General features: G+C 48.7%; 10 protein-coding genes and 1 long non-coding RNA gene across 15 annotated transcripts; 7 read left to right on the top strand and 4 right to left on the bottom strand.

Annotated features, from left to right (window-relative positions):
• Window positions 1-38671: 38671 nt before the first annotated feature.
• Window positions 38672-66075, top strand: PBX4 (PBX homeobox 4). The gene is made up of 9 exons (XM_074935798.1): window positions 38672-38904; window positions 44704-44777; window positions 54844-55085; window positions 55464-55654; window positions 55988-56123; window positions 56427-56583; window positions 62157-62263; window positions 63909-63995; window positions 65239-66075. Exons 1-9 carry the CDS (start codon window positions 38672-38674, stop codon window positions 65329-65331), a joined length of 1320 nt encoding a protein of 439 aa, XP_074791899.1. The 3' UTR covers window positions 65332-66075.
• Window positions 66076-69659: 3584 nt separating this feature from the next.
• On the top strand, window positions 69660-80801 carry DSN1 (DSN1 component of MIS12 kinetochore complex). Its single transcript, XM_074935383.1, has 12 exons — window positions 69660-69774; window positions 70263-70293; window positions 70874-70934; window positions 71431-71793; window positions 72745-72818; window positions 73666-73738; window positions 74233-74320; window positions 76305-76364; window positions 77016-77087; window positions 78496-78643; window positions 79099-79186; window positions 80542-80801. Exons 1-12 carry the CDS (start codon window positions 69740-69742, stop codon window positions 80646-80648), a joined length of 1200 nt encoding a protein of 399 aa, XP_074791484.1. The 5' UTR covers window positions 69660-69739; the 3' UTR covers window positions 80649-80801.
• Window positions 80802-81269: 468 nt separating this feature from the next.
• On the top strand, window positions 81270-87404 carry MVB12A (multivesicular body subunit 12A). Of its 2 annotated transcripts, XM_074935384.1 has the most exons (9): window positions 81270-81427; window positions 82017-82115; window positions 82449-82545; window positions 83123-83249; window positions 83340-83471; window positions 84884-84990; window positions 85492-85556; window positions 85795-85851; window positions 86019-87398. In XM_074935384.1, exons 1-9 carry the CDS (start codon window positions 81344-81346, stop codon window positions 86079-86081), a joined length of 831 nt encoding a protein of 276 aa, XP_074791485.1. In that variant the 5' UTR covers window positions 81270-81343; the 3' UTR covers window positions 86082-87398. The 2 variants fall into 2 exon arrangements, with proteins under 2 accessions (XP_074791485.1, XP_074791486.1); XM_074935385.1 differs by lacking the exon at window positions 82017-82115 and having other exon boundaries at window positions 81279-81427; window positions 86019-87404.
• On the bottom strand, window positions 87098-115984 carry ATP13A1 (ATPase 13A1). Of its 2 annotated transcripts, none has more exons than XM_074935381.1 (26): window positions 115646-115984; window positions 110828-110917; window positions 110252-110442; window positions 109785-109857; window positions 109019-109174; window positions 106228-106297; window positions 105424-105530; window positions 104628-104757; window positions 104291-104346; window positions 100883-101009; window positions 100491-100628; window positions 99756-99876; window positions 98190-98347; window positions 97300-97475; window positions 96692-96802; window positions 95897-96022; window positions 95281-95389; window positions 94210-94406; window positions 93607-93703; window positions 92225-92418; window positions 91501-91615; window positions 90850-91046; window positions 90197-90339; window positions 89253-89364; window positions 88644-88787; window positions 87098-87573 (listed from the first exon to the last, which is right to left on the bottom strand). In XM_074935381.1, the coding sequence occupies exons 1-26, from the start codon at window positions 115952-115954 to the stop codon at window positions 87463-87465; spliced, it is 3558 nt and encodes a 1185-aa protein (XP_074791482.1). In that variant the 5' UTR covers window positions 115955-115984; the 3' UTR covers window positions 87098-87462. The 2 variants fall into 2 exon arrangements, with proteins under 2 accessions (XP_074791482.1, XP_074791483.1); XM_074935382.1 differs by having other exon boundaries at window positions 87111-87573; window positions 92237-92418.
• Window positions 96159-109352, top strand: LOC141975177 (uncharacterized). Its single transcript, XR_012635879.1, has 3 exons — window positions 96159-96186; window positions 106213-106315; window positions 109088-109352. It is a non-coding gene; the product is annotated as an uncharacterized LOC141975177 (long non-coding RNA).
• A 61-nt stretch (window positions 115985-116045) lies between the features above and the next one.
• CHCHD5 (coiled-coil-helix-coiled-coil-helix domain containing 5) lies at window positions 116046-118856 on the top strand. 2 transcript variants are annotated; one of them, XM_074934907.1, is made up of 4 exons: window positions 116046-116174; window positions 116252-116392; window positions 117598-117749; window positions 118424-118856. In XM_074934907.1, coding segments are annotated over exons 1-3 (294 nt in total). In that variant the 5' UTR covers window positions 116046-116172; the 3' UTR covers window position 117749; window positions 118424-118856. The 2 variants fall into 2 exon arrangements, with proteins under 2 accessions (XP_074791008.1, XP_074791007.1); XM_074934906.1 differs by having other exon boundaries at window positions 116059-116174; window positions 116256-116392.
• A 6323-nt stretch (window positions 118857-125179) lies between these two features.
• Window positions 125180-188027, bottom strand: LOC141974840 (LIM homeobox transcription factor 1-alpha-like). 2 transcript variants are annotated; one of them, XM_074934850.1, is made up of 9 exons: window positions 187977-188027; window positions 185825-185905; window positions 176298-176484; window positions 135541-135773; window positions 134748-134905; window positions 133649-133726; window positions 133075-133207; window positions 130303-130461; window positions 125180-127820 (listed from the first exon to the last, which is right to left on the bottom strand). In XM_074934850.1, exons 2-9 carry the CDS (start codon window positions 185880-185882, stop codon window positions 127666-127668), a joined length of 1161 nt encoding a protein of 386 aa, XP_074790951.1. In that variant the 5' UTR covers window positions 185883-185905; window positions 187977-188027; the 3' UTR covers window positions 125180-127665. The 2 variants fall into 2 exon arrangements, with proteins under 2 accessions (XP_074790951.1, XP_074790952.1); XM_074934851.1 differs by lacking the exon at window positions 187977-188027 and adding an exon at window positions 187080-187290.
• Window positions 188028-195123: 7096 nt separating this feature from the next.
• On the bottom strand, window positions 195124-201070 carry LOC141975168 (hepatic lectin-like). The gene is made up of 6 exons (XM_074935369.1): window positions 200978-201070; window positions 198513-198620; window positions 197051-197125; window positions 196331-196482; window positions 195713-195825; window positions 195124-195340 (listed from the first exon to the last, which is right to left on the bottom strand). Exons 1-6 carry the CDS (start codon window positions 201018-201020, stop codon window positions 195205-195207), a joined length of 627 nt encoding a protein of 208 aa, XP_074791470.1. The 5' UTR covers window positions 201021-201070; the 3' UTR covers window positions 195124-195204.
• Window positions 201071-206006: 4936 nt separating this feature from the next.
• FBXL12 (F-box and leucine rich repeat protein 12) lies at window positions 206007-213017 on the bottom strand. Its single transcript, XM_074935252.1, has 3 exons — window positions 212906-213017; window positions 212112-212184; window positions 206007-210478 (listed from the first exon to the last, which is right to left on the bottom strand). Exons 1-3 carry the CDS (start codon window positions 213001-213003, stop codon window positions 209705-209707), a joined length of 945 nt encoding a protein of 314 aa, XP_074791353.1. The 5' UTR covers window positions 213004-213017; the 3' UTR covers window positions 206007-209704.
• A 24-nt stretch (window positions 213018-213041) lies between these two features.
• Window positions 213042-216087, top strand: UBL5 (ubiquitin like 5). The gene is made up of 5 exons (XM_074935251.1): window positions 213042-213133; window positions 213239-213303; window positions 213812-213895; window positions 214935-214972; window positions 215572-216087. Exons 2-5 carry the CDS (start codon window positions 213248-213250, stop codon window positions 215613-215615), a joined length of 222 nt encoding a protein of 73 aa, XP_074791352.1. The 5' UTR covers window positions 213042-213133; window positions 213239-213247; the 3' UTR covers window positions 215616-216087.
• Window positions 216088-217535: 1448 nt separating this feature from the next.
• On the top strand, window positions 217536-242560 carry PIN1 (peptidylprolyl cis/trans isomerase, NIMA-interacting 1). Its single transcript, XM_074935151.1, has 4 exons — window positions 217536-217638; window positions 220295-220495; window positions 232128-232238; window positions 242249-242560. Exons 1-4 carry the CDS (start codon window positions 217581-217583, stop codon window positions 242356-242358), a joined length of 480 nt encoding a protein of 159 aa, XP_074791252.1. The 5' UTR covers window positions 217536-217580; the 3' UTR covers window positions 242359-242560.
• The last annotated feature ends 8398 nt before the right edge of the window (window positions 242561-250958 follow it).

Raw genomic sequence — 250958 nt, 5'->3', positions numbered from 1 at the left:
CATCAGATTTCTTTTGGCCCAATCCTCCAATTTGTCTAGGTCCTTCTGTATCCTATGCCTCCCCTCCAGCGTATCTACCACTCCTCCCAGTTTAGTATCATCCGCAAATTTGCTGAGAGTGTAATCCACACCATCCTCCAGATCATTTATGAAGATATTGAACAAAACCGGCCCCAGGACCGACCCCTGGGGCACTCCACTTGACACCGGCTGCCAACTAGACATGGAGCCATTGATCACTACCCGTTGAGCCCGACAATCTAGCCAGCTTTCTACCCACCTTATAGTGCATTCATCCAGCCCATACTTCCTTAACTTGCTGACAAGAATACTGTGGGAGACCGTGTCAAAAGCTTTGCTAAAGTCAAGAAACAATACATCCACTGCTTTCCCTTCATCCACAGAACCAGTAATCTCATCATAAAAGGCGATTAGATTAGTCAGGCATGACCTTCCCTTGGTGAATCCATGCTGACTGTTCCTGATCATTTTCCTCTCATGTAAGTGCTTCAGGATTGATTCTTTGAGGACCTGCTCCATGATTTTTCCAGGGACTGAGGTGAGGCTGACTGGCCTGTAGTTCCCAGGATCCTCCTTCTTCCCTTTTTTAAAGATTGGCACTACATTAGCCTTTTTCCAGTCATCCGGGACTTCCCCCGTTCGCCACGAGTTTTCAAAGATAATGGCCAAGGGCTCTGCAATCACAGCCGCCAATTCCTTCAGCACTCTCGGATGCAACTCGTCTGGCCCCATGGACTTGTGCACGTCCAGCTTTTCTAAATAGTCCCTAACCACCTCTATCTCCACAGAGGGCTGGCCATCTCTTCCCCATTCTGTGATGCCCAGCGCAGCAGTCTGGGAGCTGACCTTGTTAGTGAAAACAGAGGCAAAAAAAATCTCCTTTCATAAGACAGGTTTTCCATTCCTTCGATCATCCTAGTAGCCCTTCTCTGTACCTGTTCCAGTGTGAATTCATCCTTCTTAAACATGGGAGACCAGAACTGCACACAGTATTCCAGGTGAGGTCTCACCAGTGCCTTGTATAACAGTACTAACACCTCCTTATCTCTACTGGAAATACCTCGCCTGATGCATCCCAAGACCGCATTAGCTTTTTTCACGGCCATATCACATTGGTGGCTCATAGTCATCCTATGATCAACCAATACTCCAAGGTCCTTCTCCTCCTCAGTTACTTCTAATTGATGCGTCCCCAGTTTATAACTAAAATTCTTGTTATTAATCCCTAAATGCATGACCTTACACTTCTCACAATTAAATTTCATCCTATTACTGTTACTCCAGTTTACAAGGTCATCCTGATCCTCCTGTATGATATCCCAGTCTCTCTCTAAATTGGCAATACCTTCCAGCTTTGTATCATCCGCAAACTTTATTAGCACACTCCCACTTTTTGTGCCGAGGTCAGTAATAAGTTTTGAAAGCCTGTGATCCTCCTTTCAGGCCACAATGCAAACTTTCAAGCATCGAAGTTTTAGTTGGATGGTTTAGTTCTACATTTGCCTCTGAGTCATGGAGTTGCATCTTTCTTTTTTTTAAAATCAGATTTTTATAAAAGGTAATACCCATCCATCCTACAGCAATTAGACCAATGAGAGTGCACGTCTCCAAGTTACACTCCTCTAGAGCATTACATTATCCATCCAAATGTATCTTTTAACATAACTCTGTATATGTGACACAGAGCTTAGATTAAACACCCAGAATAATGAATATCAATGCCCAGGCATTAAGAAACTAAATAATAAAATAATTCACACCCCCATCTCCTCACTCCCCACCCTGGTGCTGTATATAATGAAACAAACCTACAAGTGCAGAAGACTTTTCCCCTCTAGTCCCCTGACACTGGACCCTCAAAAACTCTTAACTCCGAATACTGAGTTGTCTTGGCGTCCTTGTGCCATGTGAGCACTCTCCATGTCTGTTGGCGCCAGTGAGAGCTGTGAATGTTCAGCCTAACTTCGCGCATCCCGATTTTAGCCTGGCCTTACGCTTTCCAGCTTCTTACATGGTTTTATGAACAGGGAAAACTAACAGTGAAAAACTAGTTCTAAAATGTATTTCAAATGTTCCTTTGGTGGTGGAGTCGGGGGGTGGGGGGGCGGTTCACAAGCACCCACCGGTGCCAGGAGAAGTTGGGGCCTATGCTTACCAGCTCCTCCAATTCTCACACGGAGGGTCTCCATTGGATTGGCATCGCAGCATCTGCTATGGGCCGTTTACAACAGATATGGAATCAACATCATCTTAGTATTACAATCAAGTTCAGGATTTATTCGAGTTGTATCCTTCCCATATTGTTGTACGGCTGCAAAACATGGATGTAGTCTGCAAGGGGCTCTTAGACTTAGAGGGTGTCATGAGGCTGTTTGTGTCAGGTTGGCCAAAGAAATAAAATCATCTGTCTGTAAATGTGGCGTTCAAAGCCCAAAATGGGGCAGGGACCAGCCGTATTTGGAAAAGTTTATGTTGGAAACTAGTGGAAAATGTGCCTTAAAAAGAACAGGAGTCCTTGTGGCACCTTAGAGACTAACAAATTTATTAGAGCATAAGCTTTCGTGGGCTACAGCCCACTTCATTGGCTGCATAGAATGGAACATATAGTAAGAAGATATATACATACAGAGAAGTTTAGAAGTTTCCATACAAACTGTAAGGGGCTAATTAGTTAAGATGAGCTATTATCAGCAGGAGAAAAAAACTTTTGTCGTGATAATCAAGATGGCCCATTTAGACAGTTGACAAGAAGGTGTGAGGATACTTAACTTAGGGAAATAGATTCAATATGTGTAATGACCCAGCCACTCCCAGTCTCTATTCAAACCCAAGTTAATGGTATCTAGTTTGCATATTAATTCAAGCTCAGCAGTTTCTCGTTGGAGTCTGTTTTTGAAGCTTTTCTGTTGCAAAATTGCCACCCTTAAATCTTTTACTGAGTGGCCAGAGAGGTTGAAGTATTCTCCTACCGGTTTTTGAATGTTCTGATTCCTGATGTCAAATTTGTGTCCATTTATTCTTTTTCATAGAGACTGTCCGGTTTGGCCAATGTACATGCCAGAGGGGCATTGCTGGCACATGATGGCATATATTACATTGGTAGATGTGCAGGTGAACGAGCCCCTGATGGTGTGGCTAATGTGATTAGGTCCTATGATGGTGTCACTTGAATAAATATGTGGACAGAGTAGGTTTCTGGCTTTGTTGCAAGGATTGGTTCCTGGGTTAGTGTTTTTGGTGTGTGGTTGCTGGAGAGAGTATTTGCTTCAGATTGTGGGGCTGTCTGTAAGCGAGGACTGGTCTGTCTCCCAAGATCTGTGAGAGTGAAGGATCATTTTCCAGGATAGGTTGTAAATCTTTGATGCGCTGGAGAGGTTTTAGTTGCGGGCTGAAGGTGATAGCTAGTGGTGTTCTGTTATTTCTGGATCCAGCCCGTCAGGGCTTTGCTTCCAGCCTGCAGGATTGCCACCCCCGTGGCGCTGCGGAGCTAAGGCAGACTCCCTGCCTGCCCTGGCCCCGTGCCACTCCTGGAAGCGGCTGGCACCACGTCCCTGCAGTCCTGGGGGGGAAGGGAGGCAAAGGGCTCTACGTGCTGCCCTCACCTGCAGGCACCGTCCCCTGCAGCTTAAAAGTGAGTCCATATGACAGCATCTGCAATGCCACAGATGCCCACAGGGTGGCATCACAATAGTTCAGTGGATCATGCCTCAGAACTTAAGCACAGATTGTGCAGAATGAAAGGTGGAGGTACTGACTGAAAGTCCATAAGGAATGCGAAGGCCAAAGCCAGGAGGATCCCAGTGATGCTCAAAGGATGAGCAGTATGTTTTGTCATATTGTCATGTTCCAACGTGTGAATGTCTTGGGCTTCTGACATCCAGACAAAAGTTGGGTAGTGAGCAAGTTACTGTAGCACCTGGAAAGAAGTGGCAAAGCCATTCTGAAGGGAGTCAGGACATGATTCATATCTAAAAATAAAACTCAGGGATGACATGCAGCGGTGAGGCTCCCATGACAGGGAAAGCTGCTACCTAAACCCCACAAAGTGCTCTGCAGCCTGGGACTTGCCGTTTGGCACCGTGTCAAGCTGGGACTTTTTTTATGTACAACGTTGTTTTCTCTATTAAAAAGCCAGATTGAGTGTTTCTACATGGTGCAATCAGTCGCTCCTGTCTCTGGGGCATTGATTGTGCATTATGCATGTTGACAAGTCTGGAAGAATCCTGTAACAGCTATCACTGTTCATATCAGAAATGTGTAGAGCTTACAACAGGGGTGGGCAAACCTACAGCCCCCCAGGTCAGATCCGACCCGTCAGGGCTTTGGTTCCGGCCTGCAGGATTGCCACCCCTGTGGCACCGCGGAGCTAAGGCGAGGTCCCTGCCTGCCCTGGCCCCATGCTGCTCCCAGAAACGGCTGGCACCACGTCCCTGTGGCCCTGGGGGGGAAGGGGGGCAGGGCTCCACGCACTGCCCACACCTGCAGGCACTGTCCCCCGCAGCTCCCATTGGCCGGGAACAGGGAACTGCGGCCAGTGGGAGCTTCGGGGGAGGTACCTGCAGGAGAGGGCAGCCCTCAGAGCCCTCTGCCTCTCCTCCCCCAAGGGCCGTCAGGGACGTGGTGCCAGCTGCTTCTGGGAGTGGTGCGGGGCCAAGGCAGGCAGGGAACCTGCCTTAGCCCCGCTGCACGCCACTGCCACGTCGGAGCCGCTCAAGGTAAGTGGAGCCGGGCCAGAGCCTGCACCCCTCCTACACCCCAACCCCCTGCCCTAAGCCCCCTCCCACACTCTGTACCCACTCCTGCACCCCAACCCCTAGCCCTGAGCCCCTTCCTGCACATCGCACCCACACCCTGCACTCCCTCCCTTATCCCAACCCCCTGCCCCAGGCCTACATTCATGGCCCTGCATGCAATTTCCCCACCCAGATGTGGCCCTCAGGCCAAAATGTTTGCCCATCCCTGGCTTACGAGGTAAGCAGCTCTGCAGCGCAATGGAGCCGTGTGTCCACTAGGGGCATCAAAGCTTCATTCATTCATTGGTTCTCCCTGGGCCTGGCGCCTGGTTCTCTCTGGAATCATTTATGGTATGCAAAGTGGGTGCAGCATTCTCCCAGGAGGGTGGCTGAGGGAAGAAGTCTGATTTTTGCATCTAATTTGCTTTAATAGGAGTAAATTAGTCTAAAGTGTGCAGGGCAGCAAGGAATTAAAGCCTGGTTCTGCAAGGTTAAGTTAGGGCTTACACTTAAGCCTTGTTCGTTAATTTGATAATATTTTGGAATTGAATCTAGGTGACACCACCTTATGGTACGGCAGAAAACCTCAGGGGGCAGCATTGCTTATGGGTGTAGATCTGATTCTGATTTCACCAACAGCAAAGTGACGCCATTGGCTTCAGTGGACTCCTGATTTACACAGGAATAAATGAGATCAGAATGAGACTTGGTAGGCAAAGCAGCCCCCTCTCTGTTGATTTGACAGCAGCAAATTCTAATACGTCTGTTTGCCTAAATCAGACCTTTAATACACACCGATGGATTTACAGGGTCCCAGCAAGCACCCTGGTAGCTAGCAGGTGAGCAATTTCCCTCTAACAAACTAAAAGAGACTAAACAACATGGAGATAGTGGAGAAGATTTTCAAAGGTGCAAATAGGAGGCAGCTAGGACTAGATTTTTAAAATTATTTAGGCATCTAGTGGGATTTTCAGAAGTTCTTCAGTGCCTAACTCCCAGTCGATCTGCGTCTTTAGATGCTTCAATATCTTTAAAAATCTGGTGCTTGCTGCCCTTTGTGCTGTTGAAAATCTCCCCCTGTGAAACTGACTGGGCCTGATTCTCTGCTGCACTGGACTTTGTACAATTATTTATATCCATGAAAAGCGAGCACCAAAGTGGGTGTTAAAACAGTGCTAAATCAGAATGGAAGAGCTTTGTACCCACTTTGGGCGGGTGTAGATGATGGCGCAGAGTGCTGGGCAGTGGAGAATCAGTCCCTCAGTATGCTGGAGGTTTCTGCCCTACAGGTATTTGTTGCGTACAGGGACTGTAAGCCATAGGTCTCTGCTCTGCAGACTGTTCTTATCCCTTTGCAGGATGAGCTGGAATGCTGCTGCTCATGCAAAGCAGATGTCCTTGGGGCTGCTGTGTTTTTTGAGGGGTTGTCTTGCCTCCGCTTCTTGGAACTTGCATTTCCGTGCTGGTGAAGGGAGAGAAGGTCCACCTTTCGTGTGTGCCAGACCCAGTTTACCCTGAAATGCAGCTTTCTGTCTCTCTTGGGATGCCTGGATTCTGCTGGGGCTGAATTTCTCGGCACCATCACAAGAAGGACTAAGGAGGTTGCTTTCTCAGCATCTGTCAGTGAAAACAGCTAGTGGCAGGGAACTTAGGGGGTAGGTGTCAAATCCAGTTCCTCCTCTCCCTGACCACAGCTCAGCTGGTATTGACAGTTATTGTCCCTCTAGTGTGGACAGAGCCACCTAAGTTCAGCACCCTTTGGCCTTGGCTTTTTGAGAACAGAGGCTGCTAACGGAGTTTCAAGAGGCAGTTTGGGAGGGGAGTGGGAAGGAGGCGAGGTACACTTGCCATTCTTAAAACCTTTATGCTAAACTATAATAACTTCTTGATTTAAACAAAAACCCTATCATTAACCTAGGTAGCTGTAGGAGAAAATGCAGGCAGAAGCCCAGTAGCAGAGTGGGAGCTATCCTGTTTATTGCACTCAGTGTAGCATGTATGATTACCTTCCCTGTGGGTGGGTGGCATATGTGTGCATTTGGTGCAAGGAGTTCCTGGCCCTCAGAGACCGCGTACGGGCTTTGGAGGCCAGGGTGGCAGAACTGGAGGAGCGAAGGGAGGCAGAGGGGTATTTCCGGGACACTGTAGATTTGTCCCACCTCTGGTCAGACAACCCCTATGCTGTTAAGGAGGATGAAAGGCCCAGGGAAGGAGAGCAGTCAATGCGAACAGAGGGAAACCTTCCCATAGTTGGGACTCTCCTTCCAGATGATGTTGGGGTATCCTCTCGCACTGAGGTTACCTCTCCGGGGGAGGAAACTCCAGTCATTAGGAAAGGGCAGGTGTTAGTAATGGGAGGTTCGATCATTAGAAACATAGATAGCTGGGTTTGTGATGACCGGGAGAAATGTATGGTGACTTGCCTGCCTGGTGCGAAGGTTGTGGATCTCTTGAGGCATCTAGATAGACTTACGTGTAGTGCTGGGGAGGAGCCAGTGGTCGTGGTACATGTAGGTACCAAAGACATAGGGAAGGATAGTAGAGACATCCTGGAGGCCAAATTTAGGCTGCTAGGAAAGAGACCTAAAATCTAGGACCTCTAGGGTGGCATTCTCAGAAATGCTTCCAGTTCCAGGCACAGGGCCAGGTGGGCAGGCAGAGCTTCAGAATCTCAATGCGTGGATGAGACGATGGTGTAGAGAGGAGGGGTTTAGATTTATTAGGAACTAGAGAAACTTTTGGGATAGGGGAGCCTATACAGGAAGGATGGTCTCCACCTAAACCAAAGTGGATCCAGACTGCTGGCACTTCACATTAAAAAGGTTGCAGAGCAGTTTTTAAACTAAGAGATGGGGAAAGCCGACTGCTGCAGAGGCGCACGTGGATTGGACAGAGACTTCTCTTAGAGGAGAGTCCATTGATAGAGAGTCTCTAGGTTTTAGTCCGGAGGAGGGGATGAAAGAGGATAAAGTATGGGACAGATCAGATGAGAAACATTCACATAAAGAATCTGACACATCAGAAAATGGCATTTAATTTCAGAAAGGGGAACTATGCAAAAATGAGGAGGTTAGTTACACAGAAATTAACAGGTACCGTGACTAGAGTGAAATCCCTGCAAGCTGCATAGACACTTTTCAAAGACACCATCATAGAGGCTCAACTTAAATGTATACCCCAAATTAAAAAACACAGTAAAAGAAATAAAAAAGAGCCAGCGTGGCTTAACAACCATGTAAAAGAAGCAGAGAGAGAGAAAAAGGCATCTTTTAAAAAGTGGAAGTCAAATCCTAGTGAGGTAAATAGAAAGGAGCGTAAACGCTGCCAAATTAAATGTAAAAATGTAAGAAAAGCAAAAAAGGAGTTTGAAGAACAGCTAGCCAAAAACTCAAAAGGTAATAACAAAATGTTTTTTAAGTACATCAGAAGCAGGAAGCCTGCTAAACAACCAGTGGGGCCCCAAGATGATCGAGATACAAAAGGAGCACTTAAAGACGATAAAGTCATCACGGAGAAACTAAATGAATTCTTTGCTTCTATCTTCATGGCTGAGGATGTTACGGAGACTCCCAAACCTGAGCCGTCTTTTATAGGTGACAAATCTGAGGAATTGTCACAGATTAAAGTGTCACTAGAGGAGGTTTTGGAATTAATTGAGAAACTTAACAGTAACAAGTCACTGGGACCCGATGGCATTCACCCAAGAGTTCTGAAAGAACTCAAATGTGAAATTCCAGAACTATTAACTATGGTTTGTAACCTGTCCTTTAAATTAGCTACTGTACCCAATGACTGGAAAATAGCTAATGTAACGCCAATATTTAAGAAGGGCTCTAGAGGTGATTCCGGCAATTACAGACCGGTAAGTCTAACATCAGTACTGGGCAAATTAGTTGAAACAATAGTAAAGAATAAAATTATCAGACACGTAGAAGAACATAAATTGTTTTGTAAAGGGAGATCATGTCTTACTAATCTATTAGAGTTCTTTGAGGGGGTCAACAAACGTGGACAAGGGGGATTGAGTGGACATAGTTTACTTAGATTTCCAGAAAGCCTTTGACAAGGTCCCTCACCAAAGGCTCTTAGGTAAATTAAGTTGTCATGGGATAAGAAGGAAGATCCTTTCATGGATTGAGAACTGGTTAAAAGATGGGGAACAAAGGGTAGGAATAAATGGTAAATTTTCAGAATGGAGAGGGGTAACTAGTGGTGTTCCCCAAGGGTCAGTCCTAAGACCAATCCTATTCAACCCATTCATAAATGATCTGGAGAAAGGCGTAAACAGCGAGGTGGCAAAATTTGCAGATGATACTAAACTGCTCAAGATAGTTAAGACCAAAGCAGACTGTGAAGAACTTCAAAAAGATCTCACAAATCTAAGTGATTGAGCAACAAGATGGCAAATGAAATTTCATGTGGATAAATGTAAAGTAATGCACATTGGAAAAAATAACCCCAACTGTACATACAATATGATGGGGGGCTAATTTAGCTACAACTAATCAGAAGAAGGATCTTGGAGTCATCGTGGATAGTTCTCTGAAGATGTTCACGCAGTGTGCAGCAGCAGTCAAAAAAGCAAACGGGATGTTAGGAATCATTAAAAAAGGGATAGAGAATAAGATGGAGAATATCTTATTGCCCTTATATAAATCCATGGAATGCCCACATCTTGAATACTGTGTACAGATATGGTCCCCTCATCTCAAAAAAGATAGACTGGCATTAGAAAAGGGCAACTAAAATGATTCGGGGTTTGGAACGGGTCCCATATGAGGAGAGATTAAAGAGGCTAGGACTTTTCAGCTTGGAAAAGAGGAGACTAAGGGGGGGTATGATAGAGGTCTATAAAATCATGAGTGGTGTGGAGAAAGTGAATAAGGAAAAGTTATTTACTTGTTCCCATAATATAAGAACTAGGGGGCCACCAACTGAAATTAATGGGTAGCAGGTTTAAAGTTCTTCACTCAGCGCACAGTCAACCCGTGGAACTCCTTGCCTGAGGAGGTTGTGACGGCTAGGACTATAACAGGGTTTAAAAGAGAACTGGATAAATTCATGGAGGTTAAGTCCATTAATGGCTATTAGCCAGGATGGTTAAGGAATGGTGTCCCCAGCCTCTGTTTGTCAGAGGGTGGAGATGGATGGCAGGAGAGAGATCACTGATCATTACCTGTTAGGTTCACTCCCTCTGGGGCACCTGGCATTGGCCACTGTCGGTAGACAGGATACTGGGCTGGATGGACCTTTGGTCTGACCCAGTGTGGCCCCTCTTATGTTGGCTACAGTAGACTTTGCCCTAAAATTTCCCACCATTGCTAGCAGTGATATAGCTTGTCCATTAGGAATGATAGCATAGCGAGGGAGCTGGCAGTGTTTTAACCACTGTGCTGTCTGGATTTGCAGTTAGCTAGGCTATGCCACATGATGGTTAAAGCACTGACAACCTTGCTACCAATTGTGCAGCAGTAGCCTGGAGAAACGTCTGTTGCCGACACCGCTGTCGTAGCAAAGTGTAGTCAAGGCCCTAGAGTTGGCCAGGCTTTCTACCAAAGATGCAGACTTTGGGTGACTCCATCCCGCACCAGCAGGACAATGGTTTTAAACATTGGGTGAGTGAATGATGAACAGAGCTGTATTTGCCACCCTTCATCAAGCATGCAGGATTTTCATAGCTTCATAGGAATTAAGGCCAGAAGGGTCCATTATGATCATCTAGTCTGACATCCTCCATAACACAGACCCCTGAATTCCACCCAGTAATTGCTGCATAGAGCCCATAACTTCTGGCTGAGCTACAGTGTACCATTTGAAAAGAAATCCAATTGTGATTTAAAGATTTCAAGTGCTGGAGAAGCCATTTCACCCCTTGGTAAGCTGCGCCAATGGTTAATTCTCATCCCTGTAGCTTGCAATTGTTTAACTTCAACTGCCAGTCATTGGATCTTATTCTGCCTTCTTCCATCAAACCCCTCCCTGCATTGGTACTGATAGACTGTGAACAAGCCACAGGCGCTGTTGTTTTTCCTGGTCGGTGCTCTGCCTCATCTCCCGAGGGCCTGCCCTCATTCCACCTCTTCCTGTCCATGCTCTCCCACTTCCCTTCCCTGAGACCCCTGCCCACTCACTGCTCTCTGCCCTTCCCTGAGCATCTCCACCAGCGGCCAAACAACTGATCAGCGGCCAGCTCCGGGGCCTGCCAAACAGCTGATGGGGGGCCTGCCAAACAGCTGTGGCGAGTGGGTGCTGAGCACCCCCTATTTTTGTTCTATGGGTGCTTGTGCCCCGGAGCACCCCAGGAGTCGGTGCCTATGGATCAAGCCGCCACCTCTTACCTTCTCTTCAATAAGATTATTTTCTAGCCTTTGCCCCGAGGATGTGTTTTACAAACTGCTTTAGCAGCATTACACGTGTCCCTGCAGGAGTCACAGCTATGTCACCAGTTCTGTGACAGTGTTTTTTTGCTGTGTAGATGGGTCCTGACACAGCTTCTTCCTAAGCTTAGAGCAGAGGATCTGATCCATGTCTCTCTGCCATTGATCTCACTCTCAACCCTTATTATGTTAATAATACTCACATATTTCCAACATATAAAAAGGCCTAGAAAATGTTCTCTTGATGGCTTCATCTGCATCAGATGTGTATAGAATGTGTGAGTCACAATATCGGAGACATTTATTGCAATGCATCATCTGAACATAAAACATCTCTTTGGATACAGTAAGAAACTATTTTTCATTATTTTTCCATTAAATAGATTTTTTTTTTCCCCTAGAAAAGCACATTATCCACCACCCAAGCTGCCAGCTTCCACCATAAATCTTGTCATCTTTGTACTGGCCTTCTTGTAAAATTCTGCAGTCGAAGCCAAAAAGGAGACAGACAGAGATAATTAAGTTGTTGTTTTATGTTTCTGGAACTGATAGCAAGTTGAGGAATAATACAGTTGTTGAACTGCTGCTACTTTATTGGCCCTTGCTAGTGCTTTGCATTTCCGTGCCCGGGGGAGGCTGCACGCTCTGTACGCTCCCAGGCAGCAGCTGGCAGTGGAGCCCTGGAGTTGGGCAGTGTTAATCCCAGTGAGGAATACAGGGAATGAGGTCCCGTGTGAGGAAATTCTGAGCAGCAAGAGGCCAACACCTAGATCTCTCATGAAAAGTCACTGAGCTGTGAAGATGAGACTCTGGGACTGGAGCACCTCTGGATGAATGGTCGCCAGTAGGTCTCTGGCATCTGTCTAGGCCTGGCCAGATTGCTGGCCTGGTGAGTCGTTGCTCATGGTCTGGTCCTACCCCTGCAGGGTGAACCTGGGGTGGTTGATGTTGCAAATTAGCTCTGGACCATGACTGGCATGGCAAGTGGTTTTGGATAGTCCTGCATCAGCCTGTGCTGGGGAAGGAGGTGCTCAAATCCCACAGTGATAAGGATAGCTAGCGAGCTAGATTAGATTACAGGTAGTGATCAGAGATGAAAATTAAAACCTACGCAGGAGAGTAAATCCCTGGTGTGAACATGCAAGGCAGCAGCCAGGGCCCATCAGTGGAAGTATTAAAACCAGCAGAGTTACAACAGCACAAGATGAGTAAGGCAGCGGTGACTCAGGCTCACAGAATCCTGACTGCTGTGATTCTAATGTTTCTCCATGTAATTTCACTGACGGAAATATGTTCTACGCTTTTGTGGCATGTACCACCCCTCCCTCCCAGACTCAGTCATCTGCTGTCGCATGGGGATTCAGCAACACCCAGGGCGAGGCAGTTTTACCAACCTTGGATCAACAGGCTGAGAGGAGAAAATACTATAGTATTATCCATAAAAATAACAAGTATCTTCCTCCGTGGCGCTGGGAGAATGGTGGCTTTGCTCGGGGCAGCTGCTAATAATCATTCTTTGCATTTCTACATTGCATGTTAGCTAAGGAGTTTGGATCGCTTTACAGATATGTGTAAAGAACCCCCCTCACCTCTGTGTGAGAAGAATTATTACCCCTTATACTGAAACACAGAGGTGTGAAGCAAGTCAGTGGCAGAGCTAGGACTAGACCTGAGGTGGCCTGACTCCCATATTGACATGCCAGCAACTACCATGCCTCTTTCTCAATAGCATGGTGTACTTCTCTAGTCAGAAAAGCCTATCTCCAAATCAGCCCATCCCCTCATGTTAGGGAATTTCATAGCTACAGTGCCATTCAATAGTTGTTCCAGCTGGCAAGCAATTATACATGTAACGGCACCATGCATTACACTAGTGCACATTAGCTATAATTGGTACTCCTGGAGGAATTCAGTGCCACTGCAGATTTCTTTGCTTCCCCGCAGAAAAATGATTTTCTGACAGGGAAGCAAAGGGACACTGCAAGAGCAGTCACACACCATTCCCTAACTCTGCAGGTACATTGTTTCAGGCACTCGGAGCAGCTGGGGGAGAGGTAAATCACCACCGGGCTGGGGATACCCCAGCCAGTGGCTCCTAGCCTGAGCTGGAATCAGCTGCTAATCCCGGCTGGGCTGAAGGTAGGAGAGGACGGGACTTCCTCTTCCCTTGTAAGGAGTGGCTGTGTCTGTGTCAGACCCACCCCCAGAAACATCCCCCAGCTCCAGGAAGCTCAGCATCCTCCCCTGCTTCCTGCCCTCATTGCTCCTCATCTGCGGGGGGAGGGGTGACTGTATGGGGAGCTGCTCCCCCATCCACCCAAGCTCCGTGCATCTGGACCTCCCATACACAGACTCCCCTGCCAAGCCTGACCCTCACCCAGCACCGCCCTCGCCATCCCTACCTGAACCTCATCCCATTAATCCTCAACCCCTACGTCTAGAACCTCTCTGCACACAGACCCCATTTCTCCGGACTCCCACACCTGAAGCCAGACCACCCCCCACTAAGGTCCCTGCACTCAAACTCCCACCCTGATGAGCCTGAGCCCCCAGAACCCAGGCTCCCGTGTTGAGACCCCCACACCCAGACTCCTCTCTGAGCCCCAACCACTTTCACCTTGACTGGAAGACCCTGCAGAGCCCCATTGCCCCTACACCTGGACCCCCCCCCAACAAGCCTCTGTGCATCCAGATCCCCCCACACCTAGACTCCCCACTCAGCAGCCGGGTTGATCCTGCCTGCCCCCACACCTGGTGCGCCTGGGGCAGAGGGGCAGGGCCCCAGGATGTTTCTAGGGCAGGCCCAGGCCTTGTGCTGTGTTTGGGTCAGGTGCAGCCTCACTGAGTCCGTGTCCTGGAGGTGAGGAGGCTGCAGGGTGATCTCCCACCTTCATACAGCCAGTGGCCTGCACTCCCCACTGCCATGCTGGAGCCTCTGCATTTATTTATTGACAAATAAAACTTGCAGAATTTTAAAATATTGTGTGCACAATTTTTAATTTTTGGTGCACAATTTTTAATTTTTTGGTGCAGAATGCCCTCAGGAGTAAATTGGTCATTAGCAGGGCTTGACTGTGAGCTCTCCAGCACTGTAAAACAGACCTTGTCACTTGAGCTAAAGGAGTCATTTCATGAAGTAGTAGCCGTAGTAGGTTGTTATCCTCTGAATTCCCCAGCCACTGTGGGAGACACAGCACACTTAGACTGTGTGTTATTCTAATGCAGAGGTTCCCAAACATTATGCTAATATACACCTCTTACTAGAGACAATCTCATGGCTACTGCCTATTTCAATCACCCAGCAACCCTTTAGTAATTCCTAACATGCAACTGTGTGTTGAATTGTTCATACACATATATGCAATGTGCATGAGTTTGTGTGTACGTAAAGTGCTCCTTGGGGTTGCAGGGAAAAGAAAGGTAACCACCAAACATAAGAGCTCTCTCGCACACAAAATCCAGTACCCCCCTGCCAAAAAACAATTGTATTTCACCCACCAGATGATCCTAACACTCCTATCTGAGCATGTGCGTGGCATACACACAAACACACACAGTGGAAAATAGAAATTATATATTAATGAAAAATCATTTGCAGTTCATCCCAAAGATTTAGTTTTGTAATGTAACATCAGGACAGTTTTGTACACATTTTACATAAAGCTGCATTACACTGGACCTGGGTCTGTGCTCGCTGCTGCTGCTTCTGCATCAGCATCAGTAAGATCAGGCTCCTTTTAGAAAACGAGCTGCTATCCATGAAACATTCAAGCTTGTGTAGTACTAATAGGACAGCCACAAGTGCACAACAGTCACAGCAGACACTTGAACAGCTCCACGTACTCCTTGCAGCAGGGCGGTGGTCACACACCCAACACATTCACTCACAGAGAGAGAGAGAGAGAGAGTATGAAAACTCTCTGAGAAACAGCTGTGGGGAATCTACATTTCCTTCTGAGACTCTGCAGTTCTCTCTCCAGATGGAACCCCTCACTTTTGTGCAGCATATTATCTCCCTGGATCGCAAAGGCAGCAATCACTGGCTGACAGCTAATCTAATCCCATCACTGTGCAAACATTTATTGAAGCTCTAGCCCTTACCACTGCCATTCCTGGAGATAATGCATGGCTCGGAGGTGGGGAATGAATCGGTGCAGATTTATGGGCTCTGTGGCTTCTCTCAGCACAAACACTTGCCAATCAGGTTCTAAAGTTCTGTCTTGAATTTTAAAATTAACTTTCCTTTCCCTTTTTCTTTTTTGCTGACAGGAGAGAATTCACTTGCTAATTATGCCCTCATCCATTTCCTATAGAAATGTGTGGGGCGATTTGTCAGAGGGCTGCAGACAGCTTTCCCTTGGCTGCATCAGCAAGAACGTTCACAATACAATTTAATTTCTTGTCATCTTTTAATCCTGCTCCTTTCCCCCACAGGCATCTTTTGAATGAGAAAAGCTGGTTTATTAATCATTTTTACTAAAAGGTGGAAAAATATGATTCTTCCTCCATGGTGCTTGCACTATATCACATCACTCACTATTCCCAGGGCCCACTGAATAGTATTGACAGCTATGGGGTCGTAAACACTCAGCCCTTTGACATGGGAAAATTAGCTCCAGCTTGGTGAAATCCTTTCAACTGTAAACATAGAATCATAGACTTTAAGATCAGAAGGGACCATTATGATCGTCTAGTCTGACCTCCTGCACAACGCAGGCCACGGAATCTAACCCACCAACTCCTGTAACAAACCCCTAACTTATGTCTGAGGTATTGAAGTCCTCAAATCGTGGTTTAAAGACTTCAAGGTGCAGAGAATCCTCCAGCAAGTGACCCATGCCCCACGCTGATGAACCAGATTCTGCCTTCACTTACTGTACTACTCAGGATTTTAAATGGTCTAACTGAGAGCCAGGATCTGATCCACAGCTTGTAGGAAAGATGCTGTATAAAAGAAGGACCCCCCTGAAAAGAGTTACATGTGTGCTTAACTTTGAACGCTGGGGGTAGTCACCCTGTTGATTTCAGTGAGACTCCTTCCAGTGTATAGAGCTAAGCATGTGTAAGTCTTTGCAGGACCAGGGCCTAATGTTGTATTGTAATGGTGCAATAGATGGACGGTTCTAGGACTCTGCATAGGAATGCAGGATCCTCTGCTAAGTCAGGGTAAGGGCAGTTGCTAGAACCTGCCTGAAGATGCAGAGTAAATACTACTGACATGTATTTTTCTTTAAGGATGATCTAATTTAAAAATAAAACCACATTGAATACAAAAACACATCACCACGAAAATTTATGTAGTTTGAAAGGAGGCCCAAGTATCCTCGGTTCCAGAGGCAGCTGTGCACTGGAGGCGAGGTTGTTAGCAGGAGATGGACCAGGTAATGTGCTCTCTCAAAGGGCCAGAATCTGTGTCTGCCTCCAGACAGCAATTTATTTCCTTTACCACAGAAGATTCCCACCCATCTCCATCCTCCCATTAAAGAATCAGACGAGATGGCTGCAGAGAGTTTCCTATGGAGCGTCCAGTTCACCACAAAGCAGGTGAAAAGCGGGCTCATCACAAACTCAGGTGGCAGTTCACTCCGGCGTGGCGGGGTCAGGGGCGACAGGAGCAGACCCTTCCCATGCATTGATCATTTGCATTGGCTGCTGGTTACTGGGAATATTTTAAGGTGATCAAGCTGCAGAGAAGAACTCGGGTTCAGATAATTAGTCTGGCAATGTTTCGTGGCATTGTCCTCCTGGTTTTGTCCCGGTGAGGATCCGTAGTCATCAACACTAATATAATTTGAGGCTCTCAGCACCACACAACCTCAGGTATTGGCAGGTAGATCTTGCTAGCTCCATCCAGAATAGGAGTGGTTAGACTGCCCCTCTGACACATACTGGGACAGGGGAGGTCCTTCAGGGAAATCCTAGGACCAGTCCCAATAGGGAGAAAGCTTCAACTGAGATTTCTGTTCATTATTGGGATTATGACTAAAGTCAATCCCCAGGGAGTGTATAAATTTGGGCCATCTACAGCATGTGCGGTGTCCATATTCTTCGTTTGTTCCCCTTCTCACTTGCACTGGTTTTACATCAGTATATTTACATTAACTTCAATAGATTTACCCCTGATTGATGCTGGTGTAAATACACGGAGATCAGGATCTGTGTTGGAAATAGGGTTGACGCTGCACAAATGCGTACAAATGTACTGTACGTGTGCATTATCTGTATATAGCAGGGGTGGGAAAACTACAGCCCGTGGGCCACATCTGGTCCACGGGACCGTCCTGCCTGGCCCCTGAGCTCCCGGCCAGGGAGGTTAGTCCCCGGCCCCTCCCCCGCTGTCCCCCCTCTCCTGTACTAACACCACCGGACGGATAGCACAGCTTGTGCCCGCCCACCTCCCAGGCTTTCCAACAAGTCTGTCCTGATGCTCTGAGCAGCAGGGTAAGGGTAAGGGGGTTGGATAAGGGGCAGGAGGCCCTGGGGGGCAGTCAGGGGACAGGGAGCAGTTGGATGGGGCAGAGGTTCGGGGGTGGTAGTCAGGAGACAGGGAACAGGGGGGGTTGGATACGGGGTGGGGTTGGGGGGACAGGGAGCAGGGGGGGTTGGATGGGGTGGGGTCCCAGGGGGCAGTCAGGGAAGAGGGAGCAGGGGGGTTTGATAGGCATGGGAGTCCCGGGAGGCCTGTCAGGGGGTGGGGGTGTGGATAGGGGTCGGGGAAGTCAGGGGGACAGGGAGCGGGGGGGGCGTTGGATAGGGTGTGGGGTCCTGGGGGGGTCCCAGGAGGGGGTGGTCAGGGGACAAGGAGCAGGGGGGGTTGGATGGGTTGGGAGTTCTGAGGGGGGCAGTCATGGGGTGGGAAGTGGGAGGGGGTGGATAGGGGGCGGGGGCCAGGCTGTTTGGGGAGGCAGAGCCTTCCCTACCCAGCCCTCCATACCATTTCGCAACACCGATGTGGCCCTTGGGCCAAAAAGTTTGCCCACCTCTGGTATATAGTGTGCATAATACATCATACTTCTTATAGCACACCTTTTATTAGAACTACTTTGCAAACATGGATACATATGATTATCATTCCCCATTTTACAAATGGTGAACATGAGATACAAAGAGGTGAAGTGACTTGACCAAGGTTACTTAGTGACTCAGTGGTAGAGCTGGGAGTAGAACGCAGGTCTCCTAAGTCCCAGCCTGTGCTCGAGCCACACGGCCACCTGTCTGTGTGAGCGTGCAGTAGGTTGTAGGCACGGAGGGCTACATTCACAAAGATGCTTAGGCAGTGTGATAGGCAGTGTCACCACGCCTAACTTTTAGGTGCCTAGAAAGTCACTGAGACAAGGTGGGTGAGGTAATATCACGACATTGAGCCTATGTCACTACATATCAATACAGCTACACTGCAGACAGAAAATCACTGGGGTTCACAAAGCCTGATTTGGGTGCCTAGGCTCCCTACGCAACGAATGGGGAGAGATGCGTGCCAGACTGTGTGACAGGGTGTACGAGGCCCAGAGGCCCTCTGCTGGAGGCCTTGGGGTACTACCACGCTCTGTCCCAGAAAGGAGCCGTAGAGAGGTCCTTCAAGTGGCCTAGAGTAGCTGCAGGGGAAGCAGCCAATCAGGGCCCAAAAGGGCCATATAAAAGAAGCTGTGGCAGAGTCAGGCAGTTGCTGCTTGGGGTGGAGGTGTGTGGCTGATGTTCCTGGGGGAGCTGGCTGGCTGGCTGAGGACACAGCAGTTGTTATCAGGGATGGGGGCTGCAAGAAGGAGTTCTTGGCTGGCTGCTGGGACTGAGTACCAGACTTCAGGTTACAATAAGGGTGAAGAGTTGGGGAAATGGCCCATGGAATCATAGCAGCATAGTGAGCAGTTAAAGGGCACAGTAGCATGTGTCTGGGACCAGAAGGACCTGGAGAGGGTGAAATCATTGCTCCCAAGGTGGAACCCCTAGGATATGGCTTGATACTGCCAAGCCTAGAAGTGCCAGACTGTGACTGTGGAACTGCTTAAAGACTGAGAGGCCTTGTGATAGGTCTCTGTTGGACTGTCCACCCTGGAAGGTGTTTGTTTTGTTTGCATTATCCACAGAATGTGTGGCACTTGGCTGGAGGGCTGAGTCACTGAAACTGTTGATAGGGGTCACCACAGACTGAGAGAGGTGGAGACACACCTGACTGGTGGGTGCCACCCTGTTACAGACTGCGATTCACAAAAGTTAGCATGGGGGGACAGTGCCTCTGCTGAGGTAGCCAATGGGAGGTGCTAAGCTGAGGTGGGGTGCTAAGCTGTGTCCCAAAGTTCAGCAGTGGCAGGGAAGGGTGGGCTAGCACACCCACAATAGAAATTTAGTGGGGGGCTCTGTCCCATGCAAACACAGGCATGCATGTGGGGGTGGGGGTTGGAGAGATAAGAGCAGGACCAGATGGGCTGGTGGGGCCCAGGAAGCAGAGGACCAGTGCTTAATTTGTGCCAGGGCTTGCCAGGGTTGAGCCCTGGCACTTCTAGGCTTGACTGTTCATAGGCCTACCACCTCTGGGCTTGCTGCATCAATTATGAATGTAAAAAAAATTGCTTGGGCCCTGGCACCTCTTTCATTACCAACTGTGCACTGCAGAGGACCCTCCTATAACTTTTAGTCTGGTGGTTGGGGTACTCACCTGGGGTGTGGTTCATGTCCCCCTCTCCCACAGTGGGAGAAGGGATTTACACTGCCAGCTGGCACTACTTAGGTGAGTGCTCTAACTATGGGTTATGGGATATTGGAATGTGGGGTTCCCTCAGTCCCTCCTGTTGAAGCTGTTCTCTATGGATAAATAATTAAGAAAAAGTCATTGGCATGGGATACTGGATTCTGGGTCTCCTACCTCCCGTCTAAGGGCTCTCACTATCCGACTGCAGAGTCATTGTCATGTTTGTTCTCTTTCTGTCTCTGGACCAATGATTCTGCATAACCTATTCACAGTAGAACAGCTTGGACAGGAGAGACAGAGCCTATGGTTAGGCTATGAGCTAGGGGTGTTATTCCCAGCCCTTGTACGCGTACTTCACTAGCTCAGTGAGTGCTAACATGAGTATAAATAGTAGTCGGGTTTCAGAGTAGCAGCCGTGTTAGTCTGTATTTGCAAAAAGAAAAGGAGGACTTGTGGCACCTTAGAGACTAACCAATTTATTTGAGCATAAGCTTTCGTGAGCTACAGCTCACTTCAGCGGATGCATGCAGTGGAAAATACAGTGGGGAGATTTTATATACACAGAGAACACGAAACAATGGGTGTTACCATTGTCACGGAGTGCCCGGGCGATGCTCTGGAACTGCTCCCCATGAAGCCAGTCAGGACTCTGGGGCAGTCGCCTTCCGGTGAGCAGCCTGTCCGCAGGGCAAACAGCTCACACGGCTTCCACCTTCCTGGGTCTGACCTCGGAGCATTCAGCATCCTCTGCCCCTCCGTGTGCTTCCCACAGCGAGACCGCTCAGGCGGGGCTCCTGGGGAAGCCAGAGGGTCCTGCACCCCAACTTCGCAGTCAGACGGGACTCTCAGCCAGCCAGTAAAACAGAGGTTTATTAGACGACAGGAACATGGTCTAAAACAGAGCTTGCAGGTGCAGAGAACAGGACCCCTCAGCTGGGTCCATTTTGGAGGGCAGTGAGCCAGACAACCACGTCTGCCCTTCACTCCATGTCCTAGCCAGCCCCAAACTGAAACTCCCTCCAGCCCCCCCTCCTCTGGGCTTTGTTCCTTTCCCAGGCCAGGAGGTCACCTGATTCCTTTGTTCTCCAACCCTTTAGCTCTCACCTTGCAGGGGGGAAGGGTCCAGGCCATCAGTTGCCAGGAAACAGGGTGTCGGCCATTCTCTGTGTCCAGACCCCTGCACACACCTGCCCTCTAGGGCTCTGCAGTGATCATACACCCTTACCCCACCCCCTAGATACTTAAGAACTGCATAAGGGAAATTGAGGCACCCCCACAATATTCGGAGGAACCATTAAGAACAGTCCCACTTCGTCACATCTCTCCCCCCTTCGAGATCGAACTGAGCGGGGTCACTTTAGGCGGTGACCTGGGGAAGTTCGAAGCCACCAACGTTCCCATGGATGCCCCAGCATCTCTGCCATTCCTTGGTAGGAGTTACACCAGGCCCTTCCAGTTTCACGCCCTCCCTTAGGTCGGGGGTGGTCGATAGCACTCGCAGGCCGCATGTGGGAAGGTTTCTGCGGCCCGCCCTTTGGCCACCCCAAAACCCCAGGGGGTCAAACTTGGATTGGGTCTTCTCCCCAACAAGCTGGCCAAACACAGCCACTTGGTTATAGGACTGTTTAAGTTTCTTAACAGCTTTCACTCCATCTGAGACCTTCTCAAAGCTATCCACACTGGGTCTTTCAACAGGACAGTCAGTGGATCCATTCACAACAGAGAATTTCTGGCTGTTAGGAACTGAAACTTTCTTGATTAAATCACTTTCACACCCTTCAGTTGCAGTAAACTGCTTGCAAAGACTCCATGAGGATTCCTTTCCCTAGGGCTTTTCTATGCAACAATTCACCCCTCCCAGAAATTCTGCTCTTACCCTCTTTACCTAGGGCTTGCTCTAGAGGAACACATTCCTGAGCAACAACAGACTCTTTCTGGGTCTCCCTTACATCCAGAATTACCTATGGCCCATCCGGTGGATTCCTACACAATCCCCTTTCAGGCAAACTGACAGACTTCCTAGATAAATGGTCAGAAGCCTTCTCCTTCCCTTTGCCACACACAAGTTCAGGAATCTTTTCCTTCTTGCTACAGGTTTCCACACCCTCCATAGGTAACACAATCACATCACCTTCACGCTCTCCTTGTGCCCTGGCTAGGATCTCACCCTGATTAGACAGAGTTGCGACACCCTTTCCCAACCACACACGAGCAACAGGCAAAATACAAGCACCAGAATTGTCTGGTCTCTGGGATTTTACATAGACACTAACTGGATGCGACCTAGTTACAGGGCCATTCTCCTGAGCAGACACAAACTTAGGGCCATTCCCTTCCTGGGCTTTAGCTGAATCCAGAACCAGCTCTGAGACAACTGCACAACGCTCAACCATCACAGGCTGCAAGGCCCCTTCTGTCTGCTCCACAGACCAAGAAGAGCCGGACACACTTTCTCCTTTACCAGACACACAGCTTGGGATCTCATTCCCCTTGTCCCAGCACACAAGGCTGATCACAGACACCTGCTTGGAAATCAGGGTAGCTCCCTCCACAGGCAAGTCAATACCTCTGACAGGCACAGGCACGTTTCCTTCACTGTCCCAATTCTCCACCCAGCTAACAGGTAAGGTCCAGGGACACTCATCTTCCACTCTCCTCGCCTTCCCACCCTGCTGACTAGACACAGCCATCAGCTCACAAGGCTGCCTAGGCTCATCCAAACTTTCCTTACCAAGCACCTTGCCACTCCCCACAGATCCCCTCCCCTGTCTGTGTCTCCCCCCACTCAGCTGGGGTCTCAGCTCCCCCTGTGCTCAGCGCTGCCCTTGCTGGGCCAGTGGGGGTAGGCAGCGAGCTCGCTGCTTTCCTCACTGCATCAGAGCCAGCGTGAGCCCCCTCTCCGGAGTGCAAGGGCGCAGGGAGCATCTCTCTGTCCCACCCAGCCCCAGGGGTCTGCTTACAGGCAGGCAGGTAGCCTGAGCCTAGCGGCTCCTCCCTGCTGCCAGCCAGGTCATCTGCATTTTCACTGACCATTTCCCTCTCCACCGATTGGTTCCCTGGATTCAAATTCAAACCCTTGGCCGTTACAGGAGCAGGGCCTGGATCCTGTCCCAAAGAGACACAGTCACCCCACAACAGGGTCTCGCAGCCGATATCCTGGAGAACCCCAACAACCAGCCAGCCCCACCCCTCCTGGGTCTGCACAGGGATCTGGGCCATAGGCAGGGCGAGGGGCTTCGTCCCTGGGACCCTCACCCAGCTCACACAGCCCCTCAACCTCTGAGGCTGCACCACCCAGGGCCTGACAACAGTTCTCTCTGTCCCAGGATCTCGCCACCCCAGGAATGTCTCCCCATTGACCATCACCTTCCGCTCCCACTGGGGGTCCGAGGGGCCTGGCCCCAGGAAACTCCACACAGACATATAGGTTGGGGTCAGGAGTGGGAGCCTGTCCACCTCCCCACCCATCTGGCCGACAGAGTCTATGGCCTTGGGACCCAGCAAGGGAGCTAGACACCGGGGCTTTTCCGCAGGGTCCCCCTGGTTCAAATCTCCAGCCTGCTCAAAGGCAGTGAGGTGGGCATCCACATCCCCCCCCCCCCCCAACCAGGGCAGCAATTTAGTCTCGAGGTTCCCTGCGGAACTGGCCCCCCGGGGTCTATCCCCACTCACCCCGGGGAGGTTCCCTAGGCCTCTCCGCTCCCCCACCGCCAGTTCATGCTGCTGCTGCTTCTGCAGCTCTTTCTCGGGCTCTCGCTGTCTCTCACAGTCCTCTTGCTCTCTCGGACTCAGCTCCAATCCCGTCCGTCTCCGATCCCCGGATGGGGAACCCGATCGTGAAGACCCTCGTCTGGTCGGGGACAGGAGTCTTGGGGATGCCTGGCTACTACTCCAGCTGCTCCCAGATCCTGCTATAGCCCCATTTGGGGTCAGGAATCTGTCCCTTAGAGCGGTCATCCTCCTCCAGCTGCACGATTAACTGTGCTTTGGTGAACTTTCCAATGCTCAACCCTCTCTTTTTGCACAGGGTTACAATGTCCTTCTTAAGAAGACGGTGACAGACCATCACTCCACTCTTCCCAAGTTGTTGTGGACTCACGGGCCTGTGTGCTCGCAGCTCCCCACGGTTTCCAGGGAAAACCCCTAGTGTGCCAGCCCTTCTCGAGGTCACCACCTCTTTGCCAGGGTCGAGCTGCAGACTCCTCCGCCCCTGGGACCGCTCGCTGCAGTCCCCCGGGGGACCCTGTTACTGCAAAAGTCCTTTTCTCTGGTCACACAATCCTAGGGGTTAACCGCCCCCTGAAACCGTCTCTCTCTGAATCTTCAGCACGCCTAGTCCCCATCAATCCCCCTTTGTTTTACTGCTCCCCAGTCACTTACTGCAGGAAGCGCCATCCACGGGGTGCAGTAGATCCCACCGCTGCCACCAGTTGTCACGGAGTGCCCGGGCGATGCTCTGGAACTGCTCCCCATGAAGCCAGTCAGGACTCTGGGGCAGTCGCCTTCCGGTGAGCAGCCTGTCCGCAGGGCAAACAGCTCACACGGCTTCCACCTTCCTGGGTCTGACCTCGGAGCATTCAGCATCCTCTGCCCCTCCGTGTGCTTCCCACAGCGAGACCGCTCAGGCGGGGCTCCTGGGGAAGCCAGAGGGTCCTGCACCCCAACTTCGCAGTCAGACGGGACTCTCAGCCAGCCAGTAAAACAGAGGTTTATTAGACGACAGGAACATGGTCTAAAACAGAGCTTGCAGGTGCAGAGAACAGGACCCCTCAGCTGGGTCCATTTTGGAGGGCAGTGAGCCAGACAACCACGTCTGCCCTTCACTCCATGTCCTAGCCAGCCCCAAACTGAAACTCCCTCCAGCCCCCCCTCCTCTGGGCTTTGTTCCTTTCCCAGGCCAGGAGGTCACCTGATTCCTTTGTTCTCCAACCCTTTAGCTCTCACCTTGCAGGGGGGAAGGGTCCAGGCCATCAGTTGCCAGGAAACAGGGTGTCGGCCATTCTCTGTGTCCAGACCCCTGCACACACCTGCCCTCTAGGGCTCTGCAGTGATCATACACCCTTACCCCACCCCCTAGATACTTAAGAACTGCATAAGGGAAATTGAGGCACCCCCACAATATTCGGAGGAACCATTAAGAACAGTCCCACTTCGTCACAACCATACACACTGAAACTAGAGTGATCAAGTAAGGTGAGCTATTACCAGCAGGAGAGAGGGGGAAAAAACAACAAAAAATATTTTGTAGTGATAATCAAGGTGGGCCATTTCCAGCAGTTGACAAGAACCTGTGAGGAACGAGGGGCAGGGGGGAGGGGAATAAACATGGGGAAATAAGTTTTACCTTGTGTAATGACACACCCACTCCCAGTCTTTATTCAAGCCTAAATTAAGGGTGTCCAGTTCGCAAATTAATTCCAGTGCAGCAGTATCTCATGGGAGTCTGTTTCTGAAGTTTTTTTGTTGAAGAATTGCCACTTTTAGGTCTGTAATCGAGTGACCAGAGAGGTTGAAGTGTAGCTGGGGTAGCATGAGCAGCAGTGGCACTGCTTAGCTGCACCGAGCACAAACCTGCCTGAAGACTGTGGCTGTGTACTCAGCATGGCTAAGCGGGCCCGCTGACTGTGGGGGGGGAAAGGGGGCAATTGCCCGGGGGGGGGCAGGCAATTTAAAAGGAGCTGGGTGGGCCCCAGGGCCCGCTCTGCAGAAGTGGGCCCCTCCCAGCGCCAGGCAAGTAGGGCTGGGAGGGGTCCCGGGGGATGGGACCGTTCTGTGCTCCCAAGCTTCAGCTGTTCTGCTTCCTAGGACTGTACTCGGAGGGGGATCCCAGCTCTGTGCTGGCTTAGCAGGGCTGGTGAGTGCGGCAGGGGGCCAGGGCATGGGGGAGTGGGTCTCTGGGGGGGGGTGCTGGGCAGTGGGGTGGCCTGTGTGGAGTGCTGTGTGGTTGTAATGGTAAGGCTGTGGAGGAGGACACTGGGTAGTTCAGGGTGTGGGAGATCTGTGTGATGGGGTGCTGGGCAGTTGTGGGGGGTGTGTGCTCAGCATAAAGGGTCTGGGGGAGGCTGGGCATAGGGAGTTGGGGAATGTTGTTGGGGGGCGGGTGTGGCATGGCATGGGCCTGCCCCAGAGGGGAAGGGACACGCTGGCAGCAGAGGGCTGGGTGGGCTAATGTGTGTCTGGCGGCTGCTGGTTTGTAAACAGTGCCCTCACGCTGGGTTGGGCAGAGTGGGGCCACCCCCTCTGTACCATGCCCCATTGCCCCTGGCCAGTCCCTCACTCCAGGTACTGACCTCCCTGCACCATACTCCATTGCCCTCATGGGGGCCCACAAATATGTTTGGCACCAGGCTCACAAGGTTAATCCAGCCCTGACTCGAAGGTCATCGGGTGGGCAGGTTCCTTTCTAGCCATGGTGCCAGTGCTTGTGTACAGGGGCTTGGCATCACACAGACAGCTGTTTTTTGTAAGCTCACTTATAGGGGCCCAATCCAGTAGAGGAGCTCAGACCTTGCCTACCAGATCAAGTCCTGCAGGTGAGTTAGGCAGAGGAATGTCTATCTGTCCCCCAGTTCATAGATCGCTCTGGGGCATTGGCATACGGATGCCTTTTGTGCTCTGAGGCAGAACCGTAGGCATGGAGGGAGCTTTTAGTGGAAAATCTAGGTGCTGAGTGATTTTTAGGTGCCTCGGCGAGCAGCGAGGGTTTTGTGAATCCTAGTGGGGTCTGGTTCTAAAGTGGCAGTCAAGTGCCTAAGTCCTTTTGTAAATCTAGCTGTGGAGTGCTTGTTTGGAGTGTGTACAAGGGCACAGAAAGGAGGAGGTGGCTTGTCCCACTCTGCAGGAATTCTGCCATATTACACAATGGAACATCTCCCATTCTCTGGGATCATAGGGCAACATTTTAAAAATGTTGCATTAGAGGAAAATGTATGTGTGACTCCTCATGAGGAATTGCCTGTGCCCGGGAAATGACCCCCGGCCAAGGAATAAACCCTCTGTGTAGTTTGCTTCCTCTGTCAGATGGGGTCAGAGACTCACTGTTTACTTCCTCTCTCCTTTTTCTATTACTGCCCTCATCATCTTGCTTCCCCCTCCTCTTTCCTAGCGCAAAGCTTTTCCAAACAAGTAGTCCCTAGGGTCTGAATCTGGAAGTGTTTTAAGGGGTCACTTTCTGTCTCTGGAAAGATCATGTATAAAAGTAGAATGTTGTTAAAATAAGCTCATCAGAACAGATTTCCATTAAGTTTTCATGGGATGGAAGTAAGCAAGAGCTAGTTGGGGCCTTGGAAAACCATTTTAGTAACTTATTTTTAACTCCATAAGTTCTAGTTATGCTCACGTGCTAGTGACACTGGAAAAATCTAACCTACTCTATGCAAAATGGACAGAATTCATCTAGGTACCTTCTTTTGCCATTAAAAACAGCACTGGGAAAACTACACTTATTTCTGCAATTGTACAGCCCTACAAACACTTAAGGAAACACTAGGGTTTTTTCTGTTCCTTGTACTCACTACAGAATTTTATTGTGTTAGAATACAACTACAGAGAATGGAGTCAGTTTAAAATATTGACAGGTTTCAGAGTGGTAGCCGTGTTAATCTGTATCAGCAAAAACGAGGAGTCCTTGTGACACCTTAGAGACTAAAAGAAAAGGAGTACTTGTGGCACCTTAGAGACTAACCAATTTATTTGAGCATAAGCTTTCGTGAGCTACAGCTCACTTCATTGGATGAAGTGAGCTGTAGCTCACGAAAGCTTATGCTCAAATAAATTGGTTAGTCTCTAAGGTGCCACAAGTACTCCTTTTCTTTTTGCGAATACAGACTAACACGGCTGTTACTCTGAAACCTTAGAGACTAACAAATTTATTTGGGCATAAGATTTCTGGGACTTTCAAGTGGGTTTTAGCCCACAAAAGCTTATGCCCAAATAAATTTTAGTCTCTAAGATGCCACAAGGACTTCTCGTTGTTTAGTTAAAATATTGGGTCTCAGAAAGCGGCTGGCCCTTTAAAGGGAGTTGAATCTCAGACCCACCTGTGACACAGTTAACTCGCCTCCTTAGGTGGGGAAAATGAAGACTGTCATATGGCAGCGTGGTCATGTGACTCAATCAGCCCCCTGGAGTAGATAAGGGGGAGGGCTTCTGCTATCCCTGATTTCAGGAGACACTAGCTGGAAAAGGCTGCTTGTGTATCCTGGCGGCTAAGCTGTGGAGGAACCCTGGAAGAGATACCATGGAGGAAACACTCTTATGAAGGTTTTTGTTCAGGGTTCTGTTTCTTGACTTTGTTGCCAGTCTAGGTGGATGCAGTGGAAGGCAATATAAAGGGACCATGGAGAACCACAACACAAGCCCTGGAAGGAGAGCTGTGGAATTGCTTAGCTACATGAAAAGGGTTTGGGCTTAGCTGGCTAGTGGAAGCTGTGTGTAAAAACTCAGTAAATTAGACCCCAGAAGGGCACTGTTTTTAATACTTTTAGGTGGTGAAAGGCTACTGGCAGATGCAAGGAGGGACTGAGGTTGGGTTGTCTGCAGGGCTACTGCATGCCATGAGGGTGTACTTTAGAGGAGTATTTCTGTTACCTTGGGCATCACAAATTTGCAGTTAGCATACACAGTGATGGATCATGTTCAGCATTGTCAGCTAGTCATGGTTAAACTCTCTGGGACCAGGCTTCAACCATAATGCTAAACCTGGCTTCTCTCTGTCTATGCTGGCTGCAAAGCCTTGGCTAGCATTGTGTTCGCTAACTCAAACACAATTTTTAACACTTAAGTAGACCAGTATTTCTTAATGTGACAATGCCATAGAAATCCTCAAAGGTGGACTTTATGGGCCACACTTAATTATTGGCCTCTCTATTTTGGCACCCAAAACTTTACAAGTGCAATCAACTGTTAATATTTACAAAACTGGCCAAAATTAGATAACAAAATTACCTTCTTAGGATATGGCAGAAATAGAGATTGTGTCTGGGAGAGGAGAGAGAATCACAGAAGTGTAGGGCTGGAATGAATCTCAAGAGGTCATCTCTTGTACTGAGGCAGGACTGAGTGCATCTATACTATTTGACATCTCACCTACACATTACAATCTTTTAATGATACCTGGAGTACGCGACACATTAAAATCAGACATTGTCTGGGAACTGGACAGTGGAGCTATTAACAAAATCACCTTGCTTCCTGTACACGGTTCCCTTCCTCTTCCATGGATGGTGTAACCTGCTATGGGGTCAGGGAGAGGTTGTTCTATGGAAAGGAGTCCAGAATGTGTGCTACAAGGGGTAATTGAGAGGGAGGGTTTTTTTGGTAACACTTCATAAAATAGTTTTAGGGGTTTTATTGATAAAACCAATTAAATTGACAGACCAGAGACCAAAGTTTTCATACCTGGATACCTAAAAGGAGGCTTCTAAATCTATATTCAGACACCTAAATAGATCTTTGTAGTTGTTTAAAGTTAGACTCTTAAATCTGCATTTAGTTATGCTGATTTGAAAACTTTGGCCAGAGTGCTGCAGTTCTGCCTTCTAATTCCCATAAAGTACTTGGAGTGATAGACAATTGTCAGGTAAGCGAAAGTATTGTTTTGAAACACAGGCATCAACTATGCTGTGTCAGATACAGAGAGAGCATTAAGGGTAGAGACATCATCACCTACGTTTCCTATCAATCATAAATAGGACAGTGTAAAGGAGGGGAGAGAGCAACAAGCTTTTCTGTTTCTAGGCATCAGTATAGATTCTGGTCCAGCCACTGCACAGAAAATAATAATAAAAAAAAACCAGCCAGTAAATATGAGGATCAGATCAATTGAGAGTGTTACTGGGGTTATTGTGTTCCCTGCAGATTTAAAGCCTCAGTCAGTTCAATAAATGCACCAATACTAATAGAAAGGTAACGCTCTGCTTGGAAACATTTCATTGAAGCCAGCAGAGTTCTGGGAACTCTCAGCTGTATATTTGTGTTTGCTGATACTAACAAGTTCCTTGAAGTTCTCTACAGACAAAATCTCTCAGCCTAATTGCTTGACACAATAATTGTCCCCAATAACTGCAGTGTTAGTCTTATTTTGACTGTGAATGTATATTGGTTCTGGCTGTGTCGGTGTCTGTAAATGCTAGTGAGTGTAAGAAGCTCTCTGGTTAACGAAAGAGCCAGTGCTATATTTGGGATGGGATGAGAGGTTTTTCCCCAGTTTCTATAGGTGGAAGGCTTTCTTTTCTGCATCAGGTATGCAGCCTGGAGCCCTAACCACTAGGCCATCCTTCCTTTCTATAACAAAACTTGGTCAGTTGTGATTCCTTGCCTTCTTCCTTAGGTGATCATGCCTGTCATATGATAGATATATAGGTAAGATGTAAGGATGTTATTTCTTCACTAAAAACATCACTGTACAAAGGACATGTAAGGTCTGTAGGATTGGGACCAAGTAGCATCCTACATATGAGTACAGACATTAAAGAGGGAGCAACTCAGGTGGCAAAATGGAAGCCCACAATGAAAGGGGCTGTAATTCTCACAAGCCTATTAAGCTTGAGTGCCTGCCCCAGAGAAAGTGTCTTGTTTACATATGTCCTTCTTGGTCAGGGGAAATTTGCACCCAGGTGTCAGGGTTCTTCATAACAAATTAATGCACCAGATTACTCTTAATTTCATCCATCTAAATTTATAGGGAATCTCTTCCTAGGGGAAGGCAGTGCAGATTGCTTTCTTCAAAGAGAAGTATTGTGGCATCTACCATGGGGTGGGGTTCGAAGTGCACATGATTCTTAATTAAGTCAAGTTTGCAAGAATGCAACTCATGAACCCAGACCCCCAGAGAGACAAGTGCATTCATCATTTAACAGGTGATGAAATAAATACATTTTGACCATCGTTCAAAATCCACAGAAAAGCAGTTTAATGAGGGCATATTATTCATTATCTTATTTGGTTAATTCCAAAAATGCACAATATTTTGTGTATAAAATACATGGTTTCTGCCCTAATCTTGCAGCCAAGGAGAAAAAAATGTAATTGGCCAAATTTCAAAAGTGCCCTGCCAATCCTGTTGAGAAGACTGGAGAATTCCCCCTGCTTCCCACCTTCTGAACAATGGGTTCTTAGCAATTTTTAAAAAGCTGGTTGCTAGAAGGTGGCCTGAAAAAATAAGAATAGAATTTTAAGAGGGAAATGAAAAAAGGGTGGTGGTGTGGGGAACTGTGCTGGGATGGAGTTGATCATACAGCAACGATTATTGGTGGAGCAGAGAGGATCAAGGTGTACAAATGGTACATTGGAAAATAAACCCATAATATCTGGACTCATTTCCCACATGCATGTAACTGCTCGGAACAGTCCTGGAAACCTTAAGATAAGAAAGAAGCTTTTCCACATATAGAGAGTGAAATGTAAATGAATCAATAATGAATGAGAATAGATCACATTTCTGCAGGATCTTTCATTGAAAAGGGCTTTCCAAAATATGTACCAGAATCACTCTCTACTGCCACCCAGCTACCTGGTACCCAACAATAATCATATAGGAAGAGAAATTGTGAATAGGGACATCGAGAAATTAATGAAAGTGCTCAAAGATTTTTTTTAACCTCTTAATTCCAGATTCCTCTGTAACCATGTATAGAACATGCCAGTTTATGAACCCTTAGGAATGAAGGGCTCAAGCTCATAGAGAGGGGAGAGCATGTTGAAGGTCTCACTAAAAGACATTCTCACCCCCAAACATCACCATAAACTTGCATAAATCAAGTAATGTGTGCAATGTTGTTGTAGCTGTGTTGGTCCCAGGATACTAGAGTGAGAAAGTGGGTGAGGTAATATCTCACCCACCTTGTCTATAAATCAAGTAATTCACCCCCAAAGCATTGCTAAATGGAACAGGGGCTCCTGTCCTGCTTCCACTGAAATCAGTGGAAAAATTTGATGTCAATAGAACCAAAATTGCTTTTCTGATTACTAAATGGTGTCAAAGGTGGATAGAACAGGTATCCCAAATTATTTTGGCTTTCTACAGCTACACCTTGTGAGAGAGGTTGAATCTCGTGTAGTATCAATAGTTGGAGTCACTCGTAAGAATAAATGGCAACAAGGCACTCCTTGCACAAAATCCATTTTCATCCTGGCTAACAAGACTTCCCTTTGACAATAAAAAGTCCGGGACTAGGAGGCTTGTGCAAGACTAAAACAATGTCACTGTTGTTGAACTGCTAAAGCTACAAACAAGCAGGCAGGGCTGAGCTCAGGTCTTTCAGCAGGATGACAGGAAGGGCCTACAAGTTACCGGGCTTGTCATTTCTAATAAAGTTTTTGCTCATAGGCTCTTGTGAGTTTGCTACTGAAAGGGAAAATGCAATTTCATGTTGACACAGCACAATTCCATTAGCTGAACAATTGCCCATATGCAGCACTTACTCTGTACAGAAAATCCCTAGAGGGGAAGCCCCATATTATTTCTCAGCATATTCACTGTCATCTTGAATATGATAATTGTCTAGAAGTCTCGTATGATAGACCAGGACCATGACCATTAGGTCCCTGCTTTGGAACCTGAGTACATGTTTTAACATGTAAAACAGATGTTATTTTAAGATTTGGAATCACTATGAAATGACTACATTGCAGCATGAAATTATCATTCAGTGAGAAGTGAGGAGACAAATGTTGGGTTGGCTACAGGGAAGATGAATGACACTCGTGCTTGGGATTCAACTTTAACGAGTTCTAAATACATGGCATGTGCTTTAAATCTGGATTGTTCTGTTATTTTGAAAACATTTTGCATCTGTCCTTAGCTTTAGGTGTTTATAAATTGTCCATTTTAGAAATTTTAAAACATCTGCAAAGTATTTATCAAGATGCCTATGCGTTGTGGTGCATAGTCCTTGAATTGGCTTTCTGCACAGAGGTGAATTTCACCTTCCGTTTAGATTACAGAGCATGTGTGTGAGGTGCTCTCTGCAAGATGCACAACTTAAAAAGCAGCAATCTGCATTAGCTCTGGTTTCCAATATGTCTAAGGTGTAGATCATGTACTTACAACATAAGAATGGCCATACTGGGTCAGACCAAAGGTCCACCTAGCCCAGTATACTGTCTTCTGACAGTGGCCAATGCCAGGTGCCCCAGAGGGAATGAACAGAACAGGTAATCATCAAGTGATCCATCCCCTGTTGCCCATTCCCAGCTTCTGGCAAACAGAGGCTAGGGACACCATCCCTGTCCATCTTGGCTAATAGTCATTGATGGACCTATCCTCCATGAACTTTTCTAGTTCTTTTTTGAACCCTGTCTTGGCCTTCACAATATCCTCTGGCAAGGAGTTCCAAAAATTGACTGTACATTGTGTGGGAAAAAATACTTCCTTTTGTTTTAAACCCGCTGCCTAGTAATTTCATGTACTTCCATGTACAATGCATTAGATCATATTTTCAAAGCGACAAAAGCATTGGTAACTGTGGCAAGATCCGCCTTTGAGAGAAAAGTCACACTCTTCTCACCGTGTACAGATTGAATAAAGTATCCTACTGTTTTGGACAGAGCTGCCACCGGAGTAACCCAGGAACATATCTGTTTTGGTAGCCACCCGTAGCAATAACCTTAGCTTCTGTACTTTGACTTAAAGAAAGCACCTCTAATGAGCTCTATAGATAAAAAGAGCTATATCAGAGCTAAATGTTGTTAGTTATTGTTATTACCTATTACTTTATAATTAAATTGGCACATTGTTTTTTTCCCCCTTGGGTGGGACTCTACAATGGCATTTGATGATGAAGCCTCTTTCCAGCCATGCCTATGAGATGGATCAGCATTGTTAATGTTTCAGAGGACTCCCAGTTTAGCTGCTTTGATGAGCTCCAGCTGGGTAGAGTAAATCAGTTCAAGTGAAGACTGTTTCCACGAGTTGTTGGAGAGAATGAATCATTGCAGCTGGGCAGCTAGTAGTGATTTTAATTAATGAAGTAGAAATATATAGCCTGCATCTCATGTACATGGGTTTTATACTAATTAAACTCAATTTTCTTTAATGGAATTAGTCCTGTTTTACATCAGAGTAAATGAGAGGAGAGTTAGGCTTATTTGGGGGGAGGGATAGCTCAGTGGTTTGAGCATTGGCCTGCTAAACGCAGGGTTGTGAATTCAATCCTTGAGGGGGCCATTTAGGGATCTGGGTGAAAATTGGGGATTGGCCCTGCTTTGAGCAGGGGGTTGGACTAGATGGCCTCATGAGGTCCCTTCCAACCCTGATATTCTATGATTAAGCTTTCAATCAGTACAGAATTCTGCTTTACACCAATTGTCTGAGAATGATAGTGGTGCATTTAGCAGAGTAGAATTTATGCCTCTCATATTATAACTGATGATTCACATGTTTTCATTGTCTTTCTAGAGCAATTAGTCAGATCAGAACATTTTTAGCTGGAGAACCTGTTCTCTTCCTGGAAGGAGCTCACACCTGCAGGCCAGCACATATGAATTTGAATACAGATATAAGAATGGTTAACCACAGCACCAGCATTACTCTGCCTGTCACCGAGCCTGCTCTTGCAAGGTCCAGAGTGGCCTCATCTCAGAGTGAAGTTAATGAGAATCAAGGATGCTCAGCACCTTATGGATTAATCCATTGATGCTCAGGTACATTGCCAAAAGATGATGGCAATGGGAAGGGCAATTTGCACTGGAGCAGTTGAGAGTGGCGGCAGGGACTGGGATGATCCTAGGCCCCTATAGCAGGCAAATGTTGGCTTGCTGCTAGTCCAGTCTGGTTGTGCTGACATGGTTGAATTTCCACAGAGACAACCAGAGGGACATGGAGAGACACTCTCTGGGGCTATTTGGAGTGTGACCAGAGTGTGGAAGGGTGATGCCTCTTTCCCAGGAGAGGGAATGGAATGTGGTACCAAGAGGTTCTGTGGCACTTAGGGAAGTTTGAATGGTGGCAGTTGGGCATGGCAGGTGGGCAGTTTGCAGTAGAACAATTGGGCGTGGTTGGTTGGGGGCAGTTTAAAATGGAGCAGCTGGGAAGTGATCGGTGAGCCTGGCCATTGGCAGCTGGAATTGGGGCAGTTACTTGGGAGGTGACAGTTGGAGGCATTTGATTTTTTAGAAAGCGTAGGGGACAATTTCCTGGTGCAAATGCTGGAGGAACCAACTAGGGGCAGAGCTCTTCTTGACCTGCTGCTCACAAACTGGGAAGAATTAGTAGGGGAAGCTAAAGTGGATGGGAACCTGGGAGGCAGCGACCATGAGATGGTCGAGTTCAGGATCCTGACATAGGGAAGAAAGGAGAGCAGCAGAATACGGACCCTGGACTTCAGAAAAGCAGACTTTGACAACCTCAGGGAACTGATGGGCAGGATCCCCTGGGAGAATAACATGAGGGGGAAAGGAGTCCAGGAGAGCTGGCTGTATTTTAAAGAATCCTTATTGAGGTTACAGGGACAAACCATCGGGATGTGTAGAAAGGGGAGGGATAGCTCAGTGGTTTGAGCATTGGCCTGCTAAACCCAGTGTTGTGAGTTCAATCCTTGAGGGGGCCATTTAGGGATCTGGGGCAAACATTGGGGACTGGCCCTGCTTTGAGCAGGAGGTTGGACTAGATGACCTCCTGAGGTCCCTTCCAACTCTGATATTCTATGAAAGAATAGTAAATATGGCAGGCGACCAGCTTGGCTTAACAGTGAAATCCTTGCTGATCTTAAACACAAAAAAGAAGCTTACAAGAAGTGGCAGACTGGACAAATGAGCAGGGAAGAGTATAAAAATATTGCTTGGGCATGCAGGAGTGAAGTCAGGAAGGCCAAGTCACACCTGGAGTTGCAGCTAGCTAGAGATGTTAAGAGTAACAAGAAGAGTTTCTTCAAGTATGTTAACAACAAGAAGAAAGTCAAGGAAAGTGTGGGCCCCTTACTGAATGAGGGAGGCAACCTAGTGACAGAGGATGTGGAAAAAGCTAATGTACTCAATGCTTTTTTTGCCTCTGTCTTCACGAACAAGGTCAGCTCCCAGACTACTGCACTGGGCAGCACAGCCTGGGGAGGAGGTGACCAGCCCTCTGTGAAGAAAGAAGTGGTTCGGGACTATTTAGAAAAGCTGGACGAGCACAAGTCCATGGGGCCGGATGTGCTGCATCCGAGAGTGCTAAAGGAGTTGGCAGATGTGAGTGCAGAGCCATTGGCCATTATCTTTGAAAACTCATGGCGATCGGGGGAGGTCCCGGACAACTGGAAAAAGGCTAATGTAGTGCCCATCTTTAAAAAAGGGAAGCAGGAGGATCCTGGGAACTACAGGCCAGTCAGCCTCACCTCAGTCCCCGGAAAAATCATGGAGCAGGTCCTCAAGGAATCAGTTCTGAAACACTTAGAGGAGAGGAAAGTGATCAGGAACAGTCAGCATGGATTCACCAAGGGCAAGTCAGGCCTGACTAATCTAATTGCCTTCTATGATGAGATAACTAGCTCTGTGGATGAAGGGAAAGCAGTGGACGTGTTGTTCCTTGACTTTAGCAAAGCTTTTGACACGGTCTCCCACAGTATTCTTGCCAGCAAGTTAAAGAAGTATGGGCTGGACGAATGGACGATAAGGTGGATAGAAAGCTGGCTAGATTGTCGGGCTCAATGGGTAGTGATCAATGGCTCCATGTCTAGATGGCAGCCGGTATTAAGTGGAGTGCCCCAAGGATCGGTCCTCGGGCCGGTTTTGTTCAATCTCTTCATTAATGATCTGGAGGATGGTGTGGATTGCACCTTCAGCAAGTTTGCAGATGACACTAAACTGGGAGGAGAGGTAGATACGCTGGAGGGTAGGGATAGGATACAGAGGGACCTAGACAAATTAGAGGATTGGGCCAAAAGAAATCTGAGGTTCAACAAGGACAAGTGCAGAGTCCTGCACTTAGGACGGAAGAATCCCATGCACTGCTACAGACCAAAGACCAAATGGCTCGGCAACAGTTCTGCAGAAAAGGACCTAGGGGTTACAGTGGACGAGAAGCTGGATATGAGTCAACAGTGTGCCGTTGTTGCCAAGGCGGCCAATGGCATTTTGGGCTGTATAAGTAGGGGCATTGCCAGCAGATCGAGGGACGTGATTGTTCCCCTCTATTCGACATTGGTGAGGCCTCATCTGGAGTACTGTGTCCAGTTTTGGGCCCCACACTACAAGAAGGATGTGGAAAAATTGGAAAGCATCCAGCAGAGGGCAACAAAAATGATTAGGGGACTGGAACACATGACTTATGAGGAGAGGCTGAGGGAACTGGGATTGCTTAGTCTGCAGAAGAGAAGAATGAGGGGGGATTTGGTAGCCTCTTTCAACTATCTGAAAGGGGGTTCCAAAGAGGATGGATCTAGACTGTTCTCAGTGGTAGCAGATGACAGAACGAGGAGTAATGGTCTCAAGTTGCAGTGGGGGAGGTTTAGGTTGGATATTAGGAAAAACTTTTTCACTAGGAGGGTGGTGAAATACTGGAATGCGTTACCCTAGGGAGGTGGTGGAATCTCCTTCCTTAGAAGTTTTTAAGGTCAGGCTTGACAAAGCCCTGGCTGGGATGATTTAGTTGGGGATTGGTCCTGCTTTGAGCAGGGGGTTGGACTAGATGACTTCCTGAGGTCCCTTCCAACCCTGATATTCTATGATTCTCCGATTCTATGATTGGGGGCAGTTGGGGAATGGCCAGTGGGAGCAGTGGGAAGGTGACAGGTGCGGGCAGTTTGGGGGCAGTTGGGAGGTGACAGATGGAGAATGGCTGTTGTAGGCAGTGGGAAGGGGGCTGTGTGGGGCCATTGGGAGCAGTCGGGAGGTGGCAGTTGGGAGAATGGCCGTTAGGGGAGGCGGGAGGGGCTGTGAGGGGCAGTTTGGAGGTAGCAGTTGGAGAATGGCCATTGGGGGCAGTGGGAAGGGGGCGGTAGGGAGCAGTTGGAGAATGGCTGTTGGGGGCAGTCAGGAGGTGGCCGTTGGGGGCAGTGGGAAGGGGGTTGTGAGGGGCTGGTGGGGGCAGGCGGGAGGTGACAGTTGGCTGTTGGGGGCAGTGGGAAGGGGGCGGTGGGGGCAGATGGAGAATGGCCGTTGGGGGCAGTCAGGAGGTGACAGTTGGAGCATGGCCGTTGGGGGCAGTGGGAAGGGGGCTGTGAGGGGGCCGGTGGGAGGTGACAGTTGGAGAATTGCCATTGGGGGCAGTTTGAAGGGGGCAGTTGGAGAATGGCTGTTGGGGGCAGTGGGAAGGGGGCGGTAGGGAGCAGTTGGAGAATGGCCGTTGGGGGCAGTGGGAAGGGGGCTGTGAGGGGCCGCTGGGGGCAGGCGGGAGGTGGCAGTTGGCCGTTGGGGGCAGTGGAAAGGGGGCGGTAAGGGGCAGTTGGAGAATGGCCGTTGGGGGCAGTTTGAAGGGGGCGGTAGGGAGCAGTTGGAGAATGGCCGTTGGGGGCAGTGGGGGAGGGGCCGGTGGGGGCAGGCGGTAGGGGACAGCTGGCCGTTGGGGGCAGTTGGAGAACGGCCCTTGGGGGCAGCCCGCTGGCTCGCTTTGCCCTGGGGCGGTCCGCAGGGGCAGCCTGCTCACGGGCAGGAGCTCGGCGCCCCGCCTCTCCCCGCGCCGGGGGCAGAGTCAAGAGGAAGGGGACGGGCAGGGCTCGCCCGGAGGCCGGGGCGGGGTCTCGCGGCGCCGACACGCCAGGAAGGGGCGGTGTCCCGTCACGCCGGGGCGGGGTCACGCAGGAGGGGGCGGGGTCGGCACGGCGCTGGGCTGGGGCCTGTTGTGTGTGAGGAGCTTGGGCCGTACCGAGAGCCCGTTAGTGGCTGCTCCGGCTCCCCCCCACCCCCGACCCAGCCCCTCCGCCTCCCCCCCCCCCACCATGGAGGACCCGTCCCGGCTGCTGGCGGCGGCGCACGGTGCGGGGGTCTCCCTGCCCGGGGGGATCCCGCCGCCCCCCTCCGCTGGAGACCCGGCCGCCGCCGCCGCCCCCCCGCCGCCGCCCCCGCATCGGCTCCAGCCGGGGCCGCCGCCCCCCGGGCACCAGGATACTGGGGACATCCTGCAGCAGATCATGGCCATCACCGACCAGAGCCTGGACGAGGCGCAAGCCAGGTACCGCAGGGGACGGGGGTGTGCGGCCCTTCGGGTCCGAGCCGCGCCTGCGGGGAGGCTCCCTAGGCGGGCGGCGGGGCGGGGGGTGCCTGGGCGCGGGGCTCTGAGCACCGAGGGTGTGACTAGGGGACCTGGAGGCTGGCCGCCGTCTCTGAGCTTGAGGCTCTGGGGACTGAAGGGTCTCGAGTCCAGGGGTTTGTCGGCATCAGGGCCTGGGCTGCGTAGGGCAGAGTCTCTGGGGGCTGGGTACCAGGATATGGCTAGAGAGGCTCCAAATGCTGGAATCTTGGGGAGCCAGAGTCTGGTTCCAGGGGTGGCAGTGTGTGGCACTGAAGTGTGGGGTGGGGTAGTGCCTGGCATCTGCTGCTGGCGTGCTGAGAGCGCCAGGTGCTCAGGCTCCTGGGTACTAACTTCCCTGCCTGTTTCCATCGCCCGTGTTGCTTGTGAACCTGTGTGCTGGGCAAGGCGTGAGGCAGCCTGATTTAGTTTCACAGAGGAACTTTGCTTAAAACGGTAGAGTGAGTTATAGTGTTGAGACCCTGGTAATGTCTTAGGAGCAAATCCTCAGTATGGGGTTACAGTTTGTTTAAGGGACTTTAGTGCTGACAGTCCTGGAGACTGAAGTTCCCTATATATCTGCAGGGCAGGTACAGTTCAGGCAGCAATAAAGCAAACTTTTCTCAGGCACTGTTTATCTAGCAAAAAGAAAAGGAGGACTTGTGGCACCTTAGAGACTAACAAATTTATTTGAGCATAAGCTTTCACTGAATGCATCCGATGAAGTGAGCTGTAGCTCACGAAAGCTTATGCTCAAATAAATTGGTTAGTCTCTAAGGTGCCACAAGTCCTCCTTTTCTTTTTGCGGATACAGACTCACAGGGCTGCTACTCTGAAACCTGTTTATCTAGTGTGTCTCAGCCCTGTCCTGGAGAGACCCCCACCTCATGGATGATGCAGGCCATTTTTTATTGGCCCCTCATTCTTTGGCTGCTGCTGAGACTGCTTTTGGGGCAGGGGAAGTTCAATGGTGGAGATTTTTATGATATAGACACTTATCTGCTAGGAATAGAGCTGAGACCCATGAGTTTTTCACACAGGTTACTTAATGAAGTCACCTAATGGGAGTGTCTTTGACTCACTAGCTGTAGTGGCACTAGTGACCTAGAGATGGAAAGTTCTACATTCTTTTACTGATTTCCTGAGCCACCACATTTTCTTTTTTCAGTTCTCCTTAGAGCCCTGACCATGGAGGATTTGAGGCTGTGGATCTAATTTTTGAATTTATCACTTGCTAGTTCTGCTCAGGGGAAGTTTTTAACTAGACTTTTTTGTTCCCATGCCAGTAAGAATAAGAGTGTGGAGACTTTCAGTTTGCAAGATGAACAGTTAATTTGTATATTGACTGAGAGGTTCTTGTACCTTTGTCCTGTTGATAAGACTGTGTAGCACTTGCATATAGTGCTGTAGAGGTGAGTTGAATTCTTAGAATTATTTTTTACAAGCTAGCCTGTCTTAATTAATGAATTGTCCTTTCTCTGCTGCAGATAGGGGTTCAAATCATAGCTCCAGTCACAAGTGAAAATTATTTTTTCTGTCAGTTGCACAACTACTGCTTAATTTGGCCTAGGAGTAGAATAAATGCAAAGTTGTGATTGCAGCTCAGGATTTAAGTGCCCTGGCAGAGAGTTGTGTGTGTGGTAGGGAGAGAGGCATGTGCACACAGGAACTGAATGGCAGGTGTATTACATTTCAGGTCTAAGGTGTTTTGACAGAGCTATGTGTGAGCAGTTTTCACAGCACCTGCCTGCGCTATGTCTCACTTGGGTGAGAACTAACTGTACTTGTGTTTTAAAGAGAGAAGCCTACCTGAGGAGTACATTGTATTCTGTGCATATTGTGAATAACATAACCTGATGTAAAAAATCAGCATATTTCAATATCTTCTAGTTTATTTTCTCTGCCTTAGAGGTGTCTGTACCCCTGATTGGCTCTCTGTAATTATATGTTTTGCTTACTTGGCATGTACCAGTTGTAAAAAGTACGTAGACTAGAGGAAGCAGTTTGGAAAGGAAAGGATTGTAAAACAGATCTGGCTTATAAAACTAGCAAATGAATACTCATGCATCAGATTCCAGACATTGATTTGTGACTTTGGTTAGGAGTCTGGCTGACTTTCCATTATAAATTACCTAAACCAAGGTTTATTTACTCTGAGAAGTTTCTTTGGCCTGACATTTAAGCCTTGTCTGTGCTGGTGTCAGCTGCTGAACTGGAGCTGAAAATGGTTTAACTTGCAAATGTAGACAATGGCAAGTCATGGTCTGCACTGTTTCAGAAACTGTAGAGCAAGGTTTTAACTACAATTTTGGAAACCATGCTGCAAATGGTTTATCCAAGTACACAGAACTACTGAAAATAAACCCCAGGCCCATAAACATGTTTGGTATGATCTGAAGATAAGTACTAACCATATAGTTATTGATTTTAAAAAGAACGATGATGGTGGGGCTTCCTAGGAGAGAGTTTGTAGTAAAATTAGAATTTTCTAGGCTGTATTTACTGAGGAAAGAGATTCTACATTATAGTTTTTCAAACAATATTCTGGACTAGTTTGAGTCAGAGGGACTCTTCAGAGGTGCTCTTCTGTGTTCCCCTTATGCCTGTTGAAATGAAGAGGGGAAAAAAAAATACTGAAGGGGATGCTGCTACTATTTCAAGCTCCTTACATATATTCCATTACTGGTGGTGGTATGAGGCTTCCCCTAATATGCTCTCTTCTTACCAGTCACTGCAACACAAAGTTAAAGCTGTCTATAGTTGCTTCATAGTAAGTGCATGCACAGATTAATGTGTATGTCACACACGACACTGCAGTTCTGTTTGATTTTCAAAACTCCCTCTACAAGAGAGCTGATAAAGTTGAGTGCTTAGGAAGTTTCCTTGTTTTTTCCTGTAAACAATAATTTAATTATGGGATCCTAGTGCTTTTTGTGTAGGCTAAATTGCTTTAGCTATTTTCAGTGTTTTTAGAAAACTGAAACCTTTAGAAAAAATTTTAGGCACAAAGTTTTTTGAAGGCTCAAACTTTATAAAAAGTGCCCTTGCATATTAGATGATTGTGCATGCACAATACAGGTTCTTGCATTATAGACAATAATGGGTCCATCTGTTTAGTCTACTTGCAAATGGAGAATCTTGGTAAGAAGGCCTATATGTCATTGTAAAGAAAGCAAAGCAGCCCTCCTCAAATCCAGTGTAACTAGTCTCACAGATGCTTCAGGGATGTTAGGCAGAGTGTCCTGGAATACCTACCTATCTGCAAGATGTCTTGGCCATGATTTAGCACCAGATGTTTCATTTGCTAGACTTTTAATTTTATTCCGTATTAAAAAATCTGCATATTGAACTGTACTGGGTTTCAAATCCTCATAGCTTCACTGGGGCCTCTTGAGTTTCAGAACTTTCATTGTTTATATTCTAAATTTTAGACTGCAAGCTAAAAACTGAAGAGATGAAGTTTTATTTAAAATTCATCTGCCAAAAATTACATTATGTAACCTGCTTAATATCAATGTTAATCAACTTTATCATTCTACAAAAGAATAAATATTGGCCATATTAGCTATGTAATGACTTCTGGACAGCCTGTTTCTGAGAACTTATAACACATCTAGCTTATGTAGTTTGTAAATCAGCTTTTTTAGCCCTATTTTTATGGGAGCAGAGTTTTAAGGCCTGGAATTGGTGGTATGTCATCAAGCAAGGACAATAGAATCCACTTGGCTTTCTTTTCAGCTGCCTTTGTTCTCAGGCTGCTTGTCTGTGGGTAGATATTGATCTGCTTAGATATCTTATAATGTGCATTATGCTTTTCTTGGTTCCGTGTATTGAAGTAACCTGGTCAGTGGACTTCAACTTGTGATATTTTGCTTAATTCTTGTATTGTATTTGAATATTTATTGGAGGCTTGCAGCTACCTGTTGTAAATGTTATTGGTGAGGGATTGTAAGGAAATTGAGTAAACTTTTAAGACCTTACCCATAGCTGGAGTACTGCTATGTAAGGAATATCAGGATGAGCTGTATTTAATAAAGAAAACTTCTGAAAAAGGGGTTACTCCCAGCTCTGAATGTACTTTAATTAAATAATTTAAAAATTACAAAAGGGGTCATCACAGAAGGTGGTGGTGGAGGGAATTTTTAAAGGCACAAATGGCAGGTACCTAACTCCCAACTTCCAGTGGAAGACAGATGCCTTATTGACATTTGTGCCTTTAAAAATCTCCCCCAGAGAAATATAAATTTATTTTTTTTTAGTATCCTGTTCCCCAGTAGTTCCAGAGAGATGTTCTAACAAACTTTGTGAGGATGGTTCACAGTGTGTCTGGAAGCTAAGATGTAATTGCAGCTGCATGTCTGGCTATAACTGAGAATATGGCATGACATTTCAGGTGAGAGATACACCAGAACTGATGCCATTGCTATCGCTTCAGTGAAGTACTGTGGTACATGACAGGTTTCAGAGTAGCAGCCGTGTTAGTCTGTATCCGCAAAAAGAAAAGGAGTACTTGTGGCACCTTAGAGACTAACAAATTTATTTGAGCATATGCATCCGATGAAGTGAGCTGTAGCTCACAAAAGCTTATGCTCAAATAAATTTGTTAGTCTCTAAGGTGGCACAAGTACTCCTTTTCTTTTTGCGAATACAGACTAACACGGCTGCTACTCTGAAACCTATACTTTCCCCCCTTCCCATACTTTCTGTTTGGATAAACAAGGACAGAAAATGAGGTGGTATCAGTCTCAAACACTAGAAGCATAATGTGGCTTCTATCAAAGTAGAATGTATTTTAGGTTGTTTGGAAAAGTAGATGAACATTCTAGTGGGGCTTGAGTGCCCCTCCAGCTACAGCTGTGTCAGAATGTCTATTGTAAACCCCTTTCTTTGATAGAATTACATGGGAGCATCAAGGTCAGGTATAGCTCATAATATGCAAATGCTGCTTTTAATATATTCACCACAAACATAACCGCTCCAAAGAAGCAGTTAATGTCTGCTATGATTTCATACTAAGGATGCAGTCAGACACATTCTGCATGATATTCCACATTGTGAATTTATAAGTAGTTACATATGATGTGGCTTCTGGCACTAGGTCCTCCTGCTTGCACAGAGGTGTCCCCTTAACAGACAACCAGCCTGCTCTTGGTCCCATTAAGGCCTACTCCTTCTTAAAAAGTATCTCTGCCTTTCATCCCTCTTGCACAGAGATCCCAACAATCCTCAGGGTGCAATTTCTTCCATTTCTGTTCTAGGGGAAGGACAGTCTCCTTTTGTTTGTAGACTGATACTTGTGTTGAGTTTGATTAAACTGAAAGAAACAATATTTGATTTGATCAATGGTAATTGAGTTCTGTTTTGTTTTTTAATGTTCAGAATCTGTATAATGTAAAAATGCGGATCTCTCTCATTTTGGATGGACTGCTTTGTTAGAGCAATTGGAAGAATATTAATTCAGAAGGCAGCCATTTGTTGACTACATCATATAAAATATACTTTCGGTAGAGTTTAACTTCTATTTTGCTTCTGCCAACTACAAGCAATTGAGTATTTCAGTTATTCTGGTAGAGAGTTTCTCTTGATGACCTTGAGAGAACTGTGTGACTAGAACTTCTAAGTGTACATTAATCTTATTTGCTCATTTTTACAAATACATGGAATCATTTTTTTATAAACCTTGGCAGTCCTGCCTCTTTCCCCTTCCACTTGGCATTCATCCTTGCTTTCTCTCCTTTTCAGAAAACATGCCTTGAATTGCCACAGAATGAAACCAGCTCTCTTCAGTGTGCTGTGTGAGATCAAGGAAAAAACAGGTGTGTTGTTGGAATTTTTGAATGATTTTTAGAAAGTTGGGTATCAGACATGAACATCTCCTGGGTCAAGTGCAATTGAGATATGTCTTTACCGAGTGATTTTTACAGCTTAAGGCTTTAATGGTGATTTCCTGGCCTAATGTACTTCTCTGTTGGTTGGAGATTATTTGTAGCTTGCTTCCTACACTGTAGGCCGTGCCCTGATTTGAAGGAAATATTACTGCTCACTGCTTTTGATTTGAAAAACAAAATAAAATGTAAGCATTACAATTATAATCTCTGAGGAGACGTGTGTAGGCATTCTGTTAAAGACATTCTCTGTATCTGGTTGTCACCCCTTTGTGTCTGTGTCATGCCATTTCTTGAAAGAAAATGGTCCCAAAACTGTGGAGGGACTAGGAGATTAACACTGGAAAATGAACTAGACCTCAGAAAAGAGAGGCTGTGAGGAGAAGCAGAAGATAGATGGGGAAAGAAGACAAAAGCTGCAGGAAACTGAGTTGACAGGTGGATTATGTGACTTATTTTCTTTGTGAGGAGGAATGGGGTTGTTAGGAGCGAGTGGATTTTGATTTTGGCCACCCAGTGTATCAATTGTTCATCTATAAACTCCTGGGCAATGATGTAGGGATGCTTTGTTGTGTAAACTTTTGAGTTTACTTAATTTGGATGCTATATTAAAGGACAGTTGCTTGTAGAACCTGTTTAATTGTAGAAAATGTGTTCTTTATTATAGGTTGCTTAACATTAATATCCTAATACTGCCCTTGGTACTGAACCTGTACTAAAAAAATAACTTGTAATTTTCTTGTATGTCACTTTTGTACCATATTTCCAAACTAAAGGCCATCTAGTTATATCTTCAATGATGATCTTGGCATCAAAGGCAGTACGTGATACTAAATAAAATGCAACACACTCACACTTTTGTGTGAAGAGAATGTTATAATTGACGTATTTTGAGTTCTCATAGCAGCAGTTTTCTTTTGTTGTAGGAAAATTTTAAAGGAATAGAAATTTGTGAACAGTTATGCTATAGTCTCTTATGTCTGTTTATCCTATGTGGTTTTTTCCTTTGAGCAGGAGCTAATCTTAGAACAGCTAAAAGGAAACTAATCCAAGCACTGCAGCACCCTTTTTATTTGTTTTTCCATGTTGGGATTTGCTTGTTCTGTGTTATAACCTGGAAGTTTAACTTCTATTTGACTTAAACATATTTGTAACAGACTCCAATACCTTGGCTACACTGGATTTGTTTTGGTCTCATAGGTTTTTGAATGTCTGATGGTCTGTCTGTTCCTTATTTAAATTATGGAGAGCAGATGTTATGGCTTCAAGCAAATAAAAGCCTGGACATACTGTAGCATAAGGTTTAGGCTTTCTTTGTGACCCAGGCGCACAAGCTTCCTTTCTAGTTCAGAATCAGTTTAAAACATGTTTGGCCCCCCAAACCTCTCTCCCACATTCCCTTTGTTACTGTGCCAGTGTCACTCACAATAGCTCAGGATAAGCCATGTGCCCCTCCATTGAGCAGCCAGCTGGAAAGTGCAGAGAAATTCTGCCCAGAAAGTGCTTTTTAAAAAATACTTGTAAAAGTGACTATTCTTCTTTGCCAGTTAAATTGATTTATGCAAATCTAGCCTTCTCTCAAACTGTTTGAATTCTGAATTGTATGATTTATTTTTATATTTTTCTTTTTGGATTAAATAATTCAGTCACTGTAGTTTGTAGAGTGACATTTTTATTTATATACTTCACCAGGAAAAATATACTGAAATAGATTTCACTTTCAAGTATGTCGTAGATACACACAGTCCACATGCATTTATTGAAGGTACATCTAACCCAAGCAACGTTTTGGGGGGCAGACAGTGCTCCCTCAAGGAGCACAACAGCACATTGCTCCACTGAAGTCCATACTAACCTCATTCACAATAACATCCACTTAATTCTTTTGAGAACTGGCAAAAGTACTGTTCTGTCTTAGAATATTTTAAAAACCTGTTGTTAATAAATCTGTCTAGCAGACTCTTTTCTTGGTGTTCAGCTGCCATGGACATCGGATGCTTGACTCCAGAAAGCTATGCTTATCCAAATATAAAAGCTGTTTATAGCTTTAATGTCCAGGTGTGTACATCGATGGAAATAAAAGCAAATATTATCCTTGAGGATTTTCTTTTCCTGACTGATTGCAGCAAACACCTGAGTTATGATGGATTTCGAGCTCTTTAGGGCAGGGGCACGGGCACTGTCTCCTTATGTGTTTGTACAGTGCCTAGCAAAATGGGGCTCTGGGCATGACTGCAGTACAAAGAATCAATAAGTATTTTTGTTTAGCAATTTATAACACATACCATTTTTTCCCCCTCCCACTGACTGCAATATATCCTTCCTCTAACATCCCAGCTGTTCAAATAGGTTAATTCAATTTGTACTTTTTCATTCCATTACAGAACTTGGCAAGTGGTGTGGGGCTAAATGGGTGTTTTCCCTTTGTCCCTGGGTTTGTTGACATTCCTACATTGTTGTCTTGTTCCTTAGCACTCAGAACCATGCTGGCCTTTTTCTTCCTTCTGAATTAGTTTTCTTCTCCTCTGTGGTGGAGAATCTACAAGACCTTCAGATATTGACTTTTAAGAAAGCTTTGTCCTGTCACAACACTTGAGACCAGGAGAGGCAACTTTGTTGTCATTCCCCAGAACTGGGCTCCCCAGGGTGGAGGTGGGGGTTGAGGGCTGTTCTTCGCAGAGGGTCATTGGCTGTGGAATTTGCTCCCTCTTGTGGCTAATGGTAGCTTGGATTTGATAGCCTTCAGGGTGCAATGGGAGGCCCATTTGTTAAATGATGCGATTATGAGGGTTTCTCTCTTGGTAGCAGTAAGGGATGGCTTGAAGTGATGTGTGTGGAGATTATTTTTTTTAAAAACAAAGTTGTTTGGCTACCGAATGCCATTGCGATAGGCACCAAGTCTTCAAATAGATAAAATGTGTGCACTTTCTACATGCAGTTAGTGCTGATTAGTTAGTCCCAGTTCCTGCTGAGAGCCAATTAATTACTCTGCAGTTCTATTTTTAAAAATGACTGTGAAAAAGGAATCTTCTTACTCCATAGATTCCCTCATGTCTCATCAGAATTGTTTATTAAATTCCAGTCAGTCAGCACCTGTACAACCCTCTGACTCCCAGTGCCTTGCGCTGTGTGTAGTCATTTTATACCTGTACAAAGTGGGCCATTAAGACCTGCATTTTCAAATCCACCCTATCCCTCTTCTTCTAATGCTTTAAAATTCAAAGAGGTTAACGTTCAAGGTTCTGTTCTTGTGTGCTGTACAGCCAATAGATGTATTTACCTCTAGCTTTTCTGCTCTGTTGCCACGTGGAAGAAAATCTGGAGAGGAAAACAAGCCTAAACAAATTGCATATCATTTTTATTTTGGCATCAGTGATCTCATACAGTTCATTACAGAACTGCAGATCTTTAATTAATGATATGTAAATATATTGTAATGATTGCATTTGCATATTGAGTGAGGTTTCAGTACCTTAGGTTGTGATGTATTTTAATTAAGGATTAATTAGAAGTGATGGGAATTTCATTGGGCTTAGTATAATTATTTTACATTTTGATGAATATCTAGTGGGTGTTGTGCTGGGGAATGTATAATACCATGTTAGTGTATATGACAGCACCAGTTTAAAAGGCTTTATGATCCTGAAGGGTGTTTGTTAAAAGCATTCATAAAAATGATGGATGGATAGTGAAAGATTTGGGCATACTACTAAGCCCGGACAAGTCTGAGTCATGCTTAAAACATTGAATATGTGGTGCTTAACTACATAAGCAGAATGACAGAACATTTACTTAGAATAGTCTAGTTATCTGCTGGACAGATAGACAAAATGAATAAATTAGTCTTCATTTATATTTTGTATCAAAAACTAAAGTAGGAACCCATGAATTATATTTTTCTTTTAGTCACTCATCCTCTGGTACTGTACATGGTAATTACCTTTAAGAGTACCGTACAACTTCTAGAAAAAATCCAACTACTCCCACTTCAGTTCAATAAAGTCTTGAGACACAACCCCATAATAATGTTGTTTGTTGTACATCTTAGGGTTTTAAAATGCAGTACACACTAGAGTAGCTGCAACTTAAAAAATGTGTTGATCTTTTTGTCCAGTTTGATATGTTGATCACTTATTAAGGTATTGATACAGTGATGAACAAATTGATCTAATTAGTATAGTGGTCCAGTGGGCTACCAAAAGGCAAAACATTGCTAACCCACCTCTAAACTGAAGTGACCGAACCAATCCACACAATACCATATGGGGAAAATGATGTGGGATACCCATGTTAATTTAGAAATTTGTGATCGTATTAGTGACTTTTTTTTTCTTTCTAATATTTGTGTGAGACTAGCCAATTATGTCTTTACTAGCTTTGGGAGATTGATCAGATTGGGCAAACTCAAGCTAAACTTTTTGGTTTTCGATTTGTCTCCATCAGAGAAAATAGTGCATCATCAATTGTCATTGCTTTTAATTAATCATTGTTTAATGCCAATGAAAAAAGGCTTTTTTTAGGGGGCTTTAAAGGTTCATTTGTGCTACAAATGTCCCTGATTGTGCAGGGGGAGGAGCATATTGACTAGTGGTTTTTAATGCTTCCACTTCACTTCTGCCAAGTCCTGAAGGCTAGTGTTGTCTTGAGGAGACCAAGATTGCTATTGGGGCAGGGATGAGATTGGCCTGAATTTTAAAAAAATCAAAAGTAAGAGGAGATTCACCTGTTTCTTAACAGACTCTAAAATCCTAATATTGTTCTTGTGTCTCTGTCATAGGCTTGAATTTGTTTAAAGAATCCTTAGCTTCTTGTTTTTCTACTGCTCCAAACACTTTCTTTTTTTGATAGAAGACAAACCAGTACTAAATCCAGATGGTGTCAACTGAAATGACTTACAGGCAGCTTGTGTTATCTAAATACCCTTCCACACGCTGGATTTAATACCACCCTATAAAGTGGCTGTGCTGGTTATGGTTTTGTTCATCCAATCATCCTCTTCCATGATTACTGGCTCTAGAGGGTTGTTACATAAATGAATGCAGCTTTTGTTCTCACTGATTTGAACAGGCTGCTACGTGCAGCAAATTCTTGGTTATGAATTCTTCAGATAGTTTTGAATGAATCGGACATTTTTTATTAATACCAAAAATAACTCAAATGTTAAACTAGTTGAAGAGGGATGTTGAAAGTATTAGGCCTAAAAATTGACCACCTATGACAGCTGCCCAGTGAAAGTCTGACTTTGAGGAGTTTAGTTTAATGGCTTTATTTAACCATTTAAAATATCTGATCTTTGGGGCAATTATATGTATAATTTAAGTGAATTTCAGTTAAACCAGGAGTTGTTTAAAATATAGTTTGCGTAGTAGGCTTTAAAAAAAAAAAAAAAAACTCAGTCGTAATGCTTAGGTGTAATCATCTTGACAGAGTTCCATTAAATAAACATTTGACTTACCAGAGTAGAAGTGCAGCCTACAAAATGTTAATGATATTTAACTCCTGTCTACTTACTTGTGACTTACTCGAGTCAGCCAACTAAATTCTTCCCTTGAGACTCTACAAGCATTTCATACATGCATGTCAACAGTTGACTTGAGATGAGCCTATGTGTAATTGATAACTAATGTCTAATTACTATAATTAGACAAGTGACAGAAAATTAAGCTGCAGCTGGGAACTTGACTCTAGCACTGAGGCAGATTCTGATATGCAATATATACATATGGAAAAGGGATTGGCAGAATTGCTTTCAAATGGCAAGTGAGACCCAAATATATCTGCTCCTCTTAATTGCATTCGTACCTACCAATCAAAATACTTTAATGTGAAATTTAGCCAAGATTAGTTAGCAAATGAACTCTGGCTCACTTGCCCACGTGGTTGCAGTCCCAGTGGCCAACCCGTAGTTCAGAACTATTTGGAAATAGAGAACTGGCATTTAAAAAAAAAAACCAACAAACTACAGTTTTTTCCCTCTTGTTTCCACATTACAAAAGTATCTATTCAGTAATGGTGCTGTTAGAGGAACACTTTTGTGTATGATCTGCAATAAAAATATGCTTTCCTTTGTTTTAATTTCTGGTTAAAAAATATGCAACAGTTTCCCTTCCTTACACTCCTTTAGCAGAATTCCCCACTCATGTTTTAACGGAGAGCATCTTTTCAGTTTGCTTTTCATTTTCTTCTTTCTGTGGAACTGGTTTTGTTCCATTTTCTATGACTGAGTCTTGGAACGAGAGGCCAAGGAGGGTGAATTATAGAAGTCAGAAGAACAGACTTACTAGGTTGAAAACCTAGTGAGAGAGTAAAACAAAGTTGAGGACCATGAAACTGCCAGCTATGGGTTGCAAGGCAGTGTATGCTACATAAATGGTGTTTCACTATGCATATACGTACTTTAAAACCATTTAAAAGTGGAAAAAACTTTGCCCATTCTCTGGAGTTAATGCCAGTCTGTTTTGCCCAAGATTTTGTGTCTGAAACTCTTCAGTAAATACACTGTTTTAAGACTGAATATGTAGTAGGGGAAGTACTGTATCTAGAGGAAATGGTGTATCCATATCAGTCTGTTACACACACTTTCTTGCAAAAAATATGCAAAAATATAAGATGCAAAAATTAAGAACTGTTTTCTCTAGGTGATCTGAAAGGAATTCAGGACTATTTTCTGTTGTTGGAAGATGGATTTTTTTTCTTTTCATAGAATCCTAGAAGATTAGGGTTGGAAGAGACCTCAGGAGGTCATCTAGTCCACCCCCCTGCTCAAAGCAGGACCAACCCCAACTAAATCATCCCAGCCAGGGCTTTGTCAAGCCAGGCCTTAAAAACCTCTAAGGATGGAGATTCCACCACCTCCCTAGGTAACCCATTCCAGCACTTCACCACTCTTCTAGTGAAATTGTTTTCCCTAATATCCAACCTAAACCTCCCGCACTGCAACTTGAGACCATTACTCCTTGTTCTGTCTTCTGCCACCACTGAGAACAGCCTAGCTCCAACCTCTTTGGAACCGCCCTTCAGGTAGTTGAAGGCTGCTATCAAATCCCCCCTCACTTTTCTGCAGACTAAATAAGCTCCGTTCCCTCAGCCGCTCCTTATAAGTCATGTGCCCCTGGCCCCTAATCATTGCCCCTAATCATTTCATTGCCCTCTGCTGGAGTCTCTCCAATTTGTCCAAATCCTTTCTGTAAGTGGGGGCCCAAAACTGGATGCAGTACTCTAGATGTGGCCTCACCAGTGCTGAATAGAGGGGAATAATCACTTCCCTCGATCTGCTGGCAGTGTTCTTACTAATGTAGCCCAATATGCCATTAGTCTTCTTGGCAGCAAGGGCACACTGTTGATTCATATCCAGCTTCTCATCCACTGTAATCCCCAGGTCCCTTTCTGCAGAACTGCTGCTTAGCTGGCCGGTCCCCAGCCTGTAGCAGGACTCTGCACTTGTCCTTGTTGAACCTCATCAGATTTCTTTTGGCCCAATCTTCCAATTTGTCTAGGTCACTCTGGACCCTATCCCTACCCTCCAGCTTATCAACCTCTCCCCACATCTTAGTGTCATCCACGAACTTGCTGAGGGTGCAATCCATCCCATCATCAAGATCATTAATGAAGATGTTGAACAAAACCGACCCCAGGACCGACCCCTGGGGTACTCCGCTTGATAGCGGCTGCCAACTAGACATTGAGCTGTTGATCACTTCCTGTTGAGCCTGACGATCTAGCCAACTTTCTATCCACCATATAGTCCATTCATCCAATTCATACTACTTTAACTTGCTGGCAAGAATACTGTGGGAGATCGTATCAAAAGCTTTCCTAAAGTCAAGGTATATCACGACCACTGCTTTTCCCCATATCCACAGAGCCAGTTATTTCATCATAGAAGGCAATCAGCTTGGTCAGGCATGACTTGCCCTTGGTGAATCCATGTTGACTTTTTCTGATCCTCTTCCTCAACCCAAGTGCTTCAAAATGGATTCCTTGAAGACCTGCTCCATGATTTTTCCAGGGACTGAGGTGAGGCTGACCGGTCTGTAGTTCTCCAGATTCTCCTTCTTCCCTTTTTTAAAGGTGGGCACTATATTTGCCTTTTTCCAATCGTCCGGGACCTCTCGCAATTGCCTCAAGTTTTCTAAGATAATTGCCAGTGGCTCTGCAATCACATCAGCCAACTCCCTCAGCACCCTCAGATGCATTGCATCGGGCCCCATGGTCTTGTGCATGTTCAGCTTTTCTGAATAGTCCTTAACCTGTTCTTTCACCAGTGAGGGCTGCTCACCTCCTCCCCATACTGTGCTGCCAAGTGCAGCAGTCTGGGAGCTGACCTTGTCTGAAGACCAAGGCAAAAAAAGCATTGAGTACTTCAGTTTTTTTCCAACTTTTGCTGGAGTTGTGTAACTTTAAAAAAGTTAAGCAACTGAGGTTCAGTTGACATAATAGAACTATTTTTTATTAAAGCCAACACTGTTATGTGGAGCAAGATTTATGGTTTATGGAGCAAGGTCTTAAGGTTTTTATGTTGACACCCTGGTCCTGTGTGCGTGCCCTTGCTCTACTTTTTTGCTGGCAAAGGCAGAAAGAATAGGTTCGGGGGGCACACTTAAGAGAACAGTTTGACTACACTGGCAGTTTAAAATGGTATGTTGTCTTTTCGCTGTCTGCATGGTTTATAGTTTCTGTATGGTTTGTAAAATATTGTGACTCAGCAAAAGTTAAAAGTTAGTTTTTATTGTAGTATGCGTGTTTTCAGAATTGTGAATGTTGGCTTATGAATTTCTAATTGTAAACTAATCTGGATTTTTATTTATATTGTTTCAGTATTTTGTAATCTGTGTATATTAAGTGTCAGTATACTTGTTAATCAGGATCCTGGCCTTGCCTATAGTGAAAGATGGTCCCTTTGCCCAACTGCTTCATAATTATGGTATCTTCTTCATCTTGAATCTATGTATTTAAAAAAAAATTGTCCTTGGTGTGTGAACATTATAGGATATCAAATCTCTGAAGCTTTGCAACCTTCAGTCATTTAAAAAAATTGTCTAGCACCTACTGTTCTCTTGAGACTAAAAATTGTGGTTAACAAGCAAAGAATTTGAATTAGAAAGAATTGAAAAATGTTTGCATACATATATTGCTCAATTGGCTCAACTGCCCTGCAAGCTCTTATTTACAGTGGAGATTGGCCCCAATCAGCTGTTGAGACAAAACACTGTTGGGAGAAGGAAATGATTATATATTTTTAAATAAACATGTTTAAACAAACTACGTATGTAGAAGCATGTAAGTTCATAAACAGCTCTAAAGCTTGGCTCTCTTGCAATTAGTAGAGACTTATGTACAATTCAGACATAAGTATAGGACTGTTTTGGTGGTTTTAGACTATTCACAAAGTAATACCTCTAGGTCTGATTCTAATGGAAATTCAGAGGTGTCAGACTTGGTGACATAAAATAGACTAGGCAAAATTCATCCCTGTTGTACTGACTTCCATAGAGGTTTGTATTTTTGTGTCATTCTTTTCAGTTACATGTCTAGGAATAAAGCAATTGCCATGGTGTATCAGACCCAGTCCAGTATTTTGTCTCCAACAGTAGCCAGCACCAGATGCTTCTGAGGGGGCCAATGGGGGCGTTATCTGTTCCATGAAGTTCTCAACCTAACCTCTAATAGTTAGAGATTAGTCTAAGATCTAAAGCATGAGGTTTTAAGTCCCTTCCAACATTTTTTTTTAATGTTAATTACTATAACTCAGTATATCCTTGTTATATATATAAATGTACAATCTCTTTGAATTTTGGTAAATTCTTGGTCTTAGCAGCATCTTGTGAATTTTGAATTTGTCATCTTTCAGCTTCGTTAACTGTCCGATTTTTTTCCTTGTACATGAAGACATTACTCTGTTAAAATCTGAAGAGAATATAAATAAATCACTAGAGTTAAAGCTGACTTTTTCCCTACTTTGGAAATAACCTGTTGATCCCTGTTTATATTTATCTAGTGTTAAGTATTCGCGGTATTCAGGAGGAAGATCCCCCCGATGCTCAACTTATGAGACTAGATAACATGTTGCTGGCAGAGGGTGTCTCCGGGCCGGAGAAAAGAGGAAGAGGAGGACCTACGACTGTAGCAGCAACATCAGGTGGCTGTCCAAATGACAATAGCATTGAACACTCTGACTACAGGGCCAAGCTGTCACAGATCCGACAGATATACCACTCTGAGCTAGAGAAATATGAACAGGTGATCTTTCTGCATGGAAGAGTTTTTATCATCTCAATTAAAACAAATAACCGTTTTTCCTTTGCTGTTGGTTGTAAGCACAGAACAGGGAGTATAATCTATTCATATAAATGCAAGGATGGCAAATTCAATTAAAAATCTTTCAGCTCACTATGTTAGAATAAGACTAAAATGAAAGGACTTTTGACATTCATTAAACTTGCCTGGTCTGATGTCTGAGCTAACTGAAAGATTATATTTGTTGCAATACTTTTAAGAGGAAATAGAGGAGTAAAGCTAAATGTGAATTAAAATATTCTGGATTTATTCACTTACTGGGGAAATTAAACCGAACTTTAGGGGTACTTTATTGTGTGTGTTGATTTAATTTATTTTCAGGCGTGCAGTGAGTTCACCACCCACGTTATGAACCTTCTCAGAGAACAGAGTAGAACAAGGCCAATTTCACCAAAAGAAATTGAGCGCATGGTGAACATAATCCATGGCAAATTCAGCACTATCCAGATGCAGCTGAAACAGAGCACATGTGAGGCAGTGATGATCTTGCGCTCACGATTTCTTGATGCAAGGTAATAAACAAGCACAACCCAATGGCAACAGCTATTGGCTCTGACCACATTTTCTGATGTGTTTGCTTGATGCCAGTAATTATAAAACAGTTATAATGCGTGTATTTACAACCTTGAACTAGTGTAAATATCTTTAAATACACATCACTGGTCATGTTATGAAGTATGCTTAGTTATCATTAATATTACAATCTTTAATAGCTATTAAAGTCTGTCTTGTGTATTTGCTGAAACAATATAGAGTAGATTTCAGAGGAGATGAGATGAGACAAATCCCTGTGGTATGTTCTTTAACTCTTTTTAGCAGGAAGAATAACTATTGTGTATTTACAGGCGTAAACGGCGTAACTTCAGCAAACAGGCAACAGAAGTACTGAATGAATATTTTTATTCCCACCTGAGTAATCCTTACCCCAGTGAAGAAGCCAAAGAAGAGCTAGCGAAGAAGGGTGGCATCACAGTCTCGCAGGTATACAGTGCTTTATTTGAAATTGCTCTCATTGTAAAGATGCTTTTTTATTTTAATAATGTGTGGTTTTTGTAAAATATCAGTAGTCCTCTGTCATTAGGAGACTTGTAGTTAAACTCTCATGGTTCATTATTACCACCTATTATGGTGAAAGATGCTTTTATGCATCCTAGATTTTGTTAGAGGCTGTATGGCAAATTTTTCCCTCTAACCTTAGTTTAAGAGTTACCTCTGGTGGTAACCTCAATAACTACTAGGAGATCATGATAGTTTGGTCAAGTATTGACAGGGATGTTTTTCTAGGTCTCCAACTGGTTTGGTAACAAGAGAATCCGGTACAAAAAAAATATGGGGAAGTTCCAGGAAGAGGCTAACATTTATGCAGCAAAAACAGCCGTGGATGCAACAAATGTGGTGGCCCAGGGTAACCAGGCAAACTCCCCATCAACACCAAATTCTGGTAAGTAAGGAAAAGCTGCCTCTAAAATATGACAGGTTTCAGAGTAACAGCCGTGTTAGTCTGTATTCGCAAAAAGAAAAGGAGTACTTGTGGCACCTTAGAGACTAACCAATTTATTTGAGCATAAGCTTTCGTGAGCTACAGCTCACTTCATTGGATGCATACTGTAGAAAGTGTAGAAGATCTTTTTATACACACAAAGCATGAAAAAATACCCCCCCCCTCTCCTGCTGGTAATAGCTTATCTAAAGTGATCACTCTCCTTACAAAAAGAAAAGGAGTACTTGTGGCACCTTAGAGACTAACGAATTTATTTGAGCATAAGCTTTCGTGAGCTACAGCTCACTTCATCGGATGAAGTGAGCTGTAGCTCACGAAAGCTTATGCTCAAATAAATTCGTTAGTCTCTAAGGTGCCACAAGTACTCCTTTTCTTTTTTCTCTAAAATATGGTATTTCTCATGTTCCTACTTTGAGAAGCCTCTATAGTCCAGAGCCAGAGGCTTCTCATTCTCGTTGCAAATGGCCCTCCTAGTCTTTATACCACCGTGTCAGAGCACCACAAAGGATAAGAGCCTGTGTGTGTGTAGTGACACTTCCGACTAATCATATGGACATGTTAAAGATACAATTGAAACTCATTAATTCTCTCCTTCCTAATCTGTCCCACATAATTTGTGCATTCCTGACCATATCTGTCTCCTCAGGAAAAAAATTAGTAGCAAATACTATAGGGAAGCCTCATATTATACTTCTGAGGGCATTATGCATCAAAAAATTAAATTCTGCACACAATATTTTAAAATTCTGCAAATTTTATTGCAAATAAATGGGGAGCACAGACCACTGGCTGCACAGAGGTGGGAGAGCACTGCACCACACCCCACTCCAGGGACACAGACTCAGTGGTGAGGTTGCACCCAACCCTGACACAGCGCAAGGACTGAGCCTGCCCCAGAAACACCCCAGGGCACTGCCCCTCCATGCCAGGTGCACCAGGTGTGGGCAGGCAAGCTCAGCAAGGCAGGATACAAGTGTGGAGGGGCTTAGTGTGGGGAATCCAGGTGTGGGTTGAGAGGGTTCTGGGTGGGGCACTCTGGGTGCGAGCAGCTCAATGGGGGATCTGGGTGTGGGGGGATCTGGATGCACAGGGGCTTGTTGGGGGGGAGTTCTGGGTGACATGATGATGGGACTCTGCAGGGGGGTTCAGGTGAAGGTGGTTGGGGCTCAGCCGGGGGGGGTCTGGGTGTGTGTGGGGGGGATAGAGCTCAGCAGGGGGGTCTGAGTGTGGAGAGTCAGTGGGGGTGGGGCCCATATGCTGGGGGAATGGGGCGCAGTGGGGTGGGGATCCAAGTGCAGCTGGTTGGGGCTTGGTAGTGTGAGGATCTGGGTGCTGGTGGCTCATTGGGGTGGTCCAGGGGCAGGGGGAATGGGGCTCGTCAAGGGGGGTTCTGGGTGTGTGGGGGTGAGGCTCGGTGGGAGGGTTTGTGTATGAGGGGGTCTGGATGCACAGGGGCTGGGCGGATGTGGGAGCAGCTCCCTTTACAGTGATCCTTCCCCCTGCAGCTGAGGAGTGATGAGTGCAGGAAGCATGGGGGCGGGGGAGAAATCTGGGGGTGGGTCTGACATGGCCCTGAATGCTGTGCAGGGGGAGGATGGGACTTCCTCTTTTCAGCCCAGCCAGAACTAGCAGCTGAGCCCGGCACAGAGTAGGAGCCACCAGCCGAATCTTTCTCAATCCCACCCCCTGCCCCACAGTGATTTACCTCTCTGCCGGCTGTCTGGGCACCTGAAACACACTGCTGGGGAGGGTTGCATGACCACTTTTGTGGCTTCATAAGAGTGGCCATACTGGGTCAGACCAAAGGTCCATCCAGCCCAGTATCCTGTCTACCGACAGTGGCCAATGACAGGTGCCCCAGGGGGAGTGAACCTAATAGGTAATGATCGAGTGATCTCTCTCCTGCCATCCGTCTCCACCGTCTGACAAACAGAGGCTAGGGACACCATTCCTTACCCGTCCTGGCTAATAGCCATTAATGGACTTAACCTCCATGAATTTATCCAGTTCTCTTTTAAACCCTGTTATAGTCCTAGCCTTCACAACCTCCTCAGGCAAGGAGTTCCGCAGGTTGACTTTGTGCCAAGTGAAGAACGTCCTTTTATTTGTTTTAAACCTGCTATCCATTAATTTCATTTGGTGGCCCCTAGTTCTTATATTATGGGAACAAGTAAATAACTTTTCCTTATTCACTTTCTCCACACCACTCATGATTTTATAGACCTCTATCATATCCCCCCTTAGTCTCCTCTTTTCCAAGTTGAAAAGTCCTAGCCTCTTTAATCTCTCCTCATATGGGACCCGTTCCAACCCCCTAACCATTTTAGTTGCCTTTTTCTGAACCTTTTCTAATGCCAGTCTATCTTTTTTGAGATGAGGGGACCACATCTGTATACAGTATTCAAGATGTGGGTGTACCATGGATTTATACAAAGGCAATAAGATATTCTCCGTCTTATTCTCTATCCCTTTTAAAATTATTCCTAACATCCCGTTTGCTTTTTTGACTGCTGCTGCACACTGTGTGAACATCTTCAGAGAACTATCCACGATGACTCCAAGATCCTTCTCCTGATTAGTTGTAGCTAAATTAGCCCCCATCAATATTGTATGTATAATTGGGGTTATTTTTTCCAGTGTGCATTACTTTACATTTATCCACATTAAATTTCATTTGCCATTTTTGTTGCCCAATCACTTAGTTTTGTGAGATCTTTTTGAAGTTCTTCAGTCTGCTTTTGTCTTTTAACTATCTTGAGCAGTTTAGTATCTGCAAACTTTGCCACCTTGCTGTTTATGCCTTTCTCCAGATCATTTATGAATTGGTTGAATAGGATTGGTCCTAGGGCTGATGCTTGGGGGAACACCACTAGTTACCCCTCTCCATTCTGAAAATTTACCATTTATTCCTACCCTTTGTTCCCTGTCTTTTAACCAGTTCTCAATCCATGAAAGGATCTTCCTTCTTATCCCATGACAACTTAATTTACCTAAGAGCCTTTGGTGAGGGACCTTGTCAAAGGCTTTCTGGAAATCTAAGTACACTATGTCCACTGGATCCCCCTTGTCCACATGTTTGTTGACCCCCTCAAAGAACTCTAATAGATTAGTAAGACATGATCTTCCTTTACAGCAGGGGTGGGCAAACTTTTGGCCCGAGGGCCACATCTTGCTGTGAAACTGTATGGAGGGCCGGGTAGGGAAGGATGTGCCCCCCAAACAGCCTGGTCCCCACCCACTTCCCACCCCCTGACTATCCCCCTCAGAACCCCCAACCCATTCAACCCCCTACTCCCCCCCGCTCCTTGTCCCCTGACTGCCCCCTCCTGGGACCCTGTCCCCTGACTGCCCCCCTCAGAACCCCCAACCCATTGAAGCCCCTCTTCTCCCCCCCCCCCCCGGCTCCCTGTCCCCTGACTGCCCCCCGACCACTATCCACACCCCTGCCCCTGACAAGCCCTCCGGGTCTCCCACACTTATCCCACACCCCCGCTCCCTGATAGGCCCCCCAGACTCCCACGCCTATCCTGTCCCCTGACTGCCCCCTGGGACCCCCTACTCGCAGCTGCGCACATGCCGCCACCTCCTTACCATGCTGCTCAGAGTGGCAGGAGCTTGCAGCCGCGCTGCCCGTGCGGTGGTGTGACTGCAGGGGAGGGGCTGGGGACTAGCCTCACCGGCCAGGAGCTCAGGGGCCTGGCAGGACGGTCCTGCGGGCTGTAGTTTGCCCACCTCTGCTTTACAGAAACCATGTTGATTTTTGCACAACAATTTATGTTTGCAATTTAAGGCTTCCCTTTGCTTCCCCATCAGAAAGCATTTTTCTATGGGGGACATTAATTCTGGGCATGTGCAGTGGTGCAGAATTCCCCCCAGGAGTAATATTACCAACAGATATTAACCAAGAACTAAATATTTATTACTTTAAAAGTTATACTACAGAAGGCTTACTAAGATGTTACAGTACAAAATATTTCATACATCAAATCTAAGTTAAATGTGTCAAATGGTGATCCATTATCCTTAGATATTTTGTTTGCTTACTTGGGTAGTTTCAGTAGACCAGTGAGACTTTCCATCAGCAATGCACGTTAGTGTGGCTTTACTGAAGATTGTCAAAGGAAAAACCTGAAGAAGTGTTTTTGCATCAGGGAGTTACCATCACCTCCTTTTAGACGTGACTAGAGGAGTGGAAAAACTAGATCCATTTTGTAATGTTAGAGGTTTAATTTGGTGGTTTAAAAATAAAAAGACTTTACCGCTTTCCTCTTTACAAATGTGCCCTTTGCAGGGTTGTCACACTATCATGTGACATGAGAGGTGTGTTTTATGGAGGATTATATCCAGAGCCTAATTTGTAATGAAAGAGGAGCCAGGGCTTGAGCATGCGTGTGCTCTCTCTCTCTCTCCTAATCTAATCTAATCTAAAACATTCATAACTGATACAGCAAGCCCATATGTGCCAGGGCTATGAACTGCCAAGCCCAGAGATGCTGGGGCTCAGCCCTGGCACAAATTAAACACTGGTTATATCTCATAGACCCAGGTGTGTGTATCATTCCTCCCATCAATGTGTTATACCTTTGGGACCAGATCCTTGGTGCCCCCCCCTTCTAATTTTTTCTATTGGAAGCTGCTCACAGGGCAACCACAGGGAATTCCCAGGGGGCATGAAGCCATGGGGGAGGGGACATGGTGGCTTGCATGCCAGCAATCCCTAGCTAGCAGAATGGTCCTTAGGGGAATACTGCTTTTGGCATGGCTGCTCTGCACTGGGGACGAGTGCAGAATGCATTTGAGGCTTAGTCTCAGAAATATGCATTTCTACCTCTTACCACCACACTTGGGTCTTGCACTGTGTGCTGCTTAGCCAGACCCAAGGATTGGCCTTTTTATCTCTGTTCATGTTAATTGGAGTTTTGTTTTGAGCACCTATTAACTTAATTACTTAATTTGAATTCTAGGTTGTAGACGAGGGGCCAGATTGTGAAAGGTATTTAGGTAACTAAAGATGCAGATACGTGGCCTATTGGGATTTTCAGAGGCATCCTGATGCTGAATGCCCATTGATTTCAATGGCAAATTTGGCACCTGGATGCTTCTGAAAATCCCACCAGGCACCTGTCTACATCTTTAGATGCCTAAATACCTCTGAAAAGCTCAAGTGCAGCCCATGTTCTAGTAATCTCTGTATCATGCCGCCTTTATAATGGTGTATCCTTAATACTTACCAAACAGGGGACCGTGTATCATGGACCAGATGGCTTGTCTTTTGCCAATAAAGAGAGTACTTGTATCAGTTTGTTTCTCTTATATAACCTTTATTCACTTTCTGAAGGCATATACTTGCCCTGGGTATCTTTTGGTGGTGGTTGAAAGTTGCCTTTTTTGTATGTATAATTTTTTTTTTAGTTTTCCTTCAAACTTAAGATAATGTAATATTTCTGCTTTAGAAGAAAGAGCCAAACAGTTTCTCTGCATTTGGCTAAATTTTTATTCTTGCTTTATTTCAGGTTCCTCTGGCTCTTTTAAGATGACAAATTCTGGAGATTCATTTATAAACTTGCAGTCACTGACTTCCTATCAGAGCTCCCCAGTGGGAGCCAATGTGCAGTCACAGGTAGGCGTGTGGGAGAACTGGCACGTAGCTTCGTCAACAAGGCAAATGTCTCATTTGGTACATCTCATTTGTATATGGATGCAAATAGATTCAAATTTGTAAAATAACTGGTTTTGCACATTCAGTATTCACGTACTTTAATGAGGATAGAGTAGTGATTTCCCTCCCCCCCCCCCCCCCCAAATCTCGCCTGTATTAGAACAGTACTCTATTGGTTAGATTTCAAGGAATGATTAAAGCTGAACAAAGTTGGGTTTTTTAATGTGGAATTTGGAGGTGGGCGGGGAACCTTTTAAGGACTCTCTTGAACTTTGGATTTATAAACTCTAAACTTGGGGACTAAATTGATCTAAAAGTGATCCCATGTATCATAGAAGATTAGAGTTGGAAGAGACCTCGGGAGGTCATCTAGTCCACCCCCCTGCTCAAAGCAGGACCAGCCCCAACTAAATCATCCCAGCCAGGGCTTTATCAAGCAGGGCCTTAAAAACCTCTAAGGATGGAGATTCCACCACCTCCCTAGGGAACCCATTCCAGTGCTTCACCACTCTTCCAGTGAAATGGTTTTTCCTAATATCCAATCTAGACCTCCCACGCTGCAACTTGAGACCGTTACTCCTTGTTCTGTCATCTGCCACAACTGAGAACAGCCTAGCTCCATCCTCTTTGGAACCCCCCCTTCAGGTAGTTGAAGGCTGCTATCAAATCCCCCCTCACTTTTCTCTCCTTTGTAGAGAAAACAGAACCATGAAGGCAATTCCCTTCATACAAGAAAACCACTTGAGAGGTGCAAGTTAAAAGTATTTGGCCCTCTACATCTTTCCTTGCCACATGCTTTAGGCATTAGAATGCTGTGTTATCACACTGCTTCATTTCTTATCAGACCATTTCCCTTGTTGTCACGGAGTCCCTGGGCGATGCTCTGGAAGTGCTCCCCACGAAGCCAGTCAGGATTCTGGTGAAGTCTCCTCTCTGTGAGGAGACTGTCTTCAGGGCAAGAAGCTCACGTGGCTTCCACCTTCCTGGGTCTGACCTTGGAGCATTCAGTATCCTCTGCCCCTCCGTGCGCTTCCCGCACTGAGTTTACCCAGGCGGGGTCCTGAGGAAGCCAGAGGGTCCTGCACCCCAACTTCTCAGTCAGATGTGACTCTTAGCCAGCGAGTAAATCAGTGGTTTATTAGATGACAGGAACATGGTCTAAAACAAAGCTCGTAGGTACAGAGAACAGGACCCCTCAGCCGGGTCCATTTTGGGGCGGTGGGGGGGGGGGGGAGTGAGCCAGATAACCCTGTCTGCACTTCACTCCATATCCCCAGCCAGCCCCCAACTGACTCCTCCTCCAGCCCCTCCTCCTCTGGGCTTTGTCCCTTTCCCAGGCCAGGAGGTCACTTCATTCCTTTGTTCTCCAACTCTTTAGCTCTCACCTTGCAGGGGGGAAGGGCCCAGGTCATCAGTTGCCAGGAGACAGCGTGTCGGCCATTTATGTTCACTGGCCCTTTGCTCTGCAAGAATTACATCCCCTTGTCCCACCACCTAGAGACTTAAGAAATGCCTAGGGGAAACTGAGGCACCCCTACAGTATACAGAGGAAACATTAAGAACAGTCACACTTGTTAATCCCATCCCATATGTGGTCTTGTTACAGATGGATTCCTTACATCATGTCATACACCAGACAGGAAGATATGACACCATTGTGGGGAATCCTTTGTATACGACGCAGCGCATTGATGTAAGGAGCTTGATTTCACTTTCAGTAGATAAGTGAATTTTTTAGCAGGAATTAGAGAATGCATTTCTTATTACACACTACCCCTTTGTTTCTTAACATAGTTATAAATTGCTGTTTGTTTATAAAAAAGTGATTTCCAGAACCTAGTGGTCTTCTGCTATTCCTGCTCTACCCCCCAGCCACTAAATGATTGCCTGGGTAGCTAAAGGGACTGGCTAGCCTCTTTGAGCTACTCCAATGGAAAGGCTATTGTCTAAGACGGAGGTCTGCAAAGTGTGGGGCGTGCCCCCTACGGCAGTGTGGAGGGATGCCTGGGTGGGGTATGGTAGGGTCTGGGCCAGTCTCACCCAGCTCCTCCCTTACCCAGCTGCATCCATGGCCCCCAGTGCTGCGCCTGGCCCCGTCCCCAACCTCACTGTGGCTCCAATCCTGGGCCTGCACCAGCTCCCAGCCTTGGCCATGGTTCTGTTCCTGGCCTGGGGATGAGGCTGGGGGCAAAGCTGGGGATGGACCCGTACCTGGTCGCAGGCCCAGATGCTGGCCCCAGCCCTACTCCCAACCCTGGATCTGGAGGGAGGTGGGGGCATGACACTTAAAAGTTTGGGGACCGCTGGTCTTAGCTGTATTGCTTTAAAAAAATCCAGTGGGCTATAAAGGAAATGGCATGCTGAGACCCCCATGCTGAGCCTGGCACTAGCATTTTCCTTGGCTTATGAGAAATTCCTATCTGGAACACACTGCTTTACAAGCACAACAAACTTCATATCAGTCTCAGGCTAGCTAATGACCTGTAAATGTTAGATTCTCCTGTGGGTTTTTTTTTTTAATTTTGCTTGGAATGTTCTTTACTGTGGGTGGGAGAAGGGGCCTGATGTGGCAAAGAAGTTAATGCACCCATCTTTCACTTCTGGAGATACAGTTAAAATGCAGGCATAGGTCACCAGTGAGATTTTGGTGCATCATGTCCTAGTCTCAGATTGATGCATATTACAATTTCTATCTGGAATAGAAGCAGCTGGTATGGTGCAGGTGATGGTACACTTGCACAGAAGAGGGGTGTGTAGGAGGAGCTTTTGCATCACATGTCTGCACTGAGCCCTGTTCTAATTGTTTAATTCCTCACTTTCACAAGCACAAAACTGTTCTATTGAAATGTGGAAATATGCTAACTAAAATAATTTATCTTTTGGATGCAAGTAACATCTTCAGGGTTTAATGACAATAGTTTTATCCCCCGTTTCAGGCTAATGGCAGCTGGCAGGACGCTACCACCCCTTCATCAATCACTTCACCTGCTGGAGACCCTGGAAGTGTTAATTCGGATGCGTCTAATTAAGTTTTTAGGACCTATTGATGAGAGGAAAGAGGTCATTAGTGTAATTTGTCAATGTTGCTCTCTTGCCAATACTATTGTTTATACAACTTGACACACAGCTAATTACCTCAGAAAAACCCTGGAACCAATAGAAGATTGTGATCACAGTGATACCTCTCTACCTCTCAGCATGACACAGTTGAGTTCTTTTTACTTCTGCCCACTGGGATGTGAAATTGTTTTAAAAGAACTTGCTTCATTTTCCTAACCAAATTCATTTTTTAAATATCAATTTTATGGTAAGAATCTGAAAGTATCTCTTCTAAGACTTGGCATTTGTCTCAGATTTTCCAGTTAAAGTTGACTTATTTTAATTTCCATAAGATTTTTTTTTACTATGAAATTTCTGTTCTAGTTGATAGTTACTAACAATTAAACCCCCTGTATTGTAATTGTACGCGTTCTCTGTATTGTAATTTTGTATAGGAAAACAAGCTTTTCTTTTCTTAACTCAAATTCATTCTGAACTAATTAACCAGAACAGAACATTGCTTTACCAAAACTTTCATTGGACTTTGCTATTGAATAGGAACTTCCATCTTTTGTGTCATTTCATGTAGTTCTAATTTAATGTCTAGTGTAAACTCAGACTTCCCTGTGAATAGATTTTGTGCATTTATGAAAATGTTAATACAAAGTCCTCATTTTCAGTTGAAATTTTATCAAAGATAATAAACTTCCAAAGCCTTTTTCCTTCCTGCCTTTTCATGAGCCTCCCCTCATCCTTATGGGCTTGCTGGTTAGTAGCAGCTTAGTGCAGCCATTTTGACAGTGCAGAAACCTCACTATATATGAATGCAAAAACAACCCATGCACCATTACTCAAAACAGCGTTTGCTAAAACTACCTGTGACATCTGCCAGGGTACAGTCCAGATCGTAGGACAGCTGTGCCCCCTTAATTCTCCATTCTGGTGTACTTTGTATAAGTAGGGGCATAGCGAGCAGATCGAGGGACGTGATCGTTCCCCTCTATTCGACATTGGTGAGGCCTCATCTGGAGTACTGTGTCCAGTTTTGGGCCCCACACTACAAGAAGGATGTGGATAAATTGGAGAGTCCAGCGAAGGGCAACAAAAATGATTAGGGGTCTGGAACACGTGACTTATGAGGAGAGGCTGAGGGAACTGGGATTGTTTAGTCTGCAGAAGAGAAGAATGAGGGGGGATTTGATAGCTGCTTTCAACTACCTGAGAGGTGGTTCCAAAGAGGATGGATCTAGACTATTCTCAGTGGTAGAAGAGGACAGGACAAGGAGTAATGGTCTCAAGTTGCAGTGGGGGAGGTTTAGGTTGGATATTAGGAAAAACTTTTTCACTAGGAGGGTGGTGAAACACTGGAATGCGTTACCTAGGGAGGTGGTAGAATCTCCTTCCTTAGAAGTTTTTAAGGTCAGGCTTGACAAAGCCCTGGCTGGGATGATTTAATTGGGGATTGGTCCTGCTTTGAGCAGGGGGTTGGACTAGATGACCACCTGAGGTCCATTCCAACCCTGATATTCTATGATTCTATACACTATGCCCTGCTTTGCTGTGTGAGCTGCCACTCTGCCCACTCACCCCAGCCTTTACCAGAGTGCTATGCCCAGCCACTCTTGAATTATATATGGGCAACACCTGCATATCCCTAGTCCCAGCCTTGCACCCCAGAAATGTACCATCTTGTACAGTTTGGTTACTGAGCAATACAAGCTCATAAAGTTTGTCATTTTAACCTGGTAGAGATTTCCCAATCACTTCAATCAACCACACTGTTTTAGGTAAAATTACAACAAATGTATTAACTATAAAAAGATTTCAGTGATTATAGGTGATAGAAGCATAGAAAATCGGAATTGATTACAAAGGAAATAAAAGACAAAAATTGCAAGCTAATTCCTACACTTTCATGCTAAATACGTTTTGAAAGCAAAAGGATTTCTCTTATCCAAATCTTTCAGCTGTTCATGCTAACTGGACAGTCTTCCAGTCAGGACCATGCCCCTCCCTCACAGTTCACTGATCAGCCTTTTTGTCTTCCAGACAATCTTGCTTCCTTGTGTACAGATGGGGAAGGAGAGGCCCTGTGGTGATGTCACTGTCCCTTACTTATACATTCTGTTGGGGTGCAGACAATGAATTCATAGTGTCTCTCAGGTGGATTGCAAATATATTACTCACGCCTCTTGTGCCCCTGAGGCTTCACATGTATGGGTTTTGTTTACTGTTTTTATTACTTCTGAGGGGCTGGTCTGTGGGTGTTTCCCAGACCCACAGGTTTCAGTAGCAAGCATATGGCAAAATAAGAACTCCGTAAAGAACGAGGAGTACTTGTGGCACCTTAGAGACTAACGCATTTATTTGGGCATAAGCTTTCGTGGGCTAAAACTGATGAAGTGGGTTTTAGCCCACGAAAGCTTATGCCCAAATAAGTGTTAGTCTCTAAGATGCCACAAGTATTCCTCGTTCTTTTTGCTGATAGACTAACACGGCTACCACTCTGAAACCATATACAATGATGATACGCACATTTTAACAGGACAATGTTTAACAGGTTATGACTTTTCAAATACCACCTCACAAGGCATACTTTGTACAAAACATATCCTATAACAGTGGTGAATATAGGGGTTAGTGTGTGACACTAACAACATGCTGAGAGGAAGAGTCATGGTACTGTCTAGCTTTTCTTAGTACAGAAACAATTGGTCCAGTTCTGCCATTACATACACTTGAATAAATGGAAGCCCTGTTTGGCTCACTGTGTTCTTTTGAATTATATAGAATCCAATTGATCGTACAACAGATGCTTTAGAGAGGAGTCTTGCCTCTCTTACTGACTTTTAAAAGCCAAACAGGTTTAGACCAGTTATGAATTGGATAGTAGGGTGATTGCATGATGTCTCAGTTACTTCTGCTAACAAGGGCTGGTTTCTAATTAATATATATCATATAGTACAAATACTTAATTTTTTGAGCAAGAGTGCCCCACAACTGTGGGCTTAAAAAGTCTGTATAAGAAGGATCTAAATAAGGCTGCCTATTTACAGAATGTAATATGAAAGATAGCAAATAAGATATAGGGGACTAATGAAGGCTTCTAAAAATCAGTTGGGAAAATCAAATTAATTTATCAGTGTTTTTTAGGAGATATGTACATCTTTACAACGAGTGTGGTATCTTATTATAGTACCTAGTTTTTAAATTTGGAAACTTAAACATGGACAAATTAGATACATCATGTGACATGGATCCTGTCCTGTTAAGGAAAAAGCTAATATATTTCTCACTGCCATTCTGCGCCCTATTCCAGTTGTATTGGAGCTCTTTGCTATTTTAGGGTTATATAGTTTAAAGGGTTGCCAACCCTACAGGATTGTCCTAGAATCTGCAGGAATTAAAGATTGGTATGTGATGAAACCTCCAGGAATATGTCTAACCAAAATTGACAACCGTGTGTGTATACACACTTAAATGCCATTTAAAACATTTGACTTAACCCTCCAAAAATGACTCTATTAGTGGCTTATATTGTGCTTACGCTTTACAAAATTTAAATTGCCTTTTTAAAGAGAAAGTATCATTATCTTCCCTATAGAGAAACTGAGGACAAAACATAAAGTGACTTATCAAACTAACACAGTAGGGACTTTTAGGATAGGATAATCAGTATGACTTCCCTCTAAATAAGATATTAAAAAGTTACCAAATCCTGCATGCCTGTCTTTAGACATAATGCTTATGAACATGTAGGCCCCGTCAGTCCATTTTTAGCTATTTTGTTACACATAGCATGCTGAGAGATCTGTGGGGCCTCTGCCCACGTGTAGGCAGGTTTAGAGGACTCCCTTTGCCTGTTAGAACAGATGGAGGCTTGTATCCTGCAAAGCAAGAATCCCTTTATCTTTAGGAGGGGTGAGGGAACTGCTGATGTGTGGAGCTGGCAGATGAATCGTATGCCTGCAGCCTGCTGAAGGGAGCTCTGTCCTGGCTAGTTCAGGTTCTGACCGACCTCCTCTCACAAGGATTTCTATGTAAATAATCATTACAGATTCGCCTTCACAACCTCTCCTCTGTTCCTCTCACTGGTGGCCCTACAACCCTGGCTGCTCTTCCACGATGCTGCCCCCAAAACTACACTTCCCAAAACCCACCGCGTGACTAGCTCTAGGCCCTGCCTAGGATCTCTCCCAGAAGCCCTTGCACCGGGAGAATGTTGGCGGCGTCCTAGCCGCGCGCATGAAGTACTCCCAGGAGTCCCGCGCGGCGGGCCTTGGCCCGCCTGTCGCCTAGAACTACAGGTCCCGGCAGGCGCTGCGGTTGGCCGGGCGGCCTCAGTGCGCCTGCGTGGCGGCGGCCGGGCGGTTTGAGTGAGGGCAGAAGGCGGCAGGGATGGAGGCGAAGCCGGAGGAAGTTGGGCGGGGCCGGTGAGCGGGGGCTGTGGGGTGCGGCGGCCTCCCCCGCTGCAGTGTAGCCCCCTCACCTCGCTGGGCCCCCCGGGGGGCGGTTGCGGTGTCCCCCGTCTCCCCTTCCGCAGGCTCCGGGGGGGTCGCTGCGGTGCCCCCCCCCCGCCCGTGGCCCCTGCGGGGAGGGTCTCCTCGCCCATTCCCACGGAGAGCGACCCTCCTGTCCCTGCCCGGTCACCCCTCCCCCCCCGGGCCCCACAGGGCCCCCCCGGCCTGGGGTGCGGCCCCCCCCCCCGGGGCCCGGCTCTAGCGCGCTCCCTCTAGGCGCCTCGTGTCCCCGCGCTGCCCGCGGGAGGGGGCTGTCCCAGGCCGCTGGCGCCGCGTGGTGCCTGGGGTAGCGAGGAGGAGCAGAGGGGTCAGCGCCCGGTGGGCTTCGAGGAGCCTCGCGTGGCTGCAAGAAGTCAGTAGCTTTGGCCAGGTTCTTACCCCGTGTGTGCTTGGTGTTGCAGGACTAAAGAGGCCTGGCTACAGGAAACGCAGGTGAGCGCAGTGCCCCTGCCCCACCTTTAAAATGGGGTTTTGTTATATATTTGTATTGCAGCAGTGCCTAGAAGCCCCTGTCTGGGATTAGTGCTCCTGCGGTCTAGGTTCTGCACAGAAACATGTAGCAAAAGACAGTCCCTGTCCCAAAGAGCTTGCAGTTTAAGCCATGGGCTCTTGGTCTGGAAGTCATGACCCATAAAGAGGTTACAAACAGGGTATCAAGGAGTCACAGTCATCCTGTGCTTCATATATTGCTTGGTGGGAAAGGTGGAGCATCACTGGTCTAAATGAGAAGAGATGTCAAAAGTTGGGGGATGTGTAGAAAGACAAGTTGGCACTGAGCTGATCATGTTGATCATAATAAGCAGAAGTTGCAGCATACCAGTTGCCTAGCTGTTGTCAATGGGCACTGAGATTGATTGTTGGGAAAGGAAAGAATTTGACTATGCATCTTTTTAAGCTTTAGACGAGCAGCCACGCAGGCATCCTGCCTATTTATCTCTTCCCATCCCTTGTGTCCACATGGATTTCTGTTTTGTGGAACTAAAATATATCATGGAAAATATTTATTTCTCAGAATCCCCCCCAACAGAACGTCCCTGGTGTTGAAGATGGGAAGAACAGTGGTGGGACACAAGGTAAGGTATTATTTCAAAGAACTAATTATTAGTTCCCTGGGTAAGTGATAGTGATGTGACACAGTCGAGTTAGTTTGGTTTCTAGAGCTGTTTCAAACACAGGGATAATCATAGCATTCACATTAGCTATGACCAGAATTGCAGTATTAGATTGCATACTGGGCCAGATTGGGAAAGCACAATCTTCCTTCATCTCTACAGCCCTGTCCTTCCTCCCTTCCTGGACTCTGCAGAGGATGGGTCTAAAGATTAATTGAAGGAGTGGGTGGGAACAGGGGGCTCAAACGGTCCACACCCTGACTCTGTGGCGGTCGCCTGAAAAAGGTGTAACAGCCATCAGATCAGAATATCTTTCAGTCACTGCCACCTTGGGCTGGGTTTGAAACAGTGATGCATAGGTGACAGGCCCTATATTCCCATTCAAAATCCCATGAGAGGTAATTTCCTCTGCTTTAGCGTTTCAGTGGATTTTATCTGTTATGTGCATTTCTTCTAGAACATGACCCCAGTGAGGAGAAAGTGGAGCCTGAACACTTTTCAGAGCCGAACAAAGTTATTAGTCCTGGGCCTGGTAACAAGGCTAATGTGAGAGCAAGTCCCAGTGACAGAGTCAGAGGGGCTACTAGGAAAAGGTCATGTCCTCGTCCTAGCCCCAAGAAAATTGACCGGAGTCCCAGTCCCAAGAGGATATCTCCATGGAGAGAGAGTCCCAGGAAAGGCCTCACTTCAAGTTCATTTAACTTGTCCCCAAGGGCACTTGCCATTAGCCCACAAATCACACGTCGCTCATGGTGCCGCTCCAGTCTGAAAGGAACCAACCGCCGGAAGTCACTGCCTCCTTTCCACCAGGATGTCACAGGTAGGTGCCATGTACCGCCTTGTGATTAAACTATGCTGAAATCCTTGTGTGAGAATTCTGGACAAATGGAACTCTGACTTCATGGGTGCAATGTGTAAGGCACCAATGCAGTGATTGGGCCCAGACTTTGCTCCAGTTAGGGCTATGTTTGGCAACTTTCTCTGAGTACAGCACAAAATGAGACTTGGCAATTTTGACTTTAAAATGGATGTTTAGATCATGAGTGCTGCAATGATCCAGTTTAAGCTAATGGGCTATTTATAGCTCTGTCAGATGTCCTTGCCCAAAAGAAGATGGTGACATGAACACCAGCTAGCATGAACAGCTCAAAAATGTGTGCGTGTGTACCGTACAAAGGTTCTAAGGGTGTGGAGCAGCATCTGGCTGCACGCAAAGCACTGTTTCTGTTTAGTAAAAATCTGGAACACCAAATCAGACCTTTCACTGTAGAAGTTGGAAGCTCCTATCTGGGAGCATGTTCCATGCAGGCAGCCCAGAGACTGAGTTATATGTTTGATTCTCCATAACGCCGTTCTTTTTCTTTTCTTTTACAAAGCAGTTCCTTAGTTCCGAAGTGTGTGAGATTCATACACTAGAGCATGCATAGAAAGGAATCTCCCAGCCCCAGATTGATGGACCATCCTCCAGTGCAGAAGTAAATGCAGGACTCAGCATTAGGGAGTTAACAGCTCTCTTAATGGCTGCTTGAGTTAAAAAGGAACTTCTATGTTAAAATTTTTCATTACGCTTCTAACATGCAACATCTGCTTTGTTACCTCCCCATTTAGCACTTGAGATTGGCTCTTCTGGCAGTGAAGTTGCTGGATAGACTGTCCACGCTCTTGTGTCTATATGCATCAGTATTTACAGTGTCTAGCTCAGGGACATTTCAGCTGCTCACAGTTTGAGGTAAACTTGTCTTTTTTAAATGTGTGTGTGTTTAACTTTTAGAGCTGAGCAAATCAATCAGCCTTGATTTTCCTGAGACTGACAGGCTTTCCATGCTCCTGCTGTCTAGTTTCCAGGTGAGGTCTCTGAAGGAACTTTTTTGCTAAAAACGAATTATTTGTGTATTATTCTGCTTCTAATACTTCATTTTTCTTGATGGGTTTTAATCTATAAATAAGTAATGAAGTGTTGTGAGGTGTGGTCTAGCAAGAGGCAGGACTCCTGAGTTCTAGTCCCATCTGAATCCCTCCATGAGCAAGGAGAGGTCACTTCACTTCCCTGTCCCTTGGTTTCCCTTTCTGTAATATGGGGGAATAAACTCCATAAAAGTGTTGTGAAGGTTAACTGATTGCAAACACTTTGAAAATGATACAAAAGCTAAACTTTACAGTTTATAAACTGATGTAGCTGTGAAACAGGTGAGAGAGATTAAATAGTTTGTAGAATTTAGGCTGTGGCACATTTTACTTTGTCATACCAACTAAGAGGTATTAACTTTGGATTGATTTTATACATATTGGAGCTCTATGGAAAATAATTTTTGGTTTGTAGGATTTTATAATTTCACTCCTAGCAAGGTACTGCTTCCTGCTGCGTAATACCACAGGCATTTGACTGAAGCAATGCTGAAAGCTTTTCTCTAGTTTTGGCTGCACACTGACATCAATGTTTGGTATTCAGTCTTTAAAACAGAGTGCAAAAAAGACACTTTTGTCGTGCTTTCCATTGTTTGTAATAATCTTGAAAGAGAAAACCTGCTGAGATTCTATAATCATCCTCCTGTTGCACTTGGCAAAACTTTGATAACTGCTTCTCCCACTGGATGGTCAAATGAAAAGCAGCCCAGTGTCAGATGGGACATTCTGAATAGTCTAAAAAAAGAAAAACAAAACAAATACCTCACTTTCTTCTCTGTTCTCCCAGTTCTCTACCCAGAAGCTTCAGCACTTCTTGAAGCAGACTGATGGCTTCAGCCCTGAGGCTTTTAAAGCAAATGGTGGGTCTCCATGTGATATATTTAATGAAAGGGTAATGCTATACATTGAGGAGAGTAATAATCTATCTCTAGCTCTCAACTCGCACAGGGGGAGGGTCACTCAATTTCCACTCCAGAGGGAACCAAATGTCTTAGGAAAGAAGGAGCTTGAGCAGCCAAAAAAAATCCCTTGAAATTGGTGCTTCTAATAATAGCCCATGCATTATCAGTGGTGCCAAGAGAATGCCCAAAGTAAGCTTTGATCACATATATCCTCTCTCCGCCAAAGCTAGCGTGACTCGTATCTGGAATGTCCTCTGTTAGGGAACTGAACTGGTTATGCTGTAAAAACAGGGTTCATGGGTTACGCAACATCGTGGCATGTGAGCCCTGAGTACTAGTGTTCCATGTATTTTACTTCAGGCTTCTGTGTGAGTTAGTTCCGCAGAGAGCAGGTACTGTCTGCTGCTTAACTACTGCACTTTGTTTTCTTGTTGTCTTGTCCCCACTTCCAGTGAATTCAGTTTCAGAAGAGCTGATGCGTTGTACAGAGAGACTGAAACTAGATGGAACACTAAAGAAATGTACAGAAGAGCTGAAAGGGTAATGACTCCCTGTGGTCGCAGAATGTTGATGCAACATGTCATGGAGCTGGAGTTTGCTATTCCTGTCCCAGTGCCTGACCGATTATCTTATATTGCAATTCATGAAACTTGTCAAGATTCATATTGCAGACACTGGAGACAGTAATGACCTATTGCAGGCTCTTAGTGTCTGATATTGGGTACAACTTATAATGAGCGTCGGCAGGCTAAAATGCCACAATTTTTGCTTGCAAAACTTACATTGGAACTTGGTATTTGTGAGTGCTAAGAGCCCACATGTTAGACAAATGGGCTATGCAGGGCTGTGTTAGCTATCCATGTGAAAAATTTGGAAAGTGTATTTAATGTCTTTAATGCTAATGACTCTAAAAGAGAATGTTCATCTTAATAATCATGGCACCAAAGTGTCTACTGTAGTGCTTGGCACATCAGCAGGAGTTTTCTTGTTTACATTTATATCCTAGAACAGGGGTCGGCAACCTATGGCATGCGTGCCAAAGACGGCACGCGAGCCAATTTTTAATGGCACGCTGCTGTCTGCCTAACCCGGCAGACAGCAGTGTGCCATTAAAAATCCTGCCCTGCCCGGCCCGCTCTTCTCTGCCCACTGCTCTCTCCTTCCAGGGCAGGCAAGCGTCCCCCTCCCCACACCTCTTCCCCCAGGGTGCTGTGTTCCTGCCCCATCTCCTCTCCCTCCCTGCGGCCGATCAGCTGACGGCCCTTGCTACAGAGGGGAGAGGGAAAAGGGGAGCCGCAGTGCACTCTCTGCTCCAGGGACCTTGGGGAAGGGGGTGGAATTGGCATATCCTCTCCAGCCCCCTGCCATGACCCGTTCAGGGCAGGGGGCTGGGAGCACCCCCAACACCCCAGCCCACCGCCCTGACCCCTGAACCCCCCCCCAACACCCCAGCCCTCTGCCCTGACCCCTGAACCCCCCCCCAACACCCCAGCCCTCTGCCCTGACCCCTGAACCCCCCACACATACCCAGCCCTGTGCCCTGACTCTTACACCTCCCACATCCCCACCCCGAGCACCAAACGGGAGCTCCTGCCCCCCCCCCCCACACACATTCCCACCTGCACCCCTCGCACCAAATGGGAGCTGCCCAGGTAAGCGCTCCTCACCCAAACCTCCTGCCCCAACCCTAAGCCCCCTCCCTCATTCTAGCTCCTGGCCAGATGCTGCACCCCAACCCCCAGCCTGCTCCTTTAACCCCCAAAGCCCTGTCCTCAGCGCACTCCCACCCTCATCTCAGTGCAGAGGGAGGAATAGAATGGCTAGAACCAGGGAGAAGGTAGGTACCTACTCTATGTGGACAGGGCCGGGACCCAAGACCGGCAGCGGGCTGAGTGGGGCCGGCAGCCAGGACCCTGGCTGGCAGGAGCCCGCAGACGGAACCCCAGACTGGCATCGGGCTGAGCGGCAGCAGGCTGAGCCGCTCAGCCCACTGCTGGTCTGGGGTCCTGGCTGCCGGCCCCACTCAGCACACTGCTGGTCTGAGGTTCTGACTGCCAGCCCCTTGCCAGCCAGGGTCCCGGCCACAGGCCCTGCTCAGCCCACTGCCAGACTAGGTGAATGGAACCCCAAGCTGGCAGTGGGCTGAGCGGGCCAGAGGTGTAAGATCAGCATTTTAATTTAATTTTAAATGAAGCTTCTTAAACATTTTGAAAACCTTGTTTACATACGACAACAGTTTAGTTAAATAATATATAGACTTATAGAGAGAGACCTTCTAAAAAACGTTAAAATGTATTATTGGCACGCAAAACCTTAAATTAAAGTGAATACATGAAGACTCGGCACACCACTTCTGAAAGGTTGCCGACCCCTGTCCTAGAATAACCAAAAATTTGAATGAAGTATAATATACTGTGTTTACACAGAGGCACTGCACAAACACTCAACAATCATCACAGTCTTGCGTGATACAGATATTGCCAACACCTTAAAATCTCTCTGATATTGTACTTCTCTGTTTTAGTATTTTATCAGACCCTGCACTAAATGTGTCATTGGCCCAGATGAAGGAATATATAAACAGGTAAGAAAAACAGCCAAGGCCTGGTTTCGTATGGCTGAATGGACACAGTTGGGCCTTTTCTCATTAATTCTTGGTGTTATCAGCAATGATTCAAGCATCTGAAATGAGGACAGGACACTATGTGAAGAGAAGCCTAACACAGAAGCAACTCAGTTAGGTTCTATTAAACAGAGAAACTCACTCTGAGATTCTTTCTGGACACCAGCTCCCACCCTCAATCTTGCTGGTGCTCTAGGTCACTGAGTTTATTTTTAAATTTTTAGAGAAAGCTTGCCCAGTGTAAGCCTGCCTTTGTAAGTCCTAGAATTGGACCATGAGCAGGGCATGAATTGCAAGCAGCTTCTGGTCTGGAGGTAATTCACATAACACAGCATTCATGTAACACAGAAATCTGTGAGTCTGGCTCTGCTGTGATGTAAGCAGCCCTAATTCCACTTAAGTTAGCACTTGTTTATTTCGTGGCTGAATCTGTCCCCATGTGCATCTGTATATCTGTCTCTTGTAAATCAGAAGGCAAAATTCTGGCCCAGAGTAAAAGCTAGGGATCTGGTGTAATTTCTATAGGCCCTTTACATTAGTGAAGCCCAAGGGAGGTAATTCCTCTCCCACAGTATGTAGTAACTACCTTTCATCTGTTCATTCATTCTAAAGGTTTACTACAGAGTCTCAAACTTGGGATCAGCTTTTACTGAGTTTCCAGAAAAGTGCAGAAGAAATGTCCAGGTTAGATGATTACCCTTTTTCTGTCTGTCCTTTTCAGCCAAAAATTAGATTTAAAATTGAGAATCTAATAGTGCTAGTCACTAGTTAATGTGATCCTCTATTGTATTTAATTCCAGTCTTCTAGAACCCAAATTGTTTATGTTAAAAGACTTCAGCACTTTGTGATCATTTGTCAATCAGGTGTTCTTTCCATACATAGTTTAATTTAAATATCAGCCCACAGTTGCATAATGAAGCAGCAGCAAAGGTCAGACAAGAAAGTCCTGTTAATCATGCTGTCAGCCCTGAAGAACACATGGAAGAGAATATGTTAAAGGAATTAAGTCTTATTTAAAAATACTTGGCAAAGGACTCTGAAATGAAAACAGGTTTCAGAGGAGCAGCCGTGTTAGTCTGTATCCGCAAAAACAACGAGGGGTCCTTGTGGCACCTTAGAGATTAACGCATTTATTTGGGCATAAGCTTTCATGGGCTAGAACCCACTTCATCAGATGCATGGAGTGGAAAATACAGGAACAGGTATAAATACATGAAAAGATGGGAGTTGCATTACCAAGTGTGAGGTCAGTCTAACGAGACAATTCAATTAACAGTAGGATACCCAGGGAGGAAAAATAACTTTTGTAGTGGTAATGAGAGTGTGAGTTTGACACACACTGACAAGAAGGTGTGAGTAACAGTAGGGGGAAATTAGTATGGGGGAAATTAGGTTTAGGTTTTGTAATGACCCAACAACTCCCAGTCTTTATTCAGGCCTAATGTGATGGTGTCCAGTTTGCAAATTAATTCCAGTTCTGCAGTTTCACATTGGAGTCTGTTTTTGAAGTTTTTGGTTGAAGAATTGCCAATTTTAGGTCTGTTATTGAGTGACCAGGGAGATTGAAGTGTTCTCCTATTGGTTTTTGAATGTTATAGTTCCTGATGTCAGATTTGTGTCCATTTATTCTTTTGTGTAGAGACTGTCCGGTTTGGCCAATGTACATGGCAGAGGGTAAGGCAACTCCCATCTTTTCATGTATTTATACCTGCTCCTGTATTTTCCACTCCATGCATCTGATGAAGTGGGTTCTAGCCCATGAAAGCTTATGCCCAAATAAATTTGTTAGTCTCTAAGGTGCCACAAAGACTCCTTGAAATGAAAAGTACACTCAGGTCCTGTCACTGGAGTTGTGGTAAATTATGGAAACTTAAAGTTTAATTGGGATGTGTAGTTAGGAACTGATTTTCTGCCAGCCTTTGTGATAAGTTTTAACATTTGTTTTATTGGGACACTTTGGAGATCTTGTGACAGATGACAGAAATACAAATAATTTGCTGCTATCTAGCCACACCTATGCTGGGCACCATTGGAAAGTGGGTACTCCCCATGTGCAGTGGTTATATGTGTACCATGCTTTTTGTTTTCAAGACAACTGGAGCAGTGCAAGACGAATGAAGTGCAAGTGGAACCTGCTAGTTATCTCGGAACCTCACAGGCCAAAGTTCTCAGTAGCAAGCCTAACTATCAGAAAATACTAGCTAGCCAGGGTGAGGTGTTTGACTGCATGGAGCTTGTGGTGAGTTATCGGGCCTGAAATGTACTAAAGGGTTTAAAAATCATTAATGGTGCAAACACAGAAGTGTCAGCTGACCTGTTGTCTGAATCATTTGTCTTGAGAAGATGTCAGGCTATGCAAGACCCAGTAATTAGCTGATTTGCCTTAGAGAAGTGGTTCTCTTCTCTATGCCAGTGAGGAATTGACATAGTGAGGTCACTGAACATAGTACATTGTTTAATAAATGTTTTCCAGCAATGAACACAAGGAATCTGCTGTCGTATTTCAATATCATTCTGTGGTCCAAACCTGCATTACAGGTTATGAAAGGGAAATAAGTGGAAATTTCTAATGAAATCATCACCAAATGCTTTGGGTTTGGCATTTGCTTTATTCACCCAGTTCACTAAATTCTCAAAAAGTTTTCTCTTTTGTCTTCTGAGTTTCCCTGAAACCTTTTTTTGTGTGTTTTGCAGCTGGATGAACTACAGCAGGCAGTGAAGTTGTTGCAGACTTTCATAGAAGACAGTACACAGTACCTCCGGAATCTGTCAGAGCAACTTGGTAAGCAGACGTTCCAGCCATCGGCAGTAAATACTTCCTATCCATTAAATACAGAACCTTTGTTAAGCAATAAAACCCAGAAGGCTATAGAGGGAGGTGGATTAATTTTTGTTCTCTTCCTCTCATCCCTAAATCGCTTTGGCAGTACCTTGACAAGCTGTCATTAGAAGAGGTGGTTCGTTTTTTTTTTTTTAAGTGATGACACTTGCTGCACACGGTACTTGTTAGACCACTGTAGGAAGCATTAAAAACCTGTTGAGGGAAAAATGACATTGAGTGCATGTTACCTTAGAAAGAGTTTATTGTTTATTTTATATTTAAGCTCTTACTCCACCCTCTTCATTGCTGAGGTTCTGCCTGTGTATGCAGTTCATTCTAGTATATTACACAAGGAAATCTTGGATACCTATAGCTGTTGGGGACATTTTACTGAATATTGTATTGTGAGACACAGTATAGCCATGTTAATGAAAATAACAAATGACACCTCTCACAATTGCCTATTTAAGGCTGTTCCCATATCAGGTCTCTTATGTACACATCCAAGGTACACCCACATCTTGAATACTGCGTGCAGATGTGGTTGCCCCATCTCCAAAAAGAGAGAGTGGAATCAGAAAAGGGCAACAAAAATGATGAGGGGGATGGAACAACTTCTGTATGAGGAGAGATTAAAAGGAAGTATTTCTTCACACAATGCACAGTCAGCTTGTGGAACTCTTTGCCAGGATGTTGTGAAGGCCAAGACTATAACAGGGTTTTTTTTTTTTTTTAAAAAAAAAGTTTAAATTCATAGAGGATAGGTCCATGAATGGCTATTGGCAAGGATGGTGTCCCTAGCCTTTTTGCCAGAAGCTGGGAATTGGGCAACAAGGGATGGATCACTTGATTACCACCTGTTCTGTTCATTTCCTCCGGGGCACCTGGCATTGGCCATTGTTCAAAGACAGGCTAGTGGGCTAGATGGAACTTTGGCCTAACCCAGTATGGCTGTTTTTATGTTCTTCACCAGTCTGAGGATTTATAAAGTGAGCCCTAAATCTGTGGATGCTGAACTCTGCCTTTAGGAACAGGAGGAAATGTAAATGGCTAAAATCCCTTTCCCTGCCGTCTGACTCATAGTGTTGGGTTTGTGGATACATATTTAGGTCACATCCTAAAAGCAGAGTATACAGTCCAGCTGTGGGGAATCTGATGCACAGAAAAGCAAGGGAACCTGTTCAAGACCTCAGGCAAACTGGGCCAAAACCAAAATTAGATCCAGGTCTGTGCTCCATTGTAACTGCTTCAGATTAGCCAAAGCCTTTCCCTAGACCGGGTGGAGATAACTGAGGATTTTGTTGCTTCCCTTCCAGCATCAAGGACCTTTCAGCAACTGGAAAACTCACCGATTCGGAAACTACTCAAAGTTCCCCCAAAGAAGCCACCAGTCACCCAGTGCCAGCAGCCTCCTGAGGGTTAAACACAGACTTGCAGCAGATGGCTGTCCTTGCCTCCTTTTGCCTTTGCCTTTATTACCTTTCCCTGCAGGCTCTTTCCCCACTTCTCTAAGAGGTTGTGGTTCTAGAGGTCCAGGAGGCCTGGGGTGGCTTAGCACCCACTTGCCTTTGTAAATGCACTGTGGGGTGCCCGGGGGGTGGGCGGGTGCGGTGGCTGGTTGGGGGGTGTCAGAGGGCTTGTTCTGTCGGATGCAGCTGTATCGCCGGACCCTGCCTTGCTCTCAGGGTTACCTGTGCTGTGAATAAAAGTGCGGGGCATCGCCCCCCTGTGCTGCCACGTGTGGGCTCTGCTCCTGGGGCGGGGCTCAGCGCCGAGAGGGAAGAGGGAGGGGACGAACCAACAGACGGGGGGGGAAGGGAGGGAGGAAAGACTGAACACCACTAGCGCCTGCGCACTGCGCAAGTGGGTGGCGCATGCGTAGCAGGCCCCCGCCAGTGATTTCCCGCTTCCGCGTTCAAAGGGCGCGTGCGCGCTGGTCAGAAGGGCGGCTCCTTCTCGGTCTCGGATTTGTCACTCTCCGCGAAGAGCCCAATCAGAGAAGCGTGTTCGCCGAGACGACCAATAGGCGGAGAAAGAGGCCGGGTGAGTTCCCCAGCCCCGCCTCCCGCCGGGAGGGGAGGCCCGGACGCGGGGAGCGAAGCCGCCGGGCGAGGAGAGATGGCGGCGCTGCCGGAGCAGTCCCCGCTGACCGGGGTGGCCTGGGCCTCCAGTGCCAGCGCGGCGCCCGCCGGCTGGACACCGGTGAGAGCGGGGCCGCCGGGACGGACATCCCCGCGCGGGAACAGGCCCCGCCCCTTGCCCTTTGAACCGCCCCCCCCGCGCCGGGAACAGGCCCCGCCCCTTGCCCTTTGAACCGCCCCCCCGCGCCGGGAACAGGCCCCGCCCCCTGCCCTTTGAACCGTCCCCCCGCGCCGGGAACAGGCCCCGCCCCCTGCCCCCGGACATGCCTAGCCCCGCCCCCTGCCTTTGGAACCCCCCACAGAACAGCCCCCCTTTCCCTCTGCCCCACTTCCCGCCGGCTGCGCAGTTGTCCCAAGTGGCGGAGGCCCTGGCCTGCCCCCCACGAGGGGTGAGAACCGACTCCCGCCTGGCCCTGCGCCCCTTGGCCAGGCTCAAGGTCACTGGCTGCATCCCCCCCCCCCAGCACAGGAGGACTTGTGGCACCTTAGAGACTAACAACATCAGCAACGAAGGAGGCCTCCCTGCAGTGAGCCGCAGCCCTCGAAAGCTCATGCCCAAATGACTCCGTTAGTCTGTAAGCTGCCACAAGTCCTCCTGTTCTTTTTGCGGCTACAGACTCACGGGGCTGCGCCTCTCATTCCCCCCACAGATCACCTCGACCCTGGAGGGAGCCACAGCCAGCTTCGGGAAAGGATTTGGGCAGAAATCCGGCTACGTCTTGTGCATCACCTCCACTGTGGCCAGTGAAGTAGGAGGCGCCCAACGCTGCTGCATCAGCACCTATCCCGCCCGCAACCTGACCCTACCCCTACCCTGTGATTACCCAGTGGGGGTCACATGCAGGCGTGGCCCTAACGCAGAGGGCCTTCACCCAATGCTACTTGCCAGTGTGTGAGCTAGAGCTCGACCCCTTAGTTTAGTGCATGGCATTAACTTTAACCTAGCCACACACACGCGCGCTCTTCCCCTGAGGCTGTGGACCTAACGGTAACCTGCACCCGCACATGATGAGGGCATCTGCTGCCCTCTAAGCCCCGTGGTCACCCAGTGCTACAGACTGACCTGAGTGTCTTTCTTTCAGACCTCCCCAGGCAATGTGGTCGCCGACGTACTGATCCTGAGTGAGAAAACGCTTCTGCCTACAGGATACCTTTACATTCGGGAGTTCTTAGAGCCAAGTGAGTCTTGTTGCCCCATGCCTGTGGTGCGCTCCCTCCCCCTACGCCCCCCTCCCCCCCCCTCAGCCCAGCTATAGCATCTTTCTACTGTATTAAACACGAAGCAACAGTGCACGGTGTGCTGTAGGTGTGCCATTGATTTGCTGGAACTAGAACGCAGGCGTTCCTGGCCTTGGTGAACGTTCTGCTAGGCTTAATCCACGTACTATGTTTGGGAGTTGTATTCCTGTGTGCTAGGGAGATCAGGGCGTAGACATGTCACAGCACCTGTCTTTGTACAGTCAGAGTTGAAAATGCATAGGCCGCATTTATGGGACAGTGTTGTGCAAGGTTTTCTGTTTCGGCGACGCTGGGCCTTTGTTATCTAAAGCTGGGTGATTAGGATTTCAGCTCTTCAAAACGTCTTACCAGCTGTAATGTTTTTACAGCACTAGCATTAACCCTGGCTTTTTCTTGAGCCAGCATTCACACTGTTCAGGTAAGGCCAGCAGCAGAGACTGAGGTTACATACCATGAGCCTTATTGCAAACAAACGCAGGAATTTCTTGTGATGTCATGATCTCTGCTTCCCTGTTAGAAACGTCCATTTCCAAGAAGAAACGAATATGTGTGAAGCTTGTCCCATTAGGTGCGGCAGACCTAGTTGTTTTTGACATTATGCTGAGTGGCAAGAATAAAGTGGTCCCATGTTATGTGAAGATAGGGTAAGATGCTGCCATCCTTTCACCCTGGCTGCAGGTCCCACTTTCTGTGGCTTTAGTTCTCAGTATAATCTGTTTTTCTCCTCCCCCCAGGGAAATTAGCAGCTTTGCTGTTTGGTGTAAAAAGGGGCAACTTCTCAAACCTAAACCCCTTCCAAAACCAAGGAACATCAGTCCAGCAATGAAGGGGCTTTCACTGGAGACCAGAGACCTGGATAACAAAAAGTAAGTAATCAGTCGTCACCTTTGATTTTATTGGTGCCTGTCTTGAATTAGGAGTAAGTCCCAGTTTGTTATGGTGCGACCATGTGGCTTCTGATGTTTTGTCATATGGCTCTCTTCTGGTGCTACTACCAAGGGTTCTGGAAAATACCTTAGCCCAGTGTTCTTCACTGCATGAGCCAGTGCTGACTCCCATGGAGCCTAAGTGCGGATCCTTGTAGATCACACTCTCCAGTGGCAGTGGGGCTGCAGCTAAGGCAGACTCCCTGCCTTCCCCGAGATAAGGCGGGGAGCAGAGGTCTCTGCGCTGCAAGCACCACCCCCACAGCTCCCATTGGCCAGGAATGGGGAACTGTGGCCAGTGGGAGTTGCAGGCGTGATGCCTGCAGAGAGGGGCAGCATGCAGAGCACATGCCCCCACAGGGGCTGCAGGGGCACATGGGCCCCTTCCAGGAGTGGCGTGGGTTCAGGACCACCCGAAGTAAATGCCATCCCCTTCAATGGGCAGGTTCTGAATAACCTTCTCCCACCCAACCTGCGGCCTTCTGGAGCGAGCCCCCTGTACCCCCCTCCTGCACCCCAAGCCCCTGCCCCAGCCCCGAGCCAGCCTCCAACACCCCTCCTGCACCCCAGCCCTGAGCCCCCTCCCAGAGCCAGCACTCCAAACCCCTTCCTGAACCCCAAACAATATTACCAACAACAGTACTATTATGATATCAACTAACAAAGAGCTCAGAGCGTTCAACCGTCTGTGTCGGGTTGCTGTGGCTCTCACGTTGAAGGTTTTTTGCCAAAGTGGCCCCCCTTTCAAAAATAGTGACGGGCACTGGCCTTTGCCCCTTTTCACACACAGGAAATGCACCATTCATGGTGGGACTGGGACTGGATGGAAGGAGGATACTGTGTGCTCAGGTTTGCTTAGCTTTAAGGGCACAGCTCTGGTGTAAGACACTAATGAATCTGAGTATTTTGCAGTATTGTTGCAGCTGTGTTGCTCCCAGAATATTGGGGGCCGGGGGTAAGGAAATATTTTTTTATTGGACATTTTTGATGAGTGGGGCAAGTTTTGAAGCTGCACAGAGCTCTTCCTGGTTGGACTCAGATGTCTGGCTCCTAGTGTTGGGACCTGGCCCCTGGAGCACAGGGATCACAGTGGGACTCAGTGTTGGCCCGTCTGCTCCTCTGTCATGATGGTGAGGGGTAGGCCAGTTCTGAGCTTGCTGCCACCCTGCATGCCAGTGTCCCTGCTGGCAATGGCTGGAGCGGGAAGCTCAGCCCAACAAGCCCCATGGGGCAGGAGCTGCTGCTGCAGGAGGAGGTTTTTCATTTAAAATTTTTTTTTTTTTTTTTTGGGTGCTGTTTTGCAAATGTAAAACACCGAGGCCTCCATTTGTAAATTGTCTAATCCCCTGCAGGACAGAATTTTCATCAGAAAAGTCTTTGACTAGAGTTGGCTCAAAACATGTATCCATGAAGCGAGATGATTCCATTTATGATACATCTAACCTCTATGGCATCTCAGGTAAGTGAAGTCCTCCTTCCAAGTACAAAGTCTGACAATTAGCTTAGGACAAACACTCTGCATTATATTAGTTGCTTAATGTCGTATTGGTCTTTTTCCTCCACCTAGTTTAAAAAAAATCCAGTCAGTGTTACTATGGTATCGGAAAGGCAGTGGGCTGGAATTTCTAACCTCTTCCACTTGGACAGGGTTATGCAGACAGAACACCCAAACTATCACATGGTGCTTCCCAGAGAGCAGTTTGGGTATTCTATCGCCTGTTCCTTCTCATAAGTGGAGTGGCATAATGCGATGTTAGAAGAATAGGCTAAGGTAGTCCAGCTGGGCGTTCCTCTCACTCACTCTTCAAGCCCTCTGGCAATTCACAAGTTAGCACTCACCAGTCGAGGGACTGTCCCAGGCACCAGGTTTTCCTTACAGGCCTGCCAGTGCACTGCAATGCAGTGCTTTCATAGGGCTGCTGTTCATCTGCAGCTCTGATGATCATTTCTCTTTTCTCAGCCATGGATGGGGTTCCTTTCGCACTACACCCCAAATTTGAAAGCAGCATCACTACTGGGACTAATGTGAGTATCACTATAATTTACAAGGACATTTTACCAATTCCTTTTAATTAAATTGCTATTTAAGGGGTGAGTAAGAGGGTCATGTAGTCCCACGGGTTGATGATTCTGTTTATGTTCATATGGCAAAAGTCTGGTTTCCTGGGCGTTGCAAACAGTTCTACAGGATAAAGAACCAGTGGGAGGAGGCTGCTAGGACAACAGGAATATATTACCTATTGTAGTTACCTCTGTTTTGTAGGCCTTTTCCATCTTCACGAACTTGAACATTAAGTCTCTTGCTGACATTGAGAAGGAGGTAAGTAATTCACTGCAGCCTGCCCTCTGTTCTCACCGGTAATACCAAGTTGGAGTACAAAAGGATGGAGGCTTTAGAGTGGCTGAATAAGAGTTCTGTATGTACTAACAGCTATGAGCATGAGGTAGCATTTTCTATCTATAAACCTTTTTTTTGGTTTGTTTCAGTATGACTATGCCTTTGTAGTTGAAAGGACTGCAGCTGCCAGACTCCCACCCAGCATCTGTTAGCAGCGAGCAGCACAGAGTGCTACCAAAGCATGGGGTACGTGTCCCTTCTAGCAGATAAAGTTATATTCTTCCTACTAAATCATTCCATTGAGGCTGTCTGTTGCCACAGGTGCATAAACTGCACAACCAGCTGTGATGGACTCAATTCTCCAAAGGACACTCTTGTAAAGAACTGAATGAACTCTGTTTCTGCCTTCTAATTTTGTAATATTTAAATTTGTAATCCACTTGAGAACTAGAGAGCACCATCAACTTTTGAAAGATTACTAGCAAAGTCAAATAAGTGCATTTATACTTGCAGCCTAGTAGGGCTATGTCTACACTGCAATAAAAGACACAGGCATGGCCATAGCTGGCATGGGTTGGTGGGCTAAAAATGGCAGTGGAGAGGTTTGGGCTGGACCCTGGGCTCTGAGACCCCCCAAGTCATGAGGTTGCAGAGCCAGGGCTCCAGTCCAAACCCAAATATCTACACTGCAGTTTTTAAACCTGCAGCCAGTCAGCTGACCCCAGGACTAAAACTCGCTGCTGTTTGTATTTTACTGTGGTGTCCACTATGCCACTGTCACCTGCATTTAGCTCTCCATGGAAGCTAAGTTTTCGAGGGTTTACCATAGGGTTTACTTTTGTGTAGCAGACAGCAAGACACTAATATTTTGTTCAGTCTGTGTTTAAAGATTAATGAACATTGGGTATTGAATATTTTTTCTTAGCTCTCTTACTAAAACTTTTTTATTCTGGACGTTGTCCCTGGGAAGGTAACTTTGTTTTTATTTTTGAGGACAACTTTTTATACAGCAGAAATACTAAGCAAACTAAGGGCTAAAGAGGCTGCTGCTGCTATTGTCATACTAATTAAAACAAGTCTTTGTTCAAGCCCTCCTTGCATATTTATGACTAAGTGAATCTAGCTACTCTTCCTGCCTTGTTTCTTTCATAATTGAGGGACTCTAATTTTGTGTCTGAACCTCAGAACTCACGTAGAGGGAATAGCTGTTAGTGTAAGAGCTCGACTTTTGAGTAACTAACTACTAGCCCCCAAAAAGAAATTCCAAATGTGTTTTAAAATACATTGATTCCAATTTAATTACCAAATTCTGTAAACGCTTCCTCAAGCATAGGGCAGTACAAAATTCCCAATATGTCACGTCCTGGAAATGTTATTTAAAGGTGTATTGCCCCATGCAGCCTTGATTGTTACACCAAGTGGTCTCCAAACGAGCACGGCAGAAAGCTTTCCCAGGCCTGCTCCAGAGCAGGGCTAAGTCACTGTCAAAAGAATAAAAGATCCTCCTTGCAATCTGGAAGTGTGTCCCCACGGTGTTGTCCTTCACACTTGTATACTCAGCACTGCTGGGATGTTGGAGGCTTGGAATCTGTTTCAGGAAGGCACTTTAAGTTTTGCACTCCCCAGCAGAAACTGAAGAATTCGGTCCACCACCAAGGCGAGGAAGAAGTCAGCCAGCAAGACCTGAGCAATCACAATCTTAAACTGAAAGGGAAGCAGCTTAGATAAGTTATTTTTGCCTAAACAACATATTGAAACTTCCAGCAGTTAAAGCCTGTTTTAATAACTAACTTATTTTTAGTGGGAGATTATGAAGGGGCAAGCGGGGCGTCAGCAAAGTAAATGAACAAATGTCTCGCATCAGTGAATGGTGGCAAGCAAGCACTTAGTACAGAACTGGACAGTCTCATCCCTCTCAGTCTGCACTGCCACAAAGGAAGCAGGGATGCAAAGTGAACTCTTGCCTCATGTGACCAAACCCAGAAGTCTAGTCTCCCTCGAGGTGGGAAAGGACAGCTCAGTGCAAGGTTGCTGTCAGGGACTAGGAGAGAAGAGCAGGGGTCACATGAAAAGCTCAGTGAGCCAGTAACACGCTAGTCAGGAATTTAAACATGTCTAAAGCTAAGTAAAATATGTAAAGACAGTTCTGAGAGGCTGCTACTGTGCCTCAGACAGGATGCAGCTCTTCAGAACCTCACCGGGAGACCCAGCCACAGAGGCAAGTTGGGGAGAGTAACCCGGGTGTTCTTAGTTTCAGAGTATTTAGAACAAGTAATTGTTTTCAGTCTCAAACACTGAACACAAACCACATTATGGAAGAGTTTCTGGAAGTCCATATATAAGGAGTCTATTTTAAATCAAGTTTTATCTTTAAAAAGGAACACCCCTTAGAATCATAAAACCATACAGTTAGAAGGAACCGCAAGGGTCATCCAGTCTAACCCCTTAGATGCGAGCAGAGTTTGGTTTGTACACAGGGGAATTCAGAACCCAAACGGATTCCTGTCCAAGAGAATCCTTGCACGTCTAGTCTTCAGTACAAGGGGCTACTTTCCAGTGAGCGTTTAGGTAGTTGTAAGTGAACCATGAAGTTGGGAATTTCACAGGTGCCTAAGCTGAGTTAAGGGTCTGACTCCCATTGAAATCAGTGGGCACCTAACTTCTTCAGGCCCCTTTGAAAGTCCTTGCTGTAGCAGTTCCAGAGTATTGGTTTCTATAGCAGTTACTCCAGAAGAGTCTGCCAGTGTGGAACACTCCATCCTGTCCCTGCTCACCTCCATGGGGATTTCCACCAGCCCAAACTTTTCACTGAACTCTGGTGAGGAGCCTGTCAAAAGGCCCACAATGGCCAGTCCTGAAAGGATAATGCTCCACAGTAGAGGTTTGTTCTCCCGCAGACTCTCCATAAAAGGGTGGCCCTGAAATGGCAAATGCACATTGAGACACCATCAGAGCAGAAGAGCCGCTGCAGCTCATCTTCACTAGGTTCAGTGGGAGGCAGTTTTCAATGCCAAATTCACAAGCTTGTTTAAAAACAGGACAGGAATTCTGGTCTCCCAGACAGAGAACTGATACTTCGATGTACAATTTGGGTCTCGCCTTGATGCATTCAGAACAGCTATCTTTGTACATAAGCAAACTTTTTCCAAACTCTCAGTGGATGTCTCTACTGAAGGATTTACATCGGTGACACTGCCGTTAATAATGTAGAACAAATCTTTGTATCTCACACCCACATCCATACTGCTAAGCCCACATGGGCTACCTTTCAGATTTGCAAACACCTCAGTTCCTACAAGCGCATTGGCTTTGATGTAACATAACTTAAATATAATTTTGTTCCTTCCCTGGTTTCCCAGAGATGCGAGCTGAGCAAGTCTTACCTTGTAATTAATGGTGAAAGTGGCCATCTGCATTGCCATTGACATGATGTAAACCGTGCTATTCACGAGGCTGGGCTCAAACTCCTTGTACAAATCCACAAACTCTTCTTTCCTTAAAGAAACCAGACAAAGCCCTTTCCGATCAATGGAGCCCAGTTCTGGGATTTCAGAATAAATGGGACTAGGGGCCAATTCATCAGATGAGATTTTAAAGCCTTGAAGGGAACCATTGTGATAATCTAGTCCAGTGGTCCCCAAATGTTTTCTGTCGCCTCCCCTCTTACCTGGCTGCAGCCGGGGGTCAGGTGCTGAAGCCGCAACTGGGAGCAGAGCCGTGGGCCGGAAGCCAAGGGCCAAGGCTAGGGCTGCAGCTGGGAGCCAACGTGGGGGGCCACGGCCACCGCCAGAGCCCAGGCAGGGCTGGAACAGAGCTGGGGGCAGAGCGGGGCTGGGTGGTGGTCCTTTCCCGCTCCCACGGGGGCTGGCCCAGGCTCCGCTGCGCCCCCCAGACGTTCCTCCGTGCCCAACAGTTTGGAGACTACTGATCTAGTCCGGCCTGCATAACATAAGGCCCTAGACTCACACTTACTAATTTCTGCACCAAGCCCATAACTTCTGTTTGAGTGCAGCATCTCTCAGGCTGATCCCCAGACTTACTATAAAAAGTTCTGAACTCAACTTAGCTAAGTTGTCTGGTGACCTTCATTTGATTTGCAACTCAAATCCACCTTTTCGGATACTTCCCTCCTGCCTACCAAATTTAAGATTAAGCAGGCAGGGATTTCTAAGGGAAAATAAGAAGGAAAAGCACCATGAAGGCAGCAGGTTTCCCTACACCTTCCTTCCCAGATGGGATTTGCCCATCCAGTTTAATAACTTGGTGCTCAGTCGCAGCCTGAAGATAGGTGCTAACATTTTGTACTTCAGAAACAAGCAGCACTCACGTGGAAGAGCTGCGAGCCTGTGCACCATGGTACAGATACACCAGGCTAAGGAAATGGACGAGGAACTGCAGCAGCACTGTCAGAACAGTGTAGAGATTAAAGATATTGGGTAACGGACGCTCCCTGGAAAGGGTCTTCAGAGGCTGGAAACCAAAGGAAAGAGACACCAGGATTTAACAGATGGAAAAATTGTACAAAGACAATGAAGTTGGCGCCACTGGCCAAGCTGCCAGCAAGATCCCACCTGTGTCAACTGTGCCCGTGAAATGCCCAGCTCTTATAAATTCCACTTCACACAGTGAGACCTTCAGCTGCATGCTGCAGGCAACAGCGTATCCCAGGTGATTAATGCCTGCGTCTGACCATGTGCCCTGGCACACTGAACAGAAATGCACTGTCTGTCTGATCTCATTCTTAGACATTCCCTAAAGCACAAAGTGTTGGCCTCAGAAAGGCCTCCCCTCGCCAGGATCTAGGGAAGAACGAAGTGATTCTCTGCACGTTCTGGGCAGGCAGTGAGCTGGCTAGACAGCACTCACTGTAAGAATAGAAGAGCTGCTTTCCCTGCCGCATTCCTCACAAGACAAACACAACCCTTCCTATTTCCTCCTTTGGAAGCACTCCCAGGTACAGCAGGCCACCATGCAACATACCTTTGACCTGGAGATGAAGAGGAAGCAGCCGGCCAATAACAAACCCTGAAGCGTTGCCTGGAAGTCACTGAATTTCACTCCTTCCAGGTAAAGGACGCTTTGGCTGTATGCGAGGATCAGGGCGTTCAAGGCCAGGATCTTAAACATCTGGAGCGTGGTCACTAATGTGCAGCGACCTTGCTTGATCACGTGGCAGACTGAAGAGCAAGAAGAAACAGCAGTTTGTCCTCAGGATGCAAGTTCTGTGGCTCCATCTGCACAGCCCCCTCCACTCCCTGGGACCCAGCATGGGGAGCTGCTATGAGCCTAGAGTTCTTGGACAAGCAGCTCACCTTTCCCTTGATCCAGTGCACCATGGTCACTCAGCACAGTCAGTTTCCATCTCCAAGCTGGGAAATCCATATGGGGAAATGAAAACTGGGAGTATGGGAAGCACCCCCTTGGCCTCGTGTTTTAGGCATTTCCTCCCAGTAAGAGTCAGTGTTTGCATCATCCTTTTCCCCACCCCACCCAACGCCCCCCTGCCTTTGCCAAGAGCCTGTTCGGATTCACACAGGAAATGCGCCCATGCTACTCTCCTCATCGGAGTAGGATGGGTCACCAGACTAGGGGCAATCAACAGCACAGACCTGCTCCCCCGTTGCTACTTACTACACTGAATGGAGGAGAGCTTGGATGTAAAGGGAGCAGCGATGCTGGCATCACCCAGTTTCACAACAGGCACATGGTCCTCTTCCAAATCCTTCAGGACCTGGCTGATCCGCTCCTGGTTTCCAGTGAGAGAGAAGGAGACATTTCATTATCACAGACTGGAATAATACGGAGACTTGCATCATCCCTACCCAGCCCTGATCCTTGCTAGGAGGGGCTCTCCACACTGCCAGGACCTTAGACAGCCCCTCAGCATACACCCTGTGAGCCGGCTGCAGAGCTCACCCACCTCCAGGAGGTCTGTCAGCTGACACCCACCAGTGTCATTTCTGGGGCAGGAAGGAGAAAGGCTGGGCTTGTGGACTCCCCTGGGCAGAACTGGAAGTGTGACGGCTGGTTTATGGATCCATGAAAGGACAATACTGTCATGAGTAGCTGCTGCAATTCTTACTAGAATAAGCCTGCAGCGGTGGGGGCTTCGGAACAGGACAACCCCCTCTGGCTTTGACTTCCTTTCTGGCCAGAAACACCTTACCCAGGAGCACGGGCAGGGCCTTGCTGCAATCAGAAGTACATTTCTGGGGTGTCCTGCCATTTCCAATTCAAGAATTAAAAATAAAAGCCCCAGTGAGCCCGGAGGATGGGAGGGGTGGAGGGCACCAGGGATGTGGACAGTGTCAGCCACTGAACCTGGAAGGGAGGAGGGGCTGGGCTCCAGGCAGACCTGGTTACCAACCCGCTGGATGGCCAGTTGCTCTTCTCTGTGGGACATGACCCTGTGCTTGGCAGCACGGGAGGTGGGCTTCATGGCACTGCTCCCTATGGCAGGCAAGGCGGGTCTCCCATCATTGGGTCCATCGCGAGGCCTCTTTTTCCGTTCGGGGAGTCTCTCGGGAGCATTTGCCAGCAGCGCCACCCCTGTAAGACCAAAACATCAGCTGCAGGAAAAGAAAAAACCCGAACTGGCAAAATGACTTCAAGTGGGAACCCTTAGTTCCCAGCAGCCGTGAGCCGCCCTTCACAGCCCACCTTAGAGTGGTGCCAAGCAAATGTACGAAGGGGAAGGAAGCACTTGTTAGAGCAGGGAACTGGGACTTCTGGGTTCCAGTCCTAACTCTGTGTGACCTTAGACAAGGTGTGAGGTGACCTGAAGAACTCTGTGCCAGCGCGAAAGCTCATCTCTCTCTCTCTCTCTCTCTCTCTCTCTCACCAATAGCAGTTGGTCCAATACAAGACACCTTTCTCATCTCTTGCTCGCCTTGTCTCTCTAGTATCCTGGGCCCGACACAGTGACAGTGACACTGCAGACATGCCCTTCGGTAAGTCATGTCCAGATCTGTAAATGGGAATGCAGTAATGCCCCCTGGCCCCAGTAAAGCTCTGGTCTCTTCTGAAGGACGGTTTTAAGTATTACCAAGGAGTCAATACTGAAGGCACTGAAGCTAAAGCCTTTATCTGAGAGACCGCAGCTGGCCGAACAGCAAGGCCCACTATCCTAGGTAGAAATACACCACATTACTCAGCTCAACCTTACTTTGCTAAGGGAGACAGAACAGAATAAAATGGGGAGGGGGCAGCAATTGGAGCACTCTCACCAAATGATTTCACAGAAGGAATTTTCTGGACCAACTGAAACAAGAATCTGGAAAGTTTAGATTAATCCGGATTTAGGGACGTCTCCGATTCAGAAGGCACACAATCTGGTGACCCAGGGATGTCCCAGACCGGGGTCCCCGTGAGGCACGTTACACTCAGGGGCTGAAGCAGCAGCAGGGAAGAAGTCGCTCTATAAAGCACTCCCAGGGTAACTGCTCTGTAGCCAGTTTTCTCCCTCTAGGCTCATGCCATGTAGAAGCACAAGCTGTGTGAGTGTGCATTTCGCCAGCCTACTGCTCATTTCACCCCCTGGGGAGAGACGATGCAGCTCCAAATGGAGTCTGCCAGATTAATTACTGACCAATCCCAGCTGGGAAAATCCCCAGTAAATGAGTAAGTCCCTAGAGATGCCTGCAGAAGGCTCCAAATGCTGAATTCTGCGCCCAGGGATACAAGCCAAACCCAGGAAGCCACACACTACCTTCCTCCTCATTGCATGTTCAGACTCACCCACATCTGCATGCTTCAGGGCTCCAACATCGTTGGTTCCATCCCCACACATCAGCGTGACAAAGCCGAGCCCCTTTAACGTTGTGATGACAAACTCCTACAGTGAGAAGTGCCAGTCAGGAATGAACGCCTGCCCAAGCTACTGGGACTGTGTGTGCCAGGTACCAAAATGGGCTGGGGCACATGCTGAAAAGCACGGTGTTAAATACCCTTTTTGAGCATCACCAGTCTTATGCCTCACTCAGTTTTTAATATTGGCGGTAAGGACACGGATCAGAGGGCTCCTTTACGGTGAACAAGACGGGAAATCATGCAGCTGACTTGCCACCTAGAGCTCTCAATATTCACTCCTCTGCATCTTCTGAAATAAGTAATTCATCAGAGGACCAAGGGGCTGAGCACGCCAAGAGGCTGAGCTCCAGTTAACATGAATGTGAGTGGCAGGTGCTGAGCCCCAGAGACTCTTGGACTCCCCGTGGTGTGCTGGAGTCACTCTGGATTTGGGAAGGGTCCGCAGGTAAGGTTTGTGCTGTTACTGTTAGTAGGTAGGACACACCGAGACAGGCAGAAGCTGAGATTGTACAAAGGACTGGAGCATCTCACCTTTTGTTTCGGTGCCACCCTGGCAAACACCTGAACATGGGGTATGAGCTTCAATAATTGCTGTCTGCTTGCAGTCTGCAGGTAAGAGAGCCCTTCCCCCGTAATACACAGGTTGTAACGAATCAGCTGTTGCCGGGAGTGTGGAAAGATGGGGAGCGTGGTGGTGCCGTCAATGGACTGCCACTGCCAGCAGGAGTCTGGAACAGAACGCAGGCGGGGTTGGGAGTCAGCACAGACACTGCCATGTGGGACTCGGGGGGGGGGGGGGGGAGAAAATGCACAGAGCCAGGTGTCTGCAGCACCTTTTCACTATGGACTGGCTACCATGGTGAAAGCTGGCAGATTGCCAGACATCAGAGTCAGTCTGCACTGTGGGGCCACCTGCTTGCCCCCTATGCTATCAATGGGACTTCTATGGCCCCTCTGCCACACCGAACCTGAGCGCCTCAGTGTCCTCAATGACTTTATCTTCACAGTCCCCAGGGAGGCAGGGCAGCACTACTGCCCATGTTTCACAGACCGGGGGGGGGGGGGGGGGGAGGGGGGAGGAGCACAAGAGACTGACTTGTCCAAGGTCATGCAGGGAGTCTGCAGCAGAGCTAGAAACCAAACCCAAGTCCCTTACCACCACTGCCTCCCCCAAACCTTCCACACAAAGGGGAGGCCTTCCAGCTGCTGTTACTTAGGTGCTCAGACCCCCCGGTGATGGACTGGGTAGCCCATACGCACGCTGCTCCTGCCAGCTGCTGTTTGTGACCTGCTCGGAGATGTGTGGGGGAAGGCCCTGCGGAGGGGCACTGGATTATCTGGGACTCTCAGCAGCAAAATCATTACACTTTCTGCCACCAGAGGTCAGTGTTACACATCCAATGAAGTGAGCTGTAGCTCACGAAAGCTTATGCTCAAATAAATTGGTTAGTCTCTAAGGTGCCACAAGTCCTCCTTTTCTTTTTGCAAATACAGACTAACACGGCTGCTACTCTGAAACCTGTTACACCCCAGTGACCTGTGCAGGCACCCAGGCTGGATACTACATCAGAACAGCCTGTTGGCTGGGCTGGGATCCATCACCTTTGCTGTGGGGAGGCTGCAGGATGAGGGTGTGATCTTTCTGGATGAAGTGGAGTTCCTGGGCCACATGGCAGGCAGTGAGCGGATTGTCCCCTGTGATCATCACTACCTGAGAGAGGGAAACAGGTAGAATCACACGAGGTTACCGAGGTGGTCACGCTACATGCACATGGCCTTAGTTACACAGAACAGAGAGAAGTTCCTGGACGCTGACCAGGTTCCACCTGAGACACTAATGATCATAGGTGCTTTGTACAGCACCTTGTCCGGAAATTCAACCACTGGGGCAAGGCAGAGTTATTAGCCAGTGCCCCCACCCATCATAGTACTTAAATCAAGACTGGATGTTTTCCTGAGACAGCTGCTCTGGGAATTACATTGGGTCAGGTCTCTGGCCTGTGCTCTGCAGCGGGTCAGACCAGATGATCACAGTGGTCCCTTCTGGCTTTGGACTCTACGAATGACGCTCAGCTAAGGGCAGCGGCTGCCCCCCCACGCCCTGCAATCCTGGAAGAGGCTTGTGCCGGCCGAGTCGCTCAGGCGTCTGCACGGTCCCAGGAGTTCAGTCACAAGCAAAGCGGCTTGCAGGAGCTCGTTTCCTCCTGCAGACACTCACATGGTGCGATGCATTCTGGATCTCCCGGATGACGGGCTTGGAATCAGCTTTGAGAGGACAGGAGACCACAATGAAGCCGACAAATCTCAGGTCACATTCCAGAGCCTCGCGCTTGAACTCTCGCACCTTCCATGGAAAAGAACCACACCGGAGTGTTACGTGCTGTCTCACGAGCAATGAGACCCCCATCCACTGCAGACCGTCCTGACTGGGAACGCCAGGGGCAGCCTGAGGTGCATGGAATGATTCTGGATTCTCCCTCCGCTGCCCTAGAGACAGCATCCCTTTTGGTAATATAGTCACCGCCCCCCTTTCTGAGCCTCCCCAGCTTTCCTCCCACAGGCACATCATCCCTGTTTTACAAGTGGGGAAACCGAGGCAAGGCAAGGCAGAGGAAGGTGCCCACGGTTACACAAGTAGTCAGTGCCAGAACTGAAAATAGAAACCAGGAGACCTGAGCCACAGTCCCTTGGAGCTAATAAGCAAATAAATAAATAAAATAAAATCAACAGGATTCAGGTATAAAAAAAACCAAAGCAGTTACAGATTCATCTGTGGCTTATGACAATTGTCTCCCTATGAGGTGTCTGTGCCACCCCCTCTCATGTGGGCACCTTCCTTTGGGTGGGTGCTCTGACTTTAGGGGCCCAGGCACAGAGCCAGGGGTGCTGGAACAATTTTTATAGTAGGGGTGATGATGACGGAAACCACATATTTGGGTTATTACTAATACTTCAAGCCAGCGGGTGTGGCAGCGCCCTTCGTTCCAGCAGCACTGCCTGGAGCCAAGCGTACCTGCTGATGAGTGAGGTGCCCCAGCTCTTTGCAGCCAAGCGCGAGCACCCTCGCCCCCTCACGTGCGATTTCTGTGTGCATGGTGCGGTAGCTGCTCGGGCACTGAGAGAACTGCAGAAAAAGGGGGGGCGGGGCGGAAACAGCTTGTTAAACACTATATGCAGGTTACAGTGCTTCATATCAAATACACAGTGAAGCAGAGGAGCCTCCCTGCCTGAGTAGGGGTGAGGCAAGCGGGGAGCTCAAAGAAGCAACAAATATCCCCACCGAGGGCAGGAGAGTGACTTTATCTGATATTCACCCTTCTGCTGCCATTTGTATTTGCAGGTCTGAGAACAAGCACAGAGTGGCCAGGAACATCACACACTGAGCCACCCTTGATTTAACTAGGATTAATGTTGAGCCTCTGCAGTGGAGACTGTTTTTACATGGTGGGGGGGGGGGGGCAGGGCACGTCTGGGCCCATTTTCAGGACATAATTCATGTTCTGGATTTGAGGATGGAGTCACACAAACCCAGGCAAGCTTGTGGAGGCCCCATGAACTGATTCCCATTTTAGGACACATCTTGCTGTCGTAAAGCCCATTCCGTGCGTGTGCTGCGCTCACCATTGCATGCAGGGTCTCTGGGGCCCCTTTCACAGCTGCAATGTAACAGAGATCAGTCGAGCCAATCTTCTCATATGAAGCCAAGACAGACATTCTTTTCAGGGCACTGGCAAAATGAAAGCGCTGGTGAATTTTCAGTCCCTGAGTTTTAATACTTCTGGGGAAAACTTTCTCATCTGGAAACAAACAGATTGGGAAATCCAGAAAGGTTTCTCAGCATTGCAAGCAGCATCACTTCCCTCAGCTCCCAGGAACGAATCATTCACTACAAACAAACAAGTCTCCCCACCCAAGCCTTGCAGCATGGTGATGACGGAAGTTCTGGCCCCAGTGACTGAGGGATGGAATTGCCTGGACCACCTCTGTGGATCTGAGCAAAGAGCTGCTTCTGAGCATGCCACATCTGCAGCACAAGGTGGATTTCTAAATTTAGGCTACATCTGCAGGAGGAGCTGGGGTGTGATGCCCAGCTTGCATACGTAGCATAGCTGCTATCGCACGGGCAGCAGCCGCGCATCTTAGCCATGCCAAGTACAACCCACCTGATCCCCACTGGCACACACTCGCTTACTGCCTGTGCGTCTAGCGCACGTGTACCTCAGCAGCTTGCGTATACAGGCCGTCCCTGCAGAAATCCTGCGCAACGTCTCCCGCAGCCCTTCCACAGCAGTGCCAGAGCACTCACCAGGGTTTACGTAGGGCACAGCTCACCCCAGGCAGAAGACTACTACAAAGCCCACGTAAGTCTACAAAGGGGGGGGTGAATTTCACCCACAAGAATGGAATTGGGAGGAGCAGCTTTATCATCACTAATATCTACACACACACACACGGGTTCTGGTATCAGTTTGTGCAACTGGACACACGTAGGAATTGGCCATTGTCTCTACCTTTGGTCAGAGTCCAATCCACAGCCATCAGCATTGCTTTCTCTAACGGATCTCCCACCAACGTCCCGTCATCCAACTGGACCAAGGAATGGCAAGTGGCAATCACTCGGTGGGTTTCTACAGGAATGTCAGACACTGGCGTCACTTCCTTCCCATCCCTACAGTGGGGAGAGACTACGTTAATAGGCTTGGACAGGCCATCAAAGCCATACGTCTTCTACAATTTCTCCAAGCAAATAATTACCGTCCCAGTGCCCTAAACAGTTAGTGCTTCTCATGCCAACAGCAAAGCTGTGGGAAAGCTGGCTCAATGACTCAGCTTCTCGATGCTGCAGCTACAGCCACTGCCCCTGAGCCATCCTAATTGAGCAGATTCCTCAAAGAAGAGGCCTTAACTGGCGCACCAAAGAAGTGCTGCTCAAGGCAACTGAATGCACATGCAACACACCACCCTGTCTAGCTGGGTCTGCTCAGACAGATGTGTATTGTACTGCGATTACATCGCGTGCGGCCTCCAAAGGGTTTTTTCTAGTGCAAGAAGTCACTCTAAACTGCTCTCCCCACACAGTCACCTGCGTGCTAGACAACAGGTGGAACACATACCACTCAGTGGCCAGGCTACATTATGAGATGGGGAGAGTGAGGGGTACATGCATGCAGGGGTGGTTATGTCACCTGGGCAACGTCCCATGCTCACTGTAGCCAATTAACAAACTCCCAGGACACAAGAGGTTTTAAACCATTTCTCATAAGCCTGAGAACAAGTGGACACGAAATCACAAGTGTTTGTTGTTTACAACAGCTGCACCTGCTCGTCATTCACTGTAACCCCTTTGACTAGGGCGTGTGGATATCACTCAGCCTCGCTCACCAGGCTGTCGTTCATTCTGTAAGTAACTACTCCGACCCCTGAAATATTTTGGTTACAGTGATTTTATATATTTATTTTCCACATGTTCCATAGTGTGAGGACTTCTGACTCCGCAGTGTACAAGTCACAACATTCCCATAATCCTGAGGGGTAAGATTTAAAATGAAATAAACCAGAGGGGTTTTTCTATGAGGGACTCTGGCATTGGGGTGCAGCTCACCAGGGTGGGGGCTGCATGCTGGTGCAGAGAGGCACAGAGGGTTTTAGCAATTAAGAACATACTTATGAAATCCCAAATGAAGAACCAAATTCAAGGGCTCTGATGCTGCAAATTGCTGCACAAGTGCCATAGCCAGAGAACTTGCAGGATCCCTCTTCCCCTAGCTTAGAACCTGCTTTTGGCTCATCTCTTTCACCCCCCTAATTCATCCTCTCTGCCCCACTGGACTGGCCCTTCGCCTGCAGTTGAGGGAAGCTCTCGCTGGGGCTGGAGCCTAGGCCTCCATTGTTCAACTGTCACCCACATCTGATTACGCAGGATTTGATATGTTGGATCACTGGCCCACTCAGTCATGCATCCTGGCTCTGACAGGGCCCACTACCAGACGCTAAAAAGGCAGTGAACCCCCATCGCACACTGAGCCAACTGTACAATATGGTTAACATTACCTATGGGAACCCATCCCATGGCTTACCTGAGCCCAGCCACACCTCTTACCACCAGGTGGTCACTGGTAAGGGTGCCAGTTTTGTCAAAGCAGCAAACCTGAACTTTCCCAGCAAAGGGAATTCGGAACGGTTCTGTGCAGTACACATCTGAAAGAGAGGAGATGGGGCCCTGTAATGTATCAGAGACACAGCAAGGGCATGTAGGGGTCCTCAGCTACCTAGGATCTTTTCCACAACATACAAGCCAAAAACCACTGTGCTCAGCCACACTTTACTTAACAACCTCAAACCTTCTGCTCTGTAGCTTGTGACGTTAAGGTCAGATTTAGCCCCAAAGGAAGAGTGGTGATCGGTTTGGAGGCCGTTTACCCAGCTAGTGAGGCACCCATTGCTACGGGTCAGAACATTTGTTGAAAAAGCAACCGAACCTGGACTTTTGAGTGGGAGCTTGTTTCCCCCATGCACTCTACTTAGGAGCTATTTCCACGTTTCAAAACAGTGTGAACCACCTCCACCCCACCCTGAGAGACACCTCCCTGCTTTGAATGACACAGGAATCCTGCAGACACACAGCACATACGGCGAACCAGGCGGGCACGAAGCCCAACCCAGTTATTGCTATTTGGAGAGAGGAGGTTGCCATGGTTTATAAAAGCCAGCAATTTCACACACTTTATGTGGCCAAGTGCTGCAGTCCTGGGGGTACTGGACACCAGAGTGCACAGTCTGTTTCTATTCCTGCTTCTGGGCTTAGTACTTACAGAGCTTGGCCAGGGCAATAAGGGAGGTGTTGACAGCCAGAGAAAGTTCAATGGGAAGTTCGGGTGGAACTACTGAAGTCAGTATTAAAGTGCATTCCAGAAAGAGTTTGTATCGATTCCTGCTTGGATCCTTGGTGCCTACAAAATAAAACCAGAGACATGCTGCCTCTCCGCTCCAGACAAGGTGCCACACAACAACAAGATGGACGCATCGGGGGCACACACTACTGAGGAATTTGGGAGAAAAATGGAATGAGTCACGGCTCATGCCCACACACAGAAACAGCCCAGCTTCTTCAGCTCCCATTCCCCTTCCCAGCCAATACACCAGTAGCTATTCCTACACTCCTGGCAAAAGCTAGCTCCCAGGGCGAGCTCCAAAGAGTGCTCACCTTCAATCCACACATACGCAGCAGCAGCAATGGCAAAGACCAGAAGGAACAGGATGAAAATAAAGGTCTCCAAGTTGTTGGCTGTCACTCTTTTCACCCCAAAGAGGATTGTTCGCAGCAGCTTCCCCTGAAAGGAGAACTGCCTTCAATGCAAGAAGCAAGTTCTGCAGCATGCAGTACAGTTTCTTGTAAAATACATGACAAATGTATAAAATTAAAAGGAGGACTTGTGGCACCTTAGAGACTAACCAATTTGAGCATAAGCTTTCGTGAGCTACGGATCACTTCATCAGATGCATGCAGTGGAAGCTTACGCTCAAATAAATTGGTTAGTCTCTAAGGTGCCACAAGTACTCCTTTTCTTTTTGCGAATACAGACTAACACGGCTGTTACTCTGAAACCTGTATAAAATTAACACAGCCTGCATTCTGACTCTCTGCTGTTGCTGCATGTGATACATTCCATTCACTGGCCCACCACAATGATTGCCAGTGCAATGCCACCCACAGGCAGGATTTTAGCATGCCAATCAGTTGGTCAGTTAAGTGTGTTTCTCACTGCTCTTTATTTAAGCGGTCTTGACTTTCCATCCATCAGATTTAAAAAAGCTTATTACCTTGCACTTGTCTGGTGTTTACAAACACACCTCAACACCCATGGACAGTAACTGTTATTATACAATAATCTGTTCAAAGTCCTAGTGGCACTCAGGATTAGAACTCTGGAATCCTGGCTCGGAGTCCAGGTTCTATCCTCTAGACCAGAGGCCAACCTGCACCTGAGAAGTAGCCAGAATTTACCAATGCGCATTGCCAAAGAGACACAGTGACACATCAGCAGCCTCCCGTCAGCCCCCCCCGGCACATAACCCTCCATCTCTGTGCCTCTGGCTGGCCACAATCAGCTGTTTTGTGGTGTGCAGGAGGCGGGGGGGAGGAGCAAGGGCGCAGGAGACGAAGGGGAAGGAGCGGGGGCCTTGGGGGAAGGAGTGGGGGTGGGGGGGGAGAGGGCCTGGGGCAGAGCCAGGGGTTGAGCAGTGAGCACCCTGTAGCACATTGGAAAGTTGGCACCTGTAGCTCCAGCCCCGCAGTTGGCGCCTCATATTAACCTCCGAAGAGCCGCATGTGGCTCGAGCCACAGGCTGGCCATTCCTGCTCTAGACCAGGGGCCAGCAACCTATGGCATGTGTGCCAAAGGTAGCATGCAAGCTGATTTTCAGTGGCACTCACACTGCCCGGGTCCTGGCCTCGGGGCTCCACTGCTGGCCTGCGGTCCCAGCCACTGGCCCCGCTCAGCCTGCTACTGGCCTGGGGTCCCGGGCGCCAGCCCCCTGCTCCCTGGGGTCCCGGGCGCCGGCCCGGGGCTCTGCTCATGGCCTCGGCGCAGCACTCTGCAGCCGCCCCCAGCTGTGGCCCACTGGCCCCAGCCTGGTGCAGTAAGGGGTGCAGACAAGGGCAAGAGGGGGCAGAGCTCAGCATCTCCACCTTAAAAATATCCCACTGGCACTGGAAAAATTTTTAAGTCCCGATTTGCTGCTTATATCACACCACATGGAACAGCGCACTGCATTTGACATTGTGCATGCCGTCTGTCTTGATTCCCCCCCCCCACACTGTGAGTTGAGGGGTACATTTGACGAAATGTCAGCTCCTAAGAAAGCAAAGTTAGATGTCCGTTCATTTCAGCCTTCTTGGACAGACATTTGGATTTATTCAAAAGAAGGACCATACTGTTTGTGCTTTCTTTTGTGAAAGTGTTGTCTGTCACACATCAAGTGTTTGACGACATTTTGAAATGAAGCACAAGAAAACCTTTCTTGATGAAGCAGACGATTGAATCGATCAAAAAGGCAGTAGCAGGATATGAGAACCAAAGCAGTGTTTTTAAATGCTTACTTGTAAGTAAAAATCAAGCTACAGAAGGAAGTTACAAGATTGCACAGTGCACTACAAAAAACAGAAAGCCGTTTACAGATGGGGAATATATAAAAAGTTTTTCTCAGCAGTTTGGAGGTTTTGTTCAATGATTTGCCAAATAAAGATACGATCGTATCTAGAATAAAAGAACTGCCTATCTCTGCCAGAACAGCTGAGAGATGCGTAAGCAAATGGCAGAAAACATTAACAAAAAGCAGACGACTGCATTAAAAGACACAGCAGTTGCAGTTGATGAGAGCATGGATACAAACGACGTTCCGCGTTTGGCAGTTGTTGCAAGATATTTGTGCTTCTGATGAAATCCAAGAGGAACTTTGTTGCCTAAAACGCCTGCATGACACAACAAAGGGGCTTCCCCCTTTGTTGTATATAGTGGAAAGTTTTGAAAACCATTTTGAAGAAAGAGTTGACATCAGAAAAATATTTTGTGTGACAACAGATGGTGCTCCTGCCATGGTCGGAAAACAGAAGGGATTTGTAAAGTTACTTGAAGATCAGATTGGCCACCCGATAATCAAATTTCACTGTACCATCCATCAAGAAAACCTGTGTGCTAAAATTTCTAATTCAGAGCTTAATAATGTGATGAATACAGTGGTGCAAATTGCGGATTTCCTTGTTGCTCGATCTGCTTTGACTCACAGACAGTTTCAAGCACTGCTAGACGAGATGGACAGTGCTTATAACGCCATTCCACTTCACAGTAACATTCGGTGGCTGAGTCGTGGCCAGGTTTTGGTGCGCTTTGTAAACTGTTTTGATGCAATCAAGGCCTTTTTGTCGGAAAAAGCACAAAACTACCCTGAACTGGATGATGACAAATGGCTGTGTAAGCTCATGTTTCTAACGGACATCACCGCTCACCTAAACTCAACCTCTGTCTCCAGAGTGCAGGGCAAATGGTTCTGGATCTTTATGAAGCCTGGAAGGCATTTGTTGTAAAACTAGCAGTTTTTTCTTGGGATATTCGAACTTTGACTTTCCACTACTTCCAACACATAAAAGAGCTATCGACACGTTGCACCGTCAGTGTCAATGAGATTGGAATGTACATGCAAGAACTGGAATCAGAATTTTCTGACAGATTTCAAGATTTCCAGCGATTTGGTCCAATGCTTTCTTTTTTAATTAAACCTCAAAAGTTCAACGAAAGCTACTTGGATTTGTCTGTATTTCAGTGGATGGGTGTTGAAGATTTCGAAATGCAGCTCATTCAGTTAAAAAGCTCAGAATTGTGGGCATTAAAGTTTAGAGATCTGCGGAGTGCACTTAAAGCTACCGAGAGAGATCATGGGGCCTCTATTCTGACCTGCTGGACGTCCCTGCCAGTGAAATTTAACTGTTTGAAGCAAATTACGTTTGCTGATACAGACTAACACACCTACCACTCTGAAACCTGATTTGGATTTCTCTCCAGCAATTGATCAGAACTACCTCCCTTAAACGGGCGTTCTCTCATGCACTTCTTACCTGAGATGTGTTGAATCCAGTCCTCAGAACGTATGCCACGCACCCGTTATCAACAGCTGGAACAGGAGCAGTAACAACAGCATTAAGCTCTGTAGAGATCTTTTTTATACACACATTATAGCTAGAACAAAACTGGGGCTGCATGATCCTCTCACCCTCCAGGAGAACACGGTGGCCTTCAGCAAAAGATTATTTCATTTTAACACTGAATTTCAGCTGCCATCTAAAAGGGCAGGGTGACAAACTCAGCACCATCACTAGAAGGTATTGTTTAAAAGGAGTGGGCCAGGCCATGGCATTCCATCTGACCAAAGCCTTCTGCTTGGCAAGTACATACGTTTCAGTCCCGTGCTGGCTTTCTGGGGTGGAATGTGCTGCACGACCTTTGTTCCCCCAAATATGATGTGCAGTCTGGCGTCTGTCTGCATGTCCAAGACATGCTCTGGACTGAGATCCTCAATGGGCTCCTGAATGAGAGAATTCGGGACTCAGAGAAGCAGGACTTGTTTCCAGTTAGTTGCCAACAATTGGACTCATAACGCTCCTCTATGGTCCCATCTCCGTGAGGCACTCTCAGCTCCCCTGCGGGCGGTCTGCAGGAACTGACTCTGGACTTGAACAGGATACTTAGCTTCTGCCTTTGTCCTAGCTCAGATGCCTGGTACCCATGAGAATCCTGGGGTCAGAGGATTTGCTCACACTTGGATCACCAGCTTCAACAGGGAGGCTATTCTAAATGTTATTTTATCATGATTAAATCACGCACTGGCATAAAAATAAGGGAGATTCACTGGGTTTGAAGCTCTCTGTGCTCGTCCCTCCCCTGTCTGCCCAGTCAAAGCAGCCCAGACTGGGGAATGTGGGGGAGTGCTGGGCTGTGCCCACACCCTGCAATCCGGCCGCAGCCACAGCCAGACAAAACAGACATTCTGTTTCTCATTTACTAGATCATCAATCATGGATATGAGGGTGGATAACACTCAGACAGACCCGGATTTTCTGGGCCAGAGTTTACACAAAGATTGATCTGCACCTATAAACCCTGCACTGTTTAGATGCTGCGGTGGCTGGAATGAAACTTGGTACATAAACAATGAAGATGTATCAAGCATTACTGGGGACCTGTCTCTCACCTTCATCTGAGGCACAGACTCTCCAGTCAGCATGGCTTCATCCACAATGCACTTTCCACGGAGCAAGAGCACGTCACATGGCACTAGGTTCTCATGAGGAGATCGGCCTGAAATCAAGAGAGCAAAGCTTAGAAGTAGCTCACTGTGAGAACTAGCCATTGTTAGCCCGTTTGTCTGGCAGGATGCAATTCCCCTTTGCTTTGGCTGAGATGCAGAGGATTTCTAAGGGCAAGTCGCACTTGCAAGTTCCCAAATCTGTCCCATGGCCTTCACCAAAACACAAGCTTCGACGTGAACCAGAAGTGTCATAAAAGCCCGAGATAGCATTGAAACTAGAGGGATTTAAAAGTAAAGGAGCACAATTCTTACTGCCATTCAAGCTTTAGACTGGGACAATACTCCTGGGGCAATGCAATCTAAAAAAGAGTCACAGTACAGGGGTGGGGACAGCATCCTGTTCCCCCTCGTCCTTCATCCCCATCCTCAGCTTTTGGATGGAACTTTTCACTCTTAGAACCTCTGATATGAAGCATGACAGCTATGGCTGATTTTAGTCCTAATATTTAGACTCCAATCTTGGAGAATAAAGTTAGAGATCTGTGGGATTGGAACTTGAGGGACTCTCTCTCTCAGGCCTGTGAATTTTCAGCCATTCATGGTCATTTAAAGATTCTTTGTTGGAATTTTTATGGACATTTTGATAGGGTTGAGTTGTAAATTTAATTAATTTCAGTCAATACATGCATGTAGAAGTGATTTGATTTCATAAGGGCTTTTGATTGTGTCAAGCATGCAGGCAGTTACCAATGGAAACAATATCCCCTGGGATGATCTCATCACTGGAAATGGGACGCCACTTCCGGTTTCTGTAAACCTGCAGAACAAAAGCAAGGTGAGAAAGAGCACTTAGATATTACAGGGAAGGGTGCTAGAGAAACGTACGACAGGAGAGAGAGCGATAGATCACAAGACAACTACAACAAAAGCCCCGCTCCTCACAAAAATGGTGAATCTGCATAAACGGTCTCCTCAACCCAGCTATCCACAAACCATCCCTGAGTTTACAGTTTGGAAAAAACTGTTATTTCCCATTACTACCCCGTGGAAACGCAGAGTTGAAGTCTCTTTCCCTTCCTTGGGCACAGAGTGTTTTGTTGCTGTAGGTGCTCATTCTGTGTGTGTCTCTGTCTGTATATTTACACATGAAATTATATTTTTTATATAACACACAAGAATCACATGCACTTTCCAAACAGATACAAGAAAAAGAAAGAAAAGGAGGACTTGTGGCACCTTAGAGACTAACCAATTTATTTGAGCATAAGCTTACGTGAGCTACAGCTCACTTCATCGGATGCATTCAGTGGAAAATACAGTGGGGAGATTTATATACATAGAGAACATGAAACAATGGGTGTTACCATACACACTGTAACAAGAGTGATCACTTAAGATGAGCTATTACCAGCAGGAGAGTGGGGGGGGTGAGGGGGGGAGAAAACCGTTTGTAGTGATAATCCAGGTGGGCCATTTCCAGCAGTTAACAAGAACGTCGGGGGGGGGGGGGGGAGGAATAAACAAGGGGAAATAGTTTTACTTTGTGTAATGACTCAACCACTCCCAGTCTCTATTCAAGCCTAAGTTAATTGTATCCAGTTTGCAAATTAATTCCAATTCAGCAGTCTCTCGTTGGAGACTGTTTTTGAAGTCTTTTTGTTGAAGAATTGCCACTTTTAGCTCAGCAATCGAGTGACCAGAGAGACTGAATTGTTCTCCGACTGGTTTATGAATGGTTTGTCTCTGTCTGAAGGGTTGGAGAAAATGCAGTTGTATCGTAGAGTTTGGCTGTAGACAATGGATCGTGTGGTGTGGTCTGGGTGAAAGCTGGAGGCATGTAGGTAGGAATAGCTCCAGCTTTCACCCAGACCACACCACACGATCCATCGTCTACAGCCAAGCTCTGCGATACAACCGCATTTGCTCCAACCCCTCAGACAGAGACAAACACCTACAAGATCTCTATCAAGCGTTCTTACAACTACAATACCCACCTGCTGAAGTGAAGAAACAGATTGAGAGAGCCAGAAGAGTACCCAGAAGTCACCCACTACAGGACAGGCCCAACAAAGAAAATAACTGAACGCCACCAGTTATCACCTTCAGCCCCCAACTAAAACCTCTCCAACGCATTATCAAGGATCTATAACCTATCCTGAAGGACGACCCATCGCTCTCACAAATCTTGGGAGACAGGCCAGTCCTTGCCTACAGACAGCCCCCCAACCTGAAGCAAATACTCACCAGCAACCACACACCACACAACAGAACCACTAACCCAGGAACCTATCCTTGCAACAAAGCCCGTTGCCAACTGTGTCCGCATATCTATTCAGGGGACACCATCTTAGGGCCTAATCACATCAGCCACACCATCAGGGGCTCTTTCACCTGCACATCTACCAACGTGATCTATGCCATCATGTGCCAGCAATGCCCCTCTGCCATGTACATTGGTCAAACTGGACAGTCTCTACGTAAAAGAATAAATGGAAACAAATCAGACGTCAAGAATTAGAACATTCAGAAACCAGCCGGAGAACGCTTCAATCTCTCTGGTCACTCGATTTCTGACCTAAAAGTGGCATTCTTCAACAAAAAGACTTCAAAAACAGACTCCAACGAGAGACTGCTGAACTGGAATTAATTTGCAAACTGGATACAATTAACTTAGGCTTGAATAGAGACTGGGAGTGGTTGAGTCATTACACAAAGTAAAACTATTTCCCCTTGTTTATTCCTCCCCCCCCCCCCCCCCCGACGTTCTTGTTAACTGCTGGAAATGGCCCACCTGGATTATCACTACAAACGGTTTTCTCCCCCCCTCACCCCCCCCACTCTCCTGCTGGTAATAGCTCATCTTAAGTGATCACTCTCCTTACAGTGTACATGATAAACACCCATTTTTTCATGTTCTGGGGTGTATATAAATCTCCCCACTGTATTTTCCACTGAATGCATCTGATGAAGTGAGCTGTAGCTCACGAAAGCTTATGCTCAAATAAATGTGTTAGTCTCTAAGGTGCCACAAGTCCTCCTTTTCTTTTTGTGAATACAGACTAACACGGCTGTTACTCTGAAAAAAGAAAAAGAAAGCACCAGAGGAGAAGGGGATCAAATTTTGGGGCCCCAAGCTGAGCTGGGATCTTTTGGAATTGTTCCCAATCAATCGTCTTTCCCCCCGCTGAGCACACACAGGCGCAGTACATAATCTTGGTGTTTTATAATAAATCTGAACTTTAAAAAAAAAGATTAAAACTATTCAAAGGAAAAGGCCAAAGACTCCAAATAATTAGGCAAGAGTTAAACAAGTACATGCAAAGGCAAAAGACATCAAAAGGCAAATTGGACATAAGAAAACAGGAAACACAGGAAAATCTTGTTGTTCCCTCAGCAAGGTGTGCCTAATTTAGAGTGTAAACTCTGCTCTTTCTTACAGGCCATGTCTAAAGGGCCTTGCATGCTCTTGGGCTCTATATTAAACTCCCCAGTTTCTCAGTGCCGAGTTTCTGATCATCATCCCTCTGCGCTCACTTACCTGAATCATGTATGGTTTGTTGCCCATTTTTCGAATCTCTGACATATTTCTCATTTGCTGTTGGACCAGAGAAGCTTCAAATGCCACCAACATGGAGAGAGTGAAGACACTGTAGTACCAGTATTCATCCAGGCACCAGAGACCCACACAGAACACCTGGAGGAAACAGATGTGGAAGCCATTCCAGCACTCATCCCATAGAGAAGCTAACATGTCCCTGAGAACTCAAGCCCATCAGTAGATCAGCACATCCTGTACCGTACACATGCTTGGACAGTGGAATGTCACTGTAACAGCCCAGCAGCAGGAAACAGACAATATTAAATCGTTTTTTAGCACCAGCGAAGAGTGTTGGCTTGCTGGGGATTGAACGCCTTTGTTCTCGACAGAATAGATACAGTCTGTGCAGTGACAAGGCAAACACCTCCTCGACGTGCTGCTCTGCTAATGCACTTCTACCTTGACTCAGAGGGCCAGAAGGGCATTCTCTAGCCTCGGTCTTTGGCCTCTCTGCTGAGGCTACCAAAGGTGACGGTTCATGCCAGCTATGATGGGAACTGGACTAGAATCCACCACACACTGTCCAGTAACAACTTTCACTTATGACTGACCAAAGATATGTCAGCCCCTAGCCCCCACAGCTGACACTGCAGTGTATGAATGGTGCACTTTTGGAAACAGCCAGCTGATTTCAGATTCCCAAACTAAGATTGGAGGGAATTCCCTTCTTTGCACCCTAGGGACAACAGTTACAGCTTTTGTTTACCTGAAAGACGAAGAAAGGGGCCGTGGCTCTCTCTTTAAAGAGTTCCAAAAACTCTGGCACCACCATTTCTGCCCTGGGAAAGAATAAAATCCTTTTTAATCTTGGTGTTCTGGCCTCATGGCACCATCCCAACCCGAAAGCTACCTGCAGTCTCTGGAGTGTGAACGGGAGGTTTTGTTCCCCTTTGTTCCCTTCTCTTCATTTACTCTTAGATGTAAGGGATTTGAATCTGTAACCAGGGCCCTTTCTGTGGTAAAGCCCAGATTTGATGCTGTTGTAGGAATTAGCTATCTCCTTCCTCCGGGGGATTTAGCGCCCAAAAACTTGATAATCTAGAGCAAGGACATTCAAATCCCACTGCCTGGAACCCCCCAGTCCCTGAAATCCTTGTTAGTGAATATTACCCATGGACAGTTTGATGCCTACCACTTCTGGTAAGCCCAGCTCCACCCCCGCCCAACACTCACTTGTTTGTGCCGTATTTCTTCTCAGCCATTCGGATCTCTCTGTCCTCCTGGTAGCCTCGGGCATTCTGGTAATAGGAGAGGGGGTGCTCCACAGGGAAAGCCACAGGGAGAAACTGTTTCCTGTCATCGACCTCATAAGAGTACTTAATTTTCTGAAACTCAAAGGAAAGGGCTTCCTGCCCATCTTCCCCCTGCAAGGATTATGCAGAAGGGAAGAGCATTTAGACTTTCACATCCAAGAGCCCTTACAGTAGGGCCACATCACTTCACATATACTACAGTGAACTGCAATTGCTGGGAAAGCTGGATTAGATGGGACCAACTGGACATTTACATCTTTTGTTCCTAAACAACACTGTCTGTGAGACTACAGGCGTTAGTTACAAATGTTGCACTTTCTAAAACCTCTTAGTCCCTGCGTGTGACAGATATCAGCTGGCTTTCAGCCAAGCTCTAAAGTTTTAATTTAAATTAGCGGCTTTGGAAAGGCAGTTTGGAGATGAGTATGTTTGCTAAGAAACAGCAGTTCCCAGGCAGCTGTCAGCTATTATAAAGAGCTGGAGTCTAAGTCTGTACCTGGTCTCGATGGAGTGGCACAAGCTCTGCAGATCCATTATTTGGGGTTGGCACAACTTTAGCTAATGTGGCTTTCCTAGGACTGGGTTCCTGAAAAACACAAAGCAAACATGCACTCTGTAAAGCAGGTCGCAGACCCTAAAGGTCAGTGGAAGCCAGGAGGGGTCCATGTACAGTCATTATGAGACACTGAGCACCACTTAAACACAGAGAACATTCCTCTATTTCTACTGGCTTATCTGGACTTTTCATTGATATTTTAAAACCACGCAGGAAAGACCAACACTTGCAATGAAAATTATCCTCATTCCTGACTCCCAAGGAAAGACTGAGTTCCTAGAATTCTTTGGAGGGGGTGGAGCTGGGGAGGAGGATGGGGAGAGCGAGACAGAGGAATCAGTTGAACTTAGTCCAGCCAACATGCTGCAGAGGACAGAAAAGTGAATGGGAATAACTGCACGGCTTGAGATTCTGAATACAAAAGCCATTAGCCACAAACTCTTCCCAGCCTAGCAATTGTTGACGGTCAGGTCACATCTCACTGGAAAGAAAGTTTCCCATAAATTTGATAAAGTCTCAGATTTGATCGACAAACTCAATGTCCCATTAACTTTGACATGATCAACACAGCTGCTCCTCAAACCGGGACCTCCACTTCTGAGTGCTCTAACGATGCCCAGTAAAAACCACAAGTATCGTCAGTGCAATCTCAACCCTTCCCTACATGCCTAGTTGCTGTCATCTGCACCTGGACCACTCTGTTGATGTACGCACACGCGCATCCTTAGGCGGCTAGGGAGCTGGGCACCTCACAGGACAGAGAAGACTTGGCTTTGCAGAGAGATGTTATTACAGGAGTTCTCTGTGACTGGGATGGATACATCTACGTCCTTGCAATATCAGAAAACCTTTGGTGCTGCTTTAAAACAAAGGACATGTGGGAAGTCCCCCAACAAAAATGAAGAGCCTGTTCCCAGAGACCTACCATTGCCATTCTAACAAAAATCACAAGCCATGTTCAAACAATGTCAAATGATTTCCCTTCTACTCAAGGCTAGTGAGCTAGATTAGTGCAAACATCATAGAATTCACTCAACTTCTTGGGGACTCTGGCATGGAGGAACAATAGGGAGCTGAGGATCGTTATGATGAGCTCTGAAGATTCTTGGTGATGGACAGAGGGGGGAGACTGTTAAATTTAGACCCTTCATCATACAAGACTATTTGAAAGGATTCCCTTGTTAACTGTTTCCCAGTTTTGTCACCAATTTTTGAGTTTTGTGTTCAGACATAATGGAGAGAAAAGGCTGACTACAGATTGTGGTGGTTGGGAAGATGTAATCCGATTGTATCTTCAGTTCCTTGTGGGCATCGGACAGCTAAGTATTAGGAGAGAGACCTTTCTGACAGTGAGATGTATTAGGCTGCAGAATCTCCTAAAGGGAGTGATGGAAGCCCCCCTGTTGGGCAAACTAAGCAAAGGACTGGAGAACAACCCTGTCCTGGCCCCGAGGATCAGGAAAGTGGAATAGATGGAAACCAACAGGGCTTTTCCATCTGCCATTATAATGAAGTCTCAACTGACATTTAGCAATATTGGGAGATTCTGTGAATAGACAACATATACTCATGGAAAAAGGAAAATTCATTACTTAGAAGAAAGGCTGACAAGTGCAACAAAAGCATCTAATAATAAAAGGTAACTAACAAAAAAAGCTCTGAGATGCTACTTTCCACATTACAGCACGTTTCTGATTTTAATTATGAACACATCAGAAATAAGAACACTGTCCCCTGACATAAGGAAAATCTTATCAAACTTTGCCATGTCACAACTCAAACTCATGCTGACCAAAGGTTACCAGATTAATACCATGAATGGATGACTGACAGCCCACTCACATTACAATGAAACCACCAGAGCACACTCTACTTTTAGTTTCATTCTTGCAGCTCAATTCGCACTAGCAGGTTCTATGGATAAAGGGGATTTTCTTAATAAAAGGAATCAAAAGAAGCAACATTTTAACCCTTTTTTTCTTCACATTGTCCTCTGGATCCAGCTGCAGTTTAACCCAGACTTTAGTCTATTTAATCTGACGTTATCCCAGCATCTAAAAATAACATCCAAAACAACACAAAAGGGAAAGCACAAAGGGCAGAGAAATTTCATTGAGGAGTACTGCTGCAGCATGGCTGGGTGGGGGACTTTAGTGACTAGTCAAAGGTGTATGCACCTTTGTTGGTCAAATCTTGCCCCTACCCTGGTGGTCACAGCAGGAATGTTCCCGACACCCTGTTCTCCAAGGCTTTGTCGGTTTAAGTTTTCCACATGATGTAGCTTCCACCCCAGCCCTGAAGAAACTAATCCACAGTCTAACAGATGTCAGAGCATTTTGCCAAATAATCTGCCTAGTTTTTCCTTTGCTCATTTTCATGCAATTACATGCATGTAGGACCCCTTCAGCCACCCTGAAGAATTCCTGTTTCCTTGCTGTTTACATCATTAATTCCTGTAGCTCAAGGTTTGGATTTTTAACATTTATGATAAAGATAACTATATTTGCAACATATACAGCTAACAAGGCCGTTGAATAACCATTGGGGATGCCAACTTTGGTTAGATGAATTCCTGGAGATTTCATCACCTGGCATAATCTTTAATTCCTGGAGACTCCAGGACAATCCTGAGGGTTGGCAACTCTAGTAACCACTGCCTGCAATCCAAAGCAGTAAGAAGTTGTCTAGTCAGTAACACTACCAGAACACCGGGAAAACACTAGGATATACATAGCCCACAGTGTTGGCAGCCAGCTCCAAGGGCTCATTTGCTTTGAGAACTCCTTGATTGTCTTAATAAATGCCCAGGATACAGCTGCAGACCTATGCCAACTACTCTGGAGACTAGTTAATGAAGCTGTACCAGATGTTTTTTGCCAAGACTATTTGCAGTTAGACATGCAACTACTCCTAAGAGGAAGCTATACAGACAGTTACAGGAATTGCCATGAAGTGAGGCAAACCAGCCAGCCCAGTTACTACAGTGCCTCTTGCTTCTCAGCAGCAGCTGGAACAATAAATATTGGCAAAGAAAGCTAAGCTGCACCCAGAGCAGTTCAGTTGTTATAAAGCAACTTTTTTTGGCGCTAAAATAGTTATCACGCCTGCAAGCAGGGCCAGCTCAGCCACACACACTTCTCCCCTACATGCCCCAAGTAAAAGCAGACCAGTTTGTCTAGCCCAGGTTCAATGGAGAAATATTTCTGTACCAGAAAATGTTTCATAACCCCCACCCATAATCACCCTCCCATTCTGTTTCACTTTCTGTCTAAAAGTGCACAGTGTTGCTATATGGCTATTAAACCACTGCCATGTCACAGCAAATGAGTTATCCCTGTACACTCAGCTGCCACCTCACAAGTAGCTGCATTTCCACAGTATGGGAAGCAATCCTGCTGGATAGTTACTGATATCCATGGTGGCCTTTCAGAAATGATATCACTCATGATTGTTACTTTACACCTCTACAGCCTCTTCCATCCAGAAATTCTTCACACACAGCACCAGAATATTACAGCGCCCTCGGGGTTGGAAGTGGCAGACAGCTTATGGCCGGCAGGGGAAGAATCCAAGCTCAAGACACTTGAGGAGCCTCCTACTGTTACGTAGAGGGGCCAATGGACATTCCAATGTCCACACGGGACAGACGAGACCAAGAGGGGCAGGATATCCCTCAGAGCCCCCCAGACAGTGGGCAGATCCATTCCAGAGTAAGAAAACTAAAGGCAAGCGAGGAGGGAGGTAACCCTATGTAAGAACATAAGAACAGTCATTCTGGGTCAGACCAATGATCCATCTAGCTCAGTATCCTGTTTTCCAGCAAAGGCCTATACCAGATACTTCAGAGGAAACAAACAGAACAGGGCAGTTATCAAATGATCCATGCCCTCCCATCTAATCCCATCTTCTGGCTGTCAGAGGTTTAGGGACACAAAGAGCATGGGGGTGATCATCTTGGCTAACAGTGATTGAGGGACCGACCCTTTCATGAACTTACCTAAGTCTTTTTGGAACTCAGTTATACTTTTGAGCTTCATAGCATCCCCTGGGTTACAGGTTCTCAACCTTTTCCTTTCTGACACTCCCCCCGCAACCTGCTATAAAAATTCCACAGCCCACCAGTGCCCCAACAACTGTTTCTCTCTTTTAAAACAGGGAATGGATCACTCTGGGGCACCTGGCATTGGCCACTGTCGGACGACAGGACACTGGGCTAGATGGACCTTTGGTCTGACCCAGTAGGGCCGTTCTTATGTTCTTAAAAGCCAGGACCTGCATTAGAGCAGTGGTCTCCAAAGTGGGGTACGCAAGAACATCCATGGGGGTGTGCGGCAGGAGGAGCGGCGGCAGCACGGCAGCGGCAGCCAGGCGCTCCCCCGCTCGGTCTTCGGCGGCAGCTCTTTATTCTTTTGCTTCCCTAGAGGTGACCCACAGCCCGGGGCCCCCCACCGCAGCCGCCCCACAAAGCGACGACGTTCGGCCCCCGGCCGCAGCCCGGCACAGCGGAGCTCGGGCTTTCTGCCCTGGGCCCCAGCGGGTCTAGGCCTGGCCCGGCCGGCGGAACCCCTGAAACCTGCTCGCGGCCCCCCCAGCCCTCGGTCGAGAGGCGCAGCGGCCCTGGGTCCGGCCTTGGTAGCGCCCCGCCGGGGCGGGGGGTTCCGCCCGCACTGGGCCCCGGGGCGGACGCACCGACGGAGCCTCACACGCGGCGACCTCTGACCCCAGCGAGCGCCCACTCGCGCCGACCCCGTGACTCACTCTGACGCAGGTGAGCGCGCAGTGCGCGTGGACAGACCACAGCCCCGAGAGCGCGGTGAGCAGCTGCGCGACCCCGATAGCGGCGAGCGCCAGCAGCGCGGCCTCGGGGGGGCCGCGGCCCGAGCCGGCCTCCTCCACCTCCCCCCAGGCGGCCCAGACGCGGGGCCCCCACAGCCACAGCCAGGCCGGGTACAGCCCGGCCACGAAAGGCAGGACGGTGCCGTGGAGGAGCCGGGGCCGCCGCCGGTACAGGGTGACCGCAGAGACCAGCTCGTCCGCGGGGCCTGGAGCCGGAGCGGCCACCGCCATCTTCCGGGAGCCCTCCTAGCAACGCGCCGCTTCCGCTTCCGGGGCACGGCGCCCAGACGTCCAAACCGCGCGTGCGCAGCAACCTCGCCGGCGGGGGCGCGCATGCGCGGCGACCGGCCCGAGCCCGACGGCCTCTCGTGTCATGGCCACCGCTGGGTTTTGGCGCATGCGGACTGGGACTGCCCGCGGCCCGTTCCGGGTGTGCTCTGCGCGGCAGCATGTGAGTGCGGGGCCGGGGCGGGATGGGAGCCGGGGGGGTCCGGTCCGGTCCGGTCTGACTGTCCGGTCTCTCCCCAGGCAGGCCGCCCTGGAGGTGGCGGCGCGGCACTGCCGCGGCGAGATGGAGCAGTACGGGCGCTGCGTGGCCGCCAGCCCCGCCACCTGGCAGCAGGACTGTCACCAGCTCAAGCTCCGCATGGCCCGCTGCGCCTCCTCCCAGTGAGTGCGGCCCCCCCGCCCGGCCCGGCTCCGGCCCCGGCCCCGGCTCCCCCTCCCGCCCCGCCCCGCGGGTCCCCCGCCCGGCCCCGGCTCCCCCCCCCCCGCCCCGCGGGTCCCCCGCCCGGCCCCGGCTCCCCCCCCCCCGCCCCGCGGGTCCCCCGCCCGGCCCCGGCTCCCCCCCCCCCGCCCCGCGGGTCCCCCGCCCGGCCCCGGCTCCCCCCCCCCCGCCCCGCGGGTCCCCCGCCCGGCCCCGGCTCCCCCCCCCCCGCCCCGCGGGTCCCCCGCCCGGCCCCGGCTCCCCCCCCCCCGCCCCGCGGGTCCCCCGCCCGGCCCCGGCTCCCCCCCCCCCGCCCCGCGGGTCCCCCGCCCGGCCCCGGCTCCCCCCCCCCCGCCCCGCGGGTCCCCCGCCCGGCCCCGGCTCCCCCCCCCCCGCGCCCCGCCCCGCCCCGCGGGTCCCCCGCCCGGCCCCGGCTCCCCCCCCCCCGCGGGTCCCCCGCCCCGCGCGTCCCCCGCCCGGCCCCGGCTCCTCCCCCCCCCGCGCCCCGCCCCGCCGGTCCCCCGCCCGGCCCCGGCTCCCCCCCCCCCCCGCGGGTCCCCCGCCCCGCGCGTCCCCCGCCCGGCTCCGGCTCCGGCTCCCCCCCGCGCCCCGCCCCGCGGGTCCCCCGCCCGGCTCCGGCTCCGGCTCCCCCCCGCGCCCCGCCCCGCGGGTCCCCCGCCCGGCTCCGGCTCCGGCTCCCCCCCGCGCCCCGCCCCGCGGGTCCCCCGCCCGGCTCCGGCTCCGGCTCCCCCCCGCGCCCCGCCCCGCGGGTCCCCCGCCCGGCTCCGGCTCCCCCCCCCCCTCCCCGCGGGGTCTGGGCAGCGCGCACAGGTGCCCCAAGGGCCTGCTCACCCCATGGCGCAGCTGGGGAGCAGAGGGGCAGGGGAGGACGTGACCTGCCCAGGCAGGGACTCTGGGGCACAGCAGGGTGTTGAACCCGGTTCTCCTTAGAGTGATGCCAGTGCTGTAACCGCCAGGCCAGCCTGCTCCACCTGCTGTGCAGCTAATCACCTGGGGGGGCACGTTCCTGACTTCGCTACAGCTGCTTTGAATAGAGATTTAAACACGTTCTTTCTAGGTTTATTCCAGGGAGTATTTAGTCCCCTGTGACAGTCAGCAAAGCTCCCCGTGAGGAGCTCAGTGTCTGCGTGTGCTTGCTTTGTTGCAGCCCGATTGTGCAGAAGATCCGCCATGACTGCGCTGAGCCCTTCACTGCATTTGAACAGTGCTTGAAACAGAACCAGGCCTCCGTGATGAACTGCACGGAGCACGTCAACCAGTTCCTGATGTGCGCCGAGCAGGTGAAGCTGATGACTTAAGGTGAATGAAGGCTCAGCTGGAAACTTGAAATCCCGTATTCATCTCCAGCACAGGCAGTCTCCCTGCTGGCTTTCCCCATCTACTCCCCTGCCAAAAGTGCCTCCCCTGCCCTAGAGATTCCTTCCAGGAGTGAGATTGGAGATCAGTGCTCATTCTTTACTTGACCTCTCTGCTGAGACTGACAATAAGTGCCAATCGTAACAGTGGTTCTTGTGATAGTGACACTAGACCACTAGAAGCCAGACTAACCAGCTAGCTTGTTTCACCTAGGTCTCCAAATGGGTATCAGAAGGTAATGACTTTGTCACTATGAGTTTGCGCTGACAGCCATGTGATGGAAAATCCCTGACGCTGTTGCCAATCCCTTGAGCCATCTCGATTGTCGCCATGAGTTCATGACTTCACTCTGACTTTATGAACCAATCTGGAGCAGTGGGTTTGTGCAGTAATGTACATCAAGCTTTCAGCTTACATTGCTACACTGAGCACTTCTTTCAAAGGGTTTGTGCTTTGATGGAGCAGTATTAAAATAAATCATCTTATTAAGTTTGTGGAAGCCCCTAGAAAGCTGCAGAATTACTTCTCATCAGCTGTCTGTAAACGCTGTATCCTCAGCACTAGAGTTTCACGTATATGCACAACCACTGACTTTCATTCCTGCTGTCCTTCCACAGGGGACGCTGAGAACCTTCACCTTCAGGAATGAGACAAACTTTCCCAGCTGTGGAGCCTCATTCTAATGGTTCCTGGCACAAAACACAGCATGGCACAAGTCCCCACACTCTGACTTCCCTCAGTTTCTGGTCACATGCACCTGAACAGTTGGATTCACAGCAGAACATCAGAATGTTTCCAATCTCTTGGCATTTGTCAGTATGCTGTTAGTGCTGCCTCTTGTCTCTGCTGGTCGCACAGCCCTGAACAGCACCATTAACTCATAAGCTACAGAAACTGTATTAAAGTGACCATAAAGACTCGACTCTGCACTGAGATTGAAGGCGGAAATTGGTCCTTAACTTGTCCTGTTTACTGTAACATGTATTCTTTCCTACTCCCTGCAATATTTAGGCACAGTATTTCTGTGCCCCAATAAAATAATCCTTAAAGACTAAAGAGCTGGCTCTGGCTTCCTCCAGTTGATATGGGGAGCTGTTGTGAGGGTCTGGCTGACAGCATTGAAATCCAGGTGATAACTGAAGAGAGAACATCAATCTGTTTAGGTCCCAAATTTGAACAGCCTCAAAACTATTCCTCACTCCCATTGCTGGCAAATGTTCCTGAAGGGCTATAGACTAGCATGTCCTATGCTCTGCTTTGGAGCCAGCAGAGGGAGCCTTGTCAACAGCAGAGCTGCAGCGTTCTCTAATAGCTAGCACTACATGTGTTCGAAATGCTTTACAAAACCTGACCATTGTAGAAACGAGACAACAAACAAATTCCTAAATGCTGGGGGAACATTGATGTTCACCATATGGGGGAGGGGAAACAGGTGACAGGGAAAGAGGGGTTATTTCAAGGTTGCAAACAATGTAGGGGAATTAAAATGACACAAAACACAGTAGATTGTTCTTGTGAGAGGAATGAATAACAGGAGGTTTGGCCTTGTGAATCCTTTGAGTTCCTCACTCTGTAAAGAGAGCCATCCTGAGCATGCCTAAAGCAAGAAACACCATGTCTGCTGGCTAGGGCAAGTGTATGGGGAGTTAGGACTCCTGGGTTCAATTCCCAGCGCTTCTGCTGTTTTGATTTCTGTCCTTGGATGAGTCTCTGTGGTGTTGTGTAATGTGCTGTGTGTGAAACAGGTTTAAGTCCTGCCTCCCACCGGAAGTGTAAGGCTTAATTTGGGCTCTAAAGTTCTTTGAGATACTCAGAGGCCCTAGAGAAAGATAGCTCTGTTCCCTCTGATATGCTTATACAGATTTTGCACTGCATCCGTTTGGCTTCCTAACAACAGCTTCATGGCTGTGAGCACTAGAAACGTGAGAACTTAGCTTTGCCAGGCTGCTGGGGCCGCCCAACAAGTGAGACTGGTAAGGGGCCAGGAACCCAGGCATTACGACCCTGCTCAGGGAAGTGAGCTCTATGCCTTGTACAGAAACGAGGATGTCAGATCACATATTACTTGAGCCCAATATTCTAAATCCCACTGTAATTCTGTAGCATGCTTAAATTTGAGGCAACCACCTTTCACATGGGCTCAGCAAGGACCAAGAGGTTTATCTGTGACCTGGTTCCCAACTATTTCATTCTCCCTGGCCAGGACACATTATTCCTTGTCCGCCTTTCAGCCGAGGCAGGTGGCCAGGTTCCTGCCTTTGAGCATGTGGTGTTCGGTGAACGTAATTCGCCATCTTCCAATAGCCCAGCTTGGCAGAGATTCCCCTCTCCAGGGAGGTGGTGGCAGATTGAAGGTTGTCTGTTCCAGCTGGCTGATAATGCTGTTGTGCTGCTTGCTGTAACCCCGTTAGCTGCTGTCCTCTACCCCAGAGGTGGCTGCATTTCCATCGTGATGTGATTTGTGCGTGTGGGATCACTTATAACTAAGGGTATTTTAGAAATAAACTAGTCAGGGAGCATTTTTCTGCTTTCATCCCTTTAAAGCATTGTGAGCTGCTCAAAGGGGATCCAATTTGCTTAGTAACAAAGTGGTAGGAAAGTTGGGAGGGGAAGTGATGGCCACTCAGCTTCGGAGTGAATTTAGAGAGAGACTGCAACTGCCTGTAGAGATGGAAAAATCTATTTTTAGCTGATCCCTTGGGATTATTTATAGCAGCTAGGGTCCCTTTAGTCAAAAAATCTGTAGTGGGAAGAGCTTTATTAAGGCCACTATTATGCAGGAACGAAGGTGCTTTACATGTTGTTGAAATTGTATTGAAATGTCAGGCTGTCAGCAGAAAAGCCATTTTTCATTATGCTTAGGGTGCACTGGGCCCCCTTTTAAGCCCAGCTACGTCTCCTGCTGCTCAGCAGCCTGAGCCACTCCATTATTACTTATTCAGAGTCTATTGCTTTAACCACCACGCTGCCAGGCATCTGTCCATGTCAGCTTGCAGCTGATCAGCTGAACCCTGACAGCTGGTCACAAAGTCAACCAGTGACTGAGGAACAGGGAGGATAAAATGCAGGGGTTGCTGCCCCTTGCGCCCTGTGTGTTCAGGCTCTGACAATCAAGGTGAACCATGTCTTCTGAGGACATCGTTACAAGGCGCTGGTAGGTTTTGTTCTGAATGCAGAATATACGTCATGCACCGTTGGGTAGACTAGGATCATAAAGCCCTGTGTTGCAGGACTGAGGAAAGAACCTGCCCTCATGGGGCAGAATTGCGTAAGTGGCCAGCTTTTAAAAGCATTGCTTTCCCCCAAGTTATCAAGAACTACTGGAGGCAGATACCTGAACTAAATGAACCAGTGGCCTCCCCACATTTGGCAAATCCTCTGTGGAAAAGCAGGGGCAAATGGTCGTATAAATGAAGATCATCACCCGCAGTCGGTCTCCTTTCAAGTTGCACATGCACAGGGACCAGCTGGAGGGAGCGTGTGGCATTTTCTCACTCCTTTGCCCTGAAGGATTTTTTAGCTCTGTATAGGATTGCACAGCTGATCGGTTGTAGTTTTCGTCATCTGGCTCTGCAGCTGTGGGGTCTCAAATCTTTTCATGGGGTGAAGTATAGTTTTATAGAGGGTTTTTTTTTTTTTCATGGCCGCCACCTCTTCCCTTTGCAAACATGTGGGCCATCTCCTCTGGCCTGTGATGGAATAAGATCATGGTGCCAGCTACAGCAGTTGCTGGGATGGGGATGTAACATTAGGGAAGTACCAGTGGGCATCTGGTTTGGTTTAACGCAGTGTAGCCGTTGGAAATAAAAAGGAGCCAGCACCATGGGACCAGCAAGTGCTCTGAAACATAAGATATTGGCTCCTGCAAGAGTCAGGGTTCTGGGTTACACAGGCGAGTGGTCTGATCTGGCAATGCAAATTCTATACCCTTACATCCAACTGCTGTTTTGGGGCAGTTCAGGTTGTTTAGCAATGCTTGGTACCTTTCCACAATGGTGAAAACTGAAACTACAGAGAACCCGAAAAGACATGTAACGAAACACAAACGTTAGAAATCCAGGAAATGCCCATCCTCATTTCCTGTGTCTTAGGACATGGAGAATCTATTGCATCAGGATGCTTAGAACCAAAGACTGGCTGGACTCTGGTACAAACTGCATCCCAAGTCAAGAGAGAATAGACCCATACAAACAACTGCAGGAAGCTGTTAGAAGTTAGAGATGCACCAGCATTGGGCTGAGCCATAGAAAAGTCCGCAGGCCGTCAATCAAACCCATACATTCTGCACCACTGCCATAGGCTGCAGAGAGGTTCAGCGAAATTAATCCCAAAGAGCCCAAATCAATAAGTGAGTAAGTCTGTGTTTTCCATGGTGGGAGCCTCACAAAAATGGATTTAGAGCCATCTTTTAGTGGATTGGCAATCTTCTTGTTCTCATAAACTTAAAACAGACCAGAAATAAATACTCAAACCCTGCAGAATCCACAGATTGGAGCCTAAAAAACTCCAAGTTCTAAGTTACTTCAGAACCTCTAGAACATTTCTGGCTGTCACAGACATTTGACACATTCTCACTCTGGGGGTTAATTCTATTGGGGTGTTCTCCCTTTAATTCACACACGACCCCTGTCTCCCACTGCGATAACAGGCTTTTTTGGAGGCCGCACCACTGAGGGCAGGAATGGAAGCTTTATTTCAAATAATTTCATCTTCCAGCATGGACATTCCGTTCCTCTGCCCAATAACAATCTCTCAGCTACCTTTCTGCATTTTGGTTTTCTCCCCTTTCACTTGTTCCGGATTCTTGTTTCTAGCCAAGAGGCCGTGTTGGCTGATAAGTGTAACAGGGGCCTGGGCGTCAGGACTCCTGGGTTCTCTTTCCAGCTCAACCAATGATTTGCTGTGTGACCTTGGGACTAGTCACTTCACCTTTCTTTGCCTCTTTTTCCTCATCTCTGAAACACATAACACCTGTTTTGCCAGGGAGTAATGAGGGTTAGCTAATTAATGCACATAAAGGTCTTTGAGGTCCACAAAAGAGAGAAAGCCAAAGATCATTTAGTTCAATTAATTCTTTGCTGTTTTTTCTCTGTTTCCTTTTGATTTAGAACCCTCTGAATATGAAATTAAGTGTGCTGGGAGTCTTGCAGCCTGGTACTTTAACTTCTGTTGAAGTCAAGTTTCCTTTCAAGTGGAACTTTAAAACCAACAAGGTGAATTACACATGAGCCTAGAATGAGGAACTAACAAAAACATCCCTTTAATTTTTCATCCAGAAAATGCTCTAATTTTACACTCTGTTTCTCTTATTTAAAAGAGCCATAAATCAGCATGTTCCTTTGGTGTTGGCAGTCATGGTGGGAGATTTAGTACTGCTGGCAGGTCCAGGGCTGACCTGGGCAGTGGCAGAGGGTAGAGAGCTGTGCAGAACCACATTCCATTCACACACATGGTTGCTTTACTTGGCTCTCATCCAGCTGACATCAAGTCGCTGCTAAGCATGAAAGAGGCTGCATGGATAGAGGGGAGCACCCTTGTCTTCTGGTCAACCATCCTCTTTAAAGTGTTTAGCTAGACATACAGAAAAGAAACACATCTGAGCACAAGACTGGGAGTTGGGAACTCCTAGGTCTTAATCCCAGCAAAGACATTGGTATGCTGGAGCCCTGGGAAAGGCTAATAGCCTCCTTCCCTGAAAAAAAAACAACACATATTTGTCTTCTGACATCTAGAAGTGAAGGGCCATCAGACTGAATGCTGGTTTCCAGCCTGCATCCCTTACAGAAAAGGGAGGCAGTGAAGGGTAATGGCTACTGCACATGGTGTTAGTATTCTCTGGGTTCTAGTCCTAGCTCTGCAGTGGACTGTGCTGGGGCCTGAGGAATGTCTCTTAACCTCTCCGTGGCCCTGTCTCCCCACATGTACAATGCGGTAGCACTTCCCTACTTCCCATGATTGTCCTGAGCCTTAATTCTTTAACGTCTGTCAAAGGCTTTGAGAAGCAAAGTGTTACTGCTTCATAGAGAAACAGCATGGCATCAGGCACCTATCAGTGACAGTCCATGCCACAAAACGAACCAACGTCAACTTACTGGTACTCAGCAATGCCACACATGTGGAGCCATGCTAGCCCCCCAGTGTCACAAATACCAGAGCAGGAAGGAACAGCCTAGGAAGATGACAGCAAACAAACCAAGAAAGCAGAGGCCTGGGGCATATCAATAAGAGAACCCAGCAGTTCTGATCCAGTCAGAAGCTTTTGGACAACCCAGAGCCACGCAGTCCGGCGACACAGCACTGAAACTCAGCTAGCACCTGATTGTCCATTAGGTGGGAGTCACGCACCAGGAAAAGCCACCGTTTACCAATCCGGGTGATTCAGGGCCAGCTTGGAGGGCACAAAGTGATCAATGACATTGGTCAGCAGAGGGGGCGAGAGTTCACACTCAGGATATCCTGGGATCTTCTCACACGCACAGTTACTTCTCCTGCCCCTTCACATTTACAACAGCTGCTGCCCACTGGCACTGATGTCAGCTGGCCCTTTATCTCAGCTCCAAGCCCCTTGTCATTCCTTGGTGGCAAGAGCTGAGGGTTGCTGCTGCAAAACGCATTGGGACGAACTGCAGCCCTTGGGAGCCGCAGAAACTACCTGGCAATGCTGATGATACTAAGAGCATCTCTGTCCTTCAGAATGATGCTGAGATCAGAGAAGCAACAGGACTTAGTTTGGCAAATATGCCAGTTTTTCAGACTATAAGGACTTCAGCTGTTGGTTTGGTGCCTACGGGCTGACTAGCCACCTCTTGATTCAACACAAGTTCAGACTATGCCAGAGTGAAGTTCTGCTAGTTCTCCTAATTGGGGTCAGTCTAACTGGCTGTGTGATCTCCTCCTTCAGTTCTTGCAAGTGAATCTCAACATTGGTTCTGAAGCTCAAGTCACTGTCATCTTAGACTCCCCAGCACTAGTGGTCCAGCACCTAGGATAGTTCTTCACATCATTTACCAGTGTCGTATTTGTTCATATGGGGAATTCAGTTTCTCTTGCAGCTAACTGTAACTGACTCTTGGTGTTGTACTTGCTGGTTCTTTATCAAAGTAAGAACAGCTGTTAGCACTAGTTCCTCACTTCTTGCTCCAGGATGTCTGACCCCAGGGAAAGATGAGGTTCTGATTAAATGTCCCTCTGAAGAACTCAGGCCAAATCCCCATGGGATTGCACAGCAAGTAGTTAGATGGACAGGCCTACTTAGATCTAATCTAAGCAGAGTGAAGGTACAGACAGTTTGTCTGTCTTTGCTTAGGCAAACTTTAGACTTCAGCTTTAAGTTTGTTTTTATTTCCAAATGTACATGCAAAAACACTGGCACATTACAGCACTGGATCACAATGGGAGCAAAGGTAGGATTTCAGGGGTGAAGCTGCCTCCAGCGCTTGGAGGAAACATATCAATTTGCACATGGTTCACTGAAACATTCTCTTCAAACTTAATCTAAACTGAGACTATTTCTAGTGCAAAAGCCACTGAAAGAAAGAAAGAAACAGCGCTGGGAGTTTTCAGTCTCATTTCTTATGGGCGGAGAGACACACAACAGAGGTGGGAATGGACCGAGTGCAGCAACTCAGGCTGGAAGGAGCAGGGAAAAACTGCTTCCACAGAACTTGCCTGTGGGGATGGAGGTAACTCACAAATTGCCAGTTCCCCCAGGAGAGGACACTCCCCTTAAATGAAACATCAAAATGTCTGTAAACTATTTACACAACTGCCTGAAAGGCAAAAATCATCCAATACTGATGACCGTGGGAGGATCCAGATAAAAAGTATCATTTTGTAAACAAAGAGGCAAGGGGACTGCCCGTGGATGAATGGCACATTTACACAACTGTATTAATGGGGGAAGCAATGATGGTATGAGCTTTATGAAGGTTCTGGTTCAGTTGTGCACCAGTTTTTTGTGCCTGGTCTCCATGAGCTCCCTTGACTAGATGGGGAATTCCTGATAGACGGCAACACATATTGGGAACGGGTCTCTTGTGCTCCCAAAGCTCATGATTATTAATGTTCACAAATTGCTCCCACAGAAATACAGCAATGATAACTATTAGCCTTTTCTTCCTCTCCATTTGAGAAGGGTTTGCATAACTTGGAAACCAGATTGATAAAGCGGGGAGGCTTAGAACCAAATCAACACTATGTACAGAAACATCAGTGAGCCAGGTTCCCTGATAGCTGCAACACAAACCTAACTGCTGGATTTACAACTCTAGGGATCAGGGTTTAAACATCCTGCTCATGCCAAGTTATTATTTTTCATTGGAGATGTCCTCTCCTCAGTGAGTGTTTGAATAACTGAGTGAAGGCAAATTCTGGAGGCTCTTACTCTTTCCACCAGCCTGCGCAAAACGGGGCTCACAGGGAACCATTTGCCATTTATGGGGGTGCCAGCTGTCCATACAGTATTCGAAACATAAAATACTGGGTGAGTGAGTAAAGAATTTTCTTCTTAAATATCTGATTTAAACTTCCACTCACTCTCTCCTGCTGTCTGTTGCATCTTTTATAAACCTTCCGTGCCAAAACCCCAACCCTGCCTGCTAATCTCTAACCCTAAACTGCCCCACACTGAGAGCTTGTAAGAGCTTCATGCTTGGAGAAGTGTTGGTCCTCCCCATCCAAAGAAACAGTGCTGTCTCTCAGCGGAATCTGGGCGTCCTACCTGCTGCTTTCAAAGCCACGGACAAACTCAGTCTGCTGGAGGGGAAGTGACTTGGCACAGAGCACATTCCAAGATAACGCAATTGAACCCTTTCCTCGCCTCATGTATTTGAGGGAAGCAAAACACTGGGAAGATCCCAGTGAACTGGGTAAACAGTTAGGGGGAGAAATCCCACTCAAGATGGAAACATGTAGGGAGGGGTTTCTGGTAAGAACATTTTTAAATAATATCTGTTCACACCACTAGTTTTAAAAGAAACAAACAGCAGCCAGTGAAGACAGCATCTGCAGTGTTACAGCTGTGAGACAGCTGTGAGAATGAGATCTTCACTCTACTTTAAATGGATGGAGTGAGCCTCCTTTTAAAGGGAGGGGTGCAGAGGCAGTCGGGAGAGGCTGATACGCCATTCTAGATGTGTTACTCTCTTCAGGGACATGTCCCTTGGCTTCCTCGCATCATAACAGAGACCAAATAATCTTTTGTTCCTGGAGGTGAATACTGTCCCCAAGCAAAGCTGTTTCCCTCAGGGACCAACCTGTCTTGCATTTCTCCATGGTGTCAGCCATTAAAAAGCCTAAATCACCCCCCTTGCACGCAGCCTCCAAAATGGCAGTGGTATCAAGTAGAGGCATCCTCAGTCACTGGCCTTCCCCAAGGAAAATGAATGTTTTCCCATGACGCAGGCCCAGGAGGGGGCAGGCTGGTGAAATCCCTCGCAGCGGGGCACAATGGCACCACAAATGGATCAGCTGCACCAAGGTTTAAATAAATGCAGCCAACAGAGGAGATGTCGCTTCCAAGCCTGACTCTGGGCAACTTGGCCAGTCTCGTTTGAAGAACGTAATGCTCTAAAGCATAAACACTGGACAAACTGCTACAGTTACAGCTAAACAACATCATGTCACCCATCTACTTGTGGCTAGAGAAAAGGAGGGGAGAGGCAACGCAGTTGAGTCCTCTGGGCTGTGGAAGTTCCTCATGAATTAGTGCTTATGTGCTTGGCAAACCCAGCCACCTCTTCCATTGTGCGGGGTTCAAAGAGTTTCTCTGAAGGGTTGTTTCTCCTCCCCACTCCTCCTCCTGAATTCAGAACAATGTCTGTCCAAGACACTCACAAACGGACCAGGACTTTTTCCATGGTCAGGAGGTGAAGTAGGAGTTCTGCATAGAGTAGAGTCGGTCAATGGGGTTACCCACTCGGGCTTGGAGGAGGTTGGCTTCGGCTGTTGACAGCAGGCAGTCTCCCAAGTGACTGATGCTGTCGCTGTCCATGTCATGGAAAACACCTTCCGAGTCTAGGGGAGGAAGCAAAGGAAAGTGAGAGAAAGACAATGGTGAAGTAAGCCGGTATGGTCAGGTACGCCGTACCTTTAAGACATTTATTGCTGGTACACCCTACCAGAAAGGCACATTTTCAAGAATTAATTGTAGAGCCCTGCGCAGATACAAGTATCTATCTGTGGATGCGGATATCCACGAATAGAAATCGGTATCTGCTGAACTGCAGGGCTCTCCCAGGAACTGCAGCGGCGAAAGGAGCAGAACGTGGGGCCGCTGCTCTCAGGAGCCAGCGCCCCGCACCGGCAGCTCCGCCAGTGCGGCTGTACTGCCCCCAGCCCTGTCCTCCGGCAGGGCTGTACAGACCACAGACAGGAGACACAGTTGTGTGGAAGGGCAGGGGGTGGGGCTGGGAGCGGTACGGCTGGGCCGGAGGAGCTGCCGGTGCAGGGCGCTGGCTCCTGGGAGCGGCAGCCCCATGTTCTGCTCCTTTCGCCACTGCAGTTCCCGGGAGCACAAGGCCCAGCCTCCCCCCAGCCCCTCACCCCTGGGCAGGGCCTTAGGCACTCTTAAATCCTGCTTAAATCTTCAAATTAGGACATAAGTGGCACTTGAATGGTGTCTAAGTCTTGTGATGTGCCCTGCCCAGCGGGGAGGGGTTGGTGGGCAGCGAGCTAGGACTTGTGCTGGCCCTGAATTTCACCCTATGTCCGAGGGGTGGCCAAAATTACTGACCCTTCGAGCCACATATGACAGTTTTCAGAAGTTCAAGAGCCAGGGCACTGGGGTGGCCAACTTTCTAATCGCACAAAACCGAACATCCTTGGCCCACTCCTGCCCCGCCCCTTCCCTGAGGCCACACCCCTGCCCTAACCTGCCCCTTCTGAGGCCCCGCCCCTGCCCACCCCTTCTCCGAAGCCCTGCCCCTGCCCTGACCTGCCCCTTCACTGAGGCCTCGCCCCCTGCTCACTCCATCCCCTCCTCCCTCTGTCGCTCGCTCTCCCCCACCCTTACTCACTTGCTCATTTTTACTGGGCTGGGGCAGGGGTTGGGCTGCAGGAGGGGATGAGGGCCCCGGCTGGGGTTGCGGGCTCCAGGGTGGGGCCAGAAATGAGGGGTTCAGGGTGCAGGAGGGGGCTCTGGGCTGCGGGGGGTGTGGGCTCTGGGAGGGAGTTTGGGTGTGGGACCGGGCTCAGGGCTGGGGGTTGGGGGCCGAGAGAGGGTGCGAGGTGCAGGTGACTCCCAGAAAGAAGCCAGCGTGTCCCTCGGCTCCTAGGCATAGGGGCGGCCAGGCAGCTCTGAGCTGCCTCCGTGTGCAGGTGCCGCCCCCTGCAGCTCCTATTGGAGGCAGTTCCCGGCCAATTGGAGCTGTGGAACACGGTGCAGCGGGGGACACGCTGTCTGCTTCCGGGAGCTGCACGGAGACAGGAGGGAGCCTGCCAGCCCCACCAACCGGACGTTTAACGGCCCAGTCAGTGGTGCTGCCCAGAGCCACCAGGGTCCCTTTTCAACCGGATGTTCTGGTCAAAAATCCGACACCTGGCAATCCTACGGGGCACATCTGCCGGGGCTCAGGGCTTCAACCCTGACTGGGCTTGAGGCTTCAGCTCTGCGGGGATGGAGGGGTCTTGGGGTTTTAGCCCTGCAGGGAAGGGGGTCTTGGAACTTCAGCCCCATGGGAGACACCTGACTGGGCTTGGGGTTTCAAGCCCCACTCCTGCTGAAGCCCCGAGCCCTGGCACGTGCACCCGCAGGGCTGAAGCCGCAGCAGATGCCTCCTGTGCGGCTGAAGCCCTGAAACGCCCGCTCCCCGCTGAGCAGAAGCCAGAGGTGATGCATGAGCGGGATACATGGGATCACTTGCCCCCCACCCCGATTTTTTCCAGGGTTTGTGAACCTTTAAATTATGCCCCCCACCACTCTCAGCAGGCACCAGTCGTCTCTGGCAGAAGGCCCTAACCCCACCACCCCGCCGCAGGACAGAAGCCCTGAGCTCCCCGCGTCTGGTAGGTGAAGAATGTGGGGGGGGTGTCCTCCAGGAGCTACACTTTAACTGTAAAAGAGCCGCATGTGGCTCACGAGCCACAATCTGGCCACCCCTGCTATATCCTCTACCTGGCCTTCCCATCCCCCTCCCTTCTCCACCCAGAAAATGAATCCAGTCTGTAAGCCCTAGACCTGAAAGCTGGGGCTTTGTGAGGCGCTGCAGGGTGACCTGTCTTGCTGGGCTATTTCTCCTTATCCTGGGAGACCCCCCCACCCTTCATGGGCACCTTCTCAGGGTAGCTTTGAACCAAAGAGGCATGAGACACAAATTACCCCTTAAATACTCTGCCATCTGTACAGCTGCCACGTCCTGCCTGGCGTCTCTTTCTGCGCTGGTTGTGGTGGGCATGGGTCAGACAGTAATAACAGTGGGACTGGGTCCTACCACTCCACACTGCGGTTTGAGCTCAGCTCTGGCCTTGAGTCACATCAGCCTCCTCGCCACCCGCTTACCATAGGGATGCAGATGGTCTCCTGGCAGCTGGGGCGGCGTGAGCCCTTGTCTGTACAAGTCTGTGCTGTAGCTGTTCTGATCCAGCGACAGCAGCTGCTGCTGGGGAATCCTGGGATAGGGGACCATGAGCCCATCTAGTCCATGAACACTTGCTCCATCTAATGTGGAATCAATGGAACAGGTGGAAGCAGTGGGTACAGAATGTGATAATATTTTCTGATGTATATTAATCATAGAATCATAGAATATCAGGGTGGGAAGGGACCTCAGGAGGTCATCTAGTCTAACCCCTTGCTCAAAGCAGGACCAATCCCAACTAAATCATCCCAGCCAGGGCTTTGTCAAGCCTGACCTTAAAAACTTCTAAGGAAGGAGATTCCACCACCTCCCTAGGTAACGCATTCCAGTGTTTCACCACCCTCCTAGTGAAAAAGTTTTTTCTAATATCCAACCTAAACCTCCCCCACTGCAACTTGAGACCATTACTCCTCGTTCTGTCATCCGCTACCACTGAGAACAGTCTAGATCCATCCTCTTTGGAACCCCCTTTCAGATAGTTGAAAGCAGCTACCAAATCCCCCCTCATTCTTCTCTTCCGCAGACTAAACAATCCCAGTTTCCTCAGCCTCTCCTCATAAGTCATGTGTTCCAGTCCCCTAATCATTTTTGTTGCCCTCCGCTGGACGTTTTCCAATTTTTCCACATCCTTCTTGTCGTGTGGGGCCCAAAACCGGACACAGTACTCCAGATGAGGCTTCACCAATGTCGAATAGAGGGGAACAATCACGTCCCTCGATCTGCTGGCAATGCCCCTACTTATACAGCCCAAAATGCCATTGGCCGCCTTGGCAACAAGGGCACACTGTTGACTCATATCCAGCTTCTCATCCACTGTAACCCCTAGGTCCTTTTCTGCAGAACTGCTGCCGAGCCATTCGGTCCCTAGTCTGTAGCTGTGCATGGGATTCTTCTGTCCTAAGTGCAGGACTCTGCACTTGTCCTTGTTGAACCTCATCAGATTTCTTTTGGCCCAATCCTCTAATTTGTCTAGGTCCCTCTGTATCCTATCCCTCCCCTCCAGCGTATCTACCTCTCCTCCCAGTTTAGTGTCATCTGCAAACTTTCTGAGGGTGCAATCCACACCATCCTCCAGATCTTTAATGAAGATATTGAACAAAACCAGCCCCAGGACCGACCCTTGGGGCACTCCACTTGATACCGGCTGCCAACTAGACGTGGAGCCATTGATCACTACCCATTGAGCCCGACAATCTAGCCAGCTTTCTATCCACCTTATTGTTCATTCATCCAGCCCATACTTCTTTAACTTACTGGCAAGAATACTGTGGGAGACCGTGTCAAAAGCTTTGCTAAAGTCAAGGAACAACACGTCCACTGCTTTCCCCTCATCCACAGAGCCAGTTATCTCATCATAGAAGGCAATTAGATTAGTCAGGCATGACTTGCCCTTGGTGAATCCATGCTGGCTGTTCCTGATCACTTTCCTCTCCTCTAAGTGCTTCAGAATTGATTCCTTGAGGACCTGCTCCATGATTTTTCCAGGGACTGAGGTGAGTAATACAGTAGTGCCCACTGACCTCCACCAGGATCAGGCTCCATTGTAATGGGCCCTGCAAATTACATGGGGCTCTGCACAAATATGCAGTAAAAGACTGTTACTTTGGGCCAGATTCTGTGTTTGGTTACTTTGGCGTAAGTTGGGAGTGACTCCACTGAAATCCATGGATTTATTCTGGATTTACACCTGTGGAACTGAAGCCAAAGATTTTCAGAAGTGACTAATGATTTCTGGGTGTCCAACTTGAGACACGTGAAAGAGACCCAGAAAGTGCTGAGTACCTGCCCTCTGGAAATTGGGCCCTTTTCATCCAAAATCACAGGCCATTGCTGGAAATCTTGTCCTGCCATTAGAGTATGGCTCTAAACTGCTTGTGACAAGATTTTTATGACAGGTCCATATTGTCAAGTGATTGAGTGTACCTCTGTTGGATTCTTTTCACCATCATTAGGGTGCTGTGCAGAGAAGGGGCTGTTAGTATGGGAGCATGGGACCCTTAATCCCGGAGTAAAAGGTAAAATGGCCATAAATTAAAAATGGGTTTTGTTATGTAAAAGCTAAAGTGAAGAGACTCCCAATTCACCCGTTGGTAAAATAACTGAGCCCCTGTTGCGTAGTCAGACACAACGGACATCAGATGTACTGAAGCATGCAAAGATCACAGTTAATTTTCACTCTCCTACAGCCCCTTCCTTACATCTGAGGACTAAAAGAGATTTACAAAACATTGTGACACCCTATGAACCAGCTTCAGAGTGGTAGCTGTGTTAGTCTGTATCAGCAAAAAGAACGAGGAGTCCTTGTGGTATCTAAGGTGCCACAAGTATGCCTCGTTCTTTTTCCTAGGAAGTAGGTTTATCATAATTGTACAGATTATGAGGCAGAGAGGGGAAGTGACTTGCCCCAGGTCTCAAAGGGATTTTAGTAGAGCAGGGACTGAAACTCTGGAATTCCAAGTCCCAGACCTGTGGTTTACGCATTATACCGTTTTTTCCTCCGACAGTCTGCCAGGAGGAGCTAATCTAGACTTTCCCCTTTACTTCCTTTCCCCTCAGCTGTGCCAGCGAACCTCAGTCCTGCCTTGCAGCACCCCAGCTCCACACCCGCACAGCTCTGCCGACCCCACTCAGTCCCAGATTGCTTCCCCCCTGCTGTTGCAGGGAGCTGATCCCAAGGCTCTGCCAAGCCTCACCTTCACTGTCATCATTGCTCTGTCTGCTGCTGCGGCCGGTCCCACGGCCGGTCCCTAAACGCGGGTTGCCCAGCTGCTCCTGCTCCTGCTGTTGCTGCTGCTGCTGCTGCTGCCTGCGAGCGATCTTCTTCATCTGCCAGCAGAAGCAAGCAAGGCCCTAAGTTTGTATTACGGGTCTGGCTGGGGAAATGCACTGCAGTTAACTCCCTGCTGGGCAGCTGCCTTCTCCCTCTCCAGTGAAGGAGCAGTGCAGATATTACACAGACACTCGTCCTGAAGCAGAGAGAGCCTCATTAGGGTTTCATGTTGCCCCAACAGGCCCCGGGAAGCATAGAATATCAGAGCAAATATCATGGCACACCAGCCATGGCCTCAGTCCACCCCTATGTGCCACTGTCTGGGAGCAGGGTCTTTTCACCAGCTCCGCACAGTTTGGGGAGGCCCCCTGTGTAGGGGGAGATTCTCAGAGAGCTGTTTCTGCCTTGTTACACTGCCAGAATGGTGCAAAGGGCCTCAGTGCAATTGAGAATCAGGGCCACAGAGCTTGGTTCCGACGAGAAAAGCAGTCACTCACCTTGGCTCTTTGATTCTGGAACCAGACCTGCACCACCCGGACCGTCAGGCCTGTCTCAGCTGCGAGGGTCTCTCTCACCTACCGGCAGAGGGGAGAGGAGTCGGAAAAGGTGGGTTAGAGCTTTGTTATATTGGGAAATGATCAACTCAGCTGACGTTTAGAACAGTGTCCCTAACCTTGTGCACCTGATGGTCCCCTGCCCTTTCCAGATCTTTCCTAGAAACTCACACCTGCTGCAAATCTACTCTGCTGCTAACAATGAGTCATGTTGACTTGTACATGAAGTGCCTACTCCTAACTTCTGAGTTTTTGTCTGTCCTAGGATTGTAAGTTCCACAGAGAAGCTGTCCGTTCTCAAGAGTTTAGAAAATGACGGGCACAGAAAAGTATCTAAAAGGAGGAATCTCTCACTCCCTGCAGGGAACTGTGCCCCCAAAGGGCAGGGTCCCCTAACTCCTGTTTACCACTTCACTCCTGTCATTACTCTGAATTTACACTGTGAACCCGCCAAGGTAGGCAACTTGTCTTTCTATTCATCGGCAGAGTACTATAAACACCTGACACTACCTAGAGGAGAAAGAGAACAACAGAAGTTGCTGTCTATGAAACGGCTCAGAGTGGTCCTAATTCCCCTCAGGCCATCATTCACACCAGTGGACAGTGGGTGTGAAACACTCTCAGACCAGAAGGCACCTACTCTGCACTGGCGTAAATGACAGCACAAGATGCAGGGGAGTGGAACTTCTGGCCCAGTGTGTGCATCTCCTCTCTAACCATCTGCACTGAAATGAAAACAAGCTGGCTGCCAAGCTGCGCTGAGGCTTAAAGCTGCCGTGCACAGAAAGAGAGTCAGCATATAGCCACGGTATATGCGCCACACTGCTGCTGGGCCAGACGCATGTCAGAAGGGAACCTGGTCTCTCTCTTCCGGAGTCCCCTGTGATGTGTTCTGGAAGTACTTGCTTTGCAGCCCAGCTGGGAGTGTAGAGGCAGGACTCTGGGCTCTGAGGTCATAGGACTACAGCGGGGGGTTGCGAGCATAAAAGCCGGGCTGGGGACTCTGGCCCAGGCAGTGAGGAAGCTCCCTCCTGCACTCTACCTTTCTGCAGGGTTTGGAGGAAACCTCAAAGGAGGCCTTGAAAGCCCGTCGCTGCTGAGTGGTGAGAATGGTGCGTGGGCGCTTGGAGCGCTTGTGGTCCTTGCCTTCCTCGCCTCCTCTGCCGTGGGAGTGGCTGCCATCCTCATCCTCGCTTTTCACTGGAAGGGGAACCGTTAGCTCTTACTGCCACAGGCAGGCCTGGCCCTCTCTGGCTCAACTGCTGTAGCAGCGAAGCCAGGAAATTTCCTCCCCTTTCAGGGTTTTGGTCCCTTACGTCCTCAGCAAGGGCCATGACCTTAAGGGCTCCTGTCCTGAGATACAGTGCATAGGACCAGAAATGCCCATCTAGCCCAATATTATTCCCTATTGGCTAGCCCAGATCAGACCAATGGATCTTTCTATCCCAGTATCCACCCACCCCTGACGCTTCAGATCAGACCACTAGTGTCCCCGGCATTCACTCCCTCCCTGCCGCTCTGGATCAGACCAAGGGGCCATCAGTCTAGCCCAAGGTCCCGGCTCGTGGCTCAGACAGTGGTCAGTGGACAGATGCTTCAGAGGACACAGACTGGACCCCTCCATGGGCATCCCACATCTCCCAATCTTTCAGCCCTGTCCCCTGGGGACCAGGCAGTATCCCTGCAACACCCTACATTAGCAGTGCCATGAACCCCAGTGCTGAGGGGATTGGTCCCCTGACCCCCACAGTCCCAGCCCTGTGTGGGGGGTCCACTCGCTCCATCCCCTCCTTCTCCGTTGGCCCCGAGGAGGTAGGTCCCCTGTGGCCCCTCACCAGACTCCGTGGGTGCAGGGCTGATGGCACTCAGCATCTCCTTCTCCTTCTCATAGTCGCTGCGGCACAGCAGCTGCCCCTCCTTGAGCACAAACTCGTCCCCACGCTGCAGGCGCCGCTCGCACTCGCAACAGAAGAAGCAGTGGACGTGGTAGACGTTCTCCAGCACCCGCATGATGAATTCAGATGGGGCAATCGCCTTCAGGCAGCTGCTGCACTTGGTCTGGAAGAGCCTGTGTGGCCAGGGAGGGAACAAAGCAGTCAGCCAGGGCCTAGGGGTTAGGGCTAAGGGGGCAGCGGCGCTAGGAAGGACTCAGGGGGTATTGGAGCTATGGGAAGTATTGGGTTGATAGGGCTAACACCTAGATTCTGGAGTGGTTTAAGGGGGTTCTGGTTATGATTGGGGCTTCAGTGGTCAGAGCAGTGGCTCAGGGTGAGGGTTGTTCTCTGCTAGACACTATACATACGGACGGGCACTGTGATGCCATGGTATAAATGCCTACATTGATAACTGGAGCAGGTAGAGCAGATGTATGAGGGGTCAGGAGTCCCACCAGTCAGGGGGCTCCGCAGCAGCTGGGAAAGGCTCCAGTTCTCCCTTGCGACGGGGAGGACAGAAAACAGCAGCATCGGGTGCTCTGGGGGCTGACACAGGCCCCAGGCCACTGAGGCAGGGTCGGGCTGGGCCTGCCAGGCGCTCCCAAGCAAGTCCGGTGGTTCTGAACAGGATGACAGAGAGCAAGTGAGTTTGGGTTACCAGCTCAGTGACCTGGTGAGGGGGAGGAGAGAGGGTGTGGGAAAGGGCCCAAGGAAGCACCACAAAGTGGAATATGGAAACCAGGGGCCAGGTCATTAGCCGGTATAAAAGGCCATTGGTGGAGTCAAAGGAGCTGTGCTAGCTGACCTTCGCTAAGGATTCAGCCCTACAGGTATCAAAAATAACCCCTAGATGGGTAGTGGTTTCACTGGGCTAGGTCCACTGCTCCTGGCTCATGCTGCCCCTGACTTCCCCAGCTAGCTCTGCAAGGAACACGCCTGCCCAGCCTTTCAACTCCCTGTGGAGTCAGCGCCCACGCTGCCCTCCTGGGTGTGGCTGAGCTGTCCCAAGTGCCTCTTCTGCTCTTGAATGAACTTTGCTGGAGGCTCATTCAGGGCCGATACCTCTCACTCTATTCAGGCCAGTGGAGTCAGTGAATGCAGCCTGAGGACAGAGAAGCCCCCAGGGACCATGGTACCCGGCTCAGTCTGTTAGTGTGGTCTCAGCAGGTAAGGCTTCCTTCGAGACCCCTAAACTCATTTTAATAACGTAGTCCCTGGGGACTGTACGGATCCGGCACGGGAAACCCCGGAGGAGACTGTTTGTGGCCCTTGTGGCGTCCTGAGAGAGAAATAAACAATCGCTGAGTGCCCGGTGTTCAGAGCAGATGGTTCTGATGAAGTAATTTGGGATCTAAACAAATGTGAGCATGGTGGCTGCCGGCTGACAGCTTCCATTTAGCCACTTGACAAGAGAAAGTAATAAAATGGGGATTAATTAGGCTGTTGTTTAAACACACAGGATCTTCCCCACCAGCAGGGAACTCATAAACTGGGATTGAGAACAAGACTGGGTTAATCCTCCTGGCAAACTCTGCGGAGTGGGATGGAGAGGATTACAGGGGAGAGCTCATCCCTTCCAAATACCACCATGGAGCTGTGCTGCGCAATGGCCTTCGCCTGCAGCGGCTGGGACATTCCAACTGGAGCCGCGCGGGATTTCTTGCTGTCTCTCTTTCTCTGTCTGTCTGTCTGTCTGTGTTCCTCTCCATCTCTCTCCGCATCCCCAACCCCACCCGCGTCTTTTTGTGAGTCACGTTTTACTTTAAAAATTGAGTTTGAAATGGAAGTTCAGTATAAAGAAAAACACTGAGTGACGGGTTTAAAAACCAAACCCACACCGACACACTGCCCCAGAGGAGCAGGTGGGATGCATGCTCCAGGCACAGTCCCAGAGGTGGGCTGCATACAAATCTGTTCCTCTCTGACACCAGCATCCGGTGTGGCAAGCAGAGGTGAAAAGACAAAGTAAACACTTCCGTGTTAACTGTGATCTGTGATCAGTTACAAGCATGTGGCTTATTACCGAGTAACAAGTTATTTATGTTCCTAGACTTTAAGCCTAGAAGGTCCTTACTGTTCATGTAGTCCGACGTCCTGCATAGCTCGGGCCGGACAATTTCACCCAGGGCTTCCTGCAATAGTCTGTGGTTAGGCTAGAGCATCTCTCTTAGAAAGAGACCCAAACTCCATTTATAGACTCCAAGTGATAGAGAATCCACCACATCCCTTTGGACACTGTTCCAATGGCTAATTACCAGCTAATTACTTATGCCCAGCCACTGGATCTAGGTATGCCTTTGTTTGCTGAAGAGTGCTCTAATACTGGTTGTGGTAACTGTAAAAATGCAAAGCATGAGTCACTGAACGTGCCCAGCCTCTCTTCTGGAATTAGATCTCAACCCAAACCACCCTAACTATTAAATGCAGTGGCTCTCCACTGTCTCCTTGGTTTGCAGAATTTCCCTCCTAGGGATGGGAGTAATTTTTGTATGTGCCACACTTGAGACTAAATCTCCATGACATGAAGATTCTTGGGTCTTTAGAGAGACTGGTCCCATGGATCATATTTAGTCTCAGCTAGTTCTTCCCAGGAGCAGCAGGTCCAGTCACACTCCTGTAACATACCCCAACCCTACCATTCTTGTGCATCCAGACATGCAGGCTTTTAGAAGGTGAGGGATAGGTCCAGCATGTGGCTAGCACTACAGCCATAACAGTTGAAATACCAGGAATTCAGGAATTATTAGGAATACAAGCCACTCTGCAGGATAGCTCTCCATCCTGACTCCCATTAGTCCGAAGTGGGGATCATGCCCTGAAAGAGGGTTTAGTTCTTGTACAAAATCCTTAAATCCTTACCATGACAGCTATGGACATTTCCATTATGCAGATAAATATCTAAGCTATTTTTAGTCCTTTTTCCTTCCATGCCTTTGACCTCAACTGTATGCCGTGGCAATGAGTTTTGCAGGCTAATTGTTCAGTATTGCTTGGGAGGGGGCAGGGAAAGGGAAACTTCCTGACATAAAACTTGCTTTGGCCTTGATCCTGCACAGGACAGGGTATGGTAGAGATAAGGACAAGGTCAGGTGAATGTCTTGAGTGTGCAAATGCACATGTGTTTGTGTGCATGCACTGGTTTTAAATGTGAAAGCTGTGAGAGGTACTAGGTGGAGCAAAGCTACCTGGAAACAGATGTCAGAGCTGGGAGAAGAGGCCTGCCCATTCCCAGCTTCCCAATAGGTGCAAGCTGACTTGCCCCTTTATCCTACTGCTATTAGAACGAGGCAGTTAGTGAGTCTTGTCTAAAGACCCCTTCAGGTGCTGGCCATCTCACCTGGATTTCATAGGATGGGCTTTCCAGCTGTGATCAATTGAGGGATGCACAGCTGCAGTAACATAACTCAATCTCACATAGGAACTATGTGCCCCACACCCTCCCTCTCCCAAGCTAAGCCCTGAAAACAAATCTGCTCTGCTTTGTACTAATTGAAGAAAACATTCAGCAAGCAGCTCATAAACACGGTGTCAGCTCGCATTACACAAAATTAAAATTCTCAGCCCCTCCAACACTAGGAATTCCTAAAGAGGCCGGTTTTAATATCGCCTGAATCCATTTAAGTCAAGGTAATATTGTTTTGGTTGTCATAGGAACAGAATACATCTCCGTTGCAGCCAGTATTCTGAGAGGAGGGAAGGGCGGCTGCGGTGAGAACATGGTTGCATGGTGTCTGAATGCAGCTGCCCCGGGAAGCCACATGGGAGGATGTTGTAGATACTAACTGGGCTTCCAGGTTCATTACTTGAAGTGAATTTAGCATCAGCAAAGGTGCTGGATTGACAGCCCTGGGTGTGTCCACAGAGAGGGGACAGCCCAGGCAGCTGCAGGGAGAGCTTCCCTTCCTCTATGAACATCTCTCACCTTCTTTGGAAGAACGCACCCAGTGCGAGGAGCGAGTTTAGACCCTGTGGTCCAGTCAGCCAATGAGGACGCACTGTGATGCTAACTGTGGTAGTGCCCACTTGTTCAACAGCCAAATTGTTTCACATGCCCCAGGCACAAACCGGCATTCAGATCATATCAGCTTTCACCCACTGCTGATCTGGGACCACATTTGGATTAGTTACCTACAGGCAAAAGGCTCAATGTCCCATTTCCAGCCCTCTAAGCCATCCTGTCCCCCACGTTTTCTGGCACTCACAAACTACAGGGACAGGTGCGTTACCCATTGAGGCCATGCTACAAGCAAACTTCCAGAAAGAAGGCGATGTGTTAGATAGGTCCTACCCACCCTTGACAGATACCTGAAAGGTCGGTCTTTTTCTCACACTTTGGCAATGCTCATGCAGCTAGTCATGCCAAAAAGTCTCACTGAAGAAGTATAGCTGTGACACCGGATAGGAAGCTGGTGTGCAGAGACCACTGCCCACCATGCCAACCAATATTGTCTCATTGTTTCTTTGTGCTCCCTGCCTGTATCCACCTGTTGTTTCTTATCTTATATTGTAAGTTCCTTGGGGCAGGAAGTGTCTTTTTGTTCTCTGTTTGTACAGCACCTAGGCACAATGGGGTCCTGGTCTGTGACTTGGGTTCCCAAGTGCTACAACAATACAAATAATAAATAACAATAATGAATTGAACTGACAATTGGCATGAGGTTGTGTGTTTGTGTGAAACCCCCATGACAGGATCAAGTAGTTACATAAGCCTCACACTTCGCTGCACTTGTTGAAACGCATAAAGGAATTCAATGCTGGATTGCGTTTGCACGTTGCTGAGCAGACAAAAGCGTTGCTCCTCCTGCATTTGGTCAAAAGCAGGGAACAGAAGGTTTTCAAGTCAAACGTTTCCACTGCAGCTTAGGTCTCAGCTGGAATCAGAGGCCAACAGTTTGAGAAGAAACATGTGGTGTCTTCAAATTTGGACCCAAACCTCAACTTTCCTCTCTAAACTCCATAATGACTCCTCTCCATTGAGTGATGGGCCTGTGTAGGGAGAGCAAGGGACAGGGACAGAGGCAGTCACTGCTCACTGTATTCATTCACCAGCTGCCACAGTTCAGAGTGAGCTGTACCTCAGTCAGAGGATGTCTACACAGCAATTGTAGGTGCGACTGCAGCATGTTTAGATGTACTTGGCCTAGCTTTGATCTAGCTAGTTCAGCTACGTCTATACATGCTACAATCACATCTCCTGATTGCAGTGTAGACATACCCTTCAGTTTCTTCATAGGCACCCTTTCCAGTGACAGGTCTGGTGCCTGCATGTCTCTCAGTGATTCACCCCACTTTTACACTGGGTCTCCAGGGCACAGCACCCTTGCTTACCAACCATGTTTCCTTGGCAGGTCCAACTGAGTTTGGCCCCTTCTATAGACTCCCCTTTGGGAGCTGTGACCAGGAGGTAAATGCAATGACACCCACAACAAAGCATTATTTATTTTATCCATGGGAATATAGCAACCAGAGAGAAAAGGATTAGAACTATAAAAGGGCTACAGACTGAGGTGGGCTCGATTTAGCTCTGGTACCCTATCTCTTCTGGGGACCGTGTTACCATCTGCATCACTGCAGACCCTGCCTCTGTGCATCAGGGTTGCTGTCTTAACAGTTTCCAAGTTCTTTATTTAAGGTTTCCTGCTTGAAGAGCCCTGTCCCTTTCCCACTTAGAGACAAAACAAAAGACCTTGACACTTGTCTTGTGCATTAAGCACCAGCAACTAGGCTATCTACAGCCATTGATCTCAGTTCCTACAGTGTGCAAAAGCCACCTGGGACTGAACGAACTCTGCAACCATGTAGTAGACAGCATGGTAGTAATCAAGTAGACAGAGGCACATAACATTTGTAAAGTTAATACAGATATCTATCACCTTCTTCATACCTGCTCAGCCTGCAGCAAATTAATTAATTCTACAAATGGTGGAATTTGTGTTTCCTGCTGGAAAAGGAACCATGTTAAAAGGGCATGGAGGAGAGATTGCTTTGTGGAACAAGTGTCTGTGGATGGTGGGCAGGGAAGCTGGCTCATACTTGGGAAAATCTGCTCTGAAGAGCTACATGGAAAAGCCTCTGGGGCAGCCAGGGACAGGACCCAGTGCTGCTGACAGAAAAGGCGGTTGGTAAATTGCCTCTTAGAAGGTACACCTGTACCAGGCATTTTCTCATAGGCAGCAGCTGTACCATCCAGATAAGGACAAAGACACATCAGGCCCACGCTGGAATGCTGCTGTCCGACAGCTCAACCCTCCACTTTGCGGGCTGGACAGACATCAGCGGCTGAGTGGGCTGTCACTGTACAGTTAAGAGCTATCACAGAGAGAGCAGCCCCCTATCACAGAGACAATGCAGCACTGGGTCCCGCTGCAGGACCATAGGAATTGCCAGATGGGATCAGACCCATGGCCCATCTAGCCCAGAGTCCTGTCTCCGGTAACGCCCAGCACCAGTTGCTTCAGAGGAAGGTGCAGGAAACCCTTCAGGAGCTATGATGTGGGTAATCTGCTCCCCATTAAGGTCTCATCCTGACCACTAATCTTTAGAGATTGGCCTAAGCTTTCATGCCTGAGGTTTTGTGTACAAAAATACCTGTTAGCATTAATTATTGTAACTCTGGATATTCTTGTTATCTTTAGAAATGCCCACTGCTCAGTTCTTGGCCTCAACTACATCTTGTGGCAATGAGTTCCGCAGCCTAATCACATACTGTACGACAAATGATTTCCTTTCATCAGTTGTGGATTGACCATCCATGGCTCATGCTTCAGTTACCAAAGTGTGCAGTGAATATGATCACTGGGTGGAACTTTAGAGACCCCTTCAGAGGGGCATCATCTTCCCCACATGCAGTTATCTTTCTGCCTTTGTTCCCAAAGTAAAATCCTCCATGGAGCTACACTGTGTGTCATTTACAAGATTTTAGAACCCTGAGACCTGGCATCCCCTGCCTGCTGCTGTCACTCACCCTCACACTAGGTGTAATACACTCTTTTCAGAGGGCCTGTGCACTGGATTTAAGTGGCACTTAACTGGTGCACCAAAATGAATTTCGCTCACCAGAAGGTATAGATCTGGTTGCATTCCGTGTTCCCATCTTCCTTCAAACAATCAACATCTGCTTCTGCAGCGCAGAGTTGCCCCATCCCCAGCCTTTAGAATTTGCTTTTGAATGAAAGGCAAACTGTTCAGTCACTGAAACAGCTGTGAAAGACTTGGAGTTTAACTAATTTTCCCTAGGAAGTTTAGCAAAAATTTCTAACCATGCCATGGTAGGGGAGAGAGGTGACTGTTGCAAAAAAGCATGGAAGTTGGATGCTAGAGAGAGGCACCCCCCCTCCCAGCTGCAAAATTCAGAGACAGATTTCACACACCCTAGAGTTCAGGGGTGCTTTTGTTTGGGTATTTGGTCCAAGTTCCCTCTATTCATCTCTTTTGAACTGCACAAGCCCCAGAAAAGTCTGATATCTTGTTTCTATTTCTTTCTACAGCAGCTCATTGATACGGTTTGCCTCTTCAACAGAATATTTGGGAAGGGTTTACAGAGACCAACTGTTTTCAGCTATTTAATAGACTCCATCATCTATCGGATTCAAGTGCTAGTAAAATACCGCAACTCCCTAAACAGCCCATTAATCCCTACAGAGCCAGACCTGTCGCTCTTGGGGGTACCATTCTCCTTACAGACTGCTTTGGAGAAGGAATCACAGTTAGAGCGAGGGCTCTGCCCCTCCAAGGGACTCCAGATGGGGCTGAGCTGAGCAGCAAGTTATTGAGCAGTTCTCTGACCTGTTGTGTGGCAGCACGGAGGGCCCTGACCCAGGCCTGGGAAGGGTAATTTGGAGCGTATAAGATTGTACCAGTGGGATTAAAAGGTGTTAATGAAGCAAGGGCTAAGGCGGCCTTGAAAGCCATGAGGCCTGTGCTTCATGAAACCGGCTTATTTAGATAGGGTTTAGTCAAAATGAAGCAGTCCTGGCTTAAGCAAGGTCTGTTTACTTAACACTGAGCTGCAAAATCCATCGTAGCTGTCTGAAATATTGAAGTGGAACTTGTAAAGCCCCTTTCCAGATTTCATGCCGGGCTAGGAGCGGGGGGGGGGGGGGGGGGGTGAGACACATAGGGTGGAATGAGGAGGCGCTGGAAATACAATACGCTCTTTCATTTCAAGGAGTTTATTTCACTCCACAATAGCAGAGACTTCCTTCAATAATATGGGGCGGGTGGGGAGGGGTTAAGGGGCAAAATTCCCCTCTGCTTCATTTCCATGTCATGTTAGCAACGCCGAGGCCAGAGTGAAGGAGCAGTTTTGGGGAGACTCTCACTTCCTCACCGATCTTCCCCCCAGGGCATTTGTCAGCCTCTCTGGAAGGGACACGCAGGGGTTCTCCTCTAGAAAGGGGCCCTTGGGTCCTGTTCACACCCAAGCCACAGTTAATTAAGCCAGTTCTCTCGCTGGTGAGAATTTAAGCACAGCAGGCCCCATACAGCCCCTCCTCCTGCCAGGATCTGTGCAGCAAACACTCCCTGCTTCAGGGGAAACCCCTAGCAGCACAATCTCAGGAGCAGAGCATGCTCCCAAAGGTGCAAATGCTCTGTCCTCTGTGCACAGTCACCAGAAGGATGGGAGATCTCTACTCTTTCGTGATGGGAAACTTTCTGCTTAAACAGCCAGTCCCTGGAGGCCCAAACCATCTGTCCTTCCCTCTGAAATGGATCGTTCCTTGGGGGGCAAGTGAAGCCCAAAGCAGTGGACATCAACGAGTTCCCAGAACTGAGTTTGGCCTACTTCAGGGAGGGACCTGTGGGGAAACCACATGGGCTGGATGGGGAGGGAACGGGCTCTCCTGAAGGAGCTGCTCAGGGGCTAGATTGCAGCAACGGCTGGACATGCTGCAGACGCTCACATTCCAGTCGGGATCCTGCATGGGGGCTGGGGCAAGGGTGGGTAAGTGTGATGGGCAGGATGGGGCAGCGCTGAGGCTGATGAATGCCTGCCAGGTTAGCCCTATCCCTGAGCATCATGAGGGTGCAAGAACTGGTGGGACTGAGGCCTGTGTGAGCAAGAGAATGCAGAGGTATCGCCCAGAGTACTAAGTGGTGACTGTACGTGATACGGATCACATACGGGACTGATGTAGCACCATAAACCCACACCGCACTTGGTGACCATTGCCCTGTGCCCCATCTCTAGCACCTCCCATCCAGGGCTCTCCAAGCACTTCGTGAGCAGCTGCGTTATTACAGAGAATCCTTTACAGCTTCACTCAGAAAAGAACATCACACAATATGCTTCCTGGACAGGTGCCCCCGCCTGGGCTCCTGCCAGCATGTCATGCTTGTCCTCTGCTCTCTGTATTGGCTTCCCACAGAAAATCGAATCAAGTTCAAAGGCCTGGGCACTTATCTTCCTGGTACCCAATGGCCTGGGCCCAGGGTAACTAAAAGGCCCTAAAGCTCTGGGATGAAGACTATGGCTACAACTCTTCTCCTCAGGAGCCATGGAACTTTCCACCAAAGCTCGTCTATGCAGGAGACAGAGCCTCGGTCAGAGAACAAACTAGCCCAGGCACTAAGGACTGTCACAAACCTCCCCACCTTCAGCTCCCAGGGCCAGGCACACTTCTTCAGTCTTGCTTTCTCTAACAGAAACACGGAGCACCATGTACACTAAAAAACAAACAACAAAATCCTCAAAAACAAATCCCTACCAAAACAACACAGACAATTCTCCGCTTGGGGAGAGGACGACAGAAAGAACGAACCTCACATGACAGGTGTTAGTTACGTTGCTTAATGCACAATTAAAAGGTGCCCAAGTTATTAAGATGATGAGGGTGGTAAAAGAACCTGTATAGACTAGAATAGAGTAGGAGCCCCTTAAAACTATTCCCACAGGGAACTTACAGTGACACAGAACTCATTCCGTCCGTGGGAAAAACTAACTGCTGGCTGACGATTCTTTTTACCCAATGTAAAAAATGTTCATCATTGAAATGAAGGAGACACCAAATATGTGGGAACTTTGGGCCTGGAACAGGGAATACTGGAAAGGTTTGTGAAGATCTCTAAATTGATCGCTAGCAACATTTACTTTGATTGCCATTTGGTTATTAAAGCACCAAATTCTGAACCTCGCAAGAGCAGGTCTGACTGGCTGGGCCCTGCACTACCCTTGATATCAGTTCTGAAGAGAATAGTTGTTATAACCCCGATAGTTAGTGTCTGGGCTTGAGTCTGTTAATGCTAGGGATGAAAATTGGTCCTTAAATAAAAAAACGAACAACAAACAAAACACCCGACTAGTTCCCAAAGCCGTGGAGATTCATAAATATTAAAGTGACAAGAGTGAAGCGCGACTGAAAGATTTAATACAGTGCTTCTGCTCTGTGCCTCAAGGGGTTAAGCCCCCTACTGCGAGGATATTACTGCCAGTTCTGTGGCACTGAGCCATCACCATATAATCTGATGAACTCTTTTATTAAATTTCACAGTCCTGTCTTCTTTATTAAAATCTCCCAGAATTCATAGGGCGCCTGTCATATTGCTGCAGAATGCTAACAAAAAAATTTGTTTTTCTCTGGGTCCTGCCAGTGAGAGGCTGCATTTCAGTGAGCGTCTCTGTCAGGTGCAGGGGAGGGAGGGACGCTGCCAGCCAAGGAGCAGCGGGCAAAATGGGAAAGATGCCCTTCCCTGTGGAAAAGCATCAACACCTCCGCTTCTCTCCCCACCCCAGAGCCAGTCATTCTGGACACAGACCGGGGGTGGAGAAAGGGGGCTCAAGGAGATGAACCTTTCCAATCCCACTGGTGGCCCTGAGAGGTTTCACTGGAATTGTATAAGTGGAAAGAGGCCCACAATGGTCACATGAGGGCTGAACCAAGTGGCTGCAGGGGATGTGCAGATATCATTGTGATGCAGATGGTAACAATGCCCTCACAGCATGCTCACGGCCTCTTGTCTTCACTGTCATCTTTGGCTCTTCAGCCACAGGCACAGAAGCATTGCCAGGCGGGATCAGACAAGGGTCCCATCTAGCCCAGCCTCCCATCTCCAAGAGTGGCCAGCACCTGTTGCTCCAAAGAACACCCCACAGAAGGCAGCAGTGGGATAACCAGGCCTCAGGGGAAGTTCCCTCCTGACCCTCATTAATTTGGGGTTGGGGTTCTTGCTCTGAAGCAGGTGGGTTTATAGCCCTTCCCAAACTTTCATCTTGGTTGGAGAAGAGCAGTCCATTGCCTCTTGCAAAGCAGCATCTCAGACAGCAAGGCTCTGCCAAAGGGAACTACTGGAATTTCTTACGTATTTATTTTTAACTAGAACGAATTACCAGTGGCTACAATACAGCCCCTTTCATACAAAGTCTCCACACAGGCAGGACAGAGGCCAACTATCTGTCCACTCCTGCCAGTCTTCCTGGTCTCCCCTGTGCTGCTGGATGCAACACCACCTGATATAAGGAGACATATTTGTAGGCGCAGAGTTTAAACCATCAATATATTGTAGGAAAAGCTATTCTGGAAAACCAACGTATCCCCCTTCACCCTCCCTGGTGGTCAGGAGACAGTGTTCTTGCTGCAGCTGGGTGGGTTCCATTCCCAGTCAGGGAGAAATCATTCTGATCTATACCGCAAGCTCCTCAGGGCAGGCACTCTCGCCCCAGTCAACACGGAGCTAGCCTCACTGTTGGCGCAGAAGAAAGAGAGAGGCCCGGGACCCTGCATCGCACGCAGTTATCTGCACCGTGGCCAAGCGGGTACCAAACACTGCCACCAGCAGCACTTTGCTGCGGGGTGCATGACGACATGGCAACAGAAGGTCAGGTCCCCATCGAGTGCTCTGAGCACAGGTGTAGGAACAAAGCAGGAACTCTTATGTTCTGACACCAAGCCCCTCTAGGGCTCTGGGCAAGTCACGGTCCTGCCCTTTGCTTCAATCTCCTCCTCAGTGAATGGGCGATGCTGATAATAACCATTTGCCTATTTCACCTGAAGGTGATGAGAAGATTCTATTAAAACTGCTCTGCAATGCTACAGCCAGAGCGCTGCAGAAATACCTAACGTCAGCAGAATGGACAGCTTACGTTCCAAGATGGTAAGTGCTCAGTATGGTCATTTTACTACCCAAAATCAGTGTTTTTGATGGAGGAGTGAAAACTACCCAGGAATCTCCCACTGACGTGTTTTCTTCCATGCCTGGGCTATGACTTTTGCCAAGTATTGTAAAGGCAGAAAATGGAGCTGAAAGAGGACCCAGCGAAAGACACCAGGAGGGTTTTATTCCATGCTCTGGAGGAGAACTGTCAAGGTGAGTGTTTGCTCTGATACCCGTGAGGGCCTTGTAGCCCAAATGGGCATTTCATTCTTTGTCACTAAGCGAGTGTGGGGCTGGTGAAATGCGCTTCCCTTCCTTCAGAGCAGCACAGCATGGGCAGGTGTCCCATGCAACACGCCCTGCACCGCCTAAGAGAGACCCTCTCTGAGGCACAGAGAGGAAGCGAGTCTCCAAAGCTCATTCATCTCTTGGCCTCTTTGCTGAGGCTGCCCATAAGGAGGCCAGATTTTCAGACATGCCCAGCACTGAGAATCCAGCCAATGGCATTGATGGTTTCACCTGTCCACTGAAACCGACCATCATTCACGCCAGTGCAGAGAGGGTGCAAAATGCCACAGCTCTGATTCAATACCGCTTCATGTCCGCTTTGCATGGGGGCACATGACTGCCTAGGGAGAATGGCAATGGGAGATTCAGGCCCGGCATCTCTGCCAGCCTGGCCTGGAGTCCCACCAGCATGCAGCTCAGTGTAAATTCTTCAAGGTTTTTTAAAAACAGGGGAAATTTTGAGAGAAGCAGAGCTCTGAAGTGCCCTGAGACAAACAACCACAGGGCACTTGGGCCCGCGGAAGCAGCGTCATGGTTGGGAGGCTTTGTTTTCTCCACTCACAGATCTAGCTGTAGCTTCGGTGCACTTTGTTGGCCCTGCATTTGGTTCTCAAACAGGCCGCAGGTGAGTGAGCGCAGCCGATAGAGCTGTGGGATTGAGGAGCAAGAAAGAGCAGAGCTCGCATCGGTCACCAGAGATGTGTGGAGGGGCAGAGATGAGACCGGCCTGTCCACACGAATCGTAGAAGAGCTCTTTGAAAAATGGATTTGTCCTTTTACAGGAAATCTCACCCACTTTGAAGTTACTTTTCATTCTGAATCAGAACAAAAATTTTAAATACCAGAAATTTTCAGGAAGCAAAGAAATCCCAAAAAGTTTCTCATTGTAAATGTCAAAATGGAAAATTTCAGTATGTTCAATCTGAACAAAACAATTTAATATGTCAAAATGATATGATTTACAAAGGAAATAAATGTGATTTCATTTCAAAATTTGGATTTGACATTACATTTCCGCTGATTGGAAAATTTAAACTGTTGTCAAAATAGACATTTTCCACCATGGAAAATGTCTATTTTGAAGAAACCACAATTTATGTCAGGAAATTTCTGTAAACATCTCTAGATCTCAGTTTGTGGGGAAGTTCCCAAGGAGACGGCATTATCTGTAGAAACAACAGATTCGTGCACCCTGTCACCGCCAGTAGAGATCTGGACACCTTAGCTAGAGATTTTCAGTGACTAGTAATTTAGGGCGCCCAATGGGAGGCATGTTAAAGGGGACTAGTTTCCAGGGGTTGGGTGCTCAGGACTCTCTGAAAATCAAGCCACTCTATGGTGTCAAGTTGGACATCCAAAATCACCAGGTACTTTTGATAATCTTGACTTTTGGGCTTTTTCTTGTTATGGCTCCCATTTACCCTGTCCCAGTTCACCTAGAAAACTCCAGATTCTGATTAAACTCTGAGACAAGCACTTCTGATACAAGGAAGCCAATTCTCTCTGGAAAGGGCCTTTGGAGACTTGGTCCCAATCTTACATCTAGGATAGAATGCTCCTGCTGGCGTTTCCCCTCTCTCATCCCTTGAGATGAATCCCCTCCACCCGCCTGCTCACTTTTCAGTCTGCAAAGCACAAGCCAACCAAGCCGCTTGCTCCAGGTTTGAGAATTTCAAGCTGGAGTTATCAATTCATATTGATTTTGTGTTGCCTTGTTGACCGCCTCTGTAAAGCCTTGGTGGGTTAGATTAGTATTCTCTGTGTAGGGAAGCGTTCCTCTCCTCCCACAGTAGCTAGGGGTGATATTACTGATCCAGATAGTATCCAAACTCAATATCCTGTCTCTCCCTTTCTCATTTCCTGTTTGCAGGTCTGAACGCCAGCCCTGTCGGTGCGGGGGGGGGGGGGGGGGGCAGGCGCGTGAGCAGGGCCGCGTATGTCAGAGCGAAGGGGAGACAGAAAGGGGGGACGCGAAGGGGGATGGTTACGGAGGGGAAAGAGGCAGGGGGGCTGCAGACTCTTTTTTATGACAGATTTAATAATGACAAAAGAACATCATTAAACATTCATTAGAATTATTTAATTAAATTTTACTTTGGAGAAAAAAGAGATTAGATATGATGCAAAAAGCAATATTGATTGAGAAAAGAACAAGCTTGTGAGACGTGATTTAAATTAAACTCTGGGCTCTCTCTCTCTTCCTTTTAACGCGGTGTGGCGCTGGGAAGTGGGTAGAGCAGCAGCAAAGGAAGAGTCAATAGTGACCAGTGATAACAGGCACCGTCCCGCCCCACCTCTGACCGTCAGCTTGCCGGGGCTGGAGCCTTTCCCTGCCACCTGTGAAACCATTGGGCTACATTTCACCCTAACATGACAACTGTAATCAATGAACCATCTTTCCTGGGGCAATGCCACAACCAGTTCTTGATGGTTTAAGGGCCCTTTACCTGGTGCCCAGGATAAGCTAAGGGGATAAACTAGAGAGGAAGGAAGGTGCAGTGGTTAGGCCTGCTAGCCTGGGACTTGGGAGACCTGATTCAATTCCCAGATCTACCACAGACTCCCTGTGTGGCCTTAGCCCGGTCACTTAGGTCTAGATCCTCAAAGGGGTATCCAGATTCCTAACCCCCAGTGACTTCAGCCTAAATACCTTTGAGGATCTGGCCTTAGCCTCTCTGTGCCTCAGTTTCCATTGGCATAAGAGGAGTCATGGCACTGCCCTGCCTCACAGGTAGGCTGCCACCTGTCCAAGTTTTCCCAAGATTGTCTCTTTTTTCAAGGTAGCTGCCCCAGGAAATCAGTACGGGTGCTTGGCACACACTGCCAGCTGTCCCGATTTATGGGCTCGGGACCACCCTGGATGTCTCCCCCTTTTTTGTTTTTACCTCAGAGGTGGCAATCCTACTTATGGGAGCGTGCGAGGCCGAATACATTACAGCGTGTGAGGTGCGCCGGCACTATTGTAACTAGAGGTGGCCATATTAACCAGATGAGGTTTTTAACTTAAAGCTGCTGTAAGGATGGGTCTACGCCAGAACTCATCTTGATTTAAACTCAAACAGTTTCTAAATCCCAGGTTTAAACTGAATTAAGAGCGTCTACACAGGAGTTTTCTGTTACTGGTTACATGAAATTAATTTTAAATCACACCAAACAGGTGCAGCTTTGTGTGTGGACCAAGCCCCTGTTTATTTGCACCTCCCTTCTCATGAGGCCAGAAGACACCATTAATATACCTAGTCTGACCTCCTGTGTAATGTAGGCCATATAATTCCAGAGCAGATCTTTGAGCAAAACACCCCCTCTTGATTTACACATTTCCAGTGACGAAGAATCTATCACAACCATTAGTCAATTGTTCCCATGGTTAAATGCCCTCACTGCTCAAAATCTGTGCCTTATTTCCAGGCTGAATTTCTCTTATTTCAAATTCTCTCTATTATCAAATTCACTCTATTGTCAAAATTCTGTTTCCTATGTAGGTAATTCTACAGTGTGACCAAGTCACCCCTTAACCTTCTCTTTGATAAGCTAAACAGATTGAGCTCCTTAAGTCTTTCACTATAAGGCATGTTTTCCTATCCTTTAATCATTCTTGTGGCTCTTCTCTGAACCTTCTCCAATTATCAACATTCTTCTTGAATTGTGGACAACAGAACTGCACACAGTATTCCAGTAGTGGTTGTGCCTGTACCAAATACAGAGGTAATACAACCTCTCACTCCTACTCAATATTCCCCGGTTTGTACATCCAAGGATCACATTAGCCCTTTGGCCACAGTGTTGCAGTGGGAGCTCATTTAACCAAATTTTAATCTATTTCATGTGTGTCATGTTGATTCTGTATCATTCTAGTTTATTAACCAAGTTGCCATGCAATACCAAATAAAATGCCTTACAGAAGTTTAAGTGTATCAACACTGTTTCCTTTATAAACCAAACTTGTAACTGCGTCAAAAGTGATATCAAGTTAGTTTGACAAGACCCTGTTTTCCATAAACCCATGATGATTGTCATTGTTACCCTCCTTTATTAAACGTTTCCTGTATCAGCTGTTCCATTATTTTGCCCACGCATGATCCTTACATTTTGTAAAGGTCCCAATGAAAACACCTGCCTGAAGTGGCTTTCCAGACATTAACTCTACTCATTACACATAGGCATGGAAGGAAATTCACAGTAAGGCCAGAAGGGACCGTTATGCTCATCTAGTCTGATCTCCTGCATCGCACAGGCCAAAGAACATCACCCAGTAATTTCTGCATCAAGCCCATCACTCTTGTATGAGCTAGAGCAGTGGCTCTCAACCTTTCCAGACTACTGTGCCCCTTTCAGGAGCCTGATTTGTCTTGTCTTCCCCCGAGTTTCACCTCACTTAAAAACTACTTGCTCACAAAATCAGATATAAAAATCCAAAAGTGTCACAGCCCACTATTACTGAAAAATTGCCGCCTTTCTCATTTTTACCATATAATTATAAAATAACTCAACTGGAATATAAATATTGTACTTACATTTCAGTGTATAGTACATAAAGCAGTATAAACAAGTCATTGTCTGTATGAAATTCTAGTTTGTTAGTGCTTTTATGTAGCCTGTTGTAAAACTAGCCAAATATCTAGATGAGTTGATGTACCCCTGGAAGACCTCTGAATACCCCAAGGGATACATGTACCCCTGGTTGAGAACCCCTGAGCGAGAGCATCTATTTTAAAAAGATAGTCCAGTCTTGAATTAAAGACTGCATGTGAGGGAGAGTCCACCCTCTCCCTAGGTGAGTGCTTCCTTGCTCTGGCTAGGGACTCGATGTGACCTAATGAGACTTTTATTTAACTTTTCGGATTCTTTAAAGCATGCATTATTGGTGGGGAAACAATTCCCAGACATAGAACCTGGATTTATTGATGGGCTTATGAGCTAAGGGAATGCTTTATGGCACAAAGCTTAAGTCTCCCTCTAGCACAGAAATCGTGGGAGAGGAAGAACTGTGCACTTTGGAGCAACAAAATATTGAGTGTAGCATGTACATCCCGGAGTGTGACATGGGATTCTGGAGAAAGGGAGATACTCCCTAGAAGCAACAGGTTGGTGCACACAGAAGCAGGAGTGCGCTCTGTACAGGCTAGGGAAGAAAGCGGTCATGCTAAAAGTGTGCGTGGAGGGGACATTATGGAGGAAATTGGGGAAAGAATTTTAGATGGAGCCATTGGGATTGGCCCTGGGTGACTGGGATGTTCTCCCAGCTGTATCTGAAACACCCTGATAAAGGGAAAGTTGTATAATAGCCAAAGATACACGACGCTGCCACCGAGCTAGGCAGGGGAAACTTTCATTAACCACACTTAGGGTTAATTACATTACAAGGGGGGAATGAAAGCTGGAAGCGCTTTATGGATCTGGTTTATAATGCAATTTGTGCATCAGCTAGAAGGAAGGGGCCCTGTTCTGCCACCACCAAAGCATGTTAACAATCCAGAGGTTGTGGAGGCCCAAACATTCAGGAAGCCCAGCAAAGAGAGAGACCGGGATAAAAGCCAGAGAGGAGAAAGAAGTGCACAGGAGAACTGACATCAGGTGGGTGCTATATGGAGCCAGTAGAGCCAAGTGTAACCCCTGATGCGTGTGTACTACAGGTCCCCCTTTGTGCACCGTCTACACAGGACAAGAGTCTGTTACAGCCCTAGCTAGGGAGCTGTGGCTGACTCTGTCACCGCTGGGGCTTTGAGCTCTGGAGGTCCAGTCTCTGATGCAGTGCCACAGTTGAGGGGCTGGACAGCAAGAAGAAAGGTGACTGTGAACCTTGGGGAGAAGTAGGGTGACCAGATGTCCTGATTTTATAGGGACAGTCCCAATTTTTGGGTCTTTTTCTTTTTAGGCTCCTATTACCCCCCACCCGCTGTCCTGGTTTTTCACATTTGCTGTCTGGTCACCCTAGGGAGAAGGGATTGGGGGTCTGATTTCCCAAGATGTTTAGGATCCAGTGGGAACTGCTGCCATGCTCAGCTACTCAGCAGCCACCCAGGAAAGTGGGCTGTGGTTTTGCAGCTGGTGAGTAACAGGAAAACTTGTTCAGTGCTGCCAACTGTCTCACAATGGTTTTCTTAAAGTCCCAGCTCCTGGACTCAGGTGATTAGGCGACAATCTCAGCTTCCATTTTTTTAAAAAGCAATCAGTTTCTGGCCCCCTCCATTATGGAGAAAAGCTGGAGAATGAGCTGCCTCATGACTGAGAAACCACACTGCAAATCCAAAGAACCCCTAACTTATCGTTTTTTTAATCGCAATGTGGGGGGCTGACTCATCCTTTTCAAAGGGCTAGGGTTGGCAACAGTGGCTCCTCCAGACTGATGCTTCGCCGTGCAGGACTCAGATCTGACAGGCCGCAGGGGAGAGGCCAGGCTGAGAGAGGAGGAGCCCCAGTGACCAGCGGAAACAGGCATGTTGAGGCTGGATGTCTGCAGCTAGGAATCTGTGCTTGAGAAAACGCCCCCTGCAACTCTGAGCAGAGACCGCTCAGGCAGGAGGGATGCAGCCTCCTGCTTCCGCCTCAGCCAAACCTGAACTGGCTGTTCTCAAAACATGTGCGAGAGGAGCGAGTCCGGGAGGCCACAGAGAGGCAGGCTGAAGGGTTGAGGAACAGGGCTGTGACTCAGGAGACCTGCTTTCAGTTTCTGGCTCTTTTAGAGGTTCCCTGTGCGACCTCGGGCAAGTTACTTAAGCCATGACCCTGCAGGTTATTCTGTGGGGGTCCAGGGGTCCAATTTGTAGGATGAGGCCCTTAATCTCTCTGGTCCTCAGATAATAATTTTGTCTTTGTCTGTTTAGATTGTAACCTCTGCAGGGCAGAGACTGCCTCTCACTGCTACCTGGGAGACTTAACTGCTCTGGCTGATCCTCACCATGCTGGCATGGGACCATTATTTCAGGCCTTATGGCATAATTCTCAGTGATCTGGCTGCACTCACACCTTTAGGGATTACTGGAGCCATGAACTGCTATCAGCTGTTTGGCTTCTGATTATATGAATAAGCATTAAGCCCCATAGGAAAAATTAAATCCAGGAAATGAAGATGAAACAGAGAAACCAAGCTGGGAGCTCTCATCTTCGAAGGGTAATAAACACAGGGAATAAGGTACCAGGGAAGGAGAATGGAGCAAAAGATAAAAATAGGCAAGGGAGTGTAATGCATTTCTGAAGCAACCCGGCCGAGCAAGCTCCAGTGATCCAGCAGGGAGGCTGGCATTAGACCCAGCAGACTTTCCTTATGTGTTACATTCCCCGTTTTCATTTTCTTCCTCTTCTAATTTAACCGTAATGCATGTTCCCAAAAGGGAGCCACGGATTCTACTCCTGGAGCAAAACCCACGTGGGAAACAAGGGACAGGCTGTTTCCTAGACAGCAAGGAGCATTGAGAAGGCAAAGAGACCCATGTCCCAGGGCACTTCAGCACGGGGAATATTGATTATTATCCACCTCCCCTCTCACAAATACACAGGGAAGCCGGTTTTGTTTTAAAATACTGAATTAATTGCTCGTATTTCTTAACAGTGTTGGAGACTTGAGACCGGTTTCTAAATGAGGAAAATACTTGATGAAGAAGGCCCCGTGTGTTTCAAGCTTTACACTTCCACGTCTTTTTGTTTTGTTTCATTTTTTGTAATTTTGTTTGTTTTTTGTAATTACAACCAAGTTTATGAACAGAAAGATTTCCAGAGAGCTATTATGCAACGATTGTAGCATCTCAACCTTTATAAACCTGCTTCCCTCGAGCTCTGCCACGCAGTCCCAACCTCCAGCCCTCCTGCTATCCCAGCCCTGGGCTCCCCACCGCTGCCAGTATCCCCCAGTCCTGACCTACAGTCCTGCTGCTACGCCAGCCCTGGGCTCCCCCTCCAGCTGTGCTGATGCCCCTGAATCCTCACCTCCAGCCTCCTGTTCTCCCAGCCATGGGCTTTGCACACACACTGATCTGCTGATGTCACTCAGTCCTGACTTGCAGCCCCCTGCTATCCCAGCCCTGGGCTCCCCCCCAACTGCTCTGCCAGTGCCCCTGAATCCCAATCCACGTGCAGAACTGTGATTCTGAGACAGGCACAAAAGGACACTGGTCCAAGACTCACCAAAGTCACTTATAAACTAAGACAGGATTTGCTTTTCTGAGGTGAAAGGTTAATGCAAACCTGCCACAGTACCTCTGCTAACTATCTTCTAATGAAAAAAGAACAGGAGGACTTGTGGCACCTTAGAGACTAACACATTTATTTGAGCGTAAGCTTTCGTGAGCTACAGCTCACTTCATCGGATGCATTCAGTGGAAAATACAGTGGGGAGATTTATATACATAGAGAACATGAAACAATGGGTGTTACCATATACACTGTAACGAGAGTGATCACTTAAGATGAGCTAATACCAGCAGGAGAGTGGGGTGTGGGGGGAGAAAACCTTTTGTAGTGATAATCAAGGTGGGCCATTTCCAGCAGTTGACAAGAACCTCTGAGGAACAGTGGGGGGTGGGGAGGGGAAATAAACATGAGGAAATAGTTTTACTTTGTGTAATGACCCATCCACTCCCACTCTCTATTCAAGCCTAAGTTAATTGTATCCAGTTTGCAAATTAATTCCAATTCAGCAGTCTCTCGTTGGAGTCTGTTTCTGAAGTTTTTTTGTTGAAGAATTGCAACTTTTAGGTCTGTAATCGAGTGACCAGAGAGATTGAAGTGTTCTCCAGCTGGTTTCTGAATGTTCTAATTCTTGACGTCTGATTTGTTTCCATTTATTCTTTTACGTAGAGACTGTCCAGTTTGACCAATGTACATGGCAGAGGGGCATTGCTGGCACATGATGGCATAGATCACATTGGTAGATGTGCAGGTGAACGAGCCTCTGATGGTGTGGCTGATGTGATTAGGCCCTATGATGGTTTCCCCTGAATAGATATGTGGACCCAGTTGGCAACGGGCTTTGTTGCAATTCCACCATGATTTCAACAATTTCCATCCAGCTTTCACTCAGACCACACCACACGATCCATTGTCTACAGCCAAGCTCTGCGATACAACCGCATTTGCTCCAACCCCTCAGACAGAGACAAACACCTACAAGATCTCTATCAAGCATTCTTACAACTACAATACCCACCTGCTGAAGTGAAGAAACAGATTGACAGAGCCAGAAGAGTACCCAGAAGTCACCTACTACAGGACAGGCCCAACAAAGAAAATAACAGAACGCCACTAGCCGTCACCTTCAGCCCCCAACTAAAACCTCTCCAACGCATTATCAAGGATCTACAACCTATCCTGAAGGACGACCCATCGCTCTCACAAATCTTGGGAGACAGGCCAGTCCTCGCTTACAGACAGCCCCCCAACCTGAAGCAAATACTCACCAGCAACCACACACCATACAGCAGAACCGCTAACCCAGGAACCTATCCTTGCAACAAAGCCCGTTGCCAACTGTGTCCACATATCTATTCAGGGGACACCATCATAGGGCCTAATCACATCAGCCACACCATCAGAGGCTCGTTCACCTGCACATCTACCAATGTGATCTATGCCATCATGTGCCAGCAATGCCCCTCTGCCATGTACATTGGTCAAACTGGACAGTCTCTACGTAAAAGAATAAATGGAAACAAATCAGATGTCAAGAATTAGAACATTCAGAAACCAGCTGGAGAACACTTCAGTCTCTCTGGTCACTCGATTACAGACTTAAAAGTTGCAATTCTTCAACAAAAAAACTTCAGAAACAGACTCCAACGAGAGACTGCTGAACTGGAATTAATTTGCAAACTGGATACAATTAACTTAGGCTTGAATAGAGAGTGGGAGTGGATGGGTCATTACACAAAGTAAAACTATTTCCCCATGTTTATTTCCCCCCCCAACTGTTCCTCAGAGGTTCTTGTCAACTGCTGGAAATGGCCCACCTTGATTATCACTACAAAAGGTTCCCCCCCCCCCCCCCGCACTCCACTCTCCTGCTGGTAATAGCTCATCTTAAGTGATCACTCTCGTTACAGTGTGTATGGTAACACCCATTGTTTCATGTTCTCTATGTATATAAATCTCCCCACTGTATTTTCCACAGTATGCATCCGATGCAGCGAGCTGTAGCTCACGAAAGCTTATGCTCAAATAAATTGGTTAGTCTCTAAGGTGCCACAAGTCCTCCTTTTCTTTTTGCGAATACAGACTAACACTTTGTACTGCTCTGAAACCTATCTTCTAATGGGTCCTCTTCTATTCACCGAGGCTAATAGAGCAGGACATGGTGCAACAGAGAACAGCAGGGACTGCCGTAGCCTCCCCTTGGTGAATTCAGCTGCAGCCATGGGTTTTTCATGTCACAGAGGAATCTGGTTTCTCAAAAGGAGGAAGCCGGTGCTTAATTTGTGCCAGGGCTTGCCAGGGCTGAACCCCAGCACCACTGGGCTTGGCAGTTCATAGCCCCGGCATTGCTGGGCTTCCCGCATCAGTTATGAAAGTAAAAAAACCTACTTGAGCCCCTGCACCTCTTTCATTACAAACAAAGCACTGGCGGATGCACGGTTAGCCAGAATAACTCTTTGTAAGTCGGGATGCGTGTGCGGATTTCACCCCGTTTGAAGCAGCTCCTGGCTGCCTGCACCATGGAATTTCTATAGCGCCCTTCGGCTGCATCATTCTCCAAGCACCTGGGCACTTACACTCTGCCAGGCACATTTCAGGCACCTCGGACCTTTGTTTCTCCAGCACCTTTGCCCTCACTGGTGCCCTCTGGTGGTTGCTGATACGTGTCTGATTGAGAGAGTCAGCCTCTGGCAAGGGGACGACACTGATGCCCCGCGACAGACTCCCATTGCCCTCCATTCGGCCTGGCCAGCAGCCTCGCGCGACAGAGCTGGCAAGCAGCTTGTGGTTCTTGGGGAAGGGTTGAGATAGCACTATGACACCTAGCAGCCCTCCCCGAGCTCCTGACCCCCTGGTGCTGTTCACACACACCCTATCCACAGCCCCAGTGAGCTCACAGTCCGGACCGGCGATGCAGGGAAGCGGAGTCAGATTTCTTTTACAAATATATGATTTAAACCAGCTTCTGGAGAAATTCTGTGGCCTGTGTGTGCTGGGGTGGGGTGGAGGTGGGGAAGAGCTCTCGCTCTTGATGCTCATAGTGGCCTCTTCTGGCCTTGGAATCGATGAATCCCCCTGTTCATCCCCTTCCCTTATGGGCCGTGAAGAGAACAGGAAGCTTTGCATTGCCCTCAGCAGACAGTAACTAACTATGATCAGCTCCCATGCTTCAGGGCTTCAGCTGGTCTTCTGCAGGGGCCAGGACCCACAGCGTGACTGTCTGTGCACAGATTCTGTCTCGGGCTCCTGTTTGGATTGATTATGCTGCACTAGAAGCATCCAGTCCCGAGAGCGTGCCCTTCCATGGCACAGGGGCTCATGCCTCTGGCAAGTCTGAAGCCCCCACTATTGCTAAGCAGCCTCCACTTTAGCCTTCACACCAAATAGCAAAAACGCAGCCTGAAAAGCAGAGCCCTGCAAGGAAAGAACTGCCCGAGAGGGTGGAGCCCGTGAGAGATTCTGCTTCAGAGCAGCACTGGGGTTTGAACTACGTTCCTCATCTGATTATCTACGACGCAGGAGGGGCCCCTGCAGTCTCTGCAAAGGGAGGTGACTCAGCACCCGGCATTGCTGCTCTCATTGAACATTATTATTATTTCACAGCATCTCTGAGTGCACGGGGCTGTGCTCAGAAAAGGCCCAAGAGACAGGCCCCTGCGCCAAAGAGCTCAGACTCCCTGCGATGGACTCAGCTGACGAGCAAGGAAAGGATGGGCCAGGGAGGGCATGGGCTATAACGGAGACTGTGTGTGTGTGTGTGTGTGTGTGTGTGTGTGTGTGTGTGTGTGTGTGTGTGTGTGTGTGTGTGTGTGTGTGTGTGTGTGTGTGTGTGTGTGTGTGTGTGACAGACAGAGAGAGAGCTAGGCCTCAGCGTGGTGCCCAGGACGGGCTGTGCCCCGATCCTGCTGAGCCCTCACCGCAAGCCAGGTTGGCAGGATGAGGCTAGTATAAAACCTGAAACCCAGCTATTGTAAGGAAATGCTGTCAGTGGGGCTTTTCAAACACAGCTGGGCAAACCTGTGTATAAAGGGAAATTCTTCCCCCTGCAGCTCACGCCAAAAAGGGCATGAAACGCTGTCCTGGGGACACTGACATAAAGCCCCATGGAGCTGGGTGAAACACCCCCGGTGGTGGAACATCTCCCTGGCCACTCCTCCTGCACCAGCCCTGGAACTGGCTGTTTGGAGCTCGCAGTCAGAATCCGAGCCCTGCGGGAGTGGGACACAGAGAGTCCATCAGCAGGATGCAGTCTCAGTAGCCCCAAGAGCCACTAGGCTACTTCCCTGCTGGACCGGGGCGGCTCCCAAACACACAGCTGCCAGGTCCACCCGGAGCCTCTCTCCACAGGGAATGGAGGCCTCGTCCATCCGGGCGGAGCATTTCTTACTCCTTTTGAACTGCAGGGGAGAGTCCCTGAAGGGACTATGCCATCTGTGCTGAGCGTGTGGAAGTAGAGAGTCCTACGGGTCTGGACAACCCCTCCCGTCCATCTGCAGAAAAGCTCTCAAACCAACCTGCTCACAGGACTGTGGGGCCTGATCCGAAGCCCACTGCAGTCACTGGGCTTTGGATCAGGCCCTAAATAACTAGATCCCTCTTGCAGCTGTAAAGGGGTCTCCACCGATTTGGAACACAGGATTTATCGTCTGGGTCAAACAAGGGGCCTGTCCGGCCTGGTATCCCATCTCTAACAGGGGCAGCCCCAGCTGCGCCAGAGGAGGGAGCAAGAAATCCTGCAGGAGGCAGCAATGGGATAACCTGCACTCGGGCAAGTCCCCTCCCAACCCCTGGTAGTCAGAGGTTGGGGCTTGTGTGCTGAGGCAGGCAGGGATCTAGCCATTCCAGAATGCCTGGTTGTTTTTTAATCCTCACTATTTTAACTGTGGATATTCTTGTTATCCAAATTAGGGCTTGTCTACATGGGGGAAAGTTAATCTGAAATAAGGCAGGATGTGAATGTAAAGCAATATAACTATTCTAGAATAGCTCCCTGTGTGGACATTCTTATTCTAGAAGAGCTATGCCCATTAATCTCTCTGTGTAGACAAGCCCTTGGAGCCTTCTAGGGACCCTGCAGAGCACTTAGCCACACTGACATCTTGTGGTAGCGAGTTCCCCTGGCTAATCATGGATTATTTGGAAAAGCATTTCCTTTTACCAGTTTGAACTCTGACGCCTTTCTGTTTCATTGATTGTCCCTTTCTTCATGTTCTCAGAGGCAAGGTGAATAGAAGTTCCTGAGCTACTGCCTTGCTCCTCTTCGTTAATCTGGATGCCTTTTTCACATCCCTCTTATTTTTCTCCTCTCTGAGGCCTGCTCTGCATACAGTGCTTGTACCCATGAAATTATGTCAAAGGCGCGCTTTTTTTTGTAATCAAAAGATTTATTCCAATACAACCCTTTGTGTGGATGAAGTTAAACTGGTACAAAGGTGCCTTGCACTGCTATAGCCTATTCCCCTTCCAAATGGCATTAGCTACACAGGTATAACCGCATCCACACTGTGAGGGGACAGGGACCTTTGGAATTACCAGCCACACCCAAAGTCAATCTTTAGCCCTTGTCTCCAGGCTCCATTTATGGTCCGAACAACCAACAAACTTGCAAAAGGAAAACAAAACTTCCAGCTGGGTGTTTCTCCCACCGGGAATCCCTCTCCTCCAGGGACTCCTGCAGGAACCTGTCCCTTCTGGAAGCTCTTCTCTACAACCCCCGCATGCACCAGTATCCTGCCGTTCTTTTATAAGGAACACTTGTCCCCTTCTCACCTGCATCTGATCAGAGAACAGGGCTGGCTGGCTCTGGGCCTTTGAAGGGGCCGGCCACCCTATTACAGGGGGGCTGTGTCATTTTAACTATGCCATTCTGGTTAAAGGGGTATCACTTGTATGGGTCAAGAAGGCCAAAGGTTATAGTCATCCCAGTCTTTCTCACTCCCTCTTTATAAGCTAGTTAAATCACCTCACAATGAAGAGCTCCTTACCAAGGTGTGGATTCTCCACCAGTGGAAGTCTCTAAGTCAGGCATGGATGTCTTTCTAACCGATCTGCTGTAGCTGAAACAGGAGTTACAGGCTCACTGCAGAAATTATTGGGTGAGGTTCTGTGCAATGCAGGAGGTCAGAGAACAACCAGCCTGGTCCCTTTCTGGCCTTAACGTCTATCTGCCTACAAAGATGCTGACTGGTGACTGAACTGAAAGCATTCACCCGTTTGCGTTTTCTAAGGGAAGTACAGAATGTGTGGGCGGGTGGAGATAGCTGAACTGAACTGAGCCAGCCAGGGTGTAGATTCATAGATTCAAAGGCCAGAAGGCACCATTGTGAGGATCTCATCTGATCTCCTGGATAACACAGGCCAGAGACATTCCCCCATTTATTCCTAGACAGGATATTTTAGAAAAACATCCAAGCTTGATTTAAAAATTGCCACGGATGGAGAATCCACCATGACCCTTGGTACATTGTTCCAATAAATTGCCCTGGGAGTAGATGAGAGTTTACAGGCACTCAGACAAGCAGAGCTACTCCAGTCATCAGGGACCCAGTACTGTCTGAGAGACACAGAGAGAGGACACAGCGAGATCTTCAAGCAGGGCGAAAGTCACCCCCATTGGAGCCTCCGCACGAGGCCTAGGCGCTGCTTCAGCCCTGAGACCTAGGCCTCAGGGAGGCCTAAGGTGGGTAGGGAGGAGTCAAAGCAGGGCCTAGGTCTTGTCCTGGTCCCTCTGCACAGGGTTGAATTTCACCCACAGAGAATGCCAGCTGGCTATGGAAAATGCCCCTACCTGAGTGGGACAACAGCTTGTGTCTGGCATGTACGGTGGTAGAACCCCTCCTCTGCTGGGACTGACTTCAACTGTAGCATCTCATTATAATTACCCACCCCGGCTCCACTCCTCAGGACTTGCCAGAGGCCAGCATTGCTGAAGCACATAGGAAATCCAAAGGATTGGGTCCTGGTTTCCCGGGGATTCTCCCTTCATCACAGGACTCCACGGGGTTGGAGCTTTAAGGAGGATGCCAAATAATATTGTGAGAGTTGGCAACACCGGTTTCTCTTGGATTCCTCTTTGTCCATCTGGCCCCAGTCCCCACAGCGCAATCCCAACAAAGTAACTGGAAGGCTGGGGCCATTTGCAGAGACTTTTCTGTGATCTGACACAGGAGACAAGCACATGGACAGACAGAAAAGGCCATCAGCCCTGAATGGACGACAACGTTATCCAGAAAATCTCAGACCAAGAGGACACAAAGTGGGGTAGGAAAAAACAGCCCAAAAGAGGGAGACAGCTATCAATTACATTTAATTAAACTAGAAAGATAATTTGCCATGACAAGAATGCTCCCTCCTATCCCTCTGTTAGAAGAAAACAATCCAACAGCAATTGGGAATGGACAGCGTATGGTGGCGTGTTTCTTAATCACGTTCAAGGCACATCTGCATATTTCTTTCATTTTGCAGCGATTATGAAGTTACTGTTTAATTTCCTGGGCTCTGTGAATCCACCAGTGCAGGGAACAGTGTGAATGGGGCGAGGAATAGCTTTGTGTAATTAACATCATTAATCATAGTGCATACTTCACTCTCAGCAGGAGATAGGGCCCGTCTTCCTCACCCTCACATCTCTGGGGAAAGCAAAATGCTTGGGACGAGGGGACAATCCAGTCAGAGTTTGGGTCTCTACTATGGACAGAAACCTGAATGGGGGAATGCTCACTTGCCAAGAGGAACTCAGTTCTTATTAACAGCAAAGGCAAAGATGGATGTAAAATATGAACACAGGATCATAAGCACATAGTGCCATCCTGTGTTTTCACATTGGGCCTGGGAGCCAGGACTCTGGAGATCTAGTCCTGGTTCTGGAAGGGAAGTGGGGTCTAGTGGGTTAGAGGAGGGGGAGCCAGGACTCCTGGGTTCTCTTCTGGCCACTGCCACTGACTTGCTGCATGATCAAAGTCACTTCTCTTGGTGGTGCAGTTTCCCTACCTGTTAAATGGAGACAGCAACCCTGGCATGTGGGGGGAAAGGGGGATAAGACTTAGAGTTTGGCAACTTCTTTTCAAGCCTCAGGTGCCAGGTGCTCAGTAGATATAAATTATTACTATCATGGCAGATAGAGATCGCTCCCACACCTTCTCCCAAACCAGCTGCCACTCAGATTTAACTGGCAGGGGTCGGGAGGTGCAGGGCACTTCCTTATCTTCTCCCTGCTTCCCCAGCCACCTGGCTCTCCCTTTGTGTTTGGTGCAGCACCCGCAGGGGCTTCGAGAGGCAGGGGATGGGGCTCCATTCATCACTGCCTCATCCAGGCTGCTCATTATGTCATTTGTCTGCTTGCTCCTCAGCACACAGTCACTTCTTATTCCCTCCTTCCAGCCCCAAAGGGGTGGGGAGAAGAGACCCTCCTGTGCTGCAGAACAAGAACCAACTCTTGGCCACAAAGGCTGCCAGGGTGGGGACCCAGCTCCACAGGGCAGGGACCAGGCCTCCTGCTGTGTCTGTGCTGGGAGTAATAAATCATCAATAACCATACGAGCAGCCACAGCATGGGACAGGCGTGTGAGCATCAGTGACCCTATTCACGAAGCAAGGCTGGGTAAGCAACAGGAAGCACGTCGTGGGTGAACCAACTCAATCCTGGCCTGCAGCTACCCCCTTCTGACACCCCCCCGCCCCGACACACAGCTCTGCTGATGCTCCTCAGTCCTGATCCACAGCCCTCAGCTCCCAGCCCCACCTCCGGGTCTGCTGATGCCCCACAGTCCCAACCTGCAGACCTCTTGCTATCCCCTGTCCCCTGACAGTCCCCTTCAGTCCAAAGAAGACCCGAGCCAAAGCTCTGTCTAAACTTGAATGCCTGTGTCTCTCACCAACAGACACTGGTCCAGTGAAAGATATTACTTCCCCCACCATGTCCCCCCTCAATCCTGACCTGCAGCCCCCTCCGCTCTCCCAGCTCTCGGCTCCACCCTCCGCCAGTTCTCAGAGCCCCGCAGGCTGCAGCCTCCCCGGCTCTCCCAGCCCTGCTCTTCTTGAGGCAGAGGATGCTTATTGTATCAAACGAGGATTGTTTTTAATGCTTATGTCACAAACTTATCTTGACGTGTCGGTCTTGGAGCTGTGCCCGTCTCCTCGCTGCATGCGAATAAAGAGCCTCTCATCTCTCTTCGCTGGCTTTTATGCCACTCAATGCTTTACATGCCAGGCCACGCTCCACCGTGCTACCTGTCTGCCCGCTTCACCATTGCGCGGCCCTTTGTGCCGTCATTTCCCAACAGGGCACACTGGGTCCGAACCTGGTGGCATTTTACATCCCTGTGCACTGGCCTAAACAACGACACAGGCTGCAATAGAGACTCTGACCCTAAGCCTACAGCCCCCTGGGTAGGGCACAGGGGTAGGAATCAGGAGACCTGGGTTCTATTCCTGACTCTGCCACAGACTCCCTGTGCTGACCTTGGGCAAGTTACTTTCTTTTGCTGTGCCTTTGTTCTTTAGAGGGACTGTCTCTCACTGTGTGTGTCTGCAGTGCCTGGCGTGACAGGGCCCGAACCTTGGTCATGGGATATTGTGACAAATAATAATAATCTGTTATTAAAACAATCTTTGGTTTCCTTTAGCAGGTTAATTGCCGAATCCTCATCCTCCCAACCCCAGAGCCAGTGGCTTCTCCTACCCTGGCGATCTTCTCTTTTCTGCTCCAAGGGGAGCACATGGTCTTTAAACCTTCAAACCAAGACTTCCCACTGGTCTTTAAACATTAACTTGCCCTCATGGAGTGGCTGCCAAGGCGTGTGAACCCGGATCAGTCACCTAGAGCCGAGTGGAGAGGGTCATTGTGTTGCTCAGAGCCTGTTCTGCAGGGAGGAGTGGTTGGAAGGGCGTGTGCTGCTGGCTCACCCCTTGCCTACGCGGCCCTGGACGCACAATGGCTCCCAGGCCCCTGCCTGCCAACACCCTCCCAAGTGCAGGAGACTGAAGATGCCAGTGACCCGATTAGCCTGCCTGACGAATGAGGATCGGCTCACCTGCACTTTCATTCCCTGTTCACACACATCACAGCCTCCAGTTCCCTTTTCCCCAGCTGGCATCTGGGCCTCCTGGTTCCCCTGGATTAAAAATATTGCACAATTGTACAGCCCGGACCCAAATGGCTGCAGCACAAATGCAATGTGGGTCATTACCACAGAGTCCCGGAGTGTTTTATATCAAGGGTCCCTCCTCCCCCTGCCTAGTCTCTCCACCTCATGGCACCGTCCTGGAGTATGAGAAGTTCCCGTCCAGGGGTGCTGAAAGCCACGGAACCAAGCCGCACACACTGCAGATGATGAACACCAGGCATTTGGGTGCGATTATTGCTGCATCTCCAGCGCCCCAGGCCCACCTCTCCCCAAGGCTCATGGGGATTCTCCGTATTTTTCAGCCAGGCTTCAACAAGAAGAATACGTGTTTGCTGCTCCCTTTCATCCCGAGCTTAGAAAGATCCCTGCTTGTGTCGGGTTGCTCCCACCCGCCCCCTTTACAGATGCTGGGCCAGCCCAGCACAAAGTGTCCCTGTGCAGGACCGAACAAAGGCCTGGTATCTCCCCAGGGAGGGGAGGTGCAGGCCCAAAGAATGCATAATGAGGAAAGGCAAAGGAAGCTGAGCTCCCCACCCCAGCTCTGCCAATGCCCCCCAATTCCAACCCGCAGTCCCCCTGCAATCCCAGCCCCAGCTCTGCCTACACAGCCCCCTAGGAAATGAGGGGAACTCTATGGTGATCTTCAGGAGGTTTGTAAAGTGACAACATGAAGGATTCACTGCCCTCCTTGAAGAGCCCACTGGCCCATCAAGCCCAGTGTCCTGCCTCTGGCTGGGGCTCGGCCCTGGATGCCACAGAGGCAGGTGTCCCCAGCCCCAAGAACTGCACCAGGCCAGTCATGTGATACTCTGCAACTCTGAGAAAATGCAAAGGGCGGAATCTAGGCACCAAGAGGGGACTTGGGCCAAGGCACCCTCTGGGACGTGCTGGCTGGTCAGCTGTCCCTGGCTCTCTGCCTTCAGAGTCGACATCAGAGAAACTCCAAATAGACTTCTCTGGGCCCAGAGGCCAGAGCCAAGACCAGGGGCTGAGGTGGCATTTCAGGGGTTCTGTCTCTGTGCTCAGCTGCACCGGTCACGTGAGAGCAGCCTGGCGATGGAGTGCCTGGCAAGGCAGGTTCGAGCCGAGTTCAGCCGGTATCTCTGAAGAGGACAAGCAAATCATCTCCACATGGGCAGCGGGAGAGCGCGGAGGAGAGAAGGATGCCTGCCAGAGCGAGGCTGCGGTTCAGATCCCTCCTGACAGCTCCCCAGCAGCCCCCGCATCGCCTGTCATCCCACAAAACAAACTTCAAAGTAAACAAGGCGCCCGGGACCGAGCCGTTGCAGCCACTTTATCATCAGTGGAGAGTATTTTCCTCCCCCCGAACTGTTGCTGTTTGATACCATTTACACGAGCTGCACAGAGTGGGATTTACAGGGCAGGTGCCCAAACGAAGCGCTGGGATAGTTGGCGGGGCCCCAAGCAAAAGGGGAAGAGAGAGTTTTACAAAAGCCTTCAGATTGTGGTTTTATATGATAGGGACCGGAGAGCAACATCCATCTTCGGGCTTAACATTTCATCTCTAGATCAACAGCCCGTTCCTTCCCCCACGTTCAGCTGCAGCTGTTGGCTTATCTTTCCATTAAAGCATTTTCCTCTTATTGCGCAGTTCACATAAGGAGGGATATGTGCCAGACGGGTCTCCCCTTTGGGTCAACACGCTACAGCCATGGTCTAAACTGCTGCCCATGGTGACGTTGGATTCTGCAAACCAGATCAGTCCCTGGCCAAAACACTGGGGTTGGGTTTGTGCGTGTGCGTACATGTAAGAAGGCTAAGAATACAAACACAGGAGGACAAGATTTTAAAAAATGAGGGTTGGAAGTTAGACTCCTTTGAAAATAGCAGCCTGTGAGCCTAAGGGTGTTAGGGTAAAATCTTCAAGAGTGCCGAAGGATTTCAAAACCACTTAGTGACTAAAAGAACAGGAGGACTTGTGGCCTTAGAGACTAACAAATTTATTTATTCGGATGAAGTGAGCTGTAGCTCACGAAAGCTTATGCTCAAATAAATTGGTTAGTCTCTAAGGTGCCACAAGTCCTCCTGTTCTGTTTGCGGATACAGACTCACACGGCTGCTCGTCTGAAACTTAGTGACTAAGGAGCCTAAGTCTCATTTTCAGAAGTGACTTGGGGCACCAACTCCCATAGACTCCTTTGAAAATCCCATGCATGAACCATTACTTAGGCACCAAAATAAGCCTCTAAGGGTGAATTTTTCAAAAGCACCCAAGTCCCGTTGTCAAAAAAGTCTGTTTCCTTGAAAGCCAGTGCTCCGAAGTGCCCAAATCTCTTGAAAAGGAACTTGGGCGTTTTTGAAAATTTTACCCTTAGAGGCTTATTTCAGTTCCTAAATAATGATTTACAGATGGGATTTTCAAAGGCATCTATGACTTTGTTGCCCAAACATGCATTTGAAAACACCCCGTATTTAGGCACCTAACTCAGGCTCTGTCTAGAGGATGAAAAAAGTGTCTTAACACCTTTAAAGTGCTGGTCCTGGTGTAGCCTAGGTCCAGATCCACACACAGTGTCTGTACTGGTGTAATTATGTCAGCTAGGGGTGTGATTTTGACCTAGAGAGTTAGACCGGTACTACCCCAAGTGTGAATGCAGTGATAAAGGTACCTCACACCTGTATCAGTTACTTCCTTTCTGGTATAAGAATAACCTACACCAGTATAAACAACTTTACCAGTATCACTGCATCCACACTGGGTGAGCGGGTTGTTCCAGTGTAACAGTACCACTACAGTTAAAAATGCATAACATGCGTGTGCCGGTAAGCCCTGAGCTAACATGGTTTAAGCAAACATCGTTTTTCTTCACTTACACAGGGCCCCTGTAACCTGGTTTCAAAAGCATGAAACACAACAACCGAGCTCAGCAACTTCCAAGGAGCTCAGCCCTTTGGAAAGTCACCCTCCGTGTCCAGGCGATGGCTCTATGAGCCTATCTTGGCCTCCGGATGAATATCACCCCAGTGCATAAGGGCAACATGAGGCCTAAACATCCCTGAAGTCCCTCCCTGGCTTCCAGTGCAAGTTCAGGGCCACAGACTGCAAGTGTTTTTGAGCAGGGACCAGCCTGTGATGTATCCGGCAGAGCTGTGGGCGCTGTGAAATAAAGCAACAGCAGCCAGCCAGAGGAGGTGATGGAGAATGGGTGGCACAAACTGTGAGAAGCTGATGTTAACAGTGTCCCCTTACATTGAGGAATGGCCAGCTGCAGCAGTTTCTGGCTCGTGTCTGATGACTAACCAACCCTGGGAAGTGGGCAAGCCCTGGTATTTTTATTACTGTCCCTGCTTGCTGCCAAGCGTCTGCGTCACCGGCAGGGAGGCGGCTGTGTTCTCTCTTCTGAAGCGCGGAGGAGATAAGATTGGACCGTTAAGAAAAATCTTTAAAGGTGGCTGCCAAACTCCAGGAAACTTTACAAAGCACCATGTCTCCTTCCCAGCAGCCTCCCCAAACCCTCATGTGCCGTCTCTGTATTTCTTTTCCCAGCAATGCCAGCTGCCAGAGACCTATCTGTGCAGAGATAGACGCTCTCATCTTTCACAACAGCACATGCTCCCCCCAGCTGTGGATCGCAAATGCCGCAAGACTAAGCACACCCTGCCCTTTTGCAGGAGGTGACCGTTCTTATCCCCAGAGCACAGCCAGGAAACCAGTCACAGAGACGAGACGTGATTTGCACAAAGCCACACAGGAGGCCTATTTTTGGAAAGAGAAACCCAGGAGTCCTGACTCCCAGCCCACCCTCTAACCTAACCACTAGCACCCACTCCACTCCCAGAGCCAGGAAGAGAACCCAGGAGTCCTGACTCCCAACCCTGTCCCTGCTCTAGCCACCAGACCCCACTGCTTCTCCACCTTGCATTTGCCCTGTTTCTCCTGCTGATTCATTCAGTGGTGTTGTAGCCCGGTCTTTGTGACATCAGGAGCTGCCATGGTGACACTACCTGATGTCACAAATTCCAGGCTGAGCTGCAAGGTTCATGACATCCCCAGTTGACGTCACAGATGCCCTATTCAGCTGGTATGTCCAGGCCAATTCCAAAGGAGAAGCTGTGGTTCACACAGATACCCCAAGTCTTGACAATGTGGCCGAGGAACGGGGCAGAGGGAGAGTTCAAAGTCATTTTGGTAACTGATTGGGTTCTTAAAGTTTGGCCGAATGTCACCATGGTTATTTCAACTCTGGCCTCAGGAAATAAGGAACCTATGTAAGCTCTGAATCATCCCCCACGCTGCAAGGGAGGGGAGAGCCAAGTGTCCGCCCAAAGCAGCTGCAATGCTTATAGCCGTGATCAAAGTGCTCCTCACAGGGAGATAACCTCCTGCAGGATCTCCCCTGACCCGCTCCATGGAGCTTTGCCACTTGGCCAGCGTGAGGAGTCATAAGGCTGCAGCTTTGGTTAATCATTCAAAGCCCCGTTAGGGATGAGCAGCCCCTCTCCTCCCATCAGGTTCTTCCAGCTTATCGCTGTTCCAGACGTGTTGAAGGAAAGGGAGGTAGGGGCAGCAGGACTGGGAACATCCTATGCACCAGCTCCCCAAAGTACCCTCCTTCAAGAGCCAGAGCCAAGACCTAACAGAGCCAATGGCCTTTCACCCCGCCCCACCCCCACTTCCCCAAAAGAATAATACATTTTGCAAGTTGCATGCATGGTGGCTGCCAGGTCACGGTGGGTAATGGACTGGCCTTGACTAGCAGCATCAGGGTTAGAACTACCTGTGCCTCGTCTCCTCTAGGATTTAACATGGAGATTGCTAAAGTAATGCAACAGCACCCCTCTTTGTAGGCCCAGATTAACCCATGTGCCCTTAGTGCACTTTCACAGGGACCCCGTCTCAGGGGGGCCCCCGACCACTAGGGGAAAGAGCCAACTGAGCAGCACTGCAACCCTATGCAACAGGTTGCAACAGCCACTCACTCAGATTCGGGCCGGCTGCCTCCCCTGCCCCCATCAGGATAGACGGCAGTCTGGCCAAACCTGAGGGGTGTGGAGCCATGCAACTGCAGGGGCAGCCAGGGTCTGGGGGAGCTGCCCTAGGCTGGGACAGGAGAGGTGCGCTGAGCCGGGAAGCGGGACGGGTGTGCTGGAGAGTGGCCAGGAATGTCCCAGAACTAAGTGATGGGCGGGGGTGAGTTGTAGGGGGGTTATGGGATGAGTGGGGAGTGTTGGAGGGCTGCGGGGTGAGGGATTGGGAGCAAGTGGGGGATGTTGGGATCGGGGGATGAGACGTTGGGGGCTGCGGTGATTGGGATGTATGTCAGGGCCGCTGGGATGTGTGTGTGTGTGTGGGGAGGTCATCAGGATAGGTGGGGGCTGGTGGAGGGTTGTTGGGGTATATGTGGGGTTGAAGAGCCATTTGGGGGCCCATGTGGGGATGGGGAGAGAGGGGAATTATGGGATGGGGTTGGTATGTATGGGGGGGCACTCCCTGTGCAGGAGCTCAGTGCACTGTTCGTGCCATGCAGGGCTGGCAGCCCCTGGAGCAGCCCTAGTTTGAGGAAGGTAAGGGTCCCACCCATGTCCACAGGGCCCAAAAACTCAGGGCTTTTCTTTTTGCAGTGCGGACGTGGCTACAGATGGCTGTGTCCCAGCTGGACCAGTGTGTTTAAGGGAAAGGAGCAGAGTCCCCTGCATCCCCTTCATACCTCTGTGCTGCTCTTGGTTGGCAATTCAGGAATAACCCCACCCTGTGCCCCCACAGCTCACCCCCTAACTCCTTTCCAGCCAGCTCCCGACACCTCAGCCTGGCCAGCCCCAAGTTCTTCCAGACTGCAAGAAATTTAAATGCACAAATTGCTAATAATCTGGAGCTCAGCCTGAAACCATCACAACAGAGACCGCCAGGGATCCAGGGGTCTCCCTGGGGGAAGAGATAGCAGGTGCCACCTTGCTTTCCAACCTCCCCTGCTACAGAGGAATTCGGTCCATCTGAATGAAGCCAGGCAAGACATCAGGATCCTCCTTTCCATTTTACAAATGGGCAAACTGAGGCACCAGGTGGGGGTCACACAGTAAGTCAGTGGCAGAGCTGAGAATAGGACCCAGAGTCCTGACTCCCAGTCCTGTGCTTACACCACAACACTATCTTTCTTCTCGGTTAGGAAAGTCATCAGAAGCCTCTGGATGGCGTCAATGAATTATTGAAAGAAAAGGAGTACTTGTGGCACCTTAGAGACTAACCAATTTATTTGAGCAGAAGCTTTCGTGAGCTACAGCTCACTTCATCGGATGCATACTGTGGAAACTGCAGAAGAAACTGCATCCGATGAAGTGAGCTGTAGCTCACGAAAGCTTATGCTCAAATAAATTGGTTAGTCTCTAAGGTGCCACAAGTCCTCCTTTTCTTTTTGCGAATACAGACTAACACGGCTGCTACTCTGAAACCAAGGAATTATTGAGTTACTATTTTTAAAAGACAAGGAAGAAGAGCTTTGCCATTCAGGTATTGGTAGTGTTCATTTATACAGCGGTAGCTTCTAGTAGCCCCAGCCACGGACCACGACCCCACTGTGCTAGGTGCTGTACATTGTTTAGTAGGTGTATTACGGTACTGCCTAGGTCAGGGGTGGGCAAACTTTTTGGCCTGAGGGCCGCATTGGGTTTCTGAAATTGTATGGGGGGCTGGTTAGGGGAGGCTGTGCCTCCCCAAACAGCCAGGCATGGCCCACCCCCCCCATCCGGCCCCCCTGCTTCTCGCCCCCTGATGGCCCCCCCGGGACTCCTGCCCCATCCACCTCCCCTGCTCTCGGTCCCCTGACTGGCCCTGGACCCCCCACCCCTAACTGCCCCCCACTGCCCCATCCAACCACCCCCTCTCCCTGACCGCCCCCAGACCCCTCACCCCTAACTGCCCCCTGCCCCTAACTGCCCCCCACCACCTCATTCAACCCCCCCTCCTTCCTGACTGCCCCCCTGGGACCCCTGCCCCCCCCACCCCACCCCCCGCTCCCTGTCCCCTGACCACCCACCGCCACCCCATCCAACCCCTCCTCTCCTTCTTGACTGCCCCCCTGGGACCTCTGCCCCCATTCAACCCCCCTGTTCCCCGCCCTCTGACCGCCCTGACCCCTATCCATGCCCCTGACCACCCCCCGAACTCCCCTGCCCTCTATCCAACCCCCCCGCCCTGCTCCCTGCCCCCTTACCGCGCTGCCAGGAGCACCTGTGACTGGCAGCGCAGCCGTGCCACGCAGCACAGAGCACTGGGTCAGGCCGGGCTCTGCAGCGCCCCCGCCCAGGGCATTGCACCATGCAGCAGTGTGGCTGCTGGGGAGCGGGGACAGTGGGGAAGGGGCCGGGGGCTAGCCTCCCGGGCCAGGAGCTCAGGGGCCAGGCAAGATGGTCCCATGGGCCAGGTGTAGCCCACAGGTTGTAGTTTGCCCACCTGTGGCCTAGGTGCTCCAGCCATGGATCATGCGCTAGGTGCTGTGCATTGTTTATTAGGTGTATTATGGTAGTGCCTAGGTGCTCCAGCCACAGACCATGACCCCACTGTGCTAGGGGCTGTACATTATTTATTAGGTGTATTAAGGTAGTGCCTGGGCGCTCTAGCCACACATCACAACCCCACTGCGCTAGGCGCTGTACAAATACAGGAAAAACGTATCTCTAGAGGCTGTCAAGAACCCTAGAGCTTGGGTCTTGCTGACAAAGGTGGATCAGCGGTAAATACTCGCCTATAGACATTTCTGAGGCAACTAATAGCTGGATTCCTCTTGGTGCCAATTGCCAAATTTATTCCCTTTTTGTGTCTCCATTTTCCTCTTTTCGGATTCCAGGTTTATTTAATATTAGGAGAGAAAAATCTTTCAACGGCTCTATTAAATGGAGCTCAGGTTCTACCCCTAGTGTCTCTGGGCTGGATGGTGGGAGCAGGAGCTCTGGGGGAAGGAGGCTGTGGAAGGAGCTGCAAAAATACGGGTGTTCACAGGTGGGCCAAAGTGCAAATCCCTTATTGTCATGGTTTGGGCTTCTGCCTCCATTACAAATGTACAAATACAATTTCAAAAACAGGCTCTCTCATCCCAGATTTGTTTGGGGATGTAACATGCAGAAGTGGCTATTTGGGACTGCAACACACAGCATGCGAAGTAACCCGCAGACAGACGGGAAGGCTGCTTCACCAGCTACCTGTGTTTCCTTGAGGGAACTGGTAACATTTTAACTACACATTTGTGACAACAACAAACACGCTTTCGTTTGGCAGAAACGCCATCTCTGCTTCCAGATACACACAATACAGCTCCTGCCCGAACTGGTTCCTACTCTGGCACCTACTTTAATCTACAAAATGTAAAAATAACCCATAACCAGCCTAGCAGAGCAGCCCCATTCTGTGCTCCTGGAGCCCTTGCCAGCCACTCAAAACAGAGTCTATAAGTAACAGTCCAGGTGGCTCTACCCCCTCTCCATAGGGGGGAGACAAACCAACTACCATCCGGCAAGCAAAGCAGAAACACAGCTCAGTGCCCTCTCCAAGCTCCATTGTGCTCACCAGGAGCCGGTGCAAACAAACAGATCTAGCAGCCTGCCTGGAATGTCAATAGAACGGTGCCATTTTGCACCACAAAGTTGGGGATCAAATTCCAAACCAGAACCTGGTCTCCTCACTGGCAGCTCCCTCCCTTTTAAACTAAGGGAACTCCATGCACTTCAGCTCCCGCAGGATGGCACAGCTGCATGCATCCCTGTCCCTCCCGGCTCTTTGGAAGATCTAACTTTCCCCTTAGGGGCAGAAGGTTCCAGGTCTTTGTTAGTAGCTGTCTCTGCTCAGATAGGCAGGGCCTGGGTCTCTGTTGCTCTGGAATCTCATGCTATCACGCCTATGCAAAATGCTTCTGTTCCGATCTGGAACCAGGCATAGAGCCACAGAGAGCCAGCTGCTTACTGTGCATGGTATTCTCTAGTATCCCGTCGCATCTCTCTCTCTCTGCATTTGCAACTCAGCAACGGGCCTACAGCAGAGTTGCACTGGTGCATGCCCACTGATTTGAAGGGCGCTGAACCAGTGTGAGTCAGGGACTCCTGGGTTCTAGTCCCAGCTCCATGATCCTGGGCAAATCACGAGCAGCCTCTATTCCCCTACTATCTTGTCTATCTTAGAGCTGGTCGAAACTCAGAAGTTCCATTCCTCAGGAAATTCTGACATTTTAAAATTTCCTTTAATCCTAATTGGAACAAAACATCAAGATTTCAAAATTCACTGTGAAAAATTTCCATTTTGGAAACGTTTTGGAAAGATCAAAATGACCTTATCAAAGTGCTTCATTTCAGCCGTTCTATTTTAGAAACAATAAAATCAAAATGAAGTGCTCTGATAGTTTTTCTATAAACATTTTGACAAAGTTGATACTGTATGTTGCCGTGGATGTTTCGACTGTGTTGAATTTGCATTTTCCAATGGAAAACTGTCCCACTGGAAAAATTTTGACAAGCTCTATTCTATTTAGGGCAGGGATGGTCTCTCACTACAACAGAACCCCGATTTTATGCACACCAATCTTACGAACAATAAGTTACACCAACCATTCTTCCTTCTCTTGTGGAAAAAAAATACATGACACAGTGAAAGTCATAGTGAAGAAGTCGACATCCCTTCACAGTCCAATACCTTCAGTGCATTGGAAAGTGCTTTGCAGTGGTTTGAAGGGCAAGCAGAAAGTGATGCAGTGCTCCATACTGCAGCTTATGCACTGAACCTGCTGTAATGTTGATATGTTCGATTTTATTATCTCCAATTACTTGGTAAAATAGGGGTTCTGCTGTTTGGGTCTGTGCAGCACCCAGTACAATGGGCCTCTAGATACTACTGCAATATACATAACCTGATCCTACGTGTCCTATCCCCTGCTGCATATCATTACAGTCATCTCTTCTTCACAGCCCATCTCCAGGAATCCATCTCACACCTGTTCTCTCTGCTTGGCTTCCCCCTTAATGGCAGCCTCAAACACAATAGCCAGAGCTTGTCACGTGGGGGGAACCAAACTCAAAGCCAGAGGCACTTACTTCTCATAGTCATGCTTGCAGTACAGCTGCCGGTTGCGACAGTAACAGGTGCCCGACAGCGGCTGCAGGCAGGCGGCACACTTCACACAGCCTTCGTGCCAGGAGCGCTCGTTGACTCGCAGGAGGAACCGGTCGGAGATGGGCATGTCACAGCCGGCACAAACCTCCCGCATTTTGGAGTCTGACCCTGGCAACAGAGAAAAAGGCGAATGAGCCACATGAAGGAGGACTGGTTTCCAAATGGGGATGTGTGCTGCTCAGGTGGAATTCACCCCTGGGGAGGAGACCCAGCACAAGGCCTAGGTGCTGCTTAAATCCGGCTTCAAGGGCCAAAGCTGGATTTAAGCATGGCCTAGGCCTCATGTTTGCGCTAAATTTGTTTTTAGAGCCATGTGTTACTCGTGTCAATTGCTGTACGTGCACCCAGAGAGAGAGAGAGAGAGAGAGAGAGAGAGAGAACATTGTATTGGGCACATATTTTTACAATCTTGTAAAAAAGTTTGTCCCACAAAAATATATGGCATCTACAGGATTGGTTTCTAATTTCCAGGTAGTACATTTTTAAAAATCCTCTCCCCTGTCCCCCAAATCCACCACTAAAGAGAAATATAGAATGCAGAAGACCATCCCCTCTGGACTGTAATAGCTAGATCTTCAAGAGTACCCAGCACTTACACTCAGGACTTGGTAGTCACATAATACCAGCACATTGGGGCTGAAAATGCCCCGAGTGTCACTTGCACCATTGGCAAGATTTTCCCAAGTGATCTGCTCCCAGCAGCTCCCACCGTTTTCAGTGGTGATGGGTGTGTGTGTGTGTGTGTGTGTGTGTCTGTTTGCCACAGTTCTCAATGGCGTAATATATGCACGCTCTGTTGTTCTCAGGGATGCACGTGTGGTTGCTCTCTGCTGTTCTCAAGAGGAGCTGTTGGATGCTGAGTACTTTTGACAATCTACAATAAGAGTTTGGAAGGAGGTCAGATTTGGGTCTGAACAGCCAGCCTGTGCCTCCCAGGTGTATGCCAGATTAATCCCAGACAGGGGGATGCGGTGCTAAACCAGTTAAAATAGCGAGAGCTCCAGAGACTTGAGATTTTTTCCCCTGGGTGTTATCATCACATAAATCTATGGCTACCCTTCAAAGGCTTCCCTGCGATAACTCCAAGGTAGAGGCGTGCGCGTGGGTAATAAATACGCTATCTGGCGCATTGAATCTGGGCTGTAGGCTGAGCCAGGCAGGTACGAAGTACCTTAGCCGAGTGCACTGTTTCCCCACCCATCATGCTGAGCTGCTCAGGTTTTTAAACCCTTGATTTGTCCTGTCCCTTCACCAGCCTCTTGTTCTTTTATCTTCCTTTGGGCAGGCTCGTGGGGCAGAGCTCACCCAGAGCCTGCTGCGGGCGTGGGAGAGGTGCCAGCTAGTCACATAGGTGACATTTACCCCTTTTGTAAGGGCTTAAGTGGGGCCTAGGCCTCATGCTGGGCCTTGCCCAGGGGCAGGGGTGGGGCTAGGGCCTTTTGCTGGGACCTGCCGGGGTCAGACAGGCCTGATGGTGGGCCCTGCCCAAGAGCAAGGGTTGGGAGCTAGGCCTTGTGTTGGGGCCTGCATGGGGGACACGCAGGTGTCTAGGCCTCCCGCTGGGCCCTGGTCAGGGTGAGTTTTACCCCATGTGAGCACTAGGGATGTCGCAGTCATGAGAGAACTGGCGTGTCCAACAAAGAAAGGCCACAGAATTCCCTCCTCAGAGATGCTCTTTGCCCCTCTTATCTGGGGACGCGAAGCAGCCCTGCTTTGGAAAGGGGCGCCATGCGCACAGCGTTGGGGGAAGTGGGCTGTGGGATTTCTAGGCAGTCTGCAAAGACAGAAGGGAAGAGTTGATTTTCCAGCCTTGCAAAACTCACTACCTAGGGGATCTGCGAGGCAAGCAGGGACACTAGGCAGCCCTGGTCACGCACCCTCCAATAATAAAGGTTCTGTGGGTCAAATCAGCCCCTCAGCAACACCTGTGCAGGACCCTTGCACTCAGCAGTGTCACAATTCACTTTTCTGCAACGGGTGTGACAGAAGACAGAGCCTGCCCAAGCAACTGGCTCTCTAACTAACAATTCTGATGATGTATGAGCCAGGCTCGAATCCAGGAGCCTGATTCCTTGGCCCCTCGCACCTCCTACATTCACTTTCTGCAGTGTAAAGTGAGTGTAAAAAGTTACTCTCCCAGTATGGTAGCGTTCTACCCTCACGTCCTTGCACTGGGGTAAATCACAGTACCTGGTGCAGGGTAATGGAGAATCAGGCTCTGTGCTTTACAGATTTTGCATCATATCTTAGACTGGGAAGTCTCTGGGGCCCAGCCTGGTCTCTGTTATTTGTTTGTACAATGGGGCCTTTAGGTGTTACTGCAATAGAAACAAACCGTAGCTGTGATTCAAAGGCAGGTGCTGGGAGAGCCCTAACCCTGCTTGGCCTGACACTGCCCTTGCTCTGTCCCAGCCTCTGTTGTTAGACAATCATTTCCTGCTGCATCTCGCTGCTTAAGCAGGATTCTTTACTACGGCAGCAACAACCTCTGCTGCCTCCCCACCAGGAGCTGCCTCCCCACCAGGCTCTCACCAAGCCACTTGCTTGCCAGTATGGAAGAAGATGGGCAGATATTCTTGTAGCCTGGGAGAGGGAAGTGAGAGCAGGGGAAGCAGCTCAATTTGATGGAGGAATATCAGTGCTGGGATGGTTTGGGAAAGTGGCAGCTAACAGAAACGCAGCCCTGTTCCTCTCCATGGCTTCCTGAGCTCTTTTACTGCCTGTATGTTGGAGTCCAGCAGTTCAGGATCTCCCCAGATCAGTGCCTAAAGTAGTCTGAAAAAAGGGTGTGTGGGAAGTCTAACCACAATCTGGGAGCAGTAGTTTTGATGAGGGCTTGTCTACACAGACATCCAGGAAAATTAATCCAAATTAACAAAAGATGTGAATCTGAAGTGGCTTAGTTAAACCACATTGAATCCCTGCGTGGATGCTGTTATTCAGAATGGAACTGGCCTTAATTTGGTTTAGTGAAGTGAATTGAGTTAAGATCACTTTAACTTTGAATACCAGCATCCACACAAGGATTTAATTAAGTTTAATGAATCCACTTCAGTTTAACCCTTTTAGTTAATTTGCAACAATTTCCCACTAAGTGACCTGGCTTGATTTATTTGTATGTATTTATTTTTGCCAGGTCTGCTCCTCCCGGAGAATTCCTCCCACATACACTGTAAACACTGCTCCAATGCTTCTGCCACTGTTGGGGGCATGAATCAGGGTTCTAGGAAGGAATGCCTCCTGCCTCTGGTTTCTCCTGGAGCATTACTCACTCAGGCTTGCTCTGCTTGTGTTTTGTTTCTGTTCTCTCCCCTGCTTTAATCTTTATGTTTTCTCTTACGTCTCTCTCTCTTCTGCCTCCAGCTCCTCTTACCCCAATTTCTTGCCCCTCCCACTGCCTCTTCCTTCATCCTTCCCCCCCTTTCCTTTCACCAAACTCCACATGAGAGGAGCCTAGAAGTGAGTACAGTTAAGCATTCATTGCATTTCAGCAGCACAACCCTACAGAGCTCTGTGCACCCTGTGGAGAGTCCAGGGCTGGAATAGCAGGAGAGCTGGGGGTCAGGATTGAGGGGCATCTGAAGAGTTAGGGGGAGGAGTCCAAGGCTGGAATAACAGGGGACTGTGGGTCAGGATTCAGGGGCAGCGGAACAGCTGTGTGTGGGAAGCGCACGACTGGAAGAGTGGAGCAAAGTGTAGCCATTTGGAACCTGTGGAGGGGCAATTTGTAAAGTGTCTGCCTTCTTTATGTCTAGTTGTAGCAAGAGCTAGAGTCTTTCACGAGTACCAGACCCACATACAACTGCAAAATGGTCCAAGACACTTGCTTGAGCTCAGCCCAGCCCAGTTCTGAGCAGGCTCAGACAAGGCAGCTGCTAGGATCCTCTTTAGCGCTAAGCTACTGGCCCATCACTAGCCTTTAATGGTACCCTTATCATTGTTACATAAAACCAGGAGAAATCATTCACAGTAAGTAACATTAATTGGGTTCATCAGGGCTTATTACCGTAGTTGGCACCTTGGGAGACTGAGGATCCTGAGTGAAGGCGGCTACTCACCCCACTTGCTAGCCCCTGTTAGATTTTGCGTTCAGACTCACTAGGACCTGAGCCAGCCCCCTCCGCTGAACTGCTGCCTGCCACTGCAAACAAGCTGCCCGTACGATCCATTCCTGAGCAGGGCTGCCCGAGCGCGGCTCTGCCAGCATCAACTGACATTCAGAACTACGCCAAGCCCTCGACAGCTTTCAGATTCAAACACATTCTGAACTAAACCCTGGGGCTTGCAAATCAGAGGACGGGGCCAGCTGGAGGGAATAAAACCTATAAACCCTCCCCCATCCCCTCAGCATCCAAAGGGAAACATCTTGCCCACGGAGTAATGGAGGTAGCATGACCTAGTGGGGTGAGCACTAGACTGGACTGGGACCCACAAGATCGAGGTTCTATTCCCTGCGATGAATGGTGGCAAGGCATTTCCCTTCCCACCCTGTGCTGGTCTTGTCTATTTAGCCCATAGGCTCTTTGGGGATGGGACTCTTTCTTACCAAGGTCTGCTCCACACTCGCTATTTGTAGCGGCTAGGGGTGTGACTTCTTCCTGATAGCGTTATACCAATGCAACTCCTTGGCTGAACACAGTTATACCAGGATAGCTTACTTCCCTTCCCTTAGGGGAACAGTGCAAGGTGTATGTCTCTAACAAACACATAGCAATACAGGTGCGTGTGGGGTGTAAACACACCCTCCCGAACAGGGGGGCTGGAACAGTTTTTATAGTGGGGGGTGCTGAGAGCCATTGAACCAAACTGTAAACCTTGTATATAATGGAAACCACTTCAAGTCATGGGGTGCTGCAGCACCCCTCGTTCCAGCACCTGTGCTCCCGAAATAATATATGTCATGAGCTCATTTTGCCAGGGAAGAGGATAAAAAACCAAACAAGTGACAGATGCTAGCCGCATCGCCTAACACACTATGGGAAGGCGATCAGATAGCACAGGGATGAGGCAGGTGTAAGAACCTACACCCAGCTACACCTGCGTACGCACATGTATGTTGTCAGAACTGCATCCAGAAGGGGGGCCGCGCTGCTTCAGCTCACCCAGGATACAGTAGTTAGTCCAGGGTAGTTAAAGCCACACGTCTGTGTATAGGCGGGTTTCCCTGTCTCTGCTGCTGGGACCGTTCAGCGCTACCGTAATACCTATCATGAAAAGGATTCTCTGTAAAGGTCACCCAGTTCTACCATAAAGCCTGTAAGAACGTAGCCACTTAATAATGGCTCTAGAGCATGGCAGTGGGAGATTGGATGGGGTTTTTTTACTAGATGAAGTATGATTGCGTGGTTTGTCCCGTGAGCTTTGTTGCCTGAACTCACTGTCTCTGATCCTGCAATAGGCACCGTGCAAGCAGACCCCTGCAGGGCTTAATTTGTAAGGAAAGAGGTGCTGGGGCTCAAACAATTTTTTTACATTCATAACTGACACAGTAAGTCCAGAGATGCCGGGACTATGAACTGCCAAGCCCAGAGGTGCCGGAGCTCAGCCCTGGCACAGATTAAGCACTGATACCCTCACATGGCATGACTGGGACTTGAGAGTATAAACTCTTAGAGCCAGGGCCCGTGCTGTATGGAAGGGGTCTAGAACACAGTGGGGGCTGGTGCTGTAATCCAATGAATTAATAATGGTCCCTCCTCCTCCAACTCATTATTGCTAGCACTCCCCTTAGCTGCACTGGGCCTGTCAGCCTTGTCATCACAAGCAAGTAAATTCAGTCAGGACAAATTCACTCCAGGTTGCAATGAGGGAGTCCTAGCAGCCCAAAAGAATGTGGGAGGGAGGGGCTATGATTTGTGGGGAGGGGCTCTTTTTGAATGATCAAATAAGTTTAAAAAAGAAATCTTTAAAATTGTTTGCTTTGTGCTTGTCTAACTTGAAGACACCTTTTTCTTATTCAAAACACTCGGCCAGCTCAGAAGAGAGGACCTGATGCACCTTTAGAAGAAAAACAAATGAAATGCAGCCACAACGCTCTGAGCCGCTGGACCTGCTACTGCCAGTCATGTAGGACAGAGCTGCAGCACTTCAGTACCAGACCAGCTGCAAGAGCGCAGTGAAACTGCACAATGCACACCGAGAAGCATTAAGGCCTCAATTCAGCCGACCTCTAAAGCGCCTGCTTACTGTAGGCATATGCTTAAGTTCCATTTGACTTCCATGAGACCTAAGCATGTGCCAAAAAGTTAAGCATGTGCATAACTACATTGCTGAATGGGGATGGATTTAAGCAGCTGCCTAAAATGAGGTACATGTTTACATGCTTTGTTGAATCAGGGCCCAAGGCTGCTTATCCCTAAATATTCAAAGAGACACCTAAGGGATTGGGGGTAGTGTAGACAACACTTTGCAGGAGCGGGGTCAGGCTCAGGTCTAAACCCTCACAAACAAGGAAGGTCCCATTTAAAGCAGAAAGGGCAAGGCGGTGGTGTTAGTTTTAGTGCTTGCCCAGCAGGGGTCAGGATGGGGTGTCAGGGGAGGTTCCCTGTGGTTTTGTGGGGAAACGTGCCAGCCTGTTCGCGATACTCACCGGTCACTAAGGCTGAGGGATCTCGTTTCGCCTACTTTGGAACTGACAGACACTGTGGATTTGAAAGCTTGGCTCAAACGCAGAGGACAGTAGGGGCTTGTCTTCACTGCAGAATTAGCTCAAGAGTTGCCCCTAGCTTGAGTCCTGTCCATTCACAAAACCCCCTTAACTCAAGTGTGGCAGGACTTGTAACTCAAATTGGCTGGCCTGTCAGCTCCTCACCTGCTAACAATCACACAGTTCCAGTGCCAGATTTGTGTATGGCTGCTCTCACTCATGCTAGGCTAGGAGCAGAATTAACTCAGGTTTCGATAAATCTGAAGTGGAGACATACCCAAGGGTTCATGTCCCACTCAGGGGGGAGAAAGAAAAATTTTCATGAAAAAATAGCTGCCAGGGTTGGATTCCCAAGGGCTCAGCACCCACAACTGGGGACAGATTTTCAAGAGCTCATTTCCCATCCAGGCACCTAAATAGAGACCAGATTTTCTGCTCAGCTCCAAAAGTGCCCAGGCTGGGTTCCTCAGAAAATATGGCCCGTGGTCTTTGTCTGGAACTGGTTGGAAAAATGGATTTTTGTGTTCCCATGGAAATATTTGACTTTTCATCAAAACTCCAGAACCTGTTGGTGGTGGTTGGTGTTTTTGTTTGTCTGACAAAAAGCAAAAGTTTTCTGTGGAAAGGAGATGCTGTCCACATACATTTTCATTTGGTCAAAACCCCAGTTTTCTGTCCAATAACGGTTTCAATGCAAGATTTCAAACCAGCTCTGTTTTCGTCCCATTAGCTGTATAGTGTGTAACTTTCTGTGGTTGGGTTTTGTGGTGACTGCAACCCCTTACAAAAACCATAAGCTTCCCCGTTAGGGGATTTGGGGGGATTCTTTAATACTTAAATAGCTTTTGGGGGGAGGGAGTAGGAACAGATATTTAAATGAAGAACAAAGGTATGTGAACTTGAGCTAGCTCTAAGAACTAAAGAGAGCCACAAAACTTCAGATGCTGCGAGGTTCCCCCTCCTTGTTCAAAACACACTTTACATTAGATTATTAAATGACCAAGTGAGCCTGTTGCCAAGGATTACGCTATGTGGAATGCCACAGAGCCCTGCCCATGGCCAGCCTGTATTGTGATTCACTGACACTGGCCATGCGAGCAGGAGAGCTCAGGGCACGGTCAATAATTCACACCTGGAGTTTTGTTAGGCACAAGGCCAAGCACCCAGCAATAACTTAAGAAAACGTAAAGAGAACAATCCAGTCGCGGGATGGAGGATAAAAGATGTGAAGGGTATAAGTGGGAATGCTGCTTGTCTGTATAACATCTAATCCCTGGTAGTCACAACCTCCTCAGAAGGGGCTGGACTTGAAACTGGAAGTAAACAAGCCTCTGACATTTTGGATCCTACCGACTGCAAGGCTTTAAAATTAAAGGGTAGAAAAATGCAGCCATTTGAGTTAAAAACATGAGATTTTAAAATTCTTGTTCCTGTTCTGAGCTGGGAACTGACAAGATGGCAAATGAGTTCCAATCAGCAAAATGACAGGTTTCAGAGTAACAGCCGTGTTAGTCTGTATTCGCAAAAAGAAAAGGAGTACTTGTGGCACCTTAGAGACTAACCAATTTATTTGATTAAATAAATTGCTCAAATAAATTGATTAGTCTCTAAGGTGCCACAAGTACTCCTTTTCAACCAGCAAAATGTGCAGCATTAATTTAAAGGGCAAACTGCTTTCAAGAGTCCCATTGCAATGTAAGTTTGTCGATTCCTTACCAAATTAATTCATAGATTCTAAGGCCAGAATGGACGGGGTCATCTGGTCTCACCTTCTGTGAAACACAGGCCACAGGAGTTCCCTGTGTCATTTCTTGCTTTAGGGTCCAATAACTGGGCTGGATGTAGAGTAGATCTTTTAGAAAAATCCCATCTCGATTTAAAGATGGCCAGTGATGGAAAGTCCCCCACAACCCTTGGCAAGTTGCTCCAATGGTTAATCACCGTCCCTGTTAAAAATGTGCACCTGGTTTCCGGTCTGAATTTGTCTAGCCTCAACTTCCAGCCGTTGGATCTGCTACAGCCAGAGTGAAGAGCCTTCTATTATCAAATTTCCGCCCTCCAGCAGACACTTGTGGACTCGCATCAAGTCGCCCCTTAACCTTCTCTTTGATAAGCTACCGAGAGGAGTCTGTCCGGAGGCAGAATTAGCTCCTTTGGGGCGCACAGCTGGAATATTTTGGGGCTCCCCCTTACCTCTCCCCCACACCCTAACAAAGATGAACTGCATTATTTTCACAAACCACAAAATCCACCAACAGAAGACATGGACATTTGTTAAACACTCCACATTAAATAACGAACAGTGTTTGCGGGTAACACTAAATCAGGGCCCGCAGGCATCGCTTAGTCAGTCTGCCTTACCCCCCTGCCGTCACAGATCTGTCACGGGCAGGTTTCTAGCCCTGTAATCACCCTCCTATCCCTTCTCTGAGCCCTCTCCCCTTGATCCGCATCGCTCAATTCGTGTGGAAAACACTCAGGCCCCACTCCCAGACTTCCACCAAACTAACCGGCTGTGTGAACTCAAAGCCACGTAGTTCTTTCAGCGCCAGTCTGTGTGTAGACAAGCAGCGGTGCTGGAACTAAGGGGGGCTGCCGCACCCCGCGGCTGGAGCAGTAACAGCAAACACCGAATCCATCAGCAGCACCCGTGTAGACAAGCCCCGGCTCTATTCTACAGCTCTGGGTTGAGACGGGGGACGCCGGGCAGTCAGCAGCGATGGGGGGCGACCCAGCCAGCCCACTCCCTGCCCGGGGAGGAGGGTCTGTCTCTCGGCTGCCCCAGGCCATACAGACACTCACCGAAGCCCAGCACCGGGGTGGCCTGCTGCAAGCAGGATGGTGCCTCCTCGGTCTTCATGCTCCAGCCGCGCTGGGGAGAACCTGGTGGGGGAGAGACTGGCTTAGTTCTGGCACGGGACTGGGACCCGGAGGGGTTGCCCTGGGCCTGGGGAGGGGTCAGGTGCCCCGGGGGAGGGGGGCATGGGAACCTGGGGCAGGGAAGGAGGATCCCCTGATCTGGAGGGGAGGGGGTTTCTCAGCCGAACCTCCCGGGGTGGGAGCGAAGCTGCAGGGGGAGACCCGCAGGAAAGGAGGCGGCGGAACCTAACCCCGAAGTCCAACCTCCCCAGCCTGTGCGGGTCTGTCCCCCCGTGGCTCCCATCTGTCCATCCCCACCGCCCCTCCTGTCCCCCATCTGCCTGGCCACGAATCTTCTTTTCTGTCCCCCACAGCTCACCATGTCCCCCGGTCTGTCCCCCACCGCCCTGTATCCCCCCGTCCGTCCGCCCCTTCTCCCACCGCACACGTTAGTCCCCTAATCTCTTTACATTATTCTGGGCAATAAAGAACCTCCCCCGCCACCATTATCGACCTCCAGGCTCCCCGAGCCCTGTGGGGGGAAGAGCCCCCAGAGGTTACCCCGGTTCAGCCCCCCCCCCGCCCCGAGTGAGCCATGGATCGGCCCCGGAGATAGAGGAGTATCGGGGCCGGGATGGGGTTGATTGGCGGGCGGGGGGAAAGATGGGGTGGCTGGTGGGGTAGGTTACAGGGGCAAGTTATGGGGCAGGATGGGTTCGTTATGGGGCGGATAATGAGGGTTAAGATGGGCTAAATGTGGGGCGGATAACTGGGTCTGACGTCGGGCGGGTTACCGGGGTAGGATATGGGGCGGGCAACGGGCTCGGACGTGGGGTTCTCTGCCCCCAGCCCTGGGGCGGGGAGAATCCCACCCCCCGTTTCCGCCTGTTGCTTTAATCCCCGGAGCCGAGCTGGGTTTTTACCCACCCCGATCCCTGGCGGGCAGCGCCCCGCGGGCGGCTCCTTCCTCCGCCAGGGCTCGCTGGGTCCGGCTCGATGCCCGCGGTTCTGGTTCGCGACCCGCCCGGCGCCGCTGGGTCAAGCGAGCCCCGCGGTGCCGCTTTAATGGAACCACAACGAATTCTCCGCCCCTGCGCCCCGGAGCCCGCTAGCCCCGGCCGGCCCCGGCCGGGTCAATTCCCCGCAGCCCCCCGGCCGCCCCCCGGCCCCCAGCCCCGCTCCCGCGAGCCGCATTCACCTGCAGGCGCGTCCTTCCCCTCGGTCCCGCAGCCGCCGCTCTCCGGAAAACGGGGCCGGGCCGGGGCCGCGGAATCGGAACCAACGAAATTTCGTTCGTTTCTCGGGTTAGTTACCCCAATACCCGGCGCTTTGGTGTCCTTCGTGCGGAGCTTTCCCGGGCCCGCGGGCTTCGCTTGTCGCCGCAGTAATTTCGGGGCGAGCCCCGGGCCCCCAGCGCTCACGAGCCTGCCGGGTTTCAGTGGCCGAAGCCCCCGGTTCGGTCCCGGCTCGGCTTGGTTCGTTCCGTTGGGACTTGCCCGCAGACCGGGGCGGGTCGCTGCCTGCTGCCTGGGGCTCTGGCTGCGCTGCGGGCCCCGGTTCCGCATGCGAGCCTGGCTTTGTCCCTGCTCTCCGGGCGCAGGTGGGACCCCGGAGCTCTAATAGCGGGAGGTGAGATCCTGGCTCCCTCCAAGTCCAGGGGAGTTTCTGCTCTTGGTTTCCCTGGAGCCGGGAGTTCGGGGCTGCTCCGCCCGCGTGTGCAGATTTACACCCTGTTCTCCTGCAGGGCAGCCCCCCCAGCAGGGATTTCTCCCCCCGGCACCGCAGAGAGACCAGAACCTGCCTGGGACAGACGGGCGGAGCACGGAGATGGCTCGCGCCCCTCACCGCTGAGCTAGGGCGGCGGCTGCAGCCTTGGAGAATTTTCAACCCCAATTAAGTGCCAGGGATACCCACGCACCGCAGGAAAATTGGGGGACGGGAAGGGATGCGCCCAGCCAGGAGGGGAGCTGTGTCCCAGGGTCTCCATAAACCATGGATAAGTACCTCCGAGCTGAGACCTCCGCCCCATGGGTATCCCTCCCCCCGGCCTCGCAGCGACGCGGGGAGGAGAACAGACAAAAATCTCGACACCTACCAGGCTTGGAGGCTTGCCCAGCGCGGGCTGCAATGCCAGAACCAGAGACTTCCCCGGCCGCTCCAGCTGCGAACGGGGGGCTCCTATTGTCTGAGGCCAGGATCCAGGGGGAGAAAGTCGCGCTGTTGCTCCCAGACACAACAAGTCCATGCCCAGCGCCCGGCTCAGACTGCCAGGGCTTCCCCAGGCCCCGTCCGCCTCCGCCTCCTCGCCCCCACCCCCAGAGCGAGCGAGCTTCAGAGGCCCGCGCGTCCCGGGGTCCCCAGCGATCCTCGCCCACCCGACTCTGCAGCCCCCGGGGCCCGGGCTCCGCAGGGGGCAACAGGGAGACCAGAATTCAAGGAGTTTTTAAAGGCTGTTCCTGGGCGGGGCGTTTCCTATCAGTCCGAGGGGATCGATCACACGCATTAATTCGAAGTGAAGCCGGTGTCTCACACAGAGCCGGAGCGATAGGGGTTAATCGCTGGAGACCCGAGCGCAGATCTGCTCCGGGGCGGGCAGGAGGGTGAAGGGCCCGCGGTGGAAGTGGGCCTCTGGCCAGGCCCCGCGGGAGAAGCCGGGGTCGGGTTATACAGACCGGCAGCCAGTCTATAGAGACCGGGGCAGGCCCAGACCGAGCATTTGGTTGTGGGTTCCAGGGGCAAGGAGCAGCGAGTCCCGGGCTAGGGGCCGCGCTGCGGTACCCGTCGGATTCCCGTGGGGTCACCGCGGGGGTCACCGCACCAGCTCCTGCCGGGCGTTATAGTGCGACTGGGCCATATCCCGGCCTGGGGAGTCACCCGCAGCGAGCAGCCAGCGGGGCGGGCCGGAGCCTGGGGCTAAGAGCTGGCACCTGTGGCGAGACGGGCCAGCCGGGGTGAGGGGTCTGCCTGTCTGTGACAGACCCCACGTGTGACCGCGACCCGGGGGCTGCTCGGAGCGGGGGAGTGACCGGTCAGCTCAGGGCCCAGACGGCGCGGCCCTGCTCCGTGGCTGCCTCTCGCCGCAGCTGCTGGAGGGGCAAAGGGCAGGATCCCCCATAGGCATGGGTAGGGCCCGAGCCCAGCGGCCGGGCGCTTTGCGACGGTCGTTACGGGCCGGATCCGATGGGCTCGGGTTAATCCGGTTTGTGTAACAAACCGAAGCTGGGTAACGCATTAAAGTGCCCGAAACCGGATCTACACTCACCCCCCCCCCGCATTAACTGCCCCAAACCGGGTCTACACTCGCCCCTCCCCAGGCATTAAGTGCCCCAAACCGGGTCTATTCTTCACAGGGCAGAGACAAGAACCGACCGGGAACCGGCCCCGCAGCGGATCCCGGGACCTCCCTCCTGTGGGGGGGGGGGTCGGAGCGGGGGGACAGGGGCAGCTCGGCGAGGGGTGTCGGGGGCGCCCAGGGACGCGTCCCCGCGTCTTGCCTCTGGGGTGTTTAGGGCGCAGCCACATGAATTCCCATGGTCCATTCATCGCAATTAGCAGCCGCAGGCCCGGCTGGGCTCAGACCCGAACTGGGGGAGGGCGGAGGGCTGTGGACCCTTTAGGGCTGCAGGGGGCACCGCCCCTCCCTGGTGCCTGGGCTGGGGGGCTGAGCAGTGAAGGCGGGGGGCAATGGGGTGCAGGGGATGAAGGGGTGTGGGGGCTGCGAATTGGGGGTGCAGGGGATGGAGGGGTAAGGGGGATGGTGTGGGAGGAGTACGGGGGGATAAAGGGGTTTGGGGATTGCGGGAGTGTGAAAGGGGGTGCGGGGATGAAGGGATGTGGCGGTTGAGCAGTGAAGGTGGGGGGCGATGGGGTGCAGGGGATGAAGGAGGCTGGGGGGCTGGGCATGGGGGTGCAGAGGGATGAAGGGGTGTGGGGTGGTGGAGGGGATAAAAGCGGGTGGGGGGATGAAGAGGGTGGGGGCTGAGTATAGGTGGTACAGTGGGTGTGGAGGGTGTGGGGGATAAAAGCGGGTGGGGGGATGAAGGGGTTGGGGGCTGGGCATAGGAGGTACAGGGGATGAAGGGGTGTGGAGGGTGTGAGGGGATAAAAGCAGGTGGGGGTGGGGGTGGGGGTGATGAAGGGGTGTGGAGGGTGTGAGGGCATGAAGGGGTAGGGGGGCTGGGCATAGGAGATACAGGGGATGAAGGGGTGTGGAGGGTGTGAGGGGATAAAAGTCAGTGGGGGTGGGGGGATGAAGGGGATAAAAGCGGGTGGGGGGGATGAAGTGGGGTGTGCCAGGAAGTGGCTGGGAGGCTCCAGGGTTTTTCTTGCCAAAATTTTCTCACACACAAAAAAACCTGAAGAAAATTCTCAACAGCGAGAAAGCCCAGAACCGCTCCCACCCTGCTCCCTGCGACCCCCGTTTATGCCCCCTGGACCTTGCCCCATCGTGCCCCCTCAGATTCCCCCCCCCACTGGGGGCGGGGTGATAGCTCAGTGGTTTGCGCATTGGCCTGTTAAACCCAGGGTTGTGAGTTCAATCCTTGAGGGGGCCATTTAGGGATCTGGTCCTGCTTTAAGCAGGGGGTTGGACTAGATGATCTCCTGAGGTCCCTTCCAACCCTGATATTCTATGATTCCCCAGAGACCCTTCTCTCTGTTTCATGGATTGGGGTTTTACCTGGGATATAATCGGGGGCCCTGGGACCCTCTCAGGGGAGGGGGTGGAGGGTGGAGCTATAACTGGCCTGTGGGGATGTCAGATGCCCCAGGGTGCACAAGGCCACCTTACTGGAGCCCTTATTTCTGGTAGAGAAGTAACCGCGCAGCCCTGGGTCTCTGCCCCAGCCTGCTGCCCAGGCCGGGCTGGGAGGGGGCCCCTGCACCTGGCCAGCTGGGGGACCTGACCTGCCTGAGGCTGCCCAAGTGCAACAGGTGTGTGACTCTTCTTAGGGGCTCTCCACCCCGGGACCAAGGCCCTGAAATGTCTCTTGGGCTGCGCACCCCCGCAGCCTGGGCAGCCTGGTCCAGGGTGCAGCAGTGACCCCAGCCCACCATTTCCTGCCCCCCGCAACCTGTGCCTAGCCAAGGCTGGCGTTGGGAGACCTCTGCTGCCCTCCTCAGACATTTTCACCCCATTGTTTAATTAAATCTAAAAACAAATATGGTATGTTTGGTTTAAGTAAAAGTTTTAGATGTTTTGGCAGCAAACGTGTGTGTGTGTGTGTGTGTGTGTTTTCATTCTCTCCCTCCTGTTTTGAGTGAGGAAGAAGGGAGGCAGGGTGGAGGAGGACCAAAAAACCCAAACCTGAATTGTTTTGAGTTTTGTTTTGTTGAAAATTTTCCCAAAAAGTTTGGGTGAAATTTGCCTGTTTCTTTTTTAACTTGTCACAGACGATCCTGCCCGTTCTCTGACTCACTGTAGCCCCCAGGTACTTTCCTAGTCCCCCGGCTAGAGTTCCAGCCATGGCCTTTTCAAGTATGCTTCCCCTGGCAGTTGCAATGCATGCGGTTGCCAGGCCTTGGAGTGCAGCAGCTTCTTGGCAAAATCTCTCCCCAGGCAGCCGCTACAGATGAAGGCGCTGAGGTTTCTAACATGTGATCAATCTCGTGTAATGGCGGCACCGCGGAAGGCCCTGCTGCCGGAGGAGGTTCTGGCGAAGCGCAGCCCGCTTCCCCTCGCTGAGCAGAACCCTCTCCGCCCCGTGAGTGATGAAGTGTGTGGGGAAACCTCAGCACTCCCCATCCAGTCCCACCTACTCGTGCTAGGCCCTGCCAGAGTAACAGCCGGCCCCAGCTCCCCAGACAGCCTCTCTCCACCTTGAAGAGACAGAGGCAGATTGACCCTCTGAAGGTCTCACCTGTGTACAGGAAGCACAATGCACTGTGCTTCTTGGAGACTCTGACAATGGCGCCTGCCAACCACTCCCAATCCCCAGCCTTCTGGGGACTCACCCGTATAAACTCGCTGGCGAACGCTGTCCACCAATGAAGCGCAGAGGAAGAGCATATCGGCTCCCTGGGCTAGAGCAGCTGCCTGGGTATTTAACATGTGCACCAAGCCCCCTAAGTGTGGATCGTCCCCAACCCTAACCAAGCTAAGGGGTGTAGAAAGTGGCTGTCACCTTTGTATCCATCCCAGCTACCCATCCCTAAATGGCCCCCTCAGGGATTGAACTCACAACCCTGGGTTTAACAGGGTGGTTCTCCATGTGCTCAGGGTCGGTGCATGGCAAGGCGCAGCCCACTGTTCACTTTTACTCTCAAACTCCAACTGGAACAAAGGCGACAGACTTGTCTGCAAGATATTCTTGCTCCAGGAGAAGGATCCGACGCAAATCCTTCATCCTGGCACTTGAGCCTTGACAACAGCTGCCTGTGCCCCAGCCAGGATTAGAACCTAGCTGCTCTCCAGAGGCCTCTCAGAGGGAGGCCTTGTTTAATGGCTGGGGCACTGGGCAGAGCCAGGAGACCTGAGTTCAATTCCCAGCTCTGCCTCTGACTTCCTGCGTGACGCTGGCATCCTCTCTCTGGGCCTTGAGTTTCTGTCTTGCCCCTTTAGACTTCCAGCTCTGCAGAGCAGGGACTGTGTCAGGTGCAGCACAAGGGGGCCCTGCTACCATGGTACACAGAAGAGCAGGACACCCCCCCCAGCCTGGCTCTGGGGCTCTCTCTCACTCTGTGCTTGTACAGCGCCTAGCACAGTGGGTCTCTAGGTGCTGCTGCAAGGGGCAGGCCCAGCCAGAGCAGCTTAGATTTATGCCAGGGTACATGACTGCCGCCCCAGACCTTCACCAGGAATACAGGCTTGGGCCCTCGGTGTCTTTGTACATCAGAAATTATTAATTTGTTTTGTACACAAGAATCTTTTGTACAGCGTCCAGCACACAGGAGTCCTGGGTCCTGTGTGGGGCTCCGAGGCGCTCCCGTAACACACCTAATAAACAGTGTTAGCGCCACTCTTACCTCATGTGCGTCCTCCTAATCGAGATGGGGATGTCTGATTTGCAAGGTCAATGGGACGGGTGCTCAGCCCCTTTGCAAATCAGAGCACCAGGGGCTCCGAATTCACCATCACCCATTTCACTTCCAACTCGAGAGCAACGGCTTGTCCTATGGCTGTTTTTATTAGCAACGTAATAACCCCGTGTAAGCTGCTGTAAGTGCTGAGAACTCAGGGGATGTACAATGCAGGTCTGTAAAATGGGAGTAATGAGTCGCCTCCTTTGTAGACTGATTGATGAGAAGACTTAATTATTTATTATCGTGACAGTGCTCAGGGTGCCAGGGCAGCAGCAGCCCCCCAGCGAAATAGTTTTACCGTTAGGCCTGCAATCTGCAGCCTATTCAATTTCTTTTTTTTACTGAACAATGAGGAAAGGACAGAAAGCGCAGGAGACAGCAAAGGAAGCTGGCTTTATGCTGAGTGCAACTTTCCACTTCCAGCGCTCTGCGGTGGGCGGAAGGGCACCATCTGGTGCCTACAGCTTTCAACTACAGCTGGTTGTAAATTTTCCATCAAGAGTTTTATTTTGGCCAGGAAAATTTTGTTGTTTTTTTGACAAAATGGACATTATCTTCCAAGATCTATTTTCCAATATTTGGGGGGGGAGGGGTGTGCAGGTGAAATCATTTGGTTATCCATGGAAAGTGTCGGTTTTTTGTTGACTGATTTTTGGAGGAGTTTTCAATAACACCGCCAACATTTTTCGAAGATGGCTGTTGACAGAAATGAAGTTGTTCACAGGGAAATAATTTCCAGACCCGCCGCAGCTGAACCAAACCATGTCTGATGGAGAGATATGTATCTGTCACCATCCCTCGGCTGGAGACTTTCCCGGCCGCCAGAATGATCTGACCCAGAGCTTTCCCCGTGCAGGGAGTAGGAGAGTCACATGCCACAGAGAGAGAATTCCTGGGGAAACAGCACCAGGGTTTGGAGGGTGGGGGAAGAGACCTCAGAGTTGTGCAGGGAGGCTGGAACAATGTGTATAGTGGGGTGCTTAGAGCCATTGAGCCAAACTCCAAACCCTGCATATAATGGAAACCGCGGCAAGCCAGGGGGTGTGGGAGCACCCCTAGTTCCAGCACCTATGGAGTTAACAAATCCACAGAAGCTAACAGAGCTGCAGATGTGGCCATTAACTCTGAATTTATAGAGGAGTATTAGAGGATTCATATCGGAGAGGGCCACTGCCCCAGCTAGTCTGGGATCATCCCTTCTCATACCAGGGGTCCATCTATTCTGGTAGTGGCCATTGCTCATTGCGTCAAAGGAAAAGCCAACCCTCCCCTCTGCCAGTATAACTAGCTCTACAGTGGGAAAGAATTTCTCCCTAATCCCCACTATGATTCCTCTAACCCTATGATCAGAGCTTGCAGAGATGGCTATAAATGCTATTAACTGGCACACCCCATACCTAGTGACTGTGTCTGACTCCCTGAGGGCGGGGACTCACACACTGGATAAATCTGTGTCTGCTCTTATTGATCCTAAACTGGCTACTTCCCCCGTGATTGCATCAAACTTTGCCCTGTGCTCTCACTATTCCACCTGCTGAAAACAGGGACGACTCAGCTGCCACTGCGGCCTCTTGTGGTTCTCAGCAGACACTGCACATTGGTTCCCTGTAACCTTCCAAGTGCACCCACGCGTGACCCACAAGTCTCCGGATGTTACTGAGGTGCCCAACCCACGGAGGACGTGAGTCTGTTACAGCCAATTGATTGAAAACTGAAAACAGATGCAATTTGGGGGTGGGATGGATTTTGAAATTTTGGTTAGTTTTGAAAACTTCATAACCTCCTTTCATTTTTTTCCCCCCAAAATAATTTTTGACCCAAAATATTTGGTTTTGAATTTTTCCCATTTTCACCCATTTCCCCTCTTTTTTTCGTTTATTGGCATGGAGAGGGGGAGTAAAAACCCCAGAACATTTTGAAAACTCATTTTTAAAATTTGGTTTCAAGAAGGCAACTTTTCAACATCTTCGTTTGAAAACATTTTTGATCAGCCCTAGGCTCAAGCTGGAAAGGTGCAGACTTTTAGCATCAGAAGTGCCTTCTGGGTCCTCCCAAGGATACTGACCCAACGGCTGAGAGAGACCCATGGAGGAGCTGACAGGAAGTGGACACAAAGATAAAAGGAATATAAATTAAGAACAGAAGAGCGGGGGAAAGTAAAAAGATTAGTATGATGTTTACAGTGTCAAAGTGCTGGACCTTGGCTTGCATCTCTGTCACCACCAGGAGGCAGCACTGGCTCTCTGCACTGACCTGCAGGTTCAGGCAGTGTGGCTGGGAGGTGGCTTTGGTCCGGTCTCTGCTCACGGAGGTGCAGGCTTTTCACAGATGTAGTAGCACTCGTATGTGCAATGCACGTCGTTCCACTCCCCATAGGTCCAGACGTGTGCACAGTCCTCGTTCTGGTCACTGTTGTTGGGCTCCCCCTCCTTCCAGTACCTAAACACAGCAGGGCTACAGTTGGAGTGGCAGGAACGGGGTGCAGGGGACAGAGCGGGGTCAAAGCAGGAGGTGGGCCTGAGCCACACACCATTGGGATTTGAAGCCGGTGTTTCCTGGAGTTAGGGGGACGGTTGGCTCAGAGATTGAAGCGTAGGCCCATTGCTGATGAAAACCATCAGCCTTATACACCGCGGAAAGTTGGACGTCAACACCCCATGTGGCTTCCCATGACCTGATTTTACCCTGATGTGGCCCAGCCCCACGCCTTCGGGCTCTCTCAACAGACACAGAGGCTGTTCTGCAGAGGGAGGCCTGCAGCATTAAGGAAGAAGGAGAGCGGTAGCCAGCAGGGGTCAGCCCCACACTCACGTGAAACCGGTTGTGGAGTCGCTCCCGTCGATCCATTTCCACTCCCCTTCTGCATTCCGGTCTGAGAGGCCGATCCAGAAGCGCTGGTTGCGTGTCCTGTACATGATAAAATTCTGCAGCCGGAAGGGGAGGGGGGGAGGAAGCATAGAGTCATCTCCTTTACCAGGATCAGTGCAATTTTACTCTTCATTTGCATCACAGCAGAAGTGGGGCTGGTGAAGCCATGTCTATTCAATGTGTCACACACCCCACAGGGCTCTGCCACTACAGGGACCCATAACAGCATGTACCACACAGGGCCAGGGTCTCAGTGACGTCCCCTTTGTGTGGCTGGCACAAAGAGCACAGAAGCCTTGGACTGCTAATGGAGTTGCTCCTTCAGCTGAAGTGGTCGAAGCCTGTGCTTTCAGCCACGTTCAATTCCCACTGGCCACCCACAGCAAAGAGTTGTTATATGTGTAGCAATGGGGACCCACAGGAGGGTGCTGCAGAGTTAGGTGGGGGAAGCGGCTAGTTCCCTGTGGGTGCTAAGAATGCGGGAATGACAGAGAGGCCCTGAGAGATGGCAAGCCATGAGAAAGGAGCTCAGGGGCTTTCCACCCAGACTCTCGTCTTTACCTGCTTGGCATGACTGTTAATGATGGCCAGGAACGAATGCTCCTCCTCGCACAGCTCCTTCGCCCTCTGCCAAGATGTGGCATGCAAGGAGAAGTAGTAACATTTCCCGCTGAAGTATTCCCATTCCCGGGCCTCAGCTCCGCACGGGAACACTGGAAAGGGGAGGGACCAGCTGAGTCAGAGACACGTGTGGAAATGACAACACGACCCCAGCTCTGCAAGGACCTGACTTCCAAGACAGTGGTTATCGCTGGAGGTGTCCAGTCGCAATTCTACAGGGGTTTGCTTCTGTCTAACAAACAGGAGAAAGCTGGGGCCTAGGCTCCGAAGCAAGGAAATGGCTCAGAAGCTAGGACGACCCCACCCCACCCAGTGTGCAGGGTGACGTGAGCCAAAGAAAATCAGAAGAGGTAAAGCCCCAGAATTTCTGCTTGGGGACGGACCTTACAGCAGGGTCCCTGGTGTTAGAGTCTGAACAGACACTCTGCAACGAATGATCACAGCAGGGAGTGGCAGCTGTGGCCAGAAGGAGCGAGGTGTCCGCAGGAGGGCAACCCAGCGAGGTGGGCAGAGCCGAGGGCAGGGGCGGGAAGAGGAAATGGGATGGAAGAGGCTCCTGCAGGGGCAGTGGACCTTGGGGCGGACACAGCAGAGGCAGCAGGAGTCGGGAGCTGGGGAGGAGCAGGGGGGAGGGGGCACAGGGCAGTGCCCTGCACTTACGTTTGAAATCGTTGCTGGAATTATTCCTTTTCAGCTCCTTGCGCATTTCATTAAGTTGGGAAGAGAGCATTGAAACTAAAATCAGGGCGGGGGGGGGGGGGGAGAGAGAGAGAGAGAGAGAACGCCAGGTTATCTGACCCTGATGCCACCCTGTTATGTCTGAGTGACATTGAGTCATCTTTGGGTTTCAACACCCTTTACCCAGTGAGCTCACCAGCACTTGCGTGTGCTAGAAACGCCTTCCAAAGAGGCTTATTTACTCCATGGGGAAAGCCAAAACCATGCCCTTACAGCCAATCACAGGGCAAGGTGATCTGGGCACCTTAATGCACTAATTCTCCCAGGTTTACAACCTGGATCAGCCTGGAATAAGAAGCAGGATTTAACAGGTTTGGTGGGAAACAAACACACCTTGGGATACACAAAGAAAAAAAATGCCATTAGACAATCCCCAGTGGGCACCAGAAATTCCAGGCAGATTTGCAAAGGCTGCGGTGGGTGTTTCCAAGGGTTTGTCCCCCAGAGTAAGCATTGGTGCACTAGGGTAGCTATGCTGTCGTAGCAGTGCTGGCGTGAAAGGTGACTAGAGACTTGCACAACCTCAGTGCAAAAATCCACGCCCAGAAAAGTCCCAACATGAAGCTCTGGGGATCTGCCTGGCCCTGGGGTTATGGCCACGTTCCGTGTGACCAAGGCTGCTCGGACGTGTCTCCTTTTGGGGCTGGTGAGTGCTGACGGAGTAACCCTCTTGCTAGTACTCAGCGTGCCAGCTATGTCTGGCAGAGCACCCCCAGCGCCAGCAACAAGACCTCAGTGTGAGGCAGTGGAAGGGTTAAACAAGTTTGACCTAATTTATCTCCCACCCCTCCGCCCCCTGCGCCCACCAGCCTCCCTTTGAGCAAGGCTTTAATTTACCTTATTGATGAAGATAATCAATAGAGCCCATTCTATAACAATGCTAGAGCGCCACACCTTCAAAGTCACTTCACCTGCCTCCCCTCGCCAGGTAGAGAACAACGTACAATACCACCCCCACTTTGCAGCTGGAGAGAAATGGAGACACAGAGACGGCGAGGGCCCTGCTGCTGAGGTGGACAGGCAGGGGACAGGGTGGCACTCAGGAGATGGGATTCTATTCCCAGCTCAACCCCTGGCCTGCTGGGAGAGCCTGGGCAGTTACTTCCCTTCTCTGTACCTGTTTCCCTTCCCACCCTGTGTCAGTTTAGCCTGAGAGCTCTGCAAGACAGGGGCTGGCTCCCTGTGTCCATGCAGCACCCAGCACGGGGGGAATCTTGGGTGAGCTCTTTGCTGCTGGTAAGACAAAGAAGAACAAGGACACAGAAGGACTCAGTATCAGGGTTTGACCCCAGGGCTTCTGAGCACGTCTCTCTGAGTCCCCTCAACTTCCTTCCTCATCAATGACGTGAAACGTTTCAACTCCCGAAGGCCCCACGCAAGGTACCTCTGGAGAGCGACACCACAAACAGGATGACAATCAGCAGGTAAGAAAGCGCCAGCAGCACGTAGACTGTGAGGGAGGATCTCAGCTTCTGCCGGAGGAAGATCCTGTCTTTAGAACAGAAGAAAGATTGCGAAGGGTCGCAGACTGACAGGTTTGGCAGCGGCTCTGGTGCTGCTTTGCAGGAAGGTCCCATTCATTGTTTAAAAAGGGTTAATTGATTAACCCTAAATTAGATGGTTAATTGCTTGGTATAGAGGTCGATAGGGCATTTATAACTACAACTTACAGCTATCTATCAGCTTTTTCTTCTTAGCCACACTACAGTAGTGTCTGGGAGCCCCGATCCTGGATCAGGACCCCAGTGTGCTGGGCACTGTATGTTATTTATTAGGTGTGTTATGGCGTCGCCTAGGAGCCCCAGTCATGTATCAAGGCCCCATTGCGCTAGGCGCTGTACAAACACAGAACAGAGAGACGTGCCCTGCCCCAAAGAGCTTATAAGCTTCTAACCATTCATGGGACACACCTCTCATGACCGTAACTTGCTTATAAGGGCTGGTAATAATCACGAACAATGGAAGGGTTTAAGCTTCCATTCAGACTGTGACCAAGTATCCAGTGTTACAGTTTTGTTTAGCATGTGCCCTCTAGAGGATTATTTTTTCCCCATCGTTAACTGATGTTTAACAAACATTCCAAATTCATCCCAGGGCGATTAGGCCTGTGACTCAGCCTTTGGAGAGGGGCTGCACATTCTGGACGTCGTGACCGGTTTAAGACAACTTAAGGGGGGCTCCGGTTTCCAGACAATGCTGAGTGCCGAAACAACCCAGCCCCTCTGAGGCGCCTTGAGTCGGACCCTCGCAGTCCTTTCAGAAGATCAGGGCCCATGAGTCTTATTCAAAGCAGTAACATCTCTATAGAAAGGCCACTTCCTTCTCTCACCGGCCAACAAACTATTTCCCTTTCATTGAAAAGCATAAAATACAGCTCCCAGCAGGGCTCGTCTCAAACAGCCCAGCACAATTAGCACTAATTAGCCCGCCTGTCAGAACAGAGAGGCCAAAGACTGAATTGGCCAGAGACGCTCGTCTCCCTTCTCGCAGGTCAGGGTGAGGAAAGATTTTTCTGCTGCATCTGTTCAGCAGCAGCAGAGAGCACACTCCTAGAATGGCCACACTGAGTCAGACCAATGGTCCACCCAGCCCAGTGTCCTGTCTTCCGATGGCGGTCAGTGCCAGGTGCTTCAGAAGGAGTGAACAGAACAGGGCAATTATCAAGTGATCCATCCCATCGTCCAGTCCCAGCTCCTGGCAGTCAGAGGTTTAGGGACACCCAGAAAACTGGGGTTGTCCCCGGCCATCTTACTAATAGCCACTGATGGACCTATCCTCCATGAACTTATCTAGTTCTTTATTGAACCTCGTTATACATTTGGCCTTCACAGCACCCCCTGACAATGAACTCCACAACTGACTGTGTTCTATGAAGAAGTACTCCCTTATGTTTGTTTTAAACCTGCTGCTTATTCATTGCATTGGGTGAGGCCGGGTTCTTGTGTTACATGACTGGGTAAATGACACTTTCTCATTTTCTCCACACCCATTGCGGCTGGCTAGAGCGCAATCGTATCCCCCCCCAGGTTAGTCGTCTCTTGTCTAAGACGGACAGTCCCGGTCTTTTTAATCTCTCCTCAGATGGAAGCTGTTCCAGCCTCCTCGTCATTTTTGTTGCTCTTCTCTGTACTTTTTACAATTCTGATATATCCTCTTTGGGATGGGGTGACCAGCCTGCAGGCAGTATCCAAGGTCTGGACGTACCATGGATTTATACGGAGGCATGATGCTATTTTCTGCCTTATTCTCTCTCCCTTTGCTGATGGTTCCTAACGTCCCGTTGCCTTTTCTGACGGCTGCTGCACATGGAGGGGATGATTTCAGAGAACTCCCCACAGTGGCTCCAAGATCTCTCCCCTGAATAGTAAGAGCTAATTTAGACCTCACCATTTTGTATGGAGAGTTGGGATTCTGTTCTGCAATGGGCATTACTTGGCACTTGTCAACACTGAATGTCATCGGTCATTTTCCTGTCCAGTCAGCCATTTTTGTGAGATCCCTTTGTCTCTCTTCCCAGTCAGTTTTTGACCTATCTATCTCAAGTAATTTTGTATCCTCTGCAAACTTTGCCACCTCACTGTTTACCTCCTTTTCCAGAGCATTTATGAATATGTTGCACAGCCCCAGCCCCAGTACAGATCCCTGGGGGACCCCGTTATTTACTGCTCTCCACTTTGAAAACTGACCATTTATTCCTACCTTTTGTTTCCTATCTTTTAACCAGCTACCGATCCATGAGAGGACCTTCCCTCTTACCCCATGACTGCCCACTCATCTGGTCCAGAGACTCATTTCTCTCTTTCCTCCCATTCCTGAGCTATTGGATGGAAGGGAAGGAAGAGGGCTTACCTCTAAAAATGCGCAGCTCATCTTGAAGCCTTTCTTTGTCCATGCTGTAAATGATGACTGGGAGGCAGAGGTGGCTTTAAAAGGCCTTAGAATATGGCCAAGTGGAACCCTGCTCCCAGAAATATCTAGAATAGAGAATTCACAATTCCACTAGGAATGTTAAATCCAGAGATTAATGTATAACCTGCAGTGCTCACACCATGTTCCAGGCAACTTGTCCTCTAGCCCTGGCTGTTTGGATTGCTTCCATTTCAAATGTGGTCCTGATAACTCCTCTGCTCAAACAGACTAAAAGGTCTTGGTTGGCCAACCAGCTCATTCTTTCTATTCAAAACTCTCTTAGTCAATTTTAAGTTGTGCAAGAGCAAAAATACAAGAAGCCTGGTTCCTGAAGCTGCTCCCCTCATGCACGTAAGGAAAAAACCAGCTTGATCACAAAAGCAACAACTCAGCACCTTCTTTCTGGAAGAAAATCACAGCACTCTTGTCTTTAGAAAGCAGTTACTAAGCACTCGCAGAGTTGTTCCACACAGAACCGGCGGTGTCCCAGTGGACATGTTTACACAAGAAGATAAAAATGCATCCCAGGCTGATCATTGTCCTACAGATATATGTATTATGGAGCTATCGTCCTTACTTTGTAATTAAAGCATTTTCAGTTCTAGGTACCCAATTCCCCTGCCCTTTGTGCAGTCATTTAATTTGGTGCAACATGCAATCAGATCAGAACGGTAGTGTCTTGCACTCCCTTTGCACGGTATAAATGCCTGCACAAAGGGGCAGGATAAAGGAGGATCAAGTCCTAAGTGCTCTTTCAACCCCTTTTCCAACTCTCAAAAAAGCTTCGTTTGAGCCCCAAATCTCACGTGCTTAGTAAGCGTCTCATGATAATTTGTAACGTTTGAGGTCACTCAACATTTTTGAATGATGGAACTTGGAAAAACAAGTCGCTTTTCACTGTGAGATCTCAATTGTCACTTGTCTCTGGACTCCAAGACATCTTGTTGCAAAGACATTGGGTTTATTTTACACCTCGGTGTCCAGTACAAACACACATGGGCCATAGCTCATCTTTCAGGAGTAATTTTTAAAAAAATATTTACTGATATAACTAAGCACAAAAGGCAGTTAGGTGCCTAAATGCCTTTCACAGGCAATAGGAGTTATTTGTCTACCCACCACTTGTGCCTTTAATAATCTTGCCCCTTGAGAAATCTTGGGAAGTTTGTTTGAATTCTTCCATTTTTTTCTGTGCTGTATTTCACTGTAAAATTTAACTGCTTCCAGCTAAGTCACAATTCATCTAGTGAATGTTTTATATTCATTTAAAGTCGCTGTCCAAATGCAATTCTTGATATAATGCTCATTAACATATGGCTATATTTGTGCTGTTTATTATTAGCCATTATTCGTACTGTGGTAGCACCCAAAGATCCTGTCTCAAATAGGAACCTTTTTATGCCAGGTGACATACAGACACACACAGTAACAGACAGTCCTTGCCCTCATAGCTTACGTTCTAAACAGGCAAGGCACACAACGGGTGGGAGGGGAAACAGAGGCACAGAGAAGGAGAACTGCCTTTCCCAAAGTCATATGATGCTCACATAGACTAAACAGTGGTATCTCCAGTCTCGGCAAGTTGCCAGCACAGCTCTAGGACTCCTGTGATACCCAGACTCCATACATTATTGCAGCTGAACGGTCTGGTAGTTAGTACATGAAACGTAGAATTGCTGTTCCCTTGCCATTCCATGCTTTGTACGTGCACGTCCCGCAGGTGCCCTGGGATAGAAAACAATCTCCGTTCAGAAACTGGCAAGTTGGGACTTACAAATATTAAATTACACTGTTTAGCACACGGTGCTGGCAGACTGCAAATATCCCAGTGCTAGTAACTGTAGCGAACACTTCAGGGGGCTGGAACAATGTTTTATAGTGAGGGTGCTGAGAGACACTGAACCAAACTGTAAACCCTGTATGTAATGGAAACCACTTCAAGCCGGGGGGACCCCTATTTCCAGCACTTACAGATTCCAGAGTCCCAGCCTGGCCCCATCGAACTGTGGTACGAGCTGGACTGACTGATTTTGCTGTGTTCTTGATTTTCATTTTTGCCAATTTGTTTTCATGTCTGTAGTTAAAAAAGGACCAGATGCCCCAGTGGCAGACGCTACGGAAGGTAACATAGTTCCTTGCAGCCTTTACTCTAGCTTAAACCTTTGTGTTTGCGATAAACATGTAACAATAGGTGTGACGCTTCCCAGGGTGCCCGGGTTGTGAGGCCCCTTGCTACCACCTCTGCTTAGCATGAGGAAGCCTTGTCTGTGCCAGCTCGGAGTAAGCTCCACACACCCCTCCAGCCATGGGCAATGGAGACACTCCCCTCTAGGCCTACGCAGGCCCTGCTCTCTCTCCAGTTTAGCGATAGAGACACTCTAATCCCTGTGTGTCACTCTGGAGCGACCAGCCCCTGGTCCACTGGACACCTGCAGAATTCACAGATTCCATGCTACCAAAGACATGGTACACACCAGCTTACCCATTTCCCTTCAGATCACACTCTGCTTAACATTCAGCACAGAGATATGTTAATAGGGACAGCAGGTGAAAGTTTATTAAATAAAGAGCAGAGATTTCAATGATCGCAAGCAGAGGTATTAGAAACAAATGGTGACAAGTAACATAAAATGATAACACACATTCTAGAACCTAGAAGACTTCACTAGTTACTATCCTGTCTTCTAGGATTGCGCACCGGCATTTTTCAGCCAGTAGGCTGTAATCCCTTTTCACTTAACAAGCCACACACTCAGCTTGGCTACTCAGTGAAGAATACCTTGTATCTCCTTGCGGTCTCCGGATATACCAGACTAACTCTTCACTGTGTTCCTTCTTGTAGATTTTGTGATTTCCTGTAGACTTTGAAATCTTGATTAGCTGGTAGCTCCATATGCAAATAGACTTATATTGTAAGATATGCAATATACTATGACCACTTAGGGAGATAAATGTCTACTATCCCCTGCCTGACCAGAACTTACCGCCTTCTAGTAACCTGTCTTAACTTACACACCCGAAGAACCCACATTTCAGTATGAATACATAACTTTGTATATAATATGCTTACATACATTTCACTGTGATTATGACCAGTGAGCTTTCAGGAGAGACCTCACATGCCACCCTTTGGTGAATTACTATGCATATGCCTGACCCAGAGAATCCTTGAAACCCTATGCACCCCCTCTGTGCCCTCTGCCAGCTGGCACCAAGGGGACAGTGAGTCTCAGCAGGTATTAAACAAACAGGCTTGGAACCATTCCCAGTGCAGGGCTGGGGCTCTCACCACTATTTCCCTGAATTGTGCACTGGTCATATTTGTGTATGAGCACAAAGACACAATGTCAGCCCAGGGCCCGCAGGGCAGTTGTTGCCAAGATGCACAGTGGATTTCATCACATGGGTTCAGTGCCTTCCCGGTTTGTTGTTTGACCTAAAAGCTTCTTGCACAACCTTTACCTTGAAAGGAGGAAAACAGCCGATTAGACAAATTTGTTGTTTATATAAAAACACAGGCCCGCGATGGGAGGCTTAACTGAGAAGTTAGCCCGTCTGATATATTTTCCAGACCACAAGTTGATGAATACACTAGGGAATTCACCAATTTAGCAGCTGTGTCTCACTCTCTTCTCATGCACCTGCCGGACAAGCAGACAATCTTGCCAGGAAAGAAATGGCAATTTGAATCAAAATCACAGGCCAGTGGGTTGGAGGGGCATTCAGAGAGAGAGTTGGATCCGGTGATACTGCGAATGCCAGACCTTTCACTGGGCCTACATCATGGCATCTATTCACTGTGATTAACGTTAGTTATAAACTCATCACATGCACTTCTGTATTCTAAGCAGGGCCAGCTGGCTCTTCTGTCCCATGGCAGAAGGCTGCCCAGCTGTTAAAGATTAATTGACTTGTATAGGTATGGACAGCACCTATCTGTAAACCCAAAGGTTTAACCAGAGAAGACAAGTTGTTGTTAAGAGACGTCTCACTACGGAGCTCACATTTGTCACAATCCTTTCCTCTGGAGCCAATTTTTAAAAGATATTTATGATGCTTCCTGGGTGTGGCACTGAACCCCATATTCTTCACAGTGATATTATGATATGATTATGACATAATTATGATGTATATTGTGCAAGTCATGTGATGTGTCATTGGAAAAGTTATGATTTGTGTGCATGTTATCATTTTTGTATCAAACTATGAATATTGACTATGTATCTGTATTTCAAATGTAGTTACACCTTGATAGCGCCCATTAGACAAGGTGCTTTCAGTCTAGAAAGGGGGCAGTGGCGGATTAGCCATTGGGCCTATGGGGCCCATGTCCAGGGGCCCTGGCCAACTTGGGGGCCCCAGAGACCCTGCGCCCTGACCCCACTCCCTGGAAGCAGCACCGGGCGGGCATGATGGGGGAAGCTGGGTGGGTGGGTGCGGGGGAAGCCCTCAGCACCCCAACCCCACTCTCTGGCAGAAGCGCCAGGTGGGACAGGAGAAGCCCCAGAGCCCCGACCCTGGTCCCTCACAGAAGCGCAGGGAGTGGTGGGGGAAGCCCTTGCATTGGGACCCTGCTGTGGCCCCAGGCCTGCAGGAGCTCTTGCTACCTGCCGCAGCCTCAGGGCTGGGGGAGCTCTCACTCCTTGCTGTGGCCTGGGGCCCTGGTGGGGGGGAGGGACAGACAGAGCCCTTCTCTAGTTTTAGGGCAGTGGGAAGCGGGGGTGCAGAAAGTACCAAATGGGTTGCGAGGCTGCACTGGGGGTGTGTGGAATGGGGGGACACTAGATAGAACAGGAATGGGGCCCCAGGGAAGGGACAGAAAAGGGTGGGGCTGCAGGTGAAGGGGGAAGAAATGGGTCTCTCCATACAACACAAGCAGTATCACTGATATGTTAAAAACCACACGTCGACTGTTGCCACTTTTCAGTCAAAATCTGACAGCATGAGACGACTTTACAGATCTAAAAGCATTTTTATTTTATAAATACATTTTACATTTAATTACAGATAACAACTCAGCAGATTCAAAACCTCAGTGTGTCCCAGAATGGAAACTTCAAACAGCTACTGTTTTAACATCAGCCCAAACTTGCTAACATGAACTCAGGGCTTTGTAACAGCAGGTAAAGAGGAGGGAGTATTTAAACAATAGAAGGCACAAGCAGCCATGCACAGCAATGTAACCCAACAAACCAGGTGCAGGATCTGGCTGCTGGCAGCCTGCTAATATTATTCAAATATAATACCTGAGATCTATGCTTTAGTTATTCACATACATTTGGGTTCGGTCTATGCTACAGGTCAACGCAAGGTGGCTTACGTTGCTCTTATTCGGTCAGCATCTACCCTATAATGATGCTCCTGACGAAGTAAATCACCCGCTACGTCAGCTTAATAATTCCACCGCCACAAGAGGCGTAGCACTTAAGTCAACATCGTTACAACGATACAGTGTCAGTGTAGACACTGTGTTAATTACGTCAACTTTAATGGCCTCCAGGAGGTGTCCCACAATGCCACACCACTACCGCCCTGGTCACTGTTTTGAACTCCACTGTCTGGTGGCCAGGTACTCGCCACATACCTTTTAAAGCCCTGCGAATTTTGGAAATCCCATTTCCTGTTTGCTCAGCATGGAGAGCTCACCTAGCATCTGCCCAATTGACCTCGCTGGTTCCACGCAGCAAACACACTCCTGCCTGGAACGCACAGGATGTGCTGGATCCCCTGGGTCTCCGCGGAGAAGAAACCGTGCAGGCACAGCTCCGATCCAGCCTCAGACATGTAGGTATCTATGGCCAGATGGCTTGGGACAAGGTGGAGAAGGGCTACAACAGGGAAACGCAGCAGTGCCACATGAAAATCAAGGAGCTGCGGCAGGCACACCAGAAGGCAAGGGAGGCGAACAGCTACTCAGGTGCAGAGCCAGATACGCTGCTTCTACAATGAGCTGCATGGCATCACTGGCGGCAAGCCCAGCACCCCCCAAGGGCCCTGTGGAATACTTTGGAGTAGTGAGAGTCATGCACCAAGAAGGCCAATGGCATTTTGGGGTATATAAGTAGGGGCATTGCCAGCAGATCAAGGGATGTGATCGTTCCCCTCTATTGAACATTGCTGATTGTGAGGCCTCATCTGGAGTACTGTGTCCAGTTTTGGGCCCCACATTACAAGAAGGATGTGGAGAAATTGGAGAGAGCCCAGAGAAGGGCAACAAAAATGATTAGGGGTCTGGAACACATGACTTATGAGGAGAGGCTGAGGGAACTGGGATTGTTTAGTCTACGGAAGAGAAGAATGAGGGGGGATTTGATAGCTGCTTTTAACTACCTGAAGGGGGGTTCCAAAGAGGATGGCTCTAGACTGTTCTCAGTAGTAGCAGATGACAGGACAAGGAGTAATGGTCTCAAGTTGCAGTGGGGGAGATTTAGGTTGGATATTAGGAAAAACTTTTTCACTAGGAGGGTGGTGAAACACTGCAATGCGTTACCTAGGGAGGTGGTGGAATCCCCTTCCTTAGAAGTTTTTAAGGTCAGGCTTGACAAAGCCCTGGCTGGGATGATTTAGCTGGGGATTGATCCTGCTCTGGGCAGGGGGTTGGACTAGATGACCTCCTGAGGTCCCTTCCAACTCTGATATTCTATGATTCTATGACCAATGGAGTGAACCCTGAGTACAAGGTGTTGGATGAGGAACAGCAGTAGGAGGAGAGTGGGGGACAGGCAACCGAGGGATCAAGTGGTGTGGCAAGCCAGGACCTCTTCCTGACACCAGAGCAGTTGAGCTGGTCCCTATCATCCAGCACCAGCAAGCCTGATTCAGGGAAAGGAACCTCTGGTAAGTATGACGTTTGCTTCAGTATTGCAGGCACACATCTGTTCATGTTTTTAATCAGGTTAGAAGAGATAGTGAAATAACCATAGAGGTAGAGTTGCTATCTGCTTCTCATTCTCCTGTACAGTTAGACAGAGGGGGGCCCCGTGGAAGTTTGTTTACGTGCACCGGGATGTCCCATGTGTCCTCTACAGAGACCTCAAGGAAACTCTCCTGGAAGTAGGTTGCAATCCTCTGCCGAAGGTTTCTGGGGAGGGCTGCCTTACTTCTTCTGCCGTGGCAGGACACTTTCCCACGCCACTCAGCAATTAATTCGGCAGGCATCATTGCAGCACACAGACTAACAGCAGCCGGACGCGTGCAGGAGCCGTTTCCTTTCTGCCTCTGTTACCTTCAGGAGCAAGATACACGATAAAGTCTCCACTGCCTGTGGGAAACAGTGACAGTATTCAGCTCAACTGCCCCATCTGCTTATACTGATGCCCGTGAGCTACCCCAACTTATAGTCCCAACTCGCCCTGCCCCCCAGTATGTACTCATCATGCCTGGGACTGCTTCCCAGCTCTATGGATCCTAAGGAGAAGTGAGAATGTTGTGCTTGTAACTTGTGGGGATCCAGGGCCGTGAATGCATTCACAATAGTACCTCTGCAGATGTGTGCCTGCAATACTGAAGCAAACACTCTGTCCACTGTTTCTTTTGCAGCTGCAAACGTGGCCTTGAAGGTCTCTCCATCCACACTGGCAGACCGGCTGGGCCAGACAGCAGGAGAAAGACAAGGACAAGGGAAGACATGTTGCAGGAGGTCCCATAAGGTTCTGCTGTGTTAGATTCCAGGCTTGGAGGGTGACGCTCAGGGACAGAATGCAGAGTGATAGCGAGGACAGAAGAAGCAGAGAGGTAGCAATGATGGTGCTCCTCAAGGAGCACACAGATATGCTGTGGTCTCTGACTGAACTTGAGGCTGAACAAGTGTGTGCTTGCCTCCCCCTGCAGCACACAGACAAATGCATTCCGGGACCTCCTTATACTCCCCTCCCCCATTCCACGTACCCTTGGGGTCACAGCAGAATGCCCACCACTCCACCCCGCGGGACAGGACACAAGCACAGCCGCACATGCACCGACCTGCGTGGCACATGGTTGGTGTCTGTGAAATAGACGTGATGGCTTCTTTCCCCTCAGAGGTTCTGTTCCCTGCATTTAAAATGTGTGTTTGCACAATCCTTTGTCCACTTCCTACTAGGCATGTTTTGGAGTATGCTCACAGCACACCAATGTGGCTAATGCCTTTTGACCTGAGTTAAATTTGGTCTAGAGTCCAAGGTTTGGGTAGACAAACCCTTTTGTGCATCAGGATGACAGCTGACTTACTCCCTTGTGCTTGGGGATAGTTTACCTGTTGCCTGATGTTTAATGTGAGACAGGGTTAAACTTAAAAGAGAAACCCCCTGCGGCCAAACTGCCTCTAATCTAAATAAGCTCATAGGGCCACCGTTCCTCATATGCCACCCATTCACCGGGCCTTGCTATTTTCTTAGTAGGAGAAGGTGAGGGGTCACTTCAGGAGCCCAGCCAATCAGACGGCAGAACTGAATTTCTGCTGGCCTGTTTTCAGGTGACACAAGCTGTCTGGATGGTTCTCATCCTACACTGCTCACCTAATTGTTTTAGTCAGATAAATGCAACGGCCACTGGGAGTACAACCCTGACCAGAAGCAGCAATTCTGGGAGTTATTTCAGGGGGGTGAACACCCCACAGCTCACCCTCGTGCGTTCCATACAACTCCCCATTGTTAACGTTTCGCCTCAGAGCGCGGGTCAGGGAACACATCAGAAATGGCAGTTTGGCAAACTTGCCTGAATTTTACGTATTTCCTGGTCTTCCAAGTCACTCCCATCTAAATTGAGATTCCTTAACTGGGGGAGTGCCTGGCACACAGCAACAATGGCATCAGGGGAAAGCTTAAATCTGGACTCGAGGCGGAGGGTTTCCAAACACTTCAAGGCTGCTAAACAAGCCAGGCCTGCATCTGTTATAGAACAAGTGTTGCTGAATTCCAAAGAGCGGAGCTGTTTCATGTGACGCCCGATGACGTGAACAGCAGCATCTGCAATGACACATTTGCGCAGAACCAGGCATTCCAGGTCCTCCAGATATGGAGCTGCCCTCTGAATCCCAGCGTCTGTCAGCCGGTAGGTTTCAGAGAGCTTCAGTGTCCTTAGGCTGGTCTGAGATGAGACGTTAAGCAGATGCTGATCAGAAAAGGCAGAGACGTTATGGATCATGAGATGCTGCAGTTGTGGCAGGACTCTGGGAGTCTCTGGAGATGCAGATCTTTGGAACCACACAGTAGGAATCTCACACCAGCTCAGCTTCATGCTCTTTAGAGAAGATGGTATACAGTCATATGGGAGCCGACGGAGGTCAGCCTGGGTCAGGCACAGGTGATGGAGGCTGGGACACTGCTTCCCGAGTGCCTGGAAAAGCGCTGGGGAAAGGAACTCATGCTTTCTCATTGAGTAGAGAGCTCCTCTCACTTTCAGTATCCTCAGGCTATTGCACAGGTACTGCTTTAGCAGGTGCCACAGGATCTTGGAGCTGATCTGAGCACAAGAGAGCAAGCAACAAAGCACTTAGCACCTTGACAAGACAGGGAACAAACTCAACAGAAGCAGTAAATGAGCAAGGAAAGGCCCATCCCTGCTCTTCTTCATATATATCTTTCCCATTCATCTAAAAGGAAGATACAGTAACTCCACACTTAATGTTGTAGTTATGTTCCTGAAAAATGTGACTTTAAGTGAAACGATGTTAAGCGAATTCAATTTCCCCATAAGAATGAATGTAAATATGGGGGGTTAGGTTCCAGGGAAATTTTTTTGCCATACAGTACAGTACTATAGTTGGGAGGTGCCCCCCCTTACCCCACACAGGCACAGCCCCTGGCACTGGGGACAATGAGTCAGGCAAGGAGGCTAGGAGAAGCACGTTGCGCAGCAGCAGCTTCCCCTACTCTGCAAGTACCAGGGGCGGGGGACTCAACCCTCGGCCCACCCACTCCACCCCTTCCCCCAAGCCCCCACCCTTAACTCACCTCTTCTTCCCTCCTCCTCCTCCTCCTTTACTCTGCACACTGCATCCTAGCTCCTCCTCCCTCCCTCGCCTCCTGCCCACGGCAATCAGCTGGCTTGCGGTGTTCAGGAGGCAGGAGAGAAGAGTGAGGAGCAGTCCACGGCCTCCCCCCTCCCTCCCCTGCCTCCTGCCCGCGGCAATCAGCTGGCTTGCGGCATTCAGGGGGCAGGAGAGAAGAGCGAGGACACGGTGCATGGCCTCCCCCCTCCCTCCCCTGTCTCCTGTCTGCGGCAATCAGCTGGCTGGCGGCATTCAGGAGGCAGGGGAGGGAGCGGGAGCCTGCACGCAGAGTCCTCGCTCCTCCCCTCTCCCTCTTGAATGCCGCCAGCCAGCTGATTGCCACGGGCAGCAGGTGGGGGAAGGCGCTGATCCGCGGGCTCTGACAGCAGGTGGGCAGCGCTTTGGGGGGGGCATAGGGGAGCTGATAGGGGGGCTGCCAGCTGTGGACAAAGCAGGCAGTCCAACGACGTTGTAGCGAAGCATTGCACAACTTTAAACGGAGCATGTTCTGTAACTGAGCAGCATCGTAAGGTCGAAACAATGTTAAGCGAGAGGACGGTAAGTGGGGAGTTACTGTACTCCACACCTGTAGGGTAAGCCACAGGCACGACCCTGCAGTATATCTCCTCTTACCCTGACTGCTACAGCTCCTTTCCCTGTGAGCAACCTCAGCCTCTGCTCTCCACGCTCCAGCACATGTCAGATGCTGTGGCTGCCTTCTCCTCCACATACACAGTCTCTGTCCTCAGACACCACCCCTGACTCTAGAGACCTGCTTAAAACAACCCTCCTGGTTTTAAATGCTTTTCAGAAACTGGCCCAGCTGATCTCATGGCCTCTCTGCCCATCTAACGCTAACCTCCGCTACGCAGCTCCCTCTCCCCTGCCCCCACCGCCCTTGCCCCATATGTACAAGATCTGCCCCTGGGATATCTTCCTAGCTTCTCCTCTTCCTTCTCTCATTCACCATCTCATGTTGATTCCCCGATGCAAGTGTCTGGTCCCCACAGGCCCCTCTGCCCCTTCTCCTGGGACAGCCTTTATCAGCCCCCTGGAGTGGTCTCCAGTGGGAGACACGCTGCAGGGACACAGCTGGGCTGGTACCTTGTAGGGCATTAAATCCACATGTCTCCAGAGCATCTTGTCCTGTACCAGCCTACGCCAGCGTCTGCAGACCCTGTGGGGACAGCAGCAGGCCAAGTTACGATCCCAGCAGCAGCATCCATGCTCAGTTTTGTGGGGGGCACAGGGAAGGAGCTCACCCACCTGGGGGGGGCATGGAGGCGCCCCCTGGACCAAACTACCTGTGTGGGGGAATCCCCATCATGGGGGCAGGCAAGGATTGGACCCAACCGCCCTGGGAGGGGGCTCCCCATCGTGGGGGGGGAAGGGTGCGGGCTGGGCCGAGGCGCCCCTGTGTGTGGGGGGGTCCCCATCACGGGGGGGAGAAGAGAGCGGGCTTGGCCGGGGGAGCCGAGCCACTCGGGGGGGAAAGCGGGGCCGGGCTGGGGAGAAGGGGTTGGGGGGGCCGAGCCGCCCCCGGGGGGGGGAAGGGGGCGGGCCGGACCGGGGTTGGAGAAGGGGGGTTAAGGAGGGGGAAAGGGGGCGGGCTGAGAGAGAAGGGGGGGCCGGGCTGGGGGGGGAAAGGGGGCGGGCCGGGCCGGGGTTGGAGAAGGGGGGTTAAGGAGGGGGGAAGGGGGCGGGCCGGGCCGGGGTTGGAGAAGGGGGGTTAAGGAGGGGGAAAGGGGGCGGGCTGAGAGAGAAGGGGGGGCCGGGCTGGGGGGGGAAAGGGGGCGGGCCGGGCCGGGCCGGGGTTGGAGAAGGGGGGTTAAGGAGGGGGTAAGGGGGCGGGCTGAGCGAGAAGGGGGGGCCGGGCCAAGGGGGGGCTGCGCCCTCACCGGGCCCCGCGCAGCCGCTCGTGCAGGGGCAGCAGCCGCAGGATCTCCAGCAGCAGGGAGTCGGGCAGCGCCCCCAGGCCCCCAGCCACCGCCGCCATCGCCAGAGACTTCCGCTTCCGGGTCATCCCGGCCCCAGGCCCCTGACTTCCGGCCGTTGACAGAGCACTTCCGCTTCCGGGTCAGCCTCGGCAGCGCTCTCCACGGGACTGACAGGCAGCGAGCGCGGCGGTAGGTGCCGGGGGCGGGGGGGTCGGGGTCGGGGTCTCCCCCCCGGCCCGGGCTGGCTCCGCCCCGGGAAGGGACCCCCCCCTCACGCCTCTCGCCTCCCCCCAGGCCGGCGGCATGATCGAAGTTGTCTGCAACGACCGGCTGGGCAAGAAAGTCCGCGTGAAATGCAAGTATCCGGCGGGCGCTGCCCGCAGCGCCTCGGCTCGGCCCGGCCCGGCGGCTCCGGGGGGTCAATGTCTCACCCGGGGGGGCCCTGGCCCGGTCCAGGCGCTCGCTCCGTGCGGGGGCGGGGCGGGCGGTCTTTGTCTCGCCCCGGCGGGGCGGGGGGGTCCTGGCTCGGTCCAGGCGCTCGCTCCGTGGGGGGGGCTATGTCTCGGCGGGGCGGGGCGGGGCGGGGGGGTCCTGGCTCGGTCCAGGCGCTCGCTCCGTGGGGGGGCGGGGGGGCTATGTCTCGGCGGGGCGGGGCGGGGGGGTCCTGGCTCGGTCCAGGCGCTCGCTCCGTGGGGGGGGCGGGGGGGGCTATGTCTCGGCGGGGCGGGGGGGTCCTGGCTCGGTCCAGGCGCTCGCTCCGTGGGGGGGGCGGGGGGGGCTATGTCTCGGCGGGGCGGGGGGGTCCTGGCTCGGTCCAGGCGCTCGCTCCGTGGGCGGGAATGTAGTTTCCTTAACCGCGGGGCTCAGCACGGAGGACACGATCGGCGACCTGAAGAAACTCATCGCGGCTCAGACTGGGACCCGATGGGACAAAATTGTGCTGAAGAAATGGTAAGTGGGTGTACGAAAGGCAGGGGCGAGGGAAGGAAACACCTTCGCTGGCTTGATGCACTTGGACCCCCGGGAGTTACAAATTTCAGGGTCATTTTAGCTCTTCATCGGCCCAAGGCAGGTAAACTGAGCTCTGTGCACTTCCCTGCATGTGGGTGCCTGTCTGATGCGGTCTTTTGCTACAGTCCACCCCCACACATATCCAGAGATGGCTGCATGCGAGATCATGTGTCTCAATAGTTTGTGATGCACTCTGGGATGGAAAGCTGCATATGAATGCAAAATCTTAATGCAGCAGAAAGGGCGATCCTAGGGAGAGGAGGCCTGTGGCGCCGACTTCCAGTGAGCGTTCGTTTAAGATTTCTTTTTAGGTTCTGAATTTGTTAATTCTCAGATGTTTCACGTTCTGTACCTTCCCCCTTGTCCAATGTTCCTGGAGGCTCCACTAAAACCTCTCACTCCACAAAGTCTCAGGGGCAGGCCAGCAGTCTAAACTTTGTAAATAATGACAAATTATGGATGAATGCTACTGAGTGAATTCTCCTTCATATTCTCACCTGCGGTGACATTCGACTCAAAATTTTTACTTGGTTCTCTCTTTATTTCAGAATTTCCTGCTGTTCCCCTAACTGGGGATGGATCACTTGATGATTACATGTTCTGTTCAGTCCCTCTGAAGCACTTGGCATTTGTCACTGTCAGAAGACAGGATACTGGGCTAGATGGACCTTTGGTCTGACCCAGTATGGCCATTCTAACTTCTGTATGGGAAGTTATTATATATTTAACACTGTAACTGCGCACAGGCAGTCTCTTCTCTTTCCCCATGGAATTCATGATTGGCACTTGTTAAAAAACATGGTTTCAGAAACCTGTTGTGTAACATTTCAGTGACTGATTTTCTAATGTAGTAACTGATACAAGCAAACCTTTGAGTACTATCACAATTGTTCTATTCTTATTGACTACACTTCCTTTTGTTAATTCTTGTATTGCACTTCTGTTCTTGACTAACTTCCTTTTTAAAATGTTTGTGCAGGTACACAATCTTCAAGGACCATGTATCACTGGGAGACTGTATCCTTGAACATTAGAATAGCCCAAGTAAACTGCAGCTTCTGGGGAAACCGTTTGTCTAGTTAAAATAAAGACTGGGACAGTTATCACTTACAAGATCCACAACCTAAGTAGTGGAGTGACAGGCACATCATAAATACATAGCTAGACAGAGACCTTTTCTAATCTGACATAGTTGCTTGTCACAAACCAGAGGTCTTGCTTATCAACTTGGGTACTGGTGACTGATGGTATTGGTAGGCCATCATAAGATAACTGGTGAATCTATAGGGAAAACTCCCTTACTAAATTGAGTGGGGTAGCATATGATGGGGACTAATTTGCTGAGTTAAGATACTGCTGTTTCCAGCATTGATGCTTACAATGTCTCATATGACCCATGTTCCCTTCCATAACACTAGTAGTTTAGCTTGTCCATTTGGGACTAGTAGTAAAGTGGGAAGGAGAATTCTGTTGTTGAGAATTTCTACAATGTATCATAATGAATAAATTTGCTGCTGTAGTTTATTTTGAATTAGTGAGCTGGTAGAAACTTAATGCCTGCTTCCATTTGAGTTTGAGCATTTCCTGTGAAATTTCCTTTAACTCATTCCTTCCAGATGAAATCCATGATGGCATGAACCTGGAGTTATATTATCAGTAGCCTTGACTCTAGCTGCCGTTGCATGTGGCAGGCATCACTTTTCTAATTCAAAACTTGTCTCTAAACTTTATGTCACGTAAGGTAAACATTAACACTCAAGTCGTGCATGTAGTTTTATCAGATGTCTTTAGCTTTGATGACAAAACTATCCGCAAACTTGTAAGAAGGTTGATTTTGTTTTAAAAAATTGTTTGTAATAAATGTCTCCTGACAACTTCAATGTCCTGCTCCTGGCTTTTTAAGTCAGAAGAAATCTCTCTTCCTCAGTAATTACCACAGCAGCCCTAATTAATGCACAACTCCCATCACGTGTGTTTTTATAACAGCTTCTGCCCAAGCTGTGGGCATCCTGTGTTGGTAGGTACTATAACCTTATATATGCTCTACCTTATCATTCTCACTGAACCTTCAAGCACAACCCCTTCCCCCCACCACCCAAAAAACCTCTCGGAACTGTTCATTCAGTCCTAAATGTAAATGATTGGCTAGGATCCTGAAAATTTACATCAATGAGACATGATTGACAGCAAGAGTGAGAGGAGAGCAATTGATTAAGAAACACTTTAACAAAGAACAACAATAGTAATAATAGACTTCATTCTTAATTCAGACAGTCTCCTGGTTTCCATGGTAAAATCTGTCTGGTAAGACTTCTCACAGCTGTTATATTTATCCCCTTGTCACCCTTTTCCTGGCTCCTTTAGCATAATTTTAGCTAGACCCACCCTGTACGTCCTTTTCAGAGTAACAGCCATGTTAGTCTGTATTCGCAAAAAGAAAAGGAGTACTTGTGGCAACCAATTTATTTGAGCATAAGCGTTCGTGAGCTACAGCTCACTTCATCAGATGCATACCGTGGAAAGTGTAGAAGATCTTTTTATACACACAAAGCATGAAAAAATACCTCCCCCCACCCCACTCTCCTGCTGGTAATAGCTTATCTAAAGTGACCACTCTCCTTACAATGTGTATGATAATCAAGCTGGGCCACTTCCAGCACAAATCCAGGGTTTAACAGGAACGTGGGGGGGGGGGGGGGGTAGGAAAAAACAAGGGGAAATAGGTAACCTTGCATAATGACTTAGCCACTCCCAGTCTCTATTCAAGCCTTGTACCTCTACTGGGATAACGAACCAATTGCATCCTCAGTTGCACAACCTGAAATATCTTCTTGAATTCCTATCTCATTGCCTGGAGCTGCTCCATCGCCTGGACCTTTGGTGCTTCACTTCCCTCTGTTTTACCTGTACTGACTTCTCCCCCTGTCTTCTAAATTTTGGTTATTCATCCCTTTGAGCTCTTTTTAATTATGCATCAATGGAGTTCCTTCCTGCTGCTCTGTGTAGAAAACATGAAACGAGAATCAAAGATCACCTAGCAGTTCACAAAACAAAAATGGAAACCAATTTAACGGCCAAACAAACATATAGCACTTCTCCCATGATGCTTTTCATCCTGAATCCAAGATGTTTTCTAAGGCTAGAAATTTGTTTAAAATTTTAGAAAGATAATGCTTCCGGGTGTATTTTGGGGAAAACACGTGCTTGCTAATAGTCATGTGATGCCCCTTCTAACACCAAACAGCCACTTTTCATCTTTAGTTCGTACTGCAAGCTACTACCACCTCCCCACGTGCCTCGGTACAGGAACCCCCCAGAGCAGCTGGCTGTGGCGTTCTCGCCTTGTCCCTCCCCGGGTTCCGTCCCCGTCACGTGGTCCTGAGACTCCGAAATCGCTTCCGGGATCATTGCGGCCTGTCGCCTGTAGCCAATCACTGATCTTCTCCGCCAATGAGACAGGGGCTGGCTCGGGGGCGGGACCTCAGCTGTCTCTGAACCAATGGGAGCCAGCGGGGGTGGGGCCTCGGTCTCCCTTCCGCCAACGGGAGGCCGAGGCGCCAGGCGGCGGGGGCGTGGCCGGGCGGGGTTGGGCGCGGGAAGGCGGAGCGGGCGCGGCGGAGGGAAGATGGCGGAGGAGGAGAAGCTGCCCTCGGGCTGGGAGAAGCGCATGAGCCGCAGCTCAGGTACCGCGGGCCGAGCGGGGGCCCAGGCGCTGGGGGCTGGTCTGGGGGGAGGAGGCGGGCGCCTGGGCCGGGGGGGCGAGGAATGGGGGGGCGGCGGGCGCCTGGGCCGGGGGGGCGAGGAATGGGGGGGTGGGCGGGCGCCTGGGCCGGGGGCGGGCGGGGGCCTGGGCCTGGGCAGGGGGGGCGGGGGCGAGGAATGGCGGGGGCCTGGGCCGGGGGGGGGCTGGGCTGAGGGGGGCGCGGAATGGGGGGGGCGGGCCCCGCTAGGGTTGGGGTGCAGACGGTTTGGGCTTGCGGCGGTTGTGGCCTGGAGGGGAGAGCCGTGGAAGGCTGGTCCCACAGGTGTATGTCTTGGGGGGATGCGGTTGCTTGGTCCCCATGGGCTGGTCTGGGGTGGGGGTGGGGTTGTTCCCGTGCATGGAGATGCCCTCGGGGTGTTGGTTGGTCCTTATTTGGGGTCTTTGAGCAGGTAATTGGTTCCTGTGGGGGAGGGCCTTGCTGGGGAGGGGTGGGGGTGGGTTTTAGTTAGTAGGTGCCCTGCTGCGTGCACTGAGCAGAGCCAGGGTTGAAGTGGCTTTATCAGTGATTCTCTGTGGTCGGGGAGGCTCTAGTGAGGCAGGCTGGGGATCTTGCCATGTCTTTGCTTGGGGATAAGCTTTCCCCATTGTATGGGACCACCTGGCCAGAGAGCAAGCTCTGGACGTCCCATGTTTGTTCACCTTATGGAGGATGGGCAAGTCTGGAATGAAGCTCTGGGGTGTCCCTATGTGGGCAAGGGAAGTGGAAGCTGGAAAGGTGCCTTTCTTGGATGCTGGTCCCAGTGTGGATGGGGTGGATACTGGGGTGTGTTCTGCTGTGGGGTAGGGTCAAGTTTGGAGCAATGCCTTGACACCCTCAATGTGCAGGTTAGAGGCAAAGCACTTGCACGGGGTCCTGACTTGAATCGTGTTCAGGATAGGTTTGCCAGGATGCTGACAATCCCATGGTAGTTGTTTTATAATGGGAGGTTTGGTCCCTGTATGTTTGGGCTGGAATTTCCCTTTCCCTCTTCCCCCTTGTTGCCTTTCCCGCATTGCTCTGTGCCTGACATTGTGTGCTTGGTTTGCTGGTTCAAAATCCTTTGGGCTGAAAGGGGTTAGAGAGAGGGAGGTTAATGATGGAGAAAATCAGACTGGCCCATGTGAATTCCTGGCCCATGCAGGAATGAGCTGCTGCTGCCAGCTTGGAGGGCAGGAGCTTGCAGCATCTCCAGATTACAGTATTCGTTGCCTTGGCTTCACAACTGGGTGTTCCCTGTCCTCTTGATTGCTTGCTTCAGGAGAATTTTGCTGCTTATTCTAAAGAGCAGTTGATTGTGATTGGGGTGTTTTTCTTGTTAATGGTAGCACCCAAAGACACATCCAGGATCCAGGGCCCCATTGTTTGTGCAGTGCCCAGCACACACAGAAAGACATGATTTCTTACTTAGTTTTCCAGCTGCAAGATCATAGACTTGTGGGACTGAAAGGGACCCTGCAAGGTCCTCTATTTCAGTCCTCTGCACTCCTAGCAGGACTAAGTATTATCTAGACCATCCCTGACAGGTGTTTGTCTCACCTGCTCTTAAAAATCCAGTGATGGAGATTCCACAGCCTCTCTAGGCAATTTATTCCAGTGCTTAACCACCCTGACAGTTCGGAAGTTTTTCCTAATATCCAACCTAAACCATCCATTGCTTCTTGTCTTATCCTCAGAGGTTAAGGAGAACAGTTTTTCTCCCTACATCTTGTAACAACCTTTTATTTACTTGAAAACTGTTATGTCCCCAGACAAACCCAGTTTTTTCCAGTCTTCCCTCATAGGTCACGGTTTTTAGACCTTTAATCATTTTTGTTGTGCTTTTCTAGACTTTTTCCAGTTTGTCCACATCTTTCCTGAAATGTGTAAATTATGATGCGTTTGTAAGGTATGAGTTGCTGATATCTAGGTCTTTCATCCGTCTTGTGTAGGGATTTCACATATATGCTGAGGTAAAGCAAAACATAATCTCCTTGTTCTTTGCCAGCAACCCAGCACCTTTCAGCTCCTCGGCAGGGATAATACAGGCAGAGTTCTTCCGTCTGAGTTCACTTCTTCAGCAGGTGTGTTGCTGTTATGTGATGCCGGAAAGCTGCAGGCATGTTTTCTGCTTTCATAAGAATAATTAGTACTTTACAAATATGAACTATCCAGTTCACCTGTGGTAAAGGTTATCCTGGGAAGGTTTAAGGACCTGCTTCTGTAGAAATCAGTGGGAGTTTTGACATGAGACGACGAGAACTGGATCAGGACTGAAGTGACTTGCCAAAGCTGGAAAGGTAGTTAATGTCAAGAGGCTGGATTAGAGTATATGAGCTGTTGTGCTCACACCACCCCTTCCTTTATTATCCTTTATTTCTTCTTAGGACTATTTGTTAGAGACGAGAATCTTAACAGACAGGATTGACGTCTGCAGTGCTGCAGCATCCCCTTATTATGGGATATTGAGTGTTTCCCGTTTCTGATTTGAGCTGACATCCACACATTCTCACCCATTTGCAGAAATTCAGAGTCTTGTATTTCTGATAAGCAAGAAGTTAATGCCATGAGTCTGAAAGGAACGTCTAAAATCTAACCCTCTCCGCCCTTTTATTTGTAGGCCGTGTGTACTACTTCAACCACATTACAAATGCCAGCCAGTGGGAGCGCCCCAGCGGTGGCGGGAAGAACGGCCAAGGGGAGCCCGCCAAAGTGCGCTGTTCACACCTCTTGGTGAAGCACAACCAATCCAGAAGGCCCTCATCATGGAGGCAGGAAAAGATCACACGGAGCAAAGATGAGGCACTGGAGCTTATAAATGGCAAGTAAAAGCAGGAGAGGTTGATGGTAGAAAAGGGGAAAGTCGTGTTAGGGCCTAAAACACACGCAGAGAGAAATGGCTTATTAGTGGCATGAACCCTCTAAGGCAAAGTTTTTGAGCCAAGTGGCTTGAACATGGACTTTCGTGTAGCACAGCCACTTGGGGAATCAATTTTGCTGTATGATTCACTGACCCTGATTAAATGACCTAAGAGTAGGAGCCATCCCTTTCCCACCCCCTCTTTGTGTTTTTGTAATGTCATGTCAGACAGGTGTGTTTGTATTTTCTTTGTAAATGTGTATTTTTATATTAAAAATAAAATAATTATTTGAAGCTAAAACAAACGTTCCTTTAACATCTTCCTTTTTCTATATTTAAGATTTCATTTGCCCTAATGCAGTTTCTATAAATTCTGATGAATCTGCCTGAGATATGCATAAACATTTGCACAGGGGTAGTCAAATATCCTGCTCAGATGATCCACAAAAAGTACATTTCCCAACACAGTAGGTTTCCCAGTGTGTGGTGGCCTTAAACTGGTCCAGGAGGGATGGAATCCTGTGTCTTTCCTAATGTCTGTTGTGACAAGTCACCATACGTATTGTCTCTTGCAATGCTGGCAGTAGCTTTTAACTGGGATGCTGCTTAGTCAGTGAGGTTTGGTCTTGTGAACTGAGCATGGGATTGGCATTTAGAGACTGGGTTCTCATCCCAGCTTCTCCATTGACTCTCCTATTGCTTTGGGGCCAAGTTAGTCAGGGTCTGGGGTGAAGTCAGTGGGAGTCTTCCTCCTGACTGTTGATCAGTACCTTAACCTGTTTCCCATTTGCGAAATAGTCTGACCTACCTCACAGGGGTGTTGTGAGGACTAACATTTTGTAAAGTGCTTTGAAGCTGTAAAGCACGGTTACTGCTGCATGCTGTTATGTTATTGTAAAGTTTCTTGTTGCTTTTGGAGGGCTCAGAAATGAGGTTTTACTCGCAACAGCCTTGACCCTGCTTCCATTAAAAAAAAAAAAAACAATTGGACAGTGTCTGGGGGAGAAGAAAATCACCCCAGCAAACACTGTGTAACCCTGAAGCCTAACCAGCAGGTGGTGCCCAGTGTGTTTTGAAAGAGATGCGGAATTAACTGCCAAGAATGCTAGTACCTTTTCAGGAAAATCTCCTTTGTGAGTTAGGTTAATTAATTAGTTATAACTGGCATAGTAAAAAGAAAAGGAGTACTTGTGGCACCTTGGAGACTAACAAATTTTAGTTAGTCTCTAAGGTGCCACAAGTACTCCTTTTTGTGTATACAAACACAGCTGCTACTCTGAAACCTGGCATAGTAAAGCAGCTGTTGTGTACTGCAGAGTATGAGGAGTGTTACAGCAAAGTTTATTAGAACTGTGCACATGGAGTTGAGAATTTTATAAATAAAAATAATTTGAAATGTTTGACAGCCAGGCTGCAAATATTAACTAATTCTAGTAGATTCACTTATCTTAGGGTGAAACTCTTCTCTGTGCAAAGAGCAAGACTGCAGTAGTATGTAGGCCTTGTGCTGCCCCCCTGTATAGAGGTTTCAGAGTAACAGCCGTGTTAGTCTGTATTCGTAAAAAGAAAAAAGAAAAGGAGTACTTGTGGCACCTTAGAGACTAACCAGTTTATTTGAGCATGAGCTTTCGTGAGCTACAGCTCACTTCATCGGATGCATAGCATATCGTGGAAACTGCAGAAGACATTATATACACACAGAGACCATGAAACAAAACTTCCTCCCACCCCACTGTCCTGCTGCTAACAGCTTATCTAAAGTGATCATCAAGGAAGGCCATTTCCAGCACAAATCCAGGTATTCTCACCCTTCCCCCCCCCCCCCCCCACACACACACAGACACACATACAAACTCACCCTCCTGCTGGTGAGTTTGTATGTGCGTCTGTGTGTGTGTGGGGGGGGGGGGGGGAAGGGTGAGAATACCTGGATTTGTGCTGGAAATGGCCTTCCTTGATGATCACTTTAGATAAGCTGTTAGCAGCAGGACAGTGGGGTGGGAGGAAGTTTTTTGTTTCATGGTCTCTGTGTGTATATAATGTCTTCTGCAGTTTCCACGATATGCTATGCATCCGATGAAGTGAGCTGTAGCTCACGAAAGCTCATGCTCAAATAAACTGTATAGAGGTGAGGATTTAGGTGGGGCCTAGGTCTTGTTTGCTCTTTGCATTGGGGGAATTTCACACCACACCAAATAACTGACAATTGACACTTTGTAGGACAGCAAACTTTTGTTCAATATCTTCATAAATGATCTGGAGGATGGTGTGGATTGCACTCTCAGCAAATTTGCAGATGATACTAAACTGGGAGGAGTGGTAGATACGCTGGAGGGGAGGGATAGGATACAGAAGGACCTAGACAAATTGGAGGATTGGGCCAAAAGAAATCTGATGAGGTTCAATAAGGATAAGTGCAGGGTCCTGCACTTAGGATGGAAGAATCCAATGCACCGCTACAGACTAGGGACCGAATGGCTAGGCAGCAGTTCTGCGGAAAAGGACCTAGGGGTGACAGTGGACGAGAAGCTGGATATGAGTCAACAGTGTGCCCTTGTTGCCAAGAAGGCCAATGGCATTTTGGGATGTATAAGTAGGGGCATAGCCAGCAGATCGAGGGATGTGATCGTTCCCCTCTATTCGACACTGGTGAGGCCTCATCTGGAGTACTGTGTCCAGTTTTGGGCCCCACACTACAAGAAGGATGTGGATAAATTGGAGAGAGTCCAGCGAAGGGCAACAAAAATGATTAGGGGTCTAGAGCACATGACTTATGAAGAGAGGCTGAGGGAGCTGGGATTGTTTAGTCTGCGGAAGAGAAGAATGAGGGGGGATTTGATAGCTGCTTTCAACTACCTGAAAGGGGGTTCCAAAGAGGATGGCTCTAGACTGTTCTCAATGGTAGCAGATGACAGAACGAGGAGTAATGGTCTCAAGTTGCAATGGGGGAGGTTTAGATTGGATATTAGGAAAAACTTTTTCACTAAGAGGGTGGTGAAACACTGGAATGCGTTACCTAGGGAGGTGGTAGAATCTCCTTCCTTAGAGGTTTTTAAGGTCAGGCTTGACAAAGCCCTGGCTGGGATGATTTAACTGGGAATTGGTCCTGCTTCAAGCAGGGGGTTGGACTAGATGACCTTCTGGGGTCCCTTCCAACCCTGATATTCTATGATTCTATGATACAGCAGAACCCCATGTATCTGATCTAATTGGCATCGGGGCTTGATTGGATAATCAAAAATTGGGATAATCCAGAGAATGGGAAAATGTGGGGCTGCAGCGCCATCTAGTAGCCACAGGAGAGATTGTCCATTTCTGGACCTGTGTGTGCTGGTTGTTTGGCTCATATGGAGAGCTGGATAATGGAGGGTTGAATACATGGGATTTTACTATACTAGAAGCAAGAGTGCTGTTGTCATGGTACAGAGCAAGTGTTCATAAACTTAGGTCCAAGTGAGAGAGAGTGAATTTAAGAGGGAAAAGTTCTCCTGAGCGTTGTTAACTAAGTGGTATTTCAGATCCTTATAACCAGTTAGACTTTTTGCTGTTAGAAGACCTGCACATAAGTTATCTCCCCCTTAAAAGCCCAAATAACATTATTCTGAATAAATGAATGAGTCGTCTTTATAACTTTGTTTGGGTGCCCTCCTTTATCTCAGACACAGCAAGTCTTCAATATCTGATTAAGGTTATGGAGAGAGACTTTTTAATCTTCTGTATGAGAGCCGGATGTAATTTTTATTTTAAAGTGATTTTTTTTTAAGAGTTAGACTAAAGTGCAGGATTGACAGCCCTGGAGACTGAAGTCCCCTCACTATCAGATAATTTTTATGTTTAGCAATCTTTTTCCCTGTGTGGCGCCTGAGGACGAGAGAGATGTGATTAAAACTTATTTGATGTAAATGTCCTGCTGTGTTCTTGATAAAGGCCATTCTTTGAAGGGATTCTTTCATTCATCACGTTTATTATCATTGTATTTTTGTCTCCTGAGAATGAAATGGCATGATCAAAAAATCTATTTGTCGACACTCCCATCTGTGCTTGATAAATGCTATTCCCTGCAAACGTCATAAGGAACATCCACTCGTAATTATTTTATGTCAGTTGTTTCTGCATTTTCCTTGCTCCAGGAAGGTGAGATAGCACATGGATATGGTTGACCTGGAAAGATCCAATCCAGTATTATCCTCCTGAAAATGACAGAAAATTATAAAGTTTTTTTAAAAAGCAAACCAGAAAAACCCACTAGAGAATGTATTGCATGAATGCATAGCTTAACTCCACTACAATTTCTGACAAATAGTCAGGCGTCACTGAATTTCCTTGAGCAGATGTACTGTACCTGATGAACATAATTATAGCACAGAATTGTTTAAGGAGATCTCTTGGGAGGCGTTTGTTCGACAGACATTGCTCTCTAAACAAAACGCAAGACTGTGGTGCGCTGTTATGTCTCTGATATTTCCTTCAGAATCTTTAACTCTGGAATCAATGTTTTATGCAATATAAACCGGTGATTGGAATTTGTTTAAAGAAAATGCTTTGTTATATTCTACTGTCCTGAGGGAACCTGCTAAAGGTTAGTGTTTTAGATCGATGAACTTTGGTTAGTTTTGGACATTTTACTTGCTTGTGATTCTCTTTCGAGTAATAAGGAAAATAGATTGAAGACAGCTAGAGGTGATGCATTATTTGTGAATAAACCAGCATTACAAAATCTTATACCATTAGGGAAGTTACAATGTGTGAATAAAATTTGTAGGTTAAATTAGTTTTCGTTATAATCCCGATATTTTGATTTGTATTATAGCAGTGCTTAGAGGGCCCATTGTGCCAGGCTCAGCACAAATACATCGTGAGAGACAGTACCTGCCTTGAAGAGTTTGACTGAAATAGACAAGACAGAGTTGGTAAAAGGAAGGATTATTAATCCCATTGGAGACAGGGGAGCTGAGGCACAGAGAGGAAGGATCTTGGCCAGAGTTGCACAGGGAGTCCATGGCAGAACAAGGAGTTGATCCCCAGTTTAGTGCTTTAACCACAAGATCATCTAACCACTTGGCAGCCAGTTGGCAGAGCTGTGATAACCAAATTATTTAGTTTCACTTTGCAGGCTTGTAAAATTCACTCTGACAACTTCATTCTCCAGAAGCTGCTAACAGCATGAAGGTCATGGTAGAAACTGACTACTCAGGGACTTCAACGTTAAAGCTTATGATTCTTTCTTAACTCAGGTGCCTTTACTTTTTTAAACATGGGTGTGCACATTAAGGCTGAACCTTCTTGTGTGTGTTGGTGCAATGGGAGGTAATAGGGTACGTTTACCGGCAGGGTTAGTATGATGCTTGGAAGTAAACATGCACTCTAGGGTGATGCAAATATGTATTTTGGAAGAATGCTGTATTTTGATAGCAAATGTACTGTGCAAATATACTGTTGACACTAGGCTGGAGCAGCTTATTTTAATTAGATAAACAATATTCATTTTCATCCACTGAAATGTGCATACATAAATGCTGTGAAAACAAACCCTCTTCTGCCCAGAGGCACAAGAGACGCAACAAGCCTCTTTGGGGTAAATGGCTTACTCATAATCTTGCATTAATCTTCCTTAAATAAAATACAGAACTGATACACAGTTCCCTTTGTGTGCCCTCTTGCCGCCGCCCCCACTCCCCCCCCCCCCCCCAAGGAATACATACCTAAACAAAGTAGAAGGTGGGATAAATATGCATACCCCTTTAATTTAGCAATACCACTCCCATTGCTGCTGGCCTCTTTGTGTTAAAGCACATCATCACATTCATTCCTTAGAAGGAATATAAACTACCTTGGCTCTCAAAATATAGTCACAGGGCTGTAGTCAGAAGTCAGTCCCCCATTCTTCCTCTCTGCAACTCTCTGGCAGCTTTCCCACAGGCCTGGTTCTGATGTTAGTACTTGTCCAGCTAAAGATACAGAAACAATTCTCTACTCAATTAAATTCCTTGCATAATTACACAGATGTAGGGTACTGGCAATTACTTCAGTTGAAGGGATCCAATTGACTGAACTTTGGGGTTGAGGGGCGGGAAAATGCACCATTGGTGGGGAAATCCTAAGGACTTGAAGAAATAAAGAATAGTGTTTTATGCTCGGTTTCAGTCAGTGGAAGACTGTTGTACTGGGAACTGCTTGAATGAAATCTGATTTAATTTGACAGATTTCTTTTATTTAAAAACCAAGCTATCCTCTTTCAGTCCCTAAAAATAGACAAAACTTAGCCAAGCAGAAGACTGAGTCATACTGGCTTAAGACAAAAATCAACCATATATTTTTGTCACTGGTTGGGTCGCCAAAACCAGACAGTCTTTTGGAAAATCGAGGTGTAGCTGTTTGGCAGTGACTGGTTAGCTTGTTGTCCATGATGTTTTTTTTCTCTCTAGTTTCTTCATGACATGGCAGCTTACTGCAATGTCTCATCCAAGGCAAAGGCTGCCACAGGCTTTTGTGGGTAGTTCTGGGGTCTGGAGGAGGAAGCTCGTCTTCCCCTCTCTGAATATGGGCAGGCCTCTATCTCCTTGCTACGAGAGGTGGATGTCACATGTAATGGCTAACACTTAAAATTCCAACAAAAGTGCCAAGACATCTCTGAACTCCACTGGACCATCCGTGCAAGGCAGAAATCACTCCAACTCCAATAAGAATGTGACAGGTTTCAGAGTAACAGCCGGAGAGTGAGTTTGTGGGGGGTGGGGTGGGGGGTGTGTGTGAGAGAACCTGGATTTGTGCTGGAAATGGCCCACCTTGATTATCATACACATTGTAAGGAGAGTGATCACTTTAGATAAGCTATTACCAGCAGGAGAGTGGGGTGGGAGGAGGTATTTTTTCATGCTTTGTGTGTATATAATAAGATCCTCTACACTTTCCACAGTATGCATCCGATGAAGTGAGCTGTAGCTCACGCTCAAATAAATTGGTTAGTCTCTAAGGTGCCACAAGTACTCCTTTTCTTTTTGCGAATAAGAATGTGGTATCTTTCCATAAGCTCATTCCTTCTAGTAACACTTGGATTTTTGCATTTTGCTTCATGGTCTCTCTTCATGCGTGGTGCTGTCAACATGACTCTTTGCATTCATCGAGGCTCTACAGGTCTCCCATTGCTGCTTACATCTTCGCTCTTGTTGCTGCATGAGCTGCTGCTGTTCTTAAGCACCTCTATTTCCCCTCTAATTGCTTTGCCCTCTCCCACTCTTGCTAGTTTTCTTGCCACCCACAGCTTCTGATTCCCTCTGTGCTAAGTGGCCCTACTTTCCTAATTTCAGAGCCCACTTCTTCCATGAGCTACCTGTGCTGACCTTGCTGAGAGTCTCCGTGGCTTCTTGCACCTGAATTGCTCTACAAGCCCTTTTTCTCTCTGTGTGCACTATAAAGCACCATTTGCACCTGTATAAGGCTATAAATCAAAGATGTCAGAGTGGCATTTGCTTCCTGTGCAGATGCAGTTCATCTGTAAAATATTTGCTAATGAGGGAGCATTTCTGGAGCCATATTTGGAGTATGTGGTAGCAAAACTTTTTATCTCCTCAAACTTTGTTGCGTCTGATATTGCCCTTTTCTGTCCCTGAGCATTTCCCCAAAGTATTAAATGAATTTAGGGGTGTCTCTGTGTGTCTCCCAAATAAGGCTCTTCCACTGGCCCAACTACAGCTTGAACTCTAGTGTCCAGGTGCCCATCTTTCAGAGCGTGAGTGCTCTCACCTGGTTTACAGTGCCCAAATGGTAAATTACCTCAATTAGTCTCTTCAGCTTCTGAAACCAGGAGATTTATTGACTTCTTCCTTTTCCTGTGTGCTTCTCCCAGAATGCTTCAGAAGAACCAGCAGCAATTGCTGTATGTATTGAAAATCCAGCTGCCACACCTACCCTGCCTTATGGTCCCAAGATCTTGCAGGGTTTCACTGGTAGGATGCTCATGCTGATAATGGCTGGACCAAGCACAGTCTTCCCCCTTTCATAGCAATTGCTGTGTCCAGCATTTCTCTTTGGAGGTGGAAGACTGGATGTCCAGAAGGCAGCAAAGCTTGACTGACTTTGAAAGAAGTAAGAAGCTCTCCCTCACCTTTGTTTGGGGTGCTGAAGTTCTTCCTAGACGTGAACCCTTGAAGTTAAGTAGGTAGCAACACCAACTTTGAGGCATGTGCACCTACAGGGTGCCTCAGGAGAGGCAAGTGGAGAAACGCGCACACGAGATCTGAATCTCTCCCTCTAACATCTGTGTTCTCCTGTATCATCTGAAAGAGCATTAGGACTTTGCCTTCCCTAATTATAGATAATCTGAAGACTGACTTGTTCCAGTCCCCTGCTGATGTCCTTCACGACTAAAGGAGAGAACCACCTCCTGAGTTTTGAAATGCTACAAGCTGGTAGTGCTCATCTTCCTGCCATGATCACTTCACAGGTCTCCCGGGAGGAGGGCACACTTCTGTTGATTAATCCTCCTTCAGCTTCCCCCTCTTTAGGGGTGTGTCACGGTTTTTCTCTCTCTCTCTTTAAAGCGCACACAGATATGATGCTGTTAACTTGACTTAACATCCTGTGGTCCAGACGGCAAAGCACTGGACTGGGACTTGGGAGATCGGTGTTCTACTCCTACCTCTTCTGCTGACCTGTGTGACCTTCGGGAAGTCACTTACCCTCTGACTTCCCCTCATGCTCTTTTGTCTATTTAGGCTGTAAGCTCTTTGGAGCAGGGCCCCTCTCGCTACATGGCACAGTACTTAGCTCAAGGGGGCCCTGATTTGGGGTTCTAGATGCTGTTGTAACATTAATACCCCAGTACTCCTTGAGTATTAATAGCCCTGCTATTAAACTTAGGCTATTATTGTCAAAAAATAAACGCATGCTTATTTTATCATCAGTCACCAAATCACAACTGGGGTGGCTGCAACATTTATGTGAAGGGTGTAAATGCAAAGGGGAGACAGAAACTGACATGGGAGGTGCAGGAGTGTGAAACAGCTAGGGTATAAAAGATAACTAGGCGACAAAGGAAGGAGAGGAGGCATTTTGTGGTGGCTGAGATGTACGTATTTGCAAGCTTTACAGTACTTATTCTTGCAAGCCTCCTGAGAGGCTGGGCAGTGCTGTTGTCCCCATTTCACAGGTGGAAACTGAGGCACAGATACAAGTATTTAGGCACTTAACACCCATTGACTTCAGTGGGAGTTGCATATATAAATACCTTTGAAGATTGGACCTGAGTGACTTACTCAGGGTCATGCAAGGAGCCTGGGGCGGAGAAGACAGTTGAACACAAGTCTTCTGGGCTAGCACCCTAACCACTGGACCATCCTTCTGTCAGCTTGTGCAGTAGTCTTCTCAGTGGAAATGGTGGCAGCCTGTTTCCTTGAGTCACTGGAACCTATGCAGAGCCTGGAAGAATGCAGTGCAGGGCACGGTCTCTGCTCTGGCTGGAGGGAAACGCTAGAGTGGGCCCAGGAGGGAATTTCTCCTTCATTCCAGTGAAACTAAATAAACACTGAAACAAATCATAGCAGTTTAACTTCAGAGAGTCTTAGGTACCAGAGATGAAACCTGTTGGGTCCTCCATAATCCAGCCCCCTGTGATGGCCAGTACAGGGTTATTTCTGTACCATTCATGGTTTTTGTGCCCTTTCCTGCCACTGAAAAGTCAGCATTCAACTAAATTTGGCTCGTACAGTACGTGCCTCTCCTAAAAATAACTGGTGGGCGTTGGGTGCCTTTGTTAATCTTAATGCTAATGGCTTCTAATTTAAAAAGTAAAGCAAGGCTGGTGCTGGTTGATTTAGCAGTGATGTAGTACCCTGTATGCCAGCGGTGCTCTTCAAAATGTCCCGTTCGGTTGCGTTAAGATATAAGAATGGCCATGCTGGGTCAGACCAATGGTCCATCTAGCCCAGGAATCTGTCTTCTGACCCTGGCCAATGGTAGGTGCTTCAGAGGGAATGAACAGAACGGGCAATTATCGAGTGGTCCGTCCAGTGTTGTCCACTCCCAGCTTTTGGCTGTCACAGGCTAAGGACACCCAGAACATGAGGGTTGCATCCCCAACCATCTTGGCTAGTAGTCGTTGATGGACGTATCCTCCATGAACTTCTTTTTTGAATCTAAAATCCTGCATAGCCTGTTACTCAAGACTGATTTCAACGTACCACCAAGAACTGTATGTCCTGGCATAATTCAGGTACCTGTGTGTGACCCTGTTTTGCTTGTCTCTGATTAAATGTTTTCAATGCCTGAGTAGTTAGTTATACCCTTCCATTCTCCCAAATACAAGTCAAATGTTATTGAGTGGCTGATGTGAAGGAACAATCTAAAAGGTGAGTTACATTCTGTTATTTCTTGTTACACAGATATGAGGGCAGGGTAATACATAGCTTCCAGTTAAGGCTGTGAGTATTTCCATTATAACCCCATTTTTGGACACCCTTAACTTTCCAAATCTTCCACCTATTTGGCTGAAGTTTTCCATGTTTGGCCTTTTACCAAGGGTAAACTTTTTTGTAGATTTAAGTACAAAGTTCTTCTCTTTTCGTTGGTGGTGAATTTCTGCATTTCAACCCCACTCTTCCCACCACCCTTTTTAGCCACTAGAGATGAAACGGCTTAGGATACACAAGGAAGATCGAAAGGTGCTTGGAAATAGCCTTCGGTAAGAAGGGCTTCTCAGTGTCGTGGGGAAAGTTTATAGTTTTGACTTGATTTACATTGAAGAGGGTTTGCAAACCTCACTTCTTACGTGCAGAGCACTTCAGAAAATGCACGACTGTCTTAGCTGGGTGGTGAAAAGGCGTCTGAGATGTGAATTGCTGAGACAGGTTCTGTGGGAACCCAGCATTTGTAGTTTAGACTGACCGGTGCATAGTGAGTGAGGTTAGGGCTTCACAGGAGCTGCTTCGCCATTTGTTGCACATCTTGTGTAAGTCACTGTCATGGATTCTTGTCTAGGATACACAGAACAGCACACAGTAGTAAAAGATACTATGAGAGCATCCGAGGTTGTAGAAAAGCATGAAACATTAATTACATGATCCACTACATTGTAATACAAACACATGAAGGTGAATGGAAGAGTGCCACTGTTGCTCAGGAAAGTGGAGTTTCTACAGTGATGGGAAAACTCCTCTTGTCATTGTAGGAAACTTCGACCCTATGGTGCTATCGTGACCTAGCAGTGCCTCAGTAAATGCCAGTCGTGTAGACATGGCTAAAGTGGCAGTCATGCTTGCAAGTGCAACCTGAACTTCCGGGATTAAGTGCAGCAAAAGGCCACTGATGGTGGGCACAAAGAACACAAAGCGAAGTCCTGAAGTGCTGCGCTAGTTTCTTGGGAGTTATGGACCTTCTGTCATGGTTCAGACTTACCATTAGGGGATGCTAAGACTGAAGTACCTCTTTGAAATGGCACCGGGGCAAAGCAGATCCCTTGAAATGCGTCTCAGTAACTTACAAAAGCTAGATTTATCTACCCATTTTCATAATGAATATTTCCCTCCTGCCCTGCTCCCCAGCATGCTCTCTGACTTGGCTCTTGGCTCTGACTATGAATTATCACATGTGTCAACAGGATACATCCAGAAGATTAAATCTGGAGAGGAGGATTTTGAATCCCTCGCTTCCCAGTTTAGTGACTGCAGCTCGGCAAAGGCGGGAGGAGACCTGGGTGCTTTTGGGAGAGGTAGGTGACATGAATTGAATACTGAGATTACACGAATGACATTGAAATTCCTCCGTAGGGGGTGAGGATTAATAATGCCCTCTGTTCCCCCACAATGGATCGGTGTGCGAGGAGAGCTTGCTGCACATGAAATGTAGTTTGCTGCTTAGACATTAAACCAATTAGGAATCCAGCTATGATGATGATATTCTAGGAGGAGAGGATGTTACACAAATGCTCCTTATGAAATTGGCTTTCACTTTGGGGGAGATTTTTTTTTTTTTCAACCATGCTGAATGGGAATCCAGTTGTTTAGCGTAACAAACTGTGAACAAGGAGGAAATGAGTAAATGGAACTAATGACAAAACAGGCAGATAATTAAGCACTGATCTCAAAGTGTGTGTGAGGGGGTGGTTAATGGCAAATTGGGGAAATGGGTGCAATTTTCAGCCAAGCAAAAATAATGCTGCTGGTGAGGAAATTCATTTCAGAAATGTTGATCTGTGTGGTGGGGGAGTAAATACAAGAAGCTGCTCTCGGATCACTTATTAACAGGGGATTTATTAGGACACTTGAAATAAGGAAGATCCTTTGAAATTTACAAGTGAAACTGAATCATCTGAGATTCATTTTCCTATGATCACTTAATTTTTAATTTTGTTTGGAGTTGCTCATGTATTCAGTTTCCACTGAGTAGAACAAAGTACAAAACAATGAGATCCTGTAAATGATGGTGTTTGGTTTGTTTTTTTTAAAACGCCACCTAAATGCCAGGAGATGTGCCCGTGTTGCATATTGTAGCTGAAGTAAATCAGGAAATTGGTGCTGGCAAATACAGCATTTTCTGTCTTTGGCTTTAAAACGTGTTCTCCAAAGTCACAGAAACTTGAACAAACCCAAAGGGAAGAAGTCTAGCGAGAACTGTCTGCAGCTGAAACAGTGCGGTGGACTCCTGTGTCACCGTCAATGGAAATCCCACATTTTTCCTAAGCTCACTGTTGAGGACAGCAGGATGAGGAGTGAGTGTTCTTAAGGCAAGTTCCTGAACATTTCGCATTTTTTTTCCCTGCTGCAAATGTACAAATTTTGTAGCAGAAATCTATTCTGATGTACAATGCTGCAAGGGTATGTTAGAGCAGATAGTGCTCAGGAAGTCTGCATAGTTCTATCAGAATAAAAAAAGTATTGTTTTATATCCACATACGGATCTAATTTATATTGCAGTTAAATGAGAGATTCTTCAAGTACTGTCCTTGTGAGTGCTCCACTTTAGGCACGCATGCGCCCCTGCACCTTTGATCGGAGATTTTTGGTAGCAGTGCCCATTCGGTCTGTGCATGTGCCCTACGCATCCTTGTACCAAGGCTATAAAGGGCTGTGCAGGTGAAGCGCCCTCAGTTTCTTCTCAGCTGCCTGCGGCCAGAGATGGAGTCTAGCATGTGCCTGTTTGCTGTCTATTTACACCCCCCCGCCCCCATCAATCTTTTAGCTACATAGTTAGTGCTTTGTAGTAGTAGGTTTAGCACTTTATAGTTGGAACTTCTGTTCCCCTTTTTTCTTTTAAAAACAAAAACCTTTTTCCCCCAGTAAGGGGTTTGAACAACTTTTTTTCTTTTGTCGAGGATGCCAGTCTCCCTAAGATTTAAAAGGTGATTGTCTTGTTGGTTATGGGCACTCCCACTGCATTCGTTGCCTCAGACTCTCCTGTTCCCAGCACCTGTAAAATATTCTCTTCTTTTAAGGGAAAATCCTGTAAGAACAGGGAAGTTAAGCATAGACAATTAATGATGGAGAAAGCCTTATGACTGGCTTCAGAGAACTGGGTACAGAGAACTCCGCTGTACAGGTACCCTCCACATCTGTCAGTGCCTCATCATCATCAAGAGCTCTGTCACCAAGAGCTTCCAAAAGGAAGATGACACCAAAACCCCAGTCTCTGGCATTCTTGTTGCCTGAGGTACCTATAACTGCACCACTGGTACCAAGAGCTTTCCCGTTCCAAGTGTAAGGGAGGAGATCAGAGGAGCAAAACAGCAGAGTACCTCATCAAAGAAGACCCAGTCACCGGAAACCTCAGGCCCCAAAAAGAGAGCTAGTGAGGCTCCAAGTACTTCAGATACCATGAAGCACGTTAAGACTTTAACTAAGTCCAATACCTCAGTGATACAGGGCTTGGTAACAGACTACTACTACCAAGAGACCAGCTTCAGTGGAATCCTTGACCCCACTCAGTATCAACCTCAGTGTCTCGCACAAGAGCTTCTTCAACATCATTGGCGATGGTACTGAATTCTGTTGGGCTTCCCGTACTGCAGGACTTCTGGTACTGAATGAGCCACGGTCTCTGCTCCGTGCAACCTCTGGATGCCACTTGGTACTGAGGTCGGGTGGGTCGCTGACTGCTCATGTTTCTGGAAGGCCTACCTCTTCATCTTTGGATATCCATGAGGAGGGACTGTCCCCTCTGATTCAATATGTGGAGGAGCATTCTGACTTGGACTCCAAGCTTTCTGTTCAGGGAGCTCCAATTTATTTCAGGAGATGTTATTCCCTCTTGCAGATGCTACAAAGGCAGGACACCAGACCCCTGCCTTCCAGTGCTTGGGATGACCAGCATTGGATTCCTCCCCCCATACCGTATGGTCTCTCATTTGCCTATGGATCCCAGTAAGGCCATGTACCACCAACAATCCCTCAATGCATAGGGAACACAGAATATCCCATTCCCTGGTACCATCCAACTGGCCTCCCCATTGTGAGCCTGAGGAGACCTTTCAGGAGCAAAAGGCAAGGGCAGACAAGGAGGTTACCCCCACCCCCAAACATCTCATTGTCCTCACCAGCTGAGGTACTCATGCTACCATTGCCATCATTAGCTGATGACTTTAGACAATTCCAGGACCTAATGAAGCGAATTGCTGACACCCTGCAAATTCCCCTGGAAGAAATCCAGGATTCCCATCATAGGCTCCTGGACATATTGCACACCTCTACCTCAGCACAGGTAGTACTGCCAATTAATAAAGCCCTCCTGGAGCCAGCCAAGTGCATCTGGCAAACTCCAGCAAAGCCTGCCCTCCCCATGCACCCCCATTCAGGAGGGCTGATTCTGAGTTTTTGCTTTCTTATCCAGCACCAAACTCTCTGATTGTGGACTCGGTCAATGACGGGGGCTGGCAGCATACCCAGAAAGCCGCCCCTTCGGTCAGAGGACCTCTTCATCCGCAGCACTGCGGTGCAGGAGAGCTGACCGCCAGGCACTGAGGTCAGAGTGCTACTACCTGAACTATGAGGTGTGTGACGGTTTTATTGACCGTTTACCGCAGGGACTTTGAGCACAGCTCAGCGCCGTAATAAAGGAGGGTCACCTTTTGGCAAAAACGTCACTGCAGGCTTCACTAGATGCGGCGGAAACTGCAGCCCTGTCTGTTTTCACCACAGCATTGATGAGGCAGGCTTCCCAGCTTCAGTTGTCCAGGTTTCCATGGAAGGTACAATCCACTGTGGAGAATTTTACCTTTCAATGGACAGAAGCTTTTTGCAGATGACTTGCTTCATACCCGAAGGGACTCTAGGGCAGCACTTAGGTCTTTAGGGATATACACGCCTGCAAATAAAAGGAAGCTTAGCAAGTCTCATATGGCACAGATATCCCACCTGATCAGTTTTCTGCCTTTCTTAGGCCACCAGAACCATGGGCGAAGAGGTTGAGGTTTTCAAAGAGAGTTAGCAACTACTGTGACTGCTTTTATCCCAGCTTTCAACATCATCCAAACACCAGTTTTGATGGTTTGGTCAAGAGTCCAGACCACCCAATGACCAGGTTTAATCAACTGCACGACACAACCCTCTTTTCTCAGTTTTGGACACAGCCTCTCTCTCTTTCATCAAGCACGGGTGGCTATAATATCAGACAAATGGGTATTGGAGGCCATTACTTTGGATTATACTGTCTAATTTACTTCCACCCTGCCCTTCCAACCCCCCTCCCCACTCCTGTTCAGGGATCCCTCTCTCACAAGCAGTTGTTGACTCAGGAGGTCTCATCACTGAGTCTAGGAGCCATAGATCCAATTCTACTTCAACATGGGGGAAAGGGTTCTATTCAAGATTCATAGAAATTAAGGTCAGAAGGGACCATTATGATCATCTAGTCTGACCTCCTGCACAATGCAGGCCACAGAATCTCACCCACCCACTCCTGCAATAAACCTCTCACCTATGTCTGAGCTATTGAAGTTCTCAAATCATGGTTTAAAGATTTCAAGGTGCAGAGAATCCTCCAGCAAGTGATCAAGAGATTTTCTGATATCCAAGAAAAACAGGGGTTGGAGGCCAATACTAGATCTCAGACATTTGAACAGTGTCAGGCATCTGAAATTCAGGCTGGAGTCCCTAGCAGCTATAATTCCCTCCCTGGAACTAGGGGACTGGTTTGCGAAACTTGACCTCAAAGATTGCTACTTCCACATAGCGATTCATCCTTCTCAAAAGATTTTTGTTTCACTTTCAATCAGTCATTACCAGTACCAGGTCTTATCCTTGAGCCTGTCATCTGCCCTGTTGGCGTTCTCAAAAATCACGATGGTCATAGCTGCCTACTTCCATTGTTTAGGAATAACTTTTTTCCTTAACTTGATGACTGGTTGCTCAAAGTTTGGTCCTTTCAGGAGGTATGGTCGTCAGGTCAAGCAACTTCATTATTCCAAAGTTTAGGCCTGCAGACAAATCTCAGTAAATTGATTTTTTTTTTTTAATAGGAGCGTTTCTGGATTTGATAATAGGCAGAGGTTCTCTCTCTCTCAACAGGTTCCTTGCTGTAAAAAAAAACAAAACAAAAAAACACCTTTATACAAAGAGTGCACCTCAGTCCTCAGGCTGTAGCACGAATGTGTCTACAACTGCTAGAGCACATGGCAGCTTGTGTTTTTGTGATGCGCAATGCCAGCTTGAAGCTTCAGTGTCTCCAGGGATGGCTCAGGACTGTATAGGTATCCAATAAATGCAGTCTCAATAAGCAGGTATCTGTATCCAGTCAGGTACTACAGTCACTCACCTGGTAGATGGAGCCACCCAAAGTTTGTGCACGAATCCTGTTCAGCCAGAATCCCCCTACAGTCATGTTAACATTGGACACTTCCTTCTTGGGATGGCAAGCATATTTGGGTCCTCACACAGTCCAAGGAGCAGCAGGAACAGCGCTTACACATCAATCTGTTGGCATTAAAAGGGTCAGAAAGGCTTGCTTTCACTTTCTTCCCCTACTCAAAAACATGTCCATCATGAACTTGATGGACTACATAGCATGTATGTATTCTATCAGTTGGCAGGGTGGAATGCTTTCCACCTCAGTCTGATAACGCTTTGGAACTGGTCAGGAACCAGGAACGCTTTAGAACCCAATCAGATAGTCATCTCAGTGGCTTACCTCCCATGTATACAAAACACAGTGGTGGATGACCTGAGCAGACGTTTCTCCCTAAATTACGAATGGGAGCTGGACTCTCTCAAGTCCTCAACAGAATATTCCTAGCTTGGGGGGTCTTTTTTATGAATATCCTTCAACATCATTGCTGTTAAAGGTCCTTATCAAGATCAGAGAGGACCAAGGCAAAGTTGTTTTGCACCAACTTGGCCAAGACAAGTTTGGTTTCTTTACCTCATCAAACTCATTTCTCATCCTCCATGGTGGCTCCCTATCAAACCTTGACTGTTGTCTCAGGATGCGGGTCAGACGCTTCACCCCAATCTGAAGATTCTGTAACTATAAGTTTGGTTCCTCAGTGGTTCTTTGGACTAGAGACCACATGTTCATTGGAAGTACAAAAGATACTATTAAATAGCCAAAAGAAATCTATTGAATATACTTCCCTTCAGAAATGGAGAAGTACATAACTGCCATACCAGGTCAGACCAAAGGTCCATCAAGCCCAGTATCCTGTCTTCAGACAGTGAGTGGCCAATGCCAGGTGCCCCAGAGGGAATGAACAGAGCAGATAATAGTCAAGTGATGATTGTCCATTCCCAGAAGATTACAACCTTTGGTGTAACCAGCGCCATCTTTCTCCATCCAGTCTCCTCTTTCCTCAACCTTTGATTACTTGTTGGAATTGAAAAATTCTGGCCTTACTGTGAGTTCTGTCAAGGTTCATTTAGTGGCAATTACAGCTTTCTGTGTGCAAATAGATGGTTTCTTGGTATTTGCACATCTGAGTGCAGCAAGATTCCGGAAAGGACTTACCAATCTTTTTCTGCAGATTAGAGCCCCTACAATGCTTTGGGATCTCAGCCTGGTTCTTAACTGTCTCATGAAACAATCCTTTGTGCCATTAGCTATATGTTTGTTGCTACATCTGTCTGAAGATGGCCACCTTGGTGGCCAACACTTCTGCTTGAAGGGTTGGGGAGACGGGCTTTACCTTCTCCTTAAAAAACAATGTATCTTTAGGACCTCATCCAAAGTTCTTAAGGTGTCCTGAATTTTATATCAACCAAACTACTCACCTTTTGGGTTTTTTCTAAGCTGCATCAGTCTACAGAGGAGTCAGCTCTTCATACATTAGATGTTAAGAGGAAACTATTCAGGGAGACTTTCTAGACTCTGTTTCTATTGCAGCCAGGTCTAAGGGAGTATCCGACTTTCTAAATGGCTCTCTGGATGTATTATTGCCTATTATGGCTTCACTGAGGTTATACCGCTCCTAAGAGTGACTACATGCTCTACTACATTCTACATCTGTAGCTCTACTCAAAAACATTCCGGCTGCTGAAATCTGCTGGGCTGCGATATGGTCCTCACCGCACGCGTTTTCCAACCACTGTTCCCTAATTCATGCCACAAGATCAATTGCGGCAGTAGGCAGTGCAGTTCTTTTTTTAGTGATGGACTCTCTTCCAAAGCTCCCATCTCCCGGAAGTGATACTGCTAGGGGGTCACCTGAAGTGGAGCACCCACAGGGACGCTACTCAAAGGAGGAGAAGTTACTCACCTTGTGCTGTAACTGGAGTTCTTTGAGATGTGTTCCCCCTGGGTGCTTCGCTACCCTCCCCCCTCCCCTCTGCGTCGGAGCTGCCTCTGTGGGCTTTCCAGTAGAGAAGGACCTGAGGATGGTTCACCCACACAGCCTTATGTATAGGGCCCTACCAAATTCATGGTCCATGTGGGTCAATTTTACGGTCATAGGATTTTAAAAATCATAAATTTCATGATTTCAGTTATTTAGATCTGAAACTTCATGGTGTTGTAATTGTAGGGGTCATGACCCTAAAAGGAGTTGTGTGGGGATTGCAAGGTTATTGTAGGGGGGCTTGTGGTTCTGCTACCCTTACTTCTGCGCTGCTGCTGGCGGGGGCGCTGGGCAGCTGGAGAGGGGCGGCTGCTGGCCGGGAGCCCAGCTCTGAAGGCAGAGCCGCTGCCAGCAGCAGTGCAGAAAGGAGGATGGTCTGGTATTGCCACCCTTACTTCTGCGCTACTGCTTGCAGAGCTGGGCCCTCAGTCAGCAGCCGCCCCTCTCCAGCCACCCAGCTCAGAAATCAGCAGTACAGAAATAAGGGTGGCATCGTATGGTATTGCTGCCCTTACTTCTGCACTGCTGCTGGCGAGGCACCGCCTTCAGAGCTGGGTGCCAGGTCAACAGCCGCTGCTCTCCAGCCACCCAGCTCTGAAGGCAGCGCAGAAGTAAGGGTGGCAATACTGCAAACCCCACCCCACCACCTTGTGACCCCCTGCAATTCCCTTTTGGATCAAGACCACCAATTTGAGAAACACTCGTCTCCCCCATGAAATCTCTATAGTATAGAGTAAAAGCGCACGAGAGACCAGATTTTATGGTCTGTGACATGTTTTTCATGGCTGTGAATTTGGTAGGGGCCTACTCATGTAGCCGTGGTACAGGGCATGGGGATGTGTAGTGCGCATGCACCCGCAGAACAGGAACAGTTACCAAAAATCTCTGCTCAAAGGTGCCGGGCTCATGCACAGCTAATGTAGGGCACCCACAAGGCCACGCAGCTCAAAGAATTCCAGTTACTGCACAAGGTGAGAAACTTTTCCTCCTCCCTCAAACAAATGTTTCCTTTTTGACAGTGCAGAACACTGTCATTTTATGGATTCTGATATAATGAAATACCCATGAATCTTAGGATGCAGTGACTGATAGTTTTGGCTCATTTGGAGACTGTCAGTTCATTGTAGTTCTTGGTGACTTACAGAAAAGGATTTCTCCTGGTTTAAGCAGAAAGTAAAGATATGTTGCAAGACTCTGTCTCCACTAGATGACACTAGAACTGCAAGTGGCTGCTGCACTCCCGGGATGTCACACTTAGTCTCCATCTTTGCCTCTTGCTGTCATTGGGCTGCAAACATAATTTATTAGAACTGTGAATACTGGTTACTTCAGAGGTGAAACTGCTAAAACATTCCAATTTATCTTCTTGAAAAACTGCAAGTAATTGACGCTTTTTGCTTTAGGAAAATTATTCTGGTGTGGCACACAAGGGCTCGTCTGAAGTAAAGATCTTGTGCTAGTAGCAGAATTAACTAAAAACTAAGATGAAGGGTTTTCAGTACCCAGTTCTAGGGGAAATAATGCTGTTTTAATTATCTGTGAATGTGTCATTAGAATAAGAATTAGTGAGACAGGCAAACTGTTTGCCTCTCCTACCAATTAATATAAATTCTAGATACTAAATTGAGGAGAGATGCAGAATTCTGAGAAGTCCTATGTATCAAGTTACTTCAGTAATAAAACCAGTGCTTTTTTGAAGGGTAAGACATCAGGATGAAGTTATGACTAATCCTGAAGGGAGGAATCTAGCCTCCATGGCATCTTGCTGCCTTGCTAGAGCAATGACTATGGATGGATTTCGACCCGAAAGTAAAATATATGAATTCTGTAGCAGCTCCTCAGCTGCATGTGATGCATCCAGGATGTATGGCCTGTGCGGGGCTGCAAAGCTGTAGTTCCCAAAGAGATTAGTATATCACTGAAATGGCTCCTTTTCCCCCTAAAGAGACTGCTGCTGATCCATCTGTCATGCTGTCTCTAGGCTTTCTGCAGCCATCTCCTAATGTGCTGCAGAGTCCAAAGCTACAGCACTGTCTTGAAACCCTGAGACAAGGGTCATAAACTTACAGGAGATTTATGTTGTGTTCCTGGCGAGCAGATGATCTATCCCTCTTCAGGCATCTCAAGGCAAACACTGCAAAGGCAGTCAGTGCTAAGTGCAGGGAGTGAAGTTTCCTTACATGCCAGGAGGCTCTCTGCCCTTTTGCAGGCATCTGGTATGCAAGTCCCAACAGTGAGACTGTGATCTGCTGGCAGAGTGGAGCCTCGTTATTTCAGCTGGGATATGCAGTTTCTCTGCTATAACTTCCAAAGTGTCCCAGGAAATTGAGCAAAAATCCTGTTCCCTCTTGAACCCATAACTCCCCTCGTGGCTGAAATCCTTCTGACTGAACCTTTGTAGCCCACTGCAGAACTGCTGTAGGCCACCCGCTTATTATCCCTCATACAGGGGCCATCCCAGCATCACCTGTGGCTTTCCTAGGTCTCCATTGATAAACCGTCAGGAGCCTGGTGACATGGAGACCAGAGCATTCAGCATGCTGTCTGTCTAGGTCATGACATTACCCAGATGCATCCTGTAAATTATTTAGTGCAGCTTGTAATGCACACCGCATCTCTCCTCTCTCTGTGCCTTAAGGGCATCTGAGACTGAAAGACTAACACCCACTTGTGCCAGTGAATCTGCAGAGATTTCCTCTGCCCTTTGAATCCCCAGCTCGCTGAAACACTTTTCCTGGCAGCAGTGATGTTTATGGAGTGTGAGTGAAAGCTCTGAATCTGAGTCATGTGCATTGGTGGAGTGTCTGCTGGGAACAGATGGAAACAAACACCCCCTGCAAGCTATTAATTGGTGACTTTGTTGCTTGCCTGGAGGCTGCCTTCGTTTGAGGCTGGTGTGCTCAGAAAGGTCTTCCACTCTTTGCTGACTTAATTGAACTCTTTCTCATTGCTGCTTTCTGCAGGTCAGATGCAGAAACCTTTTGAAGATGCCTCATTTGCGCTGCGGGCTGGTGAGATGAGCGGACCGGTTTTCACAGATTCAGGGATCCACATCATTCTACGTACGGAGTGAAGTGCCTGGTGACCTGTAGAAAGGAAAGGGCAAGGGGAAGAAAGGGGGGGAAACCCTACTCCAGCCCTGCACTCTCCCGAATGAACTTCATAGATCTAGTTAAAAAACCTCATTTCATATCTCAATACCTTCCGTGGCACCTGACACAACGGTTTCCACCTGTAGAGATGCATGGTTAGCCAAGGATGAGAATGTAATCAAACTAACAGACGGTAGCATCTTTCATAAGCAGAGAGAATGTTAAAATTCTCAGGCATGCCACAGCCACTTGAGTTTTATATTGACAATTCCTCCGTTTAGGAGACATGTCGATGCTAAAGGTCACACTTCAATGCTTCCCACATCCACCTTATTAAAGATAGAGTATTTATTACAGAACTGCATTGATGGTGGCAAAATTGACTTGTGAGCTCTGGTGTTTAAGATGGAATGAATCTCTGTCCCACCCCCGCATCCCTGCACTGCTTTAAAAAAAAAAAACGTTTTATCTAGAATAAACAGCATTCGGTCTGCACCCCAGTTTTTGTTTGTAGAACCAATCTGTCAAAGCCATTTATAAATTGATGTTAAGATACCACACAAAGAGCCGTGCTGGTAAGGCCTGTCACTGGTGCCTCTGTGTAACTTCCCTTCATGTAGCTGGCTCAGTGCAGATCGTTGTGTTGGTCCTGCCAGACAATGGTAACTGGAGCTTCCACCTTTGCCGTTGCATGGGCTTAAAACTTGAAGATGCCTTTTGGTTTGTGATGAGTATAAACAAAGTGGGGGTTAATGGCCAGTAGTTCCCAGTACAGAAAGATCAGTAGCCAATTAAGCTGTGTAGAGGTATGTAGAATACTGTGTTAACCATTCCAGCATGAGGTCACTCCATTAAGACATCACAGTGCCATTTGGAAGGAGGGACTGCAGTGTGGATTTTCAGTGTGGAGAGAGTACTGTTTTCTCAGAGCTTCTCTTTATCCACTTGTGGTTTAATCTCTGTAAGTCACTGTTTCCAGTTACATTGCATTGCTTATGTTTAGTCAAAACAAAAACAAACCAGATAAAGTTTCCCAGCTTCGGTCCAGTGCAAAGATGCTGTATAGTTCCAGTTCTCTTAAGCAGAAAATAAAGCCCTCTCCGGTTGAACATTTCCAAAGCTCTGGCATTCATTATTTCTCCCCTTCCTCCTTAGATTGTACAGATCTCTTTGGTCTTTTTTAAATCCCTGTGCAGCATGTGTAAAGGCAGCTTTGGCCAGTTTGATCTTAAAATGGAAATATAACTCCAGTGATATTAAACAAAGCTGTTCTTACTTGTTTTTTCCGGGTCTTGAAAGAAAATCAAACAGCCACCAAATAACGGGGGGCCTGATTCTGCCACTTGTGGCTGTGTTGAGTAGGGCCTTGCCCAGGGCATAGTTCTGTTGGAATCATGGAGTCAGGTGCAACTCCGTGTGAGTAAGAATGCTACATCAGGCTCTTTAGTGTCTAATTCAGTAACTGTTTCCCAACTTCTCTCAGTTCTGTAAATCTGCAGTTTTTTTCTTTATATCAAACCAGCCATTACAGACAGACTCCTTGGTGTGATTTAAAAATTCCTATCTTGTTTAAAAATGAGGAAAGGCGACATCTCCCAAAAGCTCCAGCCAATTAAGATGATCACCTAAACTAAGAGGCGTCTGAAAATGAATATTTCTTGAATTTCTGTCTCTGCTCTTTCCCTTGCTAGCCATTCTGGGGAAATGGAAGGCTCTTGTGTATCAGATGAGTTAGTCTCCATAGCAACATATTTTAAAAAATACCCTCTCCGTTGGGGGTGACAGTCAGGTGAGAACTTATAAAAGGAAAATTACCCCCAAACCACTGTGCAATATCATGAAAACAGGGTCAAAGGTGAACTAGCTGAAGCATTGGCAGCTGAATGCTTTCTGAAGCTGGACTTGGTCATGATTTTTGTTTCTGAATTGTAATAGGTTTAAGCGTGAATTACATGGTCTCAACTCTGTCGTCTCCTTTTCAAAAGGTAGAGCAGCAAGAGAAGCAGTCTGGAGATGGGAGAGGCTGAAAAGATCAGGGCAGTTTTAGTAAGTATACCCAAAAGAAAGGGCAGGCCAAATTGGGTGCTTTTCTTTTTTAAAAAAACAAAAAAACAAAAAAAAAAAACCCCTTTTTGGTAATACTGGAGTGAGGGGATAATTAATGAAACACAGGCGCTGGATTGCAAGCTGGTAAGGAATTTGAAACATAATATTGACCTGAAGAACTCTGCCACAAGATATTGAGTTTAGTGGGATTCCGAAAAGCATTTGATGTTTTATATGGATAATGAGAACACTCACAGGTAAAGTTGGTAGGATGTTGTTTATTATGATTGGGTATCTGCCCCCCTAGTGCTAGGAGTACTGTATGCCTAGGGCCTGCCATAAAGAGCTTCCCATCCATACAGGGCAGGGATAAGGAACCTGGGTGCTTCAGGGCAGCTATCCAAGCCAGCTACTAACTGAGTGGGTGTTAGGGGGGAGAAAAGCCTTCCCTGGGTGCATTATTCCCTAATTGTCCATTACAGAGTTTCTTGCAGTTGGTAATGGCCATGTTGGAGACTGGGCTAAATGATCTGCTGGTCTGAACTGCTCTGACCGTTCCTTTGCGTTCATCCAGCTGGGCCCTCGTGTTTTGCTGATCTGGATCTCAGCTGTATATGGAGAAGGGTATTCTGAGACACGGCCTCCAAAGCAGAACCATTGAATGGCCTGGTGCTATAGCGGGAAATACCATCTGACCCAGCCCTTCCCCTTTCCTGCCACTAAGACCCTGCTGTGGCATTAGCAGCAAAAACAAATGCTCTGAAGTGTCTGAGAACAGAAATTTCTTCCCTGGCAGTGGTGGTGGGGTTCTGCCTGGGGGCCTGTTCTGTCTGTCATCTTGGAGTTTGAGTCTGACTGTCCTTAGAAACCTTGCTGTAGCATGTGGCGGTAGCGAATGTGAAAGTCTCCTTGCCCAGTTTGTTTTTGTGGACAGAGCTGAGGTGACTCAAGCCTGTGTTGAACTGCAGGGAGCCATATTAGCTTGCACACGGACCTTACCCTACCTGCAGCAATGACTCAAGCCCTGGGACTCCTGCTGGCTCTGGCATGCAGGACTCTGCCATTAACATGCGGTGGGGCTCCGCTGAAAGGATTTTATTTTTGGGTAAATATGCCCTGCATTGCAGTTACACTCTGAAGCTGTTTTCAGTACAGGTGAGGTGGGAAAGCCATGGTTAACATCCCTTCCCTGCTCACTCTCATGGCAGTGTGCTCTAAGGATCTTCGCTCTGAAAACACAAAGTACAACCTCCATCTCAAATAGCCAGTGCTTGCCTAATTGCTGCTCTGGTTCTGGGCTGCAATCTGGAATCCTTTGCACACAGACACAGCATTTCAGCTCACAGGTCCTTCAGCTGTGGTTAATTTTCATGTCTCCTCGGTTCCTGCAGGCACTGTCGCTTGCCTGTGGAGAGGGGATGCACAGCTGGCTTGGAGATCCTATGCCCTTGCTCAATTAGCGAGTGACTGGGAGTTTGTACCCCTTCTCAAGTGCCCCTCTGCTGCAGGATCCGCCAGCTTTGTTGGCAGGGAAAGATTTGATGTTGCTTCTGTCCTTTGCCATAGCCTAGCATCCTCAGCCCTTTGTATCTGCCTCTCACAGGGCAGCCTGGTGCTAGGCTCCCTGGGACTGGAAACCATACCCTAGGGTGCCCTGGCTATCTATGGGGTAGGGGCTGTCTGAGGAATATGGGCCTAAACTTGCAGAGTGTCTAGTCCCTGTGGAAGCCTAGTGTAAGACACCTGGAAGAGACCAGGTTTTTAGAACATGCAGGTGCTCACTTAAGCGGTGTTTACACTATGAAGTAGGGGTATGATTCCCCTATTTGTATATGCTCATGGTAGCTCAATAGGCCGAGTAGAAACATGCCTGAAAACTGGGTATGCCTGCAGCATAGCTCACCGGTCCTCCTCAGCCATGCCGCTACACTCCTGTTCCCAAGTGGAGCGTTGGGCCCCTGAGGGTGAAATCTAGAGCCAAAGCAGATGGCTTTTGGTACTCTTGTGATCTCTCCTCTCCTGTGGAAAGAGCTGAGCACAAAGAGGGAGGCCAGAGAGCCCTTTGGGTAGGAGTTGGATTAGGGTAGTTGCATCTATCTGAGTTCAGGGCACTGCACTGAGTGAGACAGTCCTCTGAGAGCGGCATAGACCAGCCTGACCAAAGGGTTCTATCATACAGGGAAGTGAGGCCTAGTGAGGGCTAATGACTTGTCCAATGTCACACAGACACAGCCTGACATGGAATCCAGATCTTCTGAGGCCTAACCTAGGGCCATTGCCGCACCAGGCCACCTTCCTCTCCAGGGATGATCTCTCTTCTGTGATGCACCTGGCACCATGTGCCATGCGGTGCTTCTGAATGGGTATGGATCCCAGGCCCCATGTCTTAGTCCCCCTTGCTCAGAACTGGGTTAAGTATCCTGTCCTAGCACCTGGTAAAATGTGCTCACTGTGGCAAAACGCCCTCTGAGCAGGGAGCATCTGAGGCATGGTACCATGATTTGGTAAGTCCTGCTAGCCTACAGCTTGGCCTCTTGCCCTTCCACCTGCGATTCCCTAGGTGAGTTGTGGGTTAGTAGCACAGAGATCCTAGGCCAGCGCTGGACCTGCAGGGGACCTTGGGTTTTTATTCAGAGGCTGTATAAGGTCCTGGATTCTGTCTGGGTGCGGCACTGACGGTGACAGTAACTGCTTCTGACCGTATCATGTCTGCAGCCTTCACTTCTACAGACCGATCATTTAAGGGATTTCTTCTAGTTTCTCTCCAGGCCGGAGGAGGCGGCTGTCACATTCGGAAAGCTCAGGCGTTTGGTCAGAGGCCAGGTCAGGGCTGATCCCAGGCTATTAGGAAGGCAAACTCTGCCTCCTTGGGAGTAAGGATGGGCCTGGCCCTCACAACTGCAGGGGGTGCTTGGGCGCACATGCCCAGCCATAGAGCTATGAAACGGGCACTCTCCAGGGAGAGGGGTAATAGGGCTCAGGGCAGGGAACACACAGGCCTCTAAGGGAGACCCTTGTTTAGTGGGGAGAAACACACACGAATAACATAGACTTTGGAATCCTGAAGCTCACGGGGGGCCGCTTGCCTACCAAGAGCAGAAAAGCTCCATGTTAGCAGCAGTGAGCTGAGAGGTGGTAGAGGCCCGAGGATGGATCACTGGACTGCACATGAGCACCCCTGTGCTCCGGTCTCAGGCTGTCCTAGTGTTTTACCTTTTCTCCGTCTGTTTCCTCTCCTAGAGGTAGGACTAGAATCTAGGTGTTTCCTGCAGTCTGGTTCCTTAACCACAAGACCATCCTCCCTTGGGCTGGTGCTGCCTGTGAGCTGCTTATTGTGTGGCAGATCTTAGCTTTATAACGAGTGCTGCTTTGCATATGTAAACCGTGAATGAAGATGCATGACAGGTTCCCCTCTGTGCCAATCGGTTGTTATAGTCCCCACAAATGACGTTCAGGCCCTTTAGCTCAAGCTATAGCTGCTTGTGGTTTTTTTGCTCTGGAGGTTCCCGGTCCCATGAATCTCTCTTTGCTTCCTCCCCTTGGGGTTTCCTGGCAATAATTCTGTTCTCTTCTTTATCACCTGCAGCAATGAAGTATCCCTGGTCACCAGGGATGGGTGCTTCTGATTAAATGGGAAGCTTTGGCCACACCTGGACAAATCTCAGCCCCCATGGTCTGAGGAGTGAAGCTGCTTAGTACCCTTGTTACTTATCCCCAGAATCCTGCTGCATTCCCTGCTTGCTATAGACAAAGGTGCATGCATGTTACAGATGTACAAACACACACATGTCCCAGCATACACCACTCATGCTCGCTGGGCCAAACCCTTCCTAGGATGTGGAGCTATCCCATGGCTGGGTTTAGCCCTTTCCATTTTATATGCCTAGTGAATCTGGTCTGCATTATGCAAACCCACTCAGGGTGCAGCACGCTCTGACTGGATGCTGGTGTGCTACATGAGATCACATCCATCTCTGTCAGCACTGTTATTAAGCTGGGGCTGTGAGCCTCAGGACTCCTGCACTCGGAGCTGCACCCCTGCAGCTCCACAGCCCTCACAGGGAGGTGGGGAAATCAGTTCTTGCCAGAGTCCCATTAAAATCCAGTTCTATCATGATCACACAGAGATAAACACAGGGAGATAGAGCCAGCTCTGCGAGGGAAGTGGGGCTGAGTGGATTAGAACTGCGGGGGGGGAGGGGGGGAGTCAGGACTCCTGGGATTTGTTTCCCTCTCTGCCATGGCCTTGTGAAGTATCCCTTCCTCTCCCTTCTCTGTACAAATGGGAATATTGATACTTCCCTCCCCGAGGGGGTGTTGTAAATTCACCTGTGCTGCTGTAACCCCAGAGTACAGGTGGTTTCCTTTCTCTTGGATAAGCTGTGTGGTGAACACAAATAAGCCATTCGGTTGCAAATGCAGCCCCGCTACCTTTGCCGGCTCCATTGGCCGTACCCAGCAAGCAGGGAACGGAGCAATGCAGCAAGTCTGTTTCGTGGCCCTGCCAGCCCCTGAGCTTCTGGCTTGTGCCTCAGTTGCCAGGCTGGGGACGCTCTTGCCCTACGCATCTCCACCCAAGAAAGCATTTTGGGGTTTCAGAGCTGTCTGCAGGGAGGGGGCGGAGTATGCAGTGAGGTGTTTTCAAGTAACGCACTGCTATTTGCAGAGACATTGGATGATGGGCACAGAGGCTTCTGGGTCCTATTTGTGAGGCACAATCCAGCCCCTGGATGTGAAACATAACAGGCCTAGCTGGCTGTCCTTCAGTCAAGATGCTGGGCAGAGCTGAGCTGTCCCTCTGGCAAAGCAAGGTGGTTTTGGCTTCTAAACCATGAAGGACAATATCCATTTAATCTCTCTCTGGGCCAGGGTCCATGTCTCAGCCCAGCCCTGATCCTGCATTGCAATAATTATAACAACTAATACTTCACCCAGCAATGCTGCTGTGTCTGAGGTGAAGGTGGCAGGTCTTTAACAGGGTGCAGCAAAGCTATAAAACAGTCCAAGGCAGGAAGTGAAGGTATTGATAGTGTGGGGGATTCTAGGGGGGGCAACTGAAATTACCTGAATTGGAATTCGGGGGGATTAATGCTGCTGTCCTTACCAGAAACTGTCAGGGTGCAGAATATGGACTCAGAGATTTTGTTATGGGAGGGTGAATATGGTTTTCTCTCATTCTTGTTGCACTCGTGTTTCAGAGCATGTGGCCTCTAACCTCTTGTACATTTAGATCACGTTTAAACTCTTTCAGGATGTGTCATAAAATAACATGGTCGCAGCAAGTCCATTCACAGTGGCACTCACTCCACATGTGCAGAAGCCCAGCTCCAGTCACTTTATCTCACTGCCTAATAGCTCTTTGAATTCAAATAGCACTTACGCTAAGTTGACTTGGTTGGACTAGTCTCTTGTATATAATAGTTGATGCTTGTTCTCGCTTTGCACCGACTAGATGTCTCTAATACTCTGTCACTACATGGGAGATTTATTGTGGAGGAAGAGGGGACATTCTAGAGCAGGGGTGGGCAAACTTTTTGACCCGAGGGCCACATCTGGTTATGGAAATTGTATGGCGGGCCGCGAATACTCACAAAATTTGGGGTTGGTGTGCAGGAGGGAGTGATAGCTCCGGCTGAGGGTGCGGGCTCTGGGGTGGGGCCAGAAATGAGGAGTTCACGGTGTGGGAGGGGGCTCTGGACTGGGGCAGGGGGTGGGGGAGTGAGGGCTCCAGCTGGGGGTGCAGGCTCTGGGGTGCAGGAGGGTGGGACCGAGAGATTTGGAGGGCAGGAGGTGGAGCAGGGCCAGGGCAGGGGGTTGGGGTGCAGGAGGGGGTCAGGGATGCAGGCTCTGGGCAGCACTTACCTCAAGCAGCTCTCAGAAGCAGCAGCATGTCCCACTTCAGCTCCTTCGCGGAGGCGTGGCCAGGCAGCTCTGTGCACCGCCCCGTACGCTGGCACCGCCCCTGCAGCTCCCAATGGCTGCGGTTGCCGGCCAATGGGAGCTGTGGGGGCGGCACTTGGGGCAGCTTGCGGAGCCCGCTGGCTGCCCCTACGCGTAGGAGCCAGAGGAGAGACATGCTGCTGCTTCTGGGAGCCGCGCAGAGCCACAGCACATGTGGAGCGGGGCAAGCCCCAGACCTTGCTCCCCGGCAGGAGCTCGAGGACTGGATTAAAATGTCTGGAGGGCTGGATGGGGCCCCCGGTCTGTAGTTTTCCCACCCCTGTTCTAGAGACATGGTACAAAAAGCCCTTTCTTTGGGGGTCTCACATGCCCACCTATGTACCCAGCAAACCCCTTCCCAGAGTCAGTTATTATTCTTACTTGTGTTATGGCAGCACCTCAGAGGTTCCCCACGAGATGGGAGCCCAGCGGTGCTAGGTGCCGCACTGACGCACAGCGGCAAGGGTCGGAGCCCCATTGTGCTATGTGCATGTGGGAGGCAGAGCTGTGTGGGATGGCTGAGCATGGCTCTTAGTTTGTAAAACCTCCTGGAAAAGGGACGGTCTCTGTGACACACGTTTGCACAGAGCTTAGC

The sequence above is a fragment of the Natator depressus genome, chromosome 20 (genome assembly GCF_965152275.1).
Source record: "Natator depressus isolate rNatDep1 chromosome 20, rNatDep2.hap1, whole genome shotgun sequence".
Taxonomy (NCBI): Eukaryota; Metazoa; Chordata; order Testudines; family Cheloniidae; genus Natator; species Natator depressus.
Note: the sequence above shows the minus strand (reverse complement) of the source record. Positions and strands in the feature narration are given on the sequence as shown.

Excerpts from the sequence above, each read along its gene's own strand:
- PBX4 (XM_074935798.1), top strand. The coding sequence starts at position 38,672 with ATGGAGGACCCGTCCCGGCTGCTGGCGGCGGCGCACGGTGCGGGGGTC. Across the intron at positions 56,124-56,426 it reads GTGGCATCACAGTCTCGCAG|GTCTCCAACTGGTTTGGTAA; the intron begins GTATACAGTGCT and ends ATGTTTTTCTAG. Across the intron at positions 62,264-63,908 it reads GAGCCAATGTGCAGTCACAG|ATGGATTCCTTACATCATGT; the intron begins GTAGGCGTGTGG and ends GTCTTGTTACAG.
- DSN1 (XM_074935383.1), top strand. The coding sequence starts at position 69,740 with ATGGAGGCGAAGCCGGAGGAAGTTGGGCGGGGCCG. Across the intron at positions 72,819-73,665 it reads TCCTGCTGTCTAGTTTCCAG|TTCTCTACCCAGAAGCTTCA; the intron begins GTGAGGTCTCTG and ends CTGTTCTCCCAG. Across the intron at positions 74,321-76,304 it reads TGTACAGAAGAGCTGAAAGG|TATTTTATCAGACCCTGCAC; the intron begins GTAATGACTCCC and ends TCTCTGTTTTAG.
- MVB12A (XM_074935384.1), top strand. The coding sequence starts at position 81,344 with ATGGCGGCGCTGCCGGAGCAGTCCCCGCTGACCGGGGTGGCCTGGGCC. Across the intron at positions 85,557-85,794 it reads GCATCACTACTGGGACTAAT|GCCTTTTCCATCTTCACGAA; the intron begins GTGAGTATCACT and ends TCTGTTTTGTAG. Across the intron at positions 85,852-86,018 it reads TTGCTGACATTGAGAAGGAG|TATGACTATGCCTTTGTAGT; the intron begins GTAAGTAATTCA and ends GGTTTGTTTCAG.
- ATP13A1 (XM_074935381.1), bottom strand. The coding sequence starts at position 115,954 with ATGGCGGTGGCCGCTCCGGCTCCAGGCCCCGCGGACGAGCTGGTCTCT. Across the intron at positions 106,298-109,018 it reads ACAAACCATACATGATTCAG|GTTTACAGAAACCGGAAGTG; the intron begins GTAAGTGAGCGC and ends TTTGTTCTGCAG. Across the intron at positions 90,340-90,849 it reads TCTTCATCTCCAGGTCAAAG|CCTCTGAAGACCCTTTCCAG; the intron begins GTATGTTGCATG and ends TTTGGTTTCCAG.
- CHCHD5 (XM_074934906.1), top strand. The coding sequence starts at position 116,097 with ATGGCCACCGCTGGGTTTTGGCGCATGCGGACTGGGACTGCCCGCGGC. Across the intron at positions 116,175-116,255 it reads TGTGCTCTGCGCGGCAGCAT|GCCGCCCTGGAGGTGGCGGC; the intron begins GTGAGTGCGGGG and ends CTCCCCAGGCAG. Across the intron at positions 116,393-117,597 it reads GCCCGCTGCGCCTCCTCCCA|CCCGATTGTGCAGAAGATCC; the intron begins GTGAGTGCGGCC and ends GCTTTGTTGCAG.
- LOC141974840 (XM_074934850.1), bottom strand. The coding sequence starts at position 185,882 with ATGAAGACCGAGGAGGCACCATCCTGCTTGCAGCAGGCCACCCCGGTG. Across the intron at positions 176,485-185,824 it reads CACCCCGGTGCTGGGCTTCG|GGTCAGACTCCAAAATGCGG; the intron begins GTGAGTGTCTGT and ends CTCTGTTGCCAG. Across the intron at positions 135,774-176,297 it reads TGCAAGCATGACTATGAGAA|GCTCTTCCAGACCAAGTGCA; the intron begins GTAAGTGCCTCT and ends CTGGCCACACAG.
- LOC141975168 (XM_074935369.1), bottom strand. The coding sequence starts at position 201,020 with ATGGACAAAGAAAGGCTTCAAGATGAGCTGCGCATTTTTAGAG. Across the intron at positions 195,826-196,330 it reads TTAACAGTCATGCCAAGCAG|AATTTTATCATGTACAGGAC; the intron begins GTAAAGACGAGA and ends TTCCGGCTGCAG. Across the intron at positions 195,341-195,712 it reads GACTCCACAACCGGTTTCAC|GTACTGGAAGGAGGGGGAGC; the intron begins GTGAGTGTGGGG and ends TGCTGTGTTTAG.
- FBXL12 (XM_074935252.1), bottom strand. The coding sequence starts at position 213,003 with ATGGCGGCGGTGGCTGGGGGCCTGGGGGCGCTGCCCGACTCCCTGCTG. Across the intron at positions 212,185-212,905 it reads GAGCGGCTGCGCGGGGCCCG|GGTCTGCAGACGCTGGCGTA; the intron begins GTGAGGGCGCAG and ends CTGTCCCCACAG. Across the intron at positions 210,479-212,111 it reads TGGATTTAATGCCCTACAAG|ATCAGCTCCAAGATCCTGTG; the intron begins GTACCAGCCCAG and ends TCTTGTGCTCAG.
- UBL5 (XM_074935251.1), top strand. The coding sequence starts at position 213,248 with ATGATCGAAGTTGTCTGCAACGACCGGCTGGGCAAGAAAGTCCGCGTG. Across the intron at positions 213,304-213,811 it reads AAAGTCCGCGTGAAATGCAA|CACGGAGGACACGATCGGCG; the intron begins GTATCCGGCGGG and ends CGCGGGGCTCAG. Across the intron at positions 213,896-214,934 it reads AAAATTGTGCTGAAGAAATG|GTACACAATCTTCAAGGACC; the intron begins GTAAGTGGGTGT and ends ATGTTTGTGCAG.
- PIN1 (XM_074935151.1), top strand. The coding sequence starts at position 217,581 with ATGGCGGAGGAGGAGAAGCTGCCCTCGGGCTGGGAGAAGCGCATGAGC. Across the intron at positions 220,496-232,127 it reads GGCACTGGAGCTTATAAATG|GATACATCCAGAAGATTAAA; the intron begins GCAAGTAAAAGC and ends ATGTGTCAACAG. Across the intron at positions 232,239-242,248 it reads CCTGGGTGCTTTTGGGAGAG|GTCAGATGCAGAAACCTTTT; the intron begins GTAGGTGACATG and ends TGCTTTCTGCAG.